This window comes from Colias eurytheme, chromosome 1 (assembly GCF_061535395.1).
Source record: "Colias eurytheme isolate Ceu_HAF_F1 chromosome 1, ilColEury1 Martin Lab GWU primary, whole genome shotgun sequence".
NCBI lineage: Eukaryota > Metazoa > Arthropoda > Insecta > Lepidoptera > Pieridae > Colias > Colias eurytheme.
Genome location: NC_142980.1, coordinates 3,025,040 through 3,259,593, shown reverse-complemented (window position 1 = coordinate 3,259,593; position 234,554 = coordinate 3,025,040). Strand labels below are relative to the sequence as shown.

The following is a 234,554-nucleotide window of genomic DNA, read 5'->3' as shown; positions in this document are numbered from 1 at the left end:
AATTTTATAGAAATAATTTTGAAACTGTAATCTTCACATTAACAGAAATAGTGATTCAAGCTTATAATATATATAATATACTTGTGATGAATGTATGAATACTCTACTTATCTATAACCTTTTGCCCTAATTTGACTTACTGACTGACTTCTGGCTGATTGCTTAGCCCTGTGCGTTAACTTCATAACAATTGTGATGCCGACGATTATAATTATCATTAATTTACTAAGAGATAAACGCGGCAAAGTTTTTCATCAATGTATCTTTTGTTTTAATGACTCTACATATAATTTTAAATAACTTATTTCTTTATTAAAATATGTTCCCGTTGTATAAAGATACATATTTATAAAAACTCAAAACTGCCAAGAAACAAAAAATTTTACAATTGCAAAGTCAAACGTATCAGCAATGAAAAATGGCCTAATTCGTCAAAAATGGGTTGTTATTGCAATATAGTTCTTGTAGAATTTCTAATTCAAAATATTTCTGAAAGCTCGGCCACCTAGCTGGTTATTTAACGTCGTGTGGTCTTGTTAATAAACCTGAGTGCACACTAACTCAATTGTTCTTGCGAATGGCACAATAAAATCGGCGATCGTACAATATTTGAGGCATGTTTACACTGGCGTGGTAAACAGAGAAAATTATTTTTCCTCGTCGGTCGCTTGTTTGAAATATATTCTCTTATAAGCTGACTCTAATACCGGGAAATGCATTGTACTGTCACTGTTGCCTTAAGGCTTAAATGATAGCTCTTGGGAATGAGGTTTTCTCGAAAACATACAAAAATATAAACGATATTGGTTATTGAAAATCTTACAAGATGTTCGGCGCACTCTGAAAGGTTCATTGTTGTTCGTGTTTATGATTGATAGCTGAAATATGGTTTTTAAATTAATAAAAATTAAATTTCTAAACCAACATTGCGTGTTATTTGTTTCTAATAGTAGGGCTTATCCATACTAAGGTGTACATTACGAGTTATTCTCATAACTTTAATTTACAAATTACATCGCAAATTATATATAGGATATTTTGTTGAATGCTCTAAAGTCTAAATAAATGTTTTACGTATTTGATGTGTCAATTTGACAAATAGTAATTTGCGAAATTTCAACCACAGAAACAATTCCAACAAAATACCATGAGTAAATATTTGAAAGCTACAAATGAACACATAATATAATATGTTATTAATTAAAATAAAAAATGGCGTAGAGCCTTACGACCGCCAATTGTACACAAAATATTTTGTACCAATTTTTATACTAAGCTAACTCCGTACGCTATGAAGTGTAAATAAATAAACAATATACAAGAACAATTGAAATTCCAAAAAACACGTTCAATTTTTCATAGTTGATTTTTCATCTCCGTTAGACGTGACGCCTAAACATGACGGGTGGACGCTAAAAGGAACTGGTTTAGATTCCATTCAGCCGCGATGTTTTGGAAAAATTGATGCACAACACAGTGATGCATCATACACGTTCTAAAAAAAAGAAAAAACCGGCCTAGAGCGAGTCGGACTCGCGCACGAAGGGTCCGTACGATGAGAACCCCCCTTAATATATATTTTTTTAATTTTTAGTATTTGTTGTTAGTTTTAGCGGCAACGGAAATAACATCATTTGTGAAAATTTCAGCTTTCTAGCTATCACGGTTTATGAGATACAGCCTGGAGACAGACAGACAGCTGAGGCTTAGTAATAGTGTCCCGTTTTACTTTTTGGGTACGGAACCTTAAAAAAAGAGTTTGGTGTTACCATTAAAAAAATATTCTTGTTTGACGTAATAATTAATGATACGTGTTGCCTAATTACATGTATGTATAAGTAAATATATGTCCATCAAGTAATTAATAATAATTATACATTAATACAAGGATACATAATTGAATAGAATTTAAATTTGATTTCATATTCATACGTTATACAATCTATGTAACCAAACATGTCACCCAGACTGTGTTGCTATGTCCTGAATAATAATTAGATACAGCCTTGACCAATGGAGCCACGTGGATTATATCGGACATCTTCTACTTGTAATAAAGTAACAGATAAATAAATATTTCTACTAATATTATAAGTGCGAAAGTTGGTAATAATGTGTGAATGTTTGTTACTCTTTCACACAAAACACACAAAACAGCTCATGGTATCTGTATGAAAATTGGTACAGAGATCGATTATACTGTGAATTAACACAGGCTTTTTACGCAGGTTGGTGTACCATTCTGTCCATTCTAGAGAAGCCGTGAGTTTCACTGTAGTAACTTACATAAAAAAGCTCTAAACAGTTATCTAAATTTATTATTTTCATAAAAAAAAATCAATTACATAATATGTTTTTTAATACATATATTTATACGAATGGCAATATTCACCAATTATTAATCAATAGTATTTAGTATGAGTATTTGTAAATTAGCTCTCTAAAGCGTGTGTACGACACCCTTTCAGAGCTCGCCCTTCTGAATTTAATTTGACGTGACACCGACATGGTCTGTATCAATTATACTGTGGTTAATGGTTATACGAAAATGCTTCCAACTATCCATCATTTTTGTATCGGGGAATACCATAGCACAGATAATATAGTACTATAGACCGTAGTATAGAAGAATATATAATATAGGAAAAAATTCACCATCTCTTAGTAATAACTAGCTTTCCGCAAGCGGCTTTGACCACTTTGTCTGAACCTTAATCTTATACTAATATTGTAAGGCTTTTTTTGACGTGCTGTCTCAGGAACAATAATTCCTGACCTGACCTATTGGTCCTATTTAAAAAATTCTTTAGGTAGTAGATAGCCCATTTATCGAGTAAAGCACACAGGCAGGAGCGGAGCACTGCGGGTAAAACCGCAGGGCACAGCTAGTAAATTATACACTAAAACCTTCCTCGAGAATCACTCTATCTATTAAAAAAACCGTTGCGTAGTTTTAAAGATTTAAGCATACATTCTAAAATATAGGGATAGAAAAAGCAAATTGGTTTTAGACTATATAGTGAAGATAAGTACCTATGTAATGTGAAAGTAAACGTGTGAAATTTACTGAAACATAAAAAATTATTTACATGCAAGGTACAGTTACCATTTGCCTCTGGAAAACCAATGGTATCTTTTTTAGTGTATTTAAACAAATATGACTCCTCATGTCTGTGGACTCCTCAATCACGCTACATCGGATAACGCGTAAGGTCAGCAAACACATAAGACATCGTTAATTTAGTGCGATGTTCAAACAACAGAAAAGTACATACTATTAAATAACCAATGAAGGTGCTAAATCGTTTAAACGCAATCATATTCCATAGTGATAATTGTTGCACAAACAAAATTAACATTATTTTTCTTATTGAGTGCTGTACACGTAGAGTAAACGGTAGATAGAATTAACCAGCATATTACTCTACCAGTTCTCAGTAAATAATAATTAATAATTAATTAATTAATTAATTACCAGTTTTAGTAGAGTAATTGTCTGCTAGCCACTCTACTCTACCAAATTTTAGTACTCCACTCTACCAATGGAATCTACATTAGTATAGTAAGTACATAGTTAGTAGGTACTCTACCGCTTTACTCTACCGTTTACTCTACCTGTGTACAGCGGCCATAAAGTTTAAACAGTCGATCTTACTAAATAGGCAACTAAAACTTGTTGGTTTAATTTCTTTCTACATCTGTCAATAGTTAAAAAAGGAGTTTTGTTAAATTTATTCAACAAAAGCAGATAATAATGAATACCAGGCAGCCTTTAGATGATAATATGGTTAAAAGTAAATTTAAATAGAAATCCAGAATACCTACGCCAAAATTTACGTTTGAAAATAATTTGAAAGCGCATTGAAATAGTTGTTTGGTTTAAGAATAAATATCACAAATTATAAAGCATAATTGTACACTTACTTTATACAGTTTTGTTATTATACTTCAAGGTTATTTTCAGTATTATTCTTGAAACATAATTTAATTAGATCAATCAAGACCAATATAAACTCCATACTCAGAAATTTCCATATGTATAAGAATGTTTACTAGTATAACTTGTAAACTTTATCATAGATAATAATTAATTATACGTAATTTTGGAGGCATTTACAGACCATTTATGAGTATTATGAAGATGATATTTGTGTGTTAATGTTTATAGACCGGGAGATACTGACACAAAATTTCGAGTCATTTGTAACAGGATGGCGGTTCTACAGGGGTCTTAGTACGCAATGACAAAAAGAAAAACGATGGTGTGAACGCTGGTACCGGCGGATTAGTCGCGTGGGCGTTAGTCGAACTCGTTGGAAAAATAGCGAAGTCAAACGATTTGTAACACAAAAATTTTAGAATTTACCGATAGCCCATAAAAAAGAAATAGGCGGTAGTGTCATGACATACTTTTCCGGTGTGACTTACAGCCCGCCATACCGACGCTAATGTGTTGATTTAAAAAAAACAATTCAACCATTTGTACCAGGCTAACTTTTGCACAGATAACCATCGTCGTGCAGCCATTTACGAAAATCGCCATGCCATACTTTTCGGACGATTCCAAATGGTCGCCATACCGCCGAAAATCTGCAAATTTTTTTTTTCGCCGAACCATTCTGTTACAAATGACTCGAAATTTTGTGTCAGTATCTCCCGGTCTATTAAATATAGTTAATTAAAACAACAAAAGAAGATTTATCTAAAACACTTTTTCACATTTCACTCAAAATAAACAAACAAACCCAATTGTATTGTCCAAGTTGGAGCAAATAATATTTAAACGCTATAAGGTTTTGAAATGAACAAAATTGCATTGAGAGATGAAGATGCAGATGTTGAAAACAAAGTTACTTTGATTGGTTGTGACTGAATCAAAACGATTCAACGTTCTATTTATGGGTTTTGATTTGTAATTTCCTTTTTTCTTAAGTCTATATCCTATTTATTACTGTTGGGATTTAGGGATCTTATTTATACAGTTTCTGTTTCTAAAATACTCATTTTGTATTCAGTTCTGTCACAAACACGGAATACTTATATTATTGCATAACAGATAATATAAAATAATAGTAAATAATAATATAAAGTGGGTATTGTTTACAACATTTAAAATTTAACTTTTTCTTTTGTTTTTAGTGAATTCATTAACTAGAGACGAGCGCAACGTTATTAACTAATCGATTTAACCTTCTTAATAAGGATTAAAGAACCGTAACTCTTAATTACCTAACAATTCAGGTTTATTAACTGAAACTTCGAAGCCGTTCAATTCACACTCATAATCATCATCATCATCATCAGTCCTTATATAATGTTCCCACTGCTGGGATACGAGCCTCCTAGGGTTAGAGGTCATAATCCACCACGCTGGCCGAGTGCGGTTGGGCAGATGTCACATGTCAACGAACTTTCGATTCTTTGACATGTCGGTTTCTTCACGATGTTTTCCTTCACCCTTTCGAGCAGTGGTGATGTTATGTTATAGTAGATGAATTAAAAAATCAATTTATATCCTGCATGCTCGCCTATAGTCTCGAGCCCTTATTGATTTAAAGTCCGAGGTCCTCGCCACTACAGACTTTAACTGCACTTTAACTCAATCATTCAATTCACACTAAACGCATTGAAACTAATCATCTTATTTTAACATAATTCAGATAGTCACATTATACAACTAGCTTATGTTCCGCGGCGGATTTAAATCAATAAAATAAAAATCATTGAAACCCCGGTAAAAAGAAGCTACTACATATATCCATCCACAAAACACATAATTATGATAGAATCGTTCCGTTGCCTCGTAAAAGATAGACAAACATACAAACACACTTTCGCATTTATAATATTAGTTGAAATAAATTATTGTAGCGTGTTAATTTATAACCGCTTCAATTAAATTGGGTCAGATTAGGCTTTATGTGGGATCAACTGCAGTACAAAACTTTGTCAGTGTGAGCTAGGGTGACCAGTTTTGGAAATTTTACCGCGCAGCATCGGATTCGCTAGTTTAATTTTGTTTTGTTTTATGCTTATAAGCGTTTTATGTTTTAAATACTCTATTTATGAACGAGCAGGCAGGTACCGTTTTGCCAATTTGTTTTTTATAAGTTTCTTACAATATGTCTCTATACAACTTCGTCCAAGGGTTTTGCTTGATAGGTCGCTATAATACTTAGATATCTTCTTCAGGACATAATTAAGTGAAGTGAAGTCCCATGTCCCCTAGTGGGGTAAAAGGCAGATGCATTATACATCTGTTTCACTGATCGATTTTCTTTAGGGACAATGTAGGTGATCAGCCTTCTGTGTCCTACCAGACCGAGACATTTTTTTTTCTTCGTCTCCACCGGGAATCGAACCCAGGACCCCTTGGTGTTACGCTCACGCGTCAACCACTGTACCGAGGAGGCGGTCACATAATTGGCATTCCATAATATTTCGTTTAGAAAGTAGATTAGTAGTTCAAGTGCATTTCTGTGAATCGAGAATAAAATTTCCATATAACCGTTCAAACTTTTGAACCGAAGAAGATGGAGAGAACGGTTGAAACCGATTGAGGGAGAGTAAGAAAAGGCGAACGTAGCATAGTTAAGACGTTTCACTTCTGATATATGTGTACTTTGTATGCACACACGTTTTTATAAAAAAGAGCCGAGCACACGTGTCAGAAGTGAAACTTCTGTAGCAAAACTCAAAGATACCAAAATCGACGCCTTACTCATAACATGACGGTAGAACCATGACGCGACCTGAAATTTTACTCTCAACGCGCCTAAAGAAGTTCCTCTCAACGTGCATATAGAAGATTTGGAAAAGGATCATCTATGTATATTTTAGAAACCTGGCTACCCTAAACGGGAGCTAAGTGCTAACAAGTCTGTAATTATACTCAGTGTGTCACCTACGCCCTGCTTCGAATAACATTTCTAATTAAGTAAGTATTTAAACTTTTACCAGTCTCCGTATCACGGGACGTTTTAAAGGCTTTTAGGTGTTGTGGTTATTTGTTTAGTCACCGAATAAAAAGCATATTTTTAAGTACATAGCGCGGTGAATAAGGTAATTATGTAATTTTATAGCCTTAATGTGTAAACGTGGAAAAAGTATGGTGAAACAGAACAGTTGAAATATTTTTCATGAAATATATTAGTAAGTCACGTAATTCTGTTCTTTGTTCTATCTGTTAACCACAAGACGCGATATTATAAAATGAAGTACAGGCTTAAATATTTAAAGTATCTTATATTTCACAAAATCACATACACAAGTGGTTCGTATGAACATTGAACGTACGTGGAACAGGAATAATAAAATAGAAGGTAATATGAGTATCTCAAAGCTGGTCGCTAAACGAGTGGCTTGAGCTACGTCACAGTTAGCATTCATATGTGTTCATATTCTATCGATGGCTGATCGCTCTCCAGTATTTCAGAATGCGTCTGTTGAACGATTCAATGGCTTGACTGAGTAAACAACAAAGAGACAGTTATCTCAAAGTTTACACAAAGCTTTAAGGTAACTAAGCTTTTAGGAACTTTTTAAGAAACGGTTTTAAAAGAAAACAATTATTAAGACCTATCTTCCCCCTCAATGAGCTATGCGTTTATGTAACATATAATTAAAATTATTCCTTATTATCTTCAGTTAAAATCCAAACGTACCATATTATACAGGGTGTCCCACTGTTGGTATACTAAACTCAAAGGAGGTTATAGTTTTGAATACGCTGAGTACGTAAAAAATAATTAAAAAATTCCAGACGCATTTTTTTTTCAAAAAGATGAATTCTTAAAACTCTATGTGTACACCCATAACAAGCAACCCACCCAACTTTGCCACCAGCACGTGAGCTATCGTTTAAGATTATTTTTTCATAGACAAAATGCTCACATTAGAGGAGCGGTATATGCCGGCTGCGCGAAGCTAGAGAAGAAAACATAGATTTTCAGGAAAAATTTAGCAAAAAATTTTTGATGTAATTTTGTTTTTAAGTATTTTTTACGTGATCAGTGTATGCAAAACTACAAGTCCCTTCGCGCTTAGTATACCAATAGTGGGACACCCTGTATACACCTAAAAGCATAACTTTCTTCACACGGTCGGGTAATACTGTGTTACCCCCTACAACGTCTCTGTCACGGAATCCCCACTCCGGAACTAGATTCCCGGCTGGACTGTAATTTTAGTTGTAAATTACAGGAACCTGCCCATTCCCGGCACCAGTTTCAATTAAAAGTTATAATTAAACTGACGTCTTGGACTGTTGCGATGATCTCTTAGCGGGAAATACGAGCTTTTTGAAAACGTTCCACGTGATGTATTATGTGGCTTTTGTCCGTGGTCATACGCCCTTTGATAAAATTAAGAACATTGTTTCAATTATTCCTTAAACTTAAGTGTATTTTTCTTTGTCAGTAATATTGTGGTAATATGCACTCCAATAGTTGTAGATTATTGTTATAATATTCGAATTTCGAACACTCTGTATATCAAAAAGAGGATTGTTTTTTATTTACTCTTGATTTAAAATTGATCGCTCCCTGAACTCTTTCATAGCCAATGAGACGGAATTTACCAAAAATCAGGCGCAAGACCTTTTTCTTGGCGGCGCCTGTTTTTAATTACATAATTATACTCCCAAAGTGAATCAAATGATCCGTTTAGCATATTATATTCGTGAGTACCGTAGCAACAATATACACAATAAGACTATTATCTGGTGACGTCAGGCCGTGCATGTACAATTTTGAACAATGACATAATTTCGCGCATAATCACTGAGAGGCAACTATAAATGTATGAGGAACAAAGGCTCACAGCGAAAAAGGTGAAACGAGATTATACTAGAATTTTCCCCGTCTAAAATGAATAAACAAAATACTTCACTTTTCTAGTTCTATTTACCTTGTAACTAGCTTCAAACGAAGCTTTAGCGTAACTTTTGTCGCGTAACTGGACAATAAGCTGCTTTCATATTATTATCCGTAAAAGGAGTTTTGTGTTTGTTAAAACATATTAATTTTCTTTCTTCTTATTTGTACTAGATTCTTGAATGTATACACATTCATTTTTTATAATGATAATACAAAGGTTAAATTACTTCTGCAAGAAAAATTAAACTATGTGTATTCATATAATCTTAATCTTAATACTATTATAAAGGCGAAAGTTTGTTTGGATGTATGGATGTATGGATGTATGGATGTTTGTTACTCTTTCACGTAAAAACTACTGAACCGATTACAATGAAATTTAGCACACATATAGAGGGTAACTTGGATTAACACATAGGATAGGTTTTATCCCGGAAATCCCACGGGAACGGGAACTATGCGAGTTTTTCTTTGAAAACGCGGGCGAAGCCGCGGGCGGAAATCTAGTTCTTTATAATATTACCAGAATACCAAGGCTAATCAAAGGTTTTGATTCGTATCAATCTAATAACTGCACTAACAAATCAATATGTCCTTGATACAATTAAAATCAATGATATTTGGGAGACGCAATCAGTTTATTAAATACATTTAGTCGGAACACGTGAGACAGAACTATAATCTTAATATACTATTATAAAGGCGAAAGTTTGTATGGATGTATGGATGTATGGATGTATGGATGTATGGATGTATGGATGTTTGTTACTCTTTCACGTAAAAACTACTGAACCGATTACAATGAAATTTAGCACACATATAGAGGGTAACTTGGATTAACACATAGGATAGTTTTTATCCCGGAAATCCCACGGGAACGGGAACTATGCGGGTTTTGATTTGCAAACGCGGGCGAAGCCGCGGGCGGAAATCTAGTGTGCTATAATATTAGATCACTAAATGACAATAGTATCCAAACGGTAAAAAATTTTTCTATCTAATGAAAATATCTGAACCAATTTACGTAAAATCTTGAAGATGTAACAAGTAGGTATTTATTCTTAGACTTCACTTCAACATTTTTATTTATTCAGTAGGTAATATCACAACATACTTATTTCGCTTTGATATTGAACATGACATTACAGGATAATACACTTAAAAAATAAAATAATCATACAATATACACCTGAAAACACAATGATCATCAAGTACCTAAAATTGCACATAATTAAAATTAACAACAATGTCTAATATTTCAAAGGCGTAGGTACGAAAAATATTGATAACTAGTGGTCCGCCCCGGCTTCTCCCGTGGTACATATTTCGCAATATAAGGTAGGCTATGTCCTTTCTCGGGTATCAAAATATCTCCATACCAAATTTCATGCAAATTGGTTCAGTAGTTTAGGCGTGATTGAGTAACAGACAGACAGACAGAGTTACTTTCGCATTTTTAATATTAAGTATAGAAGTATAGATACCGTAGGAGAATGTTTGTCAACAAAGGGATCACACAATGTCAAAGAAACGCGCGTCAAAGCGAGATGCATTTAATCAACCAAACGAGCAAGCCCAAAGCAAATTTACAGACTCCTCTGTCCATTCATTTTTACTCCTCCAGTCTGGAATATCTACCAACCTTGTGCCTCGGCATTTTTTTACATTCTAGCGAATTTTTTTGGCCGTTTAGATATGTGAACTTTATCGACCTAGGTTATACGACCCTCGCAAAAAATTGGTGTGCAGTAGAGAGTTAGAATGAGATTGCATAGACATTACTTAACTATTTTATGCTAATAAATTTTAAGAACGTTCGTCAAGATTGAAAAGAGTAAACATTTTTATTACGAATTCAAATGACAAACAAATGTTATGTTTCGAATGTGTTTCGACGTGATTTCGGCGCGTAATTAAAGGCTTTAGTTGCCATGGTAACGCAGTGATTACTTGCATCTGCCTGAATCGAACGACATTGAATCAATCCACCCACATTCACGTTGAAAATACATTTTATTTTACGTATTTTAACTTTGTACTGCCAAAAAGCGTTTTTACGCTTACAAGCACTGCAATATTGCCTTAATTACAAGCAGATATGACGTGGGCTTAAAAGATAAAAGATTCAATGCTTTTGAAAATATCGTTTTAATGAATAAAAGAGTCGATATACGACTTATAAACATACACTGCTAATTAAGCATCAATTTCATCGGGATTATAGATATTAAACATATCATTATGGTAAGCTACTTGAGATCAAAAGACTCGATTTCAATATCAGATAGATACCTTATAGCGTATACAATAATGTTTACTATTGTTGGATATCATTTGACGCTTCTAACAGCTAACAAGCTAATTTACAGATGATTCAAAGAGTTCTTTGGGTTATTAAGAAAGACATTTCTCGCAAACTTCAACAACAGAAAAGGTAGAATTAACAATAAGTAGTAATGAGTACTCATTTTTTATGTAGCACTATTTTTTTAATGATCTATAAAGACATTTATACATTAATATTATAATATGTAGTGTATATGTTACAGTCAAAACCCTTAACTAGTCAATAACCTTATTGACTAATTTTACCATTTTACCGGTCAATAAGGTTAAGGACTGTAGCATATACAAAACTTTATTTTCTTTTGATATTTATTTAGTATATGTTTATCGAATTTTTTTTTGTCCAGATAAACAGATTTGGTGCATTAGACCAGAATACTATACCTTCTTTAGGGAATAGAAATGGAGATCTTGGTTTTGTTCCACTGCAGGCAGGGGTTCAAAGCCAAGTATACATTACATTACAAGTATTACAAGTATCATTACCGTCTTTCTACGCATCTACCGGTACCGTTACAACTTACAAGGTCTGTTCCTTCTCTGGCTAAGGTTGGTGAAAAATATTAATTGTATTGTAACAATGTGATTTAACATTACCTTGAAAGCCATTTGTACCAGTTTCACAACTTCTGAATTTCTGTCTAGCTTAATTGTCAGTAAGATATAACTTATGATAACTTGAAATAATGTGTGGAAAAATAAGTGTCATTATATTTTATTAAATATATTTCAGATCCATCAATCGGTATTTTGGTGACATTATTAACTAATTTCTTATAACATGCGCTGCACTAACGCCGCCACGGGACTCAGTACGTCACTGCCTGTGGTCACGGCCCACGGGACGACAAAGACACAAACTATCCGTGTCTAAGTTTTTATATGTGTGCTCTGCGTGTCTACGCATATTTTATATGTGTGCGCGCCTATAAACACGGCACATCGAAAGTCGAAACTGAAATTGACTATGCAACCAATTTAAGAAGTGTGATAGTTTATACATTTTTGTAGCGGTAAAGTTAAAGACCATCCGCACATAGTATCATTATTCGTTTGTATTGTTCTGGAATTAATAACATTATTTAATATTTTACTTTGAGGTTAAATTTGTTTTTTGAGAAAATTAATAATGTTAACTACGTCAATTTGCAAGTGAAGTGTTTTGGGAGTAACTAACTAAATAGATTATGTAGGTATATCACAGGTGTATTTTTTACTATAGTTAGGTACGTATATTTAACGAAAAATTCTTATTTTTGTTTTGAATAAACTTTTATCTTATTGATAGAAAAAAGGGAAAATTTATTAATAATTATTGTCAACACTTAATTACTGTCCAACAATTGTTTCGCGTTAATCAATATTTAATTATCTTTGAGATATAGGTACTATACTCAGGTTATTTTCGATCCAAAGTATATTTATACGCTATTCTTTTTTATAGAACTATAGAATTATCTGACATATTTTTTAACTCAACTGCTGGATGCACTGCGGTCTGTGGAGCATCTTTTTGATATAAAATAATTTCAGAAAAGATGCTGAATGCATCAATGCTTGAATCTAATAAAACCTTAATTCGTAACTATTTAACGTTACCAATACAACTCCAACTATTAAGAGTCTGTCAATTTGTTTTCTATTGTTTTTATTTTTTATTACAACTCGGACAGATTACAGAGCTATATAAAAAGGTTCTAATTAAGTATATTAAGATTAATTAACTTTAACATTAAGACTTTAACTTATTTTACAGCTAGCAACACATTGGAATCTTTAAAGAACCTTCCACTGTTTGCAGAGAAAGCCCTCGTCTCTTTGCTGTGGAGCATCCTTGGAGCATTTTCTACGTCATTGATACTTTGGACAATCTTATACCTACTGATTACTGCAAAAATCGCTGATCCTCGTTCAGTTTCTAGTGAAGAGCCTTGAATTAGCTTAACATAAAAGCTACTACATAACTTCATATGTAGAAGAGCTACATAGTCATCAATAGTTTTGTTGTAAACTAATTGTTTATTGTAAATGCATGTGCGTTCATAGATTAGTTTCGTTAGGTGTAGGTATAGTCGGATGTACTTGTATGAATAATTCACAAGCCAAATGTTAAGACTTTTTAGGATTTGCTGAGGTTGAGATTGTTTTGTATAACCAGAAGCATTTGATATTGAAAAAGTACACAGTTTAGTAAAGTAAATTATATAGAAGACTAGATTTCCGCCCGCGGCTTCGCCCGCGTTTGCAAAGGAAAACCCGCATAGTTCCCGTTCCCGTGGGATTTCCGGGATAAAAACTATCCTATGTGTTAATCCAAGTTACCCTCTATATGTGTGCTAAATTTCATTGTAATCGGTTCAGTAGTATTTACGTGAAAGAGTAACAAACATCCATACATCCATACATCCTTACAAACTTTCGCCTTTATAATATATATATTAGAAGAGAATATATTAGATATATTAGATTAGATTAGATATTGTGATATGTTTATGATTAAATTATTATTTATTTTCTTATTGCTGTTTTATTTTACTGTAAAAACCCTTCTACTTATATTCAATTTGAGCATATAATTTTTTTTACAATACAACAAAGAAAGAACAAACCTTATGTCGTTCTTGATTTATAAATTAACCCAAGTTTCTTTTTATATTATTTTTATAATTTACAAGACAAAATATGTTGTGAAAAGTAAATCGTTATAAACATTATTTCGAAATAAATAACATTCATTTCAAATAGAAACTAATTCAATTCAATTTTTTCGAAGGGTGGCAATTTTGCAAATTGAAACTATTATATGACATTAAATGACTATTATGGACGCTTCTGATTGTCAGTGTGATTTAAAAATACCCACCTTGGTGTTGATTTTACTGTCGATTTGTCAAGACGTATTTATTCTATTGAGATACTGTTACTATTTGCATTACACATCTTTTTAATAAGCAATTATTTAAAAATCCGCAAATAAAGATAGATAGATAGATAATACTTTATTGCACACACACAAGCATCTCTCTTTATAATATCTTGGTTTGGTACATTTGATGCCTGGGCATGCAGAGTGTTTAATGGACGCCTTTCATTTTCCGAATTTTGTTTTATTACTATCTTCTTAGAAATTCCCGTCAATGGATCCAAGGCTAATGAATGGGATTTTCGATTTAAGTATGAATTTAGTCTCATTTTCTTTGTTAGATGCCATTATATTTTACCGTTTTAATCTCTTATATATAAAAATGAATCGCAAAATGTGTTGGTAAGCGCATAACTCGAGAACGGGTGGACCGATTTCGATAATTCTTTTTTTATTATATTCCTTGAAGTACCAGGATGGTTCTTATGTAGAGAAAACATAAATATGTACCACGGGCGAAGCCGGGGCGCACCGCTAGTTGAAAATAATTGCGTCGTAATTATTGTTCTTGTATATTGTAGTAAGTATTATCAATTTACGAGAGTAGCAACACTGCAAGCAATATTGCAAGAGAGAGATAGATATATCTTTCAAAACAAAATCTTTTACTTTTATTTCTATTTATTCGGTATAATTAAAATTTAATAGTGATACATATGATCATTATAAATACAAACATAACGATATCACGAATACGTGGCACAACAAAAATTTTACCGATACCACCATTCTCCTTTATTAATTATAATTACTTATAATAACGTTCATCCCGAGTGATGATAGAAGGTAGATTGAAATAAATTAAATAGAACTGAGACATAACGTTACTTAAAACAATCTAACGGCTGCGCTGGGTGGAGTCGGTTGTTTTATATAATTTAAGTAATAAGTCAGATTATAATGGCATCTAACAAAGAAAATGAAACTAAATTCATACTTAAATCGAAAATCCCATTAGCCTTGAATCCATTGGGGGGAATTTCTAAGAAGATAGTAATAAAACAAAATTCGGAAAATGAAAGGCGTCCATTAAACACTCTGCATGCCCAGGCATCAAATGTACCAAACCAAGATATAAAGAGAGATGCTAACAAGCCAGTGGAAAAGAAATATACATTAAGAAGATCAAGAAGTTTAACACTCATTTCAAGACACGTCACAGTACGCGATAATCAAAAAGATTTAAATTCGAATATTGACGTTTTTAAGGATGACCTGAACAATAATGTTATTTATATAGCCGATTCCGATGATGACGTCGATGAGATAGCAGGTAGCAGCGAAAACATTAAATATTTTAGTAAAAACGACTTCAGAAATTGTTTAGGTATAAATAATTTAAAAAAGACTAGTACGCCTGCCTCACCCAGTCTTTTTGGATCTAGTCAGACAAAAAACATTAAGAAAAGTCCAAAACGACTCCACAGCATAGAATTACCAGGTCGTTTGCAGTGTCCCGCAAAGAGTGAACTTTGTAAGTAATACAAAAAATTATAATACATATACTATAAATAAAAACCAACTAAATCTAATAAAAATTGTACATTCGTTGGGGGTACTAGGTATAACAAGTGTAACTGACCTAACTTCATTTTATTTTTAAAGATTTAATCAAGTTATCATTTTGAAATCGGATTGAATAAATCCATTACTATTTATATTTATGGTATCTGTGATATTTATTCTATTTTTGTATTTATAAGTAATATTGATTTTCAGCAATAAGAACATACAAAGATTCATTTCCACCAGAATATGCAAAGGAGATATTTACTTATCTGATTACTAAAGAAAAGAAGTGGCCTAAACACTTTACGACACCAAATACTACTAGAGCGTGTATATTGAATTGGTTATTAAAAGTCAATGTAAGTAGAATATGATTGGAAAATAATTCATAAGAATTTCTTTATTTATGTTATAATTTGGTGACTGGATTATACTGAAAATTCTAAAGTTAAACATTATTGAACAACGATTATTGAAAGACTTTTTTAATCATTAACTAACTAGCTAATAGAAAATCAAATAAAAATAAATGTATTATTTTTTTATTATCTAGGGTGCTGGTGGTAATCCAGCAACAATTCAAACAGCAACTTGGTATTTGGATTCAGTATTAGCAGTTGGCCAAGTGCCTGTAAAAAACTTACATGTATTTGCAACTGCCTGTTTTTGGATAGCCCAGAAAATACATGGCCCAGAAACAACTTCTCATGAGTTGGTGAAATGTTCGAATCATGCATTTACCGCCAAACATCTTCTTAAAGCTGAAACAATGATTCTAAAAAACTTGGTATGTACTCTGATATCATTCATTTTTAGATTGTATGAGTAGACTATAGAACCAGCATTATATATAAATATTGATACAATGATTTTTACAATGAATCGTTTGCTATTTAATTATTTTTGTACGTCTCGTAGACTTTAAATGAATTGATTGAATGCTATGTAATTTTGCTGGCAAAAACATTTATTAATTGTATCTATTTTTCTATCAAGATAACTTTAAACTTTACTTTAAAACTTTTTGTACACATACAGTAAAAATCTTACAAAATAACAATGCAATTTGTCTTACTTAATGCCTTATACATAGTTATATATATTGTAAAACGTCTTTTTTAATGATTTATACAGAAAAAATTCTTCTATAAATAAAGTACCTACTGACACTGAACATATTTTACAGAAAATGCCTTCTCAACCGGTGCTACCTCAAGAATTTGTAACCTATCTTTCATTGTGGTGCAGTGGTGATGATCCTGACATTGAATTGGCGGCGACATTCATCTGTATGTGTGGGATGATACTAGATATGGGGATGTTGGATGAATACCCCTCTGTGATAGGCGCTGCGGCAGTACGAAATGCCGTCATTTTGCTGAGGAAACAAGATATATTTCTTAAACTGGAAACATGTCCAGTGTGAGTATATTACCAGAGATTTGGTGGTGTCTGATATTATTGTTGGAGTGATGATATTTTTATATTAAAATAAGATAATGTATCTACTAATAAGTAATAAGTCTAAGTTGCTGTAATTTTATGATATGTATTTTTGTTGTACACTGCTAGGTTTTTACAAGTTTCTGTTAATTAGGAAAATACTGGCATACCAGGCATATGAGTTAAAATACTATCAAGATATTTCATAATCTTGTTCTATCTTGCCAAAATCAAACGAAAAATGATTCCGAGAAAATCCAATAACTGTTCTAAATTAAAAAACATCTCTTTTTCAGGTTTGAAGAAATAGAAAAGCAGTCAAATTTTTACAACGTCTGCGCAATTCAGAGAAAAGCTGTCCTTTTGCTGGCATCACCTACGTTTGCATACAAGGAACCATTGAAACTATATAACAATTCACAAAACATACCATCAAAAATACTATCGGAAGTGAAATACTTATCCATGGTTGACAAAAGAACCAATATAGACTATATCCCAAAAAGTTTTTACTAAAATACAAAATACATATTTGAATTTTGATATCACATAAATTACACAACTAAGGCCCGATTCAGTGCGACGCGGACCGTCCGTGCACTGAACAGGCCCTAATGTTGTGTATATTTTTTTTTAATAAAGTACAATTTTTAAAGTATGTCATTAAATAAGTTACTTGTATTTATACCGTGCTTTTAAAATGTCTATATGTGTGAATAGTTATTTAAATATAAAATGTAATTTTTAAACATAAAATGTCTATACATATAAGTGAATAGTTTTTAATTTTTTAATCTATTATTTAATAAATAAATGAATTATAATAATTATTATGTATTTTCTTTGCTTAGAGATTGATTGACATGGTGTAAATTCTTCCATCTTGATTAACATTAATTTTGAAATCAAAATTTGACTGACCGGTTGGCTTGGTTGGTAGTGGCCCTGCCTTCCAAGCCAGAGGTCGTGGGTTCGATTCCCACCGAGGGCAAATATTTGTGTGATGAATGATGTTTGCTCTGTCTGGGTGTTAATTATCTATATAAGTATTTATTTAAAAATTATATGTTATATGTTTATCAGCCATCTGGTTTCCATAACACAAGCGAAAGCTTAGTATGGGATCAGATGGTGCCGTGTGTGAAAATTGTCCTGAAATATTTATTTATATATTAAAATATTTTTCTAATCCTGCCAATTGTTCTTGAGATTACCGCGTTTAAACAAACAAACTAGATAAAGATGTATATGTCGTGGCCATATCGTAGATTTGCTCATTTCATGAAATGGCCAACATAGTTTGATCAGATCGTTAAATCGTCAACGTTTCACGATTTGGTCATCGACATTTGGCCAGGCCACGACATGTACAAGGTTAATTTGTTTTACCCGCTGCACTAGCGTTTTAATTACTATTTTATTTATTTTACTATTTTACTTAATTCAGAGATCTAGTGCACGTTTACGTTTGGGATGTTTATTTTATATCATATCACTTTTATAACTTTAGGGCTACCTAGGTTTTGTTTTGTTTTTTGAAAGTATACCTTATATACATATACGACATTCAGGAATAAAATGACTTGTTGCAAATAATTATAATTTATTATACTAATGGAGAACCTTGTTTCACTTTTGGCAATGTCGGTTTAGAGGAAGTACGCTTGCTAAGTAGGAAATTAATTTAGCTATGACTTCCAGGACATATGCCTCCTAATAAGACACGACATATCAGTATGGAACCTTAAGTAATTGCTTAGTTTATTGTGTAATAAAAATATTTTTATTTTAATTTATATAACAACACAGTTATTCGTTTAAGAAGTACTTGCATGCAAAAATAAAGTTGGCATGGTTCTATAATGTAGATTGTAGATGTTCGCTGTTTCTTTAAATACATTTTTAATGTGTAACAAATACCTCTTTAAAGATTTAAAGTATCTCTTTGGCTATTTTTGAATAGCCTAATTTTATTTAATAAATCTCTAATAAAAATCTTAATATTTTCCATTACAATCTTGTCAACACTTACAATTTATAAATTTATGTATTTCTTCGTCGCAAAGAGTGGTACCATTCGCAACTCCATGCCGTTGGGACTGGACTAAACAATTTTAGATTGCATTCGATACCGCAGGCCACGTTGCAAGATTTGTTTGTTCGTAATTAAACTCGACAAATCGTTTGAAAAATAGTTTTATTTGCGATTCATGTATTTTTAATGGTTGTTCGTATGGTTTAGTAATGAATGTGAAAATTACTTTTGTAGTGGTATTATTATTTGCAGTAAATATTGTATTATAGGTATGATGATAGTATAAGTAGTTGTAATTTACAACGACGCAATTATCTATACTAATATTATAAAGATGAAGAGTTTGTTTGTTTGAACGCGCTAATCTGAGGAACTACTGATCCGATATGAAAATTCCTTCGGTGTTAGATAGCCCATTTATCGACTATCTCTAGGAGTTAATATAATTCATTACTTATTTTATCCTGGTACATTTCTATTCAATCTAACAATCTGATCAGGATAATAAGTAGTAGGTATGATGGTTCATTTTGTTGGGTAAATCCATTATGTTGTTGATTATTTGCTTGACTTTTGACATCAACAAAGATGATAATCTGGAAAACTGCAGAGACATCACATTTAAAACTATAGATACCTAATTCATATAAAAATAATAAATATATACAGTCATTTCTGTTCACCTTCGTAATTTTGAAAACAGGAAGTCAATAAAAAATAATGAAAAATTTTTCCTTAATCAAAATCATAAGTTGATGAGATAGGTACATGCTGTGGGTACATGACATACGTAGTAAAAGCAACATTATAATAATATGTAGCTCGAAGCACAGCACTTTATTATATTTCCACAATGTTTTACAATATAAACTTTGATTTCATTTATTTATATTGTATTGCCACTTGGCGTAGGTACGCATGGAGACATAATCCATCATCCGGTGCGGAGAGGCGGCGTGAGAAGTGTTCCACTCACGCCGCCCCCCAGGAAGGTAGACCTGGCGGCCTCCCGCCACTTTCGCGTTGGGCCTGGAGACAGGCTGCCGCTGACGGGTCTGCGGACGCGGTTCTACCGAATACCCGCGGCCCCATCAATAAAGCGGCACGGCGGAACACAGTGGAGTTTAGTCGGTAGGACCCTGCACTCAGCAGGGTGAGTCCGACATAACCCAGGGTTTCTTCCCCCGAGTGCCCTGGATATGCCTAAATGCATTCTCCACTATAAAAAAAAAAAGGTACGCATCGAGACATAATCCATCATCCGGTGCGGAGAGGCGGCGTGAGAAGTGTTCCACTCACGCCGCCCCCCCAGGAAGGTAGACCTGGCGGCCTCCCGCCACTTTCGCGTTGGGCCTGGAGATAGGCTGCCGCTGACGGGTCTGCGGACGCGGTTCTACCGAATACCCGCGGCCCCGTCAATAAAGCGGCACGGCGCGGCGGAACACAGTGGAGTTTAGTCGGTAGGACCCTGCACTCAGCAGGGTGAGTCCGACATAACCCATGGCTCTTCCCCCGAGTGCCCTGGGTATGCCTAAATGCATGCTCCACTATAAAAAACGTAGTAAGTACGCATCGAGACATCGGCTAATCTAATCCGCTTGTGAGGTTATATTAATATTTTCTTATGGATTCTTTTCATATGTTGATTATGAGACGATCTTCAGTTCATAAATTACTTATGATTACTACTAATGATTTTATAGAACTTATGATACTCCATGACTACTATATTAATCTCGGAACATTGCAGAAGCCAGAATGTATATGTACGATCTATTATGTATATGTCGTGGCCATATCGTACATTTGCTCATTTCATGAAATGATTGGCCATTTCACGAAATGGTCGCATTTCGTGAAATGGCCAATTTAGTTTGGCCACATCATGATGTGGATTGAACAGATCAATGATAAGAAATCGTTTCACGATATGGCAAACTAAACGCGCGGTTTTTTCATGAAATGATCACAATTGTTTGATCATATCGTAAAATAGTTACATTAATCATTGGTAGAGGCGCTGCAAGCTGTGTTTATGTGAAAAAATGGCGGCCGCTGGCGAAAATTTAATTATTCGGAGTTAAAAACTTGATAATTCGTGAAGAAAGTCATAGCAAACAATTTACGACGAAGAGGTTCGAGTACTATGGAAAATGTGGATATCTTATATGTATTGAAGAAAAAATGCGTCTTAAATAAAATAATTTAAGACGCATTTTTTCTTTTAGGCTATATATTTATATATCCTACTATATTATTATAATTGTTTGTTTTTAAAGTGAAACTTTTATTACATCGTCTCAAACTTTTTGGTCTGTGTAGCGCATGTCACGTGTATCGCGGCTGCCGGGTAGGTATACCTACTCGGCAGCCGACCGTCACGCGACATGCGCTACACAAAGCAGTGTTCGGAACCGTTCGAACAGTTTCACTTTTACCGTGGTTTCATAAAACCACACAACATTTTTTAAAAAGCGATCCGCTTCTGGCACTCGCCGGCCGCTGCCGCGGCACGCTCGCTTTGCTCGCTCGGCTCGTGCGTTGTTTATCAAAGTCTAACCTAACCTAACCTGTTTTCTATTGCAAAAACGATTCGCTTCTGGCATTCGCCGATTTTTAGAATATTCTGAATTTTTTCAATATTTTATGGACTAATATATTTTATACGATCTGGCCAAATGTGGATGACCAAATCGTGAAACGTTGACGATTTAACGATCTGATCAAACTATGTTGGCCATTTCATGAAATGCGACCATTTCGTGAAATGATCGATCATATCATGAAATGAGCAAATCTACGATATGGCCACGACATACACACAATTTAGTTTCGCGTATTGATGCGTTTCCATATCTATATGGAATATCAATATTTTAATTACTTTTAAATACACAAACACTAAAATAGTTCAACATTGATACGTTTCGGCAATATCTTTCCAATAAAAATCACAGTAGAACTTGATTGAAAGCAATTTACCAAAAAATAATTAACATTCGTATGGGAATCGAGCGTCTGAGTAAGAATAAACACAACATTTCATTCAAAGCTTCATACTTTGATACAAAACGATCAATTAATCTGAACTGCATGGCATGTAATTCCAATAACTTATAATATAATATTATACATATGCACACATTACGTACACTGTGATTAATTTTGTCGTTTTCACAATAAGCAATTCGTATAAATTATTAGAAGTACTAGCGACCCGCCCCGGCTTCGCACGGGTGCAATGCTGATGCCTGATACTAAATACACTACAGAAAAACTGTGAACGTTGTACATAATATAAAAACATAGCGGCCCGCTCCGGCTTCGCACGGGTATCTATACTAATATTATAAAGAGGAAGGGTTTGTAATTATGTATGTATGTATGTATGGTTTTCACGCATAAACTACTGGACCGATTTCAAAAATTCTTTCACCATTAGAAAGCTGCATCTTCACTGAGCAACATAGGCTATATTGCATTTTCAAAAAAATTAGAGATCCTTACCAAAAATGCAATAATGCAACCCAAGGTGTAAAAAATTCCGCAATAAAACTTCTGTCATCGCGTGCGCTGCGGAATCTATTGAAGATAGAAAAAAAAATGTTCTACGGTATTATAGAATGGATCAATATCTACAAAAAATTCCGCGATACCATAATATTATGTCCATCTTCAGTAGTTATGTTACTACAACAACTTTTTTACGTTTTCAAAGTAAATAGAAGTGCCGACAGTAATCAAACCATGTTATCCATACACATAATATATTGATCCTTATCCCATTAAATGATGTTTTATTATAGACTATTTCAATACCAGCGAAACACTTTTTCAATGAAAAAAATTGGATATTCCATTCAAAAGATATAACGAATTTTTAAAAGTGTCAATCTACAGAAAATCGTAGATAAAAAATACCGCAAACGGTACGTCCCGCAATTTTTAAATCTGTAATATCTTCGAAAATATTCACTTAAATCATACGGTGTAAAGGGCCATATAGATCTATATTAAATGAACAATGTATTCAAGGTATTTAATTGGTTAAGGATTAATGCTGTATTGGTTAAAATCGTTTCGAAAATTAGCCATTATTTGTCGTAAAAAAACAAAAAAAAGTTATTGTGGTTTATCCATAAGAGATAGACATATACCATCGCGGACTTTTCTGTAGACCTTTTTAATGTGTATAATACTTAGTACATTATTTTGATAAAACTCGAAGGGTTCAGCCTGCGTTTGCAATGTATGAATTGGAACCTCTATCTTATAAAGAGAGTAAAATATAGTGGTTAAATATTTTCAATTTATCTCGCGAATTTCATAAACAAGTTTGTTTATTTCCTTGCCTGGACTCCACCGCATCTTGATTAAATTGACCGACTGGGCATCTAGGTACTGGGCTGAAACTTTTAAATCAATCAAAACTTCTATTTCTTGAAAGTACTAAGTTATATTTACTTTGAAACTTTTGTTTCTAGCTGACTTGCGAATGTGAGTTGAAAAAGTGTAGGAGTTAGCAGTAGCAGTTCGTCGATGTTCTATTCATCGGCAACGTATTGAAAAAATACTAGGTAAATTAAATTATTAATTTCTAGAAATTGCTCCTAGCTGATAAAAGTTTGATGATTGATGAAATATAAATAGCCTTTAAGTAGTTCAAAGAACCCTTTTTAAATGAAATTCTGTGTACCCAATGAAAACTGTTAACGAATGCTCGCTTCTAGTGGCTTCATTTTCTTGGTATTGGAAATAATTACGTCGAATATGCTAGTATGTTACGAGGAACCAGGAATTAATTAAGTGTCAATTTAAATAGTTTTATTCAGTCTTTACCACTAATTAGGTAGGTAGTAATAAATCTTAGGTGGTAACTATTTATATGTTTAACCATCTTCCTTCCAGAACAACATCCATACAACAATCTTATCTAGACTAAAGCCTTACTAATTAGCTACCTAGCTACCGCATTTATAAAACATCACTCTAGCAAATTCAGTCTGCTTTAAAGTGACGGAATGACAAATATCCTCATTGCTAGTAAAAGTTTCGCCTTTATTAGTTAAAGTCAAACACTCATTTATTCAACTTAGCTTTAGCAGTAAATGCTTTTGAATCGTCGCATTTGTTTAGCACAGGTACAGATTTTAATATGCAATATATATAACTAGGTAGATACGTTAAAATTATTTAAAAACATCCAGAGAAACGCAATTGAGGGCTTTTCGTTCCTAAATATGTCATTTTTAGACAAAGTTGAAATAACCTAATCTTAAAATGCATCAGAGCAAAGCTGACCGTAAAAGTAGGTAGTTGTTCAATTACTGCAACCAACATGACCATTCTTGATCCACGCTAGCCAATAGATACGACGAATGAGTGAATGAAAAGCGAATGAAATGAACGAGAATGATACACACAAGTAAAAAATGATTAAAAACGGAACATCATTAAATTTCGGAAAAGCATCAAACTAAAGTTCATCAGTTGCAAGTTGAGATAATTAGACCTTAACACTTGACGAGATATCTGCACATCTGCCGAAGTTTGTAAAGTTTACGTGCAAGACGCGAGTGTACGGTTACCTAGTTAAGTTAAACTTTAACGGTTGTAGAAGCCTACATATTATTTGGTATTAGCTTTGCACCCGCGGCTTCGCCCGCTTTGTCGAAAACCTAATAAATTATACCTCTATCTGTTTAAATAAGGTGTCAAAATACGATGCGTGGTTTTAAAATATATATGTCACGGCTAAAGGTAGGTGAGAACATAAACTTAAGATTAGCCTGCTAAACTTAGGTTTATTTTCGACGAGGTGTTAATGTTAGTTTGTTCTATCTTTAGCCGGCTAAACTTAAGTGTAACCGCAGGCCCGTGGCTAAAAATGTCGGGGTGGGTAGACTTGGTTAGCGCCGGGCCGGTGGAGGGCTTGAGGGGCCCGCACAGTGCCAGAAAACACTCGCCCTGTTCCTTACATGTATTATAGTAACCAAATCTACCCACCCCGACTCAGGGCAGAAAGCTGGTGGCTAGGTTAGGTTAGGTTAGAACTCTTAAGACCCGCACGAGCCGAGCGAGCGCAGCGAGCGTGCTGCGGCAGCAGCCGGCGAAGTGCCAGAAAACACTCGCCCTGTTCCTTACATGTATTATAGTAACCAAATCTACCCACCCCGACATTTTTAGCCACGGGCCTGCGGTTACACTTAAGTTTAGCCGGCTAAAGATAGAACAAACTAACATTAACACCTCGTCGAATATAAACCTAAGTTTAGCCGGCTAATCTTAAGTTTATGTTCTCACCTACCTTTAGCCGTAACATATACACAGGGATATAGAGACAGAGAAAGCTACTTTGTTTTATACTAATTAGTATACAGTGATGATGATTATACCACCTAAGAACCATGCTAGGACTCTGTGTGTTATTTTATAAACTAAACTTCGCATTAAAAATTACTTATTAGTTGAACTAATTAAGAAACAATTGTTTCACCCTAGATACAAAGCCTTTAAATTAAATTGAAACAATAAAATAATTACACAGAATGAAGATTGGGCACTCTTCAATTACTGGATTCGCAGGTGCAGATTTGAGATTGTGCAGTCATTGTGTTGTTCCTCTTACGTAGTACCTACATTCGTAACTATGGAGAAACCAAAACAAAACATGTTATACTATTATCTATAATAGTCATCAGATAATAGAATATTACCTATTAGCCAAATTTTAGCCTAGAAATAAGAGATCAAGTGACCATCTAATTCTACAATGGCATTTGAGTCGTACATAGTTATGGTATACGCCGATAATTACCAACCACTAGTTTGCTCAAGTTCGTGGTCCCGCCGCAGAGGCTGTTCGCGTGTCGGAGTTAACATGTCCTAATTAACAAGTAGCAGAAACTAGCCAGGTGCTCCCCGTTTAATAACTTTAGTCTTCACTCCACCGTGTTCCGATTTAACTTTGATTCTGAAATTCGATGCCAGTAAAAGCCCGATAAATTAATCTAGCGATGCTATAATGTAATGGACTATGTCCGGACGTCTGCCGTGAAACCGCAAAGTTTGAATAAGTGCGACATTTTGCAACTTTTCCGATAATTGAAGTGTATTTTACGTCGTACGTGAGATTTGAAATATTGTAACGCGGTTAGTTCGTGAATCGTGTTGAGCGGGATGTTTAAAATCATTTTGCTTTGCTTATTTTCTACATGCTTTAAAATTCCATAGGTAATTTGGGAATATATTTGTTTTCAGCATAGTTAGGTGTGTTGACGATTATTATATCATAAAATGGATTGTAGTAAAAATGCAATTAAATATAAAACTTATAAAAGAAGTAAATGTTAAAATTTAGGAGAACATAAACTAAATAAAATGTTTGCAAAAATTACTTAAGTATATATGTATTTCCTAGCAGGATAATCTATATATATAAAAAACTCAAAGGTGACTTATATAGTGATCTATCAACGCACAGCCCAAACCACTGGACGTATCGGGTGGTATCGGGCTGAAATTTGGCATGCAGATAGATGTTAGGAAGTAGGCATCCGCTAAGAAAGGATTTCCCGAAATTCTTGCGGGAACGGGGAAAAACGGGGATGCATGTACAAAGTCGTGGGCGGAAGCTAGTAATTTATAATTCTCTTCACTTAAGTTGGATGATTAATATTCATTAGGTACGTTGGTTTAAGATAAAATCTGTGAAATTAAATATAGCACACGAATTTTACGTAACTAAGAACTTTAAAATCAAGAGTTAATACAATATTAGACTATCACAGCTAAATTATATGCAAGTTAAAGCCACGTTATAAAGGTTAAAAATAACGTATTAATAAAGCTTTGCCATAATCCAGGCTCTTGTCTTGGTTACTTAATCTTACGATCAAACTCGTATTCCGAGCTTTAAAATATGCCAGACACTTATATGGACTTTGATTAAATTGGCCAGTGAGGATCTTCAAAGGATTTTCTTAGACTATAGTAAAAAATATATAGTATCTACCTGGTTAGTTTTTTTGTTAAAGTTTAATTAAAAACGGGCTCTTTTCCACTGATTTTTTTTTAACGTTTCTTTCAAGTTTCGAATTCGAATCCTATCCTATTTCGATTTAGTATTCCATGGCCCTGGGCCCATCCATGGATGATGATCATGGTTACTGTAAAAGCGAATTATTTATTTTGTTTTATATACAGTACCTACTTCAACTAAAATTTTCAATTAGGTAGAAATAAAAAGTTACCTCTTAAATAAATTTAATATTCATCTATAAAATTTAAATAAAATCTCAAGAATCTGGAAGCTTTGACCGAACCGCAGATTGAAAAGGTCAGTTAAAATTTACATGATTAATTAAGGGAAATGCAACGGCCATATATATATAACCTACTCGTAACCTGGTTTCTTAACTCGAAAACTTTAATCACATTATCACTATGTCTTAGATGATTTTTATTGTACATAAAAATATACCTACTCATCAAAAAAAAATTGAATTCAGAAAATCACAGGAGAAAATTAATAATGAAGGAATGTTCGTTTACATATTATATCAGTTTAGCATAGGTATTTCATTATCCTTTTATACAGATAAACTTTGATCCATTACTATTTATGAATAAGTAAAAACCAATTACCAAATAATATTATGTATAGGTATTCCACACAATCACTTAAATAATTAATATAAATAGAAACAAATCCTGTAATAATATTTCATAGTACAACCATCCGCCTACGCTGTCATTTTCAGAGAATTATATAGTTGAACAAAAGAGAACTTAACATACTCAAGTAAAATAGTAAAAGAGGACCAAAAGCTTCAACTTCGTATTAACTAAGACTTATTATACTTAATCTTTGGCCGCTCGGTGGTCAAGGGGTTAAAATAATGCCATAAAGAATGCCCGTCAAAAACCGATGGGTCAATAATTATTTAAGACCTGTTTAGAATTAATATGTATTGTATGTATCTAATAATAGCATTCAGCACTATAAAGTATAACGTCACTGTCTTGTAAGCTGTCCAACTGAGCGCAGGCACAGGTGCAGGAGGGAATTCAAAAGCATAGATTGAGTGAGTGCATTTTGGTGTATATTTTTCTACGTCATTCTTATAAAGATAAATCGATGAAGAAAGTAAAAAAAATATGACCTGTGTGATGTGTCGTACAAAATAGTACACAAAAATATTTCAGGTAATATTCTCGATAAAATTTTTACTACATCTACTCCGTTTTAATGAGAGCAACGATTACATAAGGATACTTTAAGTTAATTTAGATCTTACTTATTTCCATTATAAAGAAGCGGACTATAATAGCTATCAAGAGTACAGTTTTATGAAATCCTTGTAGAATATAACCGCAATTTTTCTTAAAAGCAATTTTTGCAGCCACATTTTTTAGGAGCTTTCTTTCATTTAAACTCTCTCTGTACAGGTAAATGAGGAATTTTATAAAGCTTTTATACGCTGGTTAAAATCGAGATGTAATTGAAAATTAAATATGTATTTTTGCCTTATTTTAATTAAGTATCGTGTGCTAAATCTCCTTTACTTCTCACCATTTACTTAGGTACATGAAACAACATTATAGTCCTTTCCACCTAAGATGATTTCTGTGACACATCGATTTTTGACACGTGTAGAGATGTCTTTACTGAAATCATATCAATTTTTTCCGATAATCGATAATATTTTATATAGAAATGAAATCGCTTTGAATAAAGTACCAAAATTAGTTTTTTCGGCATTTCGCCAACAATTAACTAAGGAAACTTAGCAAACAATAGCAACAAAAAGTCAACATTAACAATTAGTAACAATAACAGAATACCACGTAAAGTATCAATATAAAAATGCAACTTGTATACAAGGCTGACGCACTCGTACAGACGATTGACTCGATTGACAAACGATCACAAGATAGGCGCCGATTATATGATTTTCCAACTCTATGATTTTTCAACGATCCATTTCATGTACACGAATTGCGTAGGTATTATATTTTGGTGTTATTTTATTTTATTTTTCATTATATTAAACTAAACAATACTGTTTTTGATTTATAAGCTTAAGATGTTTCATTTTTATATTTTTGGTAAGAATGCCGCCATAAAATATGATAAAATTATTTTGGCGTTTTAAACATAAAATACGTAATTCGGAACACGATGAAGTGTCATAGGAATCATCCTAGTTGAAAAGGACTATAGTTAAATTTTTCGTTATTATGAATAGATGATGTATAGATAATGTAGGTAGAGGATTTTATCTCGCAACACGTAAATTCGCAATTATTTATTCTATTCCTCTTGTTAGCCGTGCTCAGGTGCTATGTGCCGCTTCTCTACAAAGAACTATTATTATAAAATTCACATTTTATTACATTTTACGTATTCCATATATGCTATTAGTAACTATTTGCTTGTTTATTTTCGAATGTCCTTTGAAAGATGATATTCAATTTAACGATAAGTAATATATTGATTTCAGGCAAAAACTTTCAGCAAGCAAATATTATTTTAAATCCTCGCTCTTCGGAAATATAAAATATGAAAACCATTCCATTTAATTTTATCTGCATTTAAGTAAAATAACAAAATTGAAATCAATACTTGCGGATTTATAAATAACTAGCGGTCCGCCCCGGCTTCGCCCGTGGTACATATTTACGTTTTCTCTACATAAGAACCATCCTCGTACTTCAAGGAATATAATAAAAAAGAATTATCGAAATCGGTTCAGCCGTTCTCAAGTTATGCGCTTACCAACATATTTTGGGATTCATTTTTATATTAGGTATAGAAGATATGAACATTAGTTATTAATCATTATATCCAAAATGAGCATTTTATTATAATAGATTACCTACTAATTAGTGAATAGTGGTAAAACTTATTCAGTGGGTGGTTATTAGGCGGGTTAGGCGGGTTAACAGGGCGAGCAGCCTCGCGAAGCAACTTTTGAGCTAAGCAGCTCAACTAAGGTTCGGCCTAGGAAAGCGCGTTTGTCGCCATTTTTTCCTCCTACCTAAGTATAGGATTCCTCAACGACATCCAGGCATGATTTCTTAGTTTCTCAAATCACCGACAGATGTCTCTAAAACAAAACGTACTAAGACCCTACTTTCAGTTCAAGTACATTGAATAGAATATAGATGGAGCTACTGATATTGAAAATTTGAAAATGTTCTTTCTCAAGTCTAGATAAAACAGCTACGTATCAAGTTTGTTCATAAAATTGCCTCGAGATGACTCTGCTTTTAATTTTTACCACTTGTGTTTTTCACAAAATTTCATATTAATATTTCTATTACTGGACAGAGGGAGCCCGACTTAATTGTTAGAAGTTCTTTCAAACAGTGGTATGTAATCCACTCTGTATACACCAGTAATCAGTATACACCCCTAGGAAAAATGGCTCAAATAATTATCCATCTACTAACTACCTATCTATCATCACAACAAAACTCAATAATACGTTTTATAACCGAAGAAAGTAAACAGTTAAGTATTAGGTAATATCAAGGTAATATATTCCACGGAAACAAATTGGGAATCAACGAAACATTTTTGATCGAAACATCCTTTTAAAAATTTCAGCCTTTGATTGTTCTGAAAAATGAAATGAAAAAAATGAAATAAATTTATTTGTCCATTATATGATTTACAATTAATGTACGACAGTGGGTCCCAAACTAAGTGAAATACTTGTGTCTTGGGACCCTGAGTTGCGCTTCTTGGTTATATACATATGTTATGGACAGTAGAAAGTTAACAAGTACCTAGGTAAATAATCTAATGTAATGGAAGTTAATGCAATTAATAAAAAATAAATAAAAGAAAAACAAAGTACATTATTTTGCGGTTTGCAGCACGCGTGTTCGTGATAGTGTGTGTGTGTGTGTGTTCGCGTGTGTGTGTGCGTGAGTGAGTGCGTGTTTGTGTGTGTGTGTCATTGTTTGTGAGTGAAGGCATATTGTTATAGTGTGTGTCAGCTCAGTGGTCCTTTAAGTAATTGTTCGGTTTCTTCAAAAGACAGCGAATGTAACCATTTCTTTATGACCTTCTTGCATGTGTAGTTCGATAGTAGTGTTATGTTACAATGTTTGTTGACACTATTGTATATCCGAGGAAACAAAAATTTTGGACATCGTTTAGCTAAAAGGGAGGATGCACGAGGACATGGCAGTGAGAATGTACGCCTTGAGGTGAGTTTTTTAAAGTCCTTTCTTATTTTTAAGGTTCTGTGAGTAGTTAACACAGCCTTGAGAACGATTTCTAAACGATTTCTAATTGATTAAATTATTTCGTACAGTTATTATACTTTTATTATCAGATAGATTATTCTGAATAAACTGCCTGGTACCTTCAAGTTACTACTGTACGCTATCCTCTCAAAGTTCTTAAATTTTATTCTAGCAGTCAACCCGGCTTCGCTCGTGGTACATGTTTACGTTTTCTCTCTATAAGAACCATCCTCGTATTTCAAGGAATATTATAAAAAAAGAATGGACGAAATCGGTTCAACTGTGGTTCAACCGCTATCGAGTAAGTATTTGTGTAAACTTTTTTCCATTTGTTTTAGAACTACGAACAATTGATTCAGGTCACCAAAGTACGTATTATTAGGTACATGTGTACATGATTTGGTAAATTCAGTGCCAAAATTATTCATTTATGGGTGTACTATGCTTTAAAATCAGTGCTCGCAAGAACCTTAGGGGTCTTTTTATATTGCTTAGTACATTGGCGGCAGCGACATTATTACTTTTTAATAATTTAAATTAATATCTTTATTATTTGTGCGAACATATCGTCAAAAAACTGCATGTTCATATTCTATTAAATTATCAAGTGGAAAAGGTTCTAAATAATTGTAGTTAAGTACATGTTAAATATAATGAGCAAGCATTTATAGGAAGAATGAAAAAAATCAATCTAGTTTTGTGTAAGAAGTTAATGTGTCTATAGGTATGTGTATGTGTGCATATTTTAAGTCCTTAGTTTTCATATACTCTATTGTGTTTTAAACATAATAAATTTTATTCTGAATATATTTTGTGAAGAATGTCTTTTCCTACTGGCAAAATATATTTTTAAAGTATTGTTAAACGAATTAAATCATGTTCATAATTTATCGCGACTATTATAAGAAAGGAAAGGAAGGAAAATAAGAAAAAATCCTGCGCAGCACATCGGCTGGATTTACGAGTGTCCTCGTATATCTCACTGATGAGCCTGCAGTGTTCAAATATTAGATATATACTTTAATGTCGACAGAATGTTACATTGAAATCCTTATAAGAACATTGTATCCAATGAAAGCTCAGTTATTTTATGAATTATAATAATAACTCGGTACATTTATGGCGAACCATTACTATCTAAATTGAATATTACTTAATAATATATTGACACATTAATTGAAAAACCACATTGAAAACACTAAACGACAAATTATATAATCAAATAAATCTAATTAATAATTATAGAAATAATCTTTTACTATAACTATAATATTATAAACATACAGTACACATAGCTACAATAATAATTACCATTAATTTGTCATACAGCACTAACTTACAAAACAAATTGAGTCAAAACACGAGTCTGATTATACTATTACATTGTGTGAGACAAACGAAACGCGCTCCGATGCAACCACCACTGATTTTGGAATAATGACTTCAAACTTCAAACTGCCAATCGCTTCAACGTCTACCATCCGAATATCTTACTCCTAGCCTTACGCGTCTAATGTTACGAAAACTCTCAGAAGAAATGCCTCCTCGTGCTCGGCGGACCGTGCTCGGCGGACGGTGCTCGGCGGACCGTGCGCCCGCCGACACTCCGCCGTCATCTCCAAGCGGAAACCGCGCAGATTTCATTTTGATACACTTCAACATTTATGTACATTTATCTTAAATTTGTGTCTTTTAATTTGTGAATGAATGGATCTTACATTTAATGAGATACGAAGGTCAGAGTCGCCGACTTGCCTCACTCGTGGAGATGACGTGGCTCGAGCCTGTGATGGACTTAGCCGTGTTCGTCACCGATCACTGAAACAGGCTCGAATGGTTGTACAATTCCGAAACATGACCTTATTTTAACATGAAAACTATGCGCAAATTATCCTTTCCTACGCTAACATCCTTAATCTTAACTCTTACACCCGAGTCTAAGTGGCAGTGATGGTCAGCAGGTGTCGGGAGGGACTATGGAGTCAACCGTCCCACAAAAATGTCAAATGAAAATTCATAATCAAATAAAATCTTGAACTAATTCCATCCATTAAATTTACTGTAAAACTACGTGCCGCCCGCCTAAGCGAGGCGGCTTACATTTAACTATAAATACCTTACAGCTAATATCATTTAGTGCTCCGTGCCGAATGTCTTGCTCGGGAAAGCGGAACACTTAGTATGATATCTACTCATGTGAACAACGGTTGATTTTCGATCAAATTTACACATCTTAACCTAACGAAGAGAATTTAGATATAGGGATATAGATGGAAGTTAGTCTAAAGATAGTCCTTTAACTAGCGAACGAGCCGATTCGTCGTCCTCGTCATATTCTAACCGACGGGTCACGCGTGTGGTGGGGGTCTCCACGACGAGACTGAGCGCCAACGGCCTGCGGACGTGTAATAGTGCGGCGAAATATAACCCGTGCCATTAAAAGATACAATACACGCTCTTCGCTCTGCTCAACTGCGAGAGCGAGGCGGCACGATCGATCGCTAAAACAAATGGACGTTTTAATCAAACAGGTCACATGGAGGGAACGCGAAGCTTTCGAGACTGTGTCCCGGGTTACTGCGGGCATAAAAACGTAAAAGAGTCGCACGACCAAAGTATTGCTCTCCTCTGCCGCGTTCCCTGCAGGCCTTTCGACGCTGCTCTTTATTTCTATTTGACGGGATGTCCCGACATCGTTGAACCATGCATCGCCCCAAACTGCCATATAGGTCTGACGACTGCTTAACACAATATAATGGGACCGGGGATCGAACTAAACGGCTAACACGAGAACCTAAAGCCTGTTTCAGTGTGAACTAAACGTTAAGAGGCGGGTAATTCGCGCATACACAGTCGCATCGCCGTGTGGACGCCAGTCTACCTACTGGTCGACGATACGTGTTGTTGCGAAAATCTACACGTAAATATTCCCATAATATTTACTCGTACAAACTTGTGATTGATACACCAAGAACTAAAGCGCTTTGAAGACGACACGTGACCACCTCTAGATATCCTAACAAACAATATGCAATCATGAATGGATGATGGTGAGGGTGGTGATGATGATAATGATGATGATTGATGATGAAAATAATGGTGATAATGAGCGTGATGATATGAGTGGTAAAGTAGGATAAATGGACAATAATAACCGCTAAGATGATGATGATAAATCAATGAGTATGGTGATATAAAAAATTCATATGATTATGGTAGCGCAGTGATGAGAGGAAACATCGTTAAGGATCCGTATCATTACATTTTGAAAGAAATTTAATTTGATGATAAGAATATATCCCCTTATGTTTTACATAAGAGAGACATCAAAATAGTTTCTAAATTACTATATTTTAATTTTGGCAAACTATAGCCCTGTGGGCTGGGTTAAGTTTATTATAATACAAATAAAGTATACATTTAATCTATATAATACACGCAAATCTGTCCTAAACGTTTTATACAAGAGAAATATATAGATAGAAAATTATATGTAAGTATTATTGTTTTTTTCTTAGAAGGAAAAATATTGTATACTTAAAAATATATAAATACCAAAATATAGTAACCAGAAAAATAATTTCATATTTACAATATGTACCCAAGATAAAGAACCAATACGCTCAAAATACTGGATTTTATCTCGGAGTTTATATTTTCATATTGAAAAATAGGTCGACCAACTGTTGCTCAGATACGGATTTCTTCAACGAGTCCTGACGATATAGCGGTATTATCGGCCGGGACGGGAGGGACAGCAGGGGGAAGGGGCACACGTAGCGCACGCGAGGCAGCGGCGGCTCCGGCAGCTGCGGCAGCGAGCGCGAGCGCGCGAGGCCCGCCGGCCCGCCGCGGCCCGCCGACCCGCAGCCCGCCGGCCCCAGGCCCGCCGGCGCGCGCGCCCGCAGGCTCTGCGCCAGCGCGCGCCGCGCCCGCGCCGGCGACGGGCTCTTCGACTGCGGCGGCGTCAGCGACATGGGCGACAGCGACGACAGCGTCGACGTGGGCGTGTGGTCGTGCGGCGGCGGCGCGCGGGGCCACGGCGCGGGCTGCGCGTACGGCGGCAGCGCCATGGCCAGCGCCGAGCGGATCAGCGGCAGCGGGCGCCGGAGCGCGTAGCGCGTGGGCAGCGGGAACGGCGACGGCGGGTTGGACGGCGACGAGCTGTCCGAGTGGCGCGCGTGGCTGTTGGCGTGCGCGTGCTCGTCGGGGGACGGCGGCGTGGGGCCGCGCGCGAACCCGACCAGCATGTGGGCGGGCGGAGATGCGTCGCGGTACAGCGGGTCGTACGGCGGGTCCGAGTCCGACAGGCTGGGGTGTGGCGACAGCTCGGGCGAGCTGTCGTGGGGCGGTTCGGGCGTGTGCTCGCCGGACTCCTCGCCGGACTGTTCGCCAGACTGCTCGCCGGACTGCTCGCCGGACTGCTCGCCGGACTGCTCGCCGCCCGAGCCTGACGCACCGGACGCGCCGGAGCCGGACTCGTCGGACGGCGACGGGGACGGGATCACGTCCACCATGCCGCCGTCCGCTAGAGGCGTGTCACGCGCCAACGCGGGAGGTTGGGGGGGGGTACGATCGAAAGAGACTTACCTAAACGTATAATATAATATCAAAAATTTTATGGACTATTAACTATTACGATGAAAAACAGTCTTCCAGGAGTTTCGTTTCTATCAAATTTGTAAATTTGTAAATTGTAAATTTTCTTTCACGCGTACGAATCGAAATAAACTACGAGAACCTCCGAAACGGCCTAGTTGCGCGCCGGCTCTTAACGTTTCTCGATCGAATATTCCAATTATCTAAAAAATCAGCCAATTTTTGGTATCAATTATACTAATACTTAAATTTGTAATTTCACAACATTCAAGGTTATCTATATATGAATGATTACGTATGAGCTCATAAATAACTTGACGACTGTCTACGTTCTAATATGAAAGGGTCATGAAATGCTCCCTAGAACATTGCATACATGAAACGGTATCCGCTAACCATACTTAACAATACAAAGTGACATAGATGGGTTATCAATAATTTTACCACTAAATTTACCCAACACACTACAATATCTGCTGAATATATGACCTACGGATGTAAGTACTAGATTACTTACTCGATACGATACAAATCAAATCAGCGATACGACAAAATATAAGCAAAACATCAAATCAAACGAATCGAACAATCGACGATTGAATATAAGCAAAACATCGAACCAACGAATCAAAGTCGCGTTACAACGACACAACAGTGAATCTAATTAAATTAATTATGTCAAAACAAAAATGCGCTTTCGCGTCTTAAACTGAAGATACGGGAAAGACAAATGGATTTACACGCTTATAATATACAGATTGCAACGAGCCTAAGTGTAACTTGCATGTTAGTATGGCGGCGTCTATTAACTACGATATTGAGTTAATCCCTACAGCCACCGTTTCATTATTTATACAATAGGTGAATAATGTAGCGCCGTTTGAAATTCGAATGGGTTTGGCGCGGTTCCAAATTCGATTTACTTCTCCTTTTCCTTCTCCTTCTCGTTCTCTTTGTCTTCGGGCTCCTTTTCAGCGAGCTCCTCTTTTTCGTCCTGTAAATATTAAGATTTGTATTTATTTATACTTATCAAATCAATATGTGACCGACTGATGTGGATCTATGGTAAAAAGTGAAAAATTAAAAAAAAACATTCTAAGATTTCTTTCAAATCGCTTTATTTTTATTTTTACTTTTACATTGGCTTTATATAAATTGAGTCTTCTGCCATTCGAAGCATAAAGACTAGAAATAGCATGAAGCGGCCATTTTGTGAATCTACCGTGTCGGTTCTTATTCACATTATTTTGTTGACTGTCTTTAATAAATATAAATACTGTACATCTAATTTTTCTGCCTATTCCTACCAGTGGCGTGCATTCCATAAAGACATAAAGACACTGCCTACCCTACCATTTACCAAACTCTGATCAATATTTAATATGCATAAATGAAATTCACAGCGTCATTAAATTTTATTAATTGCGCAATGTAGTTATGAAATAAAAATATATTTCAAATATATTTTAGATCCATCTATCGGTATTTTGGTAGCATTATTATCTAATTTCTAACACCGGCTCGGCTCAAGTCACTATTCATGCGCTGCACTAGCGCCGCCACAGGACCCAGTACGTCACGGGACGGCAAAGACACAAACTATCCGTGTCTAAGTTTTTATATGTGTGCTCTGCGTGTCTACGCATATTTTATATGTGTGCGTGCCTATAAACACGGCACACTGATGTAATAAAACCACGCACACAAACACACAAGGTAGGCAGTGTCTTTTTACGAAGATATACGAATTAGGTACGAACCGAATTCGGAACTACATCGAAAGTCGAAACTGAAGTTGAATATGCGACCAATTTAAGAAGTGTGATAATGTATATACAATTTTGTAGCGGTAAAGACCATCTGCAAATAGTATCATTATTCGTTTGTTTTGTTTTGGAAATAACAAACGTTTACTTTGAGGTTAAAGTTTTTTGAGAAAATCAATAATGTTTACTACGACAATTTGCAAGTGAAGTGTTTTGAGAGTAACTAAATAGATTATGTATATCATCAGTGTATTTTGTAAGATAATAAGGCATAAGTACCTAATTTAACGAAAAATTCTTATTTTTGTTTTATGAATAAACTTTTATCAAACAGAGAGTGATAGGAAAAAGGCCGATCTATAAATGGATCTATACCGGAATTTGTAATACACAAAGGTAAAGTTAATCATTAATTACATAATATAGAATATAGTTATTAGGATATCATACCTACTTTGACAATTATTTTATAGATAATATGACCTATGTTCGTGATATGTTTTCCATTATTTTGCGGAAATACTATGTATCTCCAATCAAATATCAGTACTGCAATATGAAATATTAGTTTTTATGACTTATTATCATTGCAATATTTCTGCCTACCCTGTCCAAAAACTCTGTGCACGCCCCTGATTCCTACAATACCAGTAAGATTCTTAATTCTGGTGAAGATAAATCTTTCACTTTACAAATAAAATGTCTATAGAAAAAAATCTAATCTATACGTAAATATAATAAAGCTGAAGAATTGTTTAGTTAAACGCGGTAATCTCAAGAACTCGAGTTCGTATTTAAATTTGTAAGCTATTCCACGCTATCGATCACAGGAAAAACTAAAAATATTCCTTTTGAGAACAATCTTCAGTCTAGTAAATTATAAAGAGGAGAAATTGCATCAGGATTAGAACCTACCTTTTCCTTTTCCGGCTCTTCGAGCGGCTGCTTCTCTGGTTGGCCCGTGCCCTCCTTGGTGTCTTTAGCCTCCTTCTTGGCTGGAACCGGCTCGCTAGCGCAGATCTCGTCCCAGTCGGGGTAAGCCCTCTCCTTGATGCGAGAGACGAGCCCCACCAGATTCGGGAACGAATCGTTCATAGCATCCCGCAGGAGGTGCGGCACCTCTTTGTCGATGAAGTGCAGCTGCGCGAGGTTCGCGAACGCGACCACATCAAGCTGTGAGGGAATTGAGTATTTTGAGTTAAAGAGTATTTGTGCAAAGGTTTGGATGTAACTACTTTTTTAAATGAAACTTCTTTTCGTTGAGAAATAAGGTCGCGTCATGGCATTACCGTCACGTCATGAAGTAAGGCGATTTTGGTACATTTGAATATAGCCAATGAAATTTATGATTTCAACTTAAGACACGTCTGCTCGGCACAAACGCTCTGTTTTGTGTCGATAGGGAAGCCTTTGGCAACGATCTCGCCTACGCTTTTCTAGAAGGTAAATTCGAGCTTTTGTAGAAGGTAAATTCGAGCTTTTGGATTACTTTCGTTTAGAATTGGTTTAAGGATTTTATTTCTTATGGTTTAAACCACTTCAAGATGTGAATTTTACTTTAGATTGAAGAATAATTTTGAATAGTGTTCTTTGTAAATATGAAAAAAGAAAAGGCAAATTCGATACTTAGTGTGTGACGTTTGTTAATTCTTCTACTAGAATATAGATTAACGACTTCGGTCATTAGTTAACTTCGCTACTCGAGTGTTCAAACAATCGATATCAATTAATTATTTGCATCGGATATTAGTACATTGTGAAAAGGGCCTTCAAATGTAATATTCTAATGTTTTTTCTTTGTGAAATTTCAAAACGAGCAACGAGGATTCAACAATCCTTTGTTATATTAAAATATTTGTAAAGCCTACCTCTGATAAGTTTACGTTAGAGAAACAAACTTTAAGCTCTTGTATTTATTTCTTAAAATTTGATAAGACGTTTATACTGAATAAGTTTAATACTTATAAGTATCTATGAATAATTGATATAGCCTAATTAAAAAGTTATCAAAAAATTTCCGAAATATTTAGATTATTACGAATTTGTTCGAATCAACGCAAACGAATGAAATATTAAATAAGAAAATATGAAGAAAATATTTGTTATGAATAAATTTAGTAAACAAACAAAGAAACTTCCCGAAAATTTTCCTCTCTACGAAAAAACACGTAGCCTTAAAGCGCAAAAGCTTCGTATTGATCCATTGTTTACACGACATCATCTCAACAAACTTTATTGTTTAGATAAGCTGCGATCTATTAAATTTCCGACCACGTACCTGAGAACCGCAATAATATTTCAATATATCGGAAATCCGTAAGCCGGCGCAGGGTAAAATACAGCGCAACACGAGCCACGCTCCAATAATCGAGAAAAACAAAAAGCCGCCACTACAATAAACTAGGCCGCAAGTTCAAAACAACCCCGCGAGAGCGTCGTTCCTCAAATGACAATAAACAAAATTTGCGCGGTGAGAGCAACATGCATGGTCGCGTCATGCGAGGTACTAGCCGAGCGAGTGCAGTCCCCGCCGCCGACTAGACAACCTCCGAATATAATTATATATCGACTGTCAATCGATTTCAGGCTCGCAGCGCCATTAAAAGCCCGGGCCATCCTGGACTATGGAGTTCCCTATGCATATTGAAATTACGGAGGGCGGAAATCGAAATCTAACATTACATATAAATATATGAGCTTGACGCCGTCCGTTACAGCTCCGGAAGCTTTTCTAATTATCGAGCTTTTAATATTAATTAATGCTTATGTTTTGAATTTGTATTTTAAATCTAAATCTAAGTTGAAATTTTATTTCATTTTAATTTTGTTAAAGTAATTTGTGTATTGAAATTTAAGACGGATTTTCTTTCTTTAAGCATGAGGAAATTAAAGAAATTAAAATTTTTAGTTTGGCTTATTAGCAAAAATTTAATGTAACTCAACATACGTTTTTTTCATTAAAACCTCACATGAAATTAAATTTGACTTTCAGACTAAAAAAGTAATCCTAAAAGACTGATTAATATTAGAAAAAGTTCGGCTTATCATCTCAAACTTTGCTCATTAAACTAGACAAAAGCCCGCCCTATTATCCTAGTTACAACTTATCAGCCCTCCAAATATAGCGCTGTAAGTCAAAGTATAGATGCCCTAGCCCAGGTAGGGCCCAGACAGGTCAACACCCCGCCCGCCACCCCACAGACCGAATCAGAAAATTGAATATAGCCCCAGACTGTTGTAGATGCAAGTATATTTATCTACAACAGGGGGATGACGCTCAATCACAATACAACTCATCAACTTGCAACGACTAATTGATATTGATCCTAATGAAATTAATTTTTTTGTGCTTTTATCTTAATAAGGTCTAATTGAGTCGGTCTGAGCTCCCAAAACGTTTGTAACTTATTAAATTGAAGTTTTCTCGAATAAGCAAGGTATTTTTAATTCGTTTTCGATTAGTGTCGAGACGCGTCAATTTACTTTTAAGGCCCACGGCCTGTTCATCTTGTACTTAGTTATATTAATTTTGAGAAACTTCACGAGCTTTCAGTGATGGCAAAATTTTAAGTCTACAAGGCGCTTATTTCTACCTGTGAAAGCTAAGTAATAAGTTTTATATAGGCTCCCTTGTTTTCGTAAGCGTAAGTTTTGCAAATATATAATTTATAGACAGGTTACATACATGTAGTGCCGGTTATATTTAATTTGTTATAATTATCGTGATTATTACAATTTGTTAAGTTTCCTTTACACTTTCAATTAATCATTTTTCAAGAAACACGTCTGTTACAAATAATTTTGCGTCATTAGTTTGTCAGTTCTTACACGTTCGGTTCTTATCAGATATGTATTGCATGTTTCGACGATAATTGTAATTAATAATAATGACACGGTCCGTCGCCTCCAAAAGTGGAACGAGTAAATGATTCTTTAATTCTTTAAACAAATTGAGGGATGAATTGCTTTCGAATTATTTAATTCGGAGTTTTCTTAGCGAACCATTTCTAGTATAGGTATATTAGCCATATGAGCATATTATCACCCGTCTATAATTCAAAGATTTGAATAGTTTTTTAATTGGTTCTGGTCAATTGAAATCTTACATTTTTCAGATAAATTTAAGTTAATTTTCAAATACATGAAAATAAAATTACGTCTTCTATGAATCGCAACCCTCTCATAGTTTATTTACGAAAATTACAATAGAACATTGTAAGATTTGTTTGATCAGACTTGGTATAATTAGTTACTAAATTATATTGATCATTTAAGTTTTTTTCTTTTCGGCTTCTTGCATTAGAGTACCTAAACATATTTTAAATTAAAGTTGTTTTTTCAGATAGTTTATGTTCAAGACTATTTTATACATTTTACAATTATGTATCGACTATCGTATATAGAAAACATTTTAAATCCTAGCTTCTTTATTACGTCAGTTATTCTATTATAAACAAATTTTATTATAATTTTATAGTTGAATGCGCCTTGACAGACATGTACATATTTTTTCGAAGTATTCATTTCATCGTATTTAATTTATAATTATTATTTATTATTAACCATTTATTAAGACCGTCTATCACGCCCGGTTGCATGTCGAAAGATCAAATTAATATTTGTTATTAATTTAATTTTAATTTATAAGTTTTATTTTGTTTCTTACTAGTCAAGTCTAACAAGCTTTTAAAATAATTAAGTTGATGTTGATTGAATCCATTTTATTATTATTATTATGGCTAGCGGTCCGCCCCGGCTTCGCCCGTGGTACCTATTTACGTTTTCTCTAAATAAGAAGCATCCTCGTACTTCAAGGAATATAATAAAAAAAGAATTATCGTAATCGGTCCACCCGTTCACGCGTGATGCCGTGAGCAAGGAAAACGGGTTTCATTTATATATATAGATTAGTGAAGTTAAATAATTAAACAATTGGAACTAATCCTTCACTAGACGAATTTAAACTGTAAGCTCTAAACGGATAAGTCGAATTTGTTTAAGTTCAAACTGAGTCAGGTTCAGACCGGCATTAGCATAATCTAACAAAATAATTTGGAAAATCCAAAAGTGCACGCCTCATAATTTTTTTTTAATAAATATTTATTAATTATTATTATTGTTTATTTAATAACAATTAAACCACATCGAATCAGACCCTGAAAAATGAAAGGGTTCTATTCCTGAGCATACTCAAGCGTAAGAGAAAAAAAAAGACTCGATTAGTAAAGTATTTCGGTCGCTATCGTGTTAACAAGAAAAAGGATCCGCACATACAGACACACGGACGTCCAAGACAGAACTTTTTTAAACTGTTTTTTAACTACATAGTTTAAATAACAAAAATGACATCAAAAATATCATGAACGTTAAAAATAGTGTTTTTTCTTAATATGTGTGTGTATGTATTATCTTACAAGTGCAATGCATAAAGACATTTTAAGTTTGAAAAATCAGATGTTTTGCGCGAAGTGACAGTAGTACCCACCTCAACGCTTCGCTTATGAGGCGTGCAAAAGATCTGTTGAAGTGAAAATCATGTTTTCGCGTTTCTGAATAAAATATTTTAGACACATTCTATTAATACTATCCTATATCAATTTGATAACGCATCAAACTAATTTCAATTGGGTATTGTAAAACATTTTCAAAATTTTTCAAAATTATCGCAAGTTATTAATTATAATCATAAAGAAGCTGCTTCTTATCATTGTAGATGCTACTTAGAGATGCCGCCATCTTATCGACCTATGATAAAAGCTTACCAAATAATAATTATTTATGAAGCACCTCCTCAAGATGAATGCCAGCCGACCCCTATAATCGTTAAAGACTAAATACTTACCAAGAATGTGCCAAGAAGTTCACAAAGGTCAAAGGTTGGCACTAAATCTTGAGAGACTTGTTGCTTCTCCGAAAGCCACGCACACGCTGATGCATTCGCTCTCTCCCGGGGACTGCGTACCTCCTTTGTCCCGGATACCTACCACCACCCAGGGGGGAGCTTCAAAATGGTCGCCGTCTGGGGGTGGTACCGTTTTCGAAAATGGCGGAAGGACGTAATATACATGTACAACGCCCCACTCCTAGTGTTCCCGAAAATAAACCCCCCCTCACCACCCCACCCCCTCGAGGCGTGGTCAAGCTTATAAACATAATTTGATCTTTAACCCCCCCTAACCACCTTACTATTAAAAAAATGACACCTTACCACCACAGCTCGAACTATTAATAGAATCCAGGCACCAGACACCTACACGTTATACTTACCGAGATTCGTACGGACAACAAAGTAATCGCCAAAATCAGCACCTAAAATAACAAAGATTACTTACAAGTGTCGGCTCGTCTCCGAAGAAGAAGGGCTTGTCGGAGAGCAAGTCCGAGAGCACGCGCAAGTCGTTCTTGCCGAACTCGATAATCTCTTCCTGGCTGTGGACCCCGATGCCGTGGGCCTTCGCCTTCTTCATTCCCTAAAAACGCACAAAAATGTTAATTACATTGTAACATAACATAAGGTCTAATATGGAAATCACACCACCCCACCCACCTCCCCAAACACAATGTTTATAAATGTAAATACAATATGTAAATTTAAATAAATAAGAAAATCTAATACCGATTGGAAAAGTCGCTACTGAAGCTACTACTAACTACGATCTGAGATCTAAACCTCGGAAACTACCTTTATCAACATTTCGCAATCGCGGCCGAACGCGAAATAGTTTCTGTGCAACAGGTGCATCCGTTTTATAACCGGGAATCCTAGACGTAGGGGGTGGTGGGTGGCACATAGCAATATGGCGCCGCTGGATGGGGTAGTAAAATGGCCGCCAGATACCATGGGGGTGTACCTACCTCCATCTAGGATTCTAGGAACCGACACAAAAGCCCTGTCAAACTGGATTAATATTTTCCGAGAAAATCAATGTAAACATGTTTGACAGCATAATACCCGATGGAGAGAGCCGCCCTCCGCCCACCCTTTGTTAAAATTGCACGTCAATAAATGGGTATATTACATCACAAAATATTCCACATATAAAATTACTGCGTAGGTGTGATATGAACATAGAAAAACAAAAGAAACGCGATTCCTATTTTAAAAGAAATTCCCACGCTGAGTCAAACGTCACGAGGGAACATTATTAAGACTGTGTAATTATGTTGAAAATGCATAAATAGGGTGTTTAAGTTTCTCACCTTACGTCCGGACGTCAGTTTGTAGCAGAAGTTGAGGATGGCGTTGGGCAGACGCGTGTTGAGCGCGTTCTGGAGGTTCACCTGGTAGCCCTTGATCACGCTGTCGGGGTACTTGGCGCGCCACCACAGCATCACCCATGACAGATGGTTCTCGATCATCGATATCATGGCGTGTGTGACGACGCGTTGCTCGGGGGTGAGAGCTACGTGAAAAAGGAATATGGTGAAAATCAGGCCATTATTGTTGATGTGCACGAAATGCACATGCGCTGTCCCGCGAAGGTATATCTAGGATTTAGGTCGCCCGGGCTCTTGGACCGCTGTGAACCCATTTATCGATTACGGGAGGGGGTCATGACCCGGGCAAAGCCCTCGGAACTAGCACTAGGAGCGCATGTAAGCTAATTAAAGTTAAGATAATTGTTTGAAGTTTCGAGTTTCTAATTGAGATTCCTATTGAAATAGTTTTTAGCTGCATTTTTGCTTCTAAATTAGCAACTTCCAAAAATTTTACATAAGCGATACGAGAAATTTTTGAAATATCGGATGCTGCCTTTCTTTTGTTCACACGTATCTATCGAGATTTTTTCTGTATTATAATTAAACCAAACATGAATACTCAATCAACCAAATAATAATTACATAGAAAGGACTATAAAACTTCAAAGTTTCAGGATCTAAAGACATAAATGTACAAATGTACTCGTATCTAAAGATACCCCAGGTGTTGGACAAGATATACATTATAGCGGCTGATTAGCTGGTCCGCGCGTGCTACTTGACATGACAGCATAATGGTGCACGCCATACACACAATTTGCGGCAAGAAACAAGCCCACCCACCTCATCAATTAACAAGGTTGTCTGTATATAATATGCTTAGCTTAAACAAAAGAATTACTTTCTTCGGTCAAATTTGTTCTTCTTAAATTTATTTGGGAACATTTTTATGACCACATTTTATTGCAGATAATTGCATTTCGCCGTTATAAGGTAATAAAATGTAGATATAACTGTGAGAAAAGGAAAAATTAGTGAAGAATTGGGTATCAAGTATACTTTTATATTTATTTGTAAAGAAAAACTGAAGAAAATCTGGATCCATAACCCTGAAAGGTCCTCTTACCTGCATCGAGATCCTTGTCGTATTTTTCGGAAAGCTGTTTGATGATGAAGGCGCTGTCGGCGATCTCCTCGCCGTTCAGCTCAATGAACGGGAGCTGGCCCTTCTTGGATCGGAACTTCGCCTTATGGTCCACATTCTAGAACAATCGAGGTCGGTTAAACTCTATAGACTCCATAGGCCCAATGGACATTCTGGCGGCATTGATAAAGACATTATTTTGCTCACAAAATTGTAATTTGTTGATGCAGATTTCACTTAACAAAGAAATTCACATTCGCTTTATCTACCATGCTTCGTCTTTGTCTTTATCTTCCCACCATTACACATTGAAACGCGGTTGATGATTTCGCAGTAATATAATTTCTCTACCTTATAGCCATACTTGTTTGTATACAATCGCTTTGCGCTTAACTGATCTCGATAATTTGTATAAGGTTAAATAGCGCAGCAAAAAGCGTCATGTGTCTATATCAGTAGTTCAATAAAGAAAGTTTCATGAAGTAAAGTACAGAAATGTCTAAGTAAACATGTTTAAGTGTTAAAAATTATACTAGATAAGTTAATTCGCATAGTAAGTTATTATAGCATAGCATTCCAAAAGCGCATGCGTTCAAAAGTGCATTGCCCGATAACACTCGCGTGCAAAGTTCATAGTGAAACGTCAATAAATCAATTTTGGTCCGCCATGTTGGGTGGACATTTTATCTGGGCGCTAGGGTCTATTTTTACCGGCCTAGCAACAAGCTCTGGCTGCGCGGGGTGGCGCATGCGCGCTGCAGCTACCCCCGAGCTTCACCTCACATACGACCTTTCGCTCCTACGTTACACCCACAGAATTAATATCATATATTTCGCATTTGCTCTCTGATTTTCTATTCATGGTTTACCTTCGGAATATTAGATTTTTATTAGTAATATGTGCAATTGATCGAACGACATCCTACGCAGAATAAAATTCAATAATATAATAATATACATTCGCAATATTGAAATTAATAAGGTACTTCGTGGTAAGAGCATATCATTTTATTAAACTCAGACTTCATATATCAAGTTTATAGTCGGCATAATACAAACGCGTAGGTAATTAGATACGTGGAGCTTTCTAGGAGAAATTAAATGCCTATAGCAACCAATGTAAAAGGAATATCTACTTGCTCATTTTTATATGATTACATAATTTATGAGCTCAACTTGTTTTTCTTTACTTTAAAATCATAATTGGACCATCATTTTTTATAAGAAGGCCGGAGAAATTAGTACCTACAACTAATGTACTTGTAATTATCTAGATTCTAAATTAAGATTGAGAAATTTAATTATGCTTACGTCACTTCATCTGATCACTACCACACAAAACGGTAACACAGTATTTACAAAAAAATAACTCAAAAATTTAGCTGGGCTATCTATCATCGCAATGGTCATTTAATTCAAGATCTGTAACGATATTGCCTAGCACGCAACAGGTCTTAATAAAATGGTCTGTAAAGTCTTAAAGCGGAGTTAGGGGGGTTATAACTTGCGGGGGCGTCCCCAATCACATTAAGATGGACAAAATGATATACGAGAGCTTTGTTATTTGTTAGATATTGATATTAATGTAATGGATGTGAGTCGGATTATTAAGAAAGTAAAAAGTGGAAGAATTTGATTTAGATATTTGTAATGAAGATGACCAGATAATGCGATATCTTGGATATGTACTTATACTTTTTGCGAAGAATTGACATACCTAATATCTTTCTTCTTTAAGAATTTTAGATATATCACTTTAATCAAATAATTCATCGAGTACCTACATTTTAAAATCTTTTATGTAGATGCATATGTTTCAGTAATAGAGCTGTGATAATTTTAGACAAAAACAAAACTTTGTATAAAAAGATGACGTAGATACTTAAGAGACTTAACAAAAAAATTTAAAAGATCATATTATGATATAATTACAAACACATATTCACGAGATACTTATATAATCACATATTCATCTCGAGAATTGCTCTTAATTTTATTTGTGATTAACACCAGTGCTTTAGACAGATAATAGTTCATTGTACGACCATCTGCTTGTTCTTGTGACCCCGCAAGCTGTGGGGTCGCGAGTTAACTAGCATATGACTCAATACGTATCGTAAGATGTTAAGAAAATACTTAATCTCAAAGAGATCTTTGTTACTCTATAGTCTATGGGCTTCTGTTTATATGTATTAATTACGATACATTTTTTAATTTTATTTTTGAGATAATAAATACATTTCATTGTAGTGACATTTACTTAGATTACAAAATAAAAGGCAGATAGAGCATGTCAATCGTCCATCGCCCTTGTCAAAGAAAATACGAAATCAAAAACGAATACGAAACTCCGTCAGTGCTATAGCGATTCTAGTGTCATGCAATACGTCAAAAGGGGTTTGATATTTTAGTAAAAAAATGCTGTCTTGCGATATTAAAACGCTGTAAAATTTGTTCCCGAAAACAAACAAAAAGATAAAACATCGTTTCACAGGTTTTCTGTAGATTATTTGGCTTATTTAATTTTGTATACAAATATTATTTTTACATATACGAAGGAATTCAAAACTTCAACGTATGCTGCCAGTATTTTGAAAATGAATTTGCCATTTTTATGGGTAAAACAGTAAAATGGTTAAAAGATCTACGGGGTAGTGCTGTTGGATTTTTCGATCGTGAATGTGATTATTTGTATAGTGCAATAAAGGTTCATGATCATTATTAGATTATTTTAATAAGTATTTTACATTTTTTTTTGTTACTTTTATAAAAAACGTCATAGTCGTTTTCGCTCGCGATTAAATTCATGTGAACTCCATGATGGGTATGATGAAAATAAAATGTCCCGAATTCTCGACTAAAAATTACCGCTATTCGCATTCATGTTTTGAAAAATAAAAACTTTTTTTTAATATAATTTATTTAATAAAAAATTGAATAAAATGATTTTGTCCATATATAACTTTAGGAGATAGGTGCTTTATGTAACCAAATGTTTTTTACAATATTATAAAAAAAATATCATAAACCCGAATTTAATTATATTAAAATAAAAATTAAAACTTGACTGATAATTTATGTAGCCTACGTCATTACCACCACTACCTTCATAATTCAGATGATTGCAATGACACATCACAACTCAAAATCGATCCAACAGTTAATACTGCAGGGCGTGTCAAAGAAATATTATACATACATACACTCGAAAAACATAACCCTCTTTCTTCCGTAGTCGGGTAAAAATTTGGGAAATTTTTAAATATCTGGTAACATTACACGCACACAGAAGCACCGTGTACGTACAGTGCAGCGGCGAAATGACAGCACACATAGCTTTATAGAAATGACGATAAATAATTCGGTTTAGTTCGGCAACGCTCCATCTGTCTTTTATTTTGTAATCTAAGGACATTTATTAATTAAGCTTTAGCAAGCTTAGTTTAATTTTATTGTATTTTAAAACTTAAACGTTAAATCAGTTGAAATCTTATATATAAAATTCTCGTGTCACAATGTTAGTCTGCATACTCCTCCGAAACGGGTGGACCGATTCTCATGAAATTTTCTGTGCATATCGGGTAAGTCTGAGAATCGGCCAACATCTATTTTTCACATGTACCACGGGCGAAGCCGGGGCGGACCGCTAGTATAATTATAATGAATGCTAAGTCGCACCCAAAAGTTTAAAACAAAAAATTCAAAAGCTCAAAGCTCAGATACTTTATCTGTACGTGACGTAGCTATCATTTTTTCTAATCTCACATACAAACTCATCGTAACAATAGCATTCGTATAGTTTTTGTGTATCTATGGGTGGTGGTTTATCTCCCGAGTCTCGTATCCATGGCGACGGGCAGACGCGAGGCGGGGGGAGGCAGCTGTATTGATTTCGAGTTCACCGGCCGGTAATCCCGCCCCCGGCCCCCGCATCCCGCCGCGCCCTATCACTGCTCCCTGTCCCTGTCTACAGCTATAACTAACTTAATATGATAAGTGATTTTTTGACGCGCCGCACCGATACCGGGGGCGGTCTGTCTGTGATCTGATAGCGTCCTGGAATCTAATTTTGTCCCTGGACTAGACTATTTACACTTTGAGCTACTCGATACTGCGATTTCAAAATGGCGAGGTAATGCATAGATTTTACTTTGGACGCGGTTGTCTACATTGCTTTAGCTACAGTCGTACTTCTATACAAATTTAAGCCATTGAAATCGAATTATACTAACTTCATTTCTGTATTTGAATAGCGGAATTCAGATTATCATGTATACTACTTTTATTAAAAAATATTTTTTAACTAAATCAATTATAGTTAAGTATCTGAAAATAGTGAAACTCTTTTAAAGTTGGTAGAAAGTCCTATTCAAAAATAACGTCATTATAACAGGCACGTCACCCACATCCCAGACCCAATGTCGAACCCGGTCCTATCTCAAAATCTATTTCCTTTGGAGACAACACCATATCCTTAGCCTTAAGGAACGCATATACCTACATGTATATTTCGTTTATAGCAAAATAGGACCCCTTGCTTGCGTTTCACATAAAATGCGTACGAAGCTTGAGAACGGAACATTCCGGTACGTAAAATAGCAAACAAAACAATAAATAAAACAATTTACGAGCACTAATAACGGTCGCGTTCATTTTTCTCTTTTTTCGAGAGCGTAGCGTAGACAATGCGCGGATCCCACGGATAGGGGACAGATTAAACAATTAATATTGTGTTCGCTCCATCACTGCCCTATACAGTCGGTTGCTCTTTGTAACACCATTGGAATAAATCGGTTACGACTTACGACACTTATTTTTAATGAATACGCCAAAAATAGCAAAGGTTAAGGATGTTGAAGCTTTTGTATCTTAATCGTCAAAGGAGCTCGTGGGTGGCCTAATGGTAAGCTCTTCCACCGCCCATGTACATATACAGAGGCGTTATTGAAAAAATGTTCAAAGGAATATCAAATCCGTATCAATTTAGCTCATTATAGGTTACACGTGAACCGTCTTATAACAGCTTAATAATACAAAGTTCGCAACCCAATGTAACCTATTTTCGAGTAACGGTACACGTTCCAACCCACACCATCTGGCAACAAAAGGCGAAGTACAAATCGATTGTTCTCTATAAATACACACTTAATAAGTTGCGAATTACTGTCTTTTATTAAAAAGCGTAATCAAGGGTGCTAGGAACGTGAATTATCACCCAGGGCGATCGTGGATTAAAGGATACGGAGGTATTTTACGTGGAAGGCAAGGAGATTAGCATATTAAGCACGCCACCGAGCTTCCTGTATCAGAAACAGGTTCAGCTACGTGGGTGGAAATACACTTTGGGTCGTGACTTATAATGCTAAGCCAGCTCTCCGTGTACTCGTAATATTGTTCGTTGTTTAATGAATAACTATAATTTGGTATTGAGCATCGCGCCGAATGTACACGGTTTGGATTTCATTAATTTCTCCCCTTGACCAATGACGCATTCTGGACCGTAAGAGTATTTGCTTTTGTTAATAATCCCGAAAATTGTGGCACCCTCAAAGTATGACGTTTATTAGAAACTTAGAAAGTCAATAACCTACATGTTTAAACTATCCTATCTCTCAAGTTGGATCGAACTGCACATGGTGTGCGAATTTTATTATAATCGGTTAAGTGGTTTAGGAGTCCATTGAGGACAAACATTGTGACACGAGATTTATATACATATATATATTATAAGATTTTCCCAAATTTCAAAGATGACCATAACTTAAGTTTAAGAAAAATTAGAGCCATTATGGCAGTGAGTCTTTAAGACTGCCTTAAATAATAATCAGTTACCCTCATAAATCCATAAGATAGCGGTACTCTCATATGCCAGCGTATAAAACGTAAAAACAAACTGCACCTTCATTACGCCTACATGGGCTTGAAATATTACGGCCATAGCAAACAAAGGGGAAATTTCCAGAGCTCAATAAAGTATTTCTATTAATAGTGGGCCTAATATGAACTGAAATACAAACAAGGGATCAATACAGCGTATACTTGCATTACCCGCTCATTGTGACCATATTGCAACAATTATGTAGCAGTAAAAGTACCACAAGTACTTAATAATAAAGCGTGACTATTGCAATAGATGAATAGAACTTGCAAATTTAGAGCCTCCAGTGTATACGCATTTTGAGATAACGCGGTGAACAGGGCTATAAATAACTGAGGTAAGTTAAAGCGGGATATAACTGCATTACTTGAGCTTAAAGAGATAGCAATAGTTAATTCCCCAGGATCATGTACAATACAGAGATCTAAGAGAATTATTTTAGCTTCGGAAATCTAAAGCCAGCGGTAACAACGATTGTCTGTGATATGAAATGTGATATGTATGGTCGATTATTACGAATGTAACTCCTTATATGTACGATATATGTACTTAAAATTGATAGAATTTTACTATCTGCAACAGTACTCCAATTAACTATTAGAATAGTCTAAACATTGCTTTATTTAAATGCTTACTGGCAACAAAAACGAGATGCAATATATTAACGATGTTCAATTACCGCCGCCTGCACAATTTATAGCTTGAAGATGGCTGGGCTGTAAACAGAGGCTCTGTTATAGGGCCACAACTTGAGAGTTTAAAGAACATGAGAAACAAAGAAACAGACGATCAACCTGAGATATTTTAGCAACAGTCCTTTCTGTATGAAGTACAATATTCCAAAAAACCTCGTCCTATTTGTTCTTACCAATTTAAGAATTATTTTTATATTTACAAAAAAATAAAAACATGGATGTAACAGCAATTCAAATAAAAGTAAGAGAAACAAATAAATTAAGGAAAACAAAATGAAATTGCGGAATAGAATCCCTCATCCATTACGTAGGCTTTAGGTCTTCTAAGCCCCTATTTAGTATTTTTCCAACTGAAAAAGCAAAAGGTAAAGGTAGGTAAAAATAGCAAAAAGGTATCCTTTGCTATTTTTTCACAAAGCCAATTATAATAGGTAGATTTTCGAAACAAATTAAAATTTTATGTTTTTGTAATAAATAAATAAAATTATATGCTCATTGGTATGTGCTTTACAAGCGTGACAACCCTGACTTACTCAGGTACCGATTCGAGATACTCGTTCAATGATACCGGTTTCCATGAAGCCTTTAAATTCTTTATTTATATGAGAAACGGATCAACTTTATTCTACGTTACAGTTATGAAAAATAAATTAACATGAGGTAAAGGACGCTCAACGAATGGAACGTTATTGTTCTTTCAACTAGAGATACAAATATGTTGTAAATAAACGTTTTAATATATGTTTAAAAGATATGAAACTGATATTCATGTAGTTTGTAGGTTTGGTATTTAACTATTCATATGCCAGGAACAGGTTGATTAATTGTTAATAGATTTTTTCGTAAATCCTTTCATGTCCTTCTTTACTATAATTTTTCCTTTTATGTAAGTATAATAAACTAAGTTTTATTCATCAAATAATTGTATATCACACCTATTAAAAGATAAATATCAAATTGAACTTCCATGTCGTACTTAGATAACATTTTTCTAACCAATACTTAAGTCTAGCATTATAAGATCAAAACTAAATTGCAATACCGTATATAATTGTCTTTGTCTAATGACAACTTTCACAAGTTGTGGGAACATTTTACATTGTAATTGAGACATTATTTCACTGTACATAGAACAATAAGTAACCTTAAATTACCATTTTGTACAAAAATTATACGATTAGTACAAATCTGGGGGCACGGTAGTGCCCCCGCCAAGACGCCAAGACGAGCCAAGCGAAGCGCACGGGCACTACCTACTTTTTCTCGAAGCGTTGTTTTGTCACAAATGTAATTATAATTTTGTTGCACACGTCAATTACTGGACTGAATATAATATTTAAAGAAATTGGTTATAAATAAATTAAAAAATTAAAGCTGTAGTTTTATCAAGACATCCAGTTTTAAATCTGTCCTAATTATTATATTTCATTAAAAAGTACACTCCCGGAATACGTAAATATGTATATTCATAAGTTTGGTATAACTCAATCATTATTCCAAGTTTAATTAACTTCGTATTTCAAATACATTGTGACTTGTGAAATATTCTTTGTTATAAATGACGTCGTTGGTTATAAAAGAAATTAGCCAGCACTTGAGTCCCGTGGTAATTTCGCAATAAAAGTAAGTACTTTATTTTCCTCCTAATTTCCTCATAAAATTTAGCAAACAAATAAAAAGTTTTGGCACGCGCTCCTGCCTCTGATCACGTTGATCCTATCACGTGGCGACAGAATAACGTCAGAAGCGTCCGTGGTTAGCCCATACCTCCTGTATTGAAATTCAAATTTAAGACAAATGGTTAGGGAGCCAGGTGCAAATTTGGTTAACTATTTCCTCTCAAGAGATAATTCGTCAGACGCATGAGAGTATAGTATTATAAAGCCTCGTGAACGTCAGCTGGCGCTCGGTTGGGGGGGTGAGCGGTTGTAGCCTCCCACGCACATAGAAAAAAAAATACATTTATTCATTCATTTCCTCTCAGCTAAAAATTTGTCAAATTGTAGCTAACCCAATATCTCAACGAAAAAAAATAGTCAGCTGGTTACAACATGGTGTATTATACGTCAGCTGGTGTCTCGAACATGAAAGTTAAATTTAAAGAAAAATTTATTTTCCGTTATTTCCTCTCAAACAAAAATTTACCTGATGATAGCTTATATGTAACTGTGGATAAATATATATGTCAGCTGGCTGTATCTTGGTGGAAAAACCGTCAGCTGATACGGGAGGCTACAACCGCTCTTCCCCCCAACCGAGCTCCAGCTGACGTTCACGAGGCTTCATAATACTATACTTTGATGCATTTTACTAATTACCGCTTGAGAGGAACTTGGTCATAAAATCTGCTGCTGGCTCCCGGACCAAAAGTTTTTAAAAACATTTCGCAAACAACTTTCGGTTACATTTATGCAATTGTGAATTCATTTTTCAAGATTTTTTTTTCTTTTTTAGGGTCGATATGGTAACGGTTGACCACGATCTCGCCTGATAGTTTGCTAAGATGTGGCCAAAATGGGCTTCCCTATAAGGTACCTGTTCACTCACTTGAATTATTATCATTATCAATTAGAATCGTCGAAAATCACGTTCGAAGAGTATTTCACTAGTCAAGCTTTTTATTATTAATGTTTTAATTGACCAACTTAAATTTATCACGTAATTATATTGATGCATAAACAAAAAATACGCCTAATAATAATAATAAATTATTTGCAATACAATGTATTTGTACGTGACATATATTATTCAAGGCGAGATTAATATTGCAGGTAAAGTCACGTATCAAGCGTAGATATGAGACACATGTTTTGATGCTGATCATCTAATGTAAATAATAAAAATATATCATTGTTCATGGAAATAATATTGTTTATTGAATTTGAATAAAAATACTTGTAAGTATATAAATGTGGTAGTTCGTGTATTTAAATTAATAAAATATGATAGCCATTTTTCATAGTCTTCTATTGAAGGTTTTTATTTCAAACCTTGAAACCATTCCTTTTATTTCACATCATAAATTAAAAGGTAAGCGACAAAACCTTTTTATTTGAAAATTACGAGGAATTTGAATTATAATAACGAAATAACACGGTCAATGGCTATTTCCCTTTTATCTACGTTTTGCTTTATTATTTTATTCACTATTAAATTAAATTGAATTGGAAAATAAAATTATAGGTGAGAAATGAGGGAAATGGTCATGGTGAATTGTTAAGTAGGGAATATCCAGGTGCCGTTGTTGCAATGTTTTTAGATTATCGATTTGGGTAACTTTTCAGGCCATGGTGTATCAATTCATCTGTATAAAGAATATATAGTAGAGCTATGTATTATACCAGTATTGTGATTTACATTTTAAACTCTTAGAATTACATGTATATTGCAATTTGCAATGTAAAAAAAAAAAATAATGGTGCTCAAGTGCAAAGTCGTAGTCGAGAGAAAACAATACTGCATCTCTTCTGACCGGTCTCAGAGGATTTTCGACCTAACCAAATATGAAACTATAAAAAATGCTATTTCCGTGTGTGCCTTAGTCCTTATCTTGAAGATTAACTAACAACGGAAACCACAAAAAGGATTAAAATTCCAACAAAATTAAGCAATACTTAATGGCATGACGTGTTCCTTTGTCTGTACGTTGAAAGAATTCTTTATCACCTTGTACTAAATCCTCTAATATTTCCTAAGGGTAGAAATATTTAAATCCTATTGCTTCTTTAATAACATAAACTGGCTCTAACTAGGTTACTTGCATATTATACAATTGCAGTTAAAAGTAGGTTGAGATGAGAACAAGTAGAGAGCGCGGTTAGCACGCCCCGGTTAAAGGGATGAAAAACATCTAATGCTCACCGCCAATTATATTTTTCTAGCCTAGTTAACTGCGAAAATTAACTGTTAAGCCTTTACGTACTTATGAATGCTATTTAGATTTAAAAGTACTACTGCTGTTCATTGACCACGAGAAGGGTATATTATTTCACAAATTAAGTGAAATTATGTGTTATACTATGTTCTACGGTCTACCCAAGCTTGGCTATAGAATGTTCCTAAATTTCTGAGAGTTTAAAATCCGAAAAACGCAAATAACACTGTTAAATGTTAATAAATCGATACCTTCAAATTTCGCATTCATACAGCATATTTTGTCTTTACCTAACTTATATACATTGAATTAACAAAAATAAAAAGTTGGTACATACATTGTTAATACCAAGTTACCAACGCTGTCTCCTATAATAAACATAAGCATGAAATTGTATTGCGGTATTTCTGTATGCATTATATAGAACTTGCATTTATTCTCATTATTTTGTCGACAGTAGGTATGGGAAATGCATGCGTCTGACAGTCGCAAGTTTTCTTTTAGTTTAGTTGTTTATGGAAAATAAATATCACATTTATTACGTACATTAGCTGTAGGTACACGCCTTTTTTGAAGGGAATTCACACTTTTAACTATAATCATATCATGTTATACAAGTGACAAATTAAACCAAAAATCATTAACTGTTCTTGTGGTATACTAAAAGTTATAAGCTGTAAGTTTTGCCCGATATAAAACCCGACTCATTACAATTCCTTTCGAAGTTATATCGATCTGTTTACTGCTAAGGTTTTCTGCAAGCGTTTTCAATTTACTCTGGGGATGCATATTTTCCGCTGAATAGAGCCGACCTAAATCCAAGTGAAAAACAAGTGATTAATAAAATCCCCGGGAATATTGTAAATTGGTATTACGTAGAGCACTAGAGCAGATTAATGAAATTGAATCTATCAGCTTCTAATATTTATATTTCCCGTTATTTTTCAGATATTTAGCAACTTGATTAATGTATCGATCCGGAAGTACTTTCCTGTCTTCATATTACAGAATTAATAATTCAGTTGTTTTGGAGTACAAGGGTCGGGTTAATTTTGAAGGCAACTTAACGTTTCGCCTACACAAGCTATTTATTGACCTGTAGATGTTATTATTGGTTTGTAAAACGAGAAGTTATGATATTTCTCGAAATAATCATTTCTTATATAAATTCAGCAACCCATACTAATATTTTTTATTGTAGTATAAATATGAAATACTATTTATTTGTCGAAATAATAACAAAAATAGTGAGCTAAGTAACGAATGTTTTATTACCTAGTGATGATACTCAATTAATTCATAGATAGAAAAGTCGCGTAACAAACCCTTCAATTTAATGCATAAGTATGGATTAATATCACAAGTGCACCCCACGGCCCCATTTTAAAATATACCGCTTTTTTTTAATATCTAGGTCAGAGATTTGCGCTTTATTATTTCACATCTATTTAGCAAAATTAAAATAATATAATCGAAATAACCAGCACAACTAACTACGAGTGCGATTTCAACGTTAAAACCTATTTTAACGGTCCTCGATTAATATTAATCATAAAATAACGGTACTTTACTAATGTTACGAAAATGTTTCTCAAATTGATATCATACTGAGTATTATCTAAATATAGTTATAAGGCTTTCTGTTGTTATGACTTGCGAGACGTACTTAATTCAATTCATTATGAAGAATATCAAAATATGAGTCTTAAATATAATATTAAATCTGGATAATAATAGTGAAAGTACCTAGTTCTTTAATTTATTTAAAACATTTTTCTATTGTCCGCAATATTATCCTCCAAATATACAAAACATAAATGAAACAAGTGAAATTCAGAAAAGATAATCCCGCTATCAATTCGTTGTATCCTTTATAAAGCAGTTACCCAAAAAAGAGCGCCAAAACATTGTCATACAGATAACATCCAAAAGCAACCGTCTCAAGTGGACAATAAACTAAGGCTACGTTCACAAGTATAGCGATAGGCGGCTGCTATCTATTGTTCTATTCGTATGTATAATCCGCCGTCGCTACCGCTCGATTCGTGAACCAGCAAAGATGGCGGCATGGAAACAGACGGGCATATACCCCGGCTGGGTATGTATGTCCCGGGACCCGGGGTGTGCCCGCAGGATCGATCCCCGGGGCGCGCAGGCGCGCGGCTCCGCCCGGGTCGTAGCACTCGCGGTTACCGACCTATGGCCCCGCCCATATAAATTTACAGTTTACACTTAATGTACTATTTAATAGGCTCAATTAATTGGTTCAAGCCTGACATGTGCGTCGTGCTGCACTCAGCTAAGCTCACAATCGTATAATTTTTGATGCGTTTACTCTTTTTTTATGCGACAGCTTTCGAATAAAGTTCGGTACTGAATTGTTATGAGTTAAGGCATTAGGCGTTTAATTTCAATGGACCCTTCTACCCCAATAACGACCCTAGCTCGCTTTGACACGCACTGATCCACGGGACTGATCTAATGGCCACTTGTCGAGCTCTTCGCTCGAGAAGCAATCATACTAAATTAGGGCTAACCAGAATACCAACGCGAGAAAATAAATTATAAACACTAAGTACGATTGCGTAAATAAGAAACTATCTAGTAATCTGAATTTTCTATAACCACATAATATGAAAAAGCTATTTTCATTTCCTAAGTATGAAAATGTAGTAAACACATTTTAATTAAAAAGTAACATCGAAGTATTTTTCCTCCACTATAAAATTTTCTATTCAATTTCTTGCTTTTAAAAATCGAGTAATTACTTAGCAACGTTCGCCAATGTTATTAATTTTTCATCAAGTTTTCAAAGCGTTCAGGTTCCTGTGGAGTAGATTGAATTTACTCTAACTAAATAATTACAATTTCCACCTATAGAACCGTGTAATTAATTCCCGTTAAGCGTTAGTGACAGCTTCTCAATCAGGTCATTATCTGCCAGCGCCAGATTTCTGCATGCACAATTTTGAACAATGCTATAATCCCGTAAGCCTATAATTACGGAGCGACCTAGCTAGCTAGATTCAAATCTCGACCTGCTTACTGTGATATGCGGAGTAATTTAACTTGGCTTCAACTAAAACTGGAGGCTGGAAATTTTATTTACTCTTGAGATGCCCCAATTACTTTTTCTAATGTCGCGTATGTAATGACACAACTTTATAAACGCAAATATATTTTATAGAGCTCTATTTAGAAGGTAAATGGCTCATTACCGTAAAAGCCTTCGCCGCGTTTATTCATGGCAATTTATATATAACATTTTCCCCAATTTATAAATCCTACAAATTCTTTTGATCTGAGGAAGTGGTTGACAAATTTGCTTTCCAGTTGTGAGTATCAAGAATATTTCTTGTAAATTTTATTTCTTCATATCTATACTATAGCATGGACTAATAGAATATATTTCTATTAGTCCATGACTATAGCTTCTTAAATTTTTAGTCTTTGCCAGACAATAACTTTTACTTGAACATGTCACTATTATATTAACTATTGTTTGATATGAATGTGTTGTATGATTGACATCAGAATCCAACCTCTTCAATGTAATACGATTTCGTCCAATTTTCTTTTTCGTACGACGAATAACGGAATATGTCGTATATTCCTAAGTCATACAATACTATATCCCCTAAACGCATGACGCGACAAAAACTACTACTTTGTCCTAACAAATGACATTCATAACAAACCGCTACAAGCGTTCACTAATGTTATAAAAGCATAACAAATTGCATGCTATGATAATCACGTTTCATTTCACGGGGTACTTTCGACCGACCGGCGCCGACATGTCACTTTCCCCGCCTCACAGTCTACGTGACAGCGCCGTAAATGTTCCCCCCTGTGGGTATGGGGTAGGTATGAGACACAAGAATATAAGGAGCTAATGCATATATCAAATGCTTCAAAGTCCAAGTGCAGTTTCTGTATAATAGGTAATTATGACATTCGATGACATAAGCTTTCATTGTTATAGAATAATGGAACAAACACTGTTCATGGGCGAGATAGTATCAAGTTCATATTGCATTTAGGATATATAATTAAAAGGATATATAATTAAAAGGATATATAACAAACTAATGCGACACTATGGCGACACTAATGCGTAGGAACTCGCGTATCTTGTCATTTTCTTTTTGTGATGAAATAGCTGGTGTTTGGTTACTGATTTGTAAAGTAGAGAAAATAGCTCAAACAGCTCGTTACAATTCTAAGCAGTTATTATTTTTCAAAGAGAAATTTTAAAATTAGTACCTGCATTTTCTTTCAGGGAAATCTCTCTATAATTTATTTCTATACAACCCTAACAAGCTACAATGAATCTCAGCAGGGTACATGCTACATCTAGTACATAACAAAATGCTTTATTACCCTTCTGAATCATATGCAATCATGAGAAAATTGCAAGCTGACATTGAAATCAAACTATCAATTGATTTAGTTACTTGATGCTCTCGGCCATAAATCAACTCGCAACATGGGGGATCTTATAAAACTTCTATTATGTCCTTCCCTACAGATCGAGACTTTTCTTTGCTTAAGGGATAAACTCACAACCCTCACATTTTTTTAGTAACGTGATCTTTTCCGCTTTAATGTATGTATTTCATTCACGGAAGAAATATTTCTACAAATGTGGTGCGGTACACTTTTTGCGGTTTATTTATCGATATTAACAACTCCCAATATGATTTTGATCTCACTTTTCATAATATTATTTATGCCAATCAATGTAGAGATTTACCATCATTACTTCTTATAACCCTCACACAAAATACATAAAGTCATTCACTATATCTAATAATACTGTTACCATGAACGAAAACAAAACCAAACAACCCGCATTTCGAATGACACAACAATAACCCACTGAATGAATTCTAAAATTATTACGGTTTCTAAATATACTCCATATTTACATCCTTATCAAGCTTTATATCTACATAAGTTCGTCCATCGACCTCACAATCAAACGGACTGTACATCCCGCATCATGGTAATTACTCGCTTCAAACAGTACCAATGTTAATTTTAATGTGTAAACATTGTATCAATGTACTGTATTGTTTAGAGTTTCGGGGAACACTTATCGTTCTTGCTATTTTGAAATTGTTTATGTTTAATATAATTAGAGGAGGCATGTGCTAATGGCTACTAATAAATTAGTATAATCATCGCATAAACAAAGAATATATGCAAAGTATGTGCCAACTACTCATGAAGTCAAAGGGATCTTTTTGTGGCCTTGAATATTTAAATGTAATGGCTCGTTATTAATTTAGAAGCACGTAATTTATTTCATTTGTTTGTTAAACAACCTTTGTGCGCAGGATCATATGCATATATAGTATTATGTAGATAGCTTTTATTAACACGATTGTTTGTCTTCAATGAAAGAATGTTACCTCGGTATTAAAGTGGGCACCATAATAGGCGTTAAACTATTGTCTAGTACTCAAGTAGAACATGAGCGATCAGCCCACACGAAGAATTCCTTCACAAATTGTAATGCCGTTTATATGTATGTATTTACTATTTAGTATTTACGAGGAAACCGTGATAAAGGTTTAACAACCTGTGACATGCGTGTTTTATATATTTATCCTCTTAAGCTTTGTCGATCGCATTAGTTGCTTGTTTTTGCTAAGTTGAACTTGTCACTTGTATTACGTATACGTTTTTTCTGAAGCAAAAATCGTGAAGGACTTAAGATATAGATTATAAGTATGATTGAATAATCAATGTCGAATAATTTTATAAGTAGGAACTCAGACGCGAATCAAATAAATCACGAAGCGATGTACTGATAAAGACGTGTACCTACATTATAATCGTAGATAAAAACTAGAATTTTAATATTACAGGCTATCGAACTAGCCAAGGAGCTTTAATACAAAAAATTAATAACCATTAAATTAGACCTACATGGTGTATGACTGCGTATACGAAGCAAGGACCAAGATAGAAATAGAATACCGGACTTGCTTATCTTATCCCTAGGAAACATGTAAATTTTAAGTTTCATCTATAACTACTATATACTATATATACTAGTGATAAATACTGCAAACTAGGTAGGTACATCAAAATTTGCATGACAGTTGAATGTAAGCAAAAATGAATCACAACGAAATATAATTGCACCGAAATTATAAAATATTCCTATGTATTATTATAAAATACTAGCGGTCCGCTTCCGTCCGGCTTCGCCCGTGGTACATATTTAAGTTTTCTCTACATAAGAACCATCCTGGTACCTACTTCAAGGAATATAATAAAAAAAGAATTATCGAAATCGGTCCACCCGTTCTCGAGTTATGCGCTTACCAACACATTTTGCGATTCATTTTTATATATAAGAGAAGATTAACAAAATAAGCTAATCAAGAACGTGAAAATTTTCAGTCTATATAGTCAATAATACATCAAAATTTACTTGTCAGTTGAATGTATACAAAAACAATACAACAGCCAGTGGAATCGTACCAAACAAAACAACTCCATTTCAGCAGCATTGGGGGCAGGTGGCCAATAAAGCATATCACAGTGAACAAATTGCTCCGAACGACGACAAGTGGTTCAAACAGGAAACATTGACAGGTACCGCACGGCTCAGCGCGGAAATTGACAGGAAAGTCTGCCATTTCCTCGATCCACAACTATATCACTACATATAAACTATACATACACACACTAGTATAAAACAAAGTCGCTTTCTCTATTGGTCCCTATATCCCTAAGTATGCTTAAATCTTGAAAACTACGCAACAGATTTTGATGCGTCAGTAAGGCGACGATTTCAGTATATTTTTTTTAATCTTGCCAAAGAAGTTTCACTTCCGACACGTGTGCTCGACACACATGCTCTTTTTTATTTATTTATTTATTTTTTTTATTTAGCATCAAAAATTCGGATATCGTAGATCCATTTGTTAGTAATAGTAGTTTTTAATAGATAGAGTGATTAAAGAAAGTTTTAGTATATAAATTATTAGGTTTTAGATAAAGTGATTAGTGAAGCCGCGGGCGGAAAGTTAGTTGTGAATATATCACAGATCGCATTGTCAATCCACTTTCTATATGTATTTCTTGTGGTTTCATCACGAGTAATGTATTCGTAATCGGTAACAATTTCTACACTTATACGGTAAACTGGATAAGGAAGTTGTTGTCGCTAATGTATGAGATAGGTGTGCTTTTAGTGACAGGAATGAATAGGGATTAAAAAATATTAATAACAATTGAAGCATTTAAGCCCTTATAAAAAGTAATAGGGATTCTTTGTTCTTTTATAAATACCAATGTTGTTGAACAGAAACTGAATTGCGTTGAAGATATCCTTGTATTAGTACAATGGTATTTCAGTGTTACTATTAATATTAAAAACAATATTCGTATCGAAAGCTAATCTTCAATTTTACTAAGTTTTATAGAAGCGTTTCGAAACTATGACTAATAAGTTAATAACCAACACAACATTGGTGAACCTCACATAACACTTAAAGATAATTAAGAACATTCCAATTGCCTTTCTTCATTGCTCAACGCACTTTGTCTCAAGATAATCTCTTGATTAGACAAAGAGCCAACTTCTTTATTTGCATGACTATTGAAAAATTAAGAAGTCTACTTTCGAAAGACATTAAAGCACTCGAACATTTATTTAACAATACGGACCAAGTCGATTAATTGCATCGATAACACGCAGAATTACTATTGTTAGCAAAGATCTATAAATAATCGATTACTTTACGGATTATAAATATCCGTGTTAGCGATATTTTTATAACTTTATTTGGTCTTTGCTTTTTACAAATTAACGGAAGACGAGTGTGGTGCAAACGTAATTGCAAAAGATGTTTTATAATGTTTCCGTTCGTTTATCAATTATCATCAATATAAAATTCCTTTAAGTGCGATATTTAATATGTAGTTGACGCACGCTTGGAATCCCATTGTTTTATTATAAAAGTTCACACTAAAATTGTCAATTCGCATCGTATTACTCAAATAACAAAAATATGAATTAATAACTCTTTCCCACGGCTTTTCACATTATGCATATCGTACGTCTTCAACAATTTGAAAACAAATTCCTTTATTTGGTCATTTATTAACGTGGTAACGAAGCAGACTTTCCAAGTAAATTAGTCCGTGACGAAATTTTTCCTCTCAAATAAGTCCCTAAACCATCTGCAATCCTATACGCCCCTATCTATAAAGATAAACTTACAATAAAAAACCAAACAGCCGGCCATCTGGCTGTAGTATTTCGTGCCACCGTGTGAAAGCGGAGCCGATCATTGCCCAATTCCTATACCACGTTCTAATTGTTTATTATCAAAAAAAGCTCGAATAATATTCCAGACAGTAGCTTCGTGACTAAGTCTTCAATAAATTATCACGGCGCCCACACCTATTAAAGCGGGAAATCAGCCTAGATAGTCTAATAATTCCTAGGGTAGGTAGCCACTTGCGTGAACTAAAATTCCACGCGATTTAACAAATGCTTCTTGATGACCCATTATTTGTGTTAGTGGAAACACTGGGAAGTTTGTGTGCTCTGCTTAATGTATTGATGGCTGGATGTTGGACAAACATTCGAAGCAAGTCGTATTTGTTTATGTTACGATATCGTAAACGTAAGCAGTAACTTCTAAGCTTATCACAATTGGAACTCCGCATAACGTGTAAGCTAAATATTGATATTCCATGAAAATGTAATAAGTCTCTTCAAGTATAGATCGCAAAGGTAAAAAAAGTTTTTGTGAAAATAAAATAAACGGGATTTGTTCACAGAGAACTGGAACAATTTTTTGCGTCGAATTTAAAACAAAATCTTTAAGCGCCTCGTTCAAATGTTTGAACAGCGATTGAAACTGAAACTATTCTATATGCATTCTGTACCATTCACGTGATGTAATATTATATTCTTTTCCGCAGAACATGTCGTATAAAACAATGCAACAACCCGTAAAATGCGTAGGTTTGTAATAAATTGCAATCTATTATTACATAACACCTCCTTAAATAGATACCATATTATAATATTATCTTATCTTATATATAAAATTCTCGTGTCACAATGTTAGTCTGCATACTCCTCCGAAACGGGTGGACCGATTCTCATGAAATTTTCTGTGCATATCGGGTAAGTCTGAGAATCGGCCAACATCTATTTTTCATATGTACCACGGGCGAAGCCGGGGCGGACCGCTAGTAATTTATAAACATCTATCTATACAGCAGAAATTCAAACATTTAATTAAGTAGACTTAGTAAAGCGTTTTTAAATAGAAGTAATACAGAAAGAAGGAAAATTTTATCACCGATTCAAAGCAATTTCTATAGAGAAGAATTCTCACATTCAGGGAGTACCTATTCCCTAACCAGCAAACCAGTAAAGTCCAGTCTACGAGCGTGACTTACTATTCCATTATCTATCGTACATTTTAACACCATTAGTAATGTATTGTTTTAATCTCCACCCACAATGAGCAGCATTGTGTTTAATTAACATTAATGAGGTTATGGGCTTCGTCTAATTTACACTATGGGGATGAGTCACGATCGCTTAAGGCACTACATGCTGTGAATAGGGATGTCGATACGTTATTTTATTGTGAATCATTGTTATTATTCATTGAATATAATTACGTCCTTATCAGTTTTATTGCTTCAAGAATAAATCAGAATAATGTTTGACATGTGCGTTATAATTGAGCGGGGTACCTCGTGAATCGTGAGGGTTCAAATGTGGAGTTCTCTGCTATTCAGTTAAAATTATTGGCCTATAAGTTTATATTTCACATTTAGTTAAATGTGAAATTCGTCTATGACATAACGATTATATTATTTTTATTTTATCCGGCACTCAGAAAATTTAATTTTCTTTCGAGTTTAGCCTAGTACTTTATACAGGGTGTCCCACTGTTGGTATACTAAGCTCAAAGGAGGTTATAGTTTTGCATACGCTGAGTACGTAAAAAATAATTAAAAAATTCCAGATGCATTTTTTTTTCAAATAGATGAATTCTTTAAACTTTATGTGTACACCCATAACAAGCGAGCCGCCCAACTTTGCCACCAGCACGTGAGCTATCGTTTAAGATTATGTTTTCATAGATAAAATGCTCATATTAGAGAAGCGGTATATGCCGGCTGCGCGAAGCTAGAGAAGAAAACGTGGATTTTCAGGAAAAATTTAGCAAAAAATTTTGGACGTAATTTTTTTTTAAATTATTTTTTACGTGATCAGTGTATGCAAAACTACAAGTTCCTTCGCGCTTAGTATACCAATAGTGGGACACCCTGTATATTGAATTACAAAAACTTAATAAATTGAATAATAATTAGAATTCTATGAAAAATAGATTGCGCAAAGCTCCAATTCCCTATACTTCCCATAGATAGGTGTAATTCTAATCCATTCTATGCATTAGAAGTCTTAAACATTCCCTACAGTGAAGCAACCATAACGCACGAAGCGGTTCTTAATCATTGCAAAGGAATTCAAAACAAACAGTAACTAATGGTTTTTACGTAACAACCGATACTGAGCTACGTAAATTACATTAGCACTATAAACACGTGGAACATTCGTTTGTAAGCAGAAATTACTACGAAGTAATGCGAGCTTAAAAAATGTGCGCCCTTTGTAAATGATCATATAGGTACTGTATCCAATAACGATTTAATATGAACGAAAGGATCACCCTAGTCAGCGTATTAAAATAAAGCGTAATTTTTTTAGTATAATATTCAACGCATGTTAGTTTTCGTACCAATCGGAGAAAACATTATTTAAGTATTTGTTTAAGTATTAGTAAGTTCATAATTCATATGATCAAAATACGGATATCATAGATAGGCAGTTTATTCACTGCATCTACAAATATAGCACCACTTGATTGATTGATCGTCATTTATACTAAACTATCTAGCCTAGATAAGTTATAGGACGTTCCTGCATGACATCCCTCTTATTTTAGTGTTTGTTAAGCATCTGCATTCTTCATTATAAGTGACACTTTCCGTATGGTAATTGAATGTGAGTTGGTTCAATTGATATAAGCTTCTATTTGTAGTTAAATATAAATCACACATCCTTTACAATAATACATTTTAACAAAATTCTCAAACGTCTGAAAGGGAAATACTATACGAGGATGTTAATTTGTAAATCGGGGTTAAATCAAAATAAAATGCGGACGACGTCACAGATAACGACTAGTTTATACGCTTATCTTGTAATATTACTCAATAACCTCATGGTAAGATTTTAACAACGCAACGCGTGAATCCTGTGATTTAGTTGCACCGGTTTCACAATCCGCCATTTAAGTGGACGCTCCCAAAACTGCGAAGGCTCTCAATTCTTTGGACTAGAATATACAATTATGCTATTTCATTTTAAACATTTATGTTGATCATTACAATGTATTAGATACCTTAGCATACACGTGTACCATAGCTTGAGAATGCATAATGAGCGTTTCGATAACCAAAGCGAACGTCGCTTGTGAACAAGCAAAACGGACGACTGAAGGAAGGTTCTCGTTAAAGATTTCGCATTAACATTACTAGGTGAACATCCTGCCAATGTAGGTTATCGCTACAATGTCTAGACTTGACCGGTTGGTTTCAAAGTACTTATTTTTTACTCCCACCGGCTCGGGAAAGTGCGGTGCATACCTCGGCCGCGTGATTTCATACCTGACTGGCCAACTCGCTGGTTTCTCGCTTCAACATGCACCGATATGCGTTGCTAATTCATATCCATAATTCTTGTGCTATTTATAGATTGTCTTGTCCTTAATTTCGCGAACACCTAGCCTAAATGATGGCAGTGATTTGATGGGTCCCTCCTTAGGGTCCCTCTTTCAATTCGGCATGTACGCTATGACATAGTGTCGAAAAGACGAATGTATTTTGTTTTGTTTAACAATAAACATAAAATAGCATTTTCTTTTCTATTGCTTTTACTACAAATTAATTGTCCTGGAACTAAAATTATATTCATTTAGGTCGAGTGTCGGATATGTAATGACCAATTTTGTCCCATGAGAAGTATCGAGAGACTTCACAATAAAAAAATGTACCAGCACGTCAACAAAAATCCATGCCCCACGTCCCATGTTGAATTCAAATAGAACTTCATTATCATTTTTGTACGGGACATAAACGGAGTTGTATGCGGAAGTCTGCATTGAGGATTGACAGGACACCTTAAACAATATACACGATAATGCAGCTGTTATTATGTGCTATGTACGAAGAATATTAATCGGACTTGTGTTCGTTTGTGTGATAGAATTTATGCCACGTGACCAGAAATTAGCGAATGCTTTATTGATGGTATAACAGGGAAAGTGATTGAAATGTATGTAGAGCCTAGCTGTTTGTTGCACCATACCCGAATAATTTCCGGGTTAAATTTCTTTCCCCATTCAAATACAGCGAATATGCTAGCTTTCGTTTCCGAATAGAAATCAATAATTAATATGTGAATTCAAATAAAATAAATCAAATTTCAAATTTATTTATTTGTTTCACAATTTTTACAACTCATATAAATTGTAGTAAATCCCTGGTTAACCCACTAGGAAAATCCTGTGCGGGGTCAACCAGTGACCTCCGTCGGCTTAGCATATTTTTAACAATATGATTTTAACAATACACATTTAGAGACAGAAATTTTTATGTAGGTACAATCTTCAAACTTAGTTAGACTTAACTTTAAAAAATAAATAAATACATATATAAATAAATAAGATTAATATACATATAATATATATAAAGATATTCATTATAAAATGGTTTCTTACAAGTTATCTAATTATGTGAGTATGTGTGTCTGTGTGTGTGAGTGAGTGTGTATGTGCTTGCGTGTACGTGTGTGTGCGTATGTATGTGTGTGTTTGTGTGATTTTTAGAGGATATCATACAAAATTTTTTCAGTGTCATCATAGCTTAATCCTTGAAACCAGTCGTGTGCTACTGTTCGAAGTTTGTAATTAGATAGATTAGATATTTTAAACTCCTTATTAGCAAAATTATATAAGGCGGGGCCCAAGAAATTTATATGATTTCTGCTTTTTTTAAGATTAGTTCTAGGAATAATAAAAACTTTATTCTTTTTACGCTTTGAAGCCAGGGTTAAGTCACTATTATCTCTAGGGAAACTATGCTGTTTTAAAATAAGGCTATGAAAGAATAGTTGTCGCACTGTGAGAACTTTAAACTCTTGATATAGGTCGAAGGTAGGGAACAGAAAAGGTTTGAAAGTAATAATTTTTAAGAGCATACGCTGAGCTCTTTCGAGACATATTAGACGCGTTTTTGCAGCTCCACCCCATGCGAGTATACAGTATCGAATGACAGATTCCCCCAAAGCCTTATATATTCTCATTTGAAAGGGATAGTCGCCAAGGTGTCTTATTGTTTTAAAGACCTTACCAAGTTTTCTGATCCTACCTGCGAGAGACTTAATGTGATGGTCCCACCTGAGGTGGTTGTCTATCGTTACACCTAGATATTTTATTTGTGCTACTCGCTCCAATGCTGCACATGAGCATTGATCCAGAGAAGCGCATCTATGAGCCTTAATTGTGAAATCGACATCCGGCTGTGTTTTAGTGGTCGTCGAAAAGGTGACATATTTCGTCTTGCTGTAATTCAACGTCAGCAGATTTTTGTCCAGCCATGAAATAACGGCATTTAGCGCGTATTCTGCGCTCCTCTGGACTAAGTCCCACGAACGGCCCTTTATGAGCAGGACTGTATCGTCAGCATAAGTGATTATTTGGCAGTTAGGGATGTTGAGGGAACAGAGATCGTTGATATATATTAAAAACAGGGTGGGGCCCAAAATACTGCCCTGCGGCACTCCGTATTCTATTTCTTGTACGTTACTGAGGGTAGAATTAATTTTGACCGTTTGTTTGCGCCCTGTCAGATAGGATCTAAATAAATTAAAGGTGTCTCCCCGAACACCAAGGCGTTCAAGTTTAGAGAGGAGGATTGGTACTGAAACCGTATCAAACGCCTTGGCTAGATCGAGGAAAATACCTACACATTTATTTCCACAATCATTATTCAGGTTAACGAAATTAGTTAATGCTTCAACTGCATGGCTGGTGGACAAATTTCTACGAAAGCCATACTGATTTGCAGATAAAAAATTTTGCGAATTTAAGTAGCTGATCAATCTATTGTTTATAATGCGTTCTAATATTTTCGATAGGATTGGTAGAATTGCTATAGGTCGATAGTTATTGACTAAAGACTTATCTCCGCTTTTAAAGATTGGACGAACGATAGCATGTTTAAAATCGCAAGGAAATACACCTTCTTCAAGACACCGGTTGAAAACTCGCGTTAATGGTTGAATTAATAAGTCTATGTTATCTTTAATCACACGTGAAGGAATGTAGTCGAACCCTGTAGCGCAGTCATTGTTCAGATTCTTGATGATATTGGTAATTTCATTATTATCGGTGGGCATTAGATGGAAAGAATTTATACTATTCTCTAACAGTGTGCAAGATCTGGCCAATTCGCTTTCTGTGCTATTTAATTTAAGTAAGATTTCACAAGCTAAACTTTTACCTACACAAGAGAAATAATCATTAACCATGTTAATTGATCGATACGTTTGAGAGTCGGTTGATATCAACTCGGTGGCTTCTACTCTGCTTTGTTCTAAATAACAAAAACGTTTAATGCATTTCCATAATAGCTTGGGATTATGTGAGTGTTTTTCGATTTCTGAACGTTCGTAAGCACGTTTTAGTTTTTTTAAGGTATTGTTGCAAATATTTCTATATTTTTTATAATCTGCCGAAAGAATAGTATTATCTGGGTACTTTTTACATTTTTTGTGCATACGATCACGTTTACGAATACATTTTAATAAACCTGGTGTAATCCAAGGTTTAAAGATACGTTTTGAATGTGGAAGGTATCGTAACAATGTATTATTTAGTACAGAGCCACTTATTACCTCCATCAAGTACGACACAGCCTGGTTAGGATCGCATATTTGCTCAATTTTACCCCAATCAAATTCCTTTAGATTATTTGAAACGCTTTGATAACAAGTACTTTTTACAGTTCTCACTTGAAAATTTAAATTAACTTTGAGGAAAAGTAGCACTGGGTAGTGGTCAGTTACTTCGGAGAGCAGCACAGCTGTGTTTGATACATAATTAGTTTTCATCATAACATGGTCGAGACAATTATTCCCCCTAGTGGGCAAGGTATGTGCTGGATATAGACCAAAAAATGCGCACAAGTTAAGATATTCCATAGCTTTTGGGTCGCAGCTATGTTCAGTAATATTAATATTAATATCACCCATTAAAATTATATTTGTGAAAGAACTGACCGATATCAAAATATTTTTAAGACTAATTAAGAACGGGTCAATATTCGAGAAACAAGGGGGCCGGTATATTGCTAGAATTACGCAATTTGATGAAATAGTAAGTTGTATGCACGTACCATTGGATAGATTTCTTTCTGTAGTTAAAACATTTTTTATACTTGACTTATAGTAAACAATGACCCCATCATTTTTATTATAGTTACATTTCGAAGCTGAAAAACAGTAACCATCCATAGAAGGATAATTGTCAAATTGTGATAGCCATCCCTCGGTTAATATAATTATATCCATTTGCATTTTAATACGCTGTAGCAAAACTAATAACCCATCAAAGTTACAATGAACGTTACGTATGTTTTGAGATAAAATAGCCATACCTTTATGTCCCATCTGCACTTGTAACTTCTTCTGCACACTTTCTGGAGAGCACGAAAAGGAACCACTTGTGTTTATAGAATCTAAATCAGTGTTTATTACATTTGAATCGAATGTAAAGAAATATTAAAAATCTCAAGGATTAAGACGTTAACGGTTGGTGTAAGAATTAAATTGTATTTTTGTGTATGTTCGCAACTCTGTAAGCTGTTAGGATATCTATATTTAATTATTATTGTTACAAACGCAAATTGATGCACTTTTATTTCTTCCACTAACGAATATATAAACTCACATTTATTACGTAAAAATATAGCAATATAATAAGATGGAGTTATGAAAAAGTAATAAAAATTAAAACGTATGAGGGTTGATGCAAAACATTTTACAGAGTAGTGAATGCGGCAGAGAAAACCTGGCCAAGCGTGAAATGTTTGTGTAATGCAATTGGTGTGATTGTTTATGTTTGTAGATAAGTGAATGAATATTATTATTAATAAATAAATAATTATAAATATAAGTATACAATAATAATAGAATTTCTGGACATGTTTTATAGCAAAATTAGTTATACAATACCTAATTGATAATTCACAATATGTAAGCACTATTCTATATTGGTTTATAGTTTTTAATTTGTATATCACTATGGAGGTGTACGTGCGGGCTTCCGTCAGTTTTTCTAATATAGACACGATTATTAGCAACCCAACAATATTTATAATTGATGGTTTTACATAATTGACGCGCAAGAAAAAACAACTTTTTTGTTTTATCGGGGTAACATTCTGAGACGTACACTATCACTTTTGGGCTAGCGATACCGAGATCACAAGAGTTCAAGCGCGCCTGTTTGTTTTTCTCGTTATATGATTTCACTGCTTTGATGAGACGATATTTGAGCTCGGAGTTTTTTAATTCAACTGATACGGGTTTGACACTGCTGGCGGGTCCTGGGTTTCGAGATATGTTGATAAGTTGCGAATCTTCTATTGGCATCCTTATAATTTCGCATAGTCTTCCAAAAATGTCTTTTAGGTCTTCATTTTCCTTTTTAGGTAAATTCCGGATTTCTAATATGTTCGCTCGTTGTTTCTGTTGCAGGTTGTACATTTGATTTTCGAGAACTTCTAGGCACTGCTGGTTTGCTTGATTTTCTTTTTCAAGAATTTCTAACTTTTTATTTCTATCATTAATGGTGTTTGATAAAAATTCAATAGATTTTTCCAGATCCAAGTTTATTTTTTGCATCTCTTTAACGTCGTGTTTAAGGGTTTTCACGTCTTGAACTAATTTCTCAATAATTTCATTTTTCCAACTATTTAACATAGAACTTATTTCGTCTTTAAAACACTTAAACAGTTCCTTCATTTCATCCGTTGAAGATGTCTTCTTCCTTTGAGTAATAAAAGTATTTGGTGATGCGTTCGTCGAATCTTTATTTGCTTTCAATTTATCCATATTATTTGATTATCTCGATCTCGATAGTCTCTGCGGCAAAGTTAGTCTGTGCAATTGAAGTTGGAAACGTAAGGTCACTATGCAGACGTCCGAACGACTCGAGCGCCGCCGACGGAATCTCGGAATTAGGAAAGTAATCAACCATTTCATATCTAAAAATTATGTGAGAGAGACACGTTATTTAAAAAAATATCCCATAAAGAAAGAAAGAAAGAAAGAAAAAACGTTTATTTAATGACAGCCTCACACGTACATAATGAAAAGCAATTTATACAATACTTATATGCTACAATACTAATCAATACTTAAAAATACACATTACTGAATATATACATCCTGCATAGTGTGTAAGCAACTTAAACATAACTTATTAGATACCAAAACTAATACCAATCCTAGACAAATACTTCTAATAATGGATATCAATACGTATTGTATTGGAAAACACAATGAAAAGTTCTTCAAATTCCATTTATTCTTGAAGGATAGTTTACGCTTCAATAACTCTCAATCGTTTAGGAATAAATGCGGTTTATTTTCAAACAATAATGTCGGTCCAATTGCACCGAAGTATTTACATTATCGAGTGTTAAACATCGATTTGTAGTTTCTCATTACTCAAACTTAATTGTGTATTTCTAAAGATTAATTGGAAAATGTTTGATATTTCGTATGAGTTAAAATAACATTTACTTCTAAGTAAGATTACTACAAATATCATAAAACGTGATAAAAACTAGCTGAACGAGTGTATACAACATGCGTGCTAATTAATTTCAAGAAACACCAATTTCTACAATTGTTTTATTTACGCCACATATCATCAACTACACACAAACAAACTATGCTTACAAAGAGCAAAAAACGATGCGCCAGCAAAACCTATCTAGGCCTTCCGCAAACCCACATACCACCTCCAAATACGCGGAGTCAGCGTCTCAATGACCGTGCCGAATGTACGCTACCGTAGCACGACTTACATTGCTTACATTTTTATTCGTTACGTCTAGAAGTGGTTCGAATTGAACGACTGTGAAATCGAGCTTTAATTCAATTGGCACCCGGTTACGGTTCGATTTTACGCGTTTTTAAGGAATTTATTTTTTAGCTATATTTTTTAACTACGATCAATAACGTTTTTAAAAGCTTTTTAAAGTAATTACTTATGCAAAATTTCCTTTATTTTACTACCCATGTGTAATATCCACAATTTCATTGAAGATGATAACTGATAATGAAGTAGTAAAAATACCCTTGTATTATCGAAAACAATAGGATTACTGATCATCTACTTGGAACCAAAGATAAATAAAACCTTTACGAAAAAGGATTATTTTCGGCGAGACTTAAGCTACCAAAAGATTTTTCTGTAGAGAGATAATAGGGAACATTATTACCCCGGGCCATTACTCGATAATACGTTCACGAGTTCCTAACGGAATATTCTCGAAGCTATAATACCTACCAATAAGCGTATCGATAACGCCATACCATCAAAGGCGCGATGTCTGACGCCATAGCCATTGTCCCCTAATTAATTATAATCAGACTTCAGACGTTCGCGTGACTATCGTCTACTTAGGGCCAGCCCATATTCCCTGAAGTATGGCAACACGCGATTCCTGTCACTAAATTAGCCTAGTTATGGGAACTTCGCGATCATCATATAATGGTAATGTTCCCGACTTAGCATATGGTCACACCATGATCCCTTGAACAGTAGGAAGGTGATAAAATTTCATGGATATGCTAATTCAGCCAATTACTAAGTATGCATATTTTTGTCAAATAAACAAAATACTTATGACAAATACCCTTTAATTATTGTAACAGTGTTTTTGAGACATACACTCAGAACGGCGACCCCGTTAGGGCATTTAGAGAGACATCCTAATAATGCCACCAGACACTCAGTTCTCGAGTAATCGTTTTGCACACGACACAGCACTTATTCAGCATTTACTGTACTATTTTCCAACAGTTCTAGAACTTTCGTTTGACCGGACGAAAGTGTGCCGGAGGTGTGGACGTGCCTAGAGACGTATCCACCATTCTGAGAAAGCTTCAACCACAAAGTATCTCATGAGAAATACGGCTTATACCTCGTATTGTTACTTCAAGAATTGCGCGTATATTATATTTCCATGATTTATCAGTGACTGTATCACACCATATTTTTTATTTATAAAACTGCAATATTTATTGCAGTTTTATAAATAAAAAATCGAATTTAGTTTATGAGTTGTGCCTCGTGTTAGGCAAAGTTAAATTAGAAAACTACTAGTTCTATGCTCGATTTTAAGTTTCATTTAGTTAACGGAAATTTATTCCAACTTAGACTTGTCACAGCGTAAGTTCAATGAAAAACGTTCCGCAAATTTACGAAATATACTGGTAACATGAAAATATATAGTTAGTTGAAATCATACTCGACATAATTTATTTAGATTACAGTTTCATTAATAAAAATTTGTCTGACACAAAATAATTTGTTCCTTAGCTATCTCATTGTTATTGCGTATAAAATATGTACCTCATAAATCAATAAATAATTATATATTGAAATAAACAGGCCTCCGTCCGTGAACTTAAGGCGAAAGTCCTACTATTATCATTGAGCTTTTAATAATACTAGCAATAAATTGGACATAATAACGATGGTGATTTACAAGCGTGCTTTACTCGATAATGAATAAATCCTTGAAGAGGTACCATAATGTATAACAATGACGCAGAAAAACAATGAACGCATTGCTATGCGGTTTGAGACATACCGTGCAGTTTTTAATAAATTCATACCCACACTGCATGCCTTGTTTTCCTCTATGCACTACTTTATAGCTCAGGATATTTATTTGATAAACATTTCATAGTCATCAACTATGTACGCTTTTTCATTATCTTTAGCAGAAATACCATCTCATACTTATTATGAACTCAAAATTTATTTTTTTCATTAATTATTTTTAATAATTAATTTCCTAATCCTTGTTTTAAATATTATTTTTAAAGAAAAAGTTTTTATGTCCGATTCTTTTAAAATTATTTCACGCAACACGAGAATAATTCGATTATCCTTACAAATAATCCTGTTTCCTTATAAAGAATGCTAACGAGTTGATCTTATACATATGTACATATATATAATAGGACTGTTAGGTTCGTTTATATTTTTTGTTTTGTATCCGAAACTGTTTACAAAACGATGAATTTAAAAAGTTTTTAATACTCGAGTCACGACAAAGGTATTATTTATCACTCTTCAGGCTGTTGTGATAAGTTAACTGTACAATTTTAAATGAAATTGAAACAAATAAATGGCAGAACAAGAGATGTCACATTTTGTTTTCACAAATTAGTTAGGTCACTATTAGCATAGTTACATTAGGCAAATAATGTTAAAATTAACAAGAACTGTAAGCACATACAGCCACGCTCTATAAAGCACTAGCCGCTCCGCGCGGTTTCACCCCTGTGGCTCCTCTCCTGTTGGTCGTAGCGTGATGATTTATAGCCAGCCTTCCTCGATAAATGAGATATCTAACACCGAAAGAATTTTTCAAATCGGACCAGTAGTTCTCGAGATTAGCGCGTTCAAACAAACAAACTAACTAACTCTTCAGCTTTATAATATTAGTATAGATTACACATAGTACTTGATATAAAGATAATAATGAAACACGATGCTAATGAATTCTTTTAATTCAAACCCATGAAGTGACATGTGGGACCCATTTAAATAATTAATGTCATAAACTACATGACATATCGTCAGCCCGCCTTTTGTAATTATTATGAATTTTTTAACATTAAGTTATAACGATATCATCAGCATGTATGTTTTTAACTATACTGTTAAAAGATTATTAATTATGAATCATTTTATCGAAAAAATAAATAAAAAAGTTGGTAAAACTAGTTCTTTCAAGTTATTTTTACTGTGTAAATAGATACTATTTGTCTAACCTTAATCTTATCTTAATACTATTATAAAGGCGAACGGGTTTTTCTTTGAAAACGCGGGCGAAGCCGCGGGTGGAAAGCTAGTTTTATAATATTAATGATAATCTATGACTGAGTGGCCGGAAAAAAGGCTGAGTATTTTTTTTAATAATAACTATTAATTATAATTTTGGTACCAAAAACAAAATAAAACATAAATTTGACACGAACTTTCACTCAGAGAAATGGTTCGTCCCTTCAGTACATAAGTGCATACAGTATAAACAAAGCATACAGTCGTATAGTACAGAGACGCTCAGTCAGACCACAAGGTTGGGACTGGGGGCAATAACCCGTCCCCTCGCCGCCGATATCGAATTGTCTCACTGTATCAAACTTGTTTGCTTCAACAGTTTACGTTATTCCACGCATTTTGTATGTAATGTTTATTGATTATTTTAATGAAAGTAGTGATGGATAATTGAATTGTAATTTATCACATGAACCCGATACTAAATTCTAAAAATTCATACTGTAAAATCTTTTCAATATGTACTCGATAAATACATGAAAACATACTAACTAATATTTTCTATCGAATTAAGTTGCTATAGTTTTAATAATTTTAAATAGAACATCTGTATACGAGTATATTTGTATAACACTAAAACAAAATTGTACAGAATGTTCTATACAGAAGGAACAAAGCCGTGGTCTCCAACTAGTCTCGTCACTCGTGTAGCCCGCCCGCGGGTTATGATTATGGCCGGTCGCGTTTACTTACATCTTTAGCTATTTTTAGAATATAAATACCGACATATTAAGTTGGATAATAAACTCTTCCGCTAAGAAGATACAAATTTATAAATTAGTTTATATTTGGTTTTACATGATTCCGTTTATAAGTTTTTATTTTAAATATTTAGTATGAAAGCAGAAAGCTGTCTAACAAAAATTGGATGTGCGATAGGTTTCATATTTTAAATTTAAATTTAACGATACCACTTATCAAATATTTTAAAACTTATAGAATTTGCGTTTACTGTTTGCGGAATATTATCTGCTTTAAAACTGCGGGTTTTAAATTTATTCCTTCATCGTACATGTTCTTTGGACCCGTACATCCCATTTCACCATTCATTAAACTATAAAAGCCCTAAGTACGTCGAGATTCAATTGATAGCATTCAATTAGGGTGCAATGAAGCGAACCTGAACTCCCATCTATACATCAGTAAGTGTCCGTTTATAATTTCAAATAGGAGCTTTTTTGCCCACGGTTTTTAAGGGCTACTAGTTTATTTTTAAAACGCAAAAAAAGGGTTCAAAAATAGTGGGCGTCACATTTTATCATAAAGATCAGTATGAAAGTAACCCTGATTTTTTTTTTCATTATAGTGTGATCAGGAGTTTGACCAACCAGTTTTAAACGCGATTTATTTAAAGCATTGCGACACTTGCTAAACTAAAAATCGTATTAAAATTATAAATCCAATATAAACCCTTAATTTTCCTAAGATCAACTCAAGATAAGACAACAATAATGTATTTTACATTTATCGTCTCTACACGGCTTATTTACCTGTTTAAACTTGTTTTTTAGATGTTCCCCAGACTGCGTAGAACCTAAGTGAACCTAAATTAGATACCAGTTTGTATCGTGGAATGCAATAAAAACTAGCCTACGGCTATTTCTGATAACCAATTATGTTTATGGTCTAAAACGGTAGAGTATTTGATTAAAATATATGCTAAGTGTGTGTGCTTTTATATGTTTTCTTTAGTCTTTACTTGTAGGTATCCGTATTTTTGTTATTGTATCAAAACAGAAACGAATACAATTATTCAAGCGTAACAAACCCGTAGTTTCATTAGAGTTTATTAAGTAGCATTGAATGGATTATAAAAAAAAAACAAACATTAGTAAAAACAAACGAAAGCAGTTTACAGCTATTAGTTTGCGCGCGAACCGTTTCTAACAAATGTTACGTTTTGTAAACACAGATAATTCCGATTTGTGTTGACGCGTTATACCGTGATAATCGTAATTAAGATGACGAAAGCCGTGAACAATTGTATCAAAAATATTTGCTTCAAAATGTGGACGAAGATTCTACCATAACACCTCTTTACCACACATTCTACCAGCAAACATACAATCAAACATTGGAATGAAATAAAAACTTTCGTTAAATTATTAAAAAGAACCACCAGAAATAGGACAAAAAATATTAAAAAATGCATATCAATGCATACTTTGAATGCAAATTAGTGGGATAAGTATTCGAAAAAAAACCTACTCTTTTTCAAATAAAAAATATTTAGATATCGTAAACCTTTCGTAAACGTACCTACTACGTCATTCACAAGATTAGTTCATTTAAAGTTTTTTTTTATTATATCACATCTTTAATACAAATATTCCATCTACTTTCGTTATACATGTATGCGATTTCGAAGCATGTTGTCTTTCAACGCGTCTTAAATGTCTTCAGTCACGGCATCCGACAATTGTTTCAAGACCAGATGAAATTGAAGCCGATTACACAAACACGATGTTTACAGTAATTATTTTAAATTCCCGGTAAGTACGTAACATATTATTAAAGTATTAACTTCTTTTAAATTATTAGTGTAACTATTTATTTTAATGATTTACGTAATCCACCCATAAAAAACCGGGATTAAATATAGACGCGCTTTTTAAATCCATGTTATATAATATATTATAATTTATAACCAACTCGTGATATACTTACGCGTCATTAAAACAATGGTAATACTGTCAGTGAAATCAAGTATCAAGTAATTATAACAAAAACAAAAACCGACTGCGTGGAAAACTGTTAACTAATTTATTTCCCAGTCGAGTAAAATAATTTTAAATCTAGTAAGTTTCAGTCTTCAAACATCGCCATAAATGCGTAATTATAATATCGATATAATAGTTAATAGTTATAAAAAAACTAGCTACAAAGCGTGCCAAAGAATACAAATGTTAACTTTATTAATGTTGTTAAGTTTTATTTCCTTTTATGAGCTTTTTGTTATTATAAATTAATAAAAAAATTATATTTATTATAATAAACTGTTATGTTAGTAAGTTCTATTCGATGTGGACAAATAATATAAAAAGAAAAGTGAAACTCTCGTAAACATATCCCTCTTTCGCGCAGTCGGGTAAAAAAGACCCCGCTCATTCGAGCCGAGCGGCCACAAAAACAAGATATTTCCCGCGGCCTCTCTCCCAGAACCCGTTTGCCCCAAATCAGTCCGCTACGAACTTCTCATTCTTATTGTGTCAAGTTTCGACGTTCTTTTTTGTCGTTATAGGGCTTTTTATACCCAGGAATTTGGTAACAAAATGCATGCTTCGAAAAAGCAAAAAGGACAAACGCGCGTTCTTACTGTAATTACTTCGAACTTAAATTTTATATGGCTTGATATGTATATAATATTGATAACTGAGATTCCAAAAAACATATTTTTAAATTAACTATACGATAAGAAGGAAAGCCGCTTTATTTTATAGCGTTACTCCTTACTTACATACTTCCTTGTTATTCACGTCCTAAACATAAAAATTAATTAACTTATCCCTTTTCAATCCCAAATAATAAAAAGCAAGTGTCCTACTATACTTTCTTTGTGGATGCCCACTTTCACGACATGTTGTCGGTACCTTTTAAATACTACGTCTCGTATCCCATGAGAATAAAAGTGTTAAGAATCCCCTTAATTAAATCGTTATCATCATGTTATTGTAAAGGTAGTTGTGTCATAAAATGTAAGAAAGGCATATAGTACTATTCGTTCAACCTTCTTCTTCGCCTTTTGTTCTGTTCTTGATTCCTTGGTGTATGAACTATCGAAATTGAATCTGGTGCTATGTTTATTGTTTGTTCGTCTGTAGATATTTGAATGGCTCTAATCGATTCATCATTAGTTGAGATGTAGGTGTTGATAGTCCTATACTTTGTGTGTTATAATTTACTGCTGTGTTTATAAATACGTTATCGCCAAGTACTTGACTTAATAAAATTGATGAATGCTGGCTGCTTGTTTTTGAAGAATGCTGAAGTCAATAAACGTATCTAATATATCTATCTAAGATCTATAATATAATATTTTATAATGTTTTTAGCTACTACCCCTGTGACTCCTTTGACAATTGCAATGACCGTTGTTTGAGTTGTGTGTGATTGTGACATCAGTTTGAACAGGCATTTCTCAAAGAATTTTAGAGGTATCATTTTCTTTTACTTGTGGTTGTACAAGTGTTTCTTTCCACCAGAGGTTTGAATCTGCCAGTTTGTGTTTTTTAGCTACTACTATACTATCTTTACGTATACGATTAAATCGAACTTCCCTATATTTTTTAGCAAGAATCATTTAACCCCCAAATTATCTAAAAACCATTACAACCAGAGTGGCTAACTGAGCTTGAACGTCAGTTAAAGCATTGCTCTGTGTAACTATATCATTGAACACGTAACAATGAAGAGTATATACAATTTTATTGATTGTTCTCAATCTAATCAAAAACTCCACCTATTACAAGAAACTGTAACTAACATAACATTGATAGTCTACATCAGTCATCCACGATTAAAGCGTGATATTCTACACTTACATATGTACGAGATACATAAACATTTGTAAAACGCATAATAATCGTATCTGAACATGAGACGTGCAGGAATTCTCATTAAGCATATATTTATTGAGGCTTGTTGGAACGCAATAATGAGCTGCGTAATCTAATCCTCGAATCTCAATTTTATCAGTAAAGTGTGATATTTCCTTTGAAAATAGGATTCTTAAGGCTTATACATGCGCTAATAACCTTGACCATACTTGACGGATCTCAAACCTCTCCCGCTGCACGTCCTTTTTTCCTCGCATTTTGTATTTAAAAAGATACCAATCAGTGAAACAAAAAATCCTCGTCAGGGACTGTTGTGTAACTGCTAATTTATTAAACATAAAATTTTCAGAGCTCTAAGTCAGCAGGTTACGAAGTTTATAGAGTATTTGCGGAAAAATCGATGACCACGGCACATTTTTTTTCTAGAAATCTATTAACTTTGGAAAAAAGTCCTCGCGAGCAATTAAAGATCAAAGACCATCCTATTTTATACATTTTTTTCGGTATTGTGCTTTATATTGTACCAGACTTTATAGAGGTTGAACATAGTCGAAATTGCCGGGTAACGCCTTAAGGAAAATATATTAAATACGAGATGGTATGTGCGAGACGGGAGGTATACGAGTACTATTCATACTATATAGATGCATGTATGTTGCTCTGTCTGTCTATAACGCGGCGATGTAATCGATAACGCTTCTTGAGACGTATTATAAATTGTTGAAGAGTCCAGTGACAATATAATGTTACAAAATCAGAAACTCTACTAAGCAGGGGGAATGGGGTTGGAAATTATTATGGGGAACGATATTCTCGCCATAACTTTTACGTTAAAGTTAACCCGTGTGCGAAGTGTTCGACCTACCGAGCGTAATGAAAAGGAAAATGTAGTTACCAGTAAGTTATGCGATGGTATTTATATCACTATATTACAGAAAACAGAAACCGTATCGTAGTTTTATTTCGTTCGTTATAGATTTTAAATGTGTGTAGATCAATCAGGTATTCGCACATAACATCGTTTATGTACATTAACAGTTTATTGGACCGTTTATACGAATTTCAAAAACAATTAAAAAAAATTAAATCGCCGAGAAACTGATTTTTGTGTGACTATGAATTATCCAAAAGTAATTAGGTAAGTAATTAAGAATATTTCTTGCAAATAGCTTAACTACATCAAAACTTAACAACCAAATAGCGGAAAGCTTACAAAGAAAAGTTAACGAGAAAGACAAAAGCTCGACGCGACAAAGCTAAACTCCGGGGTTATAAAAATACCATGAATCGTATAAAGTTAATTGAGCTTCAGTCGATTTCGCACTGAAGTCACCCTCGAGCGTGCGAGTCCCGACACAGCGCGTCCATTATAAATATTAATTGTATAATTTTTCTTCGCCGACATGCCCTTCGGCAACATCTGGCAACCACGCCTCGAGCGATAACCTTTTTTGTGCAAACACCATAACGGGAGGACGGAACAAGAATTTTTAAATAATAACAACGCAAACGGAGACGCAGTCGAAATCACTATTTCTTTTATCGTCTTAGTTTTAAACAAACAGTTGAGCATGTATTTCAGAGACGATTTCTTCGACATAAATGAGAAAAGAAAAATCGTGCATAGCTTCACGCGGGATCTACTGCGATGTGGATGGATATATACATATTAAATATTTATAAAGGACCGAGACAAGGGCTGGCCGATCTACATGGCGTTATCGCGTCGTCCAGACCTTTCCAAAATCGTTATTATTCTCGAAACATCTCGAAGCAGTGAATGACATTATAATTTGTATAGTCGAGCATTTGTCCCGAGGCTGTTATAAATAACTTATGATATGATATACCTACGTAAGGATAAATATAGATTCGATACCGCAATACCCTTTGAAAAAAGTATTTTTAAGCAATTTCACACGCTGGTTTCAAGTAGAGTAATTAGGTATGTATCATAGAAGCAGCTGTACTATTTTCAATTGAGAGAAAAATAAATCGTCGCAAATGAATACTCCGTTTCAACAACTTGCGTTTAATATAATACTAAAAGCTCTGATTGGTTGCAAGTTAAAACTTGTACACACGTCTTTTGTTCTAACTTAGGTAGGTTTTAAAACAATAAAGCTGATTTCACACTGGGTCCCAGAACAAAGAAAAAAATAAGACCGCTTTATAAATTTTATGTTTCTAGTAGACTCTTAGTAATAATTTTTGCTCAACTTACACATAAAGTGTAGGTAATGTTTGAAAATGATGAAGATTATTACTTGAGAATAAATCATAAAATTAAAAAAAATATATATAGATTATTTTCTTTCAGTCTTATCGACTTCACCAATTTTATACATGAAGATGTAAAAAGATAACTCTTTTAAATGTGTGCCAGTTATTATACTGATGATCTATATGCCTATATCATTAATTAATTATATATAAATGCGTCAGTTATGTTAATCAAGTGTGAATATAGCATGCTTGGTCCATAATAATAAGTGATCAGTAGTAACTTAGTGTACTTGCATTCCTTTATGCATTGTATTAATATCGGTTATATATCTAGCATATTAATTAGAAAAAGTAGCTCATACACATACCAATGCAACTGTGGAATAGGTATTGATATGGTTTTGTTACTTCATAATTTATAGGTTGAAATTTAATTAAAGTTTTATGCACCAATTTAATTACATAATTTTCTTTTTAGTTAATGTAAAAAAATTGTACAGTTTATATTTTATTGCTAAAATCTGGGTGTATTAAAGTTTCTTTTTATTAATAAGTAACTAACATGAAGGAACCTGTTACTTATGCCATTTTCATTGATAGGTACACCGTACAGGTACTACTGACAAAATACCTACCAATACCAAAAGTACAAAATTTATGAATTTTGAAAAAAGAAGGATTTTATAAAAGGTATGTACATATTTATGATGAATAGTTTTTATTTTCTATAAAAATGATTTTTATTTCCAAAGTTGACTTTTTATTTTATTTTATAAATACATCATTCTATTTATTTTATCCCCGATGGGTTTATTAACAAATTAGGTACAAATTGTGTTGATGCATGAAATAAATAATGATGGGCGAGAAATAAATTCGCAAGGCGAAGTTCGCGGCTGCAGCGTCGTCCGTAAAATGATAAATGAAACATTTTAATAAATCTCTCAAACATTCCATGAAAATTACCAATAGATGCCAATTAATTAATCCCAGTTAACAAAACAATATATAAACTTCATGGTTCTCGTCGGTACAAAGAAAAAAATAACCACGCCCAAACTTGGAAGAAACTTTTCAAACATGGAATGTTCGATCGATACGCAAGCGGTTTCAAAAAAAAATATTTTAATGCACATTCCACTTACCTCGTATTTGATGCCGGCCAAACGAAGCCATGTCTCGACTTTCAAGCAGTACGGAGAAGTAGACGGCAACAAAGGCGTTCGGGAAAATTGATATAGGTAAACGACATCTTGTTGAAAATTAGCTTTGTGAACGGTCGGCTTAGGCTGTGCCGGTTCAGCTTTCTTTTCTTCGGCTGCTTTCTCTTCTGCCTTTTCGGCAGCAGCAGCTTCTTCCTTTGTTTGGCTATTGTCAACCGGCGCGTCCTCTTTCATCTCCTTTTCCTTGGTGGTATTATCGGGAGCATTATTGATAACTTCCGTAGCCATTCTGATTTTTTTATGCACAAGTTTAATATATCAAAATTTAATAACACACGACAACGCTTCAGCGAGTGTCTTTTGTTTTCTGTAATATGGCTGAGTCCCGTTTAAACAAGGCGCGCTTGTCGTTAGCAAGTTGGCGGACTTGACTACCGTAACGCCGCGCTACAGATAGTCAACTGACTAAACTCGTTGCCCGGCAACGCTATTCAGTATTCACTGTTTCAAAATGGCGACGGGGCTCACTGGTGTGAACTGTGAATAGGGATTATGAACAATGCAGAGTGCATTAAATTTACAACAATGTTCGTTATACTAAGTGCACGAAACGAGATACTAGTTCCAAAAAATATCCTGAATACCCTTTCATAAATTTTCCTACACTTATAATTAATTTTATATCCTCTGAAACTATATCATCAATTAATTAATAAAATTATGATTCATATCAAAATATATTCATCTGTGTTTGACAGTGTAAGAACAAGGAAAGACTTTTTTTTAGTGATACCAATTAATAAATCCAATATTTTATGTACTTATTAATATTAAATTTTCTTAATCAAATACGGCATCGTATCCGATCTAATAGCCTTGCATTCAGCCAATCCCAATGAAAGTATTAAAAACTGTCACGGATTGACCGGATATCCTTTTTGGGCAGGGGAGAAAGCGTCGCTCTTTTAATTTAAATACATTTAGTATGTACCTAATTAACTACAAGGCTTATTTAAATAAGCAGTATTTAAAATGATTGTTTGTGATTTATAGGATACTTAATAAACGTGTGTTTTTATTTTATTATAAATAAACAAAAAAATACATAAAACATTTTATTCGTACTTCGTACAAATATAATATGTATTAAGCACAAGTACGGGGCATGCGCGCTGTTTATTCTTATATCAAGGCAAATTCACAATAGCCTGTAACTTTACTGTTCTGTGGTTTTTACTGCATGTGTATTGAAGTAAATCCGATGCGTTGCACATTGATATCTATTTGTGTTTTTATATCAATGGGTTTATAGAATTTTGTATAATGCATGCCTAGATTTTTTCGAAAAAGGAGTAGATATTTATTCATTTACTTTTTACTAAATAATATGCTCAAACTTTACTATTTTTAATATCATTTCGGTACTATAAATTATGATGAAATAATGTTAAACATATTATATTTCATGGTATATAGAAATTTTCATAACTACTAATATTTAAAATTATAAAAACAGCGACAACAGCAACACCTTTTTTCATGATCATTTTTCATCATCATATTTTTTTCTATATGATTATTGAAACTAAGAGTGCCAATCCAAACATATGAAACATGTTGAAGTTGGCACTATTGTCATCTTGCTCGCTATTTAGTTCTTATTACTGTGGAATAGGGGATATTTTACATTCTCATCGACTCGTGCCTAGCTTCAGTCCAGCCAAAAAGATTAATAATTATTTATTATAATAAAAATCAAGAACTATCTCAGATAACTTGGCAATTTTGTAACTCTTGTAAATATTCAGGTATAGTTTTATTGTCAATTGTTATCAATAAGTATCTAGTTACATATTTAATATTTTAATTCTTAAGTTATGTTGCATACTTTCTACAAGGGAAATCATAAAACAAGCGAACAATTTATATCCATCCAATTTATATGAACTGGACATAATATAATAAATCTAGGCAAAATGTATATGTAGGTAATAAATAGGCACACTTTGCAATATTGGTTACTAATATTTATATTTAAAAAAAATACACTCTGAATACAACTCCAACCAAACATAACTTTACATGGGTGATCTATAAAAAAAACTTATTAAAAAATAAAAACAACAGGTTGCGACTTAAACAAGGGATATATTATTCTAGTAAAAAACAGTAAATTGAAAGTGATCCAAGTGTATGGGAAAATGAATTAAACAGCCTTAACCATATCTTTATTACATGTAGGTATACATTTATACACAGTATATCCAAAAATAGAGAACAATTACAAAATCGTATTCCAATATAAAATATAACAGATTCAATTAATTTCGTAATCATAGTATAGTTTTTTATGTAGTAATTTACTTATGTAATATCTACATAATATGAGGTATTACAACTTTTACATTATTGCTATTTTTTATACTTTACTCTTAGTTCAGGGCTCTGAATTAATACGTCAGGTACCGCATTTTTACTTCAAAAATAATTAGTTTTTGAATTGGGAGAAATATTATGTCACCAATTTTGTTCAATTACGATATCCTGACGTTACTTATTCATAAGGAAAAATTCGAACATGAATACTAGTATAACAGAGTATAAAAATTTATCTGGCTAGTCATATTTTGCAGAACGTATAAAACAAAGAATAAAAAAAAGAAACAACTATAGTTCCAAAGTATTCCAATTGGAATTTGTCTTTCCATATTTGATTTTTTATACAAAAGGTCCATAGATATAAAAATTATATTTATAACTCATCTATTATTGTTACTCGATGGCAAAGTATAAAATAGACTGTTTTGTTGTATATTTATTCCAGTTTCAATGGTCTGAGAAGCAACTAAACTTTTAGAACTTATTTGGTATAATTTATTTATAAATAACCAATTTGTTTGATTTAAGTCGTTCAGCTCTCTAGTATTCATATTTGAAATAAGGCTTCGTACGATAAAATTTCTTTGTACAGCAAAATTTATCATTACTAACCTTACTGATTATTTTTATCAAGAATCAATGTGCGTTAATTTCTTAATGAACAAATGATCACACCTTTTAATATTACACATACGTTATATTATTAAGTTATTAACTATACTCACTATTAACGTTGAACAACCAAAATTACGATTCTAAGTTTATAGAATAAGTATAGTAATCTCACAAGTTTAAAATTCTTATCAATAGCGGTTTACAATTCCTTTATTTATCACCACAGATTCATAATTTAATGAATATAAATAAGATAAATATTGTAGATAATAATTTGTGATGTATTGATAGTGATGTGAATAAATCGACATTAACGTCGCTCGATGGTTTTATTGTGTTTTTTCTTTCGCGATTTCAAACTATTTTAAAGTAGATCTTATTGTTCTAAGAGAGACGTTTTCAAATACTTTTCTGACCAGCCCCCCTAGACAAGTGGCTTTCTATTAGCGTAAAGTTCAATAGAATAGATTATGAATGTATGAGATTGACGTTTGATTTCGACGACGACGATTGATTACGTCAATCTCATACATTCATAATCTATTCTATTGAACTTTACGCTAATAGAAAACCACTTGTCTAGGGGGGCAGATATTGAAGTATATAATTTTAGCGTATTAAATATATGCCTTCAACAAGCAAACTACTGTATAATATTTAATTATTTATATAAGATATATATAGCAATAGCAAATAGTATACTTAACACTACATTACTTTAACAACCAATGCACCTGTGTCTTCTAATACTACAGAATATTTATTGCTGAATCATAAGTGACAAGTTTTTCATAAAAGTAGTTAATTTCTCAGTGTTACAACTATCACTATTGATTAATTTCACTGTTGCTTACAAAGGACACATGGTTTATTAAATTTTAGGCCATTTAACATTATTTATCTAGTAAATTACTATCTACCTTACTTGTAACTATACAATTTTGGAATCGCTGGTCACAGCTTTTAGTCAGTTTCTTTTAAAATAACACACACAATGGGCAATGTGATAAATAGGGCACAATAATGTTACAACTTATAATTAAGTAATTCATAATTAAACTTAATCTGAAATTCAATAAAATGTTTTGAAATTACTTATCTCAGAATAAAGAAAACACAAATTTAAATAAACCAAAAAAAAACTGATAATTATATATGTATCATCATTCATCATTCAATATTAAATCAATATTTTCTAATAAATTACTGTCAAGTCATCAAGTTCATTAAAACATGGACAAAATGACTTACTTGATTCAACGGCCACAATAAGGATATAATTGTTAAAACATTGATAATTATTAATAAATAAAAAATACAATAAAATGATTATAAATACAAAATCTTCTCCACACAACTACTACTCTTATCGATTTTTTAATTTTTGAGTGTAAAGTTATTGGACTATTAAAAACATATCACGACATTAATGTTAAGTTTGAATTGCACAATTATCCAATGAGATTTTAAAAACAGTTAAACACACATTTTAGGTAACTCACAATCTCAATCGTGACCCAATGAAATGATCGAAACCTAACGCTCATATGCTTTCCTTGCAGTCAATTGAACACAACGCGTACTAGCGTATTGAGTGAACGAAAGACCGAACGAAAGAGTGGTTTTATTACTACAGCATAGCTTATTCCGAGCTCGAGCTAGAGCTGGAGGGCGTATAGCTGTAGTAATCGTTCTGCTAGGCGGTGTTTATTTGTTCCACGTTCAAGTGAGTGATGAACCGAAGACGCATTTGTAGAGCGGGACGAAGTTTTCGGATCACTGCTTCTAGTTCGTTCTTTAGCGTGTCGCCGACGAACATGTATTTTATGTGATAACTGTATTGCGTTCAGGAATTACTTGTATAGAAAGTAAAAAAAAAATATTTATGATTTATAACAATTTAGGGGAGATGACCTAGATATTTATAATTTTTTGTAAAATTTATTTAAATTGAAAGGCAGCAATTATTCACTAAGAATTCAAATCATACATTTATAATTAAACAAAATAGCTGTCCGTCTGTCTGTTACATTATGCCTTAACCACTGAAACGATTTTGATGAATTAATAGAGATATAATATAAAGGACTGAAACATAACAAATCTTCATTTGCACATGCAATTGTAACAAAACTATCTTCAATAACGAATTACAAAACAATTTTTTTCTTCAAAAAAGGATACAGCAAGTCGCAAATCGGGTCTATATATTCCAAGTGCGGTTGATTCTTATCCACGTGGGCGAGTAGTTCGTACAACGTTATGGTTATATCCATAACCGCTCGAGAGAGGTCCGAGTTGAACCGCTGTAGGTACGGACCCACGAGGTGGCAGAGGTATATCAGTTGGGTTTCTGTGCGGATCTCAGGGGCTAGCTTCTCTTTGACAAACCTGGAATTGATAAGGTAAAATAGTTGTTTATCACTACATAGTATAAAACAAAGTCGCTTTTTCTGTCACTATGTCCCTATGTCCCAATGTATGCTTATATCTTTAAAACTACGCAACAGATTTTGATGCGGTTTTTTCAATAGATAGAATGATTCAAGAGGAAGGTTTTAGTATTTAATTTATTATGTTTTAGACAAAGCGGGCGAAGCCGCGGGCGGTAAGCTAGTAAAATATAAATAACTAGCGGTCCGCCCCGGCTTCGCCCGTGGTACATATTTCGCAATAAAAGGTAGCCTATGTTCTTTAATCTCAGGGTCTAAAGATTGTCTGTCCAAATTTCATCAAAATCAGTCCAGTAGTTTATGCGTGAAAACCATACATACAAACCTTTCCTCTTTAAAATATTAGTATAGATAGTATAGATACTCACGTAGGCATCAACATGATCAACCCAGCGCCCGCGTGGTACCAAAACGCGTGCGTCAACGCGACAATCATACTGAACTTATTCTCCAACATTGCGTCGAACGTCGTATTCAAATTGTACAATTGGAACGGGGTATGTTCATACGACCATTCGATCATATCATTACTAGTTATAGTTTCCAATACACGATCGTATAATACTGTCCAATATGCCTCTGGAAGAGCTGCTAGTATGATGCCGATTGCGTTGATCCATAACTGTATTTTAGTGGTGGGGATAACAACGTAGCCTTTAGTGACGACGTCCAATAGGCTGTTCCCGACGATATTGGGTGCTATTGGGAGGGACATTAGTTCTACGCCAGTTACATAGAGGCAATGTGCTGAAGGATTGGGGTACTCGTTGAAACGCCAGTCTGTATTCGGGAAGTGGGATTCGCCTGTCATTGCTGGTAAGAGTTGAGGAAATTGTTGGCAAATATTGTCCATACAAACAATTATAAATCATAATATATAGAAAAATAAATAAGCTTTATCATATAATTGACTAGCTTTCCGCCCGCAGCTTCGCCCGCGTTTTCAGAGAAAACTCCGCAGTTCCCTTTCCCGTGGGATTTCCGGGATAAAACCTATCCTATCTCTCAAGTTGGATCAAACTGCACATGGTGTACGAATTTTATTATAATCGGTTAAGTAGTTTAGGAGTCCATTGAGGACAAGCATTGTGACACGAGATTTATGTATATTAAGATTATTTTTTTTAATATTAAAAAACCATTCACTCAAAAAAGGATACTATCCACCATTCGGTTAACCAGTCCCAAATAATAATTCAACTCGGGTGTCCACGCAGTCGCATCTGTATCGGACTTGGCCAAATAGTTCTGGAACGTTTCCGTGGTCGCCCAACCGTTTGGTCGCACTTCTTTTAGAGCACCTAGTACTGCGGTCACTAGCTTTCGTTTGAGGAGAGGTTTGTCCCGCAGTTTTGTTTCGTAGTAGTGTAACGTGTTGTAGAGGAATGTTACTGGACGGTCTGGAATTATATTGGTTTATATTTATTTTTTTATTGCGGGTGGGTTTTTAGTAAATGTAGATTAGACAAAACATTTGCAAATTGTGTTGTGTTATTAAAATAAAATGAATTGTGCCTTTTATCATAATGTGATAAATTGATTTATCAAACTATACATATACACCAGGGAAGAAGCCTGTAAAAATAATAAAAAGTGAAAAAAAATCGCAGTAGGATGAAACCAGAGGCGGCTCGCCCTAAGGAGCGCTGGTGCAGTGAACTCCCATAAATAATTATAATAAAATCATACTCCTTAATTTAATTATTAACATTAATTATTATCTACTATTTAAAATCAATCGTAATCTTTAAAACTACTGTTAATACCAATGAATATATCCATCATTCCATCATCCCATACACCTGTATAATACCTACTGTATTATGTAACGCGCGAAGCGGAGCGCTCACGATTGCGCTCCAATGAAAAAAGATTTAGTACATTTCCTAATACGAAATCCAATAGGAGTGAAAGAGAGGGTTTTGCCAGAGCCCTGCGCGTGAAACAAAAGATTTTCTATGGAAAAGTAGCAAAATTCGGAGCGCCGCACCCGCAAACGTTGCCGGTTCGTTTTTACCGCCCGGCAGGACAGCGATTGCGCGCGATGTTGCCAGTTACCTACCACTTCTATAATATAAACAAACACTCGAGTCAACTTCAATGCACGCGCGCGATTCATGCAATTTTCTAATTAAAATTATAAAATACGTGTTGAAATAGCCTGTAGTTATCAGTATTACTTTTGAGTGTTAAAATGAACAATAATTATAATGTGGCGTTCATTAAAAAGTGTGATAAAACGTTACAAATTCGGCTTGAATGTAAAGCTAAGGGACCGCCACGGCCTGAACGCAAAAATTTACGACAAAAACGAAAACATATACGCGTGTGTTTAAATCTGAACAATATGTGAAAATGTGTGTGGTTGTGTGGTTGTGATGAAAGCAACAAACTATTTTGTTTTCCGTGTCTTTTATTTAAAGCGGGCGCGGCCGGCGGAGGTGAGAGTGCTTGGACTGAAACGGGCGTTGACGACTTAGCTCATCTTTCAATCAAGATGAAAAGACATTCACAATCTCGGTACCATTTGTTGAATTAACTGCAATTGGCGTCTATCGGTCTTGTCGCTTTAAGTTATAGATATTTTTGCACACCAAAAAGAAAGACGTATCACGTATGCATTTTCTTTATAAGTAATTTTTTTGATAAATTGTACTGCTTTACACCATGTAGGTATTTTCAGTGTTTTATTTCAAGTGAACACCCATAAAATTTTGTCACGAGCCGCCTCTGGATGAAACCCATTAGAAAAGGAGGAAAATATGATAATGAAAAATGTTTTTTTTTTGTTTCAATAATTATCTACCCTGGTCTAATATGGGTATTTCATAATACATCATATACTTGGTCTGGGAAGCAATTTTTATTTGTGATGCAACATATTAATATATCAATAGCATGTGTTCCTTCTCTTTCTTGCTCTATTCCTTTTCCTATTCATCCTAAGTAATTAGTACTTAATCAACTCACCATGAAACTTATACAAGTATCCCAAGTGCTCCAACAATTGTTCCAAGTTCTTGCTAACTTGCGGTATCTCCAAATGGCGATGCACCACTATGTCCAACACGGGAATGAACCTGAGACACACGTTGCTCAAGTACACTGGTATAGGGGCACCGTATGCCCCGTTCGCTTCTTCGGGGGCAAACTTTTCGGGGTACTTCCGGTGGAACGCTAGGTGCTTTTCGTACCTAGAATTTTGTATGGAGGTATGAAAAACGGGCGAAATTTTTGAAGAATGTAAGGTTTAAAGTAAAAGTTAACAACAAGAAGATATATAACAAAAAATCCTTCATAAAGCTGACAGCTGACAAAAATAAATCGGCTTTCAATCCATGAAATTTTACATTTTTTATATAAAAGCAGATCGACCAAATAAAACACCTATATAATTACTACAATCACTTACAATTTTAACATCATACAAAAAATCCAAGAGCATCTAATCCATTTAAACCACTTACAAAAACCTACTAAAATTTCCTTTTACTTCTTTTTACTTTTTATACATACCAATTATTCTGTTTCCAATGTTCTGGCGAGTTTTCCTTAACGAAGTCCTGCGCTCTGTTCCTTAATTCAGAACCTTTCAGTAGAAGTAGTTGTATGATGTAGAGGCACACTTGGCTTTCGTTCGCATCTGGGTTTGGTCGGAGGGCCTGGCGTGTTAAATACATATTTTATGTTTTTTGGCATATGTATTTGTGTTGTTATTTCCTTATCGTAATATTAACAATACTAAATGGGAAAATTAGCATCTGTATGTCAAGTTTGAACATAAGTTATAATTCTTGAACATTTAACATGAAATGAATACATTCATTTTATGTCACGGACAACTTCATACACATAAATAGCAAGTGAAATTCAACTAAGAAATACCTTTAAGAAATTGAGCATTGATCAATCAGAAATAAAAAGCATTTTTTTTCTAACAGTACAAATATCTTCCAATCTCGCTTTATTCACCCCCAAAAACCCATACTAACCAAACACAGCACTAATCTATCGATAGTGACGATATTGTACTTCCATATGATATCATTGATGGCGTCCACACACTTGTTAATGTGCGGCCCACCGGCCGGGTTCGTCACTTCGAACACGAGATAGTCGCAGAACTTGCGCAAGTGCGCTGATAGTGCACGTGCGCCGATTCGTTCGAGAATCCTGGAAATAATTACTATTATTAATTATATTTTAATCTTATTGTAATATTAATGTATCAACTTATGTGTCCTTCATAATGTATAATACTTTTCTATGTTTATTCTTTCTTCTTTCCTTGTCTTACTCTACTCTTTAATTCTTGCTCACTATATCTATATCTACATCGAGTTGCTTGGAAGAAATCGCTCACGAGCGATAAAGCCACTCTTTGTACATCTCTATTATAAGCTATAAGCTATCTTAACTATGTAACAAATTTATTACTGTGTATGTACAATGAAGAGTATTTCATTCATTCATAATTACATTTATAATTATTATACATCTGCGTAGAGAGAGATGGATATCATGGCTCCGAAATCTTCAATGGTTTGGGAAGAGCACTAAATCATTGTTCAGAACAGCGGTTTCCAAAATTGAAATAGCCCTAATGATCGCCAACCTCCCAAAGGAGAAGGCACTTTAAGAAGAGCTTAGTGAAAAGGGAAACCGATGGACATGGGCTTTAATCGAATGGACTACCAGAACTGATGCAAAAGTAAGAGGTAGACAATGAAAAGATAGTCAGAAACATTAAGGCCACCAGGATCCTCCAGCCCGATCCCCCAAGGGATCCTAGTGAACTCATCAGTTTATCAGAATCCCCTCATAATAAAATCAAGTATAAAGATGATATCACACCGAATCGGCTTACTTACGTTAAAACAAGTATTAAGTATTGAAAAGGAGAGTGGTGGGGCCGCTCTGGCTACGTAAGGGGACAGAAAGGGACAAGTGGAAGATGAAGACAGAACGGGATAATACTTAATAAATAATAGTTTAAAAAACACGCTTTTTATAGAAAACCGAACTAAAAAATAGAAAAATTTTTTTAACAAATTAGTGTATTATCATCGGTCCTCAATAAATCTACAAAGTTTGAACGAAATCTGGCCGTTTAAAGTGGGTCAAAATCGCGCCCAAAGAAGTCGGTTACAAACATACAGGTGAAGCTAATATAAAGCGTGTAAAAATTGGTTGTCTATAAAGTCGGTTTACTGACGATAGTTGAACGTGACAACGTTCGATTGTGCTGCTTTGTCGTTCGTTCCGCGCTCTCGCTTGCACTTCAAGCCTATGGAACGCCTCAGAGCGAGGTAACGCCGCATGAGTCATGTTTTTTCGTGCGTGCAGCCGGCTCTATCGAATTATAAGACGTTGTCACGTCAAAAATAATAATAATTTAACCAAAAATCATTGTTACTATTTGTTACCCCAAAAACTTCAACCAACTAATTACTAACTCTTTTAATATTTAGTTTTCAGCATATTTTAAGCATAAGACAACCAACAAAACCGCAATATACTCACTTAAAAGCGATAGGATTGATGCGATTCGTCTCAAATATCATCTTCCACAATAAACATAGGAACAGCGGAGTCCCGGGTACCGAGAAATGCGAAATGATATCATTGTCATTTGCCATTGACGTCCATTTACGATATTCTTCCTCCACGGACTTCTTGAGGAGTTGCTTGTTTTCCTTTGTAGCTGGGTTCTGGATAGAGGTTAAATTTAGGTATTAGAAAGTAAAATATTAGAAATAAAAAATAGCATCTACTAAAAAATAAGATTACTACAGATAGATTTATTTTAAACTAGCGGTCCGCCCCGGCTTCGCCCGTGGTACATGTTTACGTTTTCTCTACATAAGAACCATCCTCGTACTTCAAGGAATATAATAAAAAAAGAATTATCGAAATCGGTTCAGCCGTTCTCGAGTTATGCGCTTACCAACACATTTTGCGATTCATTTTTATATATAAGAAGAAGAAGAAGAAGATTACATGATAAAATTATGTATAAGCAAATTTGTTAAATCTATTAAAGAAACTGTATTTTAACATGGCTTTTTTATTATTAAACGGATCTGTGAAATGTCGCGGAACATGCAGGGTCGAACTATTTGAAAACTGATTTCAATATGTTAAGGATTTGATCTATTATTTTCTTTAATTCAAAAGAGTATAGGTTTTGAAAAACATGTAAGCTATCCCTGTAAAATTAGTTTTTGAAGTGAAACTTCCTTATCGGGGTTGGAAAAAAATTTAGTGTAACATTTTTCTTGTTTTTATCCCTAACACGCGTGATTGACGTATTTCTGTAAAGTTGCATATAGTAAATTATTTTTTGAAAAATAAGGTCATTAAGAAGTTTCACTTCTTACGTGTGTAGACTAGTACACGCACACATTTTTTTTTCACTCACCTGAGCAAAGAATTCAACCAATACAGGCGGGAAGCATTGCAACGTATGCTGTGACCACATGTGCGGTGTGTTCGTCATTATTGTTGTTAGTAACTCTTTAACTGCTGCTCCGTCACTACCTTTAAGATATATTTACTGTTAATTGGAGTGGTAAAATATTAACCATTTGTATACATATCATATGATTATTTTTTATTTTGTTGTTGCTTATTTATGTTTGTGTCTATATTATCTTAAAGGTAAGTAACTGTCTGCACTGTGTTACTATTTTCATGACAAAATAACTTCTGTATAAAAATCGTAATCTAAACCTATTTTAGAATACAGAAATTACAGGCTACAGTCTTACAGACACCTCTATTTTCGTTTAATTTTTTTTTTTGTATCTGTAGTAGTAAGATTTGAGGGCAAAAAACCATTTAAAATAACATTCACTCTATGATATTTTTATCATACAGTAAAATATGTACCTAATAATCATTTATACCATGTTTTTTTCTATAATCTGAACAAAAAATCCTTATAAACTCACCAGCCCCCGTCATATAGATCCCTCGTGCTAGAGTGAGCACGAGCACTCGGTTAAGCTCTTCACTCTCACTAGACACCAACGACTTTGGCTCCGAGACCACACGAGACATTTGCAGCTGAACTCCCGAACTGCCCAGACTTGTTATGAGACGGAGCGCTGTGCTTTCGAAACTGAAATAAAAAAAATCTTTATCAATAGCATCATTTATTTATAAAAATTACGAGTATTTATTTTTAACTTAATATTTTTTATGCATTGATTTGCAACAATCAATGCAAAAAACAATTATTTTATTGTTACAAGACATTTATCAAAAGCAATAAAAATGATAAAAATATACACAGTAACATGCTATCGATTTATCGGTTTCTCATCTGGATATCTTGAAGTAACATTTCAATAAATAACACAAAAAAATATAAATAATAAACATGGCCTAAGTGCGTTACCTCGGTATGGCAAAAAGACGCGGGTTCGAATCCCGCCCCATGATTTTATATTTTTGTTATTTTTTGTATTTCCCAAATAATAAACATACCTCATATTCTCTGTCATGTCATCTTTTACTATTTTCTTGTATTAAACTACATTTCCACCCGCGGAATCGCCCGCGCAGTCAAAGAAAAACCCGCATAGTTCCCGTTCCCGTGGGATTTCCGGGATAAAACCTATCCTATGTCCTTTCTCGGGTATCAAAATATCTCTATACCAAATTTCATGCAAATTGGTTCAGTAGTTAGGCGTGATTGAGTAACAGACAGACAGACAGAGTTACTTTCGCATTTATAATATGTATTAGTATGGATTAAACTTACCACAACTGCAGTTGCGTTTGATTCGCTTGCGGGTACGCAGTCAGCGAGTGTATATTGGATAGCAGAGTGACTCTATAGTGGGGCTGTATGTGGTGTATTCTGTACGAGAACATATCCAGTAGATTGTGGAGGATGCCCCACGCGTGGGACTTGAACACGTTGGGCAATAGCTGGTCTGGAAGGGTTATTTTGAAATAATAATATTCATATACATTTATAATATCTTATATATAAAATTCTCGTGTCACAATGTTAGTCTGCATACTCCTCCAAAACGGGTGGACCGATTCTCATGAAATTTTCTGTGCATATCGGGTAAGTCTGAGAATCGGCCAACATCTATTTTTCACATGTACCACGGGCGAAGCCGGGGCGGGCCGCTAGTAAATTTATTATTCATGTTTATATGATGAACAATGGCGGTTTGGAATGGAGGACATTAGGCAATCAAAAAGGAAGATCTTGTGAAATATAACATTATAAGAGGCTCCTGTCTGTGCTGATAGTAGTGAAAACAAAACAAATAATGTAAGAATTGAGAAAAAAGATCAACGAATGAGAATTGCTTTTACAAATTTGTAACAATAACATGGAATATAAATGCAAGTCATTCCTGTTATCTTTTACTATGCTTTATCAGAAGGTCAGTCAGTAAAAAAATATATTAATTTACATATATTTATTTTCATCATCTATGTGTAAACATACTCACTAATAAATCCTTTAATGCCCATCGATTCAATCTCAGTGTACACCAAAAGGCGGCTGTATGTTTCAACCATTGCTGGCGCCATCATATTGCTTCCCGGTATATTAGTTTTATTTTGCGCCAATTTCGCTATATGTGCCACTATAGAATGTATTAAGGACATCTTGCAGTGTAGCGTTAAACTATCCAGAATGCACATAGATAGTGGCACAGTTGGTAAGGGTGAAGCAGGATTTCCATTGGACATTGCTTTTTGACTGCCGAATAGAGTTTCTATTATGATTCCCATTGGTCGAGCGAAATATTCCTGATTGGTGGAATACGCGTTGCATAGTAACGCTATGCGGTAGTCGGAGCCCATTAAGGTTGGCGTATTGTTTGACGTCATGAGGTGTTGGAAGAATCTGTAAGAAAAATGATATGATATTTCTAGTAATGATTGATGACAAAGTTTCATGAACTCCCAGTAGCTATAAATGTATAATTAAATCGCCAAATAGCCTTCTATTTATTTATAAGTATATAGAAACAATAATACTTCAAATTGCATAGCCTTTAGGCTCACTGTAATGTAAATCTTTCATTAAAATTGTGGAATTGTTAAATTTTGTTATGGAAAAATACTTACTCATATTGCAGCTTTAAATTCTGTGGCATAACCATTGTCTTATGTTCAATCTCCGCCTTCTTCAATAAATGCGTCCATATACATACAACAGCCATTTGATGCGTGCAGTGAGCCTTCGTGCAATCCGGCACAGGCAATGGTTCTTTTTCTGGATAAAGCAGCTCATGCAACTTGACAATCGGTAAAAACAGCGACAAAGAATTCCGCTGGATACTCCCTGATATATATTGCAATAGAACCCACATCAAATGGTCCCTTCCCTTTTTCATATCTCGACCAATCAGCTTGTTATGCAATCCCATAACTATATTCGGGAACGAGGCAAAGCCTATCAGTATTAAATATATCACTTGAGATGATAGATGCAACCAACACCAATGTGTGGAGGACATTTCGTCTTCCTCGTTCTCTTGTTCACTCCGTTCTATCGGCAGGATCATCAGCTCAACCAATTGGTCCTCTAAAGCTATACACAACTGCTTATGCTGTTTTTGCAATCCTAACATAGAGCACATCATATCCCTCGAATATGGCTGTTGCAAAACATGTTTCAATAAATCTATCTGCGGTTTGAACAGCTCATCCTCATATGGCAGGTTGCCTTTTAAACAGAATTTCAATGTAGTCGGATCTAAGCGCCACGGATTTACTAGATGGTCAGCATATCCCGAGAATTCTACAATGGGTAGCATTTTTGAATGACCGACAATAGAAACCATTTGTGCACATGGTTTAAAACTTTCTACAAATGTTGATAATAACTTAGCTAGTTGCTGAAAATAAAATAGGTTTACCTTTAAATGACTTCAAAGTACATGATAAGAAAATAACAATAAATGTTTAGAGGTATAGTATCATTTCATAAAACTTAGAGCTATTTAAAAAGGTCAGAAGTAGATTAGTACGCTGAAAATATTAAAGTGTTATTTTATCCAATTATTCACCAATGTAGAAAATTTAGTAGGCTATTGTTCTTCCAATCCAATCCAAAATTTCCATAAATACAACACACAAGAGAATAGAAGAGATTCACTGAGTGCTGTAGACAACTCGCTGCAGTTGAATCCAGGGATGTATGAACGGAATATCATTATTTCTATATAATATGGTAATAATATAGAAAATAAGATATTCCATTGCCACACCCCTAAAACTGAGAAAGTAGCTGTCGGGTTAATAATTTTAGTTTTCTAGTATTTAAGACACAGAAGCACACATAGCCGAGACTGCTATATAAGGCTGCCATGCGTTCGTACATGCAAAGTATGTAGTATACATTTAGACACCAATTACAAATACAATTATTTAACAATTGTTATTAAATTAGTTCAATATAGAAAAGAGATAGTTTTGTTAGTAATTATTTCCTATCCTAATACATAATAAAATAATAAATTTTACCCAATGCAACCAGTGATTATTGTCAGGATAGTCCTTTTGTATTTCAGTCACTATGAAGTATGCCGGCAGTAAAGAGGCGTTACGGTCAAAAATATATTCAATTACATTATAAATAGCTTTCATTTGCGGCATTGTACTTGAGTTCAATCTAATTGGCAGTGTGAGAGCTTTATCACGACATCCCTGAAAATATTATAGTGTACTGTAACTCTTTTCATACAAAACATATTCAAATAGGTATTTTAATATTGCATTTTTGTTACAAGACTATAAATCATAATAAAGCAGTATTGTTGTGGTTATTCAAAAGATTTTATTATAATAATACCAAGTTATCTTCTCTATAAATACAGCAAAAGCTATTCTTATCAACATTAAATGCAAACAGTGTCTTGATATTTGTTACATGTAATCAAAACATTTTGTTTAAGAATGACAAGCTCATTTCATTACGATAACTTAGGATTGTACTTTTAAAAATAATCTATTTCAATGACCATTTCAAATAAAGAGAAAATCATATGTTTATACCATTACTTGTTATTTAGTAAAAAAAAATGTTACCTTCAAAATTTCTCTAACACCTTTATAATCGACTCCACCAATAATTCTTCGAATCAGGTTAAAACATTCTATCCAAAAATCAGCATTTTGATATGTTAGTCTCTCGCATACAAGAATACAGTCGCAGAGCATACTAAAGATGAAAACAAACAGTCTTACAATATATCCTTTTGGATAAGATAAACTTGTACAACATAATATGATTAATAGTTTCTTTGGAATCATGTATTCAGGATAAGAGTATTATTTATGTGACATATAAATCATAACAAGACATTTTGAATGACACCAGTGCAAGTGCTTATCTCGCAGCTAATTAAGACTTTATTGTGAAGGAGCACACAAAGGCTTGCAACCAAGAACTAATCGACAGCATGTCAATAACTGTTGTTTTATCTATCTTAGAAAGTAGATCATAGATAATGGCAAATTAAATAAAATAAGATCGCTCTGCATAATATGTATATCTTACCGCGCTTGCAAAATATTGGTATTCACCAAATTCTCTAGTAGAGTCAGTAGTTGTTTCATCTTGTATCGATTGGTGAGGACAGCGGTCAGTGTTATGTATTGCCTTATTCCAGACTCCTGCACCTCAGCACTCGATGACGTCATTACAGCAGATAGTTTCTTTTGATACATTGAGAGCCTTTCATTCTCCTGATCCGGCTTGTGAACCAAGAAACAACTAAACGCTTCCTCGACTGCCTCCACTCGCTGTAACATATTCTTGTATCGTACGTGCCGAATATCTTACGAGTGCAATAAAACTATAGCTAAAACTTACCAGTATTTCGTTAACGATGTTCGCCACTTGAGATTCACCCATTTTAATAGCTTAATTAAACCTTATTTTATATAAACATTGTTGGACGTGACGCGGTGTCCGTGATGTATACCAAACTCATCTAAGATTTAAGTACATAAAATTTATGTCATGTTTTTTTAATACAGTAAAGACTTATGCGATTAATTTTAAAAGCTTTTTCTTGATAGCTATTATTACTTATTTAATATTATCAATAAAAATTTAATATCACAATACAATGCAGAACGTTCAAACTTCACAGTGCAAAGCAAAATGACAGATGACATTTTGATGGTTTATGTTTTTTTAAGAATCACAGATAAAGTAAAATTATTGTAATAATGCGAATGGAAGGTTGTTGGCACACTGTGGGTGGTCCACACACACACACAGAGAACACACCTAAAAATTTTCTCTTCAAAACAAGTTAAGATAGTAAGCCCGAACACAAGGCAACAGTTGTAAATCGTTGTGTATCAGTTTTTCAACTTCTTATCTAATATTCTAATATTTCTAATATGTATATTGTATATAATATTATAAAGGCGAAAGTTTGTAAGGATGTATGGATGTATGGATGTTTGTTACTCTTTCACGTAAAAACTACTGAACCGATTACAATGAAATTTAGCACACATATAGAGGGTAACTTGGATTAACGCATAGGATAGTTTTTATCCCGGAAATCCCACGGGAACGGGAACTATGCGGGTTTTCCTTTGCAAACGCGGGCGAAGCCGCGGGCGGAAATCTAGTGTACTATATTATTACAAAAAATATAGTACATAAGAAGTACAAACAAAGGAAGCAGGTTGAAGCAGACCAAAACAAATTTTATATGGCAGCGCCCAGCGCTGACCAGCGCGTGTTGAAGCTTGTCGGAACTTGTCGGCGCGCGCCGATCAGCGCTTATCGGCGCGTGTTCATATATTTTCCTGCGAGGGTTACCAGCGCTGACAAGCGCCGAGTGCCCGTTTAACGATAACTACAATTATTTTTCAAAACAATTTTTTTGGTCTTTACCCTATTGATTTTACTGAGACTACTGAAAATCAGTACAAACATTACTAAATAATACATTTTATGCTTTTAGAAGTTACGATCCTACATTACATCTATACTAATATTATAAAGAGGAAAAGTTTGTAAGTATGTATGTATGTATGTATGGTTTTCACGCAAAAACTACTGGACCGATTTCAAAAATTCTTTCACCATTAGAAAGCTGCATCTTTACTGAGCAACATAAGCTATATTGCATTTTCAAAAAAATTAGAGATCCTTACCAAAAATGCAATAATGTAACCCAAGGTGTAAAAAAATCCTCAATAAAACTTCTGTCATCGCGTGCGCTGCGGAATCTATTGAAGATAGAACAAAAAAATGTTTTACGGTATTATATAATGGATCAATATCTACAAGATAGTCCTCCATACCATATGTCCATCTTCAGTAGTTATGTTACTAACTTACTACAACAACTTTTTTACGTTTTCAAAGTAAATAGAAGTGCCGAGCAGTAATCAAACCATGTTATCCATACACATATATTAATCCTTATCCCATTAAATGATGTTTTTAAAGACTGTTTTAATACCAGCAAAATACTTTTAAAATGAAAAGAATTGGATATTCCATTCAAAAGATATAACGAATTTTTAAAAGCGTCAATCTACAGAAAATAGTAGGTATACTGTTCGAGCAGGCCGTAGTGCGGGGGTCACGGAGGAATTCTACCAATATGCGTCTTGACGGAACACAGTGGGGTTTTGGTCGGTAGGAATCCGACATAACCCACAGCGCCTCCCCCAGAGGCCGTGGGTATCTATGATTTCCCCACTAAAACAAAAAAAAAGGCCGTAGTGCGGAACGGGGTAAAGGTGATTTTCATGTGATTAAAAATTAAACCTATAGTCCGACCTAGTAGACTTTTCACTGTAACGATATCGCTATCTATGCGGATGAAACCGCAGGGCATTACTAGTCTTTTATAATATCACTAGCGATAGTTGCGCTCAAAATTATTTATTATAATAAATCTAATACATTTCCTTTTAAATCATTGTTAGGTCTGCTTATATTATTTTAGTAACGCTTTTAAAATTGATATCGATACCCAAAAGATAGAAATAGAATTTATTTCTATTTTAAGCGAACTTCCACAGATAAGTATTAAATACTGCGTCATAATTCCAATAGCCTCGAATCAGAGTCTGAATTTTATATGCGCGAGTCAGTGTTGCCTTGACGACATTTTGCGCAGAGCGGGATATTAAAACTTTAAAATTAATTTAAAGTAATTTAATAGTGACAAAAATTAGTTATTCATGACTGGAATAAGTAATTTTGATACGGTAAGTAAACAATAAAAAAGGGGAAATTGTAAAAAGAAAATAGGGCTAATGGAATTTCATTAATAATGTAGAATTTAATACCGATTCAAAAATAAAATCACGAAATTTTTGCGAAAAAACTTAATGTGTTTAAACAGGTAACAACCAACAAATGTAAAATTAATTCTTAGATGACTTTGACTCTATTATTGTTATCAGCATACTTTAAATTTAAAAAGTCATTGATATTTTATTAGAATGACACAAATTGGAGTAGGAACTTAGTTTTTTAAACCTTATGAAATGAAATAGATTTTTTGATCGATTGTTGCTACTTGTGGTCATTTCTTAGTAATAGTGATAGTGTTTATCTAACCAACTTCAACCGAAATGTATACATTCATACTTGGTAAAGTTTTAATATGTTTTTTATAAGTTAACAATTACATGACAATTACTAAACAACTTGCCTTATACAACTTAGATTTTATTTCTGGCAATGCAAACGACAGTGTAGGAGCGAGATAGATTGTTTCCGTGATCCGTAGAGTGAGAATGAACCATAGAGGAGGCACTAAAATGACAAGTAATGCGTGAGAGAAATACACTTATGACTATAAAGCTAAGAGCAAGCGAGACAGAAACATTGTTTTTTGTTTCTCTCATGTTATGCGATTTCTTTTGTTGGGGACAAAGGCAGTTTGTCCCAAACAAGCGGCTACAGTCCATTGTTTTGCTAGTTTTCTGTTTTTTCTCGCTGTTAAGTGACTTCAAAGTTTAATAAACGTTGACAGTGATCTGTTTTAATCCGACTTTAAGTGAAAATATGGTGCGTTGTAGTGTGATTGGTTGTAAAAATCGGCCGGAACGAAGATTACCAAATATTACCTTTCACACGTAAGTAAACTTATTTGAAGTATATTGTTTTATAGAACTGGATATAGTTGATACATTTTCATTAACTCTAATGTGAAATTATCTACAAATATATAATATTTTCATCGAAATAGACGTAAACATTTTTTTGTGTTATCCGACTAAATTACGAAGTGTTCTTGTTGTTCAGGACGCCATTTGTTTTTACGTAGTTTCAAATTTATGGTATAATCATGTGATTAACATTAGGGATACCAGTACAGGGTAAAATTTTCCCCAAAATCGTGAAATGTTTTTTTAATATTAAATATGTTTTTTAGGTTTCCAAAAGAAAGTTAGGAAAAAAAGTTAGGATGCACTATGCAACAAAAAAAATGTCTGAGGTGGATGACAAGGTACGCAACTTTTATAACAAGTTAATTTTATTTAAAGGTCAATAATTTTGAAGGTCAAGGATTCAACACCATCCTTAACTCTTAATTATAAGATTTTTTTTTATGTTTGTATTAGTCATCACTACATAGTATAAAACAAAGTCGCTTTCTCTGTCCCTATGTCCCTTTGTACGCTTAAATCTTTGAAACTACGCAACGGATTTTGATGCGGTTTTTTTTAATAGATAGAGTAATTCAAGAGGAAGGTTTATATGTATAATAACACCCATTAAATAGTGGAGAAGTACTGTTATTTTTGAGGTTTCTAATGTGATGTCGTAAAAATTTACATTTTTTCCGCTTACATTGCAAACGCTGGCTGAACCCTACGAGTTTTATCAAAATAATGTACTAAGTATTATACACATTGAAAAGGTCTACAGAAAAGTCCGCGATGGTATATGTCTATCTCTTATGGACAATAACTTTTTTTGTCATTTACTTTTTACGACAAATAATGGCTAATTTTCGAAGCGATTTTAACCAATACAGCATTAATACTTAACCAATTAAATACCTTGAATACATTGTTCATTTGATATAGATATACAAGGTGAAAGGTAAGACATTTGAAAAATTTAGACAGGAGCTTCTACTCATGAAACTGAACAACTTTTGTTCTACAACTTTGCTGAATTTGTAAAAAAAAATTGGACTTTGTAAGGAAACTTCGCTAATCAGCTGACAGATTTCCATACAAAGTCCAAATTTTTTTCTATATAATATAAATAGATATTATAATTATATATAATAATTATATAATAAGATATAATATAAACTACCTTATGTCCGATTTATTCCAGATATTGATGCATGCCAAAAAGGAGGACTAGGCCTACTGGGGATACCTCTTTAAAAAAAACGCACCTAAGGTTCTTACCTCACAGGTGGTGTGGAAAAAGAACCAATACAATACAACAGTGAATATATATATATATACTAGCGGTCCGCCCCGGCTTCGCCCGTGGTACATATTTCGCAATAAAAGGTTGTGCCAAATTTCATCAAAATCGGCCCAGTAGTTTATGCGTGAAAACCATACATACATACATACATACAAACCTTTCCTCTTTATAATATTAGTATAGATTTAAAAATTGCGGGACGTAGCGTTTGCCGCGGTACCGGCCAGCCGCCCGGCTATATATTTTATACCCGTGCGAAGCCGGAGCGGGCCGCTATGTTTTTATATACAACGTTCATAATTTTTCTGTAGTGTATTTAGTATCAGCATTGCACCCGTGCGAAGCCGGGGCGGGTCGCTAGTTAAGTTAATAAATAACAAAATCTTTTCAAATCTGTCTTTTTCTTCATAAACCTATCTTACAAAAAAATACCCAAACATTTATAGATATTTTGCCAGTTTTTCGGATAAAAAGTTTTTGTAATAGTTGGCAACATTGACGTAAGGATTCGCCATCTCGTTCGGGTATACGCCGATGTGATCTCTAGTACATTCTCCCTCTACGCCGTGATCAGTCACCTATAATCATTTTGTTAGACGTTTTATGTTCGATGTTGTAATAGAGACGTTTGTAATTTTTGTTCTTTATATGGAAAACGTAGTATTTTACGCTAAATATATGTATTCGTCGTGGTATTATAGAATATAGCGAACTCTGGGGTGATGGAGTCGCCGCCTTCCTTTTCGACTCACTCCGAAGCGCCTCCGTTGAGTGAAGACAGTGGCTTGCTTATTACTAGTGGCTCATTTTCTAGTGATTCCGCAAGTGGATGGCATCATATCGCATCTGAGGTGAGTTCCCAAACTTATAAAGTCCCTCTAGCGAATGGCTTCATTCATTACAGAAACTTTGGTTATGTGAAACACGACCGTGGAGAACGAAGGTTGTTATTGTGTTTACATTCATACGCTCCACGCTATGTGTACTTATGTATTAGAAATTTGCTCTCGTACTACTCTTCTATACTTAGTATGTCTATACTCTAATTACTGCACTCTTTATAAATGTTTTGTTGGCCGTTTTATACCATTTTGCTTTGAGTTTTGCACAGCGAAGTTTTTTTTAATTGCGTAAAAGATTTTAATTCACCAACGACCCCTATTCATTACACATAGTTTTAATTAATTACTTATGTATGTGTATGTAACTTTTTATAATATTTATACAAAGTTATGACTAAGTCAAGGTTGCTTTAAGATGTTGCATAAGTTTATAAAAGTATACAAGTGACTCATATAATATATGAAAAAACTAAAAACAATCACTGAAAATTCATAAACATTGCATTATACTATCAACAGGATAAATAATTAATATTTAAGCTATGCCTAAACATATTTTTTAGGTGTTAAAAATAAAATTTACTCTGTTTTGTAAATTATTCATGATTTAAGAAGGAACACATTATTTTTACCATAGACACTCAGCAATTATATTAAAATTTTCAATTGAAATGATTTAGTAGTCTTCTAAAAAACTTTTAAGATATAATTTTCTAGTTTGAAAACTTCAAATTGTTAATCATGTTTTAAAACTTAAGCAACTTTTTAATTCACACAAATAATCATATAATTTTGCTATTAGCATTTGATTTCTCTTACCACATTTCTGTTTGAATATTGACATATTCAATCATTCATAAAGTATTTATGTTTACAAAACATTGCATTACATAAATGTTAATATGTAATTATTATGCTTCTGTTTATTTGTATAGTATTTGTATGACTCAATGTGTGCTCTGCTATCCTCAATGTTATTAGATTATTAAATTGTTTCATTTGCTAAATGAATATACCATTTCATTCAATATCATTTGGTATCCATTTCTGCTCATTTCAATGTGTTATGTATACAACTTTTTAAATATTATATTTTAATATTTTAAATATAATTATATTGCAAATAGAGTAAAGCATACTTCATGCAATGCCAATGCAATTTTTATGTATATTTTAGCATACAAGCCGTGATGCTGTCAATCTAAATATGCCCTTTATCAAAGCATGTCAATAGCTATGGGTTATGCTGATGGTCTATTACCATAATAAAAAAGAGCTTATTCTCTAGTATTCCAATGTTGACTTTATTTAAATACATTTTCTATAGATGGACCATGTCCGTAAACCATGCCCCTTGGTCCGTACTAAGTTCAAAATTACCCCATATGCCTTAGTCTTATAGTATAAATTGGTATTAATCCATCATTTATAAAGTTTATTATAAGTCAGTATGCGTAAAGGGTCCAGCAATTTCGGCCCTTTATCATTAATTTGACAAGCTTTCGATTGTAGTAGCAATGTACAAAATTTCTTACTGTACTGTTTTTGTATGGTTACCTTGTCAAATTCATTGAGAAGTTATCTTGTTTAGATCTATTATAGCCCATATTGAAAAAAATACAAAGAGAAAAGGTATATTTGAAGAGGGTGATTAGGCAGATGTAACCTACAGTTGTCAAATCTGAGTCAGAATATGTCCACATCTTTATAGGGGCATAAACAAACAAGTCTTGTACATGAATAAAGAGCATTTACTGAATAGTGGCTGACTGGTTCTGTAGATGGATGTATGGTTATTGTCCCTCACATGACAAAACGTATTAATGCTTAATCTCTCGTCTTTTTCCCATATGTGACGGCGATTCTTTAAGGCGCAACGCTCACGTCGCATTGTATTCAGATTATTATCTATTTTTAGTATAAAACTCGTATGATGCGCTGGTCGTTAATAAAAAAATAAAAAATAAAAATCAACCAAAGTAGCAATGAAATCATTTACGCTAGATTACATTACGTGTGTAAGCTTGCCCAGGCCAAAATAATTATATTGCGGTAAAATCAAATGATCGCATCAACAGTGAAAATTCGAGGCATTTTTCGCACCTACAAAAACGATAGGTATGCGTAAAATAAAACGAGTACATAGTCGAAAATTCTTAGTCGTTATTTTCAATTTATTTCGTAGCGCTTTATCGAAATTTTACATGAAACCAGGTCAAAGAATTTTTTTGCGGAGCCAAGGTCCTTTTCTGATAAAATTTTTAGAATTTTGGCATTTCACGTCTTTCTTTGTTTGATTGTCTTTGTGCGATGCTATTTATGTATTGTATGTGCATTATCCGACATGTCATATGAATTTATATTAAACTCAAACTCAAACATTTATTTATTCAATTAGACTTCTTCTAGAAGCACTTTTGAAACGTCATTAAATATTTTTAACATTTACCACCGATTCGGAAAGCAGTATCTACGGAGAAGAACCGGCAAGAAACTCCATAGTTGCTCTTTTTAATCATGCCAGTTTTACAAAATACATATGCAACATCATATTATATTATCATAATATGCCAAAGAACTGTCCTGTGGTTTTTACGCGACAACCCTCCATGGGTTTTTATCGTCCATATATTCCGGGAGCAGTAAAGAAAAATATTCAATGCATGGCGCATTGAATATTTTTTTCAGATTCTCCTCCTCCTTTCAAGTTCTTTTCAGAACCTATTATGTACAGTTTAATACAAAATGTGCATTTTTCACACGAAGGTTACTGTATTTATCATGAAATTTTCTCTCATTTTATGACCCTGCATGATTTTCAAATGAACGTTCCGTTTCAAACGAACCTTTATACAAAAGTGTTGTAAAATTAAAGAAAAAGACGAATGCAGTCTAAGTGTTTCTCAAATTATAGCGTGATTAAGAAAAAAAGGAATTCACTTTTATACTTTAATTACGTTGCATGTGAGAAATATGTTCATATTAAATCCCTATATAATGCATAATATAATAAATCCAATCTTTTCAGGCTGATTTCTTGTAATAATACATTGTAAATATCGACGCTACGTATTAACCTACCTAGTTGAAATAAAAATTAAATTCACCAACAAGACTTATTAAAATAATTTTAAAATAAATGTGAGTCTACGAATATCAATCTTTATATAATAAAAAATAAAAAGAAGTACAGATGTATATCAGGTTAAATTGATTATTAATAAGCTATAAGTGGCAATATCTTATCGAAGGAAAAAGATAAATACAAGATTTAATCTACTAATAAAACGTAGCTAGGTTATAACGGATATCATAGAATGTACATTTTTATTGTGTTTGTATTTACTATTTTGGAAAAACGCGCCATTAGATCCATAAAAAATAGCTATACATATACTCGTAGTAAACAGTGAAATATATTGTACATTGGTTAACTGATTTTAAAACACAATTTATTCCTAATAAAAATTAAAATTCAATTTAATATATTTTATTTACTCTTTTATTTCTAAATGTATCTGTAGAGTCTAGGTATTCTAACTCTCGATCGTATGCTATAACTGCCTTCTAGAAATAAATATAGCCAATTCCCATCATGTTCTAATAATATGAGGAGGACACTGTAATTATTTAAAACATTTCCCTTTGGGTACATTGCTTAAAACTTAAAGTATATACCACGTTATTTGAGCCAGGTACCTACCCTGTTTATTACATGCATATTAGGTTTAAATACCTGTGTCTTCAGTACCTATTAATCTATATTTAATATTAACGTAAGATATTCCTAGGAGACATTCTGTTTCCAATTAAGTCAATTATATACATTTTAGAACAATATATCTGCTACAGGCACTTATTATTTAGTGTATGTTCCTAACATTAGTTCATATTTGAAACTGTTCATAACTGAAAAATACACTCGGAACGTCAATAATATGAATCAAACTTGTATCTCATATTTCACGAACCATGAATGAAATCTATCTCCTCAAATAAAATGTATATTTTTATGACTTCATGTAACAATAAATAAATAAAAAAATTCACGCTCAGCTGAAAATTGCGGGCGAATCAATACAAATTAAAAACACGTCAAATTGCGAATCTACCGTTAACCTTTTACCGGGAATACGCGGTTTGTACATAGTTTAAGTTGGAAAATCAAAAGCACACAATGCCGTCCCTCCATACAAATAACAAAACTGGTAGACGAGTAAACTAGGTATAACAGGAACCAATCAAAGCCTTTGTTGTAACACGTTTCGATTAGTCCAATCATTTCAATAGAGTTTCGATTCCAATTAACAGGCCCTAAATCAATTAATCTTATAAGCTCCGTGTGTTATGTTTGGTTACAAGTGTCTAATATGTCGAATAAACTTTCGACTTTAATGTTATACAGGTAATTATTCGCGGTACCGTTAAGTATTATGTGAGATAACGGATCAAATTTTATTAACCTAAATAAGTAGGTAGTGTTTTCTAAGTAATAGTTACTTGAACTCGAGTTAAGAAAGCGCATCTAATTGTTGAATTTTCAGAATTGTACATTTGTACCTATATCTTATCTTGTAGACATATAAGGAAGTAAAGGGTTCTATATTTGTGTACTCAATTAATGGAAGCATTCATTAATTTATTGTAAAGTACATCATCTCATATTATTTAGAGTAAAATAAATATAATAAAAAAGACGCTATGGAAAGAAAAGTGTCTAAATAATGGTCAGCAATCCTTGATAAGTATACGAATTAAATCTATCCATTTAATGTGGGTAAAAAAAGAGTATAGAGTCGAGAGTTACCTACATACACAATACTACACAAATATACAGGTGGATCCAATAAGAGCGTGTTAATAAAATTACACATACAGGTTGTGATTAAGTTTACATTATAAAATGATTATTATAACCGCACAGAACACCTCACATTGTACCGGAGTTGACAGCTTCCACGCAAATTATGGTTACAGGGTTTAGCACGAATAGAGAAACAGTCGCAAATGTGAAATGTGCTTTAGTGCTTCCTAATAAATAATAATCACAAGATTATCTACTATATAAAAATAAGTCGGTACTCTATAATGTTATTTAGAGTCTAAAATATAGAGAAACAGTCGTAAGTGTGCAATGTGCTTTAGTTCTTGATAATTACAAGATTATAGAGTCTAAAGTAATATCCACAAGCCGCTTTTGTTTTTATAACCTACTAGCAAACCGGGCGAACTCCGTTTCGCCACCAGAGGCACGTTTTCTTTGCTATAAACCTCACGGAGCCCGAGACCTTTCCAACGAATGCAAAACCGTAGAAATCGGTTCGTGAGTTATAGCGTCAGGAAGGAAAACCCGAATTATTTTTATATAGTAGATAACTTTTTTAATGTGATGAACTGAAAACTATTGAATAAATTCTATACGCTTTTCACTGTTATGTAGATTGTACAGCATTGAAAATGCTTAGTGTAAAGCTTTCAAATATCAATTGAAAAAAATCGCCACCAACGCGCATTTATTTACTGTATGTATAAGCTCTTTGACGGAAAATTTTCCGAATATAATGAAATAAAAATCTATTTTCGGAATAAATCCTATTCATCATAATTATTTCGTACTTACTGTGTTTTGCGGCTTCACCCGCTTTTTCATTACTGCTACGTGTTCCTATTTGTCGTAGCCTAATGATATTTAGTAGAAGCTTATAACCACAAACCTTCCTAGATAAATTGACTATCCAACACAGACATATTTTTTATCAAACAGCTGCAGTCTTCCTGAGATAAGCACGACCAAACAAATAACCAAACTCTTCAGCTTTATAATAAATAAGTAATAAAAGCATTTTAAAATTAACGATAAATCCAATGCAACGTCTCTATAAATTAATATTTGTATATTGTATAATATTTTTTAATAAAGAGAATGAATACAATTTATTCCATTTGGATAAATAATGAAACTGTGAAAGCATTCAAGCAAGTTGTTAAATAACCGAACATATTATTCCGACATAATGAAATGTATTTTATATTATTATAAAGGTATTTTCTGCTCCATAAAATGAGACGGATTTCTTGTAAATGTGAATGTTAAAATGACGAATACTTTTGCAAATTAACTGTTGGAATTTCAAGTCTCAGTGCTATTGTATGTCAAAGCCTTAGTCAAAGCTAGTTAAGTAGATCACTTTTTCTTCTGTGGAAAAATACAACAAAATATTATTTTTGCATCACAACCATCGTATGTATTAGAATTTTCTTTTTTTTACATCGACCTTTCACTTCATAATGTAGGTATATTATTTTACTCTTTATTTATGTAAAAACTAGGGATGTAACGATACATGATTTTGCCGATACGATACCGATACCGATATTTGTAGTAATGTATCGGCGATACCGATACCGATACCGATATCGATGGCTTGGTAGAAAAATAAATAGTGAATTATGCATAAAAAGTTACCAACATTTAACAGAGACAACTGTTAATCGTATTCTTTTAAATAAAAATGCCAAATCAAAAAACAACAAAACCATTTATTTTAGTATTACTATTTTACGAAGTCAGTTAAACTTTAAGTAATACACATACAATCAGCACCTAATAAAAGTTTACTAAATTGGAAGAGTTTTTTCAGAAAACAAAGTGCGCACGCGCGGGCGGCCTCCCGCATCGTTCATTGGGCGCGGATTTTTGAATTATTTGATATCAAAAAAATTGGTTGTTTGTAAAGAAGGTTTACGATCGAGATGTTTACGTGATAACATAATGCAGTGGCAGCGCTCGAGATGAAACGGGAGATCGGTCCGTCTCTCTCTCGTTATACCTGCGATCGCGCTCGTGAGGTTTTGGTGTGACACAAGTTTATGAACATGTCACCCGACTAAAACGATTTTAAAAACGTTATCACGTTAAAAATTTAAAAAATTCAAAATTATTTATTTCTTTCCTTTACATAAACAAATTTGTGATTGGAACACTCTTAGTAAGCAAATAAAATGCTTGTGTCAGGAGGTTCCGCTCTTCCTTAACACTATTACAGAAACAGAAATAAAACAATATGAATGAATACAATGCAAAAACATAAAAGAAAAGAAAGAATTTAATAAAAAAATATCGGTATCGGTTGATTTATTATCGGCGATACCGATATATCGGCTTGCCGATATATCGGCCGATATATCGGTATCGGTATCGGTATCGTTACATCCCTAGTAAAAACAGTAAATTGTAAATGCTAAACTGGTTGAAAACCAAGGAGATTATTCTATACTACGGTATAAGTAACTTCAGGAATAAATTGATTTAACTCGGTTCGACTCTTTAATTTCCTACACATACCTACTATACACAAAACCTATTCTTCCTTTTTCAATATGTATTATATTTTACGAAAATTGCGCCGACGAAGGAGTAGATAATTTGGCGTTTATATTAACAGAACACAAATAGTTCGGTGATTATAATAAAAGTTTAGTTAGTGTTACTTATTAAAAACGATTTTATTATAAAGAAGATATTCCTATTGCATTATAAAATAGAAAATCAATTACATACATTGTAATGCAAATAAGGTGCAAAATCAATCCATCGATAATTGAACTAAACACCACTTTAATACGTTATAATTAAAGTACCCAATTTCAATGAGATAATTAAAAACTCAATCCAATGTTCATAATAATTTCCCACATTATGCTTTGTATCAATAATTAAATAATATATCATTATTTTATAATCGGATGTGTTGAATTAGCTTTATAATGATAGTGTGTTCGCGATATCCGCTTCGGTTTTAAACCCGGCTTAATAATCCGTTTTGCGGTCACATCCATTTTTCGCTGTTTATGTAGCTTTCCAAAGAACGGTATTCGTAATAACAACAATATGAAAAAACTTATAAACTTTATTAAGTGTTTATTTGCTCTTAATCAGAAATCGTAGTCACGTTTACGCTCATGTTTATCTTATTTGCATCGCTCGAAATTATGAGGAATTAAAGGTGTTACTTACGCGGACTCACAGCGTTTTTTTTTAGTTCCGAGAAAATTTTAATTCGACATATGATGCCAAATTGGATATTTTAACCATCCAACTCTTTTTTACATAAAATAATAAACCAACCCACAAGATTTGTTTTGACAATCGCTCCTTCTAAATTCTAAATGGAGCACGAAAACTAAAACGAATGAAAAGCACACAAAAATATGGAGTAAATTATAGAGAATACGATATATTAGTGCCAATTTGTATGGGGAGTTGCGTCGCTACGTGCGCGCACTTTCATACTAGCCCATGGGTGGGAGAGACAAAATAGTTGCGGAGACAAAAAAGTTGCGGAGACAAAGTTGCTCGTGCGCGCACTGTCTTATAATTGATTTTGTGCTAGAATTATTCAAATATGGTGTTTAATTTTTCTTCATTCCATATTTTAGGTTTTATTGTAGGTATTATTTTTACTCTGCTGTATGTTTAACCTAAGAACATTTTACAATTTAAATCTATATAAGATACAGTAAAATGATATGAAGTACATTTCAGCAAAAACAAATACCCAGAAACTGAAACGTCGCTTTGTCTGAAATGATAAAGCAAATGTGCGTTTTCACTTCATGTCATAATGTAATTATCATTCGGTCGAGAGATAACGGGCCACAGTAACTGATATAACCGAATCCGAAACTCGGTATCTCGTTACATCGCAGTCGAGTCCCAGCTGAGCGACACTCCTGGAATCTATTACTGTTATCCATTGTATAGACTTTAGTGCTAATATTTGCGGAGGACAGTTCCGGCCCGTCCGTCAGGTGAAGCCTCGAAACAAAGGCGTCGCTCTTCCCTTCGCCCAGAAATAAACCAATCTGGCGAGCGTCGCGTCGTCCACACGGTCGCGAACTAACCTGACAGCCTTAGAAAACGTAACTTCCGCTGACCACTTTGTACCTAATTTGCCTAGAAATAGATTGGCAATCTGCTTCACCGACTTAGCGAACTCTCGCTGGTGACAGCACCAATTAATATACTTTTTTCTAGACGATGAAGTTTGAGTCAAAGAACAATTACGCGAAAAGGTTGCCGGGACGGACGGAACTTTGTGATTGTTCAGGGGTGTTTTAATGTTGTTTTATTTCCTCTATCTGTATTACAATAGCTTGTATCTAATTGCTTTTTATTTTAAACTAGCTTCCGCCCGCGACTCCGTCCGCGCGGAAAAATTAAGATTTATTTATTTCTACGTATTTTTCCGGGATAAAAGTATCCTATAATTATATAATTTAAAAATTAAACATAAATCCAAAAACGAATCAATAAAAATAAATATTAGGGACGAAACAGTTTGATCGTACGTATATAACGTTAACATATCGTAATTCCCATACAACCGAGGTACTTAACTGTGACCCAGTAACATACAAGCAATGGACAGATAGAGAGGACGGTCGACTGACGACGTCTCGGCCCATTCATAAAATAAACCCCGCTCCGGGCCGTTCATGTCCAATCATAAACCAATCTAAATCTGCGAGACGTCTTGCATAAAGGGATGGAACCAGGCCCTCTTAAATTCATTACTTAACGAACTGCTACGATGCGCTCTAGTAACTACAGTCTAGTTAGTCCCAAGGCCAGTGTTAAAATTAATCATCGCACTATCGAACGTGTTTTACATCAGAGTTCATCTTTGTAGTACCTACTTTGATTCAAAAGCAATATTTGAGAGCGAACAGTGCGCGATAACGCAGCAGGGCGTCTTGTTTATTTTGTACACGTTGCGCTTGTATAAGTTTATTACAAAACACACACAAATCAATGCTAACGCTATCCAAAAATATGGTGTCTCGGTTTTGCTGATTTTTTGTCTTTATTCGATCATGTGCCACGCGCGGATTCACCCGCAGGGCCTAAAGTCCCATCGGATAACATTTTTCATTTTCTATTGAAATAGGAAATGAAAAATACCCTTTAGGAACTGATTTTTGACAAAAAGGGTGCCTTTATCTGTGAAATCATAACAGAGAAACAAACATACGGTATTTCGCATTTTAATATTAGTATGAATGTATTTATTACCTGAAAAAATGTGGATATTAAATGAGTGCAAATATTTCATTAAGCTGTTAGTATATAAAAATGATAACATTGAAATTTTCTTTGAACCGTCTAAAAGTAAGATTCCTGCATAGCGTGCTTCTCCCGCATTCGAGACTAATGAACTTAAAAATATCTTGAAGCAAGTGTATTCCGCTTTTCTGTTATTTATACCGCAATTTGCTTTTTAGTTGCTTTTATATATTTCCCCTGTGACTCTCGCTACAATTTGATCTTGCCGTCGATTTTTACGTAAGTATTTGCTATTTATTTTTCTAGACTTAGTCTTTTTAAATCGGTACTATACTATACTCAATTATGTATAATAATCAATAAGAAATGATTACGATACGTTACATCGCGTCTAGTCGTATTTCTTGCCATTGTTTCGTAATAAGTTACGTTGTAACTCTATATGGGCTAAGCCCATTGAAACCACGTTGAAGTAATCCATCCTAAAAATCTAATAAATAAGTAAATTAGTTGCTACTGATATTTAATTTTGAGACAGTCATTATATCACATACATTCGAGTCTAATAACAAAAACTAACCTATTCTAGTAAAACTCGTTCAACCAAAGCGTTGTAACTTGTGAAAAATAAATTTTCATTACATCTGTAATAAATCGAACAAACAGTCAGCAGACTCAAATGGCCGCTCTAAAAGAACAATAAATGCCATCTCAGCGGAAACTCTGATTAAACTCATCACGGGCTCAGTTCAAACGACCAATATGTCAAGTGCACGCTCGGCGTAAAATGGATTCAGATGTTAAACCGTTGATTTTGTTCCTCTATTAGCTATTGAGACTTATCGACGTGGCATCGGAATAGAAAAGCTGTCAGATCCGCGCGTACCGTGGCCATCGGCTACCGGCCGAGCGGTTTCCACGCTTCCTGCATGTTACTGTTATCCCGGATTAGAATTTACACGTGTATAACTCGTGTGGGCCTTTGAGCGCACCGGTTGAGAATCCGATCAAAGTGGGATGCACTATATATAGGGGGAATTATTCGATGCAGGATAATTCTGAATAAGAGAAATAACGATAATTCCCACAGGTGTTGGATAGTGGGTTGATGGATGTTTATGGATAGGACATGTTTTTTTTGTAATCAATCTTGAAATTATCTTCAGACAGCAATACAAATTATTAATTCATAATTTAATTCGAATCATCCAAAACTTCATCTTTCCAAAACTTTGGGACACTTTCTTCGAACTCATAAAGAACCTTAAAACAATTGGATTCAGAATTTTACTTGTCAAAATTAATTGATTATATTTCCATAAAAGAGAATACAATTTCTGGAACTGCAAGGTTCCGGAATCTGGTTATAGAATCTGGTTGTGCAGGGTACACGAGCTTTTATTAAACAAAGGGTGGTTTTTCGCGAAACAGAGTCACGTTGTATACGGTATCAATAATAATTGTACTACATGTCCAAATTCCAATACTTCAGCTGCCTTTGATTCGATTCATGCCGTCCAAAGTTTCAGCTTTTCACAAATTCTCGGAGCCGCTTGTTTGCGTAGTTATTGTCTCTTTCTAGCGATCGTAAATCGAATGAATATTTCGTTCATATCATACGTGTCATGGATGTTGTAAAGGGTAAGGGAAACAACGGGATTCCAGAAACATCACAATAATGATTCTGTTTTTTTTCCTATAATTAGCATAGCGATTGGGTTGCGCTAGGAGTGGTGAAAAATTGTCTAATTATGGAGCCTCGAATTATTATTCGATTGTTAGGGCGCTAATTACTGTTGAATTTCAAATTGATACTGATATTATGAGGCCATTGGAATTGCCGTTTAGTGGCCAATGATGCGATAACAAGTGTTCAAGGTTAACATCTTTCTCCAAGATGCAGTTTCACTTGTCTAGATGACTGTCTGCGAATAATCAAATTCCTCGTGTTGAATTTGACCCACTTCCCAGTGTTCAATTAAGCTTAAATTTGCATACATAAGTCGTGTCATAGGTAGGTGTCGAGGAGATAGCGCGAAGTAACCTTCATAGACTACAGGCCCGTGTTGAAAAAATTATGGGTCATTTGACCCACCACCTGACTTATCTAGAATGATATAAGAGCATAAAATAATAAGATTCAGCACTATGACGTCACTCGTAAGCTGTCCACCTGAGTGCCGATGAGAATTCGAAGGTTCAGGTAGAGATTTTTTCCCCTTGTCTCCATGATTTTTGTACGGCGTTGCGGAATAATTGATTAAAAGTAGTATAGAAATAGTATGAAACAGATGCCGTACAAAATCAAATGACCAAATTTACCCCGGCAACTGTCGAAAAATAAAAATAAATTCCGACTTTGTGGACCACCATTTTTGTACGGCATCTGTGTCATACTATTTCTATACTGCTTTTAAGCCATTATTCCGCAACGCCGTACAAAAATCATGGAGACATGGGGAGAAAATCTCTACCTGAACTTTCGAATTCTCATCTGCACTCAGGTGGACAGCTTACGAGTGACGTCATAGTGCTGAATCTTATTATTTTATGCTCTTATATCATTCTAGATAGGTCAGGTGGTGGGTCAAATGACCCATAATTTTTTCAACATGGGCCTGTAGTCTATCAAGCCAACTCCGTGACAGTCGGGAGATGTTGCAGTAACTTCTTAATAAAATGAAACAAGTTAATGTCATTCGATTTGTTACTAGTGGGCTAGCGATATTCAACGCTCGTTTATTAATTCATACTTGCCACAACATACTAACTTAATAATTCAAAGAATCCTGATTGCGAGGAACGTTAAAGGTGACTCAGTTTGCTTGTTATATTTATTATTAAAAGTTAATAACTGAGTACTTAGTCCCTTGTAACGTTCGCAGGTACAGTTGACCTTTGGTATTGTACTGTAAACCTTGCGAATAACAACGTAATGAATCGCTGAAGCGATGCAGTGGTACAGACCGCCCGCTTCCAGGGTTTGCGTCTGATATGTTACACGCAGTAGACACATTATATGATAGCCATTTGCCGGCGTTGCGGTTCGCGGTTTCCGCAATGTCTTAAACTACTAATTGGCGCCGTTACGCTCGGTATCAATGGAGATGTAAGCCAGAGATAGTTGTGCTTTGTTCATATTTAGATGAACACATCCCAGAGTTTGAAGCACTCATTTACGTATACACGTTCGGAAGGAAAATTTGTTTTAATACTATTCGACTCGACAAAAATCGCAAATGCAGAAACGTAGAGGGTCATCTCTTAATTTGAAATGTGCTCGTTAAATTCTCTGTAAAATAAACGTTTGAAAACTTTGATGAGCAAAACTTTGCCCTCTGAACAAATTTCACATGGATTTCTAGCAAAGAGCATAAATTTATTTACCTACTTTCACGGTTAATTCATATTTTAAACAAATTTGTGTTTAGCTGAAACTAAAATAAGCTTTTCGTTGGAATCGCTCGTAAACTATATTTAATATTCATGTAAATAAGACGTTTAGACACTAACATTATAATGGTTGCAGTTTAATTTTTCAGATGTTTTTGTTGTACGCTAGCCGATTAGCATGTTGTGCTTAGCAGAATTGTTGACAAGTAACTGACAGACAATGCGGAGCCCGTGCGGCCGGCTCTGCTAACTTGGCGTTTTGCATAATAAGTTCCTTACGTAACGTAGTGGAGCATTAACATTATTTTGGAGAATTAACACGCTACGGCTTTGATGGAATGTGAAAGCTTGCTTGTTCTATTCTATGCTTTATTAGAGGGAATCAATTTCAAACGTTAGACAATGTTCTTGTGGAATTTAAGGAGATATGTAGTAGACGATGTTATTGCTGATTTCTTTTGTTTCTCTTTGAATTTGAAGACGGCATATTAAGCTTATATTTGTTTGCTTTTCTTTTTCTTCAAAATCGATACGACATTGTTAAAATATAATTCAACATATTTTATGTTCTGTTATTGTATCGCGGGTTCAACAAAAGGGCTAATTGACGTCGTTTGCATCGCTTTGACCCCTGGGCCCAAAGACAAGGCCATTTCTGTTCGGCTTGAAACGATTCCGTGACAAAGGATGCCCTATTTGACTTGCCAATTTGGTGTTTTATCCGAGGGAGTGTCTAAAGTGCCGTTCCAGTCAAAAACATTTAGTTTTAGTTAGTCCGCGTCGATGTTAAGCTATATGCACGTACACAGGCTAAAAAGCGCCTTGTACCGAGGCAAAATGAGTGCATCCGACGCAAATTAGATTCGACAAACTAGACATTAAGCGGTACACTCTAAAGTTGCTTTTTAAATACACGAAGTGGTCGTACGGTGCGGTTGTCATTTTTAAATTGCTAGCTCTCTACAACAACTTTTGTATATCAAAGACTGTTGGGCTAAAAATACTGACAAATTCGACGCGGCACTCTTGTGTGACGTCTAAAATAATCCCTTTAATTTATACGTTCTAACTGCACAGGCTCTTTTGAATTGAATCGCGGTGTGAAAAAAATTGATTGCCTATAGAAACCAGTCCTTTAAAAATCAGAATTTACAGTTAAGTTTATCATTTTGTAGTAACATCTACAATGATCATGAATTAAAACATTTACGACTGTTATTAACCATCCATTAAAGGGGTATACAAAAGGCCTCCCAAACATATAATTTCTAGAAACACTGACCACATAAGCTTGTTGTTTTAGTTGAAATAATTTAAAGAATGTAATGACGATTCAAAAGTGCTTCTGGAAGAAGTCTAATTGAATAAATAAATGTTTGAGTTTGAGTTTGAGTTTGAGTTTGAAATCTATCTATCAAGTATTATCCATACTCCATACTAATATTATAAATGCGAAAGTAACTCTGTCTGTCTGTCTGTCTGTTACTCAATCACGCCTAAACTACAGAACCAATTTGCATGAAAATTGGTATGGAGATATTTTGATACCCGAGAAAGGACATAGGCTACCTTTTATTGCGAAATATGTACCACGGGCGAAGCCGGGGCGGACCACTAGTTTAAAATAAATCATTCCACGTCACGATACGCGGCGCGCGTTTACCGCGCTCTGTGTTTCAGCATTAATTTCCGAAATCAAAGGGTGATTTTAAAGCGTAAATCCCTTTAGCGCTTGACACAGTGTTTACAGCGACACTCATGTAGTTAGTGCATGTTAGTGCGAGCGTGATGTAGAAGCAGTTGCATTATGCTGCAGCGTCCGATGGGTCGAAGCGCCCGTACAATGTTGCGAACACAATTATCGAGACGCCTCGTCTCGTTAGCTAGTTAGACGTTGCAGTTATGAATTTTTGTTTTGTATGCGCAACGTCGTTAGAAATTAGAATAACGCAACGTGTTCATACCTCTGTTTGATAAGTTAGTTTAAATTTCTGTTCGTAGGTATACTCTAAGCGTGTAATAGTTTACTTGGATTTCGGGGATGTTGTTATGTTTACTTCTGTATATCTCCTCCGTTTCTCCTATTTTGGAAGGTCTATATATCTATATCGTAAAATCGCATAATTAACTAAAATATAAGCAGAACGTCATGCAAACGCAAAATAAAAACAGTCATTTTACTAACCGACAATAAATAAAATATTAACCTTTTCAATTACGCTTTTACTAGAGAGTTTATTATGCAAAGTGGACGAATAGATTCAAAGTGAAGTAACTTGCCACAATAAAAATAAACGAAGGCTTAAACGTCGAGTGGAAAAATAAATGAAAACAATGGCTAATTGTTACTAATATTTTAAAAACGTAACTAGAATGATTCCCAGAAGATTAGTTGCTCTGGTGGCTGAGCATTAGTGTCCATTCTGCAAATATTTCTCGATTCCACGCCGAGGGCTTTCAAGGGATTTTTATTTCTCCACACAAAAGATGAGCTCTTTGTGGTTTTGTTTATACAAGGAAATTTTATTTCCGTATCCTTTCGTGGCACCGTCTCGTATGCAGTATAGAGAACACAAACGCGCCACATGTAATAGCGGAGGTGTTTCAAATTCTATCACTTATTTTCCGCTCGCGTATACCGCATTATAACCCAGCGACCAACATTGTCCTAGGGAAGGATATTTTTTAGATTCTTTATCCCTTTTAATAAGCTTCCGCTTTAGTTCCTCAAAAAGTCAGACGAGGCATAGCGATTGCCAAGAAATTTTACTCTTTTATCACGAGCTCGCAACTTAACTTTTACCAGCGTCCTTTGTTCCGCACGGCGCCCATTCACTAGGACTTACAATGACAATAAAAACTATTTTATCCCGCCGTGCTGTTAAATTGTCTCAAACACTCCTAAAAGTGAATCGAAATGGTGGGACCTGACGTCTTTATACTGTTCGCACGTCGCGATTGCCAATTAGAACAAATCTGTATCACCAGCGAAGCAGGGAAATCTTTTTCCAAGCAACATATTATAATATAATATCATTACGTTACATGTCATACTCGTTATCTCGAATAACATCTAGATTTGCAATATTACATAACATTTTCCTCTAGGCTTTATTGTTCGTACAATTCGTTCCCGAAATAAATATACTTTCAATCACCCGAACTGCACGTTATGACGATATGACATTCACGTAATACAGATTAATCCTTTTTCCATTCAGTTAATGGACATGTCGTATTACAATCTAATTGATGTATTTTTTTTCATCCAATCAGAGCGACTTTACTATATCCCCTTATGCAATTACTAAAGATTTGTACTTTTCTAACAAATCCCTTTGCGCATTAGGGTCTGTTACGGATTATACTATAACAACCTTAAATATGCTTCCATATCAATTATGTTTCGTGTCTCAACACAAAATGACATCGGTTAATAAAACACGTAAACCGCTTAAGACGGCACAATGCATTGATGCAATCAGACATGACGATGGTTTAAAATTGAGTTACACCTGAGAATTCGGACGTTCCCATCTGAGCGATCTGTCTGTCAGCGAGCAGCCGATATATCTTGGGTATAGCCACGTATAGCTACGTATAGTCACGTATAGTCACGTATAGCGGTGTAGGGAAATGATGTGAGAAAGGAATTTAACAGGAGATTGTCTCGCTGCGTCATGATTCGGCGTCAAATCGATTGTTGTTGATATTTGAATTGTGTTGTGCGATGTGTTTATTACAAATAGTTATCTTATTTTACTATGTTGCATGCGTACTATTTAGCTCGTTAGAGAAACAACATTTGAGGTGATAATGCTGTTCTTATTATTATTTGATAATTCTACTTAATATTCTAGTTATGATATGGTTAATTAATTACCCTAGTAATCCACAAGCGTATGTGTACATAAGTTTCCAGAACCGGCTCTCTATAAAACTCAATGAAAATACTTTCGGCCACTAATCACTGCAGCACTGGGACGTTACATAAACTATCATTAATAACCAATGTCCCTAAATAAATTAAATTTGTTCCAGTTTGTCCTTAGCAACGATATCAAACTACGTGCAAAAAACTAAGCGATTCCCCAGTCAATAGCAATGCAATAGCTTTTACAATTCGTTCTCGAGTAAACGAAACTTTACACTTGTAAATGCTTACGTCGGAGTTTCAATTAACGGATCAACAGAATAAGTTCTAATTTGCAAGTCGTTATTCATTCTAGACTGCGCAGTCATATACGTGTGTGCATACTGTGTACGTAGGACGTACCGGCCACGGGCTATCTCGGACATTATTTGAATCGCATTACGCTTGTGCATCTAGTTACGCTGTATAAATAAACGCGGACCACATCTGGTTCTTTCTTAGTTGACATAGTGCACTGTGCAGCGACGACACTCGAGATAAACCCGGCGCACGGACGTAAGGGTTCTAACACACGAACGGCAGAGGATACTTCAGCCGTAGCCACATGTCGACGGCAGTCGGCGGCACGTCGGTGGCAGCAGTTAATATGTTGACGGCTGCCGTCGACAGGCAAAAACGGATGCCGTCAAACGTCAAACGCTTGCAGTTTGCCGTCAATACAAAACTGCAACATGCGGCGACGGCTGAAGTAGCCTCAGCCGTTCGTGTGTTAGAACTCTAATTCCAAAATAAGCACGTAAGCTGGAACGATCGCGAAAGCCAACGCCTGTCACCAGCGTGATATTTTTATACGCGACGCGGATATGTCTCAGCTAGTATTAGTACATATACTTGGTGTCGACATTTCGTGTGATGTCCAGTTTCGTTGTCATCTGGAAGGTAAGGCAAAGTTAGCCTCTCAAAAACTTGGTGTGCTCTGTAGAGCGGGACAGTATTTCACACCCGGCCAACGCCTTCAACTCTATAAAGCACAAGTCAGGCCGCACATGGAATACTGTTCCCATCTCTGGGCCGGTGCACCCAAGTATCAGCTCCTTCCTTTTGACCGAATCCAGCGACGTGCAACACGGTTTGTGGACGATCCTTGTATTACTGATCGGCTGGACTCTTTGGCTCTCCGTAGAGATGTCGCATCTCTCTGCGTTTTCTACCGCATTTTCCACGGTGAATGCTCTGAAGAGCTGTTCGGTACAATACCAGCCGCCGAATTTCATCACCGAACCACACGCCACAAGCTCAAATTTCATCCACATCATCTCGATACTTGGGGTTCTTCCACCGTGCGTTTTAGGAGGAACTTCTTACCGCGCACTACTCCTCTGTGGAACGACCTTCCAAATTGGGCTTTTCCCAAGGACTACAATTTGGATTACTTTAAGAAGAGAGCGTACTCCTCCCTCAAAGGCCGGCAACGCAACCACAGTACTCCAGAGTCTGTGGTTGTTCATGGGTGGCGCCAATCATCTCAGCTTTTTGTACGATGACGCGCAAGCTCGTTTGCCGACCTATACATAAAAAAAATGTATTAATAAAATTATGAATATATTCGATACTTTACGACTGTTATAAAGTTGCGATCGTAAATCGTGAACTATGTAGTAAAGGAACGTCTGTGGCGTCTGCTTTAGACGTAATTTTATAAACTGCACACATTGTAAGATATGGACTGTTTTGTCGAAATGAGTAATTAGTGAACGCGATAAGAGTAATAATTACATTTGTTGTACTTTACTTGATTCCTGTTAGCCAACTTGTAGGAAATAGAGGATAATTTGGAGTTATAAAAAAATTTTCAGAACAGCATTTGTAAAACTTTTCAACAGTGAGAACAGAATCGGGATTTACAACAGCAGAGTTACAATTGGTCCTGCCATACAGTTTTGATCACACAATTTGTTTCAAAAAACAAGCGGTGGAAAGTTGCTAATACACAAACGTACAGGACGAAGTGATCTCCACTCGATCGCTGAACTAAATTGAAATAGGTTTAGAAACAAGCCCGCCTGACTGGGGTCACGGGATTTCGTTCATGTTTTCGTTAAAACTTTTGATGTTACATGATAAAGCCGATGCACTAAAGCTAAACAATACCTTAGCTTTTAATGAAACATGTTTCATAAAACCGGATGAAAGTTCGCTAAGTGGGAACTACACTATGCTGAAGTTACATCCAAATATGCACTGTTTATTTCAACGTATTTAATATAGCTCTTTATTAATGATTAACTGCAATATATTAAATTGAAACGCAATCGTTTTGTATTAACGCAACGTGATACTGTTAAATGTAAACATGGATACAAATTCTGTAATTCGAGTGGTATAATTATTTTTGAAGGGTTGTCAAGGTGCTTCATTGCAGCGATTAACAATGGTTATTATTATTAATTTACATTCGATATCTCGGCAAGTGGTTTCGGGATATTGAATTTTATTTAAACTGCCAAAATTGAACTTTCTTGACCACGACAGTATAAAAATAAATGAAAACACAAAGATTTATCCTTTTGCTTCAGAGCTACAGCGCCAGACATATATAGATAATTATTCATTGCAATAAAATAAATAACATTAAACCTAGATAAGAGACAAACAAAGAAAAGTATGTACAATTAGCGGCCTTATAGCTAGGTAACAATCTCTTCCAGACGATCATTTATATAAATGAAGAGATACATTTTAAAAGAGCTGGTTCGTTCGAAGAAATTAACTTATACATATTTATACAACGAGAAGAAAACTTATGAGATAATACATATTATATATATACCTACAATAAATAATTACATATAAATATTTTAGTACCGAGTTAGAAGGGAAAAAACAATAACATCTTGAAATGGACAAAGAATCAATACATACCTACAGTTATGTGGTAAATGTTAAAAATACTTATGTAATGACGATTCGAAAGTGCTACTAAATAGTAGTCTAATTGAATAAATGATTGTTTGAGTTTGAGTTACCTAGTCATGTGCTACATGTTAGATATTTTATTTATATTTCGCATCAGGAATAATAAATATACCATTAAATTGAATCAAATATTCGTTACTAGAATATTTGATTTGCTAGAATTAGACTTAGACAGATTAGAAGTACCTAAGAGCCTAGAGGGACAGCAGTTGGAGCTATACAAAAGGCGATCGACGTCTTGTGTAATAACCATCAATTCGATGTAATATTCAATGAGATTACGGTCCGAATTCATCAGTAATTAAATGTATGGTATTTGAATTATTAGGTTCGAGTATAGTGTAGTGTAGTTGTATTGATGAAAATTACAGGTGGACCTATACCTAAAGCGAAGGCTGAGCAGTGTGACAAGACATTAAAAATTAATCTCAATTATTTTCGTTGACAGTAGGTAACGAAAACAGTGCAAATAAGTTAACTATTGTATGTTAGTAGTCTATGCTTGATAGACTCAATGAAAACTGATCATTAATATTTCGGACAGCAATTGCATAAGCAATCAATACTAATATTATAAAGCTGAACAGTTTGTTTGTTTGTTTGTTTGAACGCGCTGATCTCAAGAACTACTGGTCTGATTTGAAAATTTCTTTCGACGCTGCCCATTTATCGAGGAAGGCTATAGGCTATAACATCATCACGCTAGGACCATCAGAAACGGAGCCACGCGGGTGAAACCGCGGAGCGCAGCTAGTACATAATACTTCTGTTATACTCGTGCGACAATTCTTTTAATTTCAGCGGGTGACGTATTCTTTTCACTCCTAAAATTGACTGCCTTTAATGGCATAGTTAATGCTTATCTCTGTTCACCCGATGGGTTTCTCCCTCCACCGATCTCCCCTCTACTAGTATACAGATTGGCTTTGTGTCGTCAAGCGTGGAAGTTGTCAAAGATATCCATTTGCCTGTATCGCTCCTGTTTGCGATTGCGTTCATGCGTCAAAGTTGTCAAAGATATCCATTTGCTTGTGTCTCGGTCCTACTTGAGTTATTATGATGGGTGGTCGTTAAGGGTATCCCCCTGTGTTAATTATATTTGCGGTGGACAGAGGCTCGTGTTGCATTCGATGTCTGGACGATGGACGAATGGTATACGTGTAACCGAATCTGAACTGATCGATTAATCGTCAAAGCTGTATAGGGAATGTACACGGGAACATTTGTAAGGAGTAATAGAGTCGTATAAGCCGATGGTCAATACGTAATATATAATCTGCATATGAGTGTATTTAATAAATATTATGTGAAAATGATTATGTTTAAATTTCAACCTCGGAAAAGCACACACAATTACAAGTGTATCTACTTAATGAAAGGATTAAATTAATTATTTTCCTAGGTCGAACATGTGTTCAATTCATATTTATTATCAGTTTTTTGAATAGCGATCGTAAAATGATAACCATAAAAACCGAGAAATACCATTAGTAATGTCAACTTTTATATTTTTCAACTAATCACTTATTAAGACTGTCAGGGCTGTCACCATTTTCACTAACACCATCACGACGAAACTTTCTCAAAAAAAAAAAAAAAACTGTAGATACCTACTTAAATCGGCTAATCCGTTTTATATTCGTACAAATACACACACGTTAAACTGATAACACCTGTCGTCACTCGGAGCGTGGTGCGGAAGAGATTTTTCCGGATTTTACTTATTCACACTCAATTGGCTTAGCTTAATGTCTTTGTAAAGCCAATTTTATATGCTTTTTAGTCCATTATTTGTTTTGTATGATTAGTGGAGTTTGAAGTTAGTAAGTAAGAAATGTAGGGATAAATAAGAATCTATTTTAAAGGGCTTTACGATATCAAACTCGATGTAAATTCTTTGAAATGATAGATTAAATGAAATATAAAACAAAAATACTCGCTTTTATCCGCTGTAAAGATTTTATCTGACCTCTTTCCATTTCTACTTATTTACTGAGAATAAGTTAATCCTTTTGTTCGTAACGGATAAATTCAGATGTTCTCGATAATTTTGTGAATCTGTTTACCGTTAGTATTTATTTAATGTATTTTTTTTGTTTCAATCCCGATTTGATCCAGACAAAGGATTCTTTATAAAATAATTACTATAATCAGTTTATATTTTGAGATACATATTATTGCTTTGTAAACATTTACGTCCGGTTTCACACGGACAGGACACGTTCGTAGATACGTTCTCATATCTATTATCTGTGTTCTATACCTCGCCTTTTAACCAGTTAATGACAAAAAAGATGTATAAAAATAGCCGCCATAAAGTGTTAATCAGGGGCATTATTAGCTAGTGGTGAATCGGCCCTTAAAAGCATAACTCATTTGCCATTATACATGTAGTACGTGCTAGATTGATCGGAAGTGCGCTTACCGGATAAACACAAGGGACTATTTGCTAGTTTGTGCACCCGGCGTCGCACGCTAGCTTCGATTCATCCAAGGGCTTCGAGCTCCACAGACTATAATCTGTAGACTGTTGTCTGTAGACTGTAGTCTGTTGTATCCTTCGCGTTGTTGTTTAGATTGTCTGTTTAATTTGTAACTAAGATTTGTTCGAATCAAATGAACGCGATTTATCGATGCTATGATATTGCAGTGCAATTATTGTATAAGAGATACCATTTCTCGTCTCCGTGAAGACAGATATTATTAACTAGGTGTAATATTGTATATTTGTACTGTATTTGTAAGTGTATACTAGTTGTTTATTAGAATGTAGACGCTTAATTAAACAAAATCTACAAGCACCAATTTTTCTCTATAGACGCGTAATTATAACTACAGCATATCTCATAAAATAATAATAACACGGAAGCAGTTCGAAGCTTCCTACAAATTTGTAACATTGTATTAAAATAGATGTTCATGTAACAGATTCAGCGACACTCGATTCGCACTGAAAAACGTCCAACTTTTACGTACTACCTTGTTATAACTTCTTTGACGCTTCATATAGCAACGGTATAACATATTGCAAACAAGCTGGTGACTAACAATGTGTAAAATGTGTAAAAAAAAGGCGTGTGGCACTCGGGGACTGCCGCGGTTAAGCTATTGCATGCTATGCCTTCAAGCCACACCTCGGTTTTTCGTTACTAAATTTCTGGATTCGGTCCCCGCGCTCAAGGCCCGCGATAGAAGCTATGCAATAGCTTAAAAATAAAATACAGCTACAGCAGCAGTGCAGGCTAAAATTCAGACGTAATACATTAATACCTAATCACATGGGCTGGGATTTTTTTTCCGTAGTCGCAAAACGGTGAATTTTCCGGCAAACCGATGGAAATTTATAGGAAGGAGGACGCTTTTAGCCGCTGTATAATGTAGAACGGTAGATCGCTCACCATTTGCCAATATAAAAGGAAACAGTGTCTATACATTTTTAGAAGAAAAAGTCGGCTTATTTATACATATAATTCAAGATTTTCAAAGTCTGTTAATGGATGTGTGACTGCGCCAAATCATATCCAAGTAATAACTGTTGTAAAAAATTGAAATACCTATTACGTAGAAGAAAATCAATAACCTGGGCACGTTCACTTTCATACAAATTTTCCGGTATCATTAATAGACAGTTATAAGTTTAATAAGATTAAAATTATTAAAATCATTTCATGCGGCTTATACTTTCAAAAGGTTTTATATACCTATTCAATTATTTAGGTATATAATTATTCAAATCCAGTTTGCAATATTATAGCATTGTATTTACAATAATTTATAGTATCATATAATTAAAAGCGTAATTTAATAATTACAAGTATCATATAATATTATAGATTTTAACAAGTAAACACACGACCGCGACGATCCTATTTTAGGCGCCTGTCCAACAGTCGTTATTATGTAACCAATCTAATAATTGCTTATCAATGTGTGTAACTGCAATTAATAACTAATTTACCGTGACAGCTGTTAATTGACTTTGTCGTTAAAATTTATAATAGTTAGGTACTGATCAAATATAAGCATCGATCTTATATTTATACCTATCCTATAGTTAGAATATAGGAGTAGGTTATTTTAGCTATGAAAATTCAATTCGTAGCGCAAGTAATCGTTTAGCTTTTTAAAAACTCTGTAAGAACCTTTTACAAAGTACCTTTATAAGGAAACTTAAGAAGATGAATGCATATAGTGACACTACTCGCACTACACACCTGCACTCGCACTAATCACCTGCACTCACACTAATCAAAGTGTAAACCAGCCTTTATGGCTACTCGCAGTCCACTCGCAAAAAAATAGAACACGCTTCTATTCACTTTACTACACAGCCTACTAATCACTTGCACTAATGGCTAGTTCACACTTTGATTAGTGTGAGTGCAGGTGATTAGTGCGAGTGCAGGTGTGTAGTGCGAGTAGTGTCCAATTCAACTGCGAGTGCAGGTGATTAGTGGGAGTGCAGGTCAATGGTGCAATTCGCGACGCTACACACTACGCTAAATGGCTGGTTCACACTTTGATTAGTGCGAGTGCAGGTGATTAGTGCGAGTGCAGATGTGTAGTGCGAGTAGTGTCCAATTCAACTGCGAGTGCAGGTGATTAGTGGGAGTGCAGGTCAATGGTGCAATTCGCGACGCTACACACTACGCTAAACACTAAACACTAAACACTCGTGTCCAGACGTGTTTAGGCAGGCACACTGCGAGTGAGGGGGAAGGGAGGGCGCGCGGGACGTGGCTACACGCAGTCCACTCGCAAAAAAATAGAACACGCTTCTATTCACTTTACTACACAGCCTACTAAACACTTGCACTAAACAGTCGCTGTCCACACGTAGTTACTAAACACCTGCACTAATCACCTGCACTCGCACTAATCAAAGTGTGAACCAGCCATAAACAGTCGCTGTCCACACCTAGTCACTAATCACCTGCACTCGCACTAATCAAAGTGTGAACCAGCCTAAAGAGAAATAGGGCTTAAAGTTTACACTACAATACAAAATGTTAATAGATAACTTTACATACACTATTGTGTACTATAGCCATACTTGCCCGCATGTCTCCAACTTCCTCATAATTCTACTTTAAAACTGAATATAAATAGCCATGGACATTGTATGCCTAAACATTCATATGAATAACATTGTAAAAAATATACCAAAAGTAATTTGAAATATCAGTGCGGTCGAACAACAAACATATTCAATAACCTACACAAAAATACTATGTGTATAGCTTTTCAAATTATCCAACTATTGTCCGCTTCACTGACCGCGTTTATTTTTATTTCAACACCATTAAAATTCAACCCTCATTCCACCCTACCCACACACGTAGCCTATGATCTATTTTAGGTAAAACATTAGATTTTTATTTCCCTCACGTAAAAAACTGCAAACAAAATATTGAGGTATTTTTAGATTTCAATTGTACAATATTTATATGTGTGTAAAGGCTCTTATAGACTACAGGCCCATGTTGAAAAAATTATGGGTCATTTGAACCACCAGGTGACCTATCTAGAACGATATAAGAGCATAAAATAATAAGATTCAGCACTATGCCGTCACTTGAAAGGCATTTGTGTCATACTATTTCTATACTGCAGCTTTTAATCCATAATTCCGCAACGCCGTACAAAAATCATAGAGACAAGGGGAAAAAAATCTCTACCTGTACTTTCGAATTCTCATCTGCACTCAGGTGGACAGCTTACAAGTGACGGCATAGTGCTGAATCTTATTATTTTATGCTCTTATATCGTTCTAGATAGGTCACCTGGTGGTTCAAATGACCCATAATTTTTTCAACATGGGCCTGTAGTCTATTAAGAATTATCTGTAGGATTATAATTAATCTGTACGTTCGTATAAAGTGGCTTAGCTATTTTTTTATAGTCCTTAATTAGTTTTACATATTGCACCTTAATAATTCGTGCATAAGAGATTTTAACAACATTTCACTATATATTATTTATTATTACATGATTTATAAGCAAAGATTTAACTACGTTTCCGGCAGCATCAAGGATTGTATTACCGATTTTCCCGTATTATTGAATTAATCAGTCATCCGTAATCTAGATTGCAGAGCAATATTTAATTAATATTCTTATTAGAATTAATAAATTGAATGCTACAAATTGAAGCAGTAGTTACTGAGCAACAAGATAATAAGCTTATGCTTCTGCCTTTGATTTATATGATTTGACATTTGAATTTGTATTTGAAGGTAGGGTTGCCTGGTAGAGATTGCTTTTAAGCAATAAGGCCGCCTTTTCGTATGTATGAGCCTTATTGTTAGTTTATTGCACGCCTCATAAGCGAAGCGTTGAGGTGGGTACTACTGTCACTTCGCGCAAAACATCTGATTTTTCAAACTTAAAATGTCTTTAAGTATGTATCATACATTGCACTTGTAAGATAATACATACACACACATATTAAGAAAAAACACTATTTTTAACGTTCATGATATTTTTGATGTCATTTTTGTTATTTAAACTAGTTAAAAAACAGTTTAAAAAAGTTCTGTCTTGGACGTCCGTGTGTCTGTATGTGCGGATCCTTTTTCTTGTTAACACGATAGCGACCGAAATACTTTACTAATCGAGTCTTTTTTTTTCTCTTACGCTTGAGTATGCTCAGGAATAGAACCCTTTCATTTTTCAGGGTCTGATTCGATGTGGTTTAATTGTTATTAAATAAACAAAAATAATAATTAATAAATATTTATTTAAAAAAATTATGAGGCGTGCACTTTTGGATTTTCCAAATTATTTTTTTAAATAATTGTATTTTATTATTCTCTATCTGGTGTATATGTACAATAAAGTTTAAATAAATAAGTGCGAAAGAATGGACTGAGGTTATTTCGATATACGATCGTACTGTATGAGCTGTTTTCATATTTTAGTAATAATTGTCGAAGCTACGAGTATACGTCGTAACATAGATTTATCATTTAAAGAGCTGAAAAAGCCATGCATTATCATCTGTCTCTGTAAAACTTGTCAAAATAATTAAATAATATGTATACAGATGAAATTTCAAACACAATCCGCACGATAATATTCCCTTTACATTATGATAAAATAATAATTAATGAGTGTCCATACAGCGTGTATTTAACGGCCATTATAATATAAAAATTAAAAACTACAAAGCGGCAAAAATAGACGAGTCTAATGAAATTATACGTTCACCACTGAAATGATATTGAATTATTTATATTGTACAAAGGATCGACAGTCAGTTCGAAGTCCGTCATATTGAATCCATAATACCTAATGTTATTTAAACTATTGATTCGCGTCAATCGTGAGGTTTCTCTCTGTGTGATGTGTAGATTGTGGCGACAGTAATATGTATATTCGATTTGCTGGTTACTGTGTTGCGTTCAAATCAATAGCCGTCTCATTTCTGACTATTATTGTGTTGTAGCGAACTATAGCTTTGTCGATGTTCAGACATATATGGCATCAATACACGTATATGCTGACTTTATTAGACGTGTGTGTCAGTAATTGTAAGTATTTTCCGGTCTATTTAGCCTTTTGTAGATCAGCTTAAAGCATGAGCATAGCATAGAGTACCTACCATCCAGATTCGTTTACCTATTTCTGTTGATGGCTTTTTGTACAATTCATTTGTACTAATTTTTTGACCTCCGCTATTTATATTTTGACTCTTTGTAAGTGTGACACTTTACGTAAATCCTTTTCTATACTTAATAGTATTTTGAATTGAACATTCAAGTTTTAAAATATTTATATTACACTCAAGCAAATACACTTGTAAACGAACAAAGAATTATTTAAATAAGTATTTGCATTCAGAATCATGTTAAAATTCAAAGCGTATTTATAATACTGAAATACATTTATTCCGAAGTGTATTTCATCGAATAGGTATCTTCAACGTACTGAGTTCAGAATAACTTCAATACTCTGAGAATGCGAGTGTATTTTATCCGGAAGTCTTGGACAAACAGCTCTATTTGTAGTATAATAAAAGAGGCGATTATCTCATGATCCACGCATTTTTTCGGTGTTACATTTAATGCGGCGAATTACAGTTCGGTGAATGGCAATTGAAAACTTCCTATCATCATTCCACACCCGTTCATCTAGACGCGTCGGGTATTTCCTTTTATTGTAGCCTAGCCGGTAGCCGATGCAATGCCAATAGTGCGGCGTGGTTTTTTATGAGTGATAGGCCTTATTACGAGCAATAATTCTATGCTAGGCTAGTGACAAGCCGCACTTTTGCGTTTTTAGGGTGAAAAAAAAATAAAAACGAAAATCTGAAAAAAATATATTTCTCGGTATTCGGAGGTAGTTTTACCAAAAATAAAAACTGGATAATATGCGCCCAAAGATGCTTTATAAGTCTATATTTATTTAAAATAAATATCTTAGACAGTTACCATTTCAGAATACATTTCAATATTTTTCATGAAAAAATCACCTAAAGTTTGCCATTTTTTTTAAAATAAAGTATAAGAAATTGACACGTGGGTGTTCTACTCTTACATTATAAATACATCCTTTGATCGATAAATACAATAAACAGCACAGGGTAATTTTTTGATCTAATGAAACACAGTGCGATGTTGTCTGCTGCCATACATCGCCCCTACCGACGCATATTCAAGTTAAACATATCTAATTATAATCATAAAACTGCAGTTCACCAGTCTTCCGAAGATACGTACCGCAGATAGCTTTTATTATCGGGTCGTAACTGTCTAGTTTTTGTTCTCACATTCAGTGTAAAGTCATATTCCCGCAGTCAAGCCTATAGAAGGGGCTGATGCAATTCATGTCTTCTCATTGATCGATTTTCTATCGCAGTTGTAATCATATTGTTCTCGCTTGCCCGCCCGAACATTTTTTCACTGGGGATCGAAAGTAGGATGCGCACAGCGCTAAATTGACTTGGGTAGTGATAAAGTGATATTTACTCATCATTCTCTTGGAATATAAATATTATAATGAGGTATGAATAAATGATGGAGGCTTTATTAACATCATTTTTTGTGAATATGTCCGTGATATGCTTGTTCAAGTAGGTACCAAAATAAGTCACTTATTAACATGTTTTCAGTACGCGTCTCTGTTAAATTACTCAGGAGTGAGGATTAAATTAAAACACATGTTCCAATTACTGCAGCGGGTCTAATAAATGCGGTTAAAGGTCAGGGAAGGAAAAAACGAGTAGTGTCATAAGCAATTAACCCGCCATCAACATAACAATTAATCGAGATAGATTCCGCGCTTGAGCTCGTGTGGGAATTGAAGTATGGATCTTTACGTAGGCTCCATTAATAATTCATTGCCGCTTACGCCTAAGCCATATCGTGGTCAAATATCGGAGGGTATTTATTTAATTTTATGCGGTTGACTTGCGAAATGAGTGGGTGTTACTGAAGTAAATTGATTAATCACCAGTTGTAAAGCAAAACTCGACTATCTCTGTTAAAAAATTTGTTACAATTCGGTGCCAAATTAAGGCGTATATATTTATATAGGGCGACGTCTTCCAATTAATGTTAAGAATACGGTCAAAGGTATTTGCCACTTTTAGCTTAAAGAAGTCGGTCACTCTTTTGTGAAAAGATTTAATTAATAAAAACTATTTCACATTCCACCGCATTCCTTTGACCAGCGTCCAATTCGAATTGAATGGACCCTTTTGAACGTTTAACTCTTTGTACAGTTATATATTTTTTAGACTGTCTAAAGTGTATAACTGCGGTATGAATGGAAAAATGAAATTAACGCGGAATCCGTATAAATAAGGAATTTAAACAGTATTATAGTAGAGTGAACGGAATTCGGTATTCGGCCGTAGGAATGGCGGTAAGCGGGAAGCTTGTAACAGTTCCTGAAGTTAAGCCGATGCAGCTCTAAGCGGATTAATCAGACCAATGTTCATCAACCTGTATACAGCACGGCTGAAAAATCTTGGGCCAAATGTTACGTCATGTTTGTATCAAATATTCCATAGCGAAGTTCCGTTAATTAGCAATACAGGTGATTGGCGATACTCGTCTTCCGCTTCTTTTTGTAATATTCAATTTATATTATCGCTCGATGGCAAGCGACATACTAATTAGTCGTGGTTATTAGCGTTCATAATAATATTAACGGGAAATAGTGTTACTGTCTGTTCTGTTTTCATGTCTGCTTACTGCTGGGTTGGCTTTATATGTTATATTAATTATATTATATATACGTTTTTATAATGTTTAACTAAAGTATCACATTAAGTAGAACTGTTGTTTACTTAAAATTTTCAATCCTCATACTACAGTATGTTTAAAACATTGTAACAACGTATTTGTGTAAACCCATACAGCAAAATCCACACGCTACTTTGTATGAAAGTACATCTAAACAGCTTTTGCTATATTACTTCATAGTTAATCATATTGTTCACGACAATGTATTTTGATTTTCAAACTAGTTATTATATGGAACTAGTTACTGGCGATATATAATGTACTTTCAATAACATCGATCAATGTATGGTTTGGGGAATCATAGTTAGTTATCTGTCTTTTGTATGGGAATATAATGGGATTGTTTTGTTATGAATTCCCGAAATAATGAGAGTATAGTGCGCGAAAATTGTTTTTGAATTTTACCCGTCGATTTTTCCACGAACCTGAATGAACTTTTGAAATTAAATTAAAGGGTACAATCTCAAAACGTCCCCGCGTTGTAATTTGCGTGCGATCCGTTCACTGGCGGAGCATTTAACGCGAATTATCGGAAATATTACGGGGAAATTTCAAAATTCGACGGTAAATTCGATAAACATTTTATTATGCGCTTTTTGTATGGGGATTTTCCAATATTTAACGTATTGTTAGCTGATTTAACATAATAATCGTGGAAGGGTTCCGTGTTGAAGGCTGGGTGGGAATTTTCGATGTCAAAGCGAAATTTATGTTTTCTGATTCTCATTTAATTGTTCCAGATTGAAGTACAGAAGTAAGTCGATGTGTGTCTATTATTTATACACTTTTAAAATATATCCTTTTCATAACTATTTAACTGTGTGTGATTTTTATTGATTGCTTACTTATGCTTTTAAATATGTATTTTTAAAGTCTATTCATAAAAAAACACAAAGCCGGAACTTGTTATCTGTAAGTAAATATGCGTTATTTTTATGAAATAGTGTAAAAATTTGGATCGTAAAAGTCTGCCAATGACGTCGGTCGAGGAGTCGAGCGGTCGAGGTGCTTGTATTTAATATTTACGTCAAAAACTGATAGCGTGCACTGTATTGAGTTCTTTAAAAATGTATGTTGTTTAATTTAAGTTGATACTTTTGCTAAAAATTCATAAAAGTTAGAGGTTAAAGGTCACTAAAATATTTTTATTAACATGCAAGAGGCATAAGTCATGTAAAGATAATACATATGTACATGTGCTTGAGAATTAAATTACCTGGAGTCTTAAATCTTAATGGAATTCTTATTCAATGTATATTTTGGTTTAATTGATAAAATTTTAGGTACTGAATACAGGAGTATAAATAAACATTAGACATTACACAATTAACTATGTATAGTAATTAGTAATTACTATTAGTAATTAGTAATTAGTAATTACTATACATAGTTAATTGTAACACGTTTACGAAAGCATCCCAACAATAATGTGGCCAGGTATTTCGGCGTGGTAGTTATACAAACTATTTTCTTGGCAAGTAGATCGATACACGATATAACGCAAAGCACTAACACCAACTTGCACGCAGAGTGCGCAACTTGCAAACAAACAGGCGAAATCGCACCTAGGAATTCTGAGCTTTGTACAAGTTGGAGTACATGCCGTGAGCGTGAACCTCGCCAGTTGACGGTCTGCCCTCAAGTTTTGCGTAGATATACGTTTGTGGAGGCCAACCAAGCGTTGTGACTGACGGAAATACCAAGTGGAGACGGGAATTCTCTAGGCCTTTTATTGCAGTTGACTTCAGAAGTTTGGGCCACGCTCACATCCTATGTGGTGCTTCACAAAAGGTGAGAGATTATTATAACGGTGGGGATGCGAATCTGGTTACTAGCGAACTCCTGTCTGTAGAAACTGTTCCCAGAATTGGTGACACGAGAATATAATGATATAAAATATACTTAATGAAGTCTTGTTCGATATGAAAATGTTTGAACATAAATTGGGTATTCAGAAACCTTTATATAGAGTATAAAGGAAAGAAAATTAAGATGACCCCATGCCAAATTAATTTTCTTACGTCTATTTTCCTTACCAGTTTGCAATATAAAGCGACTTTTCTTATGTATACTTAAGCTCTAATAGAGTCTTTTATAAAATAAGATTATACATGTCTTTTCGTATTTTAATACATTTTCCTATTACGTTCTATACAAGCTTTACACAATGCGGTATTGTCAGTTAATAGCCCCTTTCATATTCTTCGGTACATATAGGTACATATATCGCAGGTTGAAAGCAACAATATATTCTGACATGGACGTCGATCACGGCCTATGCTCCCGAGTATAGACTATAGACTAACTGTAGCCGTACCAAAGTACGCCTCCCCGTCGCGTCGTTGCCGCGACGGCGCGTGAAGTTCGCGCCGTCTGAACGACCCTCGGGGTAGTTCCAACTAGTTAGTTTGTCTTGAGAACTAATTCCTAGATTAGCAGATCTTGATTTTGTCGGTTTGATTTGGATATTATGTAAGACTCACAGCCGGATAATTCGCTTAGGGATTGGCGTGAGTGGAAAGTGATTATAACAAAGTTACGGCTGTTTTTGTATTAATTATTTTCACAGAAAAATACAACATTGACCCGAGCGTAATACAAATTTTCATGCTGTAGTTAATTGTTAATCCGTTTTTAAATACAATATGTATTCAAAGTTGTAAGCTAAATTCAATATCAATCATTAATTACGCATTCAACTTATTTATCCCTTTGTTTATTACATGCGATTTAAACATGTTGATTATTGGTTCATTCTGAATTGACCTCTCATCGCCGTGTAACGACGGACACTGGTTGTAAAATAATTTTGATGTACAATAGAAATACACGGTTAGCTTTGCATTCACATGTTTCAAAACTTGCGTGTTTATTCGCGGAACTTCAATGTTTCATGTATTGTTTCCAATTTAACTTTATTTTAGTTTTCGATGTTTTTATTTTCGTGGTGCCTACACGCCATAGAATACGCGACCGGCATGTAGTTTAAATTGCTGTACTTTGCCAGGACGAGAGGAAAAAATATTTCATATTAGTTTGTTTGCGTTAGTTTCAGAGGCCCTCGCGTGGAGTCAATAGAATATACGTGTAGTCTGCTAGGTTTTCATCGGAAACCACACAGGTGTCTGATTGTTGCCAGCACCGAAAAATATGTAACGTTATTTTTTAAAAGCACCCCGAAATCCGTACCGTGCCTAGAATAACGTTATTATTCAATTTGCAGCAATTTTTTTTCAATGGAATTTAAAATTTTCGTACATAGCATATTATCGCGTGTATTATGCGCTAAACAATTTGTCGAATAATCCGGACACAAATACTTTCACAGTTCTCTTTACATGTTCGAATGAATTCGTTTAACATTCTGGAATATTCTTTGTTCAACACAGAACGCCGACGTCGCAGCAAGCGAGCGCCAACTTTCTTGGCGTACTCATACTTAAAGTCTCACTCACAAACTCGCGTATATTCATTATTAATCTTAGTCAAAATTTTAGTTCCATAACTTTTCTCAAGATCTGTGGAACAATAGAACGGAATGTGAAAAAGAAATATATGAGACGAGACGTCGCTTTCAAATGAATATACGTATCGAATATTGTGTACGTAATATAATTATTGTGGCAATAGAAAAACCTCCTAAGTGCGTTTCCATTCGCGCTTCGGACCGTTCTTCGAAGTAAATATTTACATAAATAGTCGTAGAATGAGAAATTAATTCTCTTTTCATTTCAGAAAGTTAATTTTTAAGTTTTCAATTATGAAGGGATATAATTGTTATAATTGATGTTGAACGCTGACTTAGGTCACATCGGTGCTGTGAAAGTTAGATTCCTTTAAGTGCAATTTAATTGCTTTCACAACTGCTGCGGTGGTAAAATAATTATTTATCCTATACAAGCTTATTATTTTCTGCGCCGACTTTTCCGGTTCTAAAGTCGATAACAATAGATTACATCTCGTCACGGATATGAAAAGACACCTTCATGAATGTAAGCTGAAAAAGCCAACAAACTTTATTTATAAATCTTGTATGGATGTAACTTCGATAATAACTCTGGTGATTAAGGCTAGACGCATCTCTATACTTGCCACTCGCATAAAAATTAGATCCGCATTGAATTTAAATATGAAAACACGCTGTAATACTTGTGTTTGCTTACGTCTGGGCTTTTTAATTGACGGCGCGAGCCTGAAAAGGGACATTGATAGACAAATGGGCGGTCATCGAAGCGTTCCCAAACGTTATTCATTCTTCGTCCGCTCTAAACAAGTTTTTGAGCGCGATATGAGGACTGAATCCGTTAAATTGCAATCAGGGCGGCGGAAATCTTGTGCCAAGTGTTGAGCGTGTCTACGATGTTTTTATACAGGCAAATAAATGTTCGTACAATTTTATATATACTCGTGAGTCGTGTCTTATAAATCTGTAAGTGGTAGTGTGTAACAAACACGTGTGTTCGTTAATAAATTATAACGTAGCTTAAGGCTGTGGTGAAAAAGGTATGTATATACCTAGGGAACAACTGTTGCGCGATTAAACGTGATGTGCACGTGACCGGAGCCGCGGTCGTGATCTAGTATATCGCATAATCGAACCTACCGACGTTCGATTGGGAAAATAATAAAAGTTGTTAGAGTGGGCAGCCATATCCGTGCACACTTCGTTATTGGAAACTTCGCAAGTATAATAATATGTACAAAATATTGTAACGTTTGCTTACAAATGCACGACATTTATATGGTATTGAGTGAACATTATTATAAAATGTGTTTCAATGATTGAAATCTGCATGAATGTTATGTTACGGTTCTTTAGAAATAAATTGAAAGAGATACGAGATATTTCACTAGATTTTTCTTGTGTTCAATCTTCTTTCTTAATAAAAATACCTGAAATAGTAAACGTGACACCATCTAATAAAGGCAATTTTAAAGTAAACGTGAATCTAGACTTTTATTAATTCATTCTCACGTATACATTGAACAAAAATGTGAGCCCAATATTCATTAGGATGAATAGCCTCGTTTTTCGTTATTAAAATCATACTGTCGTGTATGTACCGAAATAATTTAAACATTCCTAGCATAGCTCGTCCGAGCGGCTCGTATTAATTCGAACGCCGATATTCACCTGCATCTATACATCATTTATTAATTGTTGTTTACATTGGAGCATCATTGTGTGTAAGTGCGATACGTCATGCAGGGCGGATGGATGTCACCTAATGGACGCATTTCACGTCACTCACGCTCGCGATAATTAGCTGTGAGTACGCCTAACTTTGTATGTTAGCTAAGGAATTTAGCTCGTACTGGTACTTAGCAGACGTAATAGCATCAATCAAAACATCAATACACCAATTACCTAGCGAGGGGATCTTTGGCGTTCTCAATAACGTGGTTTGTATAATTTGACTACCCTTGTGATTCGGTTTGTCCGCCTTTGAGTTCAGGGAATTTGAAGGCATTTTCATTTGGATAATGAGCGATCTATGATTGAAGCGATTGTATTATCTGGTACTCTTCATAAAAGGATATGAATTTCAACTTGTCTCATGTTTTGATTACATTCTCCCTGACAGCGGGCGGTTTATAATAATGCTATGTTTAAAGAACGAGCACTATGAACATTTTGCATGTAACAACAATTTCACTTTAAATACGTTATTACCGAGTTGTCTTTACCAGTGTAAACCTTTCAGCTACATCGCAAGTTTCTCTGAGGTCTATTTAAACTTAAATACAATATTCGTTACGCTATTTTCTTGCCCTTTTACAGCGATTTAATAATTTCCGCTAACGCCATTCTGTCACTCGTCGATGGCGCTCTATTTTGAAGTGTAATTAAAACGTAGGGCCACGCACCGATAGTGTTAATTATCTTCTTAATTAGTTACTCCGGGCTCGCTCGCAAATTTCGACATTAGGGAAGCTAGTCAGCAAGTCACTTTTCTTTCGCATATGAACACGATGGATTCGCTTTGTGTAGGCACTATTTATTACACATTTTTCTAAAAGAATCTGAACGTGATTATGCACGCTATAATCGAGTCCCGTTTAAGGAAGCCTTCAACTTTTTGCACGTTCACATCGCGGTGTAATGTGATGTAATTATCCCTCATCGCCGACTCACCCGCTTATTCGATTATTATTAGTAGGTATGCTTCGTGCAAAATATTGTCGCATATATTGTAAACGCAGTGGGGAAATATCCTTATTTACATCTCAATTAATTTAAAACTTGTCATTAGTTGAGAGTAGATCAAAGGCACTTAAATTTTCGGGAATACGTCAGGATTTAGCTTCGTATCATATTAATTTTACGGATGGCTCCGATTCCGAATTAGCAGCTAAGCAGGCACCGGCTCCGAATGTAATTAAGTCATAACAAGATTAGTACCGGCGTAATGGTTTTATTGGAATTAAACGCGCTAAGAGAAATGTTTTTAAAAGATTGAATCAAATCAAATTAATAGAACAAGCCAACGAAACGGGATGCTTCGCTTTCGATGAAATACAACTGTATCGCACAATAAAAATATTCCACTTTTTAAATCTTATTCCCTCTTTGTTAATATAATTGCAATTAGATTGAAAGAGAGATTCTCGATAATAATACTAATTTACATTATTTAAGGCTTTTTTACAAATTATTCTTATACGAAATGTTTTTACCGTGTTTAACTCTATTGGAAAATTTGTGAGTGCATTCGGTATAGTGCTCTGCATTGTGTCAATAAGCCGATGTAAAAATTGTAAGAAGACTTTCAGGAGCACTTAGCAAACGTCATTTTTTCTATGTATATCGTTGGTTTCAAAAGTTTTGCTTTGTCCCACGAAAGAATTTTTAATTTTGCCAGGCGACAGCGCAGTCCAATATTTTGGTGCCTCCGGTTTCCGAGGTTTGTGTTTGAATATATTGTGACGGTGAAGATACCAGATTTGAGTTCCGTTTGTGACGTGCACATTTTTGATTTCGTTTCGTTGCTTTAGCGGCGTCGCGTTCCTAGTAAATAAATACAGAAGTGCATACTTCACATGAAAGGTGAAATTGCTTTCCTGGGACATCGAATATTACGACCAATTATGACTTGTTAAATTCGTACATCGATATGAGTTCAAAAGAGATCACAAAGGAATCGGTTCACCGATGATTCGTGGATATTGCCATCCTTCCATCGGTATGTCTTTGAATATGATTAACCCTTTGTACGACAACGTAAACAATATAGTTCATCAAATATTAAAGCGAACGCATGTAAAATTGTTTTTCGAAAATAATTGGTTATTGGAGATAATTTATCCGCAATTCGGTAGAGCTTGTATGAATTGCTCTAAATTAAACGTATTCGAGTCCATCGATATAAATACGATTTGAAATTACATTGCACGTTTAAGACGATTATGGTCTCTACAGAGAGAGTTCAATATCGACATTAAACAGAAATTTTCCATAGAAAAGCGACATTGAGGTATAGCTCAAGGAACAATAAGACGTCTGACTACAGCTAATAGGTTCATTAAATGAAATCCCATTAATTGTTTCTATACTTCACTACTTCAGATAGTTGCTTCTTGTAATGTTTATTGTTTCGAGATGTTATCGAATATCGAATATCGTGAATCGATCGGGACTTAAGGTTACTTCGATATTCAATACGATTCCTTGATGCATATTGTGGTATGCTTTGAAACTTTGAATGGGCAATTCGAAATTATTATTTGAAGAGCGGATACTAATCTATGATCTCTCTATGTGGAATGCATCCTTGAAATTGACGAATATTAGTTCCATATTGAATTAATAGGTACAAATTACAGCTACAATAGAACTGCGCTTTGGTGTTATGTAATTTATTAGTGCTAGTCAGAATTTGACAATTGAATTTATTTACCTTATATCGATTTCATTGTATTTATCGATTCCCCTAAATTCTTCATCATCACTGTGTTTATACTTTATCCTTTATTTTTGCCCTTTTATTATTTGATATAATTGTTTCTCGGGAGAAAAGTTCCAGGTAAGTATATATCGGGAACAAGACTGCCAGTTCCGAGATTCCTAGTTTTCAACATTATTTCATTACGTTCGAGAGAGCGAAAGCGCACAATTCCTTGGTTCAAGTTTGGAGTATGGGCTTCACCGTCTCTAACTTCATACCTTTATTGCATTAGTATAGAAACCGTGGAAACACCAGCCACCGCATGCAACGATTCAATGATTAGGTTTTACTTTGCTGTTCTAAAACTTTTAATTTCTTGAAATTTTCTTTTAATATGTTCTGCCTAGATTTTTCTCCCTTTCGCATTGCCTTTGCAAAACGTGAATGTAATTTGTTGATATTTGTATTGGATCGAGAAATTCAACCGTTCTTGACAATGATGATAAGTTGAATAATTAGTGGTTCATCGTGATGCTCTCAAAAATACACACAGTAACCAAATGAGAACGTTGCGTCACAATGTGACTGAAAAGTAATTGATTTTAAGGGCAACACAAGGGCAGCACACACAATTTGCGCGCTCTTTCGTCTCGCAAACTTCATTTAAAGCAAACTTCATTTCATTTAGCGCCCATCATGCGGCTCGCGACGCCCGTTCGACGTTATTAACGTTTTTAACGTTCACTTGTGCGTGCTCGCGATTAATGTTATATGTAAAACGTTATTATTCATGACCCGTCGCCGGTCGAGTTTATCTGTAACTAGATTTCCCATCGAGTTCGTCAGCCATATGATGTCATATTAGCGCGGAGGGTGCCCGCGGCTCCGCTCGCATGAAATGTGACGGATTTATTGCGTTTTTGACGCGATTTGGTTTTCCAATACTCATTTTTGTAAGTGGATTATAATTGCCGGATTGAAAAATGGCGTTAGTGCTCGCGAATTTGTTCCTTGATTTCTGTGGATGGATTTTCTTTTGGCTTAATGAGATTTTTTTTATTACGCCATCGCTGTGACTACCTAGATATAGAAAGCTTAAATATTAATCATTTACTACTTGTAAAGTATATTTAACGAAACGATCTCGTTTGTAAAATTAAATATCGATCAAAGTTTATAAAATAGCTTCACGAAAGCAATAATGTTGTTAATGATCAACGGCAAATAATTATTTCAAATTGGGTTTCATTAAACAAAAGATTAATATAAGAAAATCGGAATATGTATTGCATTTCACCACGAGCTGTGCCTTACCTGAAACATAAACACAACGTTCCGATTGAAACGTTATTAACAGCTAGTGCTATTCTCTCTAGGCCGGATTTCACGGCACCTCCCGGTATGAAATTCTAGCACCATACAAATGCGTCTCTCTCGGGGAGGACATAGAAGGATCATTTCCATACCGTCATTATCGTGATATGTCACTCCGTACGGTATACTGTTTAATTAACGGACAAATTAAAATATAGTCTGTGGCGTTTAAATTTAATTATGGAACACTTCAATAATTTACACCCGGCTTATGAGCGGGGTTGAGATGGATGGGCATTTGGGTTAAATAACTTATACGTCACTGAAATTCTATGCGGGCGCTTCTTTGCCGCCGCCCTACGGTGTCGTAGCATGAGCTACGACACGACGACGTTGTCCAATCGGCTACAGCTTTTTTGCTACGAATTAGTTACGAGCTACGCGTGAAGTCTAGCTGGATATAAAATATGTTTTTTTTTTACAATAAATATTCTTTTGCCTTGTTTCGTTGTATGCAGCAATACTTGTAACGTGGAAAAATAAAAGTTTTTCTTGCATTTTTATGTAATTTATTTAACAATTTTACGAAAACTACTGTTTCATTATTTGGCTGATAATTAATTTGTAAGTTGAAACAACACTTTTAAAAAGCTACCAGCTCAATCAAAGTTTTGTTGTAAAACTGGCAACTCACTCGCTAATTTGGATCAGAAACGAGCCTATGAAAAATTATATTCAAACTTTGTATTTATTGCTGGCCTTGCTGGTCTATGCAAATTTATTTACAACTTGCATCCAAACAGAACAAACAAAGTTTCAAATTTCTACTACATAGCAGGCGCTTGATTGGCCTCGCAGTTTTAAAAAAGTTAGACATTCATACACTGTGCGAAAAAAATAAGCAGCAAGCGCTGAAGCATTTCAATTATAAATATAATAATGAACGCAACTCCTCGAATGCATTCTGCGAGAATGCGAGATCTACGAATTAATTATATTACAAGTCGTACACTCGATTATGGCTCTTATTTTCTCAAAAAGAAGCGGTCAGCGCTTCGATGTGCAACTATTGGTTTTTATAACAATGCTCATCAGCCTGTTCATTAATAAAGTTGCTCAACTGAACAATCGACTCCGTAATATTGTCAAAACATTGATATAATTGAGTGATTCGGCACGCGTTGTTGCTGTTATTAATTCCGCTAATGCATTGCTTATTTATTAGTGTTAAGCGTTATTTGACACATAAACAATAAAGAACAATAATTTACAACAATTTTTAACATGTTAAGCGTACTCGGACACATTTAAGCGGCCCGTAATGTATAAACATGAAACGGCTCTAAACAGCAATGAAACGCCGAGTAGGTCCTACAAGAGCCGGTGTAAATGCAAGTCAATTTAATTTGTTTACGACGCTAATAGAAAAAACGACGGACACCTCTCTCCATTCGAGATAAGCCCCGCCCGGGTGTTAATTTGCATTAAAATCCCACCCTTACCGTGAAACTAGCCGTCCTTTGTTCGGAGAGTTTTTAAATCGACCCTAAGGGGGTGTGTCGGCCGGGCTGTGATCTGAGCATTGAAAACCGGTGCTAGATAAAATGATGAATCTGTATCGCGTATGGCCGTTGCCGGAGCCGTATTGTTGTAAGTCACTCTTCCGTCAGCCGCCGGCGAGTGCAGCCGAATGCACGGTGCGCTTGCTCCCGTATACGCAGACATGCAGCCTCGCGCTCGTGGCTACACGCGCTGTACCGCTCAGTGCCACCCGCCTTGTCAAGCTTGTTATCAACAGTTGCAGGAGAGCGACTTCGACGAGCGGTCGCTGTCGCTGTGCGAGTCCACGGAAGCTTCGGAGCGTATTTGCGGCGACTTTTTCAACACCGTGAAGAAGGGTCCCGGCAAAGTTGTCGTCACGGCGATAGAACCACCCCCAGAATTTCAGGTATGTGACAATTTTTTGCCTTGATTGTGCGAATGTATCGCATTTTAACGATTTTTTAAGCGGGTTTTTTTCCTAAAATTCTATTTGATTTGTATTTAAATAATATGTATTTTTATGTATATATTATATTTATAAATATATATATTATATTTATAAATATATATTTAAATTTAAAATACCTATTCTAATGATTTTAATTTGTTGTTACAACTATTTTATTTGTTTGATTAAGATTTATTGTATTTAAGACGGGATGTGTTTAATTTCATTGCGTCTTGTTACCGGAAAAGTAATTGTTATTTCTAATTAATGATGCTACTTATTAGCGATGTTTATATACTATTGTTTCGCTGCAGCCTGCGATTTTGAATAATTCTGGGCGTTTAAAATTTATCTTAGTATTTAAAAAGTGTCATATATTGATTATTTTATTAATTATTTTTATATGCGATACAATTATTATTAGTTATTTGCAAAATTAAATGATTTGATACGTTAAGTAACTTACAAAGTCGTAAATCTCCTGTCGGAAAGTTCACTTCATAGTGATCATACTTAAACCTAGTACTGTAGGTACGTCTTTAATTTATCAATTAATTAAAGGTTTTATTTTATGATATATATTATTTTCGTATTATATTTATTATTTTTATACGTTAATAATTTATAATAATTATAATAGTAGTTAAGTTTAATAAATTAATAAACAAACCAATACCCACTAAAAATTATGATTTAGTAATGTCACTATAATTATATGTTTTGTACTAGTGGTCCGCCCCGGCTTCGCCCGTGGTACCTACATGTTTAAACTATCCTATCTCTCAAGTAGGATCGAACTGCACATGGTGTGCGAATTTTATTATAATCGGTTAAGTGGTTTAGGAGTCCATTGAGGACAAACATTGTGACACGAGTTTTATATATATTAAGATATGTAATCGTATTCCTTTCTGTAGCCCGTCGGTATACCCTTTGGTTTTCGTTAGACCTATATAATTTTAATTTTGCGGACCATTTTTAAATTACGCAACGTCTACGGTATTTTTTTGTCAATAATGTTTACGATATTAATCTTGAATTAAATATTTATGCCTAAATAGTTTGTTTTCGAATTTTTAAGAAGCAGTGTAAATAATCCGACTTTATTTTATAATTAATATACTAATCGATCGGTCGAACTCCGCTTCGATAAACTTATCTTGTTAGTTGGTATCGTTTAACAGTTATTATCTCAATTGAAACCTAGACAAATCGAATAAACCAAAAATCCTTAAGGCGTTACCCGGCAATTTCGACTATGTTCAACCTCTATAAAGTCTGGTACAACATAAAGCACAATACCGAAAAAAATATATAAAATAGGATGGTCTTTGATCTTTAATTTCTCGCGAGGACTTTTTTCCAAAGTTAATAGATTTCTAGAAAAAAAATGTGCCGTGGTCATCGATTTTTCCGCAAATACTCTATAAACTTCGTAACCTGCTGACTTACAGCTCTGAAAATTTTATGTTCAATAAATTATCAGTTACACAACAGTCCCTGACGAGGATTTTTTTTTCACTGATTAGTATCTTTTTAAATACAAAATGCGAGGAAAAAAGAAGGTGCAGCGGGAGAGGTTTGAGATCCGTCAAGTATCCTCAAGGTTATTAGCGCATGTAAAAGCCTTAAAATCCGTTCGGCCGTTCTAAAGATATGAGCGGTATAATTATCCCGACTTTATTTCATAGTTAATATATCAGCCGACCGCTCCGGCTTCAAGTAAACTTTTCTTATTCGTTTTTCAATATTAAAAAGTTATTACCATAATTCAAACATACACGATTCAATTAATTAAAAATCATTCAAGTCCGTTTAGCCGTTCTTGAGATATAAGCGTTGTAAGACTTTTCTGGTTAGTTTTTCCGTTTTATTCAAGAGTAGACAATTTCGACAATTTAAAAAACATTGTACATATATTTAATTGATCCGTTCTTGAGATATAAGCGGTAATTAAACCGATTTTGTTTTAATAGCTAAGTCCGAGTAAATGTATCTTGTTAGTTATTCAATACTTTAACAGTTATTATACTAAGGGCCGATTTTTCAATGCTTGGATAAAACTTATCCGTCCAATAAAGTATTACACGATAATATTAAAATGTCACGTAAACTGTCAAATACGGGCAATTAGAATACGTTTTTACAATGGTAGTTTTATACATTATTCGACGAATAAGTTTTATCCAAGCATTTAAAAATCGGCCCTAAGGGCTGATTTTTCAATCCTTGCGGTTAATACTTATTCGTCGAATAACGTATTAAACTACCATTTCAAAAATGTATTCTTTGCCCGTCTTTGACAGGTTTACGGGTGACATTTTAATATTATCGTGTAATACTTTATTGGGCGGATAAGTTTTAAACATGGATTGAAAAATTCAACAAAACAAAAATATACAAATTCTTTCCGTTCTTGCGTTATAAGCGGTATAGGTAATTAAACCGATTCAATTTAATAATAGACCAAAGCAGTTTGCTCCGCCGTCGCCCGGGTAAACTTTTCTTATAAGATTTTCAATGTTCTAGTTATTATTCTAATAAAAGTAGAGATAAATCCTTCTAAATAATAATCATTCAAATCAGTAATAACCAGAATTTTGATAATGTACTAGCCGATCGCTCCGGCTCCGCCTGGTTAGCTTTTCTTATTAGTTTCCGTTTTTAACTATTATCTTAATTCTAGAGGAGACTTCGAGAATACAAAATCCTATAGTATTTCGTTCAGCCGTTTTTGAGTTATAAATCCATACTTAATATTATAAATGCGATAGTAACTCTGTCTGTCTGTCTGTTACTCAATCACGCCTTAATTACTGAACCAATTTGCATGAAATTTGGTATAGGGATATTTTGATATCCGAGAAAGGACATAGGATAGGTTTTATCCCAGAAATCTTACAGGAACGGGATTTTCTTTGAAAACGCGGGTGAAGCCGCGGGCGGAAAGCTAGTGGTGTATAAATGGAGTATAAATGGTGACCATAGCGTATTTATTTATTTAAATATACTTTAACATAATATATTAATAATTCTAAATTAAACTCATTTTCCTAAAATGAAATGTTTAAACGAATACTTTGAAATAATCTTACCTCATATCAAATTTAATTACTTTTTGAAACAAATTTCTGCAATATAGTAATTAAAATAAACGGTTAATATAATTAAATTTAGTGACCGAGTCTTTTTACATGTTATTTGGCGCTCATTTTCAGTGCAACTGTTATATTAATGCTTTAAGCCTTAAGGGACTAATTGAATTGCATCTAAATAATTGATTTTAACGTATACTGTAAAGAGGCTTATGAGTAAAAGCTTTATTAGAATGGCTTACGCTTAATGGGTTCAAGGAATATCGGGGAAATGCGTTTCCAGTTTACACCTACGTTATTAGAAAACTTCGAAAGTGAATAATGAATTCTAGTTGATAAAGGGTCGATTTTTCAATGCTTGGTTAAAACTTATCCGTCCAATAAAGTATTACACGATAATATTAAAATGTCACGTAAACTGTCAAATACGGGCAATTAGAATACGTTTTTAAAATGGTAGTTTTATACATTATTCGACGAATAAGTTTTATCCAAGCATTGAAAAATCGGCCCAAAATAAACTTTATTATTTATTCGTCCCGTTTCACCTAGCGTAAAGATAAAACATTGTTTAGTGTTATTTGTTGCGATTTTGGTTGCAATTTTTTGAGATAATATTGAATACTAGTTACTCGTCCCGGATTCGTCTGAGACTGTTTTGTTATTGTCTTAATCTTCAACAATCTTAACAGAGACAAATCTAAATCGTAATCTAAAAACGCGAAGGACTTTTAATAAATTGGTTTAACCAGCCTTTTTTATAGGAGGATTTATTATAGACTAGCGACCCACCCCGGCTTCGCACGGGTGCAATGCTGATACTAAATACACTACAGAAAAGCTGTGAACTTTGTATATAAAAACATAGCGGCGCGCTCCAGCTTCGCACGGGTATAAAATATATAGCCGGCCGGCCGGTACCGCCGCAAACGCTACGTCCCGCAATTTTTAAATCTGTAATAATATCTTCGAAAATATTCACAATCATACGGTGTAAAGGGCCATATAGATCTATATTAAATGAACAATGTATTCAAGGTATTTAATTGGTTAAAGATTAATGCTGTATTGGTTAAAATAGCTTCGAAAATCAGCATTTCTTTGTCGTAAAAAGTAAATGACAAAAAAGTTATTGTGGGTTATCCATAAGAGATAGACATATACCATCGCGGACTTTTCTGTAGACCTTTTCAATGTGTATAATACTTAGTACATTATTTTGATAAAACTAGTAGGGTTTGCAATGTAAGCGGAAAAAATGTAATTTTTTACGACATCACATTAGAAACCTCAAAAATAACAGCACTTCTCCACTATTTAATGAATGTTATTATACATATAAACCTTCCTCTTGAATCACTCTATCATTTAAAAAAAAACCGCATCAAAATCCGTTGCGTAGTTTCAAAGATTTAAGCGTACAAAGGGACATAGGGACAGAGAAAGCGACTTTGTTTTATACTATGTAGTGATTATATTAATTGAATGGTTAATTTCTTCCAATGAAATGTGAATAATTCTTACCTAAATAAATTCTTATAATAGTTTTTTGAATAATATCAATTCTGCAGCCTTGTAATCAAAATAAACTCTTATAATAATAAAATCAAGCAAGAAATAATGTAATGTAATGTCTCGAAAACGTGTTTGAATTTTAGCCGTCGGAAGAAGTTTAATAGATATAAACCAATGGTAAAGATAAATTAAAAGAATAACATTATGCAACAAAACATTACAAAAAGTAGAGAATAGCATGCGGAGAGTGTTTTAAAGAATATATCTGTATTTTTCACAAATAAAGTTTTTTTTTTATCTTTCACCGCAAAGTTCGTTCCGTTTATAACTAAATTATACATCAAATGGAAACTAAGTCATTCATTACTTGTTAACTGACATAAGGAAGAGATCCCACGGCGTAGACGATTAATATTTATTTCAATACTTTTTAAACTTGCATTGAAAATGGGGTTTGCAACTAAATTATAAAGAAAACGAAACGGCCATTAAAATGTTCTTGTACTTTGTTATTTTTTTTGCTTATATTTTGGAAAATCGCGTGTTAGAACATTGGCATTGGCGATTTTTCTCAAAAATATAATCCTTTTAATAAAGATAGAAATAAATGTGTACTTTGATTAACATTCGTATATCTATTTTTAATACTGTATGTTTAGAAATAAGAAAACTTTTCATATTTCAATTAATTATTTGATTATATAGTCAAAAAACTTAAGAAATTAAGATCTAGTCAAAAACGATTACATTTACTGAAATTTAGACGACAGTTATAATCAGAACATAGCATTAACTTTGCGTAATTAAAAATTATCACATGTACCGTTTCGGTTTATATTCCCTTACAATATTATATTCTATCCATTAATAAATAGAAGCAAGTACACGGAGCTTATCTCCTCTATGCCGAAACAATCTTCATGCACCGAAATGAACAGCCACAAAGGGCTGCCGTAACAAGTTGCGGCAAGCGTCGATAACTTTAACGATCGACTAATGATCCGTATTTTCCATGCATTCATTTATGGTATATTATGTTTGTTAGAAAATTTATCGCTATATTGTATTGAACGTAATAGTATTGCAATTTGGAAATGTATAGTTTTTCGGGTACCTACCTAGTATGAAAATTATAATAAACGCGCACTAATTCATTATTTATCTATCAGTTTTGCCGTTTACAGTTTAGATATCAGTTACGACTACCCAGGTCTTGAAAAGATAATAGATAATGTCTGTGCCGAAAGAGAGAAATTGATTTTCTCATGTAAAAAAGGGCATGTTGATTACACATGACTTCGATTAATATTGCGGTTGTATTTCATTACTTGGAACAAGATAAGCGATTTATTTCCACTCCCGGCTCTCTTTGTGTTTTGCTCATTACAATTTGTATAAAGGATGTAATTAAAATATAATTAAACGGCCGCTTGTCCCGGGTTGACCATACGACAGTTTTTCCTCTTTATTATATTAGTTTACACAATGTTAATGGTTAAACCGACCGCGTACGCTTTAACATAAGTCATTGTGAAAAAATTGAATAAATTTAGTAGCTCCTTAGCGGTAGTTCATATAGTTATGTTCGATAATTCCGGATACCACTAATTAAAGCTGGTAATAGTGTGAAGTATTATAGTCGTAAGTGTACGGTGAGCTTAGGCGGGGAACGAGGTAGATAGCGAGGTAGCCGCGGTCTCTCGGTACGTTCGGTTAAGGGGTATTAGTCGGTTAGAATTCGACATGACCCACAGTTCTCTCCCTGAGAACGTTTGGTATCTTATGCAAGATATCTCCACTAAAAAAAGGTGTCGGTCAGCCGAAAGGAGGGTCTCTAATAGCGTCGCGGACCGACGTCTTGCGCGTCTAACTTTGTTTGCAAGCTCTTTTCTTATGCGCCATCGGTTTACACTGAAACGTGCTGGGAAAATTTTTCTTTGACAATCTGTGGGCATTGTGTTTGCATTCGTGAATGTTGGACGACTAATTCGACACTCAAACTTCGATTTTATTTGTGAAAATTCAGTTGACGTGACCTTTGTGATCAATTGCATGAATTGTAACATCACAATTCTTGTACATTGCGTTTTTTAATTGTTTAATTTATGAGCGATTTTGGTTTTATGACTTCTACTTATTTTAATAAGAATCACTATTAGAAAAACCATTAATAACTCACTATACATTCTTAATTATAAACAGTACAAAATGTTAATCGATCTAACATCAACAACAAACATAATGTACCGAAAGCGCTATAAGCAAAATCAAACAAAGAGGAAGCAAACGAGTTAAACAAGCGAATCCACTGAAATGATCCTTTCCGATTCCGGCCGATTTACTGACAGAACGAATGCGGTTTCCACGCTATGCGCTCTAAGCTCGACCTCACCACTAAACAGCAAACATTTTACGCTGAAATAAACACCCATCCAACAAATATTATCCTTACATGGCCGCACATTTTTCTAACGTGCCTGACAGGTTTTCATTACAATATTTCCAATGCACGGATTCGAAAAACGCCACCGAAAATACAATCCGCGCCCGTTTCAAAGGGTTACTTATGTTACGGGCACACACTACACTGTATGCTAGATGTGTGGATGTTAATGCCTGTTTTGTTTTATTTTTAACTGTCGAAGTATGTATGGAACAGGCGGATTAGCTGATAGCAACAAATAGCCACTATGCAATACGAGTACATGTATTTGTTGTTGGAGAGTCGAGAGTACTATGGTATATGATTCTATTTTAAGCCGATAATAGTTTGTATTGATATTTGTGCTATTTTAGATATATTTTGAACTAGAGGTCCGCCCCGGCTTCGCCCGTGGTACATATTTCGCAATAAAAGGTAGCCTATGTCCATTGAGATAATATTAATAGGAGACGACACCGCCTACATCACATAAGTTCCACTCAACATACGTCATGTGACGTATGTTGAGCGGTATTTTTTAATGGTTTTAAAGTGAAACGCATCAAACATGCCTTCGTGTGTGTTACGATATTGCACAAATAATACAAATAATACGGAAAAGTGCAAAGGAATAACTTTCATCGTTAAGTACCTAACTAAATAATAATTTTTAAAACTTAGTTAGAGCAAAAAAATGGCGCACAGATTTTGTTCGTGGTGTCTCCTCCATACGTAGTAATATTATCTCAATGCCTATGTCTTGCCTTTGCCTTGTCATGCCTTTCTCGGGTATCAAAATATCTCCATACCAAATTTCATGCAAATTGGTTCAGTAGTTTAGGCGTGATTGAGTAACAGACAGACAGACAGAGTTACTTTCGCATTTATAATATGTATTAGTATGGATAATACATATCTCCATGCTCGAAATATGTTAGGAATACAAATATTAGGCTGTTGCGCTGATTTTTATTTCAAATACTTTTTAAGTGAAGACGGATACAAATACGCCTAGCTTTTACATCCATCTTATCTATTGCAAAGCGTTCTATTAGAAGTTAACAAAGAGAAAGCTATTCCAATAAGTGTTCGCTGACGAAAGGTAATTAATATAAAAAGAAAAAATCCTATCTCTTACACCAGTATTTATTAAACAATGCTGAAACTGAACGAAACTGATATTTCTTTCTTCCAGCTAAATATCTTGAAAGAGAAAACGGCGAAAGACTGTTTTAATTATTCAGTATCTAATTATGTTTGTAAGAAGAGAAGAAGAACTATAATAATGTAATTGTACGCTAATCAATACATTTGAATATTGTTTCACGTGTGTTTCGAAGTACGGAGTTAGTTGAAACATTGACTCAAGTTTAACAAAGTTTTCCGACGGCGCGTCCGTACGGGATACGTGAATAGGTCGTCTGATCCGGTTTAACTAAATGGTGATTGATGTTGGGAAATATAAATAAATAAAATTTCAAATTCAAATTCAAATTTCATTTATTTACAAGAATGTAGTGAATATAAGGATTTATTGAATATAAGGATAAAACTGCGATTTCACAGTTGATATCATTCTGATAGAAAGCTTTGATTAAATTTTATTCCGTTATAGTAAATTTTAGGTCGAGGAGATATATGCAATTTAAACGAAAAGTTATTCAGAATTTTACATCGAACAAAATAATATTATTTCTTGCGCTACTTTAATTGCTCGAATATGTCTGAACAAAATTACGTTTGATATTTGGATACGAATTCGCAGAATTACTGAAGTAATTTAAATGTTCGAAAAAATCTGCGAAGATATAATAATTAATACAGTATCGAAAGCCTAAGTGTAAAGATAACTACGTATCAAAATACATATATCAATTAAAGCTACGAATCAAATTTCTTACTGACAATCAAATGTTATGTTTTTGTATGATTATTTTTCCGACCCAAATATCGACCAATAGAATTGCACTATTCGACGTCACGTGGTACAACCTACATGGTATTATACTGATAATTTTTTGAAAATTTTCTCTGGTCGTTGACGTCAAACTGACAGGTTCAATTCAATTGTGAAATTATTGGCCGATATTTGGCACGGAAAAATAATCTCCCGAATACCACACGAGTTTCAAAATTATCTGGCATTTCCCTCAAGGTTCCCTGCAAACAAATAAAGTCGTCAAGTGATTTTTTAACCTTGACTAAAAACTTGACTCCTTCATTTGTTTGCAACGAACCTATCGGAAAATACCCGATAATTTTGAAGCTCTTGTGGTATTATAAGTGAATATTTACAATGTAATGTGTATTGTGAAACACTTAAGTTATAGAATACTAGGTTTCCGCCCGCGGCTTCGCCCGCGTAGTCTAAGAAAAACCCGCATAGTTCCCGTTCCCGTGGGATTTCCGGGATTGCGTCATTTTCCCGGGATAAGAAGTAGCCTATGTCCTTTCTTGGGTATCAAAATATCTGGAGATATTTTGATACCCGAGAAAGCATACCAAATTTCATGAAACTTGGTTCAGTAGTTTACGCGTGATTGAGTAACAGACAGACAGACAGAGTTACTTTCGCATTTATAATATTAGTATGGAGTATGGATGTTTACGTATCGTTTGATAAAATTACTTGTTGAATAATGATGCTTTCAGACTGCCTCTATGCAGTTGTGGCTTTAATTAGATCACCTCACCCCCGAGCCTTTACATGCGACGTCTTTATTAAAAATAACCTTATTTCTTAGAGCCCTGTGAAGATGTTTTCTGAATTAATACAATTTGAAGACACAAGGTTTTACCTAGCAAAACTAAAACGTGAGTTACTTCAGTAATCATAAATGTAGTAAAAAAAAATCTTAAAAACACGCTGTATTTATTAATTTACTATAAAGTAAAAAATATTTTTCTGAAACTTTATTTAGATTTTATTATTCAGGATATTAAGATAATACGTGTTCACTGTTCAAAGTTTGAATCAATTTTGTCCGATTAAAGTGGATCAAAATAGTCTTAAGAAGATGGTTACATACATTATGATAGATTAATCTAATCAAAGCGTGTTAAAAATTGTCAAGTGGTTATAATTTTGCGTAGTTTAATGTTTTTGGGTAGATATTAAAATAAATTGAGGCATAATGATAGGTTCAATTCAATGAGCTGAATTGAACTAGAATGTAAGCGATTGTCCAGAAATTTATAGTTCACTTCAATTTAGTTATTAATAACGTGCGTCAAAATATTATGTGTCTGCGTTCAGAGGAGCGTGTTGTTTTTTGGCTTCGTCTTATCAATGTGGTTTAAATTATGTGAATATTTCAATTATATATAACTGAGTGCGTGCGAGATTCGTTGTGAACGTGTAGGCAAGGCGCAACTGGTTAATGATGATTCTGCAGTACACTTAAAGGTATTTTATGCACTAAATTATATCCTCATTTGTTTAATATATTTGATTGGAGATGATTACTACAAGTGATTTCTAAATATCTTACCCTCTCATTAAATAAAAGAACATGGTATTGGTTACACTGCTTAGAATTCAATACGACGTTAAATCCGTTGTCTTCACTTAGATTTACGGATCATTTTAAAATTTGAAAAAAAAATGTAGGTAGTTTAATTGAAGAGGTATTTACCATTAATTAATGCACGTTATTGCATGAAAATATAAAACAACGAGTGATTGAATTCAAATTTATTTATTAAACACATACTCTTCGACGAATTAATAATATTCTGTATTATTTATCTATATTAATTGAAAGTTATTTAATATAATTATTTTCAAAATAATCTACAAATTAAAAAATTCTCTGCAGGAATTTTACTTTATAAGGTTCGTATTACTGAAAGTAACGTACGGACTTCCACGTATAATCAAAGGATTACAATATGAACTATAATGTTAAAGGATTTTCCCCGAAAACATTTTAAAAGGACGCCATGTAAATAACAGTGTAATTTGAAATCGTTGATGATAAATATAGTAGGCAACATGTTTCTTTGAAAACGACGAGAAACGACTTTTTTACAGCGAGATAAATGCTTTTTACTTTTTGAGAGCGGCGATATTAAAAATCGACATTGAATATAGGTAATAAGCCGTTTGCATTCTCAATAGAACGCAATATTAAATGATCGAGGAAGTCTATATGAAAGACGTTCTCGGAAATTCACAGTACAAGGGTAGATTTACATCCATCGTTGGATAGCGTCTGCCTGCAATACGGCAGGTTCTAGTTTTTCAAGTTTCAGAGATATCCGAAGTTATTTATACATGATTTGTGTGTTTGGTTTACTGAAGGGAAACACAACACCCGTATCTCCTGAAGGGTTGTTGCAGACGTATGTAGATCACTATGCAGCTAAATATTAGTACATATTCGGTATTTGTAATATCGGGTGTGTTCATTCAATAGTGCAGATGTATTACTATTGACTTTATTATATCTGCACTATTCTGAAGAAAAATCTTATGTTTGGAAAATCCAATCTTAGTTTTGGAGCGTTAATCATGTTTGCTAACTCTTGACTAACAGATGAAACGACCAGCTTTTTCTGTGAGAAATTGAAAAGATTTTTGTACCTAGGAGTTTAAATAGTTTACATCGAAGGCTATGAAGAAAATAATATATTTATAAATCTATTTACGTATTAATTAAAGTCGTCCTTAATACTAACAGGTCCTTACTTAGTTTTTGAAATTAGATAAAATAATTTTAGACAGAGAAATCGATAAATATTACAAGTATTCTTCTAGATAATTTCTAGTCAAAATTCGGCATAACTGCACTTTATTAAAGGGTTTTTACATATTTGCTTCTAAATAGAGTTCATATAATATCAGGTTTTCCAAACCGCACATTCGTCGACAACTGGGCCTACAATTGCATTACACTTGGATACAAATAATTGGATGATTCGGAATGTTTTTATTGTTGTTTTTGTAAATACGATCGTTTGTTCTAGCATCGTGCAATTACGGATTCAGGGTTAAATAGACTTTTGTTCCCAATTATCCGATGTTGATTTTTGCTTTATTTATAACTCTTTAATTAATGTATCGATGGATGAATTGTTAAAAGTATGACGTAAAAATATTAATAGTATATTCGGTGGCGCTATCTGTTCGTAACGAGCTGTTCAAGGCAACTATCACAAAACCAGCTTAATAAAACAAACATGGGCTTATCAAAATGATACATAAAACATGTTAAAAGAATATAACGATATCATGTAAAATATGGATATGTGGATACAAAATACAAATACACAACTTCGTACATACGCATGTAAACATCATGAATATCTTTATAAAGATGTATTCTTTCTTTAACAATGCGTCATGCGTGTCGAAGCCGCATTTATTCCAAGAACTAAAGTACCACTAGTTCCAACTATTGTGTTGTTGTATGCTTAGCGATTTGTTCTGTAAGAACATTTTTTTTGAGAATTTCATAAACAACCTCGCTCGCAACAGCACTCGTCGATTCATCGTGCGCCCTGAGAGCCATCATATCGTACTCAACTTAAATAGATAACATGATAATAAAATCATACTGCAAATTCATACACTTGGCTGGTTTCCGTTCAGGGTAAATTTGTAGCATATTTCATATGAGAAATGTACTCTTGTAAGATCCTTTGTCAAGTGGTTACACTTGGATGAAACTCAGACGGTACTTTATTATTTGCAAATCTGAAGTTTGGTTATCTATGAGAGGTCCCTTGTAGACAATGTTTATGTATTATGTAATTTGTACGTATGCAGGTATAATTCATATGGTCTTATCGTCTGCTACACCGTAGTATGTCTACGAACGCCAGCTACGCAAGAAATGTTTGAAGGTTTGAATATGAATATTGAACGTAACCTTGCTATCACAAAAAATCCGCTATTGTTACTATCAATAAAATTCGCGTGATGCCAGGTCAAACAGTGAAACAATTAACTCGGTATGGATCGTTATATTAATATTGTTGGAATAATCTTTTTTCATAAGATAAACCCTCACCGTAAATGAAAACGTGTAAACGGTAAAATGTAAGCCAGTAATTGGTTTTCAAGTCTGTTAGTTTATATAGTGTTTAATCGGATTGCTGTACGCTTTGTGACTTCCCTGATAAACAAAGCGAAACACCGGGATTGATTTCTTGTTTAGAATTTTTCCTGTAAAAAGTAGTTAACTTCCGCCTCTGCTAGGAGAGCAGTTGTTTTTTCTAATTCTTTCAGGGGACACTGAAAGTCGCTTAAAATTAAAGTTAACAGTAAAGCCACTTTGTTAACTAATATTTAAACAAAAGTAATATTGTATATCCATATTCTCTTTCCCTCTGATATATTTTCACGCCTTTACAACACAACGATTTTATACGAAGTGTTGTAAATAAAATGAACATTGGGGAACGATAGGGATTTCACGAAATTAAAATTGACTGGTGTCGTGTAATAACGTGCACTCTGTGTGTGATTAAAGCCGCGGGCGGAAGATAGGTTTCAATATCGTCACCCTAAAAACAGTGCACTGCTTTTCCATTGTGTAATATCTATTCAAAACTGATACCACTAATGACCTTACGCGCATTATACACGTACCAGTGGAGACTATTCCCTGTTTATTGAATTTGCAATCGTCATTCAAATAGCAAATCGGCCAAGGAACAAAAGGGTCGGGAACAAAAACATTGTGCACATGTGCTCGTCGGTGAAGGATTTTCACCTAACTCGATAAATAAGCTCGTAAATGTTAACAAATTTGTGAAGTTTGTTCCTCGAAGTATACTTTGGTACAAGGTCTATTCGGAAAGCGGAGTATGCTCAATGCAAACATCCTCGTTCTAAGCAGCTACGAAAATGTACACTCGATTCTCGGTAATGAATGTGGACAGATATTACTGTATGCTATATGTTTAAATAAACAATGTAATATTCCCGCTTTGACGTACATATTTCAGTTTGCTAAACATATTTGTTTGTTCGCAATATTTTATTGTTTCATCATTAAACGACACTCGATAACGAGATATTTTTAATTAGGATTTCCTTCTATACCTTAATGATGATGGAGGTCAGAAATTTCTTAGTATTGTTCACTCCTACGTAGTTGTTTACCTACCAGTGCCCTTAATAAGTGCTTTCTTCTATCGAAAAATATATTTTTCCGATGGAAAAAATCAATCACAAAATCAAGTATGAAATCCATCTGCCACATATCCGAAGCGGACACTGTTTTTACATTTAGAGATCTTTGCAAAGTTTTTGGCTATAAAATGTAAAAAATATAAATCTTACATATGCTGCAATCCATCTTATGAAATGGAAAATATACACGGGCACAAAATATAACTCCCAGCGTGGAACTGCGCCGTAAATATGATGTTCTTGGCAGCTGCCTCAGGACTCAGGACTCGAGTTCAATTTTAAAGAGGTATAGTGATAGTTTGGAGTTAGTTAGTCGTCTTAGGTTGCAGTGTCGAAAAACTTAATGTACGCTCCAGAGTTCGCGCATTGTTAAAAGTTTTATGTTTATTTTTAATTAGAAGGCAAGGTTCGAGCTAAGATAATTTTCAAGATTGTAAACAAACGAGAAGTTGGTTTGATGAGCGGCGGGACTCTATGTTGCGGATTACATCGAGAAATTTGGAAGAGCTAATTCAATTTTGTTCAAAAAATTGAATAAATAACGTATATTTACATTCGTTTCCGATGCAAAATAAAAATCCTATGAAAGTCGTCGCGTTGAACGAGTAAAAAATGGAAAAATACGATATAAATTTCCCTTTAAAACTAGATCTTTCAATCGGCTTCTGAAAGGAAGGATCGTGGCAGTTAGATTGGCGTACAAATAACTGATCCTATAAAGGTTTCGTTTTTGAGCCTCAGAATCCTATAAATCACGTTATCTGTCCAATATAATATTCCTTCTCTTTGGGCAAAGTGTTGGTGCAAAAATAATATTCGAAACGCTTCGTTGGGGGATTTTGACTATTATTTATAATTGTGTTATGGCTATAGCATTATTTTATTCATTCTTTATTAATTTTTCTTATATTATATTGTGGATCTTACGTAGGCGAAAAGTGTTCAAAACAATGTCTCTATAATTCACGCTTTAGTTCACATAACTACACTGTTATTATTGCAGCTAATTGGATGTTTCTAGGAAAAATTGTAACACAATATCTCATACTTGATTTAAGGGTTTATTATTTATTATTATAGAGTTACGTCATACCAAGTAATTCTACAAAGTGTTTACTAGCTTTCCCGGTATCGCTTCGCTTCGCTGTCGCAGTAGTGTATTCTGAAGAACCGGAAACGGCAAGATTGTATATTGTAATACCGGGATTCGCAGGAGTGCGGAAAGTTAAGGTTATTGTCAGCACATCACAGTTAGTTAATGAACACAAATCGGTATTCTAGGATATAGCTACTATAGCTTCTAGTTGCTATTCTAGAATACCGATTTGTCTCTTCAGTCATATTTAACTAGAAGTTGAATAACATTGTTTCATAGAAACGCTGCCTTGTGATGAATTGAATATTTCGTATATTAAAATAGCAACTTAAAAAATTTAATATACATTTAAGAACGTGGTTAGTTGGAAAATGTTCGTGTCACATATTCTTTTGCTCGATTGATTTAAAAATAGCAAATTTCAATTTCCATGCAGAGAATATGACACGAATGTACCGACGAACAATCCTCGATCTTCTTGACACACTTCCTTATTGCTCGCCCACATTTATATTCACTATACACCATTAGTTTTTAATCAGTACAAAAAATTTTACAGGGTGTTAAGTATCTTTAACCAATCATACTTGTGTAAGAAATAATTAAAAACACTAACAAACAGAAATGTCCCAAAATTGTCCACATAAATATGTAAAAATTGTTAAACCTAAATTTAATCAATGACCCACACTAGGTATTGTGTTGTAATTTTCTAGCGTACGATTTCGTGTATGTCCGTCGCACAGATCCATTGATAAATTCCGGCAAACTCGCGTCCAAGCTCGCCATTCGCCCATTCCTCACCCCGCCACCCCCTTTCCCTCTGCGGCCTGCGCCCGCGTCGCACCCCAACGGCCCCCCGCCCCAACGCGACAAACAGTGCCAAATTGCGGAAGTGAAAACTTGCTTTTTTCGTCGCGTTTGTTTACGTTCTTCCCGGTACGATGTCATATCAATAATTCACATCACGGGATTATGTACTTATGCTTCGTGCGTTCTTTTTGAGTGGAGAAAATGCGAGTGCAGCAGTACGTATGTACACGTGTACGTGTTAACAGATAAGAAGTACCCGAGTCCCGAACGCTCGATCGCCAAATGTACGAACCGTGGTAAATGCTTACCAGAAGGCGTTGTCACAAAATGTTTTCGTGTAATGTACTAGCGTATTTTGAAGAGGATCCTCGACGTAGTACGAATGTCGAATAACGCTGCGGTTCATGAATTTCTCACAGCGGAGTTTGGAAGTCAGTGGATCGGTCGAGGCGGGCCTGCAGGCTCCTCGCTCACCTGATCTCACACCCTTGGACCTCTTTTTGTGGAGTGAAATTAAGTGAACAAAAAAGTGAGCCGGTTAGTGTCGAACAATTAAAACAGCGCATATTGGATGAAGTGAAAAGACAAAAAAACGTAGGTACTTCTCTCGTTAAAAAACAATTTAATAAAACGTTCACGTCTGTGTATTGACAATGGTGGTGGACATTTTGAAGGACAATTGAAATACTTGTAAGGTTAGTTAAGATTATTGTAAATATCAGCTGATTCTAACTTCTTAAATACGCCAAAATCGTTTTTTCTTTCTTTCCAGATTAGGTATTGTAAAAACAGCTGATTCTAACTTCTTAAATACGCCAAAATCGTTTTTTATTTCAATACAGATTAGGTATTGTAAATAGAGCTGATTCTAACTTCTTAAATACGCCAAAATAGTTTTTTCTTTCAATACAGAATAGCTTATTTTATTTTGATATTGTTTGTTTTGTAATTACATACCTACGTACCTATTTAATTTATTGTAAAAAGTAATTATGCCGGTCCTAAGCCTGGATGAAGTACCTATGAAGGGGAGATTTGAATTTAGGAATTAAACTAAATAAAGTTAGTAACTACCTACATGTCTTGTTTCATTTTATTGTCCAAGGTTAGGTAATACTATCAACGAATAAGTCAATGAACTCTGCAATGTGTCTATGATTTTAGTGAGACTTTCTTAAATAAACAAATGGTTATATCTTTGCTATTTATCGATATTATGTAATTCTTACATCATACATATGATAATAATGTATTCGCTAATATGTCCTTAAAGTTTTTGTACTGATTAAAAACTAGTGGTGTATAATAGATATTCACGTTTTTTATAGTTTCATAATAATCTAATTTGTATCAGACAAAATATCAATTAACAAAAGCAATTAATTTATATGTACATATATAAAAACGATATCATATTTAAAAACATCCTTACACTACTTATAACACTATTATTTTTAGGTTAATTACAATATAATATCTTCATATAGTATCGAATTTGTGTCAAAACTTTCCGAATCATTCCCTTAATAGTCTCATTTACTTCAAGATGTCTAGAGGCCAACGTTCTACGCATCTCCAATATGTGGCTGTGGACCTTTGTCTATTGTTAGACGTGACGCAAGGTGTGACCGTTTCCTTAATTGCTATTGAGTATTTGTCTCCGTAGATCGTCTATTGTTATCACGCAGTAATCAATCAAACAAGTGGATGTATATTTGCACATTGTCATTAATTTCGTGTTTAAATTTACTTGCTTGTGGTTAACCCATTGACCACCGTAAGGCCCGATCGGGGCGCGACACAATAGATTTTCTATTGTGTCTGTGATTCCGAGGACTGATGGATTAATATTCAAAATTGACATGATTTTTTCAAGCGTAGAGTGAACAGGTACCTTCTAGGGAAGCGCGTACCATCTTAGACCACACCTCAGCGACAGCTGGCGAGATTGTGGTCAAACGCTTTCCTATTCTCAAAAAAAATAAATAAAAGAGCGGCAACGTTTCTTGTCGGCTCATCTCCGTTGAAACTGCTTTTCGAAGGGGTGGTAAATGGTAAAACTATGTTATGATGAATAATGTGCTACTAGAAGTTTAATTGAACAAATATGTGTTTGAGTTTTCTAAAACTTGGTCCTGAGAGATTAAATTTAGATATAACCAATTATTTTGTCAACTCGCTTTGTGACAATAAATACCTACTCATGTAATTAATACCGCGTTTGAAACAAATAATAATTGGACAGTTGCCGCCTCTGAATACAGTGATTAGCCAAATGGTCATTAATGAACGCCCATATCCTAAGTTAATTAACGCATAATAGACATGGCTTTGAGTGTTACGTAACATGCCTTACATAGCGCGGCTATTATAACACTGTTGCACCCTTTCACACCCGATGCCTTCGATATTAGACAGCTTGTACATAGTATATGAAACCAATTAATTTAATCTGATAGTATTGACGCCTTTGATTGCCCTTGCCCGGTCTAATGGTCAGAGATGCTGCCGTCATAAAGACAAAGACGCGATAATTGACATGTAATCGATAGTTTGATAGGTTCCGATGTATAGCAAGGTGTTGGCAGGTGTTGCGTTGCAAGTGTACGCACAAGTGCTTGAACTATAGAGACGATTAATTTTAAACGATTCGTCCGGTCGGTCGGTCCGTTTCGGTCTGATAATATTATGAGTCCGATAATATGAATATTTGCAGTATGTGTGACACGCAAAAGACTTATTTGAGCAACTAAACTTTTTTAAAATAAATATTTGTCTACTATATAAGTTGGATGGTATGGCTTTATTAGTTAGGGAAGTAAAGTATAAAAAAATTATATATAAAGAGTGCACAACTATATTTCAATGTCCTATTTTTGTCTCCTCTTGCCTTAGGACAATAAAAAAATTAAAAAGGTAACAAAAAATAATGTATACCCGGTTGGAACTTGGCCGAACATCTATTCAAGTAATAAATAAAATATAACAAATATTTAGCACATAAAAGCTCGGTGTGAGCGATACCGATTACCAGCTGTGAAAGCTTTGATCGTGAGTGCTTATAATTGACATCGCTAAACATGTTAAAAACAACCGCCCTCCAACGACACGCTTTTGTAAGCTCACTAACAACTTTGTTAAAGTCACACCTTTGTACGCTCATGTCTAAATTAAATTGTACAAGAGAAACTACTTGTGTATTTAAATTGAGTGGTAATTTTAATAGTATAGGAAGTCTGTATTGTATGAATTGCATTATGGTTTCGTCAGCGGTTATTCTAAGCTTCTCTTCAATAGTTAGTTGATAAAGCGTTTTTTTTTACAAATCGTTAAACTCAGTTCAATCATAGTGTCATAGAGAGATTTATACAAATATTGACATGTAGAGTAGTTAACAGTTATATTTATGCATTTAACTAAGCTATCGAATTTTCAATCATGAAAATATTTTCAAATGTTTAAAATTAATTTCTTTCACTACTGCTAACACTCACACAAAGCTCTATGGAAAGTAAATAATCCTTTGAGTATTGCATAAAATTGGCAATGTAAAAACTAAAATATAACAGTATAAAATTGAGTAATAAAAATTGAGCTTTATGTACAAAAGCTTGCGACCTTTTCAAAGATCTGTAAATATTTTAAACGCGACTCTGTTTATTTATTGCAAATAAATACTGCCTTTTTGCTGATGTATTTCACGTGCCAGTACACTTTGTTTATAATCGCCGATATTTAATAAAATTTTGTAAGAGAACATTTTAATCCACGTTCACATTAATGATCTGCCTTTTTCCTTTCTCTATTTGTTATTTGTGGAAACGTTGAGTGGGACGAAGAACTTACATTATTATATTGTTTTATGGGGTAAGTACTAGTTAGCGCGCATCCGGGGCTTTACTTGGAATAATAACAACAACAATTCATTGGAAATCTAGAATTTGTCTGCTAGTGTAAGAATTTATAAAATCAATTATTTCCTAAGGAACTCATTCGCTAACGAACTTACAACATAATATTTCCTGTTTATAATATCAATCGTGAGGTGAAACAGCAGGAAATGCATTGACAGAAGCTCACATTTAAGTCAGTCGTATGACGTTCGCAGCGAATGTAGAGCAAGTCAAACATCGGTGAGACATTCTATTGACGAGGTAGGAAACCGTAGCAATAAAGCGGGCAGGTAGGTCGGTGGTCACTGAGGTCATAAAGACACCAAGTAAAGGTTATACACAATGGCGCACGTCGCCGCAGAATAATTTCCTGTGTCCCATTTGTAGCGGTCTCATCAAAGACTCAAAAACATACAAAGCGATACGCAAATTGAAACGAAACGAAATACAACGTGGTTGTGATCGATGCACGATGAAACATTTCGACATGTAATTGTTATATAAAGCGGATTAAGCCTCGTTAGCGAAGGCTTAGCTACAGTTAGTCTGCATTAAAAAGTTCTCATTAAAACCGTGTGTTCTTAATTTAATAACATTTTCGATAGCTCGCTTTATGTATTACGCGATATTTCGGCTGTAAGTGGCGCCATTAAAATTAAGCTGCTTTTTAAAAAAGTGTGCATGTGCATCGTTATTCGTTACGTACGAAGCGGACGGTCCGATTAAATTTTGATTTTCGTCACGGAGAAAGTCATGTTTAACCTTTGTTTTTCGGTAGTTTTCAAACATTTTCAACAATGTCAGTAAAACTTTTTGCAGTTATGTGGTGAAATGTTTAACATTTACACAAAGGTTTCTTTGATGGCGGAATTGCGTTCGAAAAAATCGTGTTTAATATTTCATCGACGCGAACAAAATATAATCCATTTTATTCTCAATTTTATATTTTATATTTGACTAGGTTTCCGCCCGCGGCTTCGCCCGCGCAGTCCCTTAGAAGAATAATGAAGAATAACCCGCATAGTTCCCTTTCCCGATGGGATTTCCGGGATTGAAAAATTTTCCCGGGATAAAAAGTAGCCTATATCCTTTCTCGGGTATCAAAATATCTCCATACCAAATTTAATGAAAATTGGTTCAGTAGTTAAGGCGTTATTGAGTAACAGACAGACATACAGAGTTACTTTCGCATTTATAATATTAATAATATTAAGTATGGATTAGTTATTCTCGCAAATGAGGTTCATTAGTCTGTGGCAAAAGTTTTGTATGTAAATAGGAAATCGTAGTCGGTTTTATTAAATTATACATGATGTGCTCATAATATATACAATTGCATTACATACTCGCTTCATTAAAATGAAATAGAAATACGTTCCCTGTTACATTTTATGAAACCCCTATAGTTAAATAAGACTTGTATCTCATTCAGCGAACAGTCATATCAGTGGCATTTATTTATATTTGTTACAAATTGATCGCATATATTTTCAGACTTTCTAGACTAATTATAATGGCTGTATTAAATAAGGTACATAATATATTTACCCTTTCGACGTGTAAATTGACATAGTAAAATAAATTTAACGATTATAACATAGAGGTTTCACAATCATAATATTATACGGGCGGATTATAACTGCGCGTGTTATTGCGGTAACGCCTGAATAGTTAATATTTTAGAAGCGCTTTTAGTTAATACCATCGGAGTGTTATTCAAGTCTAAATGATTCACGAGCGAGTTACGACTGCAAATAATTGGCGGGCTGGATGGGGTCCGGACGGTGTGGTATTCGATCCCACTGCACTTGTATCATCCGCGAATCATTTGCGAATATCGCCGGTTCGAGAGTCATCTTCATGAAATATTTTTATACGCTCGCATACTTTTACTATTTGCCGAATAGTTTGCGCGATCGAGTTACCGGCAATATTTAATTGATGTGTAATACGACGATGAATAAGTGCTTTTGAAGGAGCTTGCATAAATAAATTTTGTAGTTTTACCACATATTCGGACGCGTATTTTGGTTATACTTTTATCTTCTATTTATTCCTATGTTTTAGATCTTTTGCACGCCTCATAAGCGAAGCGTTGAGGTGGGTACTACTGTCACTTCGCGCAAAACATCTGATTTTTCAAACTTAAAATGTCTTTATGTATCATACATTGCACTTGTAAGATAATACATACACACACATATTAAGAAAAAACACTATTTTTAACGTTCATGATATTTTTGATGTCATTTTTGTTATTTAAACTAGTTAAAAAACAGTTTAAAAAAGTTCTGTCTTGGACGTCCGTGTGTCTGTATGTGCGGATCCTTTTTCTTGTTAACACGATAGCGACCGAAATACTTTACTAATCGAGTCTTTTTTTTTCTCTTACGCTTGAGTATGCTCAGGAATAGAACCCTTTCATTTTTCAGGGTCTGATTCGATGTGGTTTAATTGTTATTAAATAAACAAAAATAATAATTAATAAATATTTATTAAAAAAAAATTATGAGGCGTGCACTTTTGGATTTTCCAAATTATTTCCAAATATATTTGTGTTAGATGTACATAGTTAATGAAAATAGTAGTGTATATAAATATTTTCTATATATCAAGTACTACTAATTACAACGATTGCTGTGCTCAAAGCACACGTTGGATAATATATCACACACACATCCATGTAGCTGAATATAATACATGCTTGTAAAATATTCTCTGATGTTCACAGAACCACTTTAATAATATATAAGTAACTATTTTTGTGACACGACAACATAATTGAAAAATAATGAACAACTTTATAAAATGTTCGCCACCCACATATTTTCGGAAATAGTAAAATTTTGTAAAATGCACGAACTTATTAAAGCGGGTTGTTTAAAAAGTCAATCGATGACCATCATGCCGTAATAATAATTGATTACAAAACGTTCATCTATATTACTGTATATGTAAGACATGTTTCCTCAACTATGTAGCCAATGTTTGTTGAAATTTGAATAGAGCTTACAGTCAACCGAGGGTAAGGCTTCAACTACTTTGTAGATAATGGAAACTGAATAGTGTACGGCCTGGATTCAAAGGAAAGTCAATTACTAAAACATATTGAACTCGCTTCGACCTGTGTCTTGCTCACCCTGCAGACTTTCAGCATCCCTGACCTGTATGGATACGTAAATCGGTTCTAGAGCAATCGATTAGCAACAAAGCTCTCATATTGGGAGCCCTAATGAGCGGGCGAGTTAGTTAAAACTAGTGTTTGTGTTATATCAATTTTCCGTTCGATGCACATTCTCTAAAGTTCTGGCAGCGGGTTGCGATGCGGAGCGCACGGCCAACGGAGAGTATGTTGATTGAAACATATTTGTAATAAGGTAATCATCAATTATGTGCACGTTAACAAATGATATTATAGATGAATATGTGAATTAATTAATAAATCCACCCACCGCATATTGCAGGTACAATGAGCAATGATTATGATTTTATATTTATATTACATTCTCGGAAACAATTTTGTTCGCACGTAATCCGGTAAATTATTTTTGGTGACAATACAGATACAGAATTGATGTGAACATGTGAACTTTACCAATAAAATTGAATTTAACAATTGTTAATTTATACAATTTCTATGGAATTAAAACAATGGTGGTGTTGGAAATTGTTTACCTTTATTTATAAGCCAGCCTTTATATTCTTCATTTGTATTTTTATTGATAAATAAGAGCTTATATTGTATTGACGGTTTAAAACAGGGATATTGTTTCACGTTCATCTATACTAATATTATAAAGAGGAAAGGTTTGTAATTATGTATGTATGTATTCACGCATAAACTACTGGACCGATTTTGATGAAATTTGGCACAGACAATCTTTAGACCCTGAGAAAGTACCTTTTATTGAAAAAATGTACCACGGGCGAAGCCGGGGCGGACCGCTAGTAATATGTATTATAAATAGATAGAACGTAGAATCGGCATATCAATCTTACTTGATAGAAGTAGAAGTTGAAACTAGATGTCCAAATTGAATTGAATTCTAATTAAATAATAGAGTAATAAAATAAACACGATGGAAACAGCAACAGTTCTTATAGTAACACGGGTGTATCCCGGGCACTAGAGTGTCGTAAATCGACAAACATCGTCATAAATTTGTTTAATTTACATAAAATACTTTTAAATGATTACACACATTATGAACTACGACGAAAGTGGCTTAAGGAATTAATAAAACCATAATAACAATGTGAGGTTAATACTCGATCACATAATATTTATTTATTTATTTTATCATTACATCAAATTACCATTACAGGCTTAACCTAATGCGGTATTGACTTACACTAAAAACTTTACACAGAAAACTAAAACTAATAATAAAACAACTTATAATATGTAATAATATGTATTAAACCTATTAATTTAATGTTTTTTTGTATTTTAATTTAATGTTTTTTGTATTTTAATACGATGAATACAATTAAATACGATGTCGCACGAAATAATTTTATTTCGTGCGACATCGCATTTTTTACATATTAAAGTATCCTTACTTAATATTATAACAGCTGTCTAACAGACTCAATCACGCCTAAACTACTGAACCAATTTTCATAAAATTTGGTATGAAGGTATTTTGATACCCAAGAAAGGCTACTTTTTATCCCGGGAAAATGACACAATCCCGGAAATCTCACGGGAACGGGAACTATGCGGGTTTTTCTTTGACAGCGCGGGCGAAGCCGCGGGCGGAAACCTAGTTGTGTATAAATTAATTAAGCTGATTAGACTTATTAATGAACACATGTCTATGATTAATTTGTAGATAAGGGGATAATAGGCATAGTGGGATCTAGTGCCGGACTACAGAGAGGAGTCGATTCCAGATTAAAAGAAGTGCATTGAAATATAGTATTTTAGTGAAACATTAATTCACATAAAAATATTAATACAAGGTTTGATTGATTTTTATTGTGTTGTTTGTAACAATATTTATTTATTAGTGAATTCACGGAAAATGTTTGTTTGCTTTGTAAAACAATCGAATACCAGCTTACATGTTACTAATCCTCTTCCAACAAACTGCACGTGGTCAATTAAAACGTTTCTCGGAAGTTCAGAGAGCATGCAGCGGGTACACGGTAGAACAATATTTAAAAGTTTTCAATAAATCTCTGAAGATTAACTTTGAACGTTAACCAAAGCTTATCTGCAGAGCGAAACATTGGATTTTTATTGATAAACTAGCGTTTTAGGAACATTTAACACGAATGTCTGTGACTTTTAAAATGTTTTATTTGAAATATTAATGAAAAATGTATCTATAATCTGTATAATACTAGCTGCCCCGGCAGACATTGTTTACTAGCTGCCCTATTGATCCTTTTACGTTAATTCTCTCCATATTATGAGCCTTCCTTGTGACTTAACAAAAACTTAGAAAATAAGGTTTATTGGCCAATCCATTCTCGACGTTTACGCTGCGATTCATTTTACAAAATGAGCAGTTGAACTTTTGCACGCCTCATAAGCGAAGCGTTGAGGTGGGTACTACTGTCACTTCGCGCAAAACATCTGATTTTTCAAACTTAAAATGTCTTTATGTATCATACATTGCACTTGTAAGATAATACATACACACACATATTAAGAAAAAACACTATTTTTAACGTTCATGATATTTTTGATGTCATTTTTGTTATTTAAACTAGTTAAAAAACAGTTTAAAAAAGTTCTGTCTTGGACGTCCGTGTGTCTGTATGTGCGGATCCTTTTTCTTGTTAACACGATAGCGACCGAAATACTTTACTAATCGAGTCTTTTTTTTCTCTTACGCTTGAGTATGCTCAGGAATAGAACCCTTTCCTTTTGCAGGGTCTGATTCGATGTGGTTTAATTGTTATTAAATAAACAAAAATAATAATTAATAAATATTTATTAAAAAAAAATTATGAGGCGTGCACTTTTGGATTTTCCAAATTATTCTTATTTATGAATTTGGATGTGTCGGAAGCTTGATTAGGATGATATATTTAAAAATTTTGTAAAATATCCCGCCGGGCAGCACCGGAGCGAGCAGTAGGTATAGATAGTATTATAAAAAAAAATCGAAGCTTTTCGCCGCTAAAGATCAATCTTGTATGGGATATATTTTGACAAGATTATTATTATAATACATATCTGTATCAGTATTCAGTACGTATTTTTAACTACGTATTACTTATTTTTTAATCTAATATTGATAATTCAAAGTAAGTAAATAATTCAGTTCGTTCAGTTACATGAGTTTAGTAATAAATAAACAACGTAATTAATCGTTTAGTATTGCGTTTATTGAAATACCTGAAAGCATAATCATAGCGTAAGCGTCTGTGGTTTGCATAATATTTCGACCGTTTTTTAAGTGCTTGTTAAACATTAAAGAGTTAATATTGATTTAAGCTAATGTGTGGTTAGTTTAATATCATGATTTACATATTCCCTTATTAAAATATGATTCCAAAATGGAATATATTTAATGCTCACAGATTATTCTACAGAAAATCACGATTCAGGATTCAGTTGTGAGTTGACTGTTTTTGACAAGTTTTCAAATAATCCGTTTTGAGTTATGAGCTTAACTGTGAGGTAACTAAACGGGGAACGGTGCATTTACGAAATAGTAAGTTTGGCAATAGCGTGTCCAGCGGAGCCCGAGCGGCCGCCGCGCGTGTGAATGGACCTTACACTTTGTTTCTGCGGAATGTGCAATACGGAATTCTGTCCATCTGAAATTTTGAAATACCTGTGAAGGCATGCGATTTAAAAAGCGTTTGATAACTCGAACAATGGTAACTGCAGTGTCAAAGGGAATTCGCTGAAATAAGTTTTTATCGTTTAGAAGGTAAATTAAAAGTTACAGCTTTGTTAATGAAACGTTCCAGTACGAGTTGAGTTAATTGTGAACTTGTTATAGTGACAATTTTATTTAAAAGTTGAGACGGAAAAATGTACATTTAATATTTATGCGAATACTGTGAAATTAATATTTCTAGTTTTCTGACTCTGCCTCGAGTTTAGCCGGAAGATACAAGACCGCACTTTTCGTATTTAATTTAATGACGGTTTTGGAAATTCACGTTTTGGACGCTGTATTTGCAAAGGTTATTAGAACGATTAAATGTGTTCGGAATTTGCGGAGACGTTTGATGATATTCGAATTAACTCTGTTGATCTACAGGCGACGTCATTTCGAACAATTATGATATTAACGGCCCGAAATACTACTCATTTCCTGTAATGCCGGGTCCGGACTGGTGAAACGTAACATGCAATGTAACATTCTGCCTTTCATTGCATGTTCGCTGCTGGTGTGGACGCATAGCGCGCTCATAACGCGCATTCACTACGAACATCCCGCGTTCGTCTGTTTCCGCCATTCTGCCGCGAACACGGCCCTTCGATACACGTTTTTTTCGTGCGCGTCAAACCGGTAGATCACACGAAGCATGGAGTCCGAAGACCACGTTCTTGCTATGACGATTATCAGTACTTCATTATTAATAATACATCAACTCATGAAAACACGCCGAAGACCCTTTCTTTTGCTCATTCCACGCAGTCTCGTCCTCCATGTTCGTTGCGTTCTCAAACGACCGTCCACATTGGCTGCTCCGCGCACGCTACGCGCCCCTTTGTGTTCGTCGAAAAACCGACAAATTTCGGATCGCTCCGCGCGCGACTTGTAATGCTCGTAGCATGCGCGTGTAATGCACAATTCGCGCGCGCAAGACGTCCAAACTATGAGAAATTGTTAAAAAGTGTGTTACCTTTCATGATACATTGCAGCAATGTGGACGGTGAATTCTTTCATTGCATGTTACATTGCATGTTACGTTTCACCAGTCTGGACCCGGCATAATATCCGGTCTGCTAACATAATAATGTTAATAATGATACTCGAGTCTTTCCGTTGTATTCGTGAAATACAGGTACCGTGGCGTAAAATGATATTTGCAATTATCTCTGTTTCTATATTAATTTCCCCGTTTCGTTCTTTTGTCTAGTCCTCGTCCGAGATGTCTCTAATGGTTCGTCCTTATCGATTTACAAATAAGCGAGTAACTTCTTCAAATTACATAGCCTAAAGGCAATCTTTTATAGAAAAGTATTCTCTTTATAAACTCTAAGTTGTAATGGATGGAAATTTTATTTTTGCAAAATAATAACGTATAAAATAATAACATCTTATTGGTACTCGATGAACCATTAGCTTAGTTACTCGGTAGACAAAACAATTTCAAGGTTATGTAAGAAATTATGGATATTTTTAGTAGGTACTCTAACGTCATTTAGGCTTACATTTTTACAGTTTTCTTTAGTACAAAAAAAACTGATAAAGTGAAAGGTTTATCGATTGTTTTAGTACTCGAAAGAGTCATAAATAATACCTCTGGCTGGCTAGTCAGGTGGCTGGGGAGCTAGCAACAGGTGAACTGCAACCTAAATTGATACGTTATTCACTTTATCAGTGTATCTTATGGTTTAGTGTAAAGTTTTAAAAACGTACAAATAACTAGAGACTTGCTCCGATTGCGTGCGAAGTTACAACGCTAGTACTAAATATACTAAGCTATATTATGCATGTATTATAGGTACTCCTCTAAAAAAAGTGTATCAAAATCCGTTTTATAGTTTTATTGTATAAGAATACATAGGGATGGTCACAGCAAAAAGCTATGTTATTATGTAGACACTAATCAATAATTAGTTACAGTTATTAGACAGTCCACAAACAAAAATCACTAAAATATGTCAACCCGTTCTTGGCATATAAGTGATGTAACTAACTCTCTGATATAGATCGATAGCTGTTGTATTGTGTCATACAAAGGCCGGCTAGATTGGACCGACGGAAATATGCTAATTCAGATTGTCACCTAAAAATATCCGCTAATCGAATTAGCTGGTATTCGATTGAACTGAAATATGCCTCGTTTTACATTCATCGCGTTATTGGGAATGAGAACATTTATGGATATGATGATATTCGTATGTAGAAAAAAATTAAAGGTAGAGAAAGGAAGTAATTGGAGGATTGATTAACACTTACATAAAAAAGCATTATGTTTTTAAAACGATGATGTTTTAATGTTTTTAAAAGCATTAGTAATAGAAACTAAATGGATACTATATTATTTGACTTTGTATCATTATGTGGTTGTAATGTTTTATAAGCACAGAGTTAAATTCAGTAATCAAATTCATATCCGCACTAAATCCACAAACTAAATAATTATTATTTGAAGTACCGTAAATATATTTTCACATATATGAGGATTAATTCGCTGCAAATAATGTAAATAATTGAAATTTGGATGAAATGGATGTATGGTAAGTTATATAATGTTAAAAGCGAACTAAATATATTAATATCCGCCAAATTATTAGATTAAGGGCTGATTTTTCAATCCTTGGTTAAAACTTATTCATCGCATAATGTAATAAACTACCATTTCAAAAATGTATTGTAATTTTCCGTATTTGACAGTTTACAGGTGACATTTTAATATGTTCGTGTACTACTTTATTGGACGGATAAATTTTCCAAGGATTGAAAAATCGGCACTAAACGTAATTAATACGAATAATTATTTTAGTGCTTGTGAATAATATAGAGAATCTACGAACATCATCAGACAGCCTTACGTGGTCCTTAAAATAGATGTAGGACCATTACATAGGATCCAAAATCTTTTAACAAATGCTACTTTTAATATTATATTGTTCATCTTCACTACATAGTATAAAACAAAGTCGCTTTCTCTGTCCTTATGTCTTATTGTATGCTTAAATCTTTAAAACAACGCAAAGGATTATGAAGCAGTTTTTTTAATAGATAGCGTGATTCTCGACGAAGGTTTTTGTGTGTAATTTATTAGGTTTACGACAAAGCGGGCGAAGCCGCGGGTGGAAAGCTGTACATTGAGTATTATTTTAAAAGAATACCTTGAGGCGTGCTTTACAATCGATATGGAAGCCAAAATATATTTTTAGAAATATTGTCTGTTTGTCTATCTGTATACCGGAGCTATTCTCAAAAAGTGCTGCATGGATTTACTTCATATTAAAATTTAGCACAGATATAGCTTGCAACCTTAGGAAGGACATACAGATACAGGGATGGGTTTTATCTCGGAAATCCCACGGGAACGGGAACAATGCGGGTTTTTCTTTGACTACGCGGTACTACGCTGGCGGAAAACTAGAGTATATAATAAGAAATAACTAAGTACTTCGATATACCGCACGGCTAGGACTTGCTTAAAACAAAATAGACTTCAAATAACAGGGATCACTACGCACATGATTAAGGTACAAATACATTACTTATACTACGAAAGAAAAACAAAATTATGTCTGCAACAAAAACTATATTTGTAACTAGGGCATGATTTTTATAAACTTATATAGACGGGATACTAAAGTATTCATGTTATCGATATTTATTTTTAGAGGCGCTGAGTGGTGACCGATATTAGTAAGATTGTCGCCGTTTTAAATATTAATATTGTATACTTATAGAAGGAAAAATATTTATTTTAACACACACGATTTATATTTTATTTTCTATAATTTATGTAGTGTTACTAAAAGTCAAAACGAATTATGTTACCAATTTATATGATAGATATATTTGTTTAAATATTGGTTTATAAATTTTCTTTCAATTCCATTTTTCCCACTGTTATTGTAAACGGATGTTTAATTTATAACATTACAAAATATGACAATCAATCGCAATAATTACAATACTTAACAATCGTTGTTTTAACATAATTTTGTTTACAAATAACCGTTGCTGTCTGCATGTAACAGATATTCAAAATAAATATTAAAATTTATTCAGTGTATTTTCTATGAATCTCGCTTTAATAATGGGTATTATCTGTTCGTGATATTACATTTCAATTTGCTGTTTAGATTTTAAAATAGCTTTTGCATTTTATTTCCAACTAACATTGTTGCTAATGCGGATGTTACATTTTCTGCTATATTAACCGCAGCTCATCTTTCGTGTTCTTTTTTACCGTAAAATCGTTAAGTGGGAAGAAATCTATCCGGGGGCAAGCAGAACGTTTTGCTGCATTATTTTTCAACCAGCATTTTATGATAATATTTCAGTTCAATTTAGTATACGAGAAACATGCTTTAATTTTTACTTTAACATGTACAATGTGTAGGTGGATAATTGAGCTACACAGGCACACAGCTCGTTCAGATTTACATATTTGAGTATTTTTGTAGTATTAGAATATTAGTTAATACTTATTAATGATGCAAACCTAATAGGTCGTAAATGAAAAAAATGTATGCAATGTTATTATAATATATTCCATTCTACACAACAAGACAATACAAACCTTTTCTGTTAAGCTTCGTTCACTTCGCTTTTGCGATTGTATTTTAAAGTTGGAAATCAAATTAAGGAATGTATAAAAATATACCGTATTTGATTCGCACAAACTTTTCGCCGGAGATTCGATAATCTCCGGTGAATACTTTATCTACGTATTCCTTATATTAGAATTTCATCGATACATTTTAGAATTCTACAGTCAAATATCAAAATGTTTTTACAAATATAACTTTTGTTTTCCAAAAATCAATAGCGCACACTCGTGACTCAATAACTTGTGCATTGTGTCTAACATATTTTTAAAACAATGTATTTTTGTTAGCCCAAGTACTGTTTTCACAACAAATTTATTATACATCCCGCGTGCCACAAGGTCATCTTAATCCGGTTAATTGTTGACTCATTTTATTAGTAATCGCTTGTGTGCATCATCTTCATAATTATATTTAACGATCGTTTTTTTCCTCTTTCAGGATAACCCGGTCCCAACAAGCGTAGAATGTACTCCTACGTTTGTTGGGACACAGAAGGAACGATTGGCTGTGTGCGTGCCTCCATCTGTTATATGTACCAATGATAATATAATTAAATCAAACTCAACGAGCTTAAATATACCGGTGACTCCCGGTCACGTGTCCCCTATATATCCCAGGAAATTGAAACCTGAAGTTCTTTACGACAGGCGGCAGTGCTTAAACCACCGATTCGCTAGCCCTAGACTGTTACATCTCAGTCCTTGTCGAGCTACACGACCTTCATCCAGGAATTCCCTTTCCTCGCGACTTTCGAGCAGTCATAACTCTCTCGTTACACAGTTTCAAGCCGACGATTCGAGTTTCATTACTCAAGCAATATCTCACGACGCTCTGTCCGCGAAAACATCGGATATCACTGACGTGTACAACGTGCCCTTCGATAGCGATATCTACGCGGTACCCATCGATATGATTAGGCCAGAAGAAGGTAATATGAAGAGTAAAGCAAAACGACCACAAAGAACAACCAAACGACGGAGCAAAACACATACAATCACTCTGGCCACAAATAATGCTATTCTTGAAAGGGCCTACAAGGCAAATCAAATGAGACACAAACGAGACACGGATACTAAAATTAAAAGGCACTCCTTGCCGGGTTCGTCTTGCAAGAAAAAGGTCCCGGCGGAATCTGACTCGGAGTCAGTACATCTAACTCTACGTGAAATGAGAAAATATTTACATACCCTATATTCCAGCTCGAGTGACTCTGAATGCCGAAACACGATAAATAAAAATAACAATAATATTCTGACAACCGTCACCGTTCACGCCCGTCACGGCCAAAAAGAGGCCCCCACTGCTGTGTTTCTTAAAGAGAGTCACGAACCGAGGACTGTTGAAACGAATAACAACCACAAAAAGACGAACAAGAATACGGCGGACATGAATGTGAAGAAAAAGAAGCACAAAGAGAACGCGTCTAAAGATTGTAGCATTATGGAGCTCGAAAGTGCGAAGAAGAAAGGTAATCAGGGTAGTAAAGTGAAGATATCACCCGTGAGGTTGCTTTCGATGAATTTGAAGCAGAGTTTCTGCAACCTTTTCCGATGGAGAAGGTCTAGCGACGGTGATAGCGTGGAGAAAATAGGGCGCGACTCCCCTCCGCCGGCCGTTCGGCGGGCTCTGCCCCCGCTGCCGCAGTCGCCTCACCCATCCAACTCGAGGCGATCCGCTAATGATGACGAGACAGTGATGGACTTCGCGACCTCAATCCAGAAAGTCAAAGATGTAAGTGATATATTTGTTAGTATTATAGATACTATGTAACATATCGATCGACTTATTCGGCTTGGTCAAATAACTGAAATTTCTCTTATAGCAATCGAAAAAAAAATTTGTTACAAATTTTATAAGAAGTAACCGAAATTTCGCGGGTTTAATTCCGCTTCCGAATTGATATTTTTCTATTCCCTAAAACAGTCTTCAGAAGTAATTGAAACGTTACTACTTTCCAGTATGGATGGTACTGGGGTCCGATATCAGTGGAAACAGCGGAGAAGATCCTCTCCAACGAGCCGGACGGTTCGTTCATAGTTCGCGACAGCAGCGACGATCACTACATCTTCACGCTCACGTTCAAGCTCAACGGGCTGCGACATGTCAGGATAGAACATGATCAGGGTAAGTTTAGTTTGCAATTCGGAATTCAGGAATTGTACTAAAATGCTACTTGTACAAAATTGTATCAGAACAGAGTAGGGGCAAAGATTTAAGATTTTATAGATTTTGTTAATTGATACGGATTCATGCAATATTGTTATACATCTATTAGTTCTTAAAAATAATTTGTCTTCAATCCCCATATGTACTAATAGAAGAGTAAATATTGTTTAAAGATTTATATCAAACCGACTAACCACATAAAATTGCAGGTAACTTCTCGTTCGGCGGGTGCACAATGTTCAAAGCGCAGACCATAGTCGAATTCATCGAGAACGCGGTGGAAACTTCCAGAAGCGGCCGCTACTTGTTCTTCCTGAACCTTCGTCCAGTGCTGGGCCCGGTGCGAGTGCAGCTGCTGTACCCGGTGTCGCGCTTCAAGCGCGTGCAGAGCCTGCAGCACATGTGCAGGTATGTGGAACCTTCTAGAACCTTCTCGAATGTCCTACAATTAGATACTTTTACCGAATCGCTAGAAGTATCACTTGTTATTTCTGAAATTCTGGCTGATGCTGGTGGTGCGCAGGCAGTTTATTTATTGTTTACAGTTTACTTTTTATACGATATTTTTTAATAATTGTCTGAGATAAGCTATAGCTTGCTACATCATCCCTTCTGGCATCACGCTTTCTAAAAACCAATAAAAAATATTTCACCAAAAATTACTCTATTTAAATGTATCATTTTAATCATGTTTAAAAATTCAAGAGAATATTACTTTTAACGTGTTCTCCAAACATAATAAACAACTTTAAACATTTTGTGTTGTATTGTATTAGCCTGTCGTGTCCCAATGCTGGGCAAAGGCCTCTCCAAGGCGCATTTCAACTTTACTCTCCAACCATTCCAGCTCTCTACCTAGCGATAAGGCCGCCCTTTGCTGTTTCTTTAGAATACTAAAGAAACAGCAAAGGGCGGCAAAGATACATAAATACATATAACAAAGACTATTGTCTTTTCAATTGTATTTTCAATGCAATAAAGTATCCATACTAATATTATAAATGCGAAAGTAACTCTGTCTGTCTGTTACTCAATCACGCCTAAACTACTGAACCAATTTTCATGAAATTTGGTATGGAGATATTTTGATACCCGAGAAAGGATATAGGCTACTTTTTATCCCGGGAAAATGACGCAATCCCGGAAATCCCACGGGAAGGGGAACTATACGGGTTTTTCTTTGACTGCGCGGGCGAAGCCGCGGGCGGCAACCTAGTAATAAATAAAGTAATAAATAAATAAACAAATTCCAGATTCGTGATCCTCAAGCAAGTGCGCCGTGATCTCGTCAGCAGCCTGCCGCTGCCCCGGCGCTTGCTCGACTACCTGAACGCGACCCACTACTACTCGGAGCTCATAGCGGACTTATAGGTTATGCTGCACCAGCTCAAGGTGACACCGCACAGTATACGTCCATACAACGTAGACTAGCCCGTGTGATAGTGTTAGTGCGAGTGTAGTGTTCGAACTCGTTTCATAGTTTTAAGATGTACGATAAGGTGGATGATTTGGAATTTATGACGAATTCTATATGGAATGATTGTGAATTTATAAGATTATTCTATTTAGAATGATTTGGAATTTACAGATTATACTGTATGGGATTATTTGTAATTTACAGATTATACTGTATGGAATTATTTGTAATTTACAGATTGTGTATGGAATTATTTGAAATTTACAAAACGAATTCTGTATAGAATGACTTGGAATTTAAAGATTATTCTGTATGAAATTATTTGGAATTTACACGAACGGACGAATTCTCTATATAATGATTTTAAATTTACAAGACGAGTTTTATATAGAATGATTTGGAATTTACAAGATGAATCCTGTTTGGAATGATTTATAATTTACAAGACGAGTTTTATGTAGAATGATTTGGAATTTACAAGACGAATCCTGTTTGGAATGATTTATAATTTACAAGACGAATTCTATATACATATAATGATTTGTAATTTACGAGACGAATCCTGTTTGGAATGATTTTAAATTTACAAGACGAATTCTGTATTGAATGATTTGGAATTTACAAGACGAATTCTATATATTATGTAGAATGATTTGTAATTTACGAACGAATTCTACATGGAATGATTTTAAATTTACAAGACAAATTCTGTATAGAATGATTTTACGTGACTAAATTGACATACATGGACATGACAGAATATGCGAAACGTTGCTTTTTTTTTTTTTTGACTCGTTGAAATTTCGTGGGAAGCAATATTTTTGTCTTTATACATTCAGGCTGTGGTACTGAACAGTATTATTATGTAAGTCCTTGGTTTTTAAACGTCAGAAAATTATTGATTTATTTTTTGATTTGTTTGAATTAATTTAATTGGCATTTGTTTCAATACTGATTCATGAAATTGTTATCCTCAATTTATTATGACCCTTAAAATTTATTTAAAATGGAACCCTGACGTTTATTGTGCGCTTTTCCTTATTTTGTATATTTAGAGCAGGCTCTAAGGAGATGTTCGTTTGCAAAAATCGCGGACCTAAATCTGACTTCTGATATACAGGGTGTCCCACTGTTGGTATACTAAGCTCAAAGGAGGTTATAGTTTTGCATATGCTGAGTACCAGTTAAATTCCAGACGCATTTTTTTTTCAAATAGATGAATTCTTAAAACTCTATGTGTACACCCATAACAAGCGAGCCGCCCAACTTTGCCCCCAGCACGTGAGCTATCGTTTAAGATTATGTTTTCATAGATAAAATGCTCATATAAGAGAAGCGATATATGCCGGCTGCGCGAAGCTAGAGAAGAAAACATGGATTTTCAGGAAAAATTTAGCAAAAAATTTTGGACGTAATTTTTTTTTTAAGTATTTTTTACGTGATCAGTGTATGCAAAACTACAAGTTCCTTCGCGCTTAGTATACCAAAAGTGGGACACCCTGTATATTGTATAGGTCCCAGACATCCTATAGACAGATGTTGCCAACCAGTTTTGTGGTCCCCCTGCCCGCACCCCGGTAATTAAATATGGCATACAAAGAAAAAAATAAAATTTTCCAAAACATGCCGTGTGGGGTATCAAATGAAAGAGCTTATTGAGTAGATCACGAATATATAGCATACTATATACATTTCTTACACTTTCTCTAAGATTTTTTAGAAAATTTACGAAAATGGTCCATTTTTGAGTTAACTTTAAACCACTATAGATTGAAAACTCATGAATATATTTTTTAAATTATTATTTTAAATAATTAACAATAGTCCATTGTTTATGATTCAATAGTTCGTAATATAATATAAGTGAGCTATGTGGTGGATTTGATGAAAATAACTATATACTATATGAACTTGAAAATATACTCGCCATCTTTGAATGCTCCCCCCACTCCCCCATGCAACTATTTCACTGTACGAAATATTGAATCGTAAACAATGGACTATTGTTAATTATTTAAAATAATAATTTGAAAAAAAAAATATATACATGATAGACCGGGAGATACTGACACAAAATTTCGAGTCATTTGTAACAGGATGGCGGTTCTACAGGGTTCTTAGTACGCAATGACAAAAAGAAAAATGATGGTGTGAACGCTGGTACCGGCGGCTTAGTCGCGTGGGCGTTAGTCGAACTCGTCGGAAAATAGCGAAAGTCAAACGATTTGTAACAGTATGGCACTTATTTTTCCTATAAGTTTGAGGATCGACAAATATAAATACAAAATTTCAAAGATCTAGGTGTTGGAAATCTTCACTTATATAAATTAATAATAAATTTATTTTTCAAGTATGACAGCACTTTTTCCCCCTACTAGAAGTATGGCAAATATAATAATGGTCACATTTTATCAAATACTCTCCAAAAAGCCAAATGCAATACTGGTACAAAAAGACAGGCGAAATAAAAAAAATTTGCAGATTTTCGGCGGTATGGCGACCGTTTGGAATCGTCCGAAAAGTATGGCATGGCGATTTTCGTAAATGGCTGCACGACGATGGTTACCTTTGCAAAAGTTAGCTTGGTACAAATGGTTGAATAATTGTTTTTTTTAAATCAACACATTCGCGTCGGTATGGCGGGCTGTAAGTCATACCGGAAAAGTATGGCATGACACTACCGCCTACTTCTTTTTTATGGGCTATCGGTAAATTCTAAAATTTTTGTGTTACAAATCGTTTGACTTTCGCTATTTTTCCGACGAGTTCGACTAACGCCCACGCGACTAACCCACCGGTACCAGCGTTCACACCATCATTTTTCTTTTTGTCATTGCGTACTAAGACCCCTGTAGAACCGCCATCCTGTTACAAATGACTCGAAATTTTGTGTCAGTATCTCCCGGTCTATGAGTTTTCAATCTATAGTGGTTTAAAGTTAACTCAAAAATGGACCATTTTCGTAAATTTTCTAAAAAATCTTAGAGAAAGTGTAAGAAATGTATATAGTATGCTATATATTCGTGATCTACTCAATAAGCTCTTTCATTTGATACCCCACACGGCATGTTTTGGAAATTTTTATTTTTTTCTTTGTATGCCATATTTAATTACCGGGGTGCGGGCAGGGGGACCACAAAACTGGTTGGCAACATCTGTCTATAGGATGTCTGGGATCTATACAATATATATCAGAAGTCAGATTTAGGTCCGCGATTTTTGCAAACGAAACTCCACTGAGAGTCCGGTCTAATTTATTTAATTCTATGTATATTTTTGTTTTGCTTGGCAATTTTGTGATTATTGTATACGTAACATGGGATTAATTATAATTTTATTTCTTTATATAATTAATGATTTATTTTATTCAGTCAATGATGAATTTCCTTATTATTTAATAATAATTATTTAGTAAAATATACGTTGATCTTTTTTAATTGTCGCATAATAATGTTTCGCATAATATTTCTTATTTAACTATAATATGATTTGTACTACTTTAGTAGTAAATGTTTTTTAGTTATATCTTAGTTAATTATTTGTTGCTTCGCGTTTAGTTTAGTTATTTTTTTTGTAAATTAGCAATTGTAAATTTTATTAATTATTATTGATAATGATTATTAATTATTATTATTTATGATTTTATTGTATATTTACGACGCACATACGTCTATTTCACCAAAGATGAAAATATTGTAAATTAATAATAAATTATTGTTTTTCTTATTTTTTCTTATGTATTTTTTTATTTAACATTCTGTTATACTGTGGTCGTCTTTATTCGGACGGCCACGTTTTTACTAACATTCCTTTTGACGTTGACGCATATTTTAAAAATACTGGACATACCTCATTTTCAAGATACCATAATAAGAGCAAAATCGCATTTTCATAATGTGCCCTATTTTGCTCTCCATAAAGTTTAAAATGCCACACGCATTACACGCATTTTACACATACAGGAAATCAAAAAAGATAACAATACCTACATAATAATTATTACATGATCAAATAATATGAACAACGGATTTTCTAAATTTGGCTGTTAAAGCCTAAATTGGATTAGATTCTAATAAATGAAGATAACTTTATCTCTTCCGGCAAAGACAAGGATAGCATGAGGCTTGAAAAAATCAACTTAATTATATAACTAAAGGACTTTGCACATCAAATATATTATATTAACACCATGCGAGTAGTCATGTTAATATTAAAAATGTATGCGTGTACTAGAGTACACACGTAAGAAGTGAAACTTCTTTATGGCCTTAAAAATGTCACGAGTATGGCGTAACGCAAAAATGTCACGCGTACGGCGTAACGCAAAAATGTCACGCGTACGGCGTAACGCAAAAATGTCACGCGTACGGCGTAACGCAAAAATGTCACACTAAATACTTGTCCAACCCCGATAAAGAAGTTTCACTTCAAAAACACACAACACAGTCTTGATACAATAAAAATCATACTTATAAATAACTCCATACAACATTTGTGACATGTTCTTACACACACACAATTGGCTTGATGAAACATCCAATCAAATAAATTGGACATGCCCAAATATGGCCCCTCGATACAAATACAGTCAATTTTAATAATATGCTCGATTTAGAAATTCACGGTAACATACAATAGTGTTGCCATTAATATGAGACTTAGTCTATGGTATAAATTAAAATGTAATTTAATGTACATAATGTGTAATAATCAAGTAACGTAGTGTATATAAGTTAAGTATGTATACTTTAAAGGAACAAAAAATGTAAACGTCTCTGAATTACGACATACGATGTTGTCATCCCATCGTCTTTATTCATTGTCCATTGAGAATTATTTTAGTGATTCATTTAATTTCTAACACCGCGAAACGGAGTGAAAAATGCAATTGTTCTGGAATGTTCTATGTTTGGAACGCGGTGTTCTAGAACAAATTCGAAATTCGGAAGAGAAATGATGAAATAAAAGTTGATTGTATATATTATTTGGAGGTCGGAATTACGTAGAACGTTCTGGAATCAAATAGATTGTATTCTTTATCTCGTTCAAGTGTATTCAGTATTAATTCAACTATTTCTTAAATAAATAGTGGAGTTAATAATTAAATGCTTAGATGAAGAAATGAGCAAAGCACTTAAAAACGTGTGTACACATCGGTGATAGAATTTAAATGATGTCTATGTATTAATCCCTATAAATTAATTTTGGGTAACTTTGAATAAGATTTTAAATATTTTATTGGTGTATTGGTACATTTTTAGTTAACTGCTTCAAAAAGTATTGGTATTTTTATTTTAGGTAATTGTTCTTTTGTCGGATTCAATTTTATCAAGGTTTTTTGGTAATTTTGAATGTGCCTGTCTTTGGCTGAAAAAATGGTTTCTTTTTGTCGCTGATTACTTTTATGATTTACAAATTAGTACCAATAATTTGAAAACAAGATAGTCAAACAAAGTTAATAAGTTATGATTTGCTTTCTTAAAATGTTTGAGTTTGAATAAACTAAAATTCAAAGTTACTCAAATCACCTGTATTAGGTAAGATTATTTTATCTACGAACATAAAACGTTAAGCGCCCAGCTTGTGAGTTACTTTTATGTATGTTTCAAAAGAAAAAAATATGTGACAAAAAAAAAACAATCGTCTCGACCCTCAAAATTTAATTGATTTCGCTTCATCAAACCATTCGAGTGCTTCATTGCGCTTCTAAGTTAATGTTTTCAAACGTAATGAAGTGCTCTTAGTATTCATAACGAATACAGTAGGGTCATTCTGTCTAACTGTGAAATTCATCCAGTTTGAGTACAAATTTGTTGTGATTAACGCAACTACGGATTGAATTTTGCGTTAGACTAGTGTAGGTGAAAGCTTCGGGGTTCTATGTGTATGTGAACACACTCAAAACGCCAAAAAAATTGGAAGAAGTAACAGCTAAACCGCGTGCTCTCTCGCTTGTACAATAGACGCCGATCCCTTGCTATCTCGCTTACGCTTATTCGGGTATTTCAATTCTACATACACATTTTGCCCCCATAACCTTTTGCACCTACATCATATTCATACGTCATTTAGTCATAAACTGACGAAAGTACAACGTGTTAGATAAATCTTAAGTTTTACGCTCGTTGTGTAAATGGTTGCGAAATTGAGCTGTTGAAATTCAGGACCAGTTTGTTTATTTTGGCGATGTTATTCATAGAGGTATAGAAAAGGAGAGAAGATATTACCAAGCTTTTGGTAGAAAGAGACGGAATATCGTAGGGTATATTGGGGTAATTCCAAAGGAGTGGGAACAATAATGTGAAATTAATACCTAAGTAATGATTGATTAAATTTAATACTTTTATTATCAAACCTGTATATTTGCATACAATATCTTCAAAATACTTTACTTTCCGAAATTACCCCACATCCGAAATTCCCCCACTGCACTCTACGTCAATCATTAATTCGCAATTTTTTAATTAAAATGAGACAGAGTACCTCAATGTTCTTCTCTTTAAAAACGTCACTTTCTACTTATAAAAACCTGCGTTTTCCCTCCTGGGGGTGACAATGATGTCCTAAAGCATTGTTTCCAGTGTGCGAACGTGATGGCGCTAGACAACCTATATAGCTCTGTCCTTTTTCCACACTGGAATCAATACTGCTTTAAGACTCCCCTGTTTCTATAATACCTCTGATATTATTCGTTTGTGTAATATGTGACAATTACGGAGACCACGTCATACTTAGGATATCTTAAAGTTAGAACTTCTATTGGCAACTCTCAGTTGATAAAATTTTTATTAAATTGTTTCATATCATGTACTACGTTAATATGTATGGAGTCTAACTTTATATTTATAATGTAGTATGACGTTGCCTGTATGTGAAGTTGTAAGGATCAAAATGTACTACGTGACTGTTGATATTAAAGTTTTATATGGTTTTGGTATTAAATTAGTTATGATTATTTTATTATGATTGAGATATGATTCATAAGGAATACATGTAATATTTCGTTTTCAGTCATGTAGTATTAACGACCCTTGAACGAAAGTATTTTGTATGTACTTGAATCAGTATTTGGTGTTATTAATTACTTGTGTCGTTCACGATATCGCAGACGACATGTCGTCACGATAATGTGTCACGTGGTATGTTGTATTGCAAACATATCAAATAATGTTAAGGGCAAAAATCGATGTTGTGTCTTCTTTTGAATATGTGTTGTATTACGGTGACTATAAAGTTGAAAATCGAATTTTCTCTTAAAGATTCTGATGCAGTTTCTAAAAGCAATTTTCATACTTTACATATTAATTGATTCGATCATGAATGACATATAATATATAAGCTTATATGTCCAATTTGAATCTATTAAGAGTTCAAAGTTCGATTATCGACGGAGTCATCTAGTATAAGAACCAAATGTTTTAAACGAACCGCGGTAGTTACAACGATTGTACATAATTTCGCCACCAAAACAGGAATTGAGTGGTTTTTCGCCCGGTTTGTGATGCGCACTTGTCTGAGTACAAATTTTTAGCTAACGTATAATTGATATCAAACGGCCTTGTTAAGTACATCTGTATATATAGCAAAGGCATTGGCGGGGGCCGCGCGTGTCAGCCATATTGTTAAGGCTTAGGATAGAAAAACGTTCATTTTCTTATGGGAATAATATCCACTCGCGTAATAAAGGGCGATATTTAAAGGAAGATACTATATGAATACGGAATCGCAAAAAAAGTACCCAATTGCCATTTTTTGAATCGCACTTTGATGAAAGGAGAAAATTGGTAGAGAGTACAATTATTGGAAGAATCACACCTTTTTTCCTGGTTTTTTCAAAGATACAGTTATTCCGGTTCATAACATTAAATAACAAACGATCTTTCATATGAAGTGTTTTGATAGTAAAATTTTTAATCTGTGATTTTTGTCAAAATTAAATACGTTATCCATAGTTCTTGATGCGTGGACTTTTGAACAAAATCATATGTAAGGTTCACCTACCTTTGTAAATTAGCCCACCCATATCAGAAGATACATTTACAAAAACTTTCCTCACTATTTGGTCAATCCAGTTAAAAAATATCGTGAAATAAAGTCCAAATCGATCGTCACATTATTAACAGTGGATTTTGTTCTCAAATAAGTGTTTTTCGAATTCAATGGCTGTTGTTTTAATTATATCGCTCACGAAAATGTATTACGTGTAACAAAATGATAAATGTTTAGTGGCTGTGGTCAAACATAATATTAAGTAACTGATTATACCGGCGCGGAGAAGGTTTTGGTAAAGTATAGGTCGTTACATAAATAGGAACATAGCCAACTTGTAGGCTTGTAAAGATACCAGTTTCAAACATTTTATAGTACTTCATTTTTTTTAATGGATGTCTATCTAATCAGCAATATTAAATGTTAGAGAAAATGAAATAGTATAGAGTAGTGTGAAGTAGAGACAATAGGGTAAGCAAAGTATATATTTTGTATGCTTATTGCTTCTGTAGGATCGGTTAACCTGACGCATACTGTGCTACACCGATTTGATAACTTCTTTATTAACAATCACATAGAAATAGGGCTAAGGGTTTTTAAAAGTTGATATTGGCGCTTCAAATAGCTACACATAGCTTTGGTAGAAATAGCCAAAGTTTGATAGAAATAGTAGATTAAGAACACCTCTGACACAAACTTCAAAATACTACAACTTTCTTTAGGTCAGAGGATTATACGACCAGTTAACGCATTTGACTTTTTAACATAGGTAGAGATTTTCCTGAGGAACATTACAACTTGGTCGTATTTGACTCCAAGAACCATAGACCCCATAGTGTTTAAATGTGGATCTTTTAAGAATACATTTAATTAATTAACATCACCAACACATATAAGACATCGCATCTGATAAATAAATATAGGTACCAAGTTTATCTCCATAATTTAAACTACAAAAGTGATTAGTTATTTGCTATTTCCTTACCATTTAGATTTAATGATTTTTTTCTAGTTGCAGTTAAATTAAGTTTTTACTGCCAACTTGTTGAACTTTTTAAATACAAAAATATTTAAATTTTTTCTAAATTTATAGTAAGGATATCTAAGGTTCAAGTGCTGTGGGTATCCAGAGTTAATTTAAATTTTAATAAACAAAAAATATCAATAAATAAATGCTTTATCGAATTGTGTTCGATAAAACGACATTGAAGTCGAACAAGTTATCGGTTGTGAAGGTTCCTTTGATCAATCATATCATTATTATTATCATTTCAATGTGTTCTAAAAATTGGAATCAACATCAACACTATAAGTAGGTAAAGAAGTTTTACGATACGAATACAAAACGTTTAGATTTCCTTATTTTTTACGAATTTTTACGAAAAAATAAGCAATAATTATATTTCGTCATATCTTTAATGTGTTCCTTAATTAATCTTACGTTTAAAAAACTTTTTTTAAATTATTAACAAAAAATAAATAATAATTAAGAAATTAATAGTAACAAGTGTTCGTATAATTAGTAATAAATATCCTTTTTTTTAAGTTATGACGCAGAATATCAGTGTTTTGTGATTTTATTACCAATAATAATTTAAAAAATATAAAATTACCACCACTACATATTCAACATAAAAACTTGAATATTATGATCATAAAATATAATAAAATGAAAAAAAAAATCCTATATAGGTTAACATTAAAATGTACTTTTTGGGGTAGGTTCCTACTAAAGGCTAAACTAATCTGTGCTACAGGTTACTTGTCATTTACAGAAACACTTTCTAAACACTTCAATGAATTACCAATTCATATAAATTATATACGCGTTCATTCTAAAGTCATCAACAACGAATATTTGTCGATGCGCTTTATTATTGAAGTGAAAACTTCTTTAGCGGCGTTGAGCACTTTTTCTGTAATGGGTATAAATAAAATCTTAAACTCGCGTCAGGACACGTGACCTGATCGAAAAAGCGTAAGATGGATACCATTCCAAAATATCAAACATGCTCAACGTTAATAATCAAGTTTTCACTTCTGCCGGCACTCCCGGAGTGCAACCCGTCTTTTTTTCGATAAAGTAGTGTACGACACCTTGCCTTGCCTTTCCTGTATTATCAGGCATATCTATCTGTCTGATCCTCTAAAATCATGGACGTATAAAAAAAGACGGACGGTATATCGCCTAAACATTGAGTGAAGCCTAGTAATGGCGGCGAAACATCCATGTGTGTATGCCATGTTGCCATGGCAACAGCTGTCCTGATGACAATGGCGGCTGTATTTTTTTCTATAAATTTTGCCGTAATAATTTTGTCATTAAAACATAAAAAAAATAACTTGCTTCCCTGTGGAATGTAATCCCTTGTGTTTTGTTATTTAAAATTGTACTGTTGCGACACCATTTAACCACGCAAGACGGCATTTTAAATATTTTTTGTGAAACAGTGACGCAGTTAATCAGTCGGTAGTTCACGACGTAATGGCGGCCGACTAGCTTACTATGGTGAGAGTGTGTGCGTGTTTATTGTCTTTACACGATCGCTAGCTTACTATGGTGGCTTCACGTTGTTTGTTCGTAATACGGCGTCCGTCTTTTTTTATACGTCCATGTCTAAAATATAATCATAACTCATCGACAACGAAGATAGCATCGGTCCTTTTTCATTTACACACTAGAAAATAGATTTTTAAGAGATTTTGAAGCCGTCGTTAAAGTTAGCTTAGTGCTTTTAGGTGTTTACCTCATAGATGGCGTAGGGTATCGCATGATATAAGTATGTACTTTGAATTCTAGTAACATATACGTTGGTGTAGTAGGAGTATGAGGGTAATGTGCGATGCTATGCACAGTGACTGAATAGTTTTATGTATTAATGCAACCTTCGTACGCGCACGGTTTAATCATGTTTTGTTCTTGTTGTGATACCAAGGGTTCTAGATTCACGTCGATTTTCTTAACATTTCGGACACAAGACACAGTATTTAAGTAACAATTATTGAAACCACTCTTTAAAAGTTATGTTTCGTTTTGAAAACACGCCATTTTTTAAAGTGTATGAAAAATTACAGGTTTGGCAAATCACTTTTAAAACATTAGACAATGACTCATGTATTTAGGAGCACTAAACACGAATGGTGATTATTTTGGCACTATGAATCTCTACACTTACTGCATCTTCACGGCGTGAATATAAAACCTCAATGTGTTAAGTGTCATAGCTACCGTGGGACATCGTGTCCCTTGTGATGCATACAATTATGCAAAAAGTATTAGGGCGCTTGTGCACTACAAGGAAATTTACTGTCCGGCATTCCGATTTTTTACGGTCCGGTATGGCATGAAAAAACCGATGAATTGCTTGTGCACCTGTCCGTCTTTACTCGGATCAGTGCGGTACAGTTCAAGGAAGTTTGGCGGTAGGTATAATGCTATCATAAATGATTGTTTTTGCATTTTACAAGAAACGAGTAATAAATATAGAAGATGAAATATTATATTACTTCGTTATAAAAAAAGTAAAGTTCCGACAGAGATTTAAAATGCGTGTTTCACTTATTTATTTTAATCGGTGACGAGGAGCTAAAGCTATTCCCACTTGAACTTTAGCTTACCAACACTTACTTAGATAATAATTATAGTTCAATGCTTGGTCAATGTATATAAAAATAACAATACCGACTTCTCAAATCACATTGCCAGCTAAAAGAAAGTAAAACAAGAGCTTGCTTTTAATTGGCATATGCAGTGAAAACAGTAAAATCCAAGCAAGTGGGCATTCGAAAACAATTATACCTACAGCGACTCGTAGACACAAAAAACCATCCGGAATAGGGAAAAGTAAAATGTCGGACAGTAAAATTACGTATAGTGCACAAGCTAGTATATAGATTAATGGCGTGCCATACCGGACCGTAAAAAATCGGAATGCCGGACCGTAAAATTCCTTGTAGTGGACAAACGCCCTTAGTGATACATAAAGTTTCGTGTTAATGTTAAGGCTAGTGTACACAGTCACTTGATCGCACGAGGCGTGCTATACAACGATCTCTTTATAATGCTGATCTCTGTATACAATCTTCTGCAAAGCGTGACCTGGCAACGCCGTACTCAAAAATGTCTTACAACAGCTGTGCTTACAACTTTTAGCTTACTATCTAGAGCTAAAATACAGATTATATATAGAGATTGGCAACTAGCGTAGTTATCTGTGACTAAGGATTTCAGAGCTGTTTCTCGTACTCGCAAAAATGTTACTTTTGCATAATTTTCTACGATTTTATAGGGTACAGCGGAGAGGTGGAATGTTGTAACTGCTTGTGAAGCACAAGCGTTAGGTTGACGGGTGATAAATTATTTTGTTACGTATGAATGTCAACTGTAACATAAGCCGATTTTAACTTATAATGCTAAATACTTATATGTCTACTTTATGATATTGGTGTTAGCCGGCTTTGTAGTTAAACAGTCGGTTCACATGTGATTACTTATGTTAAGGGCAAGAGGACTAGTTTTACAAGTAGGTACATATCTGCAAGGATAAGATTGTATGAGAATGCAACCTAGAGCAACACAAGGGAAACACCCGGAATGTATTGATTGGAGATAATATTGAGCAATAATATAGGAGACACGTGTTCTCTCCCTAAATGTGTCTGATTAAAAAATCTGTATGGATATGTCTTTAATATTCTATCATAGAATTGTCTAGAAAATAATATATAAAAATTTGAAGTGTTGCTCTAAGGTTTTTGCCGTAACATTTTTGAAGGATATGAACGAGTGACTTTGGCAGTGTTTGGAATATTCAGTGAAATGGATTGATGTTCTAATAGCATATTGCAAAGCTTTATAGAAAGTTTGTTTTGCGAAGTCATTTTAATCATTAGGAAACGCCATGTGGTATATGTAGGATAAATTATATTTTCATTACATATGTACATTTACTCGTGATTCTAATGTTGAGGTAATCTTGATTGTACACAATTGCCACTCCGCTAAGTTACACATTTGCATATAAATTCTAATTACTTGCTGTTTTGTGTATGTGGAATCTTAAATGTCTATGGCACATATTATTATTACATAATAATATTTATTTATTTATTTAGGATACTGTCGACACGACTACGCTTTGTATTACTTAGAGACTATCTGTATAAACTGTATAATGTTTTTTTTTTGTAATTGTTTATTTACATAATTTTATGTATGTAAGAAACATTTTTTGTACGTTTTTTTTTTCTTTTTTCGGAGCAATTTTTATCTTTATAATCTTAAACCTTCTTTATATGGATTATGTCACTTACGTTATTCTTATTTTCAACCATCCGGGTTTCATACAAATATATTGTTTATAGTTACTTACACAATACATTGTATAGTCGTGTGGACATATTAAATTTAAATAAGGATCTATACAAACGATGATTTCACGAAGAGATTATAACAGTTGTAATTTCGGTATCTATGAAAATTTAGTACATAGTTGGATTATTAAATTCATGTGTAGTTTGATCCGTACAGTGGAAATTCCATAAAAATCTAAACTTTTGTAGTTACAGTACCTAATTGTATGGTTTAATAAAATAATAAATGTCATATGTCGTTCCAACCTTCCTTATTAAATACCTGTTTTATTGAATATTCATTGACTTCCTTTCACATCCACGTTCATATCTGAAAAACTTTTTGACCATACAAACTATATGACAAGGAAAAGTGAATTGATATTTATGACAACGAAAGAAGTAGGTAAGTATTACCTACTTACAACTTAGAAATATCTTAATCCGAGAATATTGATAAGTATATGAAATGATTGCGTTTTTGGTCAAATGCTTGCCTAATCTCTAATAAAAAAAAAAATGAGAGTAGAACATTTTTTAATAAAATACTTAATCTGAATCCAAATGTGTTTATAAATAATTGTATTATCATCACATGTAAAATGAAGATGAATGATTTGAAAAATAAACCTAGCTACTCAAATAACTTTTAATAAAAATTACGCAGTAATGTTCAAGTTAAAACAGGATTAAATCCTTGTTGTTTTGTTATCGATGTTTAATAATAGATCATTAATTAACACCTACGTAAATTTTGAATACCCATTGGCCTACATTAATTAATTTATTATATAAAATCCTCAAAGGAGTAAGCGTCCAACATTTGAAGTACTAAAAGTACTATTTTGCGACAAACGTAAGCAATAAATGTCATATCGAATATTTTTAGGAAAATGCGCGGGAAATATCGTTTGTATAGATCCTACCCTATCCCTGTTGGTTTATATAAGTGTTGTCCAAAGCACAAATTAGTTTGAACAATGTTATGTGTAGCGGTTTATTTATTGACGTTGTTGTTAATATATTTATATTGCGGTTACGTCATACGCATCTAATGCACATTTCGTGTAATACATAATATTATGTAAGTTAGAACATTTTGTTTTATAAAAATGGGAATCGGTATTAAATAGGTTCCACGGAATGCAATTCGTTTTATTTCTTCCCTTTAATAAGCAAATAAATAAAAAAATATAAAGACAATGACTAAAATAAGTAAGCTTTCCTAACTCTAACTTGCCGCCCGCCCTATTGACGAGATGCCTTGGTTGCTAGTTGCTTATAAATCGATAAAAAACAATTTTTCTAAAAGTTTATAGGAATGCTGAAAACACAAACAAAACAAACATGACGTGAAAAATAAATAAAAGGTATATTTACAAACCTACCTTTGTGATATTAATTGATTCGACATTAATATGTAGGTATATTAATTAATAACTGAAAACGTTATTTGAACTTCAAATAGTTTTGAACCAGATGGTTGGGAAAAAAACATTTTTATTTTGTTACATATTCATCTGTTTATAATACTCAATTTTATTCATTTTAAAAAGAGAAATAAACACATCAACTCACTCACAGGATTCATAAATAAAGTACAGTCCACAAATAAAGTCTCTTCATAAAATATTATTCAAAAGAACTGTAATAGAACAAATTATCTACATATAGTTACTACCTTACGTCTTTAACTAATAGCCAGCAGTTACAGCATGCAAACATTTCCATAAAATAACTAATGAGTGTCATATCGACGAATTAATATTTTAACAGCCAGTCTATAGCTGGGGCACAGATTACTAAATAGTTAGCTGGGGTCACTTCAAGCTTACGGTTTCAGGTGCGACTGCACTACGCGTAACTATGCGACGCGACACGACGCGACATATTTGTTGATTGGTCAAGTTCGCGTAGTTTCGGTGTCGCGTAGTGCGTACCTAATACCTCATACAATTTCTTAATCAAGCGACAGTCCCAGCCGAGTTTCGTGATCCCCGTTAAGGGATGTTGTGCATGTTGCTGAGGGTGAACCTTCTGTTCTGTCCGGGTTAAATGTACTTCCTTGGCCCGTCCGGCTAACATAGGGAGTCAAAAAAAATCATACCAAGAATATTAAGCTGTTTCGCGTCGCTGCTGCATTACGCCTAGTGCGGTCGGACCTTAAATGTCTTCACACAATGCAACGCCCAAGCTATTGTGTCCAATGGAAGCGAGGGAGGGTTGCCGCCCTTCGACCGAACCCTCCCTACTTAGTTACGCCCATGGACATAGATATCAGATGTACAGTGGTGACGGTACTGGCTGGAGCTGAGGTGAGTCTTTTTTTGGATATATTTTTTTTTGGTTAGAAGTTTTTATTGGATGTAGTGCGTGATGAGATTGCGATAGGAACCTTGTAATTATTTGATTTTTTTCTATTTGTTACTAATAAAAAGTTGAGTGATTTTGTAATTGATTTTAAATTTAAAATATTATCAGAAAATATTAAAGTATTACTCATAATAATTATTAAAATTAATATGGACGAATATTGAAGATTTATTTATTTATGTTTATGAATTTAATAGTTAATTTTCAATAACGTAAATATTAACTGTAACTATCTTTGTAATTGCAATAACAACAAATTACCTCTTCTAATTTTGCAATGCGAATTAAAATAATTATTACCTAGCTATAGGGAAGGCTCAATTTAATTGAATTAGGTAATTTAAAATATGCGCACTTGAATAATTTATAAATACATATATTTGCATACTACAATCGATAATCTTCTCAATATGTATTTACTAGCGGTCCGCCCCGGCTTCGCCCGTGGTACATATTTACGTTTTACCCACATAAGAACCATCCTCGTACTTCAAGGAATATAATAAAAAAAGAATTATCGAAATCGTTTCAGCCGTTCTCGAGTTATGCCAACACATTTTGCGATTCATTTTTATATATAAGAAGATATTATTCTTTTTCTACAGAATCTGAAGCAACATATTTTCACGTGTTCGTTGAATATTGAATATGACTTTAGCACTGAACTAATTCCAAGGTGAATTTGCTCATATCTTACGTAGGAATATTATTTTATATTCAAGGTCTGAATTATTTTCTATCTGTAATGACTAATGAGTATTTTAATTATAATTACATTAATATAGTAATCAAAAAGGTCTACCAGAATCTGATGGCATATTTATATTTAAAAAGTAAAAGATTTTCATGTGGCAACTTTATTTGACAACTATCAAATTGGTTGTCAAATTATTTGAGTTGATGATTAATTTTTAGGATTTTGTCTTCAAAATCTTCGAAAATGTCGAAAAAGCCTCTGCGATCCCAAGCAAGAGGTGTTGTTTACAATGTGTATAGAAAAATATTCGATGAAGAAGGGTCAATTTTCAATTTTGAAGCGCGTGGAAAATTTTATTGTTACATTGGACTTACCCGTTTTGATACTTTAAATTAAAAATATTATAAGTAGGTAACTATAATATTCTTTGTTGATTAAAATATAATTTTATGACAACTTATTACAGGAGTTTCCAATACGGTTATTTGTCAAGTCCAATCAAGTCAATTTTATAATGTGTATCTGTTAATACTTACGAAAATAAACATAATTTTATTTTATAAATATAAACAACCGAGTTTTGATCTGCATTATCATTACATCAATATTTTCACATGAATTACATTTCCCACAGCCGGAGGCCCCAACTATATTTACTTTATAACTACATTTAATAATTAAAATGAGACTTGGTTACAATACACAGATGATTATGGAATGACACATGTCTGCTCGATGCAGACCGGAATTAAGGAATCATTATACATTTATGATTATTATTCTAAAGAAGTCTTAAAAGCTAACACAGCAAAACCACGCTCGCATTCCGTTCCCATGCGAACGGCGTAGTCAGCAGTTTGCTGTTAAGGCCGGAACGTAAACACATGGCATAGTGATAATGATAATATATACAAACTAGATTTCCGCCCGCGGCTTCGCCCGCGTTTTTAAAGGAAAACCCGCATAGTTCCCGTTCCCGTGGGATTTCCGGGATAAAACCTATCCTATGTGTTAATCCAAGTTACCCTCTATATGTGTGCTAAATTTCATTGTAATCGGTTCAGTAGTTTTTACGTGAAAGAGTATCTAACAAACATCCATTCTTACAAACTTTCGCTTTTATAATAGTACTAGATTTCCGCCCGCGGCTTCGCCCGCGTTTTCAAAGGAAAACACGCATAGTTCCCTTTCCCGTGGGATTTCCGGGATAAAACCTATCCTATGTGTTAATCCAAGTTACCCTCTATATGTGTGCTAAATTTCATTGTAATCGGTTCAGTAGTTTTTACGTGAAAGAGTAACAAACATCCATACATCCATACATCCATACATCCATACAAACTTTCGCCTTTATAATAGTATTAAGATAAGATTAAGATAAATCTCGTGTCACAATGTTTGTCCTCAATGGACTCCTAAACCATTTAACCGACTATTATAAAATTCGCACACCATGTGTATGTAGTTCGATCCAACTTGAGAGATATGATAGTTTAAACATGTAGGTACCACGGGCGAAGCCGGGGCGGACCGCTAGTATTATTATAATTTATATTACCTAGTAATAATTAATTAAACATCTTTAAAATTAATGCTATAAAGGCTCAGTGCCAAAAATATTATCTAGGTAGCTATCCGTGTAAAAAATATTTATTTCAAGAAAAATAAGAGAAAAAAAAAATACGTAGGTACCTATGCAAAATAAACAAGTTGAAAATGAAAACTGCAAATCGTCTGCAAATTATTAATTTATTTTTAACTGCGTTATTGTTTGATTATTAATTTGACAAATTATTATTTCCTACTTCAAGAAAATTTTTAATCAAAGGATTAGTATGGATTATTAGGATTAAACTGCTGTATTGTTTAATAAACTATAGAACAACAAATTCTTGTTGGAAATATTAATCCTTAAACGAATCCGACGTCTACCTAGCTCTAAATTAATATATTTTTATTATACTATTTAATTCTTAATCCTGTTTTTCCTTGCTTAATATTTACCCTTTTTATAATTATAATTTAACTAGCTTTCCGCCCGCGGCTTCGCCCGCGTTTTCAGAGAAAAACGCGTTCCCGTAGGATTTCCGGGATAAAACCTATCCTATGTCCTTTCTCGGGTATCAAAATATATCTATACTTACCAAATTTCATGCAAATTGGTTCAGTAGTTCAGGCGTGATTGAGTAACAGACAGACAGACAGAGTTACTTTCGCATTTATAATATTAGTATGGATTAATATGTATTCATCCATACATTATACAATTTTTTTTGCCGCAAAATTTCTTATACTTTCCTTAATTTATATGTAACTATTAGATATTTAACTGTATCCCTAATAAGTCTATCTTACAAAGTCTTAACCAAAAAACCGCTGAACGAATTTTGACGATACATACATATATAATTTGCATTGATGTATGTAGTTTTTACCGAAATAGCAGCCGTAGCACAGATAATAATATAATACTGGATATGTACGCTTTTGCCCGTTTTCGTAGCAATTTCGTAGCATCTGCATTTAATGGTATACGAGTAATCTACGACAAGTAAGAAAAAAAATACATATTTTAATACGTTCCTGTATCTCCTTGGTTATTATAATTTAGACCGAAAAAATATCATTTTCTAGTTTTTTCATCTGTTCTTTCATTAGGAACTACTAGATCTATATAGGTACGTGTATTTTATTGAGGTAAGATTTGAGTTCAGATGTTGTATGGATTCTAAGGTTAAAAGTTAATTATTTTTAGCAATATTGTAATGTCCTTCATTTAAATAAATAAACCTTAGCATTTTAATACTATGTTTGTTATTATTCGATAACAAACAGGGCGGAAACAGTGGGCAGGTAGTAGGTATTAATTCCATAAATTGTAAGGATATTTTGCTCTTTTAACAAGTTTATTGTTATTGAATATTCGATAAACATCTCTTGTCAGTGATTTATAAAAGCAACCTTGAAGCGATTTTCAAGAATTTGCAGTTTATACCTATTTTATGATGTTGATAGCTAGGCACTTAGCGAAGAAACGAGGACATTCACCTTCACTTTAGAAAATAATCTAACTAATAAGTAGGTAATAACTGTTTTTGGGTTCCCATACGCTATTACTTCAATAATATTTCCTACCGACTCCAAAAAAAGGAGGAGGTTATCATTTTGACTGTATTTTTTAAGCTTTGTTAACTTTCCATTGTCTCTTTTTTTATTTTAACAGGCGGTTTGGGTTTTTGTTAAATCTAATTTTTTATTACAATAAAAATAAATCGTGGTTTTATGTTTAGTGTAAATAAAATGGCCAGTTGGCACAACCGTTGCCGACGTGGACTGCTTGACTGGAAAAATCTATATGAAAAAATCTAGCATAATAGAAAAATGTAAAGAAGTAGGTATAACTTGATCTGATTATTTAGGTAACTTATTTGTGATAGGTTTCATTAGTATAAGGCGGTTATTTTAATATTACAAACAGACTATCCAATTATATTATTGGTGTAGATATACCTATAGATAGGCATATATTGCAACAGAAAGTTGACTAAAAGTCTCGAGTTTCCTTACGTAGTGTGTGGTAGATATTTCATATCTAAATCAAAATAATGTACTTTGTTTTTCTTTTATTTTTTATTAATTGTATTAACTTCCATTACATTAGATAATTTGCCTACTTGTTAACTTTCTACTGTCCATAACATATGTATACATATAACCAAGAAGCGCAACTCAGGGTCCCAAGACACAAGTATTTCACTTAGTTTGGGGCCCACTGTCGTACATTAATTGTAAATCATATAATGGACAAATAAATTTATTTCATTTATTTCATTCATTTCATTTCATTTCATTTCATCTGTTTCACTCATTGATTTTCCATTGGTCCGATTGATCTTCTTACACTTTTCAACCAAGTGTCACAAGTCACAACCAACCAATACAAGAAATTCTCATTCCGTCGTAATCTTCTTTTTGTAAGTTCCCCGATGAGAGAAAAATTACAAAAATTCTTGTCTTGTTTGAAATTTACCTAATTACCAGTCGGTCCTATTAGACCGGTCCTTATTACATAATTCTAGAAAAAATATTTATCTTTACCTGAACAACGCCTATTTTCAAGGCAAAGGCCAACAAGTTATGGTCTAAGATCCGAATATAGGTCGACCTGCACCGGCGTGATAATAGAATGAGACCAATTGGCAATTTTATAATAAATGGAGTCTATTAAAAAATCTATTAAAGATGGGTTGACTGAAAAAATCCTGTACAGAATATTGTAACTTTAAAAGGCCCAAATTTTACTCTCCCCATAAATATCGTCATACCAGTCTTCTGATTACTTGAATGAAAATAATTCAAACATTTTCAGTTTTCACATTTATTAGAATTTATTTATCGCCGAGTTTGCTCGGGTACCTAATAGAAGCGATTGTAGTGGGTAGGTAATCTTCCGTTACAGTAGGTATATTGTTTACATTAAGTATTGTAATCAATTCGTGATGAAAAAGTGATCTCTACCGTCTCGCGTAGGCGAAGTTACTTGAAACAGTTACCCAGTACCTACACCTAAAATTTTCACTTTGAATAAAGGGTTCAAGAAGTCCACCCCAACAAATCATTCCTTAGCTAACTATTGCCTCACTGGAATGTCACAGGCTGAGTATAAGACTAGTATAGTATACCTACTATCTGTGATACAGGTGAGTGGGTGAACCATTTAAAAACCCATGAGCCCCGCCTGCTAGTGTTGCCATACGGTATAATTGTGGTCCGCCGTCACGCCACATTTATGAAAACATGTCGCTATTTTGACATTTAAACACTGGGGTTCGATTAGTATAGATTTGGGGTTATCATCGAATGCCGCGAGATTTTGATTTGTACTAATTTATGTTTGACATTGTCTTTTTGTTGTAGTTTATTATCATGAATTGAGGAAGATTTGTTCTTAGAAATATTATCTATTCGTCATTTTATTTATATTTATAATTTAATATCTATATAATTTTGTTAGGAATTTGTATTATTAAGTATGTACTACCTAATTCTATTGGGGCATAGTAAATACATAGTTTGCTACAAATAGGTAGCAGATAAGTTAAAAGTTTGAAAATTAAATAATAGGTGTACCTAACTAGTTATATGTCGCCGTCACCACTCACCGCCATCCTGTAACAAATGACCCGAAACACTGACACAAAATTTCGGGTCATGTGTAACAGGATGGCGGTTCTACAGGGGTCTTAGTACGCAATGACAAAAAGAAAAATGATGGTCAGAACGCTGATACCGGATACCTTAAGATACTGTAATATTTTATAATATTAGAGAATCTTAACATAAAATATTATTGCTTACTTTTGGATGATTACATAGTTTTACCATTTACCACCGGTTCGGAAACGTTCATCACACTGATTATTTTGGTGCAAAACCCTCTCCACGTTACACCAGCGTAAATATTAATAAATAATATCCACTTGTCGATCGGTAACAAATTATTGACTTTTAATTGGGGTCTGATAATTGAGCTCATTATAAACAGCTTGTGACACACCCCTGCCACGGGCCACCCATTAAATGGAACGTGCCATGTTGACCCTTGCTGGCTTACATATGGACAAATTGTTTGCAATCACTAATTACATCTTTAAGGTGGTTAAAGTCAAGTCAAAATATGGCTAACAAATATCATTAATATTTTTCAAAATTAAATTATTAAACAAACAAAATAGCTTGGGCATTTCAGCAAGAAATATTTTTGGTATCTAGACTAAATAGTAATTTGTTATATTGTTAGTCGATTTTACTATGAACACTTTTATGTACATATATAATATTTGTATAATAGCAAAAACAGCTGGTATAATATGTACTTTTAATTTAATTAGAGACGTATGAATTTGATTGATTGATCGTAATTTATACTTAAGCAAGTTTTTTTAAAGATGCAAATAATAGATACCTACCCACGATTGACGTAGGTATAATTTGAAAGCAAAATAAAATCACAGATACTACTAACGTAAATAATGGTGTATTTTCATAATGAAACCACATAGGAAATAATAATGATACGTCGGCGAATCGCTTCGATCATAATTTAACAAAATAGTCCTGAAGTCATTCCCTTTCCAACCCGCGTGGGAATCCTGCCACTTGTTACGGCAGCTTTTATCTATTTTCAACCTAAGCACACTGTATTATAGTTCAAATTTATTGTTCAATATGACAAAATAGGCCGTATTGTGAGATTTTTTTATTTTCAACCGTATGCCTTTGGTTTAAAATTGAAATTGATAGCACACGGTAATGATAGACCGAGAATGTAAGGTGAAATTATATAGATTCGGACAGCTTACGTGATATCTATTAGGTTGAAAAATGGTATGATTGAGCGATAAGTTATGAGCCTTTTGAAAACTGTTCACAGCGGCTTTAATATTGATCAGGATGGCGAGTACTTAATTACTGAAATGTAATGGGTAGGTACCTACTTTCTCCAAAAATTATTTTACATTATTTAAAGAAGATGAATGAGACTTTTTAAAAAAAATAATTAAGTAGTTATTTATATAGAGTGATACCAAATACCTTCATACTTAAATAAAATGATACAATAATAACGCATTCAGACAACTAGGTAATTATTTATATTTTTCCCTCATAGCAATACCACGAATAATTTTTTTTACCCACATTTAAAAACGTGTGTTTCTAACCCGATATTTAGAACATCTACACATATGGATATCAAACTTTGATATTAAAACATCCATATCAAACTTTAGCACATTTTTTTTTTTTTTTTTTTTTTCAAATCTTTATTTAATGAGCTTAGTCACAAAATGAATATGTCGCTCAGGTACACACATACACATACGTACACAGGTACATAAATTCAGTAATTTAATATCTAATTATATATCTAGCTACAAATAATTTAATGAGACTGATCCAAGGCGGAACCTATATTATATAGTCTGATAATACGTTTTATTTCTTCCGAATGGGGGTTAGACAAAATAATGTCTTGCGTAAGCCACATCAAAAAGTAATTCAAGCCCTTCATCGAATAATAATTTGATGACATCAGATCCTTATTGAATTATCAACCCATTACTAATATCCGATATGATGATGCGACATTTTTCTTTGAAACTTTACGTGTTTGAGCCGATATTGATTGAGCTATTGTTGAACAAGTTATGCACATATTTTTTAATATTTTGCCTGCTGGGGCTGTTTAAAATCGCGTTTTCGGGTCGCAGCTGTGGTTGTCGGCCATCGCGTAGATGTGAAACTACCGTTTTATTATTGTTAGAAAATATTGCTATTATAATGGAAGTAGATAGGTATTTTACTGAATACACCTTTAATAACGCCTTTGTCTCACTGCTAATGTGTGCGTATAGGTAATCTTTTTACAACGCACTTTAAGAATGTTCCAAGTTTCAACTTATATGCTGCATATAATATGAATATTTTATATGAAAAGCAAAATTATTCAAATCCTACTACTATAGGATTCATTACAACCCAAATACAGTAATACTACAGCATTATCTCGTTATAATGATTTTATTTATCACAATAGCTATGGAAGCGAAGCCCGAAGCTCTGTGCCGGGTGTGCGGCGACAAAGCATCAGGGAAGCACTATGGAGTGCCCTCCTGCGACGGCTGCAGAGGCTTCTTCAAGCGGAGTATACGACGGTAATAAAAACATAACTCATTTGTTTAATGTAGAAGTTGCAGTAGGTCTCTTAGATCTGGGAGACAGATATCTTCATGAATATCAACGTTTTAGGAGTGCTAAAATTTTCGATGAGGTAGTATAGTTATATCCACCATCAATTTTTCATAGTTAACAAGATGTTTTAATGTGTGCAGTCCGACAAACAAAAATTAAAATAGTCCATTAATTCAAATGTATGTTAAATGTTTTGTTCATTGAACTTCGTTGTAAAAACAACAGAGAAGTGAGGTTGTAATTAGTTCAAAGATAAATCAATAAAGATTATAAATATAGAACACTCTAATTAAGTGCTTTAAGGTCTGTGGGTTTTTGTTACATCGCTCTCATAAGCAAGATATAAGATAATAAATTGAGAATATTCTCTTTTATTTACAAGCTTTCCGCCGCGGCTTTGCTCGCTGAGTCTACAACCTAATAAATTATACATATCCTTCCTCTTCAACCACTCTAGGTATCTATAAAAAAACTGCATCAAAATCCGCTGCGTAGTTTTTAAAGATTAAAACATATAAGGACAGAGAAAGCGACTTTGTTTTATACTTTGACTTTTGTTCTGATTTAATGCGAAAGAATATCAATAATTTTCACACAGTAACTTGGACTACGTGTGCAAAGAAAATGGGCGGTGCGTTGTGGACGTGAACCGTCGGAACCAATGCCAGGCCTGTCGCTTCTCTAAGTGTCTTCGCGTCAATATGAAGAAAGATGGTAAGATAATGTGCAATGAGAAATAATTTAGAATGTTTTTTTTTAGACTGAGCTTTTATTTTAGTATAAGAAGCTTTTACATTACGAGTAAAGTATGATTTGTTTTTAGCAATTTACGAACGTTGACGCCAAAACTTTCCATACCTACGATATGTTTATTTGTGAACATCTCGGGAAATTCCGTTCCTCTCTATAAAAAGAAATTTTAATATAATCTAAAAGACTTTCACTTTTAGTTATTTATTACATAGGTTCCTAATTAATTTTCGGATTAATTATTTTTGTTTTAGGTAGATAGGTTCTTTAAGATAGACTACTTGAGGATAACATAGGAGTTTAATTTAAAATTTATATTTTATTATGATTTATAATGGAAACCTATGACTGTTTTATGTGCATTTCCATATCGGCACATCGGTATAGTACTTATGTAGTTTAAGTTAATTTTAGAATTATTTACCTTCTCCCGCATTTCGGATTTCGAACCCTCTAATATTTGACACACGGCAAATCGTTCAGAAATTGAAGATTGCGCGATGACACGACCGAGCACTTGTCTCTATAAAGTATTTATTCAGGCATCCTCGTAGCAGCATGTCTTTTCCATTAGGAGACACTCAAGTATTTGCGGTACACAAGTGTCGGTGAAAGGCGAGAAAAAGCGCCTGCCCCACGATCAGCCACAGCTTGAGGTTCACACGCGATTCCGCCAACACTCTATTTTTATTATCTGTCGCTTTTCGTAGGTATATTGTGCCCGTGTAGATCTTGTGTAGATATTGAAATCACGTAGGTATTGCTTTTCGTAGAATTAAATAAGTCTATTTAATATTTAAACTTTTTGATATTTAAAATGCAAAATATTGTGTCAAATGCAATATATTAAAAAAAAATAGTTAAAAGGATAACAAGAAGGGATAAGAATATATTACGTAAATTAAAAATTATTTTTTACTTTATAATTATTTATCAAAAAATGTTATAACACGAACAATCTCAGACTTGTCCCTTAATGGAACGTCACCCACAGCCGCCATGTTTATTTACATGTCACTTGATTGGCGCGAAACGAAAACCTAAACCCTGCCACCGCTGTTATAGATCACAATGCTCCCTAAGTTATGTTTGCTCATCGCTTGTAATTTTAACAGCTTTGTTTGCTGGATAAATATTATTCGTGTACACAATTATTACTACCTATCTTTATGGGTCTTAATTGAATTTCAGATTTGTACCTACTTTATTTTTATACTTTATAAATAAACTTACAATTGCAATGTAATTTTTCTGAATATTTACATAATCAATGGCAAAGTATAAAGGTAGGTGTATTAAAATATGAAATAAAAATGATACTTTTGTTCCAGCGGTCCAGCACGAACGCGCGCCTAGACCGATAACCAACCACCAGCAGCTAGCGCTACAAAAGCTAGGCTACAACTTGACCCGTCAATCGTTTTCCAACTCCTCACCACTTCCTTCATCCAGCTTCTCACCTTTCCACACATATCGAACATTACCCGATCGCCATCACATTCCTTTTATAGAAAATACCCTGCAAGACTTTTCCCGACTTCCCGAAGGCACACTCGCAGAAGTACCTCAGCTTAGTCCACTAATATCGACGCCCACTTCTCTCAGCTCTGTAAATCCTTTCAAGATCCCGATATTCCCGACGCCACTTCACTACCCGATGCCGCATCCCGGATATTTGCCGACAAATATTTTCTATCCTCCCATAATAACATCGGACACCTTGCACGGGTTGGAATATTTGCATAACAGTAAGTACCTACGCTGCATTATGCATACTGCAGTATCATTTACATGAATGATGTGCTTAACGTTTGCCGCTATCGAATTTTTTTATGTTAAAGTTGTATCTAAAATAAAACATAACCGAAATTCACTACCTTCACAGAATCATCAGTCAATTCTCTGAAGTACTCGCCAACTTTTTATATCAATTCTGACAAACCGGACTCGCAGAAGGTGGAAAAAATAAAAGACGATGAAGTGTCCAGCTCCGAGGAGGCGCGCAAAATTGAAACTGGCGATGATAGAAGCAATGGTTTGTATGTTAACAGCTCAGAGATCCTTATTTGTAATAGCATAATATTTAGAATTAATTGCATTGCGAAAGTTGCATGCAGCATAGCGAACTGCGCGCAGTTACATTTCGATTACTATTGTCCACCGTAGGATTAATCATTACTTTGATACTTTACGTTTCTGATTAAATATTCACTCATCAACAGAACAAAAAGAACACATCCCACCATCAATTAATTTCGATAATTCTGTGAAGCAGTATACATCCAAAGACAATGATGACCCAGATTCTGACAGCGACAAAGTTGCAGTCTCCGTGGATAACCGAGTTGTCGAAAAAGATAGAATTGTGAATCAAGCAGAGAGTACTATAAGATTTGATGAGACATCTATGCCAGTACAGCATATAGATTTCAGCAATGAGGAATTGTATGCACCCGCTGCGAAATTACTTGTGGGAGCAATCAAGTGGCTGCACACCATTTCTCCATATAGACAGATGACATCAAACGAACAGACCTGTCTCCTTATCAGTAATTGGAAGGAACTATTTATTTTAACGGCAGCGCAGTGTTCGTTTTCATTTGATCAGGGTATGTATAAAATATTGTACCGTTCCATAGCTTATAGGTAACTATTACTTTCACTAACAGAATTTTGACAATACCTGTATGGAGATCGAAACCCAAACACTCATTTAAAACGAATTATTAGGTGCATTAAAGATTTAAAATCTCCTCATTCCAAAGGTCTGCTTTTGACCAGACTTGACAGGGTCTCTTAAATCCTATTTTAATAATGTTTATATTTATTTTATAGAACACCTATCGTCCACATTAATTTCGAAGCGGCCGAACATAAGAGATGAAATCAAACAAGTCACATTGCTTTTGAAAAAAATAGTTCGCTGCCGACCAGACAAGTTAGATTACGACTGCTTGAAATCCGCTCTTCTGTTCAGGACAGGTAAATCAAAAATTATTGAAAATTAAATAGAAATTTAGAATTATATAAACATAATTGAGGAAAAATTTCAATATTTTTTTCAAATCGAAGGAACTAATTTTGCAGTTCGTAATTAACAAGTGAAACGTTTTTTATTCATTTTAATTACCTACAGTCCATCAATATAGTAATAAAGTTACCATTCACAGATTTCATAGATTGCCTAACGTTTTCTCACGTGGAAGTCCTACAAGAGCAAGCGCTTATACACCTCCAGAGGAACTGTGCTAACAAGGACGCATCCCGTCTCGGCAGGCTCATGTTACTTCTGCCCAGCATCTGTCGTATCGCCAACTTGGGCATTCTAGAACATTTACTTTTTTCAACCACGAAAACCGAAGACATCAATGGAACACTCGTCCGTATTTTGAAATATACCGCGTTCTAAATTTAAAACGATTTTAAGCATAGATTAAAGAACATCGTTAAAAAATAATAAAACTGCATTAATAATTGGTCCTTGTTTTATTTTGTTTTACAAATTATTTTGTGCTTGTTTAACTAGGTACCATTTGAGTAGTAGAGGGATTTGTGCAACTTGACGAAAATTCTAGTCGTTAAAAATGTTTCTTATTATTTTTACTGATATTTATACGAATGTTTTTTGTAAGTTCTAGTCACATATTAAACTAAACATAAATTTGTTATTATTGTTTTATTTTTTCACCCTCCCCATTGTACCTTGAGACTGCATGAGATTTGCAATTTGGTAGACAATAAGTTGTTATATTTATAGCAATAACTTGATTGATTAACATTTTTTTAAAGATAATTTTAATAAACCAATATTTTAAAGCATAATTAGACTTTTGAAGCATCCCTCATTCAATAATTTCGAATGTTAATTATTATTGCAATGCAGCTTAAAAGATAATTATTAACATGAAATACATTTATTAATAAACGTTTTATATTGGAATATGTTATTAATTTAATTAGCTATAATAATTATTAATTAATAATACTCTGTACAATAAAGATGTGTCGAATACATTTAAATTTAAAAAGCGTACAGATTTACCTTAACACTATAACTATTGTATGAATATTCCTTCGAAATCCATTTAGTGCAGGCAGTACAAAAACATATACAATAATCCAGAAAAATAAATCACCCAGAAAAATAATCATGCCAAATAAAATAGAATCGTCAATAATTAAAGATATACCTACATAAGATACGACCAAAATATCAACTACACTAAACATTAAAACACACCAAAGATATATCAAAATGAGGACCTCGTTATATGTTAAAGCCGCAATAAACAGGGAAACGTGAACAGCTACTAATAAAATACCCATTACAGCATAGATGTGTACAATGATTTGTGTTTGAAGTTCACCTATGTTTAATTTCTTTAAAATCCCTTCACCCAGTTCGTAAAATGAAACATAAACCAAGCTCGGGAATAAACCGAATATTGCAATCAAAATGGCAGCTGGTTTTGGTGGTATGCATAAGCAACAAACTCGGCTAGTCGGCAAATACTGGTTTAATACGCTGTTCACCATTTTTGAAAATTCTGTAATATTAAAAAGATATCTCAATTATTCTGTTATTAAATGATTGTGGAACTATCTTGCTACCAGCTACAAAAAATAATAGAATACGAAACATTTCATTTTTTTTTTTCATGACATCTAGGAACCAGATTTTAAGTGTTTTAAGGGTTCCGAACCTCAATAGGAAAACGGAACAATTATAAGCTGGGTACACACTTAGCAGTGTAGCACGTGAAGTATCAGATACGGTATCAACCTGCTATCACGTAAAGTATCGGATACGGCTCGTCCACGCATCGTCGTCCGCGTATCTAGCTACGAGCTGCCGGATCCGCAGACCGCAGTGCTCGTGCTGCGAGCCGCCTTTGTGTTCGCAGTGAAACCGCCACTCGGCGGGTCACTGCTAGCTTTGTTGTCCGTCTGTCTGTACTTACTATATTAGGTACTTGCTCTGTGTGTCTGACTGTCTGATAGTTCGAAGCCCTCGGTGCGCGAGTCCGACTCGTACTTGGCAGGTTTTATTTTAAAGACACACCCTTTTCATGAACACACGAGGATATTGATATACATATTATATTACTCTATGATATTGATAGAGCATATGAATAGAGCGGAATCTGCCCAATATAGGAGGTACCTAAACGACGTATTGACATCTCAGCAACATCTCAGTCACAGCCTTTTTTTGACTCAAATTATAAATAACCGACCTGCCTTACCTACCATCTTCCTCATATTTAAGAGTGCCTACAAATAATAATATAGCATAAGTACTTACAAAAATGTACTTTAAATTAAAATATTGGCCGCTTCTTTCTATTGTCCTAAAGATCCATATCGTTATTTAAAAGTGCCGCCAATATTGCCGGAAATGTACCTTCTTCTGTAATCAAAATCGTTTTAAGGATTAAAAATGTTGTGCAGAATGCTGTAATATTAAAAATCAGCAAATGAGTATATTTTATTATTCTTGATAAAATAATAAAAATAAAAATTTAAATATACTCTTCCCTCCAATTTAATAACGATGAAAGACTTGACAGATAACGTAAAACTTATGTCATATGTTGCTGACAGATTATTTCCGAAAAGAGGATTTCGCTCAGAGGAATAAACCTATAGAGTACTTGTATCGAGCGTATACAATTTACATATATTTGTTTCTCTCTATCTAAAGAAAACGTCGTAAGAAAGAATGAGATAGCTATAGACTACAAGCTACGTTTCAACATAGTCATGGCACCATTTTTACTATAGGTACGTATTTAGATAGATAGAAGGTGATAGTGATGGATGTGCTTCAATCGATAAAATCGTGAATGCATTTTGCATTTACTGTTTCGTGAAATAATAAATAATAAAAAAAAACAAAATTAATCATAAATTTCAGTTGAATACATTATTTGTTTAATCCTACGAATATAATAAATGCGAAATTATGCGAGAATGGATAACTTTCTCTTTCACTGCTGAACCGATTACAATGAAATTTTGTACATACACACATAGGATAGGTTTTATACCGGAAATCCCACGTGAACGGGAACTGTGCGGGATTTTCTTTAAAAACGCGGGCGGAAAGCTAGTAACTATATTTTAAATAAATTTTAAAACTTGAAATGTAACTAATTTAAAATAAAGATCAATAAAGTTAAAGGAGTGAGGAGAAAGGCACAGTCAGCATGAATTTTAACAAGTTCATAAAGGACCAGTCACATTTTCCTTACATCCTACTAATAAAGCGAAAGTTTGTGAGAATGGATGTTTGTTACTCTTTCACGCGAATACTACTAAACCGATTACAATGAAATTTGGAAAAATTACTTTTGATCCCGTAAATCCCACAGGAATGGGAACTATGCGGGTTTTTCTTTGAAAACGCATGTATATTAAGTATGTATTTCAATAGTATTTTCTCATCTATGAGAACTGTCATTTAATCAACCGTTTAATTTTCACATACAGTGCGACACAAAAGAGATGAAAATAAATGAGGGCGCCACCGTCGCTCATATAGCAACACTGATACTGTGACGCAAGCGATCTTGATACTATAGAATAAAAATCCAAAAATGTATATAATATAATCTAAAATAAATACCGCGATTTAAACCGTTATAATTGTTTCAGTGTAGCAATAGTGTAATTTAAGACAAAAATACATTAGTATTTTAATTGACCTACCTAGGTCAAATTTTACTTAAATGTATTTGGAATTAGTTATTTTATAAAAATCGGTCAAGTGTTTAGACTGCAGAGGCGCACATAGAATCAAACATACAAACAAACAAGCATACATGCAGCTCAAACACATTACCCTCTTTCTGGGTCCGTCGGGTAGAAAAAAACAAGGCGATTTGAAAACCACATATTTTTATTTTTTTTGTAGATAAATTTTGTACATTAATATAATTCATCAAAATCTAAATATTCTACTCCTTCAAAGGACTGATCATCACTCTGTTTCGAAGTACTGGCAAGAGGGTACGGGGCATCTTCAGTATCTGTAAATATGATACAGTAAATATGATTTTTTTTCTTATGGTTTGATTGATTAATAGATAGATAGCTGTATGAAAACAGTTATCACTATACTATGTAGTAAAATCTAAACTAGGTACTTTATTTGAGGCTGGTTGGATTGGATATAACTTCTTGACTCAAATTGTGCTGGTCGCACTATATAAACTAGTTTTTGTTTACATACAAATAACCTCAAATTAATTTGCGAAAACGTAATAATCGCCATACATACATACATTAAACACTCGTTACTAATGGAATATTCTATTTTACGTAGTACTGAGCAAAAATAAATGGAATCTCACCGGTATATTCTGCTGTACGTTTGTAAACGTTTTCCAAATCAGTCAATAAATTTCCAGCTTGAAATTCGGACAAACACCGAATAAAAACTTTATACACCACATTACGGACACCGCTACGTTTAACCTTTTTCATGATATCTCCTTTTTTATTTAAATTTCTTGTTCTAAATAACAATTTTATCTCATTAATTCTCCACTTCACGAAAAAAACAACAAATTTTTATTCAACTTGACAGCTACATTGCCAATTCAGGGTTGCCAGGTAATGAAAAACGAATTAGTTCCAAAATAATTAATTTCATCTCTTTTATGTCGTACTATAGTTACACATTTAAAGTAAATGTGTAAAATTTTTTATATGTATTTCCAAATAAAAATTCACTCACACACAAATGTATTTATTATCTAAAGGAACAAAAAAAAACGTAAGCGTAAGATTGCACAATTCTTCTAGAGTATCCATCTTGATAACACGCAGGCTCGAAATGCAGTGAACACAATCTATCAAATTTCGACGGCGTCCAATCTACACGTCTCATGTTTTATACCCATTTTTTATTTAGCTCTGGAAATCTAAAACAAAATGAATTTATTAATAATCTAAAAGAAAAACAACAAACTAAACAGATAAGTCAAATAAAACAACCACGTGGTATTTTTTATTTTCCTGCTGTAGAAAATTTACATCTACATATTATTTGCTACAACAACTACATATAAATCTGATATAAGAAACAAAATAAATAAATCAACGTTAATATGAAATAGATTTTTTGTCATAAATCGATAATATACGCTAGATGTGTTACAACACTACGGTGGTAAACAAAATGCCAAACGTGATAATATTGTGAAATTTTTTTAAAATTATTTAATTCTTTTGTATTCCACAACCCCATAAAGTGGGTAAATGTTACAGTTACAACATAAACTTATAAAAAAGCGCTTGATAAAACCTTCAAATAGGGTTAGAACATAAATATTTATCAATTTGCTGAAAATCACTTACCGATGGAAAGATATTTTTTCATTGTTTTCATCCAAAACTCCCATTCGACTAGTAATAGCCGGTAGCTAAACATACAATAGTCATTTTAGCACACTGACAAATAAAAAGAAACACTATACACTTTATATTTTCTAAATATTTCGTTAAAAACACTTGACGCACTGAGCCCACCAGCTGGTTGGAAAACAAACTGACTGCCGGCGCGCTACGTTTGAAGACAGTGCAGATACTCTATCGCTATCTCAATCTGACTTATGCTGTTATTGACTAAGAGTAAGTAGATTAGAAAATATGTATTTTGTTCTGTCTCAATATAAGAACTCTATAGGTTTATTCTTCTGAGGGATTTCGCTTGAAAAGAGGACAAAAGATTAAAAATAATATAGAGAAATTAAACAAAGGTGAACTATAATATAAGCTACATAAGCACAAATCTTTGTACATAATATTATCTATGATTTTATGGGTATTTTATTAGTAGCAGTTGACAGTTCACGTTTCCCACTTTATTGCGGCTATAATATTAGCTTTTAAAAGTTTTTCCTTTTTTGAAGTGAAAACTTCTTTAGCGGCGTTGGGTATAAAATCTTAAACTCGCGTCTGGACACGTGGCCTGATCGAAAATAAACAAAGCAGATGCTTTGTCTGATTTTTTTTTAAGCCCTTATATTCCATGCGTAAGACGGATACCATTCCAAAATATCAAACATGCTGAACGTTAATAATCAAGTTTTCACTAATTCTGCCGGCTCTCCCGGAGTGCAACCCGTCTTTTTTTTAGAAAACAAAAGTATAACTTTGATAATGTGTCTATAAGCTTATAAGCTTAGGGCGTATTCAGAAAGAAAGCTTGAAACTTATAAGCGCTTATCGGCGCTTGTCATGTTCATATATTTTCCTGCGCGGGTTACCAGCACTGACAGGAAAATATATGAACATGACAAGCGCCGATAAGCGCTTATAAGTTTCAAGCTTTCTTTCTGAATACGCCCTTAGTCTATAAGAATGAACTTAGAAGTAGCGGCTACAGAATATAATATTATGAATAATGAAAAATTCACTTGTGACGTAGGTACTAGTTGCATTGTTAGTAAGTAATTGTATAGTTTCTTAGACGGGCAGACGAGTAGTGTAAGAGTAGTCTCTTGATAGCTAATCATTAAATAATTAATGATCTATAGAGTTTGCTTGATAGAGTATTTAATATTTTTATCTGTCGACATGTGTTTTTAATAGTCTGTCAACATCAAAAAAGTCCTGTCAGTTGTCACACTTGTCAGCCGAGCTTGTCAGCGTATCGATTTGATTGCGAAGCGAAATGCGAAGTTCGAACGAAAATGTGATTGTGAAGTGTGAATTGTGGCGGCAATGCGCGTGGTAGGGTAGGCTTGATAATAAAAACATATTATTTTCTTTATTTTTGTTGTTATGAAGTAACGAGTGGAACAAAATGTTGTAATTATTTTGTGTTGTTTTTGTTTAGTTTTATTTAATTTATTTATTTGAAACACAAACATGGATGTAAAAAATTCGGATGAATCTTCGTATATGGTAAATACAACTTTATTTAATATTATGTAAGATAACCCTATATTGATATCAACCAGCCGATTTTAAAATAAACATAAAATTGCTATTTTGTGTACTATTGCATAATACAATTGTAGGTTACATGAGATCTACGTTATTATCGATTTCATGATGTTTTTTAATTAGTCCTAAATTTAGTCAAATATTTATTACTTATTTGAATTAATTTATTATATTTAATGTGCCTACTGGATACCTTTCACTATAAGGATTGATAAATTACATATGTGGATATTATTTAGTTCATCATGGAATAATTAACTTCATCTTATATATAAGTATAAAAATGAATCGCAAAATGTGTTGGTAAGCGCATAACTCGAGAACGGCTGAACCGATTTTGATAATTATTTTTTTATTATATTCCTTGAAGTACGAGGATGGTTCTTATGTAGAGAAAACGTAAACATGTACCACGGGCGAAGCCGGGGCGGACCGCTAGTTACAATATACATATTGTTAGTGTGCTTAATACTAGATAACATACAATAAGAAGCATACAACAATATGCAATAAAAACACATTTAAATCACCGTAGTACACATACTGCACTTCTTTATCTTATAAGGAAAATTATAAAACAATATGTACACTAGAATTATTATAAGTACATAAGACTAACTGATCTGGCATACATTGTTCTACATTAATAATAATTTACTGGTTGATTCTCATATCCATAGAAATTTTCATAAAAATCAGTCTAGTCCTCCGGAAGGAGTTTAATTACAAACATAATTTAATATATTAGATTTAAATTGTTCTGTAATACTATATTATATGTAACGAGCACATGACGTGTCAAAAGTGAAACTTCTTTCCCTAATTCAAAGATACTAAAATGTTCGCCTTACTCTGAAGTGACAGTATTGCCATAACGCGACCTTGAAATTTTACTCTCAATTCGCCTAAAGAAGTTTCACTTTAACATACAATCTTTTAAACTGACACATATAAAATCTATTTTAACAAACCTTTTAGGTGGAAGCCAGGAAGCCATGGTACACATACATCACAGTGGAGCCTGTCATGTTCTTCTACATGATGGCGTTCATGATAACCAATGTGATAGAACAAACATTCTATTTGTTTCGAGCATGTACTGTGAACCATGGCTATAGTGAAGACATCTGCTACAATATAAGCGAATATGATGACATCAACAAGCAAGTGCAGGTAAGATATATTTGTGTTGTGTTTAATTAGGATAGATGTTATGTATCTGGCTATCTTCTTCCATTAAATGAGCTATCTATACCTCTATATTATAAAGCTGAAGAGTTTGTTTGTTTGTTTGAACATGCTGATCTCAGGAACTACTGATCCGATTGGAAAAATCCATAAAACCCTTTTATGGAGGAAGGCTACATAACATCATGCTAAGACCAACAGGAGTTGAGGATTGAGGAGAAACTTAGTATGCAAGGGGTTTCATCAATCAAGTAGGATTATTTTTTAGGGAATGTTTAAAATGTAGAGAGCTAAAGATGGTACTAAATGATTAACTTTACGATCTCATCTAATCACAACTTAGAGAGAGAGATACACAATATACAATTGAAAATTAGAATATAATTATAGATACAAGAATAAATTTCTTGAAGTTATATCAGCTGATTATTTACTGCTGTGGTATGGTGAATCGGATATTAACATATAAATTACTTGTAATGCACAGTTATGAAATCATATCTATTAGTGTAGTTTTTCACATACCATAGCATCTAATTACCTGTTATTATTTTTAATGTAACAATATATATGTATTCTAGCATAATAGTACAGATATACCAATTTAATACAATATGTAGTGCATTTTTTTATTTACATTACATATTTTCTCTACTAGTGTATACTATACATATGTAAATTTTAAGCTTATGTTTAAATGGTTGATGGTTTCTATGTCCATTGATAAAATAGGTAATTGTTTTTATAGTGATAGTAGTTTTTTTTAATCAATCAATTTCAACTACAATATTTTGCAATATTAGTTATATTCAAAAGATTGTATAAAATCTGAATGCTCAATCTTTTTATTATATGGTTCTCAAAATTCCCACTCAAATAAAGGACATTTCAAAGTCAGTGTAAGAATTAGAGCCAATTAACTATAACCTTTCTGAGAATTGTTAACCAGTCAGTTTTACCTTGATGTGCCTAAAAACGACAAATGATTGTTTAGTTTTGATTTGGATGTTTTGATCATATAGCCTATTCTTGTACCCGGGCTGAATAGGTACATACATATTTTTAAAACCATCATCGATGATCATCATGTGGTCCCTTTTAAATTTAGTTTAGATCTGACAATATGAAGGCGGTTTGGTTTTTATAAAAGAATTTTCATGTATTTTTTAGTAATTAAATATATTGTGCAGTATATGCATTTTCAGTTTTCACACAATCATTTTGTAACACAATTTAAAAGATAAATATTTTAATATTTACGCTTACTATAGATGCTTAAATATTTCTTCTTCAATCAGATAAGCAATTTCCTAGCTACATAATCTCGTCTATTAGCCATTTCATCTTTTCCGTATTCAGAAGTCGTCTTTATATGACAATTTTATCAGAAAACCACTCGAAAGTGTCTTTAGATATCGATAACCAGACATAACAAAATTCTCAAGAAATTCAAATATTTTATATAACAAAATTACGGAAAAATTGTGAACTGAAATTGAAAACTCAACATCAAAACTGCATTTGTTGATTAAGACGGATAAATATTAAGTACTAGCGGTCCGACCCGGCTTCGCCCGTGGTACTTGTTTATGTTTTCTTTCCATAAGAACTATCGTACTTCAAGGAATATTATAAAAAAAGAATTATCGAAATCGGTCCACCCGTTCACGCGTGATGCCTTGACCAAGGAAAACGGGTTTCATTTTTATATATACATATAGATAAATGAGAATTTTAATAAAAAGGATAACTGAGAATTTGTTAAGTAGTAACATATACATGCATAATACATAATACATATATACAGTACACGCTGACCGTCACATAAAATATTTACTAAAAGATGGACTTTTGACTATTTATTTGGCGGTTTTATAATCTTCAGAGGTCAAGGTTTGTGCTTATTCTCCCCTCCCGTGATAAACAATTGATATAAATAAACTTCATTTATTTCAGGCCACATAGCCCATATACTATTAGTAAAATCTTATTCTAGTGTTAGTATTACAATTATGATATGGCTCTTTAATGGTTGTTTGCAAATTTTATAGTGAATAAAACTATAGAATAAACAGGAAGGAATTAAATTGAAGTACCCTTTACCCTTAAAGTTACCCTTTGAATTATAATGCAAAAATTTCGAGTATAAACTTCTATTTACTTCTTTTTTTAAGTGTTTATATAATGAAAAATTTTTCATTGGCACTGCTTAGTGCTACCTAAGCATTGTTTTAAATATAGTTTAAACTTAAAGTCGGAATAATTAACATGATGAAATAATAAGTGTTCAATTTCTAAATGTATGCTCGTAAAAGACACTAAAGTTTGAACTAGCTGATGTGTAATTCTGGTACATATATAATCTACATCACTGCCAAGTATCATCAAAATCGGTTCGGTGGTTTTCGCGTGAAACAGTCACAAACATACCTCGTACATTCTCTCGTACTTTTGCCATTAAAATATAATGACGATAATATTACGAGGATTTAATACAGTCAGACAATAAGAGGTCTAAGCCCCCAACATCATACAAATATATTTAAATACTAGCGATCCGCCCCGGCTTCGCCCGTGGTACCTACATGTTTAAACTATCCTATCTCTCAAGTTGGATCGAACTGCACATGGTGTGCGAATTTTATTATAATCGGTTAGGAGTCCATTGAGGACAAACATTGTGACACGAGATTTATATATATTTAAATATGATATTCCAGGTAACAGCTTCAGTGTTCCACCAATGGAACGGGGTAGCGGGCCACATAGTTCCTCTCCTCCTGGCTTTCTTCCTTGGCTCGTACAGTGACAAGCGAGGCAGGAAGATCATCATACTGGCCGGCCTTATCGGGAAACTGTACTTCTCTGTTATGATCACGTTTATTACTACTAATTGTAAGTATTTTGGTTTGTGTGTGTGTTAAGCTGTGCTTGTTATCATCTATCGATCAATTTTTGATCAAATACATCTTATATTTGTATACATAAAAAATTTCTGTATATAAACCGATCTTTCGCCTCTTCAATGTTTTAAGAAGACTGACTAAAGGTTTATTTATTTGAACTTCTTAAGGAGTTAGGGCAATATCCATGATAGTTTATTTAATTTATAAAACTTCGCGACATGGCCCTTGCTTCTCGAATAGTCTATTACGAAAGCTATATATCATGAGCATCTCTATGTTTATAATATCGTTAAGATGATAGAAATATTCATTACAATGTAACTATTAAATAACTACATACGTTTATTATTAGAAGTCATATAATAAAGATAGGTGAAACTAAACATTAAGTACAAGTGTAATCTTCATATAATAACTACATGCAAAGATTATAATATTATATTGAGAAGTGTTGGTAAACAATAAACATGCTAACTATCTGTATATGAGATATCTGCCTTGATCTATTAATTTATTTGCGAAGATATTATATTTATATGTGATTAACCCATTGACCACCGAGCGGCCCGATCGGGCCGCGACACAATAGATAGATAGATAGATAGATAGATAGAACGTTTATTCATAGAACACAATCACACTTACAAATAAAACACAAAAGATAAAAAACAGTAAACAATACAGAAAACACTCATACACACAGAAATATTAAAAGTACATATAACAATTAAACCGTTAATGTGCACTGCGTTCTACGAACAGGCCTTGGCTCAGCATAAATGTCTGAGTTTTTTAAAGAAACCCGGACGCTGATATTCTGCCAATGCCTCTTGAGGGCAGAAAATTAAAATAAACTTAAATAAATGGATAGCAAGGGAGATAAAGGTTAAATATTTATAAAATTATAGTATACAATATCAATAAACATATAGGTACACAAATGAAAGGGAAATACACAATATAAGAAATAATAATAAAAATCAGGAACCAACAAGCATTCCACGGAAGGTGTAGATAACTCTGTAGGCTTACGCCTTACGGCGGAAAGACTGTGCAAATGAACAAAAATAAACAAAGAAAAATAAATAAATATATCAAAATTATGGAACTGATTTTTGTATTCCTAGAAGGTAGTCTCGATAGACAGTTTTGAATCTTGATTTTCTATTGTGTCTGTGATTCGGGGACTGAGGGAGAATAAGATAATCCATACTAATATTATAAATGCGAAAGTAACTCTGTCTGTCTGTCTGTTACTCAATCACGCCTTAACTACTGAACCAATTTGCATGAAATTTGGTATAGAGATATTTTGATACCCGAGAAAGGACATAGGCTACTTTTTATCCCGGGAAATAGGATAGGTTTTATCCCGGAAATCCCACGGGAACGGGAACTATGCGGGTTTTTCTTTGCCTGCGCGGGCGAAGCTGCGGGTGGAAAGCTAGTATTCTATATCTTTATATGATTAATTTAAACCTATCCTGCTAATATTATAAATGCGAAAGTTTGTGGGGATGTGTATGTGTGTGTTTGTTACTCTTTCACGCAAATTAAGCACACATATAGAGGGTAACTTGGATTAACGCATTGGATAGGTTTTATCTCGGATATCCCACGGGAACGGGAACTATGCGGGTTTATCTTTGAAAACGCGGGCGAAGCCGCGGGCAGAAAGCTAGTAGTAATATAATAGCAAAGTATTCGGCTGTGGGCTGTTTTAATAAACGTTATTTCATAATACTTTTTAAGCCTCTGTCAGTGAACGATCCCGAAAAATAATTAATTGTAAATGACTTCTAAGAAATATATCCAATTAATTATTTTTTCAAGTTTTTTAGAGGCTTCAGCTTTCGCCTTTGAATAGAATAAAATTGGTTTGATGCCTGAATAGATGTTATTATACATTCGTTATTATATGTATAAATAAATATGTAATACACAATTCTTTGTAGACAAATTTACATTATGCAAATGCGAATATAATAAGAAATAAAATATATCATAGATCAATAATAGGTCAAATTGTATTTATTATCTCAAAGTTTTGTTTGTTTCTTGAAAAATTTTACGTAATAATTATAAATGTATGTGTATGTGTGTGCGACTGCTATGTATGTATCTTTATGCACAATTACTTTTTTAAATGATTTTGCACTTGCGATTGTTATTTATTTTAAAGTTTTTCAATGTATACTTATAATATAACGCTGAACAGTTTGTTTGTTTGAACGTGCTAATTTCGGGAACAACTGAACTGATTTCGAAAAAAATTTCTCCTATGGATGTGTGGACCGTTCGCGCTAGTAATAAATAATAATATTAAAATAAGATTAAGTTTTAACTCCCATGAATATATTACATTTGATAGTGACGGTTGCTTGTCTTTCTACCTGTCTAGACTTCGATAAGATAATGCCTTGCAAATAAGCCATGAATATAAAATGCTTGCGATATTTCACGGCGAATACTTGTTTTAAATTAATTTTCCTTGCATTAACATTTTATCTATTGTGTAAATTATTGTTGTAACGATTAAGCAGAGATCTTTTTGGAACCTTCTTTTGCAATGTGCATTTATAGGTTTCAATGGTCTTTGAAAAATAATGATTAATACTAAAGAAGGATATAATTTACCAATCTTGAGATTTTATTTTTTTAAACAACTAGCGGTCCGCCCCAGCTTCGACCGTGGTAGGACATATTTGCGTTTTCTCTACATAAAAACCATCCTCGTACTTCAAGGAATATAATAAAAAAAGAATTATCGAAATCGGTTCAGCCGTTCTCGAGTTATGCGCTTACCAACACATTTTGCGATTCATTTTTATATATAAGAAGAAGATTAGATTTTCGATACGCAATATATTTATAAATCATAATACATCCTACATCTATACTAATATTATAAAGCTGAAGAGTTTGTTTATTTGTTTGAACGGGCTAATCTCGGGAACAACTGGTCCGATTTGAAAACTTCTTTCGGTGTTAAATAGCCCATTTATCTAGGAAGGCTATAGGCTATATTATATCATCACGCTAAGACCAACAAGTAGTGGAGCAATGCTGGTAAAACCGCGGGGCACAGCTACTTCCTAATAACTAGATTAAACTTAGATGATATAGCTACAATTATAATAATTTGTTAATCACGTATGTTTTGGCAACTTCAATATTATGCTAGCTACAAGATCTTCGATATTATAAAAAAATCAAGAAGTAGAAAGAATAGTTTACTCTTTTTAATTTTAATTCTTATGCAATCATGATTTTATGCACCAATGCGAATTTTAATTGAATGATTATTATGATGTGGCGATGTAGAAAAATAATTTCAAGCCAATGCAATACTATGTGTACCTATGAAGAAATAGAAAATGGCTACAAATTATTTTAAATTTACTAATTTTCTGTGAAAACATTAAATTAGAATTGTAATAATGTTGCGTTCCAACAATGGACAAAGATCACTGCAAGGCGCTACCATGAACTATTTACTGTATAGGTATATATTTTTCAGTAGCAAAACCGCGTACTCATGGCCATACTAAATAATGCGATCTATTTCAATTTCAATTTATACTGTAACAAAATATTATAAAAAGCGAAATTATAAACAACTTGCTCTGTACGCTTGCTTACTTTTCTCTTTAAATATTTTTCTCCATTATTCCCTTATCAAATATACAAATTTCCTTCCAGCTTGGCCCGTAGAATACATAATATACTTCGCGGCTTTCCCTTCTGCACTGACGGGCTCGGACTTGGCCATATTCGCGGGTTGTTTCGCGTACTTGGCCGACGTGTCCTCAGTCAAGAATCGAACCCTGCGCGTCGGCGTGTTGGACGCTGTGTACTTGAGCACTATGCCTACTGGGATAGCACTGGGTGAGTAACCGACTGCGCTTAAAAGGGGAATGATTTTGATGAAAATTGGCTTTTGTATAAATACTGACAATGACGTGAATAAATACCTACTGATATTTTTCTTAACGTGTTATCGTTTATTAAAAATAGTTTAGTTATGTATTGTTAGTATTTATACACGCGACGTCATTTACTTAGTAAATAAGACGTGAGACGCAGGAATGCCGCGATAGAAATTTCCTATTTGTCGCTAGTTGTTCACACATTTATATGCAAAATACAGACATTAAGTCTAGGTTCATCTCAAAATATTTCTCCATTGAAATTAATTCGAAAAAACCTAGGACAAGATCTATGTCTAAATACTAGGATCCATAGCTCCACTTTTATCAATACAAACAAATACTATCATGTAATAAATCTCATAAGTACATCGCTTGAACTTTGTTATCGAATAGAATTAATTACTTATGGTAAAACATTTCTATACCGCATTTATCATTGTATTGAGGTTATCTGAGTCATACATTTTTTTATGTTTTTGCGATGTATGTAAAACAGCATTTAGAAATGTTATTCCTAACTACCATATAAAAATGAATGAAATGAAAATACAAAAGGAAGTTAATTATAAATTATCATACTAAATTAACTACCTTTGTTAAAGTAAATGACAAATTCTGGTCCTGAGTCTATACTATTATTTCGGAGAATATATTTTTTTTTGTTTACAGCAAAATAGCTTCTATTTATAATAAAAAAAAATTGGTTGTCTGTAAAGTCGGTTTACTGACGATAGTTGAACGTGACAACGGCCTATTGTGCTTCTTTGTCGCTCGTTCCGCGCTCTCGCTTGCACTTCAAGCCTACATGGAACGCCTCAGAGCAAGGTAACGCCGCATGAGTCATGTTTTTTCGTGCGTGCAGCCGGCTCTATCGAATTATAAGACGTTGTCACGTCAAAAAATCCGACAAATCACAAAACGCACAAACTAGCATAATTACTACTTTCATGCCACAAATTATTTATTAATATAATTAATATATATTTCCAGGTAACCTAATATACACGAAGCTGGTAAACCGCTCCTTCACAGCCATGTTCGCTATAAACTCCTGTCTCATGGCGCTGGCAACACTGCACTGTATTTTCTTCCTAAAGTGGCAAACTCGGAGCGAACAAGTGTCACTAAGAGATGCCGGAATTAAGAACCCTTTGAAGGATTTCTTTGACTTAAATAATATAAAACAAACGTTTGTTACACTGACGAAACACAGGCCCAATAATAAGAGGATGTTCTTATGGTTTCTGCTCATTTCTATGGCGTTTTATACGTTTCAACGTGGTGGGTATCATTTTTTATCTTAAATTATAGTGTAATAATATAAAGCGTGTGTGCCGAGCGCACGTATCAAAAATGAAACTTCTTTGGCAAGATTCAAAGATATCTAATTCGTCGCCTTAGTCCATGACGTGACGGTATTGCCATTATTCGACTTTGAAATTTTACTCTCGACGACGCGCTAAAGAAGTTGCACTTCAAAATTGTTGTTAAAAATATAATCATGAAAATAAGGACCTATTTATTATTCAAAATTGTATACTTCGGGTATTACCAAGTGTACATTTAAAGGTTTTTCTTAAAATATGTAGTACAATATTTATTTTCCCTATTTGAATAAAAACAAATTAAAACACACGTATAAATCATATTACTATTAACATTTATATAATTTCTCAGATGAAAAGGCCGTGTTATATCTGTACACTTCAAAAGTATTCAAATGGGACTCGACAAACTACAGCAACTTTAAAACGTATTTAAACACTTGCTATGTGATCTTTACTCTTTTTGGAATACCGCTTATGACAAAAGTACTGGAATGGAGGGATACGGTGTGTATTTTATATCCATATATAAATTAATTATTCTCTTTAATATCCATACTTAATATCATAAATGCGAAAGTAACTCTGTCTGTCTGTCTGTTACTCAATCACGCCTAAACTACTGAACCAATTTTCATGAAATTTGGTATGGAGATATTTTAATATCCGAGAAAGGACATAGGCTACTTTTTATCCCGGGAAAATGACGCAATCCCGGAAATCCCACGGGAACGGGAACTATGCGGGTTTTTCTTTGACTGCGCGGGCGAAGCCGCGGGCGGAAAGCTAGTGTACAAATAAACTAACTTATACAAAGATTTTAAAAAATCAAGTTAGAGCGGGGGCACACGATGCGTTGCGGCGCCGCACCGCAAAGATTTCACCGTGTCAGTGGGCACACGAGCGGTGCGGCGCCGTAACGTTGTTATGTCGCAGCGGCGTCGTAGCAGCGTTGCACAGCGTGCCCTTCCTTGTGATGCAAAACAACTGAGCGGTGCCGCTCCGACGTCGCACCGCATTCACCCCTCCCCGCCTCGTCTTGGTGGTTACAAGTCCGCAACGCATCGTGTGCCCCCGCCCTTAGACATTTGTATTGTTATTTTTCTTATTACAAATCGATAAATATGGCTTCAAAGTATCATTCTATATGAGTAATCAGTGAGTAATCGTTGAGCGACAAAATAACTCACAACGCGTTGTGGTCACTGTAATAAATTCATGTTGTGGCTCTAAATCCCAACGCATTGTGGCAATAAAGAAATGCCACAATAAATTCTGAAAATTCATTGATTTATCATAATGCTGGTCACGCACATTCGCACGAGTTCGCAAACCCGTTCGCAAAATACTGGATAAGAACATACATACTACAAATACAACCCACATTGGATAATTCATATTTTACGTTATTTCAACAAATAAATATACACTTTCAGCTAATAGTGATGTTAGGTGCTCTAGCGCACATGGGTGGGCACTTGATATACGCGCAAGCAACGAGCGGGCAGCTCATGTATGTCGGTGCTAGTGCGGCCGCGCTCGGGCCTTGCGTCGTGTCGCTCGTGCGCTCTATGGCCAGTAAGGTGCTGACCCCGAGCGAAAGAGGTCAGTATATAGTAGAGAGTATATAGGACTAAACGGGAAATATTATATTTACTCTTTTCTGTACAATCTATACTAATATTATAAAGCTGAAGAGTTTGTCTGTTTGAACGCGCTAATCTCGGGAACTACTGGTCCGATTTGAAAAATTCTTTCGCTGTTAGATAGCCCATTTATCGAGGAAGGTTATGGGGTGGTTATAGGCTATGTATCATCACGCTAAGACTAACGGGGGTGAAACCGCGCACAGCGGCTAGTTATCTTCTTAATATACTTCGCAATAAAGGCGAAAGTTTGTATGGACGTATGGATGTTTGTTACTCTTTCACGTAAAAACTACTGAACCGATTACAATGAAATTTAGCACACATATAGAGGGTAACTTGGATTAACACATAGGATAGGTTTTATCCCGGAAATCCCACGGGAACGGGAACTATGCGGGTTTTCCTTTGAAAACGCGGGCGAAGCCGCGGGTGGAAATCTAGTTTAAAATAAAAGTAAAACAAAACCATTCAAAATCAGATTATCTGCCTTATGGCTCAAAGGCCAGGCAACCTTCATATTACTGCTCCTGCTGTTGATAATACTCATTCGTTTTAGTTTTCATTTATTTTTCTAAATCACTAACAAACAATGCATATATTATGTAATTCGATACAGGTTTTGTAAAAGTCATGTCACACGTATCGGAAGTGAAACTTCTTTGACAAGATTCAAAGATACCAAAATCGTCGCCTAGCTCTATGACATGACGGTATTGGCATGACACGACCTTGAAATTTTAACTAACTAATTTTAACTTTCAACTTGCCAAGTTAGGTGTGAAAGAAATAAAAAAACATACAGGCGTCATTCAACGTCATATTTTCTTGTTACAAGTTAATGTTCATAGTGCAATCTCCAGTGTATTAGATATAAGCTTCTTGCTCTTAACGCGCCTTAAGACGTTGCACTTCAAAAATCAATCATCTTTTGTCACCAGGTGTCGCGTTCGCGTTTCTGTCAGTAATGGAGAACGCGGTGGGAATGTTCGCGTCGATAGTGTACTCGCAGCTTTACAAGGCGACGCTCGACTCGCGGCACATCAACTCGATATTCTACCTGACCGTGTGCACGCAGGCGGTGGTTTTTGTTTTGGCTTTGTGAGTATTTTTCTAATTTATTTATTTACTAGTGGTCCGCCCCGGCTTCGCCCGTGGTACATATTTCGCAATAAAAGGTAGCCTATGTCCTTTCTCGGGTATCAAAATATCTCCGTACCAAATTTCATGCAAATTGGTTCAGTAGTTTAGGAGTGATTGAGTAACAGACAGACAGACAGAGTTACTTTCGCATTTATAATATTAGTATGGATTTATTTATAATTTATTGCATACAAAACAAATACAAATTTCACACACACAGATAGGACATTTGATGCAAAGGGCGGCTTTATTGCTTCAAGCAATTTCTTCCAAGCAACCCGAGCAACCAATGTATTGGAAAAAAAAGAAAATTAAGGTTTTTCAGTGAGGTTACAAAAATGTTGTCCGAAGCGAAAGTCTGCCCGCGCGTGTATTAGGCAGAGTTTCCTAAGCGATAGAATAGTCTTTGAACATAACTGCCATAAAATAAAGTGTCAAATTCTTCTAGAAAGCTATTGTTTATTTTAGTGCATAGCATTGCAATGATTTTGTATTTAAGGGTACTTTGTCCGTTTTACTACATTTTATAATATAATTTACAATAAGACACGAACGTGGGTTTCTAAATGAAAATTTCCTTAAACTTCCATTTAGGGCCGATTTTTCAATGCTTGGATAAAACTTATTCGTCGAATAATGTATAAAACAACCATTTTAAAAACGTATTCTAATTGCCCGTATTTGACAGTTTACGTGACATTTTATTATTATCCTGTAATACTTTATTGGACGGATAAGTTTTATCTGAGCATTGAAAAATCGGCCCTTAATATGCAATATTTAGGTGAAATAATAAAATTGTATTGTCTAATAAATGTTTAAATTTCATTTTCAGGACAATGGACATATTGCTAAAAGGACGCCGAATTGAAAGTCAATTGGAACAAGATGAAAGGCGCATGTCGGAGAGTACGGGATGAGGAAGTATATTATGGACTGTTTGTTAGAGACATTATTATTGGAAATATTATTTTATTTACTTATATATTTAAATATGATTTCACTGTGTTACATAGCAATCTTTAGAAAATAGACTGGCCTTTTTTACAAGGCCGCAAGAGGTTAGTGTAGTTTGCGTTTCTGTGTGCTTTTTAAAGTGCAGTTTTTTCAATCTTTACTTAGAACATCAAACAGTACAAATAGTGTTAATTTCTACATTTTGAAAATTATACTACTAACTAGTTTTGATAAGCAATTGATCATTAGGGCTGATTTTTCAATCCTTGGTTAAAACTTATTCGTCGAATAATGTATAAAACAACCATTTTAAAAACGTATTCTAATTGCCCGTATTTGACAGTTTACGTGACATTTTAATATTATCGTGTAATACTTTATTGGACGGATAAGTTTTATCCAAGCATTAAAAAATCGGCCCTAATATTAATAAAATTAGATTAATATTAAAGTTAACATAAATGATATTAAAAGAACAATAGTGTAGATAAGTTACCAACACAACATTCAATCCTTAAAAACGGCACACTAACGCACACACGATTAGACGTCAAAGTAAGATGGCATGATTCAATTATTGTTACCGTAAAAGAGATAAATGAAGTAAAATATGGATAATTTGCCACATTTCGACGTCATTACACCTTTTTACTTATAATATAATTGCTCTAACTCTCTTTCAAACAGTCTTATATAATTTAGTGTAAGATATGAATTGTGGGCTACTATCATATAAATTCTGATATTATCATATACATATATTTAATTTTTATTGTTTTAACTTAAACCTTATTGTTTCTCCGAAAATACAAATAACAAAAAAAGCTCGAATAATTAGTTCAAAGATTTACCTTCTATGAATTTGATCTTTAAATAATATTTTCTGTTAAGTTTTTACATGAGTTAATTTTCATTAAATCCAATCGAATGTAACTCGAATAGTTACTAGCTCAAAATAAAAGAAATTAAGATTTTACATAGATTAATAGGATAAGCAAAACATTATTATATATTTTTATCGAGATATGTATTTTTATGTCAAAATCGAACTTACAATAAATTTTTATACATATTTGTATGAAATCATCGAATTACACAATTATTTGTATTATTTCGTTAAACGATCGCTGGTGTATTCTATTGCAAATTATTTTGTTAATGTTATTATTAACTAGAATAAAATAGAAGCTTATTTTGAGAAATTTAGCCGCTTCTTTGTTTAAGCTAAGTTAAAGTTAAAGCTAAGTTCTCTAAATTGGCAGTTATTTAGAGTTAAGTTTATAGTAATATATTATTATAAATTAGTATAAGTATTGTACTATGCGATCCAACTGAGAATAGGAACGTCGATGACCTTTA

At 34.0% G+C, this 234,554-nt stretch overlaps 7 protein-coding genes across 8 annotated transcripts; 4 read left to right on the top strand and 3 right to left on the bottom strand.

Annotated features, from left to right (window-relative positions):
* The first annotated feature begins 15,045 nt into the window (after positions 1–15,045).
* On the top strand, positions 15,046–17,613 carry LOC149910930 (uncharacterized). The gene is made up of 5 exons (XM_090106988.1): positions 15,046–15,619; positions 15,865–16,013; positions 16,208–16,441; positions 16,841–17,076; positions 17,394–17,613. Exons 1-5 carry the CDS (start codon positions 15,046–15,048, stop codon positions 17,611–17,613), a joined length of 1,413 nt encoding a protein of 470 aa, XP_089963114.1.
* Positions 17,614–35,961: 18,348 nt separating this feature from the next.
* On the bottom strand, positions 35,962–86,236 carry fax (failed axon connections). Its single transcript, XM_090120581.1, has 6 exons — positions 85,746–86,236; positions 46,085–46,220; positions 44,959–45,161; positions 44,091–44,228; positions 38,674–38,931; positions 35,962–36,986 (listed from the first exon to the last, which is right to left on the bottom strand). The coding sequence occupies exons 1-6, from the start codon at positions 86,049–86,051 to the stop codon at positions 36,912–36,914; spliced, it is 1,116 nt and encodes a 371-aa protein (XP_089976707.1). The 5' UTR covers positions 86,052–86,236; the 3' UTR covers positions 35,962–36,911.
* A 3,712-nt stretch (positions 86,237–89,948) lies between these two features.
* On the bottom strand, positions 89,949–103,347 carry MED23 (mediator complex subunit 23). The gene is made up of 17 exons (XM_090120570.1): positions 103,068–103,347; positions 102,753–102,997; positions 102,281–102,413; positions 101,717–101,899; positions 100,316–101,088; positions 99,691–100,091; positions 98,979–99,153; positions 98,164–98,333; positions 97,632–97,750; positions 96,734–96,921; positions 95,203–95,383; positions 94,727–94,872; positions 94,181–94,404; positions 92,371–92,610; positions 91,579–92,023; positions 90,942–91,148; positions 89,949–90,592 (listed from the first exon to the last, which is right to left on the bottom strand). The coding sequence occupies exons 1-17, from the start codon at positions 103,107–103,109 to the stop codon at positions 90,454–90,456; spliced, it is 4,011 nt and encodes a 1,336-aa protein (XP_089976696.1). The 5' UTR covers positions 103,110–103,347; the 3' UTR covers positions 89,949–90,453.
* Positions 103,348–108,206: 4,859 nt separating this feature from the next.
* LOC149910927 (uncharacterized) lies at positions 108,207–185,767 on the top strand. Of its 2 annotated transcripts, XM_090120548.1 has the most exons (6): positions 108,207–108,487; positions 150,036–150,185; positions 182,084–183,376; positions 183,604–183,769; positions 184,021–184,219; positions 185,065–185,766. In XM_090120548.1, the coding sequence occupies exons 1-6, from the start codon at positions 108,359–108,361 to the stop codon at positions 185,180–185,182; spliced, it is 2,055 nt and encodes a 684-aa protein (XP_089976674.1). In that variant the 5' UTR covers positions 108,207–108,358; the 3' UTR covers positions 185,183–185,766. The 2 variants fall into 2 exon arrangements, with proteins under 2 accessions (XP_089976674.1, XP_089976682.1); XM_090120556.1 differs by lacking the exon at positions 150,036–150,185 and having other exon boundaries at positions 185,065–185,767.
* A 23,471-nt stretch (positions 185,768–209,238) lies between these two features.
* LOC149910926 (nuclear receptor subfamily 2 group F member 5-like) lies at positions 209,239–213,699 on the top strand. The gene is made up of 7 exons (XM_090104088.1): positions 209,239–209,354; positions 209,990–210,105; positions 211,473–211,889; positions 212,036–212,184; positions 212,417–212,750; positions 212,977–213,123; positions 213,321–213,699. Exons 1-7 carry the CDS (start codon positions 209,239–209,241, stop codon positions 213,548–213,550), a joined length of 1,509 nt encoding a protein of 502 aa, XP_089960214.1. The 3' UTR covers positions 213,551–213,699.
* Positions 213,700–214,179: 480 nt separating this feature from the next.
* LOC149910925 (uncharacterized) lies at positions 214,180–214,677 on the bottom strand. Its single transcript, XM_090106977.1, has one exon. It carries the CDS (start codon positions 214,675–214,677, stop codon positions 214,180–214,182), a length of 498 nt encoding a protein of 165 aa, XP_089963103.1.
* Positions 214,678–219,797: 5,120 nt separating this feature from the next.
* On the top strand, positions 219,798–233,204 carry LOC149910924 (lysosomal proton-coupled steroid conjugate and bile acid symporter SLC46A3). Its single transcript, XM_090103978.1, has 9 exons — positions 219,798–220,056; positions 221,077–221,271; positions 224,007–224,181; positions 227,895–228,080; positions 229,115–229,405; positions 229,802–229,956; positions 230,886–231,054; positions 232,037–232,196; positions 233,074–233,204. The coding sequence occupies exons 1-9, from the start codon at positions 220,021–220,023 to the stop codon at positions 233,156–233,158; spliced, it is 1,452 nt and encodes a 483-aa protein (XP_089960104.1). The 5' UTR covers positions 219,798–220,020; the 3' UTR covers positions 233,159–233,204.
* Positions 233,205–234,554: the final 1,350 nt, after the last annotated feature.

Bases quoted from the DNA above. Each gene is read 5' to 3' on its own strand.
- LOC149910930 (XM_090106988.1), top strand. From the start codon at position 15,046: ATGGCATCTAACAAAGAAAATGAAACTAAATTCATACTTAAATCGAAA. The intron at 16,014-16,207 runs GTAAGTAGAATA...TTTATTATCTAG, and splicing joins ATTGGTTATTAAAAGTCAAT to GGTGCTGGTGGTAATCCAGC. The intron at 17,077-17,393 runs GTGAGTATATTA...TCTCTTTTTCAG, and splicing joins AAACTGGAAACATGTCCAGT to GTTTGAAGAAATAGAAAAGC.
- fax (XM_090120581.1), bottom strand. From the start codon at position 86,051: ATGGCTACGGAAGTTATCAATAATGCTCCCGATAATACCACCAAGGAA. The intron at 45,162-46,084 runs GTAAGAGGACCT...TTTTTCACGTAG, and splicing joins CGACAAGGATCTCGATGCAG to CTCTCACCCCCGAGCAACGC. The intron at 38,932-44,090 runs GTAAGTAATCTT...ATTCCCTCACAG, and splicing joins TCGGAGACGAGCCGACACTT to CTTGATGTGGTCGCGTTCGC.
- MED23 (XM_090120570.1), bottom strand. From the start codon at position 103,109: ATGGGTGAATCTCAAGTGGCGAACATCGTTAACGAAATACTG. The intron at 101,089-101,716 runs GTAAAATTTATT...TTTTATTTTCAG, and splicing joins ATAATCACTGGTTGCATTGG to CAACTAGCTAAGTTATTATC. The intron at 91,149-91,578 runs GTGAGTATCTAT...TATCAATTCCAG, and splicing joins TTGATCATGTTGATGCCTAC to GTTTGTCAAAGAGAAGCTAG.
- LOC149910927 (XM_090120548.1), top strand. From the start codon at position 108,359: ATGGAGTCGCCGCCTTCCTTTTCGACTCACTCCGAAGCGCCTCCGTTG. The intron at 183,377-183,603 runs GTAAGTGATATA...ACTACTTTCCAG, and splicing joins CAATCCAGAAAGTCAAAGAT to TATGGATGGTACTGGGGTCC. The intron at 184,220-185,064 runs GTATGTGGAACC...AACAAATTCCAG, and splicing joins AGCCTGCAGCACATGTGCAG to ATTCGTGATCCTCAAGCAAG.
- LOC149910926 (XM_090104088.1), top strand. From the start codon at position 209,239: ATGGAAGCGAAGCCCGAAGCTCTGTGCCGGGTGTGCGGCGACAAAGCA. The intron at 211,890-212,035 runs GTAAGTACCTAC...CAGAATCATCAG, and splicing joins GTTGGAATATTTGCATAACA to TCAATTCTCTGAAGTACTCG. The intron at 212,185-212,416 runs GTTAACAGCTCA...TCTGTGAAGCAG, and splicing joins ATAGAAGCAATGGTTTGTAT to TATACATCCAAAGACAATGA.
- LOC149910925 (XM_090106977.1), bottom strand. From the start codon at position 214,677: ATGGTGAACAGCGTATTAAACCAGTATTTGCCGACTAGCCGAGTTTGT.
- LOC149910924 (XM_090103978.1), top strand. From the start codon at position 220,021: ATGGATGTAAAAAATTCGGATGAATCTTCGTATATG. The intron at 221,272-224,006 runs GTAAGATATATT...ATGATATTCCAG, and splicing joins ACATCAACAAGCAAGTGCAG to GTAACAGCTTCAGTGTTCCA. The intron at 229,957-230,885 runs GTGTGTATTTTA...ATACACTTTCAG, and splicing joins TACTGGAATGGAGGGATACG to CTAATAGTGATGTTAGGTGC.